The sequence below is a fragment of the Notamacropus eugenii genome, chromosome X (genome assembly GCF_028372415.1).
Source record: "Notamacropus eugenii isolate mMacEug1 chromosome X, mMacEug1.pri_v2, whole genome shotgun sequence".
Classification (NCBI taxonomy): Eukaryota; Metazoa; Chordata; class Mammalia; order Diprotodontia; family Macropodidae; genus Notamacropus; species Notamacropus eugenii.
In genome coordinates this window covers 1018775-1307132 of record NC_092879.1, presented here as the reverse complement: position 1 = coordinate 1307132, position 288358 = coordinate 1018775, and the positions used below count along the sequence as shown (strand labels likewise).

The 288358-nt window shown below is 40.4% G+C and overlaps 1 protein-coding gene, 2 long non-coding RNA genes and 5 pseudogenes across 6 annotated transcripts; 6 read left to right on the top strand and 2 right to left on the bottom strand.

Annotated features, from left to right (window-relative positions):
- The first annotated feature begins 4803 nt into the window (after nt 1-4803).
- LOC140515522 (uncharacterized) lies at nt 4804-57881 on the top strand. Its single transcript, XR_011971064.1, has 3 exons — nt 4804-4991; nt 27461-27597; nt 57227-57881. It is a non-coding gene; the product is annotated as an uncharacterized lncRNA (long non-coding RNA).
- A 5916-nt stretch (nt 57882-63797) lies between these two features.
- LOC140515782 (tudor domain-containing protein 1-like) lies at nt 63798-80890 on the bottom strand (annotated as a pseudogene).
- A 10741-nt stretch (nt 80891-91631) lies between these two features.
- Nucleotides 91632-125416, bottom strand: LOC140516239 (uncharacterized). 2 transcript variants are annotated; one of them, XR_011971338.1, is made up of 5 exons: nt 125020-125416; nt 93825-93917; nt 92806-92864; nt 92606-92688; nt 91632-91770 (listed from the first exon to the last, which is right to left on the bottom strand). It is a non-coding gene; the product is annotated as an uncharacterized lncRNA (long non-coding RNA). The 2 variants fall into 2 exon arrangements; XR_011971337.1 differs by lacking the exons at nt 91632-91770; nt 92606-92688; nt 92806-92864; nt 93825-93917 and adding exons at nt 101578-102048; nt 102383-102564 and having other exon boundaries at nt 125020-125376.
- Nucleotides 125417-153568: 28152 nt separating this feature from the next.
- Nucleotides 153569-182502, top strand: LOC140516005 (uncharacterized). Of its 3 annotated transcripts, none has more exons than XM_072626914.1 (14): nt 153569-153850; nt 157707-158430; nt 161732-161783; nt 163390-163441; nt 163880-163988; nt 165035-165086; nt 167210-167336; nt 171334-171464; nt 171598-171799; nt 171914-172276; nt 173553-173683; nt 176703-176757; nt 176974-177048; nt 182277-182502. In XM_072626914.1, the coding sequence occupies exons 2-14, from the start codon at nt 157800-157802 to the stop codon at nt 182289-182291; spliced, it is 1995 nt and encodes a 664-aa protein (XP_072483015.1). In that variant the 5' UTR covers nt 153569-153850; nt 157707-157799; the 3' UTR covers nt 182292-182502. The 3 variants fall into 3 exon arrangements, with proteins under 3 accessions (XP_072483015.1, XP_072483014.1, XP_072483013.1); XM_072626913.1 differs by having other exon boundaries at nt 171298-171464; XM_072626912.1 differs by lacking the exon at nt 176703-176757.
- On the top strand, nt 182392-183411 carry LOC140516007 (uncharacterized; annotated as a pseudogene).
- A 4382-nt stretch (nt 183412-187793) lies between these two features.
- Nucleotides 187794-189964, top strand: LOC140515781 (stress-70 protein, mitochondrial pseudogene; annotated as a pseudogene).
- Nucleotides 189965-190203: 239 nt separating this feature from the next.
- LOC140515780 (F-box only protein 3-like) lies at nt 190204-273087 on the top strand (annotated as a pseudogene).
- Nucleotides 273088-273445: 358 nt separating this feature from the next.
- On the top strand, nt 273446-274860 carry LOC140516236 (metalloreductase STEAP4 pseudogene; annotated as a pseudogene).
- The last annotated feature ends 13498 nt before the right edge of the window (nt 274861-288358 follow it).

Genomic DNA, 288358 nt, shown 5'->3' with positions numbered 1-288358 from the left:
TAATTGTGTTGGAATATTACTGTGGTATAGGAAGTGCTGAGCTGGCTGATTTAGAAAAATATGGAAAGACCTGTACTTTTGAAGGAAGATGCTATCCACCTTCAGAGAAACACATAGGAGGAAATAAGCATAGAAGTGTCTTACATATATTTTTTATGAGTGTATATTTATAGATATATGTATATATGCACATATACACATAAACTTATACGTTATATACATATACATGTGTGTAAATATGTATATGTGTGTGTGTATATACCTATATGTGTGTGTGTGTGTGTGTGTGTGTGTGTGTGTGTGTGTATCCATGCTTAATAGTGGTCTTCATGCGAGGGAGGGGAAAATGAACTAAAGAGTGCACAGCACAGAACAATACAAGACTTAGAAGGAAGTAAAGAGAGACATGCGAAGTGGGGCAGTAGTGGCAAAGCACTGGCCAAAGGAGGCAAGCCATGGAGAGGCAGGGATCCAGAACTGCTTGGCAAAGGGGCACTGAGTGGCAGGTGGGCTTTTGTTGATGGGAAGGAAGTTGCAGTTATCAACAGAATAGAGGTGGGAATTTTCAGCTTCACATGGGTGCTCTAGGAATCAGCGATGGAAAAAGAAGTTGGAATGACCCCTTGAAAACTCTTGTGCCCTTTCCTTTCCCACCCTGAGGATGTCAGTAGGGTTCTGCCCATCAGGGAATGATTGCTTCTCCCATAACCTGCACAGATATACCTCATGGACACCTATCACTAAGACTGTCCTCTCCTCAAAATAACATGAAGATTCTAGAAGCAGTTACCAAATCCAAGGTTTTGTAAAAATCAGACCAGAAATATAAGAGATCAGTTACACCAGTAAAGCTATAAACATTCATCAATAGGCCAAACTGATTGGAACAAATACTCTAATTAGTAGAAACCCAAAGGAAAGTACCATAGAGAAAGAGGTGGTCTCCATTAAAGTATACTCCAAACTGTTCTATTCTAATGTGCTAGCTATGATTGTCCTGGGCGTGGGGTGGAAGTTAGGACACAAACACAGGCACACACACACAGAGGTATACAGAAACACACTCTCACATTTTCCCACACACTGGTGCACCAATGATGGAGCACTGAGAGGGATGAATTTGGGACAAGCCCATACACTCATGCACAGAAAGACTTGACCCTAATCTTCAACACCCATGTTTGTGAACCCATAATAAATCATTCAATAAGGAGTTTTAATCTGTTTCAATTGGAAATCCAGGTGAGGACACAAAGGAAAGTCTCAAAAATTCCTTCAGCAATATCTGAGTGACTTAGGACATGGAGAGATAGGGCAGCCAAAGGCAAGACAGGCAGAGAACCTTACCTCCTAGGGAAAGTCTTATGGAAAAGGATGATGGAAGATTTTAAATATTGCCTCATAAATGAGGATTCCTGTATTCCACTGGCCACTGACTTGACCAAGTACTCACCAAGTACTTACCTCTTCTCTCTATGTGTTCATTCATCTGAGCATTAATATGTTCTCTTATATAATGAATGTATGAATTCTCTCCTATACTGCCTAGTTATTCATATCAGTACTCATATGTCCAATTGTTATATATATTCTCTAGGAGACTCTGCAGTCTTATTGATAAGTATGCATTGATGAATAGAGAGGATATATAAATAAATGAATTATATGAGTTCTTTCTATGTATACCATGATATTATCATATGTATATATACACACACACATATCTACGTAAATACACACACTACACATGCACATGTACACACATATATGAGTAGGAGAATCATTCAGTTTTCATAAAGGGGAATAGAAAGAGAAAACAAAAGATACAAAGGCAATAAATATGTAGAGGAAATATTCCAGCACTTATGCACACAAAGCCCAGCAGTTCTGAAGAGATGGACAGAGGGCTGCTTGGACACACAGCAGGGGGTCGCTGGTCCTGGACCATGGGGTACTTTCCATCAGCACCCAGATCCGGAAATGACAACAGTCACATAATCCTTCTGGGAGCTCCTGTCTCTTTCAGTGGTGGTGAGATGGGGGAAATGCAACTGAGAGGGCTGTGGGGGAGGAGAAATGAGTTCCAGTGGGTGGAGGGGATAGGGATACTGACTGCAGGGAGTCCCTGAGTGGGATACCTGAAGCTAGCCAGAGGAGGGAGGAGTGAGGTCAGTGGGAGGAAGGCTCCTGCCTCACAAAAGTCACCCCTGACATCATCGGCCACTGGTGCACAGCCAGGGTCCCCCTTGCCCAGACCCAGATCCACTTTGCTGGTGTCTCTCTGAGGACCTCAGGGACTGCAAGTGAATACCTGAGAGGTGGGGGATGCCAGTGAGCCAACTCAAAGCCCTTAACATTTTAATTTGTATCCTGCCTGGTTAGTTTCTTTATACACAATTCTTTTACGGTACTTTAGGATAATTACCTACTTACTATTCCTCACACACTAAACATAATTTCAAAAAGTCTCCCATGATTGCACAAAGTGCCTGGCACATAGCAGGGGATCAATGAATGTTTATTGAATTGAATTGAAAGTAGGTGCATAATAAATGTTTGTTGATCAATTAATTGCCATCTTTCTGTGATGTCTCCTGTTCAATCAGGATACTGCAGTTTACTTAAAGTTCAGGAAGAAGAAAAATACTTCAAATGTCATTTTTTACTGACATCAAATATCATTTCATGGTTATATTCTATCTTGTGTTCAAATATTCCACACAGACGAATTCCAGAGTCTACTTTTATTGGATTTGAAGCTGTGGGCAGTTTACTGCTGGTTAAGGGGAAAAGGAATGGAGCTAAAGGAAGTTCTGAGATTAGTACAGGAGGGAAGTAATGAATTCCTTCAGTGCAAGTAGGAATTCAGGCCAAATCGTCAGTATCAAAATTACCTAGGAACCTCTTCATTGTAACAAAAGCCATCTGATATAGGACAAGAATTCGTGGCTGTGGAGACACCACTGAGTTGGTTCCAAACTTCAAAGTACCAGTTACTCAGCTAAGACACTGATATTACCCACTTACAAGCCCAGTATTCAGAGCAAATTAAAAAACTTGATCTTAGTTTTGATGGGAATTTATTAAAAACTATCAACAATTTGAGTGTGACTTGTCCGTTGTGAAATAAGGCGTGTAAGTCAATAATGGCACTGGGGAGCAGGGCTAGTAAATACAAAAACACAATCACTCTGGGAGTATAAGAATAAGATAGTGAGGCTAAAGGTCATTGAGGTCATTGCCCCTCAGTAAGCAGTAGGGCTGGGATTCCAATCCAGCTCTGCTATTTCCAAATGAAAGGATCTACCTATCACCTCCTGAAAGAGATCCAAAAAAAAAAAAAAACAACTTCTCGGGAATATTGTAGCCAAATTCCAGAGTTTCCAGGTCAAGAAGAAAAATTTTTTTCCAGTTACAGATTTAACATTTAACACTATTAAGCATGGATATACACACACACACACACACACACACACACACACACACACACACATATATAGGTTTATACACACACATATATACATATTTACACACATGGGGGGCAGGGGGAGGGGAGGAACGTGGGGGAGGGAGGCACGGGGGTGGGGGTGGGGTGGGGTGAGGAAGGCACCTGGGGGAGGGAGGCACGTGGTGGTGCCTCACCCCAGGGGGTCCTTCTCTAGGCGTTCAGAGAACATTTTAAAGAGCAGACACATGCAGAAAGATAGAATAAAGGGTGGCTGTAGGATTCAGCCCCTTAAAATTTTTAAAAAGCATAGTTAGCAACCATGATCTCAGAAAAGGTTTAAAGTAAATAGGCCAAATCAGAATTGCAAAATAGAGAAACTAGCCTGTGTCACCAGCACTGTTCAGTACTGCTGAAGACCATGTCAACTACCTGGACTGCATGAAAGAGCTGAGTGTACATGGGCCAAAACAGACACAGGAGCTGTGTGAACACAAACATAGAACACTGTTTGTACAGAAAAACTCTGATCTAAGTAACTGAAATAGTATTTACCCTTCTCAGCCAGGGGAAGACAAAGTAGTTTTTTAATATGACAATTTGGCTTAATTCAATGTCATTCCAATGTAATTAATAAATTTATTTTCTTGAGTTAGAAAAAATATATAATTCATTTGGTACAACAAAAGGTCAGGAACTTCAAGGAGACCAAGGGGATAAAAAAGACGGAGAGGAAGTAAATTCAGCAGTATCAAGCCATAATGTCTACATTACAAGGTGACAGCATTGTTGAAGTATAAAAAGGATAATTTTGACTCTTTTAAATTAAAATTTTCTCATTTAAATAAAGTTTGTGGAGCCAAGAACAGAAGGAATGAAGATAATTGAGAACAAGGTTTTTACAGAAAATCTCTCAGACAGGTTGTGATTGTGTTGGAATATTGCTTTGCTGGAGGAAATGCTGAAACGGTTAATTTAGAAAAACATGGAAAGGCCTGAACTTATAAAGATACTATTCACCTCCAGATAAGCAGATGACAGGAGGAAATAGGCATAGTATGGTCTTACATATTTCCGTATGAGTGTATGTGTGCATATAGATATGAATATGTATATATATATACCCACATGTATGCACGTGTATATACACACATACACACACATACATATATAAACAATGTAAATATAATATATAAATACATATGTGTATATATATAAAGTATCCATGCTTAATTGTAGCATTGGGGGAGGGGGGGGCTTTAGATCAATTAGAGATCAATTTTCTGCCCGGGTCACGAGTTAATTTGATTTGTCTTATTTTGCAGATTGATTTAGACGAGTTAGAGGCATGAATTAATGCTGATCCTTGCCTTGAGGGGTTTCAAAGCCCTGGAGCAACTCTTCTTTGTGCTTTGTTGTGTCTACCTTAGCCAAGCTATTGCATTTCTCTCTGGTGTAGCGAGCTGAGCAGATCGCTGGGAGAGAAATCGGAAGGGGGAGAGGAAAGGAAGGGGACTTGGAGAGACTTTGTGCTTCAGTGTTTCAGGTAAGATCTGAGGGTTTGGGGTTGTTATTATTTGCTAAGGAGGGTATGGCTGGGACTATGGGCGCAACTGGCTTTTACGCACGTACTAGGCGTGGGAGAGAGCGTTCCAGACTCTCGCACACACAGAGCCAGCCACGGTGGGGTTGGCAAACTCCTCTGCTATGACCGGCGGCGGCTGCCACTTCCTCCAGACCTTTTTTCCTTCCCTTCCCTTTCTTTTCCTTCCCTTTCCTTCTTGGTTCCTTCCCCTGCTCCCTCCACCAAACGTAGGAGAAGCCAGCTGGAGGAGAAGGGATGGGGGGGAAAGGCGTGCTCGGCGGCAGGCCGGGCTGCCCCGGCGAGTGTGGGTTGCGATGCCACTCCGGATCTCGGTGGTGCCCGGGAGCTGGCGGTGGCTGCTCTGGGAACCCTATCTGTGCCAAGCGGCCGCAGCTCGCTCCTGGACGCGCACTTACCCCGCTCCCCACCCCGCACCTAAACCCCAGCTGTGCTTTCGCTCCACCAACCCCCTCATCACCCCTTCCTCTCCTCTCCCCTCCCCTCCCCGTCTATCGCTACTAAACACCCCCTGCCAAGCGCACGGAGGTGGCCCATGGGGCGGACACAGCTGCCCCCGGGAACCCGCACCACCCCCCGCCAGCAGACGCGCACTGGGGGGCCCCCGGACCCGAGGCCGCCTGGCTTGTGCTGGGCGCTGCTCCCCGGCTTCTGTCGTTCTCCGCGGTGACCCTGAAAGCTCCATGAAAGCCTCCATTGTGGCTCTGGTGCGGATGCTGCCCCGGGGCGGTTTTCTTTTTTTCCTCTTTTTTTTTCTTTCTTTTTTTCCATTAGAGGGACCAGGTCTCCCTTTTGCGTGCAGCTGGCCGCGTGTGGTTTCCTCTCCCCCGGGCAGTGCCGAGTGCTGGTCCAGTCCCTTGTGTATCCACCCCTGGGCCGACCTGCAGAGCCCTCTTCCTTCCAACCTCTGTCTGGGTTACACCCCACCGCCACCTTTTTTGGGTGCAAACGTTTCATTTAGTTTTTGAAAGCTCTCATTTCTCTTCCTGCCCCCTTCCCTCCCTTCCTGGATAAAGGGGAGGACACAAGCTCTGGATTAGAAGTCTTCTTGGGGGGCTGGGACTGGCTGCGGGGTGGGGGAGGAGGAGGAGGGGAAAGAGGAGGAGGAGGGGAAAGAGGAGGAGGAGGAGGAAGAGGAGGAGGAGGAGGAAGAGGAGGAGGAGGAGGAAGAGGAGGAGGAGGAGGAAGAGGAGGAGGAGGAGGAAGAGGTGGTGGTAGTGGTGATGGTGAGCGCTGCAGGTAATGGCTGTGGCTTTGCTGCGCTGCCCTCTTCCCCGCGGTATCTGCAGCGCCCGAGGCCGGAGCCCGCATCCTTCCCTCCCCTCCTGTCTGCCAAGGTTCCCTTAAACCGACCGCGCTTCCTCTCCGCCTCGCCTGCTCGGCTTGCCCCCATGGCCTGGGCGGCGGGGAGGGTAGGTGCTCTTTGGCTCCGATCCCACCCCTTTCCCTACTCGGGGAGAAGAGATTATTTCCCCCCACTTTCACTGAAGTGGGCTGTGTGAGCTTCTTTTCCCTCCACTCCCACTCCCCGCGGGAACTAAAATAAGCACTCCGCTTCTAGCCCGAAAAGACAACACCAGAAAATGGGCTTTTTATTGGGAGGTCAGGCTAAAAGTGAAATCGACCCTTCAAAAACATTTTTCGGATATTCGGATAGTTTCTAGCTCAGGGATCCCCATACCTTGACCCGAGGTGGTAGAAGGAAAGTAACGTGTCTACTGATGCACACACACTCCCCAATCCACCCACCCCACTACTTCTCACTGTTCCCATTACACCCGCTAGCCCGGTCCTGACTCTTACGCATCTGCCTTTGTGCTTTCTGACACTTGCACCGTAGCTGAAGCGCTCTTCTCTTATCAAAATATCTCTCTACGTGACTGCTCCCGAGGCAGGATGGCCGAGAGCCAAGTCCCCAAAGTTGCTGCTTTGTGAGTCTGGGAGCAGCTCGCAGAAACTCTCCAACATCCCTGTGGCTTTGACTTCCTCTCTAAAAGCTGCAAAAACAGTGGGAAAAAGGAATTTGATACAAATACTGCATGATCTCTCAGATAACAGAACTGGCTGCTTTCGAGTAAATCCTTGATTTTGGGTCTGAGCGTCTCTGTGTGCTTCTGTCCCTGGTTGGGGAGGGTGGGGGTGGAGGAGAGACATTAACAGTTTAACATACTCATTCTTTAAGGAATGTTCGCCTTCTGTTTTCAATCAGCTTAGGTGGCAGCCAGAGATTGACGTTTATTTGAGAATACCCTCTGGGTACCAAGCAGGCTTGGATTGCTTTAGCCAATGAAAAATGAGCAAAATGCTTTTACCTTCTCAGCAGTAGACTCCTTAAGAGACCTCCTGGGGTGTGTGTGTGTGTGTGTGTGTGTGTGTGTGTGTGTGTGTGTGTGTGTGTGTGTGTGTGTGTGTGTGTGTGTGTGTGTGTGTGTGTGTGTTAAAGAAGAACATTCTCTGTGTGTGTACCTCAAATGTGTTTTTAATGTGGAAGATGAGAAAACAGAGGATTATCAGGACTAATTCTCAAAAAAATGTAATGACATCTGATCTGCAAACCAAGGATGTACCTAGTGTTTTTAGAATTTGTGGAACCTAACAGCTAGGCCATTATTGTCTTTTACAGCAAGATCACTTTATTTATCTATTAAATTAAGGAGCAATCAGCATGATTCATTTTTTGCTACCATTTTTATACCTCTTGGTGAAATAAAGGTGCTTGGGGTGCAAGACTATACACTGACTTTAACAATTTGGTTGATGCTTCTTACTGCTCCTTGAAAAAAGATTGTTAGTTACTATAAGGAGATAGGTTTGAAATCTGCATAATTACTTGATGGAGGTGATCACATGGAATTTTTAAACTCTGAATCACAAAATAATGTTCGATGCTTGCTCATAAAAAGCAACTGATGCTACCTGAAAAAAAATGGCCTCAACATAATAAAGACATTTCTAGGTTAATTTAGTGTGTGATATCTTGTAAAATTTACCATCAGAGTATTCAAAATGACTGCAGTGATTCTGATGTATTAATTCTACTTGGAGCACAGCACACAACCCCCCTTCCCCCACCCCTCTCCACGCACACATGGAGCTTTAGCACAAACATACTAGAGGTCTCTCCTAACTGAAACATATTAGTGTGTTTAGAGTTCTTCCTTTAGTGTTTGAACACTAGCTTTATACAATTCTGTTTGGGTCCATCCTGATAGAAAGGCAATTTAATGTGTCTCTTCATATTCCCTGATTTTTGGAAGGCTTTCTTTTTATTCACTGCACCGTATTTATTTTCCAGACTGGATTACATCCTTATTAGGAAAATGACTGCAAGAAGACTGACCCTTGATAATGATTTTTTAAAAGGGCGTCTAAGATTAAAAGCATACCATTCAATTCGTAAAATATTATTGGGCCCCAAAATTGTTTAACCTGTGCACTTTGTTTCCAAAAAGAAGAACCATCAAAGTGAGTGGAAGATGTGTCATGATGGGGAAACTGAAGATTCATGTCCCCAAAGCCCTGACTAAATGTCATCTCTTTCAGAAGTGATCACTTGCCCTGGCATTTCTCTAAAAATGTTATGCTTTTGATTGGAATTATACCTCAAACTATTGCCCTTCAAACACTTTTTTGTTATGATAAATCAGCTTCCCAAGTCTTTATGTTAATTTAGGTTGTGTTTTTTAAACTACAGTTTTGAACTTTTATGAACAATAACATCTTTATAGGAGCTTTTGTAGGCTCGATGAGACTATTGAGTGTAGTCTTGTAGAACCGAGTGAAAGTGGGAAACAATTAGATTTTAGTATCATGGATTCAGGGCTACAAAGAGCTTTAAAAAGAATGAAGGTCCAATGCTTATTTATTTAACTGAACCTCCAGAGACTGAGAAAGGTGAAGTGACTTGTCCAAAGTCACACAGCTACTAAGTAGAAGAGGAAATCTAAACCCAGGTCCTCTACCTCTAGTTAAAATGCTCTTGAACTTACATAATGAATTCATACTTGGTTGCTGATGAGAGTAGACTGCAGAAATGGTATTCAGAAAATGTAATTTAGAATGAAATAGTCTTTCATCACCAACCACATTTCATAATATGATGTGTTAACTTAGGGGACTTAGAAAGTTGCATAGAGTTTACTAGGCAACAATTCAGATGGGTGAGACTGAACGAGAATTATGGGTTAGATTTACATCTTGAGCGACTCTTTTCAAAACTGAGGCACCTAGCACAGTAGTAACATATAGGATATGAGTTGTACATAATCTTTTTATTTCTTAATTAGAGAGTCCATAAAATTTGTTCTCCTACTTTCTTTTACTATACTCCATTGTAGGACTTCGCTAATTCTCTGCTGGATTGGCATTTGTAATGATTTGGATAAGGGCTGGGCTACAGTTTACCCTTTTTGTCAGCAAATATTTTCTTGACAGTGGAAATCAATTGTGTAACAAGATTTCAGGAGGAATTCCTAGAACTCTTAAGAGAATAACAGTTTGAAGCTCTTTAAAGAAGCAGCCATTTACACACAGAGTGATTTGCTAATTATAAACTCTTCTTTTCAATTCATTGCATTAAATCATATAAAGATCTCAATTTCAGTGCTAGTTAATTGAGGCTGGTTTGTATTGCCCACATAACAGCAACTCTCATTGCATTTCTTTAAAAGTATTAGTCTTGTTTAAAAAAAAAGTCCTGATTAGTTACATATAACTGAATTTACTCTTCCTTTACACTTCTTTCTCTTATCCTTCTGTAAATATACGTTGTTAGTATAATTTTTCTTTCTACCACTCTTCCCTCTTTCATCATACAGTTTTAATCTGAACTTCATTCTTCTAATATTACTTCAGTCTGGTATGATTTAAAGAACTTGTTTTTGACAATAACAAAACTGTGTTATGGGAAATTATGTATGCCATAGTCCAAAATGAAATACAAAAGCTTTTACTAATTTGGATTGAGGAAAAAATTCCTTCAGATACGTGTAGCACCTCTTCTTATATTCCCCAACTTGCATTCCAACTCCTGGGTTGGTTCCTCAGAGGACACTTGTGGGTCTACATTCCAAACACTATGGCTCACAAGCCCAAATTAATAGGTTTCCTATGAACAATCAGTCAGTAGACATATTTTAGTTGATAGCAAACACTAATGTGCCACAGAAAGAAAAAGAAAGAAAATAAATCTAGGTTGTGTTCTCCCACATAACATCCATAGGAAGAGTGGGTACAAACTTTGACTATAATTGTTCTGGGGCACACCTCTAGGAAACAGCTGTAGCCAGGGCAACTTATTTCAAGAACTAAAGGAAGTTGAATTCCTTTCATTCCTCATGGAGTCCTTATGCTTCTCCCTTCTACTTGTCAGACTGCTCAGCTGGGTTAGGCATCTGGATAGTAAAGCGGCTAAAGTGTTAGAGTTACAATCAAGAAGATCTGGGTTTAAATACCACCTCACACTCACAGTTGTGTGACCCTGGGAAAGTTACTTAACTTCTTGCAGACTTGGTTTTCTTATAGGCAAATGTGATAATCAAGTGAGTTAATGTAAGTAAAGCACTGTGGAAACCTTAGAACACTGTATAAATATTAGCTATTATTGTTGCCAGGGCTAGTTTTTCTTGAGTCCATAGTCACCTCTCTTTTTCCTGCTAAAGGTGCTACTTCTTTCCTCTTCACATAAGACTATCTCTTTTTTTTTTCCCTATCTATCTGGAGAGTATATATCTCTGCTTCCTGATGAGTAGGGGATCTCCTACTAGTCCAATAACTTGACTTCAAAGTACCATAGCCAAATAGGGAGGGGGAGAGAGAGAATTCCTTCCTCTTCCACCCCTCTGAGAGAGAATCAAAGATTTTTATATCCTCTCAGAACCTCAGTTCTTGCTTAACTGCTGCCTTGTTCCTGAACTGACTCTAAAACAGCTTTTTTAAGGGCTATCATGGTTAATCTTCAAGCTACTGGCCAACCCCCTTTTTCAATTCAAGGAATCTTTCTTTTGACTATGTAAAATAATAGAGTATCATAGACGCATCTTTATATTTACTTTAACATCTCATTATCTGCCTTTATTTCCTTTTATTATATCCTGAGTTTCTTTGGGAGGGGCACGTGGGTTGGTCAAACATGAGTTCTCTTTTTTTCGCATTCTCCCATATTTCATTTATTTATTTGTCCATTTACTTATTTATTTGGTTATTTGTTTATTTATTCTTAGTTTTCAACATTCATTTCCACAAGATTTTGAGTTCCCAATTTCTCCCCATCTCTCCCATCCCCCCGCCCCAAGACACCATGCATTCTGATTACACCTTCTCCCAATCTGCCCTCCATTCTGTAACACCCCTCCATTCTCTTATCCCCATCTTCTCTCTTTTCTTGTAGGGCAAGATAGATTTCTCTACCCCATTACCTGTATTTCTTATTTTCCAGTTGCATGCAAACACAGTTCTCAGCATTTGTTCCTAACACTTTGAGTTCCAACTTCTCTTCCTTCTTCCATCCCCATCCAGCCCCACTGAGAAGATAAGCCATTCAATATGGGCTATACATGTATAGTTATGCAAGGGAATTCCATAATAGTCATATTGTGAAAGACTAATTATATTTCCCTCCATTCTCTCCTGCCCCCCCACTTATTCTATTCTCTCTTTTGACCTTGCCCCTCCCCAAAAGTGTTTGCCTGTAATTACTCCCTCCTCCTATTTGCCCTCCCTTCTATCATGCCCCCCACCCCACTTATCCCCTTCTCTCTACTTTCCTGTAGTGTAAGATAGATTTTCAAACCATGTTGAGCGTGCAGCTTATTCCCTCCTTAAGCTAAATGTGATGAGAGTAAGCTTCACTTTTCCCCTCTAAACTCCATACTTTTCCCCTCCATTGAAAAAAGCTTTTTCTTGTCTCTTTTATGGGAGACAATTTGCGCCATTCCATTTCTCCCTTTCTCCTCCCACTATATTCCTCTCCTACCCCTTAATTTTATTGTTTTAGATATTATCCCTTCCTATCTAACTTACCCTGTGCCCTCTGTCTATATGTATATGTATGTGTGTATAGGTGTATGTGTGTGTGTCTGTGTGCATGTGTATGTGTAATCCCTCAAACTACCCAAGTATTGAGAAAAGTTTCAAGAGTTACCAATATTATACTTCCATGTAGGAATGTAAACTGTTCAGCTTTAGTACGTCCATTATGATTTTTCTTTCCTGTTTGTCTTTTCATGCTTCTCTTGATTCTTGTGGTTGAAGGTCAAATTTGTATTCAACTCTGGTCTTTTCTTTGAATAACCATTTTTCCCCTGAAGTGTTACACTCAGTTTTGCTGAGTAGGTGATTCTTGGTTTCAATCCTAGTTTCTTTGACTTCTGGAATATCATATTCCACGCCCTTCGATCCCTTAATGTAGAAGCTAAATCTTGTGTTATCCTGATTGGATGTCCACAGTACTTCAATTGTTTCTTTTTCTCTCCTTCATCTGGGAACCCTGGAATTTGGCTACAATATTCCTAGGAGTTTCTCTTTTTGGATCTCTTTCAGCAGGTGGTCGGTGGATCTTTTCAATATATATTTTACCCTCTGGTTCTACAATACCAGGGCAATTTTCCTTGATAATTTCATGAAAGATGATGTCTGGGCTCTTTTTTTGATCATGGCTTTCAGGTAGTCCTATAATCTTTAAATTGTGTCTCCCAGATCAATTTTCCGGGTCGGTTTTTTAAATGAGATATTCACATTGTCTTCAATTTTTTCATTCTTTTGGTTTTGTTTTGTAATTTTTTGGTGTCTCATAAAGTCATTAGCTTCCATCTACTCCGTTCTAATTTTTAAAGAGCTATTTTTTTTTCAGTGAGCTTTTGAACTATCTTTTCCATTTACCTAATTCTGCTTTTTAAAGCATTCTACTCCTCATTGGCTTTTTGGGCCTTTTTTGCCACTTGAGTTAGTCTATTTTTAAAGGTGTTATTTACTTCAGCATTTTTTGGGTCTCCTTTAGCAAGCTGTTGATTTACTTTTCATAGGCAGGTACGAGGTGGATGTGAGGGGGCAGAACTTCACAGGCTTTGGGAACAGCTTGCAGAGTATCTTGTTTGAAGAAATAACAGGAAGGCCCGAGTCATAGGATGGTAGAGTAGTTGGGAAGAGACTGGAGGGGAAGGTAGGGGATGGGTTGTAAAAGGCTTGAATAGCCAAGTAGAGGGTTTTATGTTTGATCATGGAGGTAATAATTACTGGAACTCACTGGGTAGGAGGATGACCTAGGCAGACCAGTTCATGAGAAAAATCATGGCCACAACTGAGTGTAGGATGGTCTAGTGGAGGGAGAGACTTGAGACAGGGAGACCACCCAGAAGGCTAGTGAGGTCATGAAGACATACAAAGCATGACAAACAGCCAGTACAAAATCACAGAGAAGGAGGGTGGAGTATCATGGTAGACGAATTGTACCAGCATGACTGGATTGGGGAGTATATGGATGGGGAGGAAAGTGTAAGAAGCCTAGAAAGTTAGGAAGGGGCCAAGTTATGAAGAGATTTAAATGCCAAACAGAGGAGTTCATATTTGACCCTGAGTCAGGGAGACCAGTTAAAACACTATTGTAGTAGTCCAGACAAGCGATGATGGAGGCCTGGACTGGGGCTGGATGGGTGGGAGAAAGGGACATGTTCAAGAGGTGTTATGAAAGAAGAAATGACCAGATTTAGCAATAGAGTGCATATATGGAGTAGATGAGAGTGAAGAGCTGAGGACGATACTGAAGTTGTGGACTTGGGTGCCTGAGAGGATGGTGATGTCCTTTAGAGTAACAGAAGAGTCAAGAGAGTGAAGAGTTTGGTGGGAAAGATAATTAAGTTCTGCTTTAGACATGTTGAGTTGGAGATGCCTATGGCACATCCAGTTTGAGATGTACAGGAGGCTACTGAAGATGTGTGATTTTAGCTCAGCAGAAGGAGTCTAGCTGTATATATTGATCTGGGAATCTCTGCATAGACATAATTGACCCCATGGGAGCTGATGAAATCACAAGATGAGATTAGACAGAGGGAGAAGAGAAAGGAGCCAAGGGCAGATCATTGGGGTATACTCAAAGTTAAAGGGCATGACATGGGTGAAGAACCATCAAAGGAGACTGAGGAACATTCCAGCAGACAGGAGAAGAATCAGGAGAGAGCAGTGACATGGAGACCTACAGAAAAGGGGATCAATAGTGTCAAAGACTGCAGAAATATCAAGGGAGATCAGGACTAAGAAAAGGCCATTCGATTAACATTTCAAAAGATTGCTGTTAAATTTGGCAAAGGCAGTTTTCAGATGAATGATAAAGTAAAGCCAGATGACAGAAGATTTAGAAGAAAATGAGAGAAGAAGAAATGGAGACACCATTTGAAGATGACTTTCTCATGGAGGTTTTTTTAATGTTTTCTTTTTTCCCCAGTTACATGTAAAGACAATTTTTAACATTCACTTTGAAAAAATTTTGAGTTCCAAATTTTCTCTCTCCCTCACTGAGATGGTAAACAATTTGATGTAGGTTCAATCATGAACATTTAATATGTTTAATCATATACAAAACATATTACCATGTTAGTCATGTTGTAAAAGAAAACATAGACCCAAAGGAAAACACACACACACACACACACACACACACACACACACACACACTATGGAAGGTGAAAAATAATATGTTTCAGTCTGCATTCAGACTCTTATCAGCTTGTTCTCTGGAAGAGATAGCATTTTTCATCATGAAGTCCTTTTTTTAAAAAAAAAAATTATTTAGTTTTAGTTTTCAGCATTCACTTCCACAATATTTTGAATTTCAAATTTTCTCCCCCTCCCTTTCCTCCCCCCTCCCCAAGATGATGTGCAATTTGTATAGGATCTACTTATACATTCATATTAGACATGTTTTCATATTAGTCATAATATAAAGAAGAATTAGAAATAATAGTAGGAACCACAAGAGAGAAGAAACAAAATAAAACAACAAAAGGAAAGGAGAAGAAATAGTATGCTTCCATCTGAATTCAGACTCCAAAGTTCTTTCTCTGGATGTAGACAGCATTTTCCATTGTGAGTCTTTGGGATTGTGAGTCTTTGGGAACTGTCTAAGATCCTTTTGTTGCTGAGAAGAGATAAGTTTATCAAAGTCAGTCATCATACAGTGTGATTGTTACTGTGTACAATATTTTCCTGGTTCTGCTCATTTCATTCAGCATCAGTTCATATAAGTCTTCCCAGGTTTTTCTGAAGTCCACTGCTCATCATTTCTTATAGCACGATAGTATTCCATTACATTCATATACCACAATTTGTCCAGCCATTCCCCAGTTGATGGACATCCCCTCAATTTTCAATTCTTTGCCACCACAAAAAGAACTGCTATAAATACTTTTGTACATGTGGGTCCTTTTCCTGTTTTTATGTTCTGTCTGGGATACAGACCTAGAAGCAGTATTGCTGGATCAATGCACAGTTTTATAGCCCTTTGGACGTAATTCCAAATTGTCTTATGAGTCCTTTCTTGTGGAGTTTAACCATGAAAGGGAAGAAAGGTGTAGTATGATAATTAATAGGAAAGCATCCAATGAGGAGTTTTTTAAGAAAAGAGGAGACATCTATATTTGTAGGCATCAGGGAGGGAGCTAGTAGGTGAGGAGAGATTGAAGAGAAAGGGTAGAAATTAAATAGTAGGGGTAGTCTTTTGAAGAAGACAAGAGGAAATGGGGTCAAGACTATATGTGGAGGGCTTGGCTTTGGTGAGAAGAGCTACCTCTTCATCAGAGACTGGAATAAAAGGAGACTAAATAGAAGATTATGTCAAAGGAAGTTGAGATGAAGAGAGTTGAGAACAAGAAAAGGGAGCTCCTGGCAAATGGTCTTGATTTTGACTTTATTGGTAAAGTATGAGATTAGAAACATGGTAAAAGGATGAGGGAGAATGTGCTGTGGGAGACCATGTATGTGTGTATGCATGTATGTACATACATAGCTGGAGGAAACAAGAGGTTTGCCTTGCTACAGTGAGAGCCCAGTGGAGATTAGACAACACAAATGTTTTATGACCCAGACACCACTATCAAATGACTTCCTGAGCTCCATTCAGTAGTGTATGAGTTCAAGTTAAGGTATATCAGATTGTAGTATCCTGTCATTCATTTTAGGTGGAGTGAGGTGACTGATTAACCCTTCCTTATAGAACAATTGGTTCAAAAGTAGAAAGGCATATGAAGAGATAGAATGATAAAAGATTATGGTCAGATAAAGGAATCTGGAAATGCTTGAAAGTCAGTGGTAGCAGTGAAAAAATGTAGGGTAGGACCATTCCAGTGTGTGCCCAAGGGGAAGTAGAGGAGGAGGTTATGGAAGTTGAATAGATTGAGGAAATGAGAGATTAGGATATTTGAGGAAAAGTTCCTGACAATTACAGCTAACTAAACATAGATTCCTAACCTAAGCACAGAATTACAGCTATCTAAATGCAGAAACTGTAGCAGGCGATAACGAGTTTCCTATTATCGGAAGAAACTAGATCCTCTTACCAACCAACCGTCAAGGATTTTTTAAGTGTCTTCTCTATGCCAGGTACTAGTGACACAAAGATAAAAATGGAATAGTCCCTGCCCTCAAGGAGTCCACATTCTTTATTAGATGACAACAGAACCTATGTGTGTATGTATATGTATATCTGTGTGAACTTGTGCATATATGTGTAGGAAGGATGGTAATGTGAAAAAATGGAAAGTGAGGTTGAAACTAGGTTATGAAGGGCTTTAACATCAAATGGGAGTTCATATTTGATCCAAATGTAGAAGGGAATTTCTAAAGGTTCTTTTTTTCTTTCTCCTCCAAATTTATTTATTTATTTGCTTTCAATTTTCAACAATCACTTCCACAAGTTTTAAATTTTCTCCCTCTGCCTCCCCTCTACCTCCCAACTCTACACGTACATTCGTATTAACCACGTTTCCACATTAGTCATGTTGCATAGAAGAATTAAAACGAATGGGAGAAGGCATGAGTAAAACTAAACAAAACCAAACATAAGAAAAGAGAAAATAGTCTACTTCATTCTGCATTCCAACTCTATAGTTCTTTCTCTGGATGTGGATGCCACTTTGCATTTGGAGTCCTTTGGAAATGTTTGAGGTTCTTGAATTGCTGTGAAGGACTAAGTCTATCAAAAACAGTCCTCTCACATTGTGGCTATTACTGTGTGTATGATATTCTCCTGGTTCTGCTCACTTCATTTAGCATTAGTTGATACAAGTTTATCCAGGCATTTCTAAGGTCCGCCTGTTCATCATTTCTTTTAGAACAATAGTATTCCATTACATTCTCACACCACAGCTTGCTCCGTCATTCCCTATTTGATGGGCATTCCATCAATTTCCAGTTCTTGGCCATTACAAAAAGAGCTGCTGCAAATGTTTTTGTACATGTGGGTCCTTTTCTCATTTTTATGATCTCTGTGGGATACAATCCTAGAAGTGGTATTGCTGGGTCAAAGGGTCTGCACATTTTCTTATAGCCCTTTGGACATAGTTCCAAATTGCTCTCCAGAACGACTGGATCAGCTCACAGTTCCACCAACAATGAATTAGTGTTCCAACTCTCCCACATTTTCTCCAACATTTATCATTTTCCTGTTTTGTCATGTTAGGCAATCTGATAGGTGTGATGTGCTACCTCAGAGTTGTTTTGATTGGCATCTCTCTAATCTAGCGATTTAGAGCATTTTCATTTGACTATTAAGAGCTTTAATTTCTTCATCTGAAAACTGCCTATTCATATCCTTTGACTGTTTATCAATTGGTCAGTGACTTGTATTCTTGTGAATATGACTCAGTTCTCTATATATTTTAGAAACGAGTCCTTTATCACAGACAATAATTGCAAAAATTCTTTCCCACTTTTCTGCTTCCCTCCTAGTCTTGGTTGCCCTGGCTTTGTTTGTGTAAAAACTTTTAAATTTAATGTAATCAAAATTACATTTCATAATGTTCTCTATCTCTTGTTTGGTCATAAATTCTTTCATTCTCCATAAATCTGACAAATAAACCATTCCTTGCTCCCCTAATTTGTTTATAGTATCACCTTTTATACATAGATTGTGTACCCATTTGGACTTTATTCTGGTATACAGTGTCAGACGTTGGTCTATGCCCAGTTTCTGCCATGCTGTTTTCCAGTTTTCCCAGCAATTTTTATCACACGGTGAGTTCTTACCTCAGAAGCTGAGGTCCCTGAGTTTTCCAAAGTTTCTTGACCAGGAGAATGACATAGCCAGAACGGTCCTTTAGGAATATCTCTTTAAAACCCTGTGAAAGCTGACCACCTGACTAAGATACATTTATTCCCTCCACATCGCAGCTTTCTCCATCACAGTTTATATATACATATATACATAGATATATGTATGTAAGTATGTATGTATATATATATATATATATATATATATATTTGTGTTGCCATTTTACAGATGAGGAAACTGAGTCTCAGTTCAAATGACTAGTTCACCCTATTAGTAAATGTGGGAGTCGGGACTTGAACCCAAGACTTCCTAGTTCTAAGTCCAGAGCTCATTTTACTATACATTCTTGTTACGGTGCCAGGATCATTTCCAGTGTTGAAAATTCCACTGTATTTTGCACCATCGTTATGTGGGTTGTGACGCATCCATTTATAGTAACCCAAGTGTGTACAAATTGTATTTATTTATCTCTCCTATCTGGCTCCACCTTAGATTGTCAACACCTGATGGGCTTGGATCATGTCTGCTTATTATTGTACATTCTTACTTATCTCTACTTTTCATCTCCCATCTCCCTTCCAAAGATTCCTTACACATAATGGAAATTCAATAGATGTTGTTTGTTAATGATGTCAATCAATTTCAGGTTTCAACTTTGGGGGAAAGAAGGAAGAGGCTATTTTTTTTTAAATTGAGTAACACCTATCACAAATCAGAGAATATTTTTAAAGAGAGGACATAGTTTATTTCTTTAGCTCTTTCTTTAGTCAAACTGAACCTGTTTTTCTGTGCATGAAGTTCTATGTTTATACTTGTCTCCTCTTTATCTAGCAGCATCACGATAAATGAGATAATCTATACATGACACCTGGAATGTTATTTTCCAAGGTAACAAATATAGACATGAGACAGAGCACAGTGAACAGATTTGGACCAAACAAAGAGCTGTGGGCCAGACCCGCATCCAGACTTTATAAGACTGTGGGTAAATCCTCATGGAATTTTTTTCCCTCTAATCCCCTTGATCAGGCATGTGGAACCAGAAGTAGGCAGATTGAGAACAATCTGAATCGCCAGAAAGTAGTTATTACTTATTTTAAAACATGAAATCCTAGAGTGACTTATCATGAATCTAAGTCACAATGTCTCTTAGCCTCTCAGTTTCCTCTTCTATAAAATCAGGATAGTCATAGCAAAGACATCCCAGAATTATCATGGTGGTCAGAGAAAATATTGTTAAGAGCTTTGCAAATATCATATTGTTATATGTTATATCATATTGTTAATATCATCACTTGTCCATTTCCATGGAGGGGTTCTGGTTAAAGGTTCAGTTGAAATAGGTGACCTTTGAGTTCCCTTCCAAGGTTCCCTTCTGAGGTTCTCTAATTCAGTGATACTGAAGAAGCACATAGTTATTTTTAGTTAATTAATTTATTTTTCAACATTTATTTTATTTACATTTATATTTCAACATTCACTTTTATAAGATGTTGAGTTCTAAATTTTCTCCTCCTTCTTCCCCACCCTCTCCCCAAGACAGCATGCAATCTGATATAGGCTATATAAGTACAATCATATTAAACCCGTTTCCACGTTAGTCACATTGTACAGAAGAATCAGAACCAAAGGAAAACACCACGAGAAGGAAGAAAAAGACAAAATAGCATGACAAGCATATATATTCATTAAGTATCTGTGGGCACAGTAACCTCCCCAGGCCCTGGGGAAATACACGGGTCAGTCATGGTTCCTATCCTCAATGTAACCCCCCCCAAAATATAATTCATTCTTTGAATAGAAAAAAATAATAATTGATGATACTCACTTCGCACTTTAAAGTTTGCAGAGTACTTCTCATATAGCTCATTCTGTGATACATACATCAGAGAATTGCAAAGCCAGGTTTCTGGGAGGTCCAAGGGGTCACATTCCTTCCTTATAGGTAACCAACTAAACTGCTAAGAGGTTAAATCACTTATCTAAGGATGTTCTTTGAGACACTAGACACAGTAGCATATTTGCTGTGTTGAAAAAAAATATCTAAATTATTTATCTAAATAAAATATCTAAAAAAAAAAATCTAAAAAATATCCAAAATCTTTGAAAATACATCACACCACCATTTTAGAAGCAGTCACTTCACATGCACATTGGTCCTCTGTTTAATGTTTTATTGCCATTGTTTTGGAGTCTTTGAAATTTAAATGAAATATCCAAACAGGAATGCAGTTGATTTTATCCTCATAAAGTCATGTTAATTCTGATGGTAAATGCTATGAAAAATATTACTGTGTATTAGAAATCCAGCAGAATTGGAGTCCAGTCCCTGTTCTCCATTTTGGAGTTCAAAGGCAAGCTTTCAATCCCATCTAATTTAAGTAATTAAAACCATCTTAAAGGGAAAGGGGGAACTGCAAAGCCCAACCAGTTAATGTTTCAAATGGCAAATTCTGACCAGAATTTTAAAGGGCAAGGAAATTTACACGTTGACCTTTTGTCCCACATTACCTCTAGACCTGTTGGTACATCACCTGGTGATATAGCCCCATTAACCTCCTGAGGGCTGAACTCTGCGCGTAATCGGAAAATCATTCATTTAATTCTCACAGCATGGAGATACACCATCCTCCAGATGCAGGAACTGATTTTATTTTTAAATTGGAGAATTAGGCCATGATGCAGTGGTGACAAATTTAAACTTTTGTTTAATTTTAAACACAATTTAAAAACTTTTGTTTTGATACCGTTTTACATATATAATGCTTGGAGACTTTTATTAGAGTGCATCATCCCCAATGCAGTGGCTGTTACGGTGGAGTATTTAACTCTATTGTAGAGGCCCTGGTCGCACAATTAGCTGTCACTTTAAAAATTCATCTTTAGCAATCCAGAGAGGACTCGTGAATTGAGCACAGGGCTGACAGCCAAGAGCTCCCCAGTGAGAACCCCAGGTCTGACATTCCCTCCTGGGGCTCTGGACAAGCCCCTGATCCCTTTTCTTGTCCTTGAGTTTATGTACAACAACCCCCCTAACTCACTCAGCCCTATCTGGCTACTGTTAGGAACAGCTATTTGAAGTTTACAACCTAACTTGTCAAAGAAAGGAATTAAAATGACTGTTACTATGTTCTCCTGTTGTTGACTTTGGTGTTAAAACTGCATTTCCTGAGCACACAAATTTCTGATGAAATCAGATCTTGTTCACACATAGTAGATGTCTTGGGAATGTCCTTCTTTTAAAAGCAAATGCAGTGTCTTGGATTTAATACAAAATAATGAGTCAGCTCGGGGACCAGTAAGGTAAGGGACACTCATTCACTGTATGTTCATCTTATAAATAATGTGGGAAAGGAATGCATGAGGAGGGGATGCAGACTTCTCACCAAAAAGCCTCCTATGGCTGGAGGTATCTCAGGAGCTACAGTTAGGAATTTTTGTGGCCTGGGTAAGAATCACAAATAACACCCAAGACAAGTCCATGAAATGTGCCCTCACGCGAGAGGGTTCTGGGGCACCATCCTAGAGGTAGGGAAGCAGAGACCCTAGCAGGGATCAGGGTGGACTTATGCAGGATAGAACAGGGAAGCAGCTTACTCCAGCTCTTATGTGGTAGCTTCCTGTTTTACCAATTATTCTTGCTAAGTAGGTGCTGAACTGCTGAAAGTTCATAAATGCTGCATCTGTTCCTAAATTTACTGTAAAGTAAGGGCTTACAGCTGTGGGTATGAATGGATGGATGAATGAAGGAAGGAAGGAGTAAAGGAATGAAAGAATGAATAAGCCCTTCTGTGCAAAGTGCTGTACTGAGCACATTGATACCAATTGAAAACCAAAGATGGTCCCTTCCCTTAGGGAGCCCAACTTCTAATGGGAGAGCACATGTGCACACGTGCCCGCCCCCCCCCCCCCCCCCCCACATACACATACACATGCACCATAGGAAGTTTCAGCTGCAAGTCAGATGGAAAGATCCCATAGTCCTCAGGATTCCACAGCAAACAGTGGCTGATACATCTTCTCTACCATCAGTGATAAGGCCACATTTCTGATGGAGAACCATTTGTCAATGCCAAGGACTTTGATGTCCAGAATTTTCTATTCTGGGTCTTCAGTGGCTGTGACTACAGTTGGTCAGTAGTTGGACAGTGGTCAAGATGGTGGTGCCACCTTGACTCATATCACACACACTGCCTCCTGTCCCAGTCTCACGGTGCCTTGCTGCCTAACGTAGGCTGACTTGCCTGCCCAGTAGATACATTGCTACTTTGATAACAGTGTGTAGGGATACCCTGGAATGAGAAGAGATGAGGTTGCTACTGAAGTAGTCCAGGTGAGAGGCAATGAGTTCCTGAACTAAAAGCTGTTCAAGTAAAGAAAAGGGGTATCTCAGAGAGATGTTGGGGAGGTAAAATGGGGCAGAGGACTGACAACCAAGAGCTCCCCAGTGAGAATCCCAGGTCTTTCCAAAATCCTAGTTCTTTGAAAAATGCTTTGATATGTGGGAAAAGAAGAATTTAGACTCAGAGATAATGTTGAAGTTGTGAATCTGGCATTTGAAGAATGGGGATAGCTGGTACAAAAGGAGATGGAGGGTTGGGTATGAGAAACAGAGAAAAGGCGAGTTTGGCTGGCTCACTGAGGAGGGAGAGTGACGGACAAGGAGGCTGGAAAGAGAGTTTGAGGTCAGGTTGTGGAGTGCTTGAAGACTAAATAGAAGCATTCATATTTTATCCTACAAGCAATAAGGAGCCACTGGGTTTTACTTGGTAGGCAAGTGACAGGGTCAGATGAGTACTTCAGGAAAATCCCTTTGGCAGCAATGTGTAGGAGGGACTGGAACAGGGAGAGGCTTGGGTCAGGGAGGCCAACTAAGAAGTCACTGCAGCAGCCCAGGTAAGAAGTGAGGATGGCCTAAACCAGGGGTGGGGAACCTGTGGACTCCAGGGCATGGATGGCCTTCTAGGTCCTTGGGTGTGGCCTTTAGACTGAGTCCAACTTGTATAGAACAGATCCTTCTATTTAGAGGATTTGTTCTGTGAAGTTTGGATTCAGTAGAGGGCCATATCTGAGGACCTAGAGGGCCCCATGTTGTGGCCTTGGGGACATAGGTTCCCCACCCTTGCCCTAAACTAAGGTGACCTAAGAAGAGGCACTGACATGTCAGTCAGTTAGCATGATGGTCAATGATTAGAGCTTTGAGGCAAGAACTGTGAATTATAGAATATATGGAATATAAGTAATGGATGTTTTGATTGTTTTATAACTAATATGTATGTGTAATACTTAAAGATTTACGTAGGTAGTACATAGTACAAGTTTTGTTATTCATATTTTTCGGATAAGGAAACTGAGGCTCAGGGATGTTACATGACTTACCCATGATCATACAGCTAATAATTACAAAAGCTGGGATTTGAACCTGTTTCCTAGCTCTAAGCCCAGCACTCCTTCTGTTGTACCTTTGTAAATGGAAAAAGGAAGATCAATCAATCAAACACTTTTAAGCACCTGCTATGTGCCAGGCACTGTGCTAAGCACTGGGGATACAAACAGGGCCAAAAAAACGACCCTGCCCTCAAGGAGCTTAATGGTCTAACCAAAGAGACAACATGCAAAGAAAACTATACATGGGATAAATTGGAGATAATTGACAAAAGGAAGGCACTGGAGTTTGGGAAGGCTTCCTTTTGAAGGTGGGATTTTAAAGGAAGCCAGGTAAAGTCAGCTGGTGGAGCTGAGGAAGGAAAACATTGCAGGCATGGGGAAAGCCAGAGAAGATGCCTGGAGCCTAGAGATGATTTGATAATTTGATGATTTGATTTGTGGAGGAGCCAGGAGACCAGCATCACCAGATTAAAGAGTAAGGTGTAACAAAATCAGAAAGGTAGAGCAGAGCTAGGTTACAAAGAGCTCTGAATGCCAAACAGAAGTTCCATGTGATTAACGTATTAAGAATTGTTCCACAGATCCATTCCCAGAACATTAACTGGAATCATCAAGACAGCGAATGTTTTAGTCTACTTTGGCTAGACTGTAGCATGTGTAAAAGAGAGGGGTGGGAGAAACAAACATTTATTAAGCACCTACTATGTACCAGGCATTTTATAATTATCTCATTTGATCTTCACAGCAACTCTGTGAGGCAAGTGCTATTAGTATCTCCATTTTACAGCAAATATTACTAGGCGAGACGAAGGTTAAGTGACTCGGCCACTGCAGACAGTGAATAAGTGTCTGCACCTGGATGTGAACTCAGGTCGTTCTGATAAGGGGACCAAATTACGACTATTAAATTAAGGAAAGTGAGGAGATAGCCCTTAACCAAAACAAGTGAGAGAAAAGATTGGGAAAGAGAATGTAGAATTAAGGAAAAACTAGACTAAGAAACAGAGAATGAAACAGTTGTTAATACTTAGTCCAGTTCCCTTGTTTAGCATTATGCTGTTTTTCTATGTAAGCCGTTATTGATTATAAGCTCATACCCTTTGCCTTCTGGAATATCATGTTCCCAGTTCTCTTCTCCTTTATAGTAGTGGCTGCTAAATCATGTATGATTCTGACTATGGCTCCTTGGTATTTGAATTCTTTCTTTCCGACTGTTCGCAGTACTTTTTTTTGTTTTTTTGACCTGGAAGCTCTGGATTTTGACTATGGTGTTCCTAAAAGTTTTTAGTTAGGGGTTTCTTTCAGGAGGTAACTGGTAGAGCCTTTCTATTTCCACTTTGCCTTCTGGTTCTTAGAGCTCTGGGCAGTTCTCAGAGAGAGTTCTTGAAATAGAATGCTTAGGCTCTTTTTTTGTTCATGGCATTCAGATAGACTAATGCTTCTTAAATTTTTTCTCCCCAGGTCAGTTTTTGTTATGAGATACCTTACATTTTCTTCTATTTTTTCAGGTTTTTGACTTTGCTTTAATATTTTTTGCTGCCTCATAAAGTCATTGACTTCTATTCAAACCATTGTAACTTTCAGGGAATTTGTTGCTAGGGCAAAGTTATATACCTTTAGTGCCAAGCTGTTAATTCCCTTTCCATTTCTTCCATAGTTTTCATTTCTTTTCCAATTTACCCTCAAGCTCTTGCATTACATTTATAAAAATACTTTTAAACTTTTTAAAATTAACTCTTGCTTTTTCTCTTCCAGGAATTCCAGTTGAGTTTGTGCCCAAGCTGCATTTTTCTCTGACACATGGCTTGTAGATGTTTTAGAGTCATTTCTTCTTGTGGTTTTGTGTATGAGTGTTCCTACTACCATTGCTCATTATTGTGGGGTTCGTTTATTTGCCCCTTTTTTCCAGCTGACTTCCTGACTTCAGACTTGAGATTGGGGCTAGACTCTGTCATACTTCTGGAGGGAAGGTCTGGGCTGTCTCGTTACTTTCTTAGAGTATTGAGCATTGTGTTATTCTGAGATCTTTGGTACAGATTAGTTACCTGTAAGCTTTCAGTGCTCTCAAAAGAGTGATCCGGGGCAAAGTCTGTGCCCCCTCTTCCCCTAGATGAGCTCTGCAAGTTCCTGACTGGAGTTAGGGTCTGGAAAAGAGCAGAATACTGTTGGATTCAGCCCATCAGTTAGCTAGAAAGCTCAGTTGGTTCAGAATGATAGAACTATACATTCCTCTTTGAGCTGAGATTCCTGTCATTGGTCTGAAAGCTGGACTCAATGCTGGAAGTGAGACCCTATTTTCTCATAGAGTCTGAGCCACAACAGTGCTGTTGCTGGCTTCTGAACTTACTCCTTCCGCAACCCAGGACCTCCCTACTGGGGATGGTCACTTCCCTGGGCAGGTCCCCCTCTCAGCCCACCTTGGATCTGTGACCAGAGCTGGATAGACAATGCAAAGCTACCAGTTAACACCTGTTCCCATCGCCATGACCAGGTATGGGTCTGGTGATGCTTGCTATGGGACCTAGTGCACAGCCTTTTGATGGAGATTAGAATAGTCTACACATAGAGTGCTTCTGTCCCAACCCTGTTCCTAATGTCCACAGACTCCCTATTTGTCTCCCTGTGCTGAACTGGGCTAGCAAAGGACTCACTGTGACCTCTTCTGGATTTCTCCATCAGGATTTTGTCTTGTGTATTTTCTAGACTGTTTGGAGAAGTTGGTGGAAAGGAGCTCACTGCACTGCTTCCCCTCCACCATCTTGGCTCTGCCTTCCCCCACTGACCTTTCATTGTCAGAGTTCATCTGAGCGCCACAGTTTAAGAAGGAAATTGATAAGCTAGAGAATGTTTAGAGGAGAGCTGCTGGGATAGGTTCATAGCATACAGAGAATAAAACTTGATGTTAGTTGGTATTTTACTTCTCTGTGTATTTCTCCAGCAGATTGTAAGCATCTTGAGGGCAAGGAAGTTTTGTTTTTATCTTTATACTCTATGTGCCTAGACACTGTGCAGGCAACTTAACCATTTCTCAGCAGGCATTTATTAAGTGCTTATTCTGTGCCCAGAAAAATAAACATTCAGTGAACTAAATAAAATATTCCTTGATAGATGTAACAAGAGATATAACTTTGTTCAGTGATCATTTGATTTTTAATATCTAATGAGGTATACAGTTAGTTGTATGTTCCACAAGGACCTCTATCATAGAGAACATCCTTCAAAGAGTCTAGATGGGACCAGGATTCCCTAGAGAGGATGAGATCCTCCACATAAGAAGTGCCAAGGGCATGGTATTTCCCCATGATGTGATCCTCTGCTTTAATTTTGGGAGGACAAGCACCACACCTGTCATCCCTGCTGCAGTAGAGGCTGATGCTAGTAGATCCCTTGAGGTTGGGGTTTCTGAGATGCAGTGGACTAAGTCCATCAGGTGTCCTCACCAATACGGTGAAGCCCCTGGAAATGGGGGCTACTAGGCTCCCTAAGGAGGGACACACTAAAACTAGCCCTGTCAGGCTCCAGTACCAGTGAGTATTGGAATGAAACACCTGAGTGGTTGCTGCACTTCCAGCCTGGGAGAAACAGGAGAAAGAATTGGGGTCGCACTTGCCAAGTAGAGACTATGTCCAGCTTCACCGTAGTGAGTAAAGTAATCTCTCATTGCAAATTTCGCTCTAGCATCTTCATTGTAGAGAGACACTGGACTTCCCTTAGCATGGAAATAGCATAACATTTACATGCCTTTGTTTTTGCTTTAATTCAACAGTCTCTGCAAAGATGGACATGCCACAGCCAACCAGGCCCAGGGAGGATGAGATGTGGCTGCCTTTGTCCCCTCTCCCGAATGCATTGTTGTTTGAATTCCCCAAAAGGGGAACCATGCACTCTAGCCACAGGTCGATGGTAAGAATCCTTGGGCAGTGTGGTGCCAAGACTGGCTTGGTCTCTGCTCTTTTCTCTTCTTTTTCTGGTGGGGGATGAGCTGGTATCTTTTCTTCTCCACCCCTGATTTGCTTCTTTAAAAACAAGGTTTTCTTGATGCCTTTTTCATTTTTTTTAATAGCACGATCACTTTCCACTAACTTTCTCTACTTACACTCCACCCCACCAATGTACAGAATACTCTCTTGTAATAAGCAAGTGTAGTCAATCAACAAATTAAGATATTGGCTACATATGCCCCATTCTGCTCCTGTAGCCCACCATCGCTCTGCTGAGAAACAAGACACATGCTTTCCCGTAGGTTTTTAGAAGTCATGATTAGTCATTGCATTGGTCAGAGCTGTTAAGTGTTTCAGTTTGAGTTCCTTTATATTGTTGGGTTCATCATGCAAATTGTTCTGCTGGTTCTGTTTACTTGATTCTGCATCAGTTCATATAAGTCTTCCCAGGATGTGGGTTGTGGTTTGGGGTTTGGTTTGGTTTGGTTTTTGTATCCTTAACCATCATTTTAAAATCTTTTCCCTTATTTTTAATTTATGAAATAAAACAAGCATTTCCATAACATAGTATAATAAGAAAAAGGTGATTGCATGTGAAACTGCAAAGCTATTCCTTTTAAATATATATTAAAGTTATCATGTAAATTTCTCTTTTTCTTCCCTTTCTCCCCCCCATTTCTCCTTAGAAATGGCTAACATTAGACACAAATACATAGGCATATGTAAAATCATTCTGTGCATACTTCTGTTTATCAGTTCTTTCTCTGGATGCAGATTCTTCCTTTGTATGTCCTTAGTAGTTAACTTACATATTTATAATAGTCAAAATGACTCATTTGCTCAAAATTGTCCTTAAAACAGTATTGCTGTTACCGTATACAACATTCTCTTGATTCTGTTTATTTGACTCTTCATTATTTTGTGCAAGTCTATCCATGTTTTCCTAAGATCATCAAGCTCATCATGTCTTATAGCACAGTAATATTCCATCACAATCTTATTATAATTTGTTTAGCCATTCCCCAGTTGACAGATATGCCCACAATTTTCAGTTCTTTGCCACCACAAATCATTTTTTAATATTTCAATAAGATTGTGCAATATTCATTTATCATAATTTATTGAGCTGTTACCTAATCAGTGGGTGCCCATTGTGTCTATGGTTTTTTAATACCATAAAAAGTGCACCTATACATATTCCCTCTGTCTTTGGTCTCCTTGCAGTGTATGCCCAGTAGTGATATTCTTCAGCCAAAGTTTAGCAGTTTGGAAATTAATGATAAGAATCACATTCATGTAGAGTTTTAAGGTTTGCTAAGCACCTTACATATGTTCTTTCATTGGATCCTCACAACAGCCCTAGGAAGTAGATGCTAGTACTATCCTTATTTTATGGATGAAGAAATTGAGACTGAGAGAGAGTGGTTTGTCCAATATCAAACAGCTAAGTGAATGTTTGAGGCCAGGATTCAAACTCAGATCTTACAGTTTTACAGTTCTGAGTCCAACACTCTTTCCACTACACTGTCTATCACAAATTGTTCTCCAGATGGATGGGACCAATCCACAGGTCCCTAAACAATGTACCTGTCCTTATCTATCAATTATCAACATTAGGTGCATGACCTTATCTATATCTTAGAGTTTCCGGAGTGATTGAAATGGTGAAAGTGGGGCCAGCAAAGCCGTTGACTAGCTTTATGAACTATCCCATGCTTATCTGGTGTTGCACTCCTGTACAACTCATACACCTATACAGCCTCCATCAGGTCCTTTATCTCACACTTACACATAGCACAAGCTCCTTTATAAAGTTCAGGACCGTGAAAGGAATGAAAAAGGATTATCAAATATTTCACTCACTGCTATCTATGTCTTTCTTTGCTTGTGGTCTCTTATGCCAGGGTGGCTTCTTATGGTTAAACTACATATTGACCCGAACAGTGATAGAGAGGTGTTACAATATGTCCCCTAATACAAATCTAATCTTGTTCAATAGCCATTTACTGACTTCCAGACAGTTACTTTTCCATATAGGTAGAAAGAATATGCCAAAGTGAAAATAGGTTTCCATTTTCTGTATTACTACCTCAAACATTTTCTAGCTGTTTGCTACTGGACAAATTACTTAATCTCTCTCAGTCTCAGTTTCCTCACCTGTAAAGTGAAAACAGATTTCCATTTCTAATATACAGTACATGATGTCCCATCTGTCTACCTTTGCTTAGGCTTCCCCCTAGGCCAGGGACACTCTGTCCTCATCTCCTCTTGGAATTCCAAGTTTTCTTCCAACCTTAGGCCAAGTTTCACCTCCTCCATGAGTCCTTTCCTGGCTCTGTCAGCTGTTGGAGTTTTCTTCTACCTAATAATCAACCTTGCTTTGGTATTGTTTACTGGGGACAGACCTGTGACCTCAGTGGTATAAACAACCCCCATGGAGAAAAGCAGTGTGCCAACACAGGTCAGCAGCTGTTCTTCAACTAATCCTCTGGAAGAATTTGCCTGGCTGAGTCAGAAGTTAAACTAGAACCCAGGTCTTCCTGATTCCAAGGCCAGCTAAGCCATTATAACATGTTATCTCTCTTATTTTAATTCTCTTGTGAGGCAGATCTGCACAAAGGCATCAGCCTTACTCATGTCAGCATCTGCCTTGCTTTTTTCCAGTTCATGCACAAGTCAGGACTTCACCTTTGAGTTGTCCTTGGTCCTCTTTGAGAATGAAGGGCAAACAACAGCAAGGCCATGTTACCTCTCTTATTTTGATTATATTGTACAGTTTTATATATATATATATATAACTGTACAGGGGAAACAGCTGTTTCCCCTGACAGGATGTAAACTCTGTAAGGGCAAGGACAAAAGGACAAAAGCTGCTTTATATCCACACACCTGGTACAGTGACTGATACAAAGGAGGCTCTTCAGTAAACAATTGTTTGGAAGGGCTTTTTCTAATTTTACTTTATACTTGCAAACCTGCTTATTGTAGTAATTCTTGGTGCTAATTGTCTATGACTATAGATAGAAAAGAAGAGGTATTATTTAAAATATGTCATTTAAAATGCTTACTTGAAAAGCTTTGTTGTATGAGTAGGGCACTGAACTTGGAGTCAGGAAAACCTGGGTTCAAATTCTGCCTTTGATACTTATTAGTGGCATATCACAACTTCTCTGGGCCTTCATTTCCTTGTCTGTAATGATAAGGGGGTAGAACTCCCTGGTTACTCAGCTTCTTTTTGACTCTAGATCTGTAATCTTATAATCCTGTGAAATTGAAAGATACTCAACATTTTATAACCCTCACTCCCTTAGGCAATTTATTCATTTCTGATGCTTCAACTATGACCTGTACAAAGATAATTCCTAAATATCTGTGTATTTCTCTAATTCTGTTTCTCCTTCGCTTACTGGGGGCATCTCGTACTGTCTTCAGGGTACCCGCACTTGAATATTCTCTTAATACTTCAAACTGAATGTGAAATTTCAGTTTATCATTTATCCTTTTCTCTTACCAAATAAGTGACACTTGTAATCTTCAAGGATCAAAATTCTGGTATCATTCTTGGGCCCCCTCTCTCCTTTGTCCCCCCCATTCAATGCATCCCCTTACCCTGCCCATCCTTTGTCTGCTTCCTCTCCATTTCCATGGCTATAACTTTCATCCAGTCCTGATTGAAAACAGCTTCATGCTAAGCCTTCCTTCAGCCAGTCTTCATTCTTTCCTACTTATGGATTAGAGCATGTTTTAATGAGAAGAACACATGAGGAGGCCTGCCTCTGCTGTCTGATAGTTCTGTGACTTTGGCCAAGTCATTAAACCTTTCTAGGAATCATCTGAATGATTTCTAAGACGCCTTCTGGCTCAAAAATCTCTCAAAGGCTAATTCTCTAAATTAAAGAACATCTTCCTTAAGTGTTTTTAGGATCGTTTCTCTACCCTAATCCACCCCCTATAAAAGTTTTCTGCTGCTTCTTCTACTGCCCTTAAATCACTGAAAGATCCTACAGTTTAAGGAAAAGGTGGAGTGGAGAAAGAAGCCACAATTGTGTAGCCTCTTGGAAACAATACAGAGGAGATGCCTGACTTGTTAGACATTACTCCTGTATAGATGGTCCAGCCAAGTGGCCTTTGTGCTGCTGCTCACACACAAGATGACATCTCCCACCTCCATGACTTCCTGATTGCACCAGCTGCGAGAGCCTCCTCCCTCCCAAATACTTTGTATTTATTTTGGGTATGTTTTGCATATGGCTGTAAGTGTACTTGTCCCTCTGAATAGAATGCTCCCTTGAGGGCAAGGACTCTTATTTTTATCTTTGTATTCCTGGCATAGTACCTGCCTCATAGGTGACCTTTATTGATTGATACTCCAAATAATTACAACTGATATTTCTGTCCTGCCTTAAGGACTGCAAAGAAAAAAGCCTTTCATTGGATCCTTCCAACAACACTGTGAGGTTTATTTCACTAATTTCACTGTCAGGCATCATTTCCCTGATTTTACATCTGAGGATTAGAGAGATTGAGGGTTTAGGATCACATCACTAGCAAGTGTCAGAGGTTGGATGCAAGCCCTAGTTGTTGTAGTTTCCTCTTGCTCCTGTCCCTCCTCCTCCTCCTTCTTCTTTTCCTTCGGTTTTTGGAAGCAATGGGGTGAAGTCATTTGCCCAGGGTCATATAGCTTGTGTCTGGGATGGGATTTGAATTCAGATCCTCCTGACTCCAGGGTGGGTACTGTATCCACTGTGCCACAGGCTGCCCCCTAGTCTCTTCTGATTCCCAAGTCCAACCCTCTCCATTAAATCACACTGTTCTCAGATCCCTCTACCAACTGGCTCCTTCAATTCTGTGATCATACTTCCAGTACTTTGCATGTCACACACTCTAGTCTAGCCTAGAAAAACTGCCTTATTTATTCTGTATTTATTCTGTCCCTTGAATCCTCTTTGCTTCATATGACCATCCATGCCTACCCCTTTACCCTTGCAGCTAGGTGGTACTGGGCAAGTCACTTCACCTTGTTTACCTGAGTTTCCTCATCTGTAAAATGAGCTGGAGAAGAAAATGGCAAATCACTGCTGGACCTGGAGTAGCAGAGACTTGAGGTCAAAATCAGCCTTAGACACTCAGGGGCCCAATTGACTATTCTCTGCCTCAGTTTCTTCAGCTGTAAAATGGGAACAATAAAAGCACCTGTCTGCCAGGGTTGTTGTGAGCATCCAATGAAATAATAATGGTAAAGCACTTATCGTCTGACTCTTCTTGTCCCCGTTGGAGTTTTCTTGGCAAAGAGAGTGGAGTGATTTGCCCTTTCCTTCTCCAGCTCATTTCATAAATGAGGAAACTCAGGTAAATAAGGTTAAGTGCCTTGCCCAGGGCCACACAGCTAGTGCCTGAGGCCAGATTTGAACTCAGGAAGATGAGTCTTCCTAAGTTCAAGGTCCAGGACTCTATCCACTGTGCCACCTAACTACCCACCTGGGACACAGTAGGTGCTTAATAAATGCTTATTTCCTCCCTTGTCTTCTAAACATTTGATTCACCTCTGACATGATTATGCTCCTATGGCTCCAACGCTCCTTAGCATTCTACAGAATTCTCATTAGTTGTATTATTTGTTTGTAAGTGCCATCCTCTTCACAAAAATAGCTCACATGTATGGAGAACTTTACCGATACAAACTACCTCCACATACATTGGCTCATTGCAAGGGCATTTGAATCATCCACTCTCGTTAGATTTTAGATGGAAGATCTATAACACTGTTAGATTAGAGATCAGAATCTGTACCATGTGGTAGAAAGGTCATTGCAATCTCAGTCAGAAGACCTGGGTTTGAATCCTGCTTTAGCTCTTACTGTAAGGCAATCAGGATGCTGCCGACTTGGGAGGGGGAGAAACACACAAGTGCAGCCATTTGTATGGGAAGAGAGCGGTTGATTAGGTTGATTACAATTTGCTGTATGAATCTAAGGCCAATAGGAAATAGGCATCATGCTATTTCGTGATGAAACAGCTGGCGGTGAGGGCCTGCCCTAGTGCTTATTTTTGAGAAGGTTACAGTGTGCTAAGAGCTAGGGTAGGGCAGTCAGGCTTTGGTGGGAATCTGGCCAAGATTTGCCTAAAGGTAGAAAAGTTGCCCCAGGGCAGTAAGCATAAAGGGCCTATACTCTTCTAAGTAACCTGGTTATGGGACTGAGGCAAACCTGTTATCTGGTGGATCCCATAGAGATTAAAGGCAAATTAGTTCTGTGGTAGATTGCCACACTTGGGTTGGGGAAGATCAGAGTTCAAATCCTGCCTCAGACACTTAACTAGCTGGATAACCCTGGGCAATAAATGCCAGCTCCAGTTTCCTCTTCTACAAATTGAAAATAATAGTACTGACCTCCCAGGATGAGTTTCAAATGAGATAATCTTTATAAAGCCCTTTGCAAACCTTAAAGCTCTCAGTAAACACTATCTATTGAATTAAGCCTATAGCTTTCCCCACTGGTAGGAGTAGCCCCTCTGGGCTCAGAAAGAGAAAGTGAGGCTGGGGACCTGCACAGCCCTCCCTCACTCAAAACAAAGTCAAGCGCAAGTCATGTCATCATTTCTCTGATGGCATGGTCTTCCTCGGGAACGAAGGAACGAACACAACAAGAATGAGGACAGAGGGAGCCCAGGCTGCGAGGCATCCCAGGCCCAGCATGCACACTGTTTCCCGCACCTCAAACTTTCTTTCAGGGTATCAGGTCGAAGGAGCAGATTTAAAGTATGGCAGACCATAGCATGAGCCAAGAATGGGGGATTTCAGCAGCTCCCAGGTCTCCCCAGTCTGGGGCATAGGGACAGGACACCCTTGGCTTCACATCCAATGTCAGCTCCCTTTCCAAAAGCATAGATTTGTTGTCAGGCGTTCCCCCTCACTCACTCACCCAGGCCCACCTTCACCCTCATTCTTGGGTGCTAAGTATGAAGAAACAACTAAGTACATAGCATGTGGTTACTCCAATACTACCAGGGTTCTTTGAGTTCCTTGATGTCTTTATTATCTTTAATCCTTCCCTGACTACTTATCAGGCCTCATTCTCTTTCATCCTCTCCCATAGGTCTGACAGTGGGGGCCCATCTAACACGCTGAAGGCCGTGAATTGCCAATGAATCATATGGGCTGTGGGTCAGTTATTCCTCATGTAAGACCTCCATCTCTGCTTTCAGTCCTGCCTTTCTCTGGTGAAAGATAAAAGATTTGTTTTAAACATCAGTTATTTAAGGAATTTAAGTGAAAGCAAAAGCTAGCCAAAGTCCTCCTAGAAGGCTTGCTTCCTAGGCAATTTATTCACTCCTGATCTTTCAATTAGGATCTATATTCAGATGGCTCCTAAATAATTATTTCTTTATCTGATTGGATCTCTTCCTCCCATTTGAACATGTCCTACTGTCCTTAGGGCACCTTCACTTAGATGTCCTGACATCTTCCTCCTCTCCATAAACCATCTCTTCACACAATTTTTTTTTAAAGAAAAGTAAAAGGAGAATAAATTCAGCAAAACCAATCAATATATCCAAAAAAGTATCCAATATTGCATGCAGTGTTCTATATCTCTGCTCTCCCCATCCCCCAAAGAATGAAAGGTGGGAAGACTTGTCTTCCCACCATTTTTCTCTGGGACTAAGCATCTTCTTTATATTATCACAATATTCAGTTCTGATTGTTTTGTAGCTGTTTTTTTATTTGCATTGTTCTAATCATTATATGTGTTTTCCTGGCTCTGCTTTCTTCGTCAGTTCATGTATGTCTTCCCATGCTCCTCTGTAGTCATCACACTCATCATTTCTTACAACAGAGTAACATTCTAATATTAATAGTGTAATATATTACATTAATATATCATAGTCTGTTCCTCTGTATTCATCTTATTCATTGTCTCTTCCCTCAGCCCCCACTTGAGAACTTCTTATTAAGTTACAATAACTAACATTTACATGGGCTTGCAAAGCACTTTACCTGTATCTCATTTTATTCTCTCAACAGCCCTGGTAGGTAGGTGATACTATAGATGAGACAAGCAAGTCAAGTGACTTTCCCAGGATTACAGAGCTAATAATTGAGGCAGGATTTCTGTCTTCCTAATTCCATATCCAGCACTCTATCCACTAAGTCACCGAGGGGCTTCACATACTTGAAGGTCTGGCACGTGGGAGACAGTCTTATTTGATTTAGACTAGATAGCAATACTGGAATCAGGCAATCAATAGCAATTTATTAAGCTTCTAGGCTTTTTTACATTTAAATTAATTCTTTTGTTTTTAGTTTTCAACATTCACTGCCGTAAGATTTTGAGTTCCAAATTTTCTTTCCCTCCCCAAGATGGCGTGCGGTCTGGTATAGGCTCTACATATGCGTTCACATTAAACATATTTTTCACATTAGTCATGTTGTAAAGAAGAATTAGGGCCAATGTGAAGAACCATGAGAAGGAAGAAACAAGACAAAACCAAAAAAACAAAAAGACAGAGCAAATAAGATGTTTCCATCTGCATTCAGACTTCTTAGGTCTTTCTCTGCGGATAGTGGCATTTTCCAGTATGAGTCTTTTGGAGCTTTCTGAGATCCTTTCATAGCTGAGAAGAGCTAAGTCTATCATAGTTAGTCATCTCACAGTGCTGCTGTTATTGTGTACAATGGTCTCCTGGTTCTGCTTGCTTCACTCAGCATCAGTTCATATAAGTCTTTCCAGGGCTTTCTGAAGTCTGTCAAGTCCCTAATTTATGCCAAAAAAAAGTTCATTGTTTCATACCGCACAGCAATATTCCATTATATTCACATATGACAATTTATTTTGCCGTTTTCTAACTGATGGACATCAAATTTCCATTTCTTTGATAATATAAAAGGTACCACTATATGTTTGTGGTGTATATGTGGCCTTTCTTCATTAAAGATCTCTTTGCGGTACATGATGAGTAGTAGAATAAATCTCTGGGTTAAAAGAAATAGACATTTTATTTGTAGAATCTAAATTGATTTCTAAGATAGTCTGGCCGTCTTTCCACACATTCTCCAAAATTGACCTCCTACCTTTTAGCATCTTTGTCCATTAGCTCAATGTGAGGTAAAAACTGAAGGTTATTTTGAGTTACCTTTCTCTTATTGTTGGTAATGTGGTTCATTCTTTCACAGGGTTGTTAGTAGTTTGCAGTTCTTTTGAGAACTATTTGTTCATAAGCTTTGACCATCTGTCTATTGAGAAGTGACTTTTGATCTTCTATATTTCTGTTAGCTGCCAACATAATGCCTATCATGTAGCAGGTGCTTAATTGATTGAGTTGACTGAGGTGATTGAGTTGTCTATGTATCTTGGAGACCAAACCCTTTTCAGAGACATTTAATACAAAGAATTTTTTTCTAGTCATCCACTTCACTTCTTATCCTGGATACATTAATTTTGTTTGTGCAAAATCTTTCCAGTTTATCATAATAAAAATTATCTGTTTTGTCTTTGTAATTAGGATAAGGTTTTAACAAAGAGGTCAGATGACTCTTGCCCAGAAGATGGAGTAGAAGGGCTCTAAGAGAAAGCAATACTATGTCAAAAAGCAGAGAGACCCTCTTGTGGGAGAAAATACTAAGAGAGAGGATAGAGGCCATAGAAGAATCTCAGTAGTATCCAAATCAGTTTTAGAGCTGAAAGAGACCTTAGAGGTCAATTTGTCCAACTCTCTCATCTTACCCAGGGAGGTACAAATGACTGGGCCAAGTTCACACAGGTGATAAGGGACGGAGCCACAATGCAAACTCAAGTGCTTTGACTCTGAATCTGGCCCTTTTCCTTGCACCACACTGCCTCTTAGGGGAGAGGACTAAGATAGCCAGGGAGTTTCCCAAGCCTCAGAAGAGAACTGCAGGAAACGCACCTCTTACGTGATGTAAGACCTCCGGTCTTGTAGAGACACTCCACAGGAAGTCTCCAGAAGCCTTGAACTAAAGAGAAAAGTGAAATTGGAGAAACATCTGTCAGACCAGCAGTGTGGACATTATGGTCTCCCAGAGACACTCAATTACAGATCATGTGGTCACAGCAAACCACTTGTGTGTTTCCCTTTGTTCCCCTTTCTGGGCTGTTTGAGTAATAAAACTGCTTGGGATATGATGTGGTCAGCATGCTTGCATCAGCAGAATTGGACTGTCCCCTAGAGAGATTTCTCCAGCATTCTGGGTGAGAAATATCCCCAAATAGTGACCCTTGGCCCTCTGTGCCTTTGACATGAGTGTATGACACTATGATTTATCAACCCAAAGACAGAAAGGCCATTCAATCGAATATTTTTTTGAGTTGAAACTATGCACAAGTCCCAGAATTTTAAAGCTATTGGGGGTCAGTCCTTAGAGACCAACTTGTTCAGCACCCTGGTTGGCCTTTTGCCTCTCTGGTCCCAGTCTTGATAATCACAGAATCAAGGAGGCAGGACCAGGATGCTGGAACCCAGAGAGGTGAAATAGCTTACCTAAAGTCACACAACTAATTAGTGACTGCATCAGGACTACAGCCAGGGTCTCCTGACTTTTAAGTGAGTGTTCTTTAGACAACACAGTGGAATGCTACTTTTTCCTAACCAAATGTATAATCCTGTAAGTTAAGAATTCCATGTGGTTAGAATACATTCTCTTGTGGTATGAAGTTCTCTTTAGCTATTATGAATGTAACAGAAAAAGAGTCCCCGTTTATTATCTTTTCCCTTACACATTACTAATATAATCCTAGCTAATCTTCCTGGTCCATCTTCCAAACCACCGAGTCATAGAATGCTGGATTTGCAAAGAATCTTGGGGATAATTTAGTCTAACCCTTTTATTTTCCAGATGAAGAAACTGAGGCTAGGAATGGGAGGGAAATGACTTACCCAAGGTACACGTGTCAGAGTGCTTGCCAGCATGTGTCAGAGGTCAGACCTAGGACTCAAATCCACGTCTTACAGTTTTTTACAACTTTTGATCCAGCATTTATAGAAGGGGTTCTTAACGTATTTGTATGCCATGGCCCCCTTTAACAATCTGATGAAGCCTCTGGATCCCTTCTCCAAATAATTTTTTAAATGCATAGGATTACAAAGGAATCCATTTCTATTGATATTACAATACTATTATCAAAACATTAGCTTCTATGCAATATGACTAATGTGAAAATGTATTTAATAAGAATGTATGCATGGAGCCCATATAAGATTGCATGCTGTCTTGAGGTAGGAAGGGGAAGTAAGGGGGAGAAAATTTGAAATATATGGAAGTGAATGTTAAAAACTGAATACAAATAAATAATTTTTTTAAAAAAATGTAAAAACCATTAGGAAAAAAGCACAGGTTAAGAACCCCTGCTATAGCATGCAGTACACGTAGGAAATACAAAAATAATAAGCATCCATTACCAGTAATGTGCTAAATGCTGTAGTAGAACCAGAATTAATGACCAGTCCATGCCAGAAGTCACACAATGAAGCAAATGTCTCAATAACCATTTCATACTACAACTACACACACACACACACACACACACACACACACACACACACACACACACACACACACACTCACACACTCACACACTCACTCACTCACTCCTTTTCCAAAGGATGTCACACAAGCCAATGCCAAAAGTACAAGACTGGACAGGAACAAGTTTCAAAAGTCCTGTGTAGCCCTGAATCATGCCAAGACTAGATCTCCATCCAGTAGGAAAGGAGCCCTCATTTCAAGTCAGTATGACAGTAGACCCCCTTAGGGTCTAGAATCCTCCCTGAGCTGTAAGAACCTCTCCCCATCCTCTAGACCAGAAACAGCCCAGAACTCAACTCTCTGGATTCTATCTCCTTGGGTAGAGGTGCAGGTAGAGACTGGCTTCTGGGAAAGAAGGCATTTATACTGTGGTCTCCAGCATTGTTTCAGATGTTAGTCTGTGGCCTCAACAGAGAGCAAACCCAAATTCAGAGAAAGGATAGTATCCATTTAGAGGTAAAATGGGTAACAACCTATTCAGACAGTGATCAGTTTATTACAATTTTCAGGTATCTCTGTAGTAATAATAGCTAACATTTATATAACACCTACTATGCGCTAGGCACTGTGCTAAGTGCTTTTCAATTACTATCTTATTTGATACTCATAACAACCCTGAGAGGTGGGTGCTATTATTATAATCCTCATTTTACAGATGAGGTAACTGAGAGGTAAAGAAAGTGATTTGCCCAGGGTCACACAGCTAGTTACATCTGAGGTCAGATTTGAACTCAGGTCTTCCTGACTCCAGCCCTAGCACTCTATCCATTGTGCTATCTAGCACCTCCATTGGAGGTGAGCTAATAACTTTAGTGGAGAAAATTATATAATTTATATATTAATATTTTATATATTATTTATATATAAATTATATAATTTCCAGTTGCAAGGGATCTTAGATATAATTTATCCCTCATAGATGAGGAAATTGAGGCCTCAAAAGACCATACAAAGTCAGTGTGAATCTGGGTCTAACTCCAAATCCACTGTTCTTCCTGCTAGAGTATGCTATTCAGTGTTACTCTTCTGCTTAAAATACTTCAAGGGCTCCCTACTACTACCTCAGACCTCCATAGCTCCCCCTGCCCCTGCACTCTTGGCTGAGATCCTTGCCCTTTATTTCACTGAAAAAAAAAATTTAAGACCTTTTGCAGAGAGCTCCCTCTTCCCCTGTTCCTCATTTCCTACCACTCAGATGCTTTCTGCCACTGTCTCCTCCTTCAGCCCTATGTCATATGAAGAAGTGGCCATTCTCTTTGCCCAGGTAAACCTCTCTACATGCACAAGTCATCTGTCATCTGTCATCCCTACTCTCTCTCTCACTAACCTTCAATCACTCCATGTCTACTGACTGATTCCCTTGGACCTACAAACATGTCCATGTCTCCACACTCCTCAAAAATCCTTTCCTTGATCCATTTTTCCCTGATGGCTGTTGTGCTATGGCTCTTTTTCCTTTTCTGGCTAAACTTCTTGAGAAGACCATCCGTAGTAGATGTCTTCACTTCCTTTTCTTTCACCCTCTTCTTCACTTGTTGCAGTCTGGCTTCCCATCTCATTATTCAGCTGAAACTGCTCTCTTCAAAGTAACCAATGTTCTCTTAAAGGCCAAATTTCGTGGCCTTTTCTCAATCCTTCTTCTTCTTGATCCCTGCAGCCTTTAATCGCCCTCTTCTCTTCTCTCAAAGCTTTGATGATGCAGCTCTCTCCTAGTTGTCTCATTAAGTCTGATCTTTCCTTCCAAGTCTCCTTTGATGGATCTGCATCTTCATCACACCTGCAAACCCAAGGAGTCCCCCAGGACTCTGTCCTAGGCCCTCTTCTCTTCTCCCTCCATATGCTACTTTGCTTGCTAGTCTCAGTAGGTCCCATGAATTCAGTTATCATCTCTTAGTAAGTGATTCTCAATTCCATTTGTCCAGCCCTAATTTCTCTCCCAACATCCAGTCTCTCCTGTCTCCAGCTGCCTTTCAGACATCTTCAACTGGTTGTCCCGTAGGCTCTCAATCTCAACACATCTCAAACTGAGCTCACTTTCTTTCCTTCCAAAGTCTTCACTTTCTTCCTAATTTCCAGTATCACTTGAATACTTCCCTTTCTCTCCTCTGATGCCACCACCGCTCTGGAAAAGGGTAAGACTTCATGCTAGGACTATTACAATTGCCTAGTTAGCCTTTCAGCCTCAAGTCTCTCCCCACTACAATCCATCCTCCACTCAGCAGAAGTCTGACCGGTCACCCCTCCCACCCACCCCCAGACAGTAAATGATGGTTTCTGGATGCCACTTTCTCTGTTTGATGGATCAATAGAAGAGGTTCTCTCACTCAGCCACTTGAGTTACCTCATCTATCTTCACTAGACATCTTTTTTGTGGAGTCGCATCAAAATATGCACATCAAAATCTTGTTCTTTGGATGAGGCAGCTAGGTTGCACAGTGCAGAGAGTGCTGGGCCTGGAGTCAGGAAGACCTGAGTTCAAATGCAGCCTTAGAGACTTTCTAGCTATGTAACCCTAGGCAAGTCACTTAGCCTTTGTTTGCCCCAGTTTCTTCAACTGTGACAGCAAGTACCTTGCTGGGTTGTTGTGAGGATAAAATGAGATAATATTTGTAAAGCACTCAGTTGTCTGGCATGTGGTAGGTGTTAATAATATAAATGTTTATTCCCTTCCTTCCCCATTTTAAAGCTAGGATTATAAAAATATAATCCTTTCAACCACTGAGTTTAATGAAGCTTTTTTAATAAGGTTGAAAATCAACTAGAGAAATGTATAGCACAAGAGAGTGGTTATGTTGAATTTTAATAAAAATATATTTCTTACTAAATATATACTGATTTATAATATATAATTTATAATATTAATGTGTCTTATATTTTACAGAGAAGAAATACTTTTCTTACATATTTCTCATATAATTTGTAATGTTTATATATTTCTGATAATGTGAGAACTGATGCCATGGTCTTCTTCATCAATGAAGGACAAGCACAACAACAAGAAATCTATTCCATATGGCATATAAGAAATATACACGCATTTAAAATTTAAGTTATTTTTAAGTTAAGTGCTTTGGTAAGTTTATAGCATTTATACTTATAAAGCTAGTAAAGCTTAAAGCTGCACTAAGACTTTTGGGACATGCTGTACTTGTAACACCCTTCCACTCTCCCCCTGTGGCAGTTCTTCCCATGCTGTAAGGCCTAGTTCAAATATTACCTCTAGGAATCCTTCTCTGGTCCCCTCCACTGGTAATGGTGTCTCCCCCTAGGGACCTCATGTAGTTCTTTGCCTATTTCTTCTTACTCATTTATGTCCATTGTTTTGTAATTAAGGTTATTTGTGCTGGTGTCAAGTCCCTTTAAAAAACTGTAAGTTTTATGAGGGCAGGAACCTATAATGTCATATTTAAACCTTTTGTCCCATCTAGTATCTAGCACACAGGAAGTTCTTAATAAATACTAGTTGAATTTAATTGAATTGAATTAAGAACTCTTACAGCTATCATTAAGTGGAAGGATTTTTACCAAAAATCTCAAAGTAATTTGCAAGGAAAACTTTGCACAATTAAAATGGTGGTGTGAAATTACAAAATGAAAGGACCTCATAGTACATTTTTGTAATTAAAGACCCAGATTAATAAACAGGGAGAACGAAGAGGGCTTATCCTATGGTTCTGTTTTAGCCCAGCATATTCACATATATATATATATGTGTGTGTGTGTGTGCGTGTGTGTGTTTTTTGTGTGTATGTATATATGTATGTACGTATGTATGTATGTATGTATGTACGTTTGACCTGCTTTGACATACCCCCAACCCCCAACCCCAGGTCATCTCCACAGCACAACGAAGGCAGTGGGGTAAGACTTCAGTGTTCTATAAATGCAAAAGTGCCGATATTTAGCTGACCCTTCAATAAGCGATGTCAAAAGACATAAGATGAATGCTGCCGTTCTTGAAATGAAAAATACCTTGTTAGTGGACTTGCAGGATAGCTTGCTATGAAGTCTCCATATCATTCTGAAACCTAAAGCTAGGATTTTTTTTAATCATAAAGATACAGTGAGTTATGCATTTCAAATAACAGATAATGTCGAACTCAAGTTGTCAGTCTGTTTGGATGGCTGTCTTTGCAGCTGATAGGCAGATTTGAACTGTAGCTTCCTAGAATAAGTAACATAGAGAAACTTCATGGTCTTGTTCGTTGTTCCTTTGCAAATAGCAATTGTGGAAAGAGAAAGTGTGTGCTGGTGAATCACAACATTTTTTTCCTGTGGTTTTTAAAAACGCACCTCTCTAAGCTGCTTCATTCTTTCTCCAGACACCTAAAAGTGTAATTTTGGTCATAGTATAGTCGACTGCTGTTGGTGTAGTCTTATTGTATGAGGAAGTCAGTAATCAAAGAAATCAGTCTGTTAAAAATGATTGTACTCCAATATTTCTGAGGTCCCCCCAAAATTCCACGTCTCTTTAAAAGTCATGTGGTTAGTAAAGCTAACTCTGCTTTACCTTACAATAAGGGATAAGGCAAAAGTTCCAAAGGTGCTTGTGTCATATGCAGTTTGAGGGTCCTGATAACTGTGTTTGGACAGGCTTACTGAAACTTTTTTCCTCCTGAATTCATTTAGTAGGGCATTCATGTGTGTGCATTCATGTGTGTGCGCGTTCGCGTGTGTGTGCCTGCGTAGACCTGCCCCAAGGGTGGTTTTGTACTGGGAGCATAAAAATATTTTCCTTTCTGGAAATAGGTTGAGGGCAACTGGAAACTGGTTTGTTTGTTTTTTTACTTTGTTTCCAGGAGCATCCAAACAGGCACACTGTCTCAGGCATACTGCCTAGAATTCAAAGCAGCACCAGACTGAGGAGGAAAGAAAAGTGGGCAACCTACTCCCTGGGCAAAACCCAAGTGTTTCTTCTGTTCAGTACTTGCTCATTCCCTCGCACAAGTGTAGGGACGCACCTCAAGACTCTTGGGCAGAGTTTTGTAAACGGCTTTTGTGGATACCTTCGGCTTGTGTAGAACACAGCCGTAATCAAAACTCATTATAACAGATAGATGAGATTCAGTTTTTCACATTGTTGTCCAGGTTTGCAGCCCAGGCAGGGCAAGATCTTTTGAACCACAAGGAAAGAGGCTGCGGCAACTGAGAACTTGGGAACATCCCCAGTCAATGAGGCAAGCTGTCCTAGGCTCCAGAATGGTCCCTTCTACAGTGACTTCTGTAAATGACTCGTTTCCTCAGTGTCTCTGTGTGTGTCTGTGTGTGCGCAGAGGCACACGCACAATTTAACCATACGCCGCCCTGGGCTCTGGAAAGCTATCACGCCTTTCTACATATTTCAAAAGGCCAGGGGGGAGTGGCGGCGATTGTGTTAGACTGGGCTAGCCGCCTTTCTTCAGAACTTCACCTAGAGTGGGAGGAAACTACCAGCACTGCCTTCTGACCCTAGGGGCTCCCTCACACACAGCCTTCCAGGATGGCTGTCTCCAAACGCTTAGTGGGAGGATTGTTCCTCTTCCCACTAACCCTGCAGACGACTGGGGTGGGGGAAGGGGCGGAGAGGCAAGAAAAGGGACTTACTTTAACTTGCTTACCACCTGGAACGATTTTCTTTCCGCTCTGACCCAGTCCACCAAGAAAAACTGCAGCAAAACTCTGAACGAAGGTGGTTTAGGTAGAGCAGACAAAAAGTAAACTTTCCAGTATAGCAAAGGTCAAAACGCCGCTTTACGTGTGTGTATATGTAAATAATATACACACATATGTGCAACCTTTCAGTGATGGATAAAATTATATAAAGTATTTTATCGGGGGTGGGGAGGAGTGATAGGTGGGAAGTAGCGACTGAATTGGCTGTAGTTCCTTGCTGAAATGAGTTTACTGTGGACTTAAATCTTAGGAAGTGTACAATAAACTTGAATGGCCGGGAAAATAAGAGACCTGGGTCAAACGGACCTCGCAGCTAAAACCCGTTCTTGGATTCGGTTTCCACCTCCTTTCGACTCTGGAGATCGTAACAAACCCTGGTGGAATAAAAGGACATTTTGTGTAATGGTACACGTGTTTATGGTCCCATAGAACGTACCTGTTCTACGTCAACCAAGACCAAAGTAAAGGCTGGAGGTCACGTACTTTTAAGGAGTACCTGTCAAGAGCTGGGGCGAAAGCTAGGGAGAAAGAGTCTCTCTGGTTCTTTGCCACTTGACCCCACCATCTTCCCCCAGGAACCTGGGTGTGTCAGGGGTATGGATTCGGATAGAAATGGTGCCGTTTCCCAACAGTGCTTTTTTACTGATCGTCCCCTATGCCTGAATGTTCTCCCTACTCTTCCTTGCTTCCCGGCTTCCTTCAAGTTTCAGCTAAAACTCTCACCCTTCTGCAAGAAGCCGTTCACAACACCCTCCCTCCCCTCCCCTCCCCTGCCCCCTCCCCCCCCCCCCCCCCCCACTTAACGCTAGTGACTTCCAACTTCGATTACCTCCAGTTTCTTCTGCACTTATTTGTACGTGGTGCTTTGCACCTTGTCTCTCCTAATTAGACTGGGAGCTACTTGAGGGCAGGAGCTGTAGTGTTCCCTCTGGCATTTAGTTAAGCGCTTATATAAACTTGGTGGGTAAACTCTGGCTTGCACTGGGTGTGTCTAGGAGAGCTTTTGCCCTCCTGGCTTAGGCAGCGTCCTTGCCAGTGGCAGTCCGAACCTGGACGCTGTTCACTTTCTCCACTGGGCCCCTCTGGAGATGGGGATGGCGACTGTTCCGACTCCGAGGAGCCACTGGCCCACCTCCCGGGTGGGTGGTCAGCCGCTCTGTCACCGGAGGAAGGATTGGGAGGGACTGAGGGGACCAGGTTGCGGGGAGGGGTCTCGGGGGGTCTCTACCACCTCCCCCCACCCCCTGCCACGCTTCCATCTCTCCTCATTCCCCCCCACACCCCCCCTCTTTCTCTCTTACTCTTTCCTTGGGCTGGACCGGCTGGGACTCGCCCCGGACCTTTCAGGACAACTTAAAAGTGTCCGTCGGAGCGGTCCAAAGGGCCGAGGCCCACGCTGGGCGTGCTTCGCTCCTCCGCGAGGGTCGGAAAGGGAGCTGGGAGCCGCGCGCTGGCCCCGGGCCCCCGAGCCTCCCCTCGCCGCCAGCCCTGTCCCTCTCCCAAGCCTCTCAGGCTGCGCCCTGGCCGCTGGCGGGGAGGGGTGCGGGGCTCTCCTCGTCTCCGTCCTCCACCCTTCTTCTTCCCTACCTGCTCTACTCCGCTCCAGGCGGCCGGGAAAGCTCCGGGCAGCCCCCGAGAGCCGGGCCGCCGCCGTCCCCCACCCCGAGCTCAGGGCAGCGATGAGGGGGCGGGGGAAGGGGCGCCGCTCCTCGGGCTTTACTTAGAGAATTCAGGCCACTCCGCTTGCCGGTTCGCCCTCCCGGGGCTGGGACTGCCACTCTCCAGCCAGACGGTAAGTTGGGCGTGTTTCTTTCCCTTACCAGCTTCCCCTCCCACCCCAATTTTTTCCCTTTAGGAGTGTGTATGTGTATGTGTTGGGGGGGGGGGGGCGGGAGTGTAAGGTGTATTTGCCCCTCTTTACTCTTTTCTCGGTCCGACGTACCCTCCCAACTTGGCACCCTCCGTCCATCTCGCCTGTCTCTGCCCTGCCGCAGCGCGGCAGGTGCTTACCATTGGAGCGCGGCTCCTTTAAGAGCCCGACTTTGCCTCGGGTAGCAGAAGATCATCCAACACCAAAGCTCTTAACGCCGCTGTCCAAGGTAGCGCACGCGCCCTGCCCGACGACTGGCAAAGAGACGCAATGCGAGGGAGAAAGAGATGCTTGATGGTCACAGAAGGAAGACCTCCTGTCTCTTTACTCCTGGTGGGGTGCAGAGAAAACAGATAAACACTGAGTACTTTAAAATTTTATTTGCTTTCTAGATCTTCCTGTTGCCCTTGCGATTGGCATAAGTTGCCTTTTAGAAAAGTGTAATGGAATTTAGAATTACTATCCTCCTGCCTTCCCTTCCCCTCCCCACTCTGTTAGAGGAACATTTCAGAATATTTGCCCACTTATCATCAAGAAGAAAATAGAAATCTCACTTCTACCTCAGGCCACTTAATGAACAGATGTAAGGTATCTCTGCGATCTTTCCAAAGTGGAAATTCTAGTTCTGGACAATTTGACTCTTTCAGACAGTTTACCAGCTAATCAACAAGCCTTGAGACGAAATGAGAAAGGGGGCTGTGAATGGTAATATAAACATGGAGGTTCTCTAAGATACACATGACCTGTAGGTTGTGTGTATCTTTGTGTGTCTAGTGTGGAGGGTTCATTTGTGATACTATGAAGAAGAATGGGGAAATCTTTTCAAGTACTTTAGTTTGTTCTTTGGTCCCTTGGTAAAACAGTAACTTACTTTAAATATAGTGGTTTAGAATGTTAACTGAACAGCTAAAAGTGTGAAGTTTAAGCATATTTATCACAAGTTCTACGTACTTGTGACAGTGGTACTCCAACAAGACAGCTTTTTGCTGTGCTTTCTTAAAATCCCTTGGGGTCATGTCAGACTGGGAAGTAGAATTTTCTTTCACTAGACATGTGTGTATAATTTTATCCCTCTGCATTTTCTCTCCATTTATGGAAGCTGAGTATTAAATCCTGGATCTGTGAAGTTGTGTGCTAACTCTTACACTTGAAGTACTATAAGGTTGCAGTACTGAATGTGGATTTTTGTGCTTGATGATATAAACTCTTCAAACTTGGTCAGTACAGATGAAACCCACTGGAGTGTTGTTTGTTTTTTAAGTACAACGTCATTTGAACATGAAACCCAAGTTTTCATTCATGTTAGAATCACATTCTTCTTTCCGTTTTAAGCAAATTTAAAAACTTGAAAGGAAGCCTTTAAAACAGTAACTCCTATGGGACTCTGTGGATTAAGCCTGAGCATCATAAATACGGAATGAATTTTTTAGTTTAAATGGAAAACTGATATTAAACTTTTTGCCTCCTATATTTATTAAAACAGCTATAAGGATTGAGGTCTTGGACATTTCCCGGGGATTAATGGCTGGCTGGGGTTAATGGCCCAAGGCATTGCCTTAGGCCATCAACTCTTCCAGCTAGTCATTAATCCCCAGGAAATGCCTGTACCTCGAACCTCAATGGTTATTACTTCATTACAAACATAGGCTTTTTAGCTTTAACAAAGTAACACTGACTAGAGCTCATCAAGTGGTGTGACACCAAATTCCACTGTTGACCAGCATTACAGATTTCTTGATAACTTTGAGATCACAGAGTAATCCTTTTATTGCCCTCCAACGTTGCAAGTTACTTAAAAAAAAAAAAAAGTTATTTTAATTGAATGCCTAAATTCTGCTGTTAAATGTAGATGCCCGTTTTGTCCCTCTTGGGGGATGTTGGAGCTGCAGAAAGTTTGATGAGTTGAAAAAATGAAAAGGTTCTATTGAACATTAATGGGAGCAAGTAATTTCAATTCCTACTCATTTAGAGTATGAATTTCAAGGACCTAGATCTTACAAATTTTTAAGTACCTGCTTCATTCAGGGATGCCCTAACATTTTTCAACTCTACTGGATTGTTAATGGTGTTGGTCCAAGAAAGAAGAGGCGGTTTCACTGTTTCTTCTGTCACTGTATTTGTGATCTAGGATCATCCAGGCATTACTCCAGCTTTATAGCCCTAGGAAGGAAATCCTGTGCAGTGCATTTGAAAACATTTAGCACCATATCCTCATCTCAGCTTCACTGTAGCTCCTAGTTGCACTGAAATATAGCACTTTCCATGCCACTGACAAGAATAGTTCTGTACAAGCTGAAGACAGAAGTATGGAATTTTACAGGATCATCTTTCACATCACTAGGAGATGGGATAATAGTAAAAGTCTGTTTTAGCTGTTCCAGTTAAATAAAAGCTCCAGCTTTATATACTATTTATCCAGCACTAAACAAAAGTCTATAGATAAACCTATGAAAATGGACTTGGAAACAACCATATGCTCACTGCAGTAAATTCTTCAGTTTAACTTGCTGTAACTCTGCTTTCTTTCCAGACAGATACCTTTTAGGTATTCCATTGGGTGAAACCTAACCAAGACTTAAGAAATTTATCCACTGAAACATAGTCAGTTGTTTGCATTTCACTGAGGGCTGAGGTATGAGTTCAATATGAAGGAATGATATAGAAAAAATGAAATTAAGGGGTGAGAAAGAGTACTGCACTGGAAGAAAGAGAAAGGAAGAGGTAGAATGGGGTAAATTATCTGACACAAAGGATTTAAGAAAGAGCTTTCACAATGGAGCAGAAGATGATGGGGGAGATGGCAGGGAACATTTGCACCTTCCTTTCTTCAGAGCTGCCTCAAAAAGAGAATAACATACACAGATTACACAAATTAGAAATCTATCTTACCCTATGGAAAAGCAGAAGGGGAAGGGCATAAGAGAAGGGGGATGATAGAAGGGAGGACAGATTGGGGGAGGGTAGTCAGAAGCAAGACTAGGAGGGACAGGGTGAAAAGAGAGAGAATAGAATAAGCAAGGGAGAAATAGGATGGGGAGAAATACAGTTAGCAACCATAACTAGGAAAAAAATTCTTGAAGCCAATTTCCTCTTATACAGGCCTCCTTTCTCAAATATGTAGAGAAGTGAGTCAAATTTGTACAGGTAAGAGCCATTGCCCACCAGATACATGCTCAAAGAATATGACCAGTTAGTTTTCAAAGGAAATAATCAAAGCTATCAGTAACCAGGCTCTGGGAGCTTGTCCGCAGTGGGCCATGGGCCGCAGTTCTCGTTGTCCTAAGAGTCTGAGTGATCCAATCAGAGCCTGCAAGGGCCAGCTGGCCTTCCAGCCAGTCGGGTTGGCAGTGGTGAGACCTGAGGAGGTGCGAGCTGGCCCACCTGCTGTCCTGCCCTCCTGCTGAAGCTGCGCCACCAGACCAGGTGCTCCAGGCCCACACCTGCGAGTTCAGATGGCGCTTTCCACATCCAAGAGGGAGACAGCCCAGGAGTTCCCAGAAGAGGAGCTGGCGCTGACCTTCCATAGCCTGACCACCCGCCAGGGCCACTGTCTCAGCGTGACCATGGAAGACAAGGAAGTGGAATACCTGGTACGTTACACAAGTGGCACCAGGGTCAGCCCAGTGGCTGTGACTGCCCCCGCTGTGCCGAGCCCCGGAGACTGAGTCAGTAGCAAGTAGTGCCAATATGTAGAGAACTGAGCCAAATGTACAAGAATACATGTCATTCCCCAACTGATAAATGGTCAAAAGATATGAACAGGCACTTTTCAGAGGAAGAAATTAAAGATATCTATAGTCATAGGAAAAAATGCTCTAAATCACTATTGATTAGAGAGATGCAAATCAAAACAACTCTGAGGTACCACATCACACCTATCAGATGGCTAACATGACCAAACAGGAAGATGATAAATGATGGAGAATTTGTGGGAGAGCTGGAACACTAATTCTCTGTTGGTGGAGCTGTGAGGTGATCCAACCATTCTGGAGAGCAATTTGGAACTATGCCCAAAGGGCTACAAAAATATACATACCCTTTGACCCAGCAATATCCCTTCTAGGACTGTATCTCCAAGAGATCATAAAAATGGGAAAGGGTCCCACATGTACAAAAATATTTATAGTAGCACTCTTTGTGGTGGCCAAAAACTGGAAATCAAGGGGATGCCCATCAACTGGGGATTGGCTGAATAAATTATGGTACATGAATGTAATGGAATACTACTGTGCTATAAGAAATGACAAACAGGAAGACTTCAGAGAGGCTTGGAAAGACTTATATCATCTGATGCTGAGTGAAAGGAGCAGAACCAGGAGAACTTTATGCACAGCAACAACCACAGTGTGTGAGAGTTTTTTCTGGTAGACTTGGAACTTCATTGCAATGCAAGGACTTAAAAGATTCAATGGCAATGGCAGGTGGGGGTCTGGGGAAGAGAGGGCTTGCCTCATACACACCCACACAGGAAAGTGCAGGAATTTCTGGGATGTATCTGGCCTGGGTGGTTGGGGCAGTGCGGGGAGGGAAAAGTTAGGGGGGTAGGGGCAGGGAGATCTCCAGCTGTTCACAGCCCACTCTCCAGACTCAGGGGAAAAGGGAACTCTTCTCCTCCTCCTTCATATTTTACTGAAAATTTTGAAGTTATTCCCTGAGAACTCCTTCTTCTCCCCTCCTCCTCCTCTCACATCACTCACGTGCCTTCTGTCACTGTCTCCTCCTTCAGCCCTGTCTCTCACATAGAGATGTGCTGACTCCTCCTTGAGCCAAACCTCTCTCTACCTGCCCATGAGGTCCCCTTCCAGCCCATTTCCCCCAGCAGACTGCTCCCTCTTATCCACATTCTCTCACATATGTTCAATATCTCCCTGTGTACTGGCTGCTTCCTGACATGACTATGTCTCCCCCACCCTTAAAAAATCTCTTCCTGGATGCATCCATAATTATCACCTCCTTTTTGTGGCTCACCTCCATGAAAAGGCCCTTCAAAATAGTCACTTTTGTCTGCTTTCCTCTGTCTTCTTAACCCTCTACACTCTACCTTCTGCCCTCAACATTCCAGTGAAACTCCTCTCACTAAGGTTGCTCACCATCTCTTAGATGCCAAATCTAATATCCTTTTTTCTTTTCTCACCTCTCCCGATCACTTTGCAGCCTTTTACACTGTTGTTTACCCTTCTCTTGATACTTGAATCTCCCTAAGTTTTTGTGACATTATTTTCTCCAGAATCGCCTTTTAATCTGTCAGCAAACACTTGGTCAGTGGCTGTTATGTTCCAGGGAGTGTACTGAGCACTGGAAATACAAAGAAAGGTAAATGACAGCACCTGCCCATGAGCATCTCACCATGGCCACTTCTCTTCAGTACTGTGGCTGCTTCTTCATCCAGGCCAGGCCTGGTAACCATGAGTGTCCCACTGGGCTCATTCTGGGCCTGCCTTCTCTGCTATCTTGATACTGTTTTGTTGGTGCTCTCTTCAGTTCCATGGATTCCATTATCTTCTCTATGCAGATGATTCTTACATGTACCTTTCCAATCAAAACCTCTCTGCTGACCTTCAGTTTTGAATCTCCAACTTGTCTATTGGACATATCCAACTGAGGTCCTGCAGACATCTTAAATTTAACGTGTCCAAAACTGAACACTTTCTATTCCCCTCCCCTCCAAACATTTCCCTTTTAAAATTCCTTATTCCTCTTAAAGGTATCACCATCCTTCTACTCTCCCAGGCACACAATCTAAGTGTCACCCTTCACTCTTTTCTACTGATTACTTATTATTTTTAGTTCTCAGCTTTCCCTTCCATAACATTTAGAGTTCTACATTTTCTGTCTGTCCCTTCCCTTCCCCCTCCCCAAGATGGCATGAAATCTGATACAGGTTCTACATATACATTCATTTTAAATGTATTTTCACATTAGTCATGTGGTAAAGAAGAAGTAAAACCAACGGAAGGAACCATGAGAAAGAAGAAAGAAAACAAAATATAACAAAAAGAGATCAAATAGTATGCTTCTATCTGCATTCAGACTCCATAGTTTTTTCTCGATGTGGATAGCACTTTCCATCATGAGCCCTTGGAATTTTCTTAGGTCCCTGCATTGCTGAGAAGAGGTACGTCTATCAAAGTCAGTCATCCCATATTGTTGCTGTTACCGTGTGCAGGGTTCTCCTGGTTCTGTTTAGTTCACTCAGCATTACTTTCTGTAAGTCTTTCCAGGTTTTTCCGAAGTCTAGCTGCTCATTATTTCTTATACCACAATAGTATTCCTTGATATTCATGTTCCACAACTTGTTCATCCATTCCACAGCTGATGGCTATCCCCTCAATTTCCAATTCTTGGACACCACAAAAAAGAGCTGCTCCAAATATTTTTGTACATATGAGTCCTTTTCCCATTCTTATGATGTCCTTGGGGTACAGACCTAGAAGTGATATCGTGGGATCAAAGGGTCTGCACAGTTTTATAGCCCTTTGGGCACTGTTCCAAATTACCCTCCAGAATGTTTGGATCAGTTCACAATTCTACTAAAAATACATCAGTGTTCCAGTTTTTCCAAATCTTTTCAAACATTTGTCAATATCCTGTTTTGTCACCTTAGCCAGTCTGCTAGGTGTGATGTGGTACCTCTGAGTTATTTTGATTTTCATTTCTCTAATAAAAAGTAGCTGAGAGGCTTTTTCATACAATTATAAAAAGCTTTAATTTCTTCACCTGAAAACTGCCCGTTCTTATCCTTTGAACATTTATCAATTGAGGAATGACTTCTATTCTTGTAAATTTGACTCAGTTCTCCACATATTTTATAAATGAGGCTTCATCAGGGACACTGGCTGTAAAAATCTTCCCCCTGAAAGCTTTCTCTGTTCCTTCTAATCTTTGTTGCATTTGGCTTTATTTGTTTAAATACCTTTTAATTTAATGTCATCAGAATTACCCATGTTGTATTTCATAATGTCGGGGGCTTACTGACTAGAAGTGTTTGTTTGGCCAGAAAAAGACTCTGGGAAACTGCTAAGGAGCCCCCCAGCTTTGAGAAATCCAGATGTTCCATCTCTGATCCCTTCTCTTCCCTCCCCTCCCCTCCGCTCCCCTGTCTTTCCCTTCCCCAGGACCTTCAACCTACTGTGCTCTGAAGCTCAGACACCAACGGGCCCCTGCCTAAAGGCTCTCTTCTGGACACTCCTGGCTTAAGAGTGATTATTGATATTACTGTTACTGTTGCTGTTACTCAACCAGCCTTATGTCTTTCTTTTCTTTGTCTCATTAAAGGGATCACGTCCTGGCTACTTCTTAAATAGGCCTATTCAATGAATGGGAGTTACCTCACCCTTAGTGTGTGCCTGCAGAGACCTTGGCCTAAAGAGGCCAAGGTCTCCCAGTGCACCCTGGGTCATCTCCAGTCATCCTGATGAATATCTGGTCACTGGATTCAGATAACTGTGGAGAAGTGAGGCTGGTGACATGCACAGCCCTCTCACTCAAAACAAAGTCAAGTGCAGGTCATGTCACCATTTCTCTGATGGCATGGTCTTCTTTGGCAATGATGAACCCAATTTTCTTTGAAGTTCAGGGTGCTGACTCCCCTGAAAGAGGGAATGATACATGTGCTTGATTAAAGTGATTGTTAATCCCTCAAAAAATAATGTTCTCTATCTTTTCTTTGGTCATAAATTCTTCCCTTCTCCATAGACATGAGAGGTAAGCTATTACTTCCTCTCCCAGTTTGTTTATAGCATCACCGTTTATGTCCCAATGATGTCCTTATTTTGATCTTATCTTGGCACATGGTATCCGATGTTATTTTGTGTCTACTTTCTGGCATAATATTTTCCAGTTTTCCCAGCAGTTTGTTGTTAAATAGTGAATTCTTATTCCAGAAGCTGGAGTCTCTGGATTTATCACCAGTAGATGACTATAGGCATTGAACATTCTGTCTTGTTGACCAAACCTATTCCACTAATTCAGCAGTCTGTTTCTTGGCTACTACCGAGTAGTTTTTTTCTTTCATTTTGAACTTAAATGCAGAAAGACAGAAAAGAGAGCACTTTCATGTACAAAACACAGTATAAAAAGAGGATTCAGTATAAAACCACGAATTTGTATTTCACACCATTTACTTTTTTGAAAAACCATATAATAAATAATATACTTCATTTTTCAAGCTACCCCTCTTTTCTCTATTTACTTTGATTTTTTTTTGTGTTCTCTGCCATACACTTTTTAGTTTTTTTCTCCCTCCCTCCCCAGCCTATCCTAGAAAAGGCTACTATGAGATACAAATCTGTGTAAAAGTATACATGTTTCTGTTTGTCAGTTATTCTGTGGATCTGGATAGCATCTCCCTTTTGTCCTTTTGTCACTGATTTTAATATTTTCAATACTCCAAATTACATTAGTCATTCAAAATTATTCTTAGAGAACAATATTGCCATTACTGTATGCAGCAATTTCTTGGTTATGTCCATTTTACTCTTCATAATTTTATGCAGGTCTTTCCATCTTCTTTGTAAAATCAAGCAGCTCATCATTTCGTATAGCACAGTAGTATTCCATCACAACCACGACTTATTTAGCCATTCCCCAACTGATGGGCATCACCTCAATTTCTTTGCCACAACACAGAGAGTAGCTATAAATATTTGGTAACATAAAAGTTCTTTCCTTTTTCTCTAACCACCTTGAGAAAGAGACCTAATAGTGGTATTGATGAGTCAAAGGATATAAACAGTTTTATAACTCTTTGGGCATAATTCCAGATTGCTTTCCCAAATGGTTGGAACTCTTTACATTTCCACCAACGGTGAATTAGTTTCCTAATTTTCCACTTTCCCTCCAACATTTATGGTTTTCATATACAGACCTGTTGGTAGGTGAAAGGTTTTGCATGGTTTTATAGTCCTTTGGGGATAGTTCCAAATTGTTCTCCAGAATGGGTGCGCTAATTCACCACTCTACCAAGAGTTCATTACTTTCCCAATTTATCCTCATCCTCTCCAGCATTTGTCACTTTCCTTTTTTTTGTCATATTAACCAATCTGATAGGTGTGAGGTCATACTTCAGAGTTGATTTTTTTTGCATTTAACTAATCAGTAGTGTCATAGCACTTTTTTCCATGGGATTACTGATAGCTTTGATTCCTTCTTTTGGAAACTGCCTATTCATGTTCTTTGTCCATTTTTCAACTGAAGAACGAATCATTTTTTAAAAATAAAATAAGCTCAGTTCCTCCTTTATTTCAGAAGTAGCATCTTTCATTAGAGAAACTTGCTGTCAAATTTTGCCATCTGGCTGTTTTCCTTCACATTTTGGCTACATTATTATTTTTATTAATTTCTGCACAAAACTTTTTTTAAAATTTTGTGTAATTGAAATTATCTATTTCTCTTCCCATGATCCTCTCTCTCTGTTTGTTCATAGTCTTTCCTTTCCCCTTGATCTGACAGGTACATTTTTCCTTGCTACCCTCATTTGCTAATAACATCCCCATTTACATCAAAATCATGTATCCATTTTGACTTGTTTAGATACACGATGCGACATGTTGATTTATGCGTAATTCTGCCAAATTACTTTCCAGTTTTCCCAGAAATTTTTGTGAAATAGTGAGTTCATGCTGTCAAAGCTTGGATCTTTTGGTTTACCAAACACTACGTTACTGTAATCAATTCCTGCTACCTATTGTTTACCTACTTTATTCCACTGATCCACCCCTTTGTCAGCCAGTGCAAGATTGTTTTCATCATCAGTACTTTGTATTACACTTTAAATTCCAATGTTGCTTTGTTGAATTCCTTCACATTTTAAGATATTTATCCCCTTCAAATGATTTACTTTATGTTGTCTCCAGGTAAATTTGACTACTTTTTTTCTAGTTCTATAAAATAAGTCTTTGGTAATGTGATTGGTGTGGCACCAAATAAGTAAATTAATTTTTGTAGAGTTGTAATTTTTATTGGCTGAGCATACCAATGAGCACTTCATATTTCTTTTGCTGCTTAGATCTGTCTTTCTTTGCATGAAGTACTTTGTCATTGTTTTCACATATTCCATGAGTTCATCTGGTCAGGGTGGCTCCTAAGCATTTTAGTTTGCAGTTTTGAAAAAGGATTATCTCTTCCTGCTGAGTCTTTTGTAGTATATGGAAATTCTGATGATTTATGTGGGTTTATTTGCATCACAAACATACTCAGTGGGAATGAGGTTGTTGAGGTCCACACCATTCACCCATACCATTTAGAAGTTATCAGATTTCTAGTTCTTAATCTATGGCCATAAAGATGGCGCTGTGTTTTATTTGACTAGTTTGTCAGAATACCCATATCCTCAGCAGTCCAGCATTTGGTGAAATATTGCTGCTTTTGGTAGAATTCAAACATGTCTTTTCAATTGATGGAAATAGAAGCCTTGTGGGTATGAACAAGGTCGATTGTGGATCATATATTTTAATTCAAGAATTGGACTGTATGACTTGTCACCAAGCTAGGTCTCAAAGATTATATTATGGTATATTTTTTTCACTGCAGGTTTTTAAGGATTTCTTCCATAAACAACTGCTTGCTGTAAAGTAGAGAGATCCACCAGCTCTTGGACGAAGGCACGAGATGAACTGAATTGGATTTAAGTTTTGCTCCCCAGTTGCAATATTCCATTACTTTGGATTTCAAATAGAGCTATCCAATTGATAGAGAATGATGCAAAACCAGTGGGAATAAAGTATTTTACTTCAGAAAGGTAATAGATTTCTAGTTCTCCCTAAAGATGGCCCCTCCTCCCCCTGGCCCACGACTTTTCAGGAATCATCCTTTAGGCAGAAGGCTAATAGCAAGAAGAGAGATTTCACGATCTTTGAAACAGTTCTTTCCTACCAATTGACAGCAATACTAACCCAACTTGAGTTAACCAATTATAGAAACAATGAGAATTACAGAAAACCCTAACTTGCTAGTCTATCAAAATCCATGCTCAGATTTGATTTGTTAGAGGAAAAGGCAATCGCATACATAAAGAATTTACCCGATTGTTGTTCAGGCAGAAAGGTTCCTACACATGGTACTCTTTTCCTCTGCTGGGTCTGAATGAAACTGTATAGGCAGGAAACTGATAGAAACTTGAGTATAGTTGGGATGTTGCATTGTTTCAGATCCCAGTGATGAAGAACAATAAACAGGATCATTTCTTTTACTCCCAGTAGGCATTTGATTTCAATATTAGTGCCTTCCTTCTAAGATTACCCCTCCCCCCCAATTTACAATCTTACATTTGGTTTGTATGTTATGGGGCCCTTGTGGTCTCTCCCAATTCATGGCAACCTCCTTGCCAGCAGGGATTTTTGGGGGAGGGGGGGGGAGGCTTTTCTTTATATCCCCACAGCTTAGCACAGTGCTGCACTTCTTGTGGACATCTATGGCTTTTCTATCAGGCCCTCGATAGACTCATCATGAAGAAATCTTCTCATCCTGAAAGATACAATCAGCCTTGTGAATCACAAGGACTCCTTAAAATATGCTATCTACCTACAGAGAGAGAACAGAAGGGCTCCAAGTACAGATTGAAGCATGTTTTCCTTGTTTTTGCATTTTTGTAATCAGAGCCAATGTGGAAATTTGTTTTGCATAACTACACATATTTGTAATGGGTCCTATTTTTTCCTGCCTTCTTGATAGGTGGAGAACGCAGAGTGGGAGGAAAAGAATTGGGAATTCAAAATAAAATTGCATTTTAAAGAAATTTGCAGCTAGAAAACCAGTACAGGTGGTTTCCTGCCTTATCTGATCAGTGGTCACAGAATTATAAGAGCTAGAAATGACCTTGTAATGTAGAACACAGAATGTCAGAACTAGACAGCAGCTTGAAATGGAGTTCCCCTGACACAGCAGCTCCCTCTACCCCCCTCAAACTCAGAGGACAAGAGAAACCCCCATCTTTCAAAGCACTTTCCTCTGCTTCCTTGTGCTTGGTCTCTGAGCTCACTCTCAGCCTCTTTGCAGTGAGGTGGCTCCCAATGTCCCCAGCCAACAATGTTTCTCTCCCTCTGAGGAGGCAGCTCAAGTAGCCTAGAGGGAGAGTAGTGGGGGCCTAAGGAGAGGACCTCAGTAGAAAAAGGGCTGCTTGATTCCTTTGACCTCCTGCCCCTTTCCAAGAAAACAATCCAGGCCAAGTCTCTCCTCCTCATTTCATTAGTCTAGCAAAACCGATGCTGAAACTTGACTTGGTAGCCTCAAACACTGTCCTCAAACTAGCTGTTTCCGTGAATCTCTTAAGACTCAGTAAGACTCCATGACAAATATCACCCCAGAAATAAACTGGCTTTGATTCTGTGAGTAGGAAAACCCAAAGTGGCCCCAGAGACCAGAAGCATTTGCCAATGTCTTAGAATACGTCCTGCACGAAGGAAAGGGATTCCTTCTTGATAGAGACAATCTATAGGGAAAAGACATGGTAATTGAATAGGTTCTCAGAGTACCATTGGGCTTACACTATGAGGCCCACGATCACTCAAGAGAGACCACTCTGGCCACAAAGTACATGAAAATGAGGATGGTGCAGTGATTCTGTGTCCTAAGACTTTGATCCTAATTCTGTGTTCTCAGATTTCAATTTTCATTTTGTTCTCCAAGACTTTAATTGTGTGTCCTACTATTGTAACTCTAATTCTTTGTTCTAAGACTAATTCTAATTCCGTGTTCTACAACTTTAATTCTAATTCTGTATTCTAAAACTTAAATTATAATTCTGAGTTCAAAGACAAATTCTGTTTTAAGACTAATTCAAAATCTGCGTTCCAAGACTTTAATTCTAATTCTGTGATCTAAGAATTTAACACTATTTATGGTCTTGAAGAATAATGCTAATTCTGTGTTCTAAGATCAGTTCCAACTTCTTTATAAGATTTTAATTGTAATTCTGCATTTTCAGACAATTTGTGTTTCTGTGTTCTAAAACTTTCATTCTAATTCTATGTTCCAAGACATTCATTCTAATTCTGTGTAATAAGCCTAGTTCTAATTGTGTGTTATAAGATTTCAATTTTAAATCTGTGTTCTAAGACTTTAAATCTAATTCTTTGTTCCAAGATTTAAATTCTAATTCTGTGTTCTAAGACGTGAATTGAAATTCTGCCTTGTAAGACTAATTCTAATTCTGTGTTCTAAGATTTTAAGGCAAACTGTAACTTCTAAGGCATTAAATGTAATTCTGTTTTCTAAGAATAATCTAAACCTTTAATAATACTTCTGTGTTATGATACTTTAATTCTCATTCTATGTTCTAAGACTTTAATACTAAATCCATGTTCTAAGACATTAATTCTGTGTTCTATGACTAATTTTACTTGTGTTGACTTTAATTCTAATTCTGTATTTTAAGTCTTTAATTCTGATTCTGTGTTCTAAGATTAATTCTCATTGTGTTCAAAGACTTACATTCTAATTATGTATTCTAAGACTTCAATTGTAATTCTGTGTTCTAAGATTAATTGTAATTCTGTTTTCTGGGACTAACTCTGATTCTGTGTTCTAAGAGTGTAATTCTAATTCTGTGCTGTAAGACTCACTGTAATTTTGCATCCAAGACTTTAATTCTAATTCGGTGTTCTAATATTTTCATACTAATTCTGTATTCAAAGACTTTAATTCTAATTCTGGGTTCTAAGACTTTAATTCTGTTTTCTAAGACTAATACTAGTTTTGTGCTCTAAGAATATAATTCAAATTATGGGTTCTAACATTTTAATTCTAATTTTATTTTCTAGGACTCATTCTAATTGTTTTCCAAGATTTTAATTCTGTGGTCCACGATTTTAATTCTAATTCTGAGATCTAAGACTAAGTCTACCTCTGTGTTCAAGACTTTAATTTGAATTCTGTATTCTAAGACTTTAATCCTAATTCTGTATTCTAAGATTTTAATTCTAATTCCGTGTTCCAAGATTTTAATTCTAATTCTGTGTTCTAAGACTAGTTCTATTTTTGTGTTCTAAGATTTCAATTCTAAATCTGTGTTTTAAGGCTTTAACTCTAATTGTGTTCTAAGATTTTAATTATAATTCTGTATTCTAAAACTTTAATCCTAATTCTGTGTTCCAAGATTTTAATTGTAATTCTGCGTTCTAAGACTCATTCTAAATTTGTTTACCAAGACTTTAATTCTAATTGTGTTTAGATTTTAATTCTAATTCTGCATTCTCAGACTTTATCATTGTAATTCTGTGCTGTAAGACTAATACTGATTCTGTTTATAGTAATATTTCTGATTCTGTGTTCTCAGACACTAATTCTAATACTTTAAGTTTAAAATAATTCTAATTCTGTGTTTCAAGATTGATTCTGTGTTTGAATACTTTAATTCTAAATCAAGATGAGTTGTAATACTGTATTCTAAGACTTCAATGGTAAATCTGTGTTCTGGGATTTTAATTCTAATTCTGTGGTCTGAGATTTTGTTTCTAACTCTGTTCCCTAAGTCTTTAATTCTAATTCTGCGTTCTCAGCCTAGTACTAATTCTGCTTCTGTGTTCTCAGACATCGGTTCTAATTCTTTTTTCTAACCTTTTAATTCTGTGTTTGAATACTTTAATTCTAAATCAGTCTTGGAAGACTAGTTCTAGTACTGTGTCCTAAGACTTCAATTCTAAATCTGTGTTCTAGGATTTTAAATGCCATTCCGTGTTCTAAGATTTTATTTCTAATTCTGTTCCCTAAGGCTTCAATTCTAATTCTGTGCTCTGAGACTTTAATTTTAATTCTGTCTTCTAAGCATAACTCTAATTCTGTGTTCTAAGACCAATCTGAATTCTAATTTCCTGCATATCTTGAGCATAAATAAGCATCCCTGAACAGAAATCAGTTTTGTCTAAGTGAAGCAGCTTGTATCATTTCACAGGTCTGCCATGCAGTTAGAAAATGATTCCACTATACCATCACTAAGACTTTATATTTGATATACAATAGAAGTTTCCACTTTCCACACGATTAAACAAAAGAAAATACATTTTGTATTGGTATGTATGTTCACAGTCATAGTTCCATCAGTTCTGAGAGATGACAACCAGGTAGAATTACCATTTGTGTCCTAATGACTACAGCACTCTCTTGTTTTCATCAATTATTTGACTAAAAAGGCTGAAACAAAAATGAAGTATTTATGTTATTCTCAATTGAAGTACACATTATTAGTGAAATCCTTTATCACCCTCCACCCCAAAATGTAGAAGAACACTGTGACACAAATTCACAAATTTCTCCAATGGTTAGAAAACATTCATAATATCTTTTAAACTTCTCAGTCATACTCCCTGAAAGTATGCTTTGGATGGTTGAAAAAAATAATGAATTGTACAGAAAGGCAAAGTGTGTTTGAGCAGTCAAGTAAACATTTTTCATAACACAACCTTGGTTCCATGTCCTGATATTCATTTCTTCTAAAAAAAAGTCTTTCTAAAATTGCAACCGGTGTGCAGATGAACTATCAGATGTATTCACTGAATAAGAAGGGGCATTCTCCATCTAAGTCCCACTTCCATGCTGTGTCCTGGCACAGAAGTGACCTGAATTCTTGAAAGTTATGTCAGCAGAGTGCAAGCTCTGGCAGGTCCTACAACCAAGCTGGAAAAGGCTTCCAGTTCAAGCCCTGCAGTACAATGTCATTCCCATGAGGCCCAGCCTAGTTGAGTTCTGGAAGGCTCATCATCAGAAAACCAGCCACCAGGTGATGAGCTTTTTGGCCACAGCAAGTCATGAAACCATCCACTAAGCATGAAGGAGCTGAGTGATGGGCATACCCACGCAGATGAAGTCACAGCTCTTCTGATCTACTGAAGAACAGTATTCCATTACACACACCTCCTGTCAAAAGGCTGCCTTTATAGAGATTAGCAAGACTGAAAATACAGACCATTTTCCACCTAAATAGGTTGATCCTCACAACATCCCTGTGAGATAGGCACATTTTACAGATGAGAAGACTGAGGCACAGCAAGTCATGAAACCATCTACTAAGCATGAAGGAGTTGAGTGATGGGCATACCCACACCGATGAAGTCACAGCTATTTTGATGTACTGAAGAGCAGTATTCCATTACACAAATCTCTTGTTCATCTACTAGTCCTGTCAAAAGGCTCCCTTTAAAGGGATTAGCTAAACTGAAAATACACACTATTTTCCACCTAGATAGATTGTCTTAAAATTCATCCTCACAACACCACTGTGAGATAGGCACATTTTACAAATGAGAAGACTGAGGCACAGCAAAGTTAAATGACCTGCTTAAAGTTTTACTGTGATTTAGTGGCAAAACAGTTTATGTTCTTACCATCCATGTTCATATGGATCAACAGTACTGTTCATGAAGCTGGCTTTGATTTTTAATATGTATCTGAGTTACAAGTACCTAAACAAAGGATAAATTTTAAAACTCTACAGAAGTCAACACGTGTTTTTGAAAGACACAAAATCCTTCATTAAATTAAATCTGTGATCCTATAATATTAAGTAAAAAAAAAACCCCAAAACTCCTAAATTCGATTTATCTTTTATTAGTCATCTACTAGATTGGTTTACAATATGAATACTTTTCTTGAAAAAGAAAATAAAACAAAGAAAGCCAGAAAACAAAAATGATGGTAAACTCCCACTACACTATTCAGCTAACATGTATTGAGTGCCTAGATATGTAAATTTATTAAACCTTAGTCAATGAATCCGCAAGTATATTTGCTTTGATAGCAAATACATGCTACCTGGGTGTTTTTGACTGCCACTTTAATACATATATACAGAAACATCTATGAAAAACTTTCTCTAAACAAGTGAACTAAACTATGAGATTTCACTTTAAAATCTGCACGCATGGGCTTTGACTCAACTAAATTCACAAAGAAGGTGTACATTTCAAAAATTTATTATTTTAAAAAACCAAAGTTATAATTAAATAAGTAAATTCTATCTACTGCAATACTAATTGCTCTTGCATAGGATGTTCAGCAGCAGTAGTAAACTGTATCAGATATCACTGTATAAAAATTAAGATAACCTGAAAGCAGATTCTAGGTAATAAGGTTTTAGAATAAAGTTATTGCAAAATGTTATTCAGGAAGATACATTCAAACAACACAATTCAATACGATTTTATTCAGCAGGTACAAAAAATAAATTTCATGTCATTTAACATGCGTATCTTTTTAGCAACTTTTTCATTTCAGTAAATTTATCTTGATTTGTGGGGTTATTTCAAAGGAAGAGTAGTATCTGTTCATGTTTTTCCACCTATGGGTATAAAAGACAAAATTATATTCACTATTACTCAAAACTTATGAAGTTCTTTTTCACTTTAATGAGATTTAACTTACTTGTTTCCTTAACTCTGTGCAGCAACAATTAGTCTGTCCTATCAGGAAATACCAGAAACAGAAGAAACTATTAGCAAACCAATAAAATGTGCTATAACAACAAATATCAAATACTCTGAACACAAATACATCTTCCACTGCAAATATTTCTACATTAAAAAAAGTTCTCAGAGGTATACAACTGAATTTTACTAACAAATGAATTTAAAAGTACAATATTAAGTTTGGGGGAAAATTACCTTTATTCAAAACACTTTGATTTTTAGGTGAGTTGTGCTTTGCCAGCCAGACCTTCCATCGCTAGCTCGTTAGCTACGTTAATAGTACCATTTTCAGAGTGTTTTTCAACAGGCACTGCATGGACGTTCTTAATGACTCGTTTTACTGAAACCATGACGTGATTCAGCATGAGTTTTTTTAATTGCTCTATTACTGATGGAGACCATCCCCCATCCAATTTCATTATTCCTGGAAAAAAATTAGTTATCCTACTTGGGTGACAAAAATGACAGCATTTCTACATTCTCTTATTCTGAGAAGCATAATCTTGATTCTAAAAGTGATGAAATTTGGGTAATTTTCTGAAACTACTGATGACAGTTAAAATGAATTGACATATTTTCATCTGGGTTTATAAAACTACTACCTCCATGTACTATTTTCCTAGGAAAGAGAATTTTAATAACCAATGTGGCTCCTCTCAAAAAAAAATTATGTAGTATGAACCAGTTTAATTTTACATAGCTGGATCTATGTGCAAAAGGTAATGGCCTTTACTTGTGTGCATTAAGTGAAAAACCTTATTAATCTCATTCAAATGTTCACTGACAAGTCAAGTACACTATTAAACAGAGGTGGGTACATACTGTATGTAACATTAACAGGTCTGGAAGATTAGAACATCAGTTCTAACCTGTCAACAACATGGGATAAACTCATAAAAATTTGCATTTGGAAAATAACTATGATAACCTTACCTTCAAATGAGCGCCTAACTATTTGAAAAGGAAGTTCAAGGAAGCTGGTGGTGATTGGCTGAATCCGAGACAAAGGCAAAATTTCAGCGTTTCTGTAGTTAGCACAGAGCACTTTTACCTCAGATTCTGAGACCTTCAGGATGGTGGAATGGTACCAATGGTCACCTAAAAGACGAAACCTTAAATAAGAAATTACATTTAACATTGTCATCCCTTGAAAGCTGGCCAGTAAATAATTTTAAATCACTCAGAAAATTTCCATCCACACATATGAAGACAGGAAAAATGCTACATACTTCCTTACTCTTAACTTGCCATACTAAAACGGTTTCATCCTCCATAATGTTACCAAATTTGCAGCCTGCGATGGCAGACAATGGCAAGTTGAGCCAAAAGGCATACAAGACTATTTGCCTGTACTGAAGTTTGAGAGATTAGGCAATCTCTATGTTTCTCCACAAACATATCTATAGCTCAGAAGTTTAAAGATTACACTTTCATTTTATTCCAAATTGTTTATTTTTATTTAAAAAGAAACAAATTTAAGCATAACAATTATGGGCTTCTATCGTTATCAAACCACTAGGAATTTTTAGATCAGTATTTTATACAATAACACAAAATACAGCCAACAAGCAACAGCGTAACTTAGAATGCACTACTCACTTCTTAAAAAAACAAGTATCATTTTGATTGTCATACTACAAGACTTGGGATACTCAACACATTTGCTCATGTAAATATGACTATTTGGATTTGTTTATGTATCTCTACCCTTTTAAAAATATTTTTAAATAAGATCAACTACTTTCCATTGTACACTGTATGACATGGAACATTGTTCATTGCTTACATGCACATAACTTCATACGCAAATATGACATCTCTCATCTTCCACAAGTAGGGCATGGACAGATTGTGTTTCTGGACGTGTTGATGGGTTTGTACCAATCACCTTATGTTCTTGCCCAACTTCCAACTGTGACCAAAGGCACAGGTTTCTGCAACAGCTAGCCACAAAACAGACAAGATTTCCAAAACTAGAACCACACCCATGACCTTGGCCTTGTGAACACTCTTCTAAACAACCTAGCTACAAGTGAGATGGACACGGAGCCCCTTACCTTCAGAAGCTGAGCACTTAAAATATTTCAAATCTCTACTTATACATAAAAAGAAACATACAGGTACTGCTTTAATGGAAAGATCCTTACTTGTCAATCTGGCACAGCACACAAGTCCAATTCTTGGTTGAAAGAGTACTCTATTTTTCTGAGAGTTGCAATATTCTGTTAACTGTCACCAAATTTAATTTTTCTTGGTCTATTTAGAATATATAAAAAGTTATTCTGTGAGCAGTTTCAGCTTGTACACACTACATCTTAATTAAGACTAACAAGAATAGAAGTTAATCTGTCATTTCAAGTGTATTTAAACAAATATATATATACCTGGGTGCAGATATATTGTCCTCTCTAGTTGTTTTGTTTGTTTGTTTGTTTGTTTTTAAGATATTCATTCTTATTTCGACTTCTGTTACTTGCAGGGCTGTCAGAATTCTTGGTTCCTGGATGTTTTGGTACAGTTCTCTAAGGCAAATCTCTTTGGATTAATCAGAAAATCCTTTCCATTTCAACCCTCATTTCTGAAAATATTTTTGAGACATGCACCTGCCTTTCTGAGGACATTGAACACAATTTAAAGTTTCTTTGATGAATTGAGCTTTCTGAAGATTATTACTATATGATATCATAAATATACTACACAGAAACAAAATTAATATGTTGACCTAGACAAAACCACAAGTTTGTTTTGCTCTATTTTGTAAACTAAACTACTGACATGCAAATCATAGGCAAATTTCTCTCCTAAAAATCCAGGGCACAGCAAAATTTTAAGTAAGGAAAACAAAATAACTTAGGTTTCACTGTGTGCGTGTGTGTGCGTGTGTGTGTGTGTGTGTGTGTGTGAGCAATGTTTCAGAAATACTAGGCATCAAAATTTGGTTTCTCACCTTTTCCCTCAATTGGTTATGCATAAAAATGCTTGGGCTTATTAGATCTAGTATTCAAGCTGATACAATTTCATCAACTGGAAATTCTATTGTCTTCCACTGCTCAGGAGAAGAGGTAGCTAATAGGATAGAAAATCTCGTTCTCGCAAGGAATTTAGATAAAATGGGAATAAGAATGCAGTTTATCAAACTTCAATTATTAAATACTTTTTTTTTTATTTTGTAATGTTTAACAATTATTAAATACTTAATGGCAAATACTTTGGTAAGTATTGAGAGTACAAAGAAAAAAAGCCTAAAATTGACCCTACCCTTAAGGAGTTATGTTCTAGTATGGGAGACAACATTTACATTAGAAGCTACCTGGAATGCTATCGGCCTCTAGACAGTGAGCCGACAGACTCAGTGAAGACTGAAGCATATTTTCTTTGCTTCCTTGGCACAGTGGGAGATATGATGAATGCTGGAATTTATTTTGCCTGATTATACATATTTTAATGGGTTTTATTTTTGTCTTCTGGATAGGTGGGGAAGGGAAGGAAAAGAGGGAGAGAATTTGAAACTGAAAATTAAAAAAAATGGAATAAAAACAGTATAAGAAAGACGTATCTATACATCTATATAGAATAGGTACAAAGTAACAAAAAAAGGCAACAGCAAATACAGGGGCCAGGAGACCTTTTGCAAAAAATAAAAAAGATTTTCTTCAGAAAGCTGTATTTAGTTGAGCCTTGAAGAAAGTCAGGGGGTTAACTAGAGCAAAAGCATGGATATGGAAGACAGAGTATCCTGTGTGAGAAACAACAAGTACAGCAGAATGGCTGGAATGTGGAATTCGTGGACATGAACTAGTTTGAGAGGGGGAGGGGTTGGAAGAAGGGGAAGAAGGGATAATGAGTTCATTACATCCCTACTTGAAGTCCAGTCAGAATATCCAAGGGGGCCTTCTTGCCAAGGCAAACCCCTCTGCATTGAATAAGGGATTCCATTCCTCCAAAAGATCTATCACCCTGTCACTCGCATTGTCTCACATATCTTTAATCTCTCCCAGTCTCCTGGATGTTTCCTTATGGCTTACAGACACATCCATCCTTAAACAAAACCTCAATGGGTTCATCCATCTCCAGTAGTTGTCATCCCCTACCTCTCCTGTTTTATGGCTAAACTCCTTGACAAATCCATATACAATCAATGTCTCCTGTTCCTTTCCTCTCATTCTCTTAACTCTTTGCAGTCTGGCTTCTTCTGACCTTTCCATCCAACTGCAACTTTTTTCTCCCAGGTTAGCAATGAATTATTAATTATAAAATTTAATGACCTTTCCTCCATCCTTATTCTTCTTGACCTCTATGCAACCTGTGACACTGTCACTCTCCTTCATTCATATGACACTATTCTCTCTAGGTTTACTCTCTCCTGGTTTTCCTTTTGTCTAACCTCTCCTTCTTGGTTTCCTTTTGCTTCATCTTTATCCAAGGAATGATCACAAATCTCCCTCTCCCCACCCAATGATCTGTCTTGGGCCCTCTTCTCCTTCTGTCCTATTTCACTTGGTAATCTTATCGGTTCCCATAATTTCAATCATCTCTCTCTAAAGACGATTCTCAGGTCTATTTCTCCAGCCCTAATCTGTCTCTTGACCTTTAGTATCACATCTCCAATTGCTCACTAGATATCTCAAACTCTATGTCCCATAGACATGTTAAACTTACCATGTCCAAAACTGAATATGTTACCTTTCCCCCAAGAGTTCCTTCATCCTAAGTTCCCTATTACTGTCAAAGGTACCACACCAGCCTCATGATCACCTAAGCTTGAACCCATTCTCAACTCCTTTTTCTCTGACCCACTATATCCATTCAGTTGCCACGTCCTGTTTTTTCTAGCTCTGTAACAACTCTTGTATACACCATCGTTCTGCCTCTGACACTTCCACCAGCCTGGTGAAGACCCTCATTATCTTATGCCTGGAATAGTACAACAGTCTTGGGGTTGATCTCCCTGTCTTAATTCTCCTGACTCCAGGTGATCCTCCACCTGATTCTCAAACTGAAGTTCCTAAAGCATAAAAGTCTGACTGTTCCCTCTTTACTTCCTCTCAATAAACTCTAGCGGCTCCCTACTGCGCCTCTATGACTAAATATACAATCCTCTATCTGCTTTTTAAAGCCCCCCATAAGCCAATCTGGTTCCACCTTTCCAGTCTTCTTCCATGTTACTCCCATCCCTCTGGCATTATATGCTAGATAATAATACTAGTCTCTTGGCTTTTCTTCAAGTATGACATCAATCTATCTCCCAACTTTAGGCATTTTCACTGGCTATCCATGAAACCAGAATTCTCTCTCTGTTCATTTCTGCCTCCCAGCTTCCCTGGCTAAACTCTTAACTAAGAAGAAGAACACAATTAGTCCTCAATTTTAGTGCCTTTGCTCTGAGATCATCGCCCAATATATCCTTTACATACCCTATTTATACATAGTTGTGTGCATGTGGCCTCCCCTGTTAGCCTGTGAGCTCCTTGAGAAGAAGGGCTGGGTTGGGTTTTTTTTTTTTTTTTTTAACTTTTCTTTGCATCCATGTGCTTAGCGCAATGCCTGGTACATAGTAAGTGCTTAATAAATCTTGCTGACTGATTGGAGGGATGGCTATATAGATCTGGGATGATGACTGAAGCCATGGAAGCTGATGAGATAATCAAATGAGAATATATGGACAAAGAAAAGAAGACCCACAGCTAGTGAGGGAGACATGGGTGAAAATGAAGCAAGTAAGAAGAATGATAAATGGTCAGATAGGCATAGGAGGAGAACTGAAAAAGCTTTGTGTCACAAAAACCCAGAAAGGAGAAATGATGAACATTATAAAATCTGTCAAGAAGGATGAGATTTTGAAAAGACCATAAGGTTTGGTAATTAAGAAGAGTTCGCTGGTAACTAAAGGGTAGTTTCAGATCAGTGGGAGATCAGACACCATATCGCATACAGTTGAGAAGTGAATGAGAGAAGTAGTGACAGAACTCACTACTCCTAACAGATAGCTTTTTTAAGGTCAGCTAGAAAAGGAAAGGGATAATAGATGATTATCTTGTGGGGAGAGTAAAGTCCAGTAAGCATTAAAAAAAAAAAATTCATTATTCAAATACCATGAGAATCATACAGTTTTTTGTTCATGATTCTGAAGCCCTGTGTCACCATTATAAATACCAATTACTACTATTTGGTACTGGAAAAGAACAAAGTTGTGGTTATCTAAGCATTTTGGTCTTCCACAGAAATAGAAATTTACCATATTAGTATTTTTTAGTCCTATCCACAGCATGAAAAATAGATTGCATCTGGTACCTTCAAGTTTCTGGACCTTTATACAATGAAAATGTTAATTCAGTTGAAACTACTTTGCTTTTTTGAAAAATAGAATTTAGGAAATTTAATTCATTAGGAATAAAAATAAAAGGTTATATGCCATGTTTTGGCAAACAGGTGACTCTAGTTTCCCAAAAACTCTTTCAGTAGGACACAACCTGGCAGATTCTTTTATGCTGAAAAGGCATTGAGTTTTGTCCCAATGATGGACTATATCTACTATAACGAAAATCTACTCTAACCCTCTCTGATTGCTCGTGCATGCCTCCCATTCATCACCCCTCCATTTTGCCTTGTATCTCTCTTTTGCATATCTGCATGTTTGCCCCATTAGGCTATAAGCTCCATGAGTACAGGAGCTGTTCCGCTTTTATCTTTGTATTTCTCAGCACCCAGCACAGTGTTTTGCAGACAGTCTTAGCGAGAGAGAGCAAATAGTAGAGAGATAATAGTATAAGAGACTGAGTAAGAGAAAGTTAAGAGACCTGCATGTGTTAGGAGCCTCTTCTGTAAAATTATCGATGTGGGTAGCTTTATAATCTTAGAAGGTCCATGAAGAAGATAAATATAATAATGTATTTCTTTTTTTTTTTTTTTTAAAGGAATCAAGCACAGGCAAAGTCCCCCAGTCCTAAGCAACTGGCATACCCAGAAGTTCCAAAGTATAGTCGGAGAAAAAGGAAGTAGAGATAATACTTCAAAAGAAAAGTATCAAAGGGAAGAAATAACACAGTTGGACTGTATCAATTTTTTCTCCAAATACTTGTGCTTTTCCATCAGGTCCAAGAGATGTGTCCTCTGCAGCAGTAGTGTCAAACACAAATAGAAATGGATTCCTGTGGGCTGTATGTTGACTCAGAAAAACCACAAATTATCATCATCTATGTTGTACTGTAGTTTTACTTATTTTGATAAATATTTTTCAATTACATCTTGATTTGGATCAGAATTTGACATCACTGCTCTGGAGAATTTGAACAGTAGGCCTTGGGTCATCACAGGCAACAATGGCCTATCATTAGGACAAGCCAAATATAGGGCTTGTATTCTCGCAGAGACATACTAGTCTGTGTCATTATTTCTGTGCTTTCCATTCTATTTATATGGAAAACCAAACTGCTCAGAAAAAATAGTGTCTAGCTGTGGTATAGATCTCAAAATAACAGTGATTACTCTCTTCACCCTAGTGGAGGCAGTGCTTATCGCTAGCCAGATACTATTAATAAGACTATTTTAAAGCATGATGGCAACCTTGCTGGAATTAATACATTGGGGATGAGGTCCAACATTTATTAGCTGCCTATATGCCAGACAATAATGACTTGTGCAATGACTAGAAACAACTGGGAGGTGGGGGGGGGGTGGGGGGGGGGCGGAAGTGTGTCTGTGAAACCAACAATCATTAACCATCTCAAACAAAAAACAGGAAATAGAACCATAAAAGAAATTATGATCTGTTCATACATACAGTGGTTCACTAGACACACATGCGCATACACACACACACAGGAAGTAGAGATAATACCTCAGAAGAAAAGTATAAAAGGACAGTAATAGCACAGTTGCATTATACTCCTTCTTTCTCCAAATGCTTGTATTTTTACATGAGGCCCAGGAGATACCTGTGCATGTGTGTGTGTGTGTGTGTCTGTGTGTGCGCATGTGTGTCTATAGGGATCTATAGATATATAGACACTGATATGTAAAACTTAAGGGAGTATTAACAAATTCCTTTATTGCTGTATTCCTTGTGCACCTTCTCCTTCCCCATACAATCTTTTTGAAATCGTGCCTGACAGTATCATTTTTGAGGTAACACAGAGAGGAAAGCAAATAGGATCCAAACAGTTGTTTAGGCTGGAGAATGCCAACTCAGGGCACAAGCCAAGCAGGACAGGTTAGGAGAGCTCACTCTACTCAACAACCTCTAACCATCAACAGTCAATAGTAATGATGGGGATAAGGTATTGAAAGGGGTGAACTCCAAGAAAACTGAAAGGAAGGGTCAACATTCTCAACCTTTGCCCTCATCGTTCATATCCTGAAGGGTTTAGATTTTGAACGATTCTCTTAAAAGACTTGAACAAGAAGCTCACTTAACCAACCTACATTTTTAAAAGTCACGTCAGAAGCCAGAGGTAAGAAGATGACTACAAAAGATTCCCACTAGAATGTTAGTGTTGTTGCAGCTTAGAATGAGCTGAGGCCAGTGAGGGAAGTTAAGGACAAGAAAAAGTGATGTTTTTTAAAGCTACACTGAGGGCAAAAGGAGGGATAGGACTGCTGATGGGGTAGAAGGGATGATGACTAATAAAGAAAACTTACTTAGCTTCTTTTCTCTAACCAGAAAGATCTTTGACCTGGAAAGCACAGAACGGAAATGACTCATAGGGAATCAGTGTCCAAGGTAAATAGGGAGATGATAATAAAACACTTAATTGCCTCTGATAGGTTGAAGTCCCTACCGTAGATATCTACATCTTAGAGTACTGCAAGAACTAGAGAATTACAACGTTAACCTAAAATGGCCATTACAGCCACTAGAGAGTAAACAGAGGCAGCATCTTTGCTGAACCATGTTGGTGATATCTAAAAGGTCATGGAGAAAGGAAGAGATCTGTGAGACTGGAGAAGGACAAATGTCTTGATCAACAAAAATGGATAACGGAATGGACTCTACAATCTAAAGTCAATAAGGCTGATTTCAATTTCAAGAAAAATTCTAGAATACATCACTAAATAGGTCTCCCCTATTACTGCAGAGGGCAACACCAACTTCCCAGTTCTGTCAGCTTGAAACTTAGGTGTCATCCTTGACTCCTCATGATCTCTCACCCTCCTATTCAATCTGTTCCCCAGGAACATCATCGCACCTTTGCAACATCTCTGGAATATGAGATTCAAATCCATTCTCTCTCTTCTGATATTTCCACCACTCTGGGGCAAGCCCTCATCATCTCATGCCTTGAGCACTGAGACAGCTTGCTGGTACATCTGCCTGCCTCAAGTGTGTCCTTACTCCAATCCATGCTCCATTCAGCCACCAAAGTGATTTTCCCAAAATGCAAGTCTGATCAAGTCACTCCTTCTCCCCATTCAACGAACTCCAATGGATTCCCTAGAATCTCTAAGATCAAATACAAATTCCTCTGTTTAGCATTTGAAGTCCTTTGTAACCCAGTCTTCTTATACCTTTCTGCTTGCTTTTCTTATACCTTACTCCCCAGCACTACTCTTTGATCCAGTGACACTGGCCTCCTGGATGTTCCATAAACAAGACACTTCATCTCTTGGTTCTGGGCATTTTCTCCTGCTGTCCCCCATCCCTGGAATGCTCTCTCCCTCCTCCTCACTTCTGCCTGCTGCTTTGTCAACCTTCCTTTAATTCTCAGCTGAAATCCTATTTTCTACAGAGTTGTTCCCAACACCTCTCAATCTTTAATCATGTCCAATTTATCCTGTATACAGTTTATTCGTCTCTGTTTATTTGCATGATGTCTTCCCCATTAGATTGTGAGCTCTTTAAGGTCAAGAATTATCTTTCACTTCTTTTTGTATTCTCAACACTTAACACAGTGCCTGACACACAGTAGGTACTTATCAAATACTCATCAAACTGACCAGGCAATTAGTGATCATGCAAACAGGGAAGCCTTGATCAAGAGTCAGTTTGGCTTCATCAAGCATAGTTAAAGCCTAACGAAATGTGTTTTTGTTTTTTTTTTTTTAACAAGGTTAGGAGATAAAGTAGCATGCTGCAAACACTTTTTATCTAGCTTTTAGCCAAGCTTTGGATAAAAGTTTTCTCACACTGTTCTTACCCAATAGGTAAAGAGATATAGGCTAGATAACACAATTAGATGCATTCAAAAAATTCCAAAAGCTCCAAGAAGAGTCATTAATGGTTCAGTTTGGGAAAAGGTCTATGGTAGAGTCTTAGGAAGTCAGTAATTGGATGTATTTTTAAAATATATCTTGGATAAGGGTATACCTATCACATTTATCACATCTACAGGTGATCCAAAGCTACTCAAGAGAGCTAACTCATAATGGGCTGAGCAGTGAGATCGAAAACACTTTTTGACAAGCTAGAAGATTGGGATCAATTAAGGTGAAAATCAGGAAAGCCCAATAACAATACTAATATTAGGATTTTTAAAAATCAACATCACAAATACAAATTAGGAGAAGCATGGCTTGACAGAAGTTCATCTGGAAAACGTTCTGGGAATTGCAGCTGACATCAAGTTCAATATGTGCCAAACATTCTGACATGGCTGCCAAGAAAACTAATGTTATCTTCGATTGTAGTAAGAGAGACATGACATGCTGGAATAAGTGGTAGCCTCATTGTGCCCTATTCAGATATGCCCATATCTAGAGGGTTATGTTCAGTTCTGGGGGGGCACATCTTTAAAAGGACATTAATATGCAAGGGAGGATCCAGAAAAAGACAACTGAAATAGTGAAAAGTTACAAGTTCATCAAAAGATTAAATGAGGGAACTGGGGATCGTTTAAGCCTTGGGATGACAAGACTGGGGTGAGGGGAATAAAGATGCCAACTTCAGGCATTTGAAAAGGTTATCAGGATACTTGAGCTTGGCCCCAGAAGAAAGACTGAACCAGAACAATGGGTATAAATTGAAAAGAGGCAAACTTAGATTAGTTGTAAGGAAAAACTTCCTAACATACTTAGTCCTGACAGGGAAATCCAAGTAAAAGCCAGGGTGAGCTATTTTTCCAGCCCACAGTGTGAAAGAGTGAGGTTTGTACGGACTAGAGATAGGCACACAGCACTCCAGAGCCCAGGGGAAAGACTGTGTATCAGGGCAATGATGGGATAAAGTGACATGTCACTCACTACTCAGTTCTAGGATACAGGTCAAGGGTGAACCTGTACCTATGGGTGGTATTCTGGAGGAGCAAGCAGTAGCAGGCCCTAGGAAATGGCTGAAAGAGGAACAAGCTCAGAAGCAAGCAGGAGTGGTGAGGATCAAGACCCCAGGAGCAGAGTGGCATCTGTTTCAGCTTTTACCCCAGTCTGAAGCCTGAAGGTGAAAAATCAGGGCCAGAATCCCAGACCCAAGGGGAGATGGCAACTCTGTCACTCTGAACCAGCAGAGTTTCCTAGCTAGCTAACAGTTCAACATCAGTTTCCTTACTGTTGCTGAGACCCAAACCCAGGGTAGGAAATTGCAGAACTTAGACCCAGGGGTTATGAATTAAACTTTTCTTTGGATCACCCCACTTTGGAAGTACCGCAAGCTTGCAGGTCCTCAGAGTGAGCTGCCCTGGCATCAAAATCACATTCAATACCCCCAGAAAGCAGCTAGAGGGCTAATCCTCACCTTCCCTCCAGGAGTATTCGGAGCCTGACACTAACATAGAGTGGGCTAGAGGAATGTGCAAACCAGAAAGAATCCCATCATAAAAAGCTACTGTGGTATGAGGGATACTCAAGACACAAACCTGGAAGAAGAGAATGACTCCAAACATCTACAAGCAACACCTAAACCCCCCAAACAGCACAGGCACAAATTCAACTAGAATTTCTAGACGTGATGAAATAAGAGTTGAAATGAAAGGAGACCACTATGGAAGAAGGTATGGTATGCAAAGGTAAATGAACGTCATTGGTGCTGTAAACAATAATCAAAGGAAGGATTTCAGAGAAAATTGGGAAGACTTACATAATCTGATGCAGAGTAAACTCATCAGTACCAAAATAACTGATACAATGATAATAATATGAAAAACATACAACTATGAAAGCCTCAGGAATTCTGATCAGAATAATGACCAATCGCAATTCCAGAGGACAAATGATGAAACACGCTTCCAACTTTCTGAGAGAGGATTAAAGAGTCAGAAGAGAAGAAGACTTTGTTTTTATATGAGCAGCATGAGTTTTGTTTTGCTTCACTATACATAGTTGTAATAGGGATTTTTTTTTCTTTCTCAATGCAGTCTGAGAAGGTGGTTAGAGAAGCAATGCAGATTTTTGCTTTTTGAAAAAAATGAAATACAATTTTTAAAAGTAACTGAGTTTAAATACAGAACGGCAATGTAGGGGCAAATTCTATTTTGAGGATTTTCCAAAGGGAAAGAGCAGGAATGGCAAAGGGAATATACTGATGAATAAAGGAGGAAAAAAGAAGTAGAAATTGATATTCCTCACAATTGGGATGCATGAGGAAAAGGAATTTATGAATTGGAAAAATGAGGATTGGACAGACTCACAGACTTTGGAGCAGAAAATTCATTAACAGGGAAACATGTCAGGAAAGGCATGGAAGGTGTTGAGAGGGAGACTGATACCAGGGATAGAAGAGCTGGGGGCAAAACAAAAATATCCTGATCCCAAAGGGAGAATAGAATGACAAGGAGGAGGAAAAGCAAAGAACTGGAAATTAAGAGGATGCCTATCAATTAAGCAATGGCTGAATAAGTTCTGGTATATGAATGTAACAGAACATTACTGCCCTGTAAGAAACCCGAGAAACCTGGGCAGACTTGTTTGATCTGATGCTGAGTGAAGTCCGCAGAACCAGAAGAACAACTTAGAAAAGTACAAAAAAAATTATTTTGAAAAGTTTAAAGAATTTGATCGCAGCAATGCCCAACACCACGTCTCCAGAGGGCCCATGTCGAATCATGTTATGCAACTTGTAACAGAAGCGATGGACACTCAGTGCAGAGAAATCATATATCTTCAAATATAATCAAGATATGGATTTGTTTTGCTTGACTATGCTTATTTGTTACAAGGTGCTTTCCCCCCTGTTTTTAATGGTGGAGGGGAGGGGATTAGCAAAAGTGATGAGGGAAAAAAATAGGACCAGGACCATTGAAACATTTTAAAAATGCTAGAGAAAAATGAAATGAAGTTCAGAAGAAAACACATGGAAATAGGACAATTTTGAAAATAATGAATTGAATTCATTTTATAAATTTTTTAAAAAGCAGCATGAAGTAGAGATCCACAGTTTCTAAATGCAATCTTTTTTGTGCTTTGTTGTGAATATGAAAATGTTGATTTTTCATGTGTTTAAGTTCAGTATAAAAAATGAAAGAAATGAGGAAAAGTAGTGAAATTCAAGGTAAGACGATAACTTTTCTAGGTTGACTGCAAAGGGGAGATATTAAGTATTCAAGGTGGAGAGGAGTAAGTCCAATAAGAATTTCTTACAGATGGGGAAGACCCAGTCCTATTTGGCGGGAGCCAGCAGACAAGGAGATTTTGCAATTTAGAGGGGAAGAAAAGGCTGACAATCTTCCATAAGAGACAGGAATGGTAGGGACCAAGGACTGATTAAGTACCAGCTAGGTGTCAGGCATTGTGCATGCCAAGACACAAAGGAAATATCTCTTTGTCCAGCCCTAACCTCTCTTTTGACCTTTCAGGATCACGTCTCTAGCTGCTCACTGGACATCTTAAAATGGACGTCCCTCAGACATCTTCGTACCTTTCGCTGCAAACTGTCCCTTTTTCCCAACTTTCCTACCACAGTCAAGGATACCACAATCCTCTTAGTCACCCAGGCTTGCAATCTAGGGTCAACCTTGACTCTGAACTCTTTCTCATCTTCTCTATGCAATCAGTTGCCAAATATTGTTGTTTACCTTAGTGACATCAATCTGACATTGCCACCACCACAGGGCCAGTCCGAATGCCCTCGTACCAGGACTATTTTTAGAGCCTTCTGGGTAGTCTCCTGGACTCAAGTGCCTCCCGACTCTAGTCCATCTTCCACTCAGCTGTCAGATTGATCTTCCTGAAGCACAAATCTGACCATGTCATCCACCTATTCAATAAACTCCTGGCTCTCTATTATACCTACCAAGATCAAATGTAAAATCCTCATCTTTTAAAGTCCTCCAAAATTTGGTTCCTTCCTAACTTTACAGTCTTTTTACACCTTACTTCCTGCCACATATTTTGGGATCTAGTGATACCAGCCTTAATATTCCTTAAAGTTCTTCACACTAGGCACTTCATCTCCCAAGTTTACATTTTCAGTAGTGTTGCCCAGGCCTGGAACTCTGTCTCTCCTTGTGTCCACCTCCTGGCTTCCTTCAAGTCTCAGTTACACTTCCATGTTTTGCAAGAGGCCTTTCCTGACAACCCCTTAATATCAGTGCCCTCCCCTCTGAAATTATGTCCAATTTATCCTATATATATGTATATTTGTTTTGCCTTTCTTGATAGCCCCAGAACTTAGCACAGCATCCAGCACAGCGTAGGTACATAAAATGCTTGCATGTTTGACTTGATGTAATCTGTCCTCAAGAAGTTTATATTCTATCAGAGGAGACAACGTGCGACCATAAGTATGTATGTAATATACAGAAGGTGGCAGGGGGAGGAGGAACAGAAAAGGCTTTGAGTTAAGTTTTGAAGGAAACCAGAATTTTTGTCTTCAGAAGATATAGGAATACAATAGGAAATAGCCACCATCTAGAATAGTAAAAAGCTTCAGCCAACATCATACCCAGAGGCAAATGGCCGAACAGGAAGTCATTACACACTTCTAAATTCAAACTAGAGAAAAGACTGGTCAAAGTTAAAACACAGGCATACCTACTATAACCACCTCAATCCATAAAAATCAGGACTTCACCAAAGTTATCTGGGTATATTACAAAATAACCTATATATTACAATACAGTTTCTTTAAATATCAAACTCCCCTAGGATAGTTAAAATAGGATTTGATTTTCTAAAAATTTAATCAGAACAAACTTTTCAGCCACAGATCTCCCGCACAAAATAAGATGAAACAAGAAATAGCATGGCTTATTAAAGCGCTGGACCTGGAGTTGGGAGTAATTTTGGGAGGAACCATATTAAAATTCTGAGTGATACGTGAGCTATGTTGACCATAAGCAAATCATTTAGCCTTTTGGAAACTTTGTCTCCTTATCCATAAAGTGGAGATAACATCTGAAGTACTCATCTCCAGGTCCTTGTAATGGAGTGGCTACAGACACAGACTTGGTGTTAGGAAGACCTGGGTTCTGATTCTAATTCTGACACGTGTACTCATTGTGTGACCAAATGTAAGTCACTTAAGGTCTCTGTGCTGAACTCTATAGCACTCTTAAGTTGTAGAATTTCCTCATAAATAGAGGAAATTTCCTTACCAGGGAGTTTCCTATAACAATGAAATCTCAAGTTTAGTCCCTATCCCTAACCTACCTACTTCAAAGGGTTGTTGCTGTTATGTGTATTTTCAAGTGCTGTATAAATAAATGTGAGCTGTTATCATACCTGTAAGGGAAGTTACATTAGAAACATACATAATATTCTTGTTGTTGTCCAGTGGTGTCCAACTCTACGTGACCCCATTTAGGGTTTTCTTGGGCAAAAATATTGGAGTGGTTTGCCATTCCTTCTCCAGTTCATTTTACAGATGAGGAAACTGAGGTAAACAAGGTTAAGTGACTTGCCCAGGGTCACACAGCTAGCTGAGAGCAGATCTGAACTCAGGTCTTCATGCCTTCAAATCCAATACTCTACCCACTGTGTCACCTAGCTCCCCTAACCAACAAAGTGGTTTCTTACAGCATTTCAACACCTAATAGGTACTGACAAAATCACTGAGGTTTGGATCTAATACGGAATTCATTTTCTGAAAAATTATACACAAGATTCTAAACTGAACAAAGAACAGTGCTTTATATACAGCATACACTCAACAGATGCTCAGTGAATTAAATTGCTACTGGAAAATTACGTCGACTTGGAAAAGGAAATCCTAAAGTCCACATTTATAACAAAATGTTTTATTACAACAAATGCACAATTAAATGAAGTCTTACCTTAAAGAACATCAGGATGAAATGGCAAGTCAATGTGACTGACAGATTTATCATGTTGTGTATTTTTACGTGGTGGTTCATCTTTTAAAACCAAATGCTCATCAGTAAGTATATCACTTGTAACTGTTGGATAATCAGTAGAAAGGTCAGTGAGTTTAACTCCAGCACCACGGTCTGTGAGATCCCCTACTTTAGCCTGAAGTTTGATCCCTGCAACACACATCTGAAACCTTGCTGGGGGGCTTCTTCTCCCCAATGCTTGCTTCTAGGTTTTATATCTGGAGATAACTGAAGTTCAGCAAGCTGACCTGTAGATAGAAGTTAGGTTTTAACTTCTTTTTTTCAAGGCAATCAGGGTTAAGTGACTTGGCAAGGGCCACACAGCTAGTAAGGGTAAGGTGTCTGAGACCGGATTTGAAGTCAGATCCTCTATCCACCGTACCACCTAGCTACCCCTCAGAAAGCATGTTTTTAAAAACACAAATATCCATTTGTAAATTTGTAAGAGAATATATGAAAAAATATACAAGGGGAAGGGTGCTGATATTCCTTAGCTAGTGGGTGAAATGAAATTTACTTATGGCCACTTGGTAGCTGTTGACAAAAGAAGTGTTCTGGAGTTTCAATATGAGCAACGACACCACAAAATTCACCTCCAACATTTACGGATAACACCTTTGGAATGAGATTACTTTTATACTCAGCCAGTGTTATATCTTTGCTTGCTTTTTCTCCAGAATCTTCAAAAATCACCTTCCCAGAAAATTCAAATAACCAACATTTAGGATCAATTCACTTAATATGTGTTTTAACAACAGTTACAAAAATTAAATTCAAGTTCTAAGCCTGACCCTCCACAACATTTATCAATTGTATGGAATCAACAAGTCATAAGGGAAACATTTCGTTAAATGAGGGAAGTGCAGATCAAAAATTACAACACAAAACCAGGAACAAATTTTTTCTGAAGGACAGTGCTGGAAAAGAATCAGGAGACTCAATTAAAATCCTCCACATTTAATCTTCCATTCTGTTTGGTTTGAACTCCAAAGGACATGACTCCCCTGTGCCAGGTACCTCCTAGAATCAATCCCCTCCCCTTTCTAACTTCCTTCTCTGTGTTGTCCTTCCCCAGTAGACAGTAAAGTTCCTTGAGGACAGGGGCTGCCTTTCTTATTTGTACCCCCAGTGCCTAGTACCGTGTCTGACATATAGAAGGTACTTAATACTAGTTTACTGAATTGAAAAATCCATGTTTTGATACTTATGACCAAGGAAAGGTAAAACCTCTTTGAACCTGGCTTTTTAAGTAGAACTAACTCTACTTGCAATGCTTCTTTCATAGGGCTGTTACGAGCAGAGCATTTTGTAAACCTTAAAAGCACTATGGAAAGGTCCATTCCTATTTTAAATAATGTGCTCTACTGAAGAAGTCTGGCCTTGGGATCCAGGGGGACCAGTTGTTGAAGTCCTGTCTCTGGCCATTGAGCCTCCGCTCCGTAGCTGGCCAACTATCCAGGACTGAATTACACAAGTTCCTGATTTGCATTGGTAGAAATACGTTTCTGAACCTCATACCAACAAAAGAATTCTATCATCTGCCCCAAATTATTAAGTATGACCTCATTTAAAACAAATTGACCAAAAGATTTCTTCACAATTAAATTTAAGAGGATGACCTACTAAACATGGAACAAGAAACTATATAAATTGTGTGTGTGTGTGTGTGGGGGGGGGGGGGGAAGCAATAATAAAGAGACTTCATTCTGCAATCTCAAACTGGAATAATTTTCTCCATCTGAAGTCAATATTATTGACAAAAATATCTCAACAACATGAATACTCGCTTTTATCTCACCTTTGTATCCTGGAATTTTGTCCCTTGGATCTCAAACCACACCTCATTTCCAAAAGTATATGGTCTAAGTGTTTTCCTATATGATATAAGAAAGTGATTATTTCTTTTAAATATGTATAATACCTTTTTATCAAATAGTATGGTATAGATTACATACCTTCAAATATTATTTCTCAGTAAACTGGGTACAAAGAACAAGACTTGAAATATTTAGTAATGAAGGTCTTTTGGGCGTAAGGGCATTAGGTTTTGGGAGATGGCTAGCTATTTAAAAAATAAAATTTAAAAATGGGAAGTGTTGCATAATGTAAAAAAAATGAACCTTAAAACAGTAATGACTTAACACGACTAAAGGCTATGCTCAATAAGAATTACTGAAAATAAAGTAAAATTAAGATCATCATAAGTTTTCTAAAAAGATACTCAAATATTGACATTATTATAAATTATACATATACATCAGTCAAACAGTGGTAAATCACTTAACTAGCTAAGAGTTAAAAAACTTCTATGAAAGTGTGTTTTCTAAAAGGGCTGACATAAGTTAAGAGTGATTTCTTGTATTTGTTTGAGGTTTTTTTGGGGGCAATTAGGGTAAAGTGATCTGCACACACCTAGTAAGCGACTGAGGCCAGATTGGAACTCAGGTCCTCCTAAGTCCAAAGCCCATGCTCTATTCAGTTACAGTAATTTCAACATAGACCATGTAAATTCAAAATCAGCAATGGTACAGTATCAGCAACTGAAAGGGAGATCAGTGTTAAGTATATCGTATTAACTGAACTCACTAAAATTCACCATTTCAAATTCATTAGGCTTCAATCAAGGAAGACTACTTCTAAATTCTCAGAAGTCTAGAATACAAAGTCCTTAAAAAATTACAGAGCCCAATCATTTTGAGGTGCTTACAATGCCTGCTTGACACAGGGACGAAATACAAATTTGTGCAGACCGCTCAAAGAGACTTTACTGACCAGACTTAAACATCAGGTGCTTACGGGAAGGAAAGAAGCTCTTTCTCAAATTTATTAGAAAAAAAGACAAATTATTCAAAATGACTGGGATGAGTCTCGTGTTTCCTTACCTTCTTCTCAGGAATACTTGGAAAATAAATGAGAAAACGGAAATGCTTCAAATTCTACAGAAAGATAGAGAACTAAATGGTCATCCGATCTTACCACTGCCTAGAAGTCAAACATGAACAGCAGAAGAAATCATTTCTCCTTGTAGTACAGCAAGGATTTTAAAAGAACAATACTGTTCTACTATTAGGGGCTTCATAGCCTTGGTAGTCATTGCTCCAGCTTCCTTCTGCGGGGACTACACTGGCAACAAAGCATTTTATGGCCTGAAGGAGGTGAAAGGTATTCTAGGTTCCAAGGATGGGCAATGACAACTGATTTTCCTCCTTAAGAACCTATAAAGACATTGAAGTTTGTGTTTTACATTGAAGCATTATCCAGAAACCTCAAATTTTTAAGTAAAACTTGAAAATTCCATAAAAAAAACAACTTTTTATGTGCAACCATTGTACAAATGTGCATTACATGTCTGTTTATTTGGAGTTGTTTTGGTTTAGAGAAATTACAGGAGTAAATCTTTTTAATACTCCTCTATTTTGTGTTATATGAAACAATTTTTAACAGCAGATTCTAGCTGTGGCCTCTGGGATAAAACATAAAACTTCTATTTATTTTTAAATAGTATTTTATTATTTCCCATTACATTGTAAATGCAATTTTTAACATTCATTTTAAAAATTTTTTGAGTTCCTGAATTTCCCCTTCCTCCCCTCCTCCTTCCCTTAAACGATAAGTAATTCGATATAGGTTATTTACGTGCAATCATGTAAAACTTATTTCCAATACCAGCCATGTAAAACTTCTCTTTTAGGCTTTTAAAGCCATTCACAACCTCTCCAGCTTCATTATATAACATCCCATCTTCATCGCACTAGGTCTGACCATTTGTAGAAAATCTGAATAATTTCAGAATTTCTATGACAAAATTATATTTAATTAATTTTAAAAAAATGCTGTACTAAGAAGTGGAAATAATCCCTCATTTGTGACCAAAACTTTAATGAATACACATATTTTTTAAAAGGAAAAACGTAATTCAATATTTATTAAGCACCTGCTATGTTTCAAGGGATAGAAACATAATGAATCAATCCCTACTCCTAAGGTAAGAGAAAGGTGCGAGGTGGTGGGGGTGGAGAGAAGAAGGGGGCAGGAAAGGAGAGAGTGGAAAAAGGTTAGAATAGGAAAGAAAATGAGGTTTTCAAGAGTTTGCATTAATGTTTTACTACCCCCCCCCCGCCCCCAGGGCTATCCCTCAGATGTAGTCAAAGGGCAGAACAAGCAAAGATAAGGTTGCGAAAGTGAATTCGCAACACAACCTGCAAATTAAAGCACAAAACTAGTCATTCCAAAGTAATACATCTCACACCAACAATTACTAAGTTAATTTGAGTATAATCAATCAACATTTATAACTTGTCTTTCAAACAGGAACAGGAGATCTACACATTATGGTCTAGGAAGTACGCCTCTAAGAAAAAGGAAGAAGAAATTGGGCAAATTTTGGCATGTTACATGCATCTTCAAAATCTAAAATCCCCACAGATTTGATACCATTTCATAATTAAGAGTCTGAAGGAAAAGTATCACTACTAAAGCCTGTTCAGAGTGCCCTAAGGAAAACCGCAGGGAAATCTTGGAGTCCCTAGAATTAAATCTTGTACTACTAAGAGCTTAATGGAAAACAAAAATGAAGAAACTCACACAGGGTGGAAAGAGTTCAATATTTTTGTTCAGCTGCTGAATTTTGCCTATTGGAATAACCTCTCCATTTCCATAATCAGTATATGACACGTGTACCTTCTTCTGCTCTACATCAGTATCCTGTGCTATTACTCTGTTCCAGGTCTACAGGAAAATAAAACACTCTGCTTTGTTACAGAATTAAGAATCGGAGACAAAATTCAATTAATCTATGCTTTACACAAATGGAAGGAAGTCCCATGACTCTAAGTAGGCATTAAAGAAAAGCTTGTTGTTTTTTCTTTCCAAGGAATCCCAAGAAGCCTCTCTAAAAATTTATTACAATTATTGTATATTTTAGTATGTACAATGAAATACTTTATCTGCAATACTATCCGTTTTATGTTGCAACTGAATATGTACAGGGTATTTAACAAAGTCTCTAACCTACAACTAGCAAATAGCGCAAGTACAAGAGGAAATGAGATTAGACTTGAGTCTTAATAGATTTTTTTAAGCACTGGAATCCCTATGGATTATTTACATGATAAAGTGGTAAAAAATGTGTGCAGTAGCTATACTTCTTACTTATTGTTTCATTTTAGAGATTACCTGATTCACAGAGTACTTGGCAACACAGGTTTCCCCTTTAATAGGGGGTATGTTGCTCTTGAGGCATCATGTTCATAGAAAGTTTTCTGATGCATCCTAAAACTTCTGAAGAACGCATCTGGACATAAAATTCGCCTGGGGGCTTGAATTCAGTAACTGTACCCTTTTTGGCAGCAAGAATGAAAATGTACAATTACTAAGATTCAACTGCAACGTAAACTTCTTAGAAACATTTTATAAACAAAAGATTCAAAGACTATTCAAAACAGCTTTCAAATGGAATCTATATTAAATATTTTATCAACGACATTTGCAAAGAAAAGTGTCATAAATTCACCAAAAGCTGGCAATGAAGAAAATAAACGTGGCTGGGATGTATAAAAATGCAACCACTTACAATCCTTTGACAATGATTGAACACATTACATAAGTAATTAACAGCTTCCATAGTTTTTCTTAGCTGCAGATTGTGTAAATCAGAAAACATTGTTTTCTTAGTGAATCCAATTATCTCTGGGGTGATTCCAAGTTGATAATCATCCTGTTTAGAAATAGAAATTACTAACTTAGAAGGTTTGAGTCTCATGCTACAATGCATGGAGCAAAAATTCCCAGAATCCTTAAAAGCAGCTTTACTACTCAGACTTGAGAAATAGTAAATCCTAAACACCAAAACATACAGTCTTTGCTTTCTTTCTACTCCAAATTTTCAGCCAATACTTTAAAGGAAATATGTGATGCTGCCCAGCCACAAAACAGGCTAAATTCCTAGTAAATAAAATACTTTATTGTGTGCTTCCTTTTTAATACATGGAAATGTATATTAATAGTATCTTAACATGAATTTTTCAGAGGTAGATGAAAGCTTCAGGATAATATAGCAAGTAAGTAAAGCACACTGCAGAAAAATCTACAATTAAGAGGGGAGGAGTCACAGTGGAACACAGACAGGTGGAATAATTTGTTCAGGCTACATTTGTAGCGATTTGTAATGATCTAGCCCACGTATTCACAAAGAATTGGCATCAATGGAGCCACTCTCTTCCTATGTACCTGTTAAAAGGTCAGAACTCTCAGTTGGAGGGCATACCTAAAGAATTCCTTTGAAGAGAAGGGAAGATTCTCAACAAGAGAGATTTAAACACATTTTGCAAACGATTTCTGGCAACATTTGGCTCTACTCTTAAAACTGTATATAATGGCATACCACTGCTCCAACAAAACTATTGAAAAAGGCCAAAGAAGCAAAGTACATTGATGATAATAAAGGTGCTTCCTTTTACTTCAGCAGAAACTTGGTCCCAATTCTACACCTAAAGGGAAAGAGATATGTGTTATACCTCTTTTTATTTACTTCCACTTTTTTTGTTTCACAAGATAATTTCGTATCTTCAGGTAAGTGAAGCTGGAACATAGCAAATGGTTCAGTTATTAACACTACAGAATTAAAGAAGCAATTCAAACACAATTATCCTTAAAAACCAAAATACCCTAATCTCTCTACAGAAAAATGTAACAATAAACTAAAACATTAGCTTGATGTTAGGAACACAAGGAAGCATGACTGGATATCCAAAATTTTCCCTGATAGCTGAGTGATAATAAAGCTATTATTATGGTTCTCCTCCATAGTGCTTAAAGAGGTATTGAAAATTATACTATGCTAAAACTGATAAGGGACATTTTAATTGATTTATTTACCTACCATTTCTTATATCACATCTGTAAACCACCATACTAGGTGCTAGGAAAAATAAAATCTAAATAAGACATATTCTCTTTCTTCATGGAGTTTCTAATCCAGAAGGGGCCTTGCAGATTTGTTGAAATGAATGACAAGCAGACAAATAATACGTAATACAACAAGCATAGTGAAGACTATAATAAGAGTGCAAGACAAGTTCAAGGAGAGAAGGAAAGATAATTTCTGAAGGGGAGGAGAGTGAAATAATTCAAAGGCTCCCTGGAAAAAGTAGCATTAAATGTGGGTTTTGAAAAAATCACAAAGATAGAGATGGGGGACAAAGGAATTTCCAAGCAGAGAACGCCTTGCACATGGTTACAAAGAGGGATGGAAAGTCCTGATCATGCGCAAGGAAGAGCAAATAAATCAATGAGTAAAAGAACTGCACAAGTAAAAGGGAGACGCTATAAGGTAAAAAAGAGAGGTGTGAAGGCAATCTGAAATGTTTATTTGATAGGCTGTAGAGAGTCACTGAAGTGATCTGAGCAGAGTGGCATGTGAACGGTGTACAGAGAGACTAATCTGATAGCAACGTGAAGAACAAATCCAAGAAACCTAACAACCTGACAGACCTGAAACATGCTGGACCTTGAAACTAACTACAAGACTTGATAATTGATTAGACATGAGAACTGAGGGAAAGGGGAGTCAAACCAAACGTCATTTTGTGCTGAAGGGAGTGAGTAGGGCAGCTAGGTGGGCACGCAGCATAGAGCACCAGCCTGGACTGAGGAAGACTCATCTTCCTGCATTCGAATCAGACATGTCCACAGCTGAGATTCCTTTCAGCTTTGGCCCAGCTGTTTTCACTAATACTGGAACTACTTGCAGGTGTCCTCCTCCACTCTTCCCCAGCAGTGTATTGGACACTTTCTGACCAGAGGGGCTCATCATCCAATGTCCTTTCTTTTATCATTTTAGTACTGTCTCTGGGGTTTTCTTGGCAAAGACAATGCAGTGATTTCTGTTTCTTCCTATTTATTTCTTTGCTTTCACCTTTTGTCAGAATACTATGACTTGTCCATCTTGGATAATCCTGAAAGGCATACCTCATTGAGCTACACAAGTGTCTTTGCCAAAACAAGGCAATGATTCAGTGGGAACCTGCCATGAACAGAGTGGGTAAAGGGCTGGGACCCAGTAACGCTTAATGCCTTCTATAACTATGGGGAATTAGCACCTGAGTCAGATCAGAAGCAGAGCTTGATTGTAGGGGACCTGGACTAACAGCTGCTAGAGGTATCAACTGGTGAGATGGAAGGGGCACTCGTTTCTCTCGCCCCCTCCAATGTTTCTATGTCCTAGATGAATGACTCTTCAGCCCTCTAAAATGAGGGCCTAGAACTCACAACTCCTGCCCCTAATCCTTTCATCACCTGAGTAAAAGGAGAAGTGTTCAGAAGAAAATTTTCTACTTGAAGAAATGCTTGAAAGAACTGAGGGAGAGGGTGAAGCCATCATAGACCTATACTGAGCAGTTCTTGAAAATTCTTTTCTGAATCTTTTTTTTGGGGAATGATGAACATGTGTGTGAGTACAGTGTAGAAATGAAATACAGAAAGTTGGTCAGACTGAAAAGAATTTCTCAGAGACAGGCTAGGGGCAAAGACCTCCAGAGGTTCCCATAATTCTGATATTTTATTTTCATTTCCCTAGCTCAATTTTGAACCATGGTCAGCATCACAGTCCTGTGAGAAAGACCAGTGGGAAAGGAGAGCAGGCAAGCACCTTCTAATGAGTAGAAGAGATACTGTAACGTTGGGAAAAGTCAGGGCAAACACACCTAAATAAGACAGGCTCTGATGTAGCCAAGGGGTTGCTGGCCTGAGGGCAATGCCACCTCCTGACTGAAATGTATTCCATTCTAGTTAACTGATAAAAATCTCTGAAGAAGGCACAAAGCATGGAAATCAGCTAGAAACGAGCAGGTGAAGTTTTAGCAGTACCACCAAATGGACACCTCATCTACATCACCTTGGCACAAGGTATAAGAGAGAAGGGAAAAAAAGGCAATTAAACCTAAGAAAAAGATAAATAGTACCTGGAACTTCAAAATATTAATCTCTTCAACAGCAAAGCTCTAATTGACGAGGCTGAGGGGTGAAGGCGGACCCCAAAATACCGACAGTCCGGGTTGTGCTCCAATGAATTCCACTCAAGCCTTCTTAAAGCCAAAAAAAACAAAGTTTATTAAGGATTCGCCAAATTGGGTTGCCTCTTTAAAGAGCCTAAGTGTTTGTAAGGCTTGCATTCCCAAGCGGCCCAATGGAATCCCAGCTAGACAGAGTCTGAGCTGGATTGAATCTGAGGGCCTTCGTGGAGGCAAGGTGGGACTTAAATACAGAAAAGAGTCTAGGAGGGATCTGGGGGTGGGGGCGGTCTGGTAGTCCAGGGTGATGGGAGGAGGGGTTTAGGAAGGGTCTTGAGGAGAATCAACAAACATCAGATTAGGGGGCGCCCAGGTGGGAAGCAGGTGGGGCAATGCAGAGGTAACAGACAATGGTCACAGATTTGAGTATGAAAAGCCAGGTTAAGTGAGGAGATTCCAGGGGAGCTCAAGGAAGTTGCCAGAGTCTGAACGCCATCAAAATGAGATAATATATGTAAAGTGCTTTGCAGACTTTAAAGTGCAATCGAAATGTTAATTGCTACTGCTTCAGATGCTGGTAATGGAAAGAATCTTGGGACCTGGAGGCAGAAGAGACCAAGGTTTAATCCTGTCTCAGATATCTAATAGCTATGTAACCATGGTCAAATCACTTCATTCTTTAAGTTTGTTTTCTCGTTAGTAAAGCTGAGATAATATGTTGTTGTAGGAGCAGCAAATTCTCTTTCACAAAGGCTGGTTTTGATGAGGTTCAGACTCTGGGAGCCTCCTTGAGCTCCCCTTGAATCTTCCCACTTAATCTGGCCTTTCTTACTCAAATCTAATCTTCCCATTTGTTCAGGCAGTCTCAGGAAGCCCATGGGCTTTTCATTATCATTTCAGGTCTCTGTTGCACTCCCCACCCTTGATCCCATCAACCCCATACCCATACTGCCCCTATCAAGATCTCTGGATTGCCCCACCTGCTTCCCACCCAAACCCTCCCTAGTCTGATATCTCCTGATAGCCTCCAGCTGTTTCCAGCCTTTAACCCTCCTTGGACTTCTCCTCAAGACCCTTCCTAAACCCCTCCTCCCATCACCCTGGACCACCAGACCACCCCCAAGATCCCTCCTATACTCTTTTCTGTATTTAAGTCCCACCTTGCCTCCATGAAGGTGCTCAGATCCAATCCAGCTCAGACTCTGTCTAGCTGGGATTGTGTCTGGCCCGCTTGTGAATACAAGCGTTACAAAAGCTTAGGCTCCTTAAGAGGCAACCCAATTAGGCGAATCCTTAATAAACTTTGTTTTCTTTGGCTTTAAGAAGGCTTGAGTCGAATTCATTCGAGCACGACCCGGACCGTCGGTATTTTGGGGTTCCCCTCACCTTTAACCTCATCATTTTCCCTTTAAGGGGACAAGGAAGCTACAAAACCATTTCTGTGAAGAACTTTCTGGCCTGCAAATTCTCTCCACCAACGTGGACTGCCAACTTATTTCTAACTCAAGCGTCTTAGTTGCCCAAGTTCCTGAGAGGTTCTGTGTCCAAATCCAAGTCTTTGTTCCCAATTCCAAAGTCAATCCTCTATTTACTCTGCTATACTGACTCTCTTAAACTTCAATATTCAGCATTTAAGATCACACAAATCACAGAATTTGGATAGGAATTGTTAATATTTAATATAAATTTTAGACTTTAATAAGGGCCAAAGTTTGAATTAAGACGAGTCTGGACCTAATAGTCTCCTTTGTTTAGAGGATGCCTACACCTTGGGTTGTGAATAAACAATTTCAAAGGCCTGTTGAGGACAGGATGTCTGCAGTCTGGGTGATGGGACTTTTCCTTACCTTGAATCACAAAGGCATGCTATGGAAGGAAGATGCCCATAGCCTGGGATCACAAAACCTAATTACAATGTGAGAACTCCTTTCTCATGACAAAATGTACTTAAGACAGTCAATTTCTGTACTAAGCCAGCCAGTTCTGATCCTGGCTCCACAGGGCTATGTAACCGTTTTCTTTATGGGGAACTGATTAATTAATTAAATCATAAAATGTATGCATTTAGCCTGTTGTCTTTTCTCTAACCAAGTTTTCAGGTCAACAGAATGCAAGGTATGATTGAATTTTCTTTCCACACAAGTCATAAAATTATGGTTCATACTGATGGCTAATATCAGAGACAAAACTGCTTTCAGAGAGAGCAGTGGGGGAGGTTGGCTGCTTGAAAACATACTTTTTTCTTTGTTCTGAAAAGGCTTCTTCCTACATAACAAAAAGAACTGGGAAGCCAACTTGAGTCCACAAAGGATAACGATGAGAGCCATAAACCCACCTTTATTACTGAATACATCAGGAGTAGTTGGGGCAGTTGCAGCAACCAGAAATGACACAGAAATTGGAAGAGTCAGCCCTGAATCCCCAAGCACGAAGAAAGAGGGCTGCTGGTCCAGTAAACTGTCCTCCAGGAAAACCTATAGGCACAATCAATGTAATTAGAATAACCTGGATTCAAAGCCAGGTCCCCTAATTCCAATTCTAGCTGTCTGGATATTATGTTGTCTACTACAGCAGTTAAACTTCATTCTTTCTGTCAATCCTACGCATTTTATTACAAAGACAAAACTTTTGCTATGCCATTACATTAGAAGCCACACTGAGTTACATTTTTTCCAATGTTCTTTTCTGAGAGATTAGAGTTGGCCTGTTTATGTAGTTTCAGGAATATGTAAATATACACACTCAATATATCAAGAATTCCCAAAGGAAATGACACATTTACCAGACGGTGCACATCAACAGCAAGTAGTTGACCGATGTGATGGTATCAATGAATTAAATAGTTTGGAATCGTAGTTTAGAGTGAAAGCATTCTCCCACAAATTCTGTAGCAATTTTGGTTTGGCAGGAGACAAATGAGGACCAGCAGTATTAAAATCTGGATAATTTTTAAAGTGAGGGGAATAGGGATTAGACCTGTGGTAGAGGGACTCCCCAAGTAAGGAAACTCTCTTTGTCTTCTCTGCAATTTATGCATACTAATCTTTTTTTTTTTAAATCAAAATTCTCTTTAACAACTTGGTGAAGCCTATGGACCTCTTCTCAGAATGTTTTTAAGTACATAAAATAAAATACAAAGGAATTAAAAAAAAAAACCAACCAGTTTTATTGAAATAAAAACATAATCCCCCCACCCCCAATCTAAGTGTATGCTTCCTAAAAATCTATCTGTCATGGCCACGAGGTTAGGAACCCATCTTGAGAGCAGCCCAGTGAACTTCGAGGTGAAGAGCCTAGGGTCCCACTTACTGCCTATGGCAGAGGTAGAACTTGAATCCAGATCTTCTTGTCTCCAAAGTTAGCTCTCAGTTCGCTGTTATGATACCTTTGACCTGATAAAAGATTAATAAACTGAATCTAAACATGATTTAAGGAATTCCGACCTCCAATGCAATATTAGATTTTGAACCAAAAAGAAATAAAAAAACAAAACAAACTTGATAACTCACAGTGTTCAGTTCTTTAGTTGGCAAATTGTTTCCAATGTTTAAAGTTGCTGCTGAGTTTCCTGGGGAAGAAAAAATAATACTTCCATATAATTTTCTCGAATACAACAAGAATAATGCTGAAATTCATTTAAATTAAAACCCAGCGCACACTATTTAAGAATGACTTTTTAAATCTAAGAAACAATTACTTATTATAGATGTCTAGATAAAAAGTTCCACTAGAGCAGTAACTGCATTTATCTAATCTTTGCATCTCCACCTGCAGTGTTCTGTACAGAAACACAACAGGTATGTAAATGTGGGTATAAAGTGACAAGTACAAAATAAGCAATGGTCCCAATTTTCTATAGAATGAATAGGGTCTAACAGTATTGTTACTCACAAAACTCGTCTCTGAAAAAAAGTTATTTGACCAACAAAAAAAAAAAAGGCTTTACTGGAGAAATACAGAGGAAAAGTTATTTTATAGAGTGAAACCTCAGTTATTTCAATGTATGTGTGAATTCATAAGAGTAGCTACTCCCTTTACTGGTACAAGTCACAATCTGTGTGATTCCTTCCTATACATGCCTTCCTGTAAATCCTCCATACGGAATCTACTCAAAGTATGGAAATCAACTTCTGGATCTTTAGTATCTTATGGACACTGGTGCAGCCTTCAGACTGACAGACTGCTTTCCCGCTTTTATGAATATCCTGCTTCTCCTTTTCTTGTGTATTTGTCCTTGATGACCCCTTTATGCTACTTCTGGCGTAGGAATTATGGTTAATTTGCAGCAGCACTTTTCTACTGTTATATATCTTTCTATTGCTCTTTAGATCATGTGTAAGTTTAATTCCTCTGAGATCACAGTGTTTGACATTCTGCAGCCAAAATGTATCCACAGGGCTCCAAAACAACAGACTTTTACAGTAGTTAGTAACTTCTCAAATGCAATCCAACCCTAGTTCCTTCACAGTCCATCCACAGCTCCTGTCCAAAATACAAATGAACTAACGGACTTCCCAGGCGTACGTACCATAGTGGAAGACATAATCTTCAACTGTTTCCATGAGGAAAGTCACTCGATCTCTTTCGAAAGGTGCGGCTCCCACGGAGGTGGCCCTGTGGTCTTCAAGGGTTCAAAATAATGCAGAAAATGTCAAGGGCAAGTAAGACTACCTGAGGAAACTGCTTGTCAATTGGCAAAACCTCTTCTGTTTGAACTTTGTATGGAATATATTCCAAGGATGTGGACATTGGAAGAACACCCAACCCCCTGTTTTGTTTCTCATTTAATACTGAAATCAGGAACTATGATAATAACATTAGCTAACACTTACATAGCTCTTTACCAATATTCATTCCATCCTCACAGCAATCAAGTGAATTAAAACCATCATTATTTGGATTTTATAGATAAGGAAGGTGAGGCTGAAAGTGATTTGCCTTGGGTCACACAGTTAATAAGCGTTTAAGGCAGGACAAGTAGACTCCACCTAAACTATTCTACACTCTAAATTGTAGGGAACTTGCGGTTTTCTCCTTTGTTCTCAGAGAGGAACATGACTTCAAGATGATATGACTTACACTTGACTTGGATATGACAGAAGGAGGGCTGTGCAAAGTCATCAGTCTCACTTTCTCCTCCATGGCCATCTGGGTCCAGGGGCCAGATATTCACCAGGAGGCCTGGAGATGGCCCAGGATACAGTGTGAGACCCTGGCCATCTTAGGCTAAGATCTTTCCAGATTCTCACTTTGAGTGCCCTACACCCATTCAAAGAAGAGGCTTCTTTAAGTACTTGCTCAAGGGAGGACCCCTTTTAATAAGAGGGAAAAAAAAAATCAAACTAGGAGGGGAAGACTCTCAGGGTTCCTGGGTAAAAGAGAAACAGATACTATTTAGTAATTACTTTCACTCTGTGCTGAGTAGGTGGGGACCTGGTGTCCAAGCTTTGAGCTCCAGAATGAATTGCGCTTAAGGCTTGTTCTTTGAGCAAGAAATGCAGCCAGTAAATCCAAAGCAGAAAAGGCAGTCTTTGGCCATGGAAGTGTACTTTCCCCTGCAGAGGGAAGGGGAGAAGAGGAGAGGAGAGGAGAGGAGAGGCTACACTCACTCCAAGGTTGTGTTTGTCCTTCCTTTTCCCAAGAGGATCATGACATCAAGATGATGACATGGCACAGTGAAGAAGGCACTGCATTTGTGATCAGGAAGGACAAGATCAAAAATCTACTTCAAATAATTATAATCTGCATAACTCTACCTCAAAATTGTGAGGATCTGTGTAAAGTGCTTTGCAAACCTTATATAAATGTCAGCTGTAAATATCCATCATTCCATCCATTTGATCATCTATAGACAATTAAACCAATACAGACAGAATCTGTAGTTCATTCTTAAAAGAACTTAATATTTACAAAAAATCTTTTGAGGCTAAATTTTGCTGCGCTGGATCAAATGTTCTTTTTTTTAATAAACAAATAACAGACACACCAGGACCTTTTGTTTTCTATGCTTTTCTGTTAACTGTATGATTAAAGTGGCCTAATGTAGAACACTATTGGATGGACTATTTCCATTCTTTGTTTCATCAAAGCTCTTTCTGAGGTGTTTATACGCTACACTCAAAAGATTTTGTAGAAATGATCAGATGATCTATTCTATTCTATTCTACTCTACAGGAATCTGTGATCCTTTCCATTTTTCAGGAATCTTTACTTTCTTAAGATATTTTGAAAACTAGATCCCCATGTGCCTTTAAATTTGTGCTATCTTCAAGGTCGATTTCTTCTGCATATGCTGGGATCAGAACCAGCAAGTCTTCACAGTTCCATTTCTTAGCTGCCACTACATACCTATTATAAAATCACTGAGATGGGGAATCAAATATTGTGGTCCTATTATCAGTCCTGATGACCATCAACTGCCAAAACATTGGAACAGATTCATTCTAACTCATGTCTACTGATCATCTTTCCAGGTTCATTCAAATATCAACTGGAGATGTTCTGCTTTAATTAGGTCTTGCACTAAGTACTCTACAATTGAAAAGTTCAAGTAGGTTGCTGCCTATAATCACATACAATATGTTCTCATCGAAATTTACTTCCTACGGTACTGGCTTTAACTGGAGCTTTAACCAAACAATCACCTCACCAAAGAAAAGAAGGCGAAATGACCAACCAGAGTTTTCTTATCTGTTAGGATATAATCAGTTCCATCTTTTGAGCTATTTAGCAAAAATATCCGGGGCTGATGTTCCTAATTCATTTAAATGGGCTATACAGCAACACTTGAAAAGATTTACGATTTCATCAGTAAGTATTCTCTAGCCAATGCAGATCACAAGTCCTCTGCCCCTTAGTGGACAGACCATTTCATTGGCTACTATGCACCATAGCTCTCACAAAAAAAGGTCAGCTCATAGTCAGCTTTCTCATGATGTTCCTCAACTTAACTCTTCTGGTTCGATATCACCATTCAGAGCTTGTGTTCTGGTAACACAGTGTAATGGTAACTGAAATGGGAAGATCTTTCCCATCCATTAATAGGCTCATGTGACCTCAGACAAGGAAGTCTGAGTCACATGGAGCCTGTAGTGGGAGGAATCTGCTGAACAGGTGAAGCAGGAAATAAGTCAGGGCAGGCAGAGCCTGGAAGGACAGAGAAAGCAGGCAGCTGGTTGGGAGTGAAAGAAGGGCATTTTGCTAAGGGGAGCCTGTTTGTGGGAAGGTCTGGTAATGTGTATAGACTTCTTGGTTACTATGATAGATTTGGCTTTCTGGTGTTTAAATAAATGTTTTGGTTCTTGCTTCCATGTGGAGAGTCTGTTATATTTTGTGATTCAGAACTGTGCTGGCATATTCGTAGCTGTCGTAGGAACTATGATTATCACACTGGCGCTACACACGGTCTTCAAAAAACTCAAGGTCGTCATGCCCAGATGAAACGCCAGTGTAGGATTTCAGTGGAAAGTCTGCATATCTGATTCATTTCACCATTCCCTAAACCTTTATTAAGCCCCTATAAGCCTTTATTAAGCCCCTAGAATGTACAATGCACAATTTTAAGTGCTAGAGGAGAGCCAAAGACAAATAAAACAGTCTTGGCCCTCGAGGGACATATGATGTCATAGAAGAAATGCTAACATATGTAATGCAAATGACTCATGCATGCGAGAGAAGTAAAGTGCCAGTAGATACAATGAAGGTGAAAACTTTTAGCTGCAGGGCTAGGCAGAGATCCTGGAAGGTTACAAGGAAGAGACATACATCAGGAACACAATAGATCAAAACATAAACCAGCAGTACCGTAAAGGTTTAAGCTACTATAATCTCACAAGTAAAACTACTTCCTAATCACCCTCTTTATAGAAAAACAATTTCTCCCTACCATGACTATTTTAGCCATGAAGGCAATTCAGAGAGGTAAGAGAAAGCAGATTTCTGCATCTCAATTTACCTTTAATTTATATTTTGTGTTTTAAAGGTAGTCAGTTAAGATTTTAGAGTAAGAAGAGGTTACTAAGGGTCTATCATCTATTAGCATATGGACAAGAGCTGCAAAAACATCTAAAGGAAAAGATAGTCAAAGACTGCTATATTAAATCACCTGTTGATGTTTTCTTGCCAACTGCTGATCCAACTGCTTCGTTGTTAATACGCTTAGGGTTCGAATGTGCTGAACTGTTTTCACCACCAGCAAAATATCACTGAGTTTGTTCAAAAAACAAATTTTGGGGGGCTATTGACACTGTTTTACTTCCATGCTCTGGGCTTTTCAACTTAAAACTGGGATATGATCGAGGGCTTCTTAAAGGTTCATGTGGAGGCTTGATTTCATTCCTCTCTACATCTAATTGCTCTGTCACTTTGCAAGCACACATATCTGAATTATTTGACATCTTATCAAATTGAAGTTTAAAATCATACATACTTAAGGGAAGAAAATGTTTAAGAGACAGTTGCTTCAGTTAAACTGTATTACAGATTTACAACTAAGTTAAATGTTCCTCTATGTTGCAAATACAGTTTCAAAGAACATAAAAAGGCAATATGTTTAATTCCCTTACATTTATAGCATAAATGATTTTTGTTCATAAATAACATGAATACTACATGAAACATTTAATGCAAAAGGTATATAAGCTAAATCAAAATTAAGAGGGGATTTGATCAATTATATCATGCAACAACATTTTTTACAAAGAAATCAGTAACAATATGCAAGGATGTAGAATTCAGAACAATGGTTTTACATGATGGCAAAAAGAAACATTAACATGGTAAGAGTTCTCAATTTATACACATCAAACAATTCAACAGTTAAATTTATTTTGTAAAAAGTTGTGACAGAAGAAGAAATAGACAACACTATGACAATAGTATGGGACGTTGCTATAAAACTGTGACCATAAAATGATTAACAATAAGTCAAATGTGAACTGCTTACACAATAAGCTGGAATGAATATACATATGTACACACAAATATGTGAGCAAAATGGGACGTATACTTTTCAAGTACACATGAAAACTTGCAAAAATAAATCACATGCTAATTCAGAGAAGTCATATGTAAATTAAAAATCCCAGAAATTGGAATTTACAATATAACATAAGCAAAAGGTATACAACTATATGGCAACTAAAAACAGTAAGAATGACTTGCAGAAAAGATTCAGAAAAACAATTAAGATTTAAAAGACAATGACAACACCATATAGCAAAACCTACGTGGGGCAGCTAAAGCTTCCAGGGAGGAAATTTATATGGCCAAAGGTCTACGGTGGTATGAAAACAATGGGAAAAATCCATCAAGCTTAAAACGTAAAGCTCTAAGTAAGGAACAAAGTAATAACACAAGTAAAAATCAAGAAATGATAAAAAATAAGAGCAGAAATACATAGAAATTGATTTTTGCACAAAATAAAAAAATTCATAAACCATTATCCAATTTTATTCGAAAAAAGGAGAAAATGCAAATCAACAAAACTATCAACGAACTGGAGACAAGAAACATAAAAGGAAGCCATATTATGACAGAATATTACATATAAATATATTCTAGCAAATGTGACAGCTAAAAAATGTGATTAACTACAATGATCATCCTACCAAATAACAGAAAAAAATTATTTATTAAATGCTTACTACGTAACCACACACTGTGCTGATGTCACAGCACAACTAGCACAACAGCAAAAGTGTAAGGAGAAAAATTTGGTAATTGCAGAAGGACTAAGACAAATGATCAAAGAATTATCCCTCTCCCCGCAAAATTAACAAAATAAAACAAGGACAGGCAGGATGTTTCCAGCTCTCCAAGAATAAATGATCGCTTTTACACAGATGATTCTGTTTATGAATATAGAGAAAGAGGGAATATACATTTTATGAGGAAAATATGGTGTGAATTTTGAAAATCCCATAAAGGCTACATAATGAAGAAGAAAATCATATTCCTATCTTATGAATTTACATGTAAAAATATTAGACTGATAATTAAGCAGGCCTTCCCCTAAGCATAAAAAGTTAGCTGAAAAAGGGAAAAACTGTCTTCCAAATAAAAAAATACTGAAGAGACTTTATAGGACCAGACAAAGTCAAAGTGAAATTTACGTAGGAAAATAAGCAAGAATATCAAGAAATATACGAGGAAGAAAGAGCTGAAAAGTATTCTTGCATACCTAAATTTTAAATCATAATGCGAAGCTGGTAGTGAAAAATAAAAAAAAAAATCCACCAATGCTCTAGATATACTAGCTGTCCTACTAAGTGAATGATAAGTGTTAACGTTATAACAACTATTCAAAGAAAACGGTCAACCTCACTTATAATCAGAGACGCAAACAGAAACAACTAGAAGGTACAACCACCTCGTAACCTATTAAATGCATCAAAATGATAACTCAATGCTACTTAGACTGTGCAGCAATAGGTGTCCTCTTTCCACACTGCTAGAATTACAACCCTGTATCATCTTTTTGGAAAGCAATCACACTAAAAATTTAAAAACTAATAACTCTCTGAATAAGTCTGCAGTTGGGATTTTATACTGAAATCATAATCAAAAACAACAAAAACAGCTCTCTGAACAAAATTTATCCTATCAATATTATAGGCAATTGCAAAAAAACCCCCCAAAACCCCAAACCCCAAACGTAGAAACAACCTAAATGTCCAATAGGTGAAATGTTTAAGGAAATTGTAATATGCTGATGTTAATAAAATATTATATTGCAATTAAGACTTACAAGTATGAACTATATTAAAAATCTGGAAAGAACTATAGGAAATAGAGGGAAAGAAGCAGAAGTAGAAGAATGCATACACACTAACTACAACTTTGTAAGAACAAAGTTAATTGAAAATGAAAGAACATGAACCAATTCTCTAAAATACCAATAATTAGAGTAATGCAAATGTATGCAACTTTAAGGTTTTTACTTCACACTTCACAGACTAAAAAACATAACCAAAGAGGAAAATGACAAATGCTGAGGGGACTGGGAAAATAGATACACTAGCGGTAGTACACTACTGAGAGAGCCAGGAAACGATCAAGACATTCTGGAAAGCAATTTGGAACTATGTCCCAAAGTTACATAACCTCTGATCTGGCCTCACCAATATGAGGCCAATGCCTCAAAGAAGGGGGGGAGTGGAAGAAAGGACCTACAGGTACAAAAATATTTTTAGTAGCAGTTTCTCTGACAGCCAAAAAAATGGGGAAAGTAAAGAGGTGCTCTCCTATAGGGGAACGGCTAAATATACTGTGGTATGTGAACAAAATCAAATATTACCGTGCCATAAGAAATGATGAAATGAACAGGCTCAGAGGAAAGGGGGAAAACATCATGAACTTATGCAGAATAAAAGGAGTTGTCTTAGGAGAAGGATTTATACAATAACAATATAAAAATTATTTGAAACACATTAGGATTCTAATCAAAAAACTGATAAAGCACAATTCCAAAAGAATGACGATAGAACATGTCACTAATCTTGTGACAGAGAGGTGATGAATTTAAAATAAAGACATACATGAACAGGTTTGGACAAGGCCAAGGTGGGAATTTATTTTGGCTGGACTATGAAACTAAGGTACGAGTGGCTTTATTTTTTTTCTACCTGCTCAAGGAGAGCAAAAGTTGGTGGGTGGTACAAAACAAGGTTTGAAAAACAAATAAAAATCACAAAGGTATTGATGTGTGATGTGTCATATTAATTTCAATATAATTTATTGCTGCTCAGTGGTATTGCTCTGAATTAAAACTCAGAAACACACCGCCAAAGAAGAGTGATGACAATGTACTTCATCATCTTGCTACTAATAAAAAAATTAGTTCAGTGTCTTGTTTTGGTAAGGCAGGACTGCTAGAGATATTAGCATTATTTTTAAAGAATGGAGAGTATGATTGAAAAAATGTGTGAAGTTCACTGGATTTTTATTGTTTTATTTTTAAATAATTGTATTGCTAAAAACATATAGGCTGCATAATAAAATTTCTTTTAAAATTTTTAAAGAAAGATTCCCATTCAAAATGGTTCTTAAAAAAAAGAAAGGACAAAGAATGTAGATGAGAAAAGAAAAACTAAAATATTGTTGAGAGCTTATGCAGTGAATTTAATTTTAAATTGCTATTAGGTAAATTATATTGACATTTTATTAAAAACAATCTTCAACAGTAAGAGAGAAAAGCTTTACTTACTCTTGACTACAGGGGGAGTAAATTTTCATTATTTTGAACCTGACACAAACCTTTTCACATAAAAATTTTTAAAAATCTATTACAGGTTTTTTAATGACTATAGTAAATTTAACATGACAATACCTTGCTTGTCTGTTTATGTGTTATTTTTTTTTTCTAAGAACACAAAGCGGTAAAAGGGAAAAGAGGGCACAGAATCTCAAATCAATTAGGTGTATAACAAATTTTAAATAATGACCTTTGTTTTGTGATTTTACCGGTTCAGGGAGTTCCCAATACCAACACAAGTGTTCTGTCACTTAAGAGTTCTTTAGGAGTTTCCTGGGGCACTAAGAGGTTAAAGTGTTTTGCTCAGGATCACACCATCTATGCTTCAAGACTGGACTTGAACCCAACCAGGTATCTCCTGACACTCAGGCCCATCTATTAGGCTATCTGCTTTCCAAGTGGAGAATTCAGGGCCAAAAAATAAAGTCCTCTGCATTCTAGCTCTGCATGGCTACTTTCTGTTTCCTCACAGGACATTCCATCTCCTGCCCCTGTGACTCTGCACCGGAAAAACAGTAATTAATGTTTGCAAAGTACTTTCTAAACATTATCCCCTTTCATCCTCACAACCACCCTAGAAGGGTAACCCTAGCTAAGTGCCTGAGGCCAGATTTGATCTGGCTTTTCCTGACTGCATGGCCAGCATATTATCCCCGGGGCCAACTAGCTTCACTGTACCTTTTACCCCTTAAACTTTAGAAGGTTCTTGAATTTCCTAGTTGTATTAAAGGCTCAAGCTCAAAGGCTACCTCTTGTAACACTCACTAGGCTTCTCCTTCACCCACCCTCCCCCCAAAACAACCTCACTTGGGCTATATTTTGCTTTTACGTACCTGTACTCGTGTTTTCCCTGGGTAGAATTTAAGTTCCTTGAGAAAAGGGCGCAACTCCTTTTTGTCCTCTCCCCAATTTTCTAGCACAGCGTCTGGCACACAGTGGATCTTTAGAAAGTGCTTGTTGAATAGAAGGGAAGTGAAAATGAACTGCACAGGTCTGCCATTTCAAAGAGTTACTGCTGAAAAGTAATGAAAATAGCTGTGACAGAACAAGGGATAGTGATACTGCCAGGGGTAGGATTTTTCTCCTTTATACTACACCAGGAGGCCAAAAAAAAAGTCTGTAATCTTCAAAACTCATGTAAAATAAAGACTCACTTGATTGCACAAAGACATGTTTTCCCAAGGTCACAAAAATAATGCTACAAGTTCGTTCGGAAGATGTCCAAAACCAATTCTCTCTTTAAACACCTGTTTTTCAGGTAAGCTGATCGTCTCAGTGATACCACTTTATTGAAAGGGGAAGCTTATGCTACTGAGTTCTTTATACATAATGTACCACCACCAATGCAATAAAATCAAAAAGGTGTGCAATGGTGGAAGTCTCCTAATCGCTAAAGAGAGATAAAAGCAGGCTAAATAAAGCCAGTTTGATAGTGTCTCTGAAACAGGCAGGGTCCTAGACACTTCAATCAGGTGAAACAGTTTAGGGTTTACCATCCAGTCAAAGGGCTAATGCCATGTGCCTACTGCCTCAGGGTGTTACCCAGAGGGGTTTAACCACAGCAGGGCAACCTGAGTTTGATCTCAGGGCACCAAAATGGAGAGAATACAAATACCTTAAATAATGGTTTGGGATTATTTTTAAAATTTGTCACGTTAATATTTTAGCAGATTTTTCACTTCTTTGGCAGCACAGAAACAAGAGAGCATAGTACAATGAGTCCAAGAGCTATTAGTCAAAAGTGGAAAATTACCAGGAAAGAAACCCCTATTTTATAAGAGTTGCTGGGAAATCTAGAAAAGTAGGTTAACAAAAATTGGATTCAGACCATCACCTTATAGTGTATACAACGAAAAAGCTCACAATGGATACGTGTCCTTTATTTTAGAAGCAATACCATTTTTAAAAAAAATCCAAGATTATCTTATCAAGTACTTTTCAGAAGTATGGGGGGGGGGGCATTCTTAACCAAACAGAGAGAAGCAAAATTATTAAATAGATCATTTTGATTACATGACAGTGTATGCTTTCCAGTACTGCTTTTGCATAAACAAAATGAACGAACCTAGGCTAAGATAACTGGGGAGAAATTTTTCCATCAAATTTCTCTGATAAGCAATAATAATAAATGAAAATGGCAATCTCAATATCCAAGATACATGAAAAACACAAAAAACCAAAGTCATTCCCCAGTTGTTATGTGGTCAACACGATACAAACAATTCTTAAAAGAATGACAGAGTATTAAACAAAAATTATACAAAAGACTCCTTCAAATGACCAAAAAAGCAAACAAATCAAAACTCAAAAGATTTCACCTCACATCAAGAAAAGTGACAAGCAGTTACAGAAACATGGTTACAGGCATGAATGAAGGGGATTTGCTAAAAAAAAAAAAAAAAACTCCTCTTTTTACAATCAACTTAAATTCCAAGAAGAAAATCAACTGGGATCTCTAAGGAAATTTACAAACTGTTCCTACTCCAAACTTTTCTGTAGGACCTGGTGAACCTGGTAGCCCTTGATCACTCACTTTTCACTCTATCTTCCATACTACCCCAACTCTACTCAGTGATTAAGGGCAGCTAGGTGGCGCAGTGGATAGAGCATCAGTGCAGGAGTCAGGAGGACCTGAGTTCAGATCTCACCTCAGACACTTGATACTCGATAGCTGTGTGACTTTGGGCAAGTCACTTAACCCCAATTGCCTCATCCTGGGTCATCGACAGTCATCAGAATGAATATCTGGTGGCAGGATTCTCTCTGGAAGAGAAGTGAGGCTGGTGACTTAAACAGCCCCCTCCCTCACTCCAAACAAAGTCAAGTGCAAGTCATGTCATCATCTCTGATGGCATAGTCCTCTCCTGCAAGGAAGGATGAGCACACAATCAATCAATCCTTTAGTGAGTCCCTGCCTGAAACCTTCATATCCCAACAATGCCCAGCCTGATTGGTTTTTGAGACAGGCTCACCCTCCAGACTATTTCCACCCCTTCTGCCATGAAGATAAGCCACCAGAACCCATTCCTCACCACCCCCACCACACTCTGTCATCGTAATGACTGACACCTGAGTGTCACTGTACAAACCCCATTCTTTGTTATCAACTGCCCCACTTTCTTTTCTCATCCCCCTCATCATCAAGGTACCACTCCAGGTCTATCCAACCCTGTTCACCGTGTTCTCTGGAATGCCTCTTCCATGAGGAACAAATCTGCTTTTATCTTAAACCCTTTCCTTTCTCATTCCTTCCATCTTCTTGCACTCTCTGAGACCTGGCCCCATTCTGATGACACAATGCACCTAAACCACCCGTTCCAGAACTGGCTGCATTTTCACCCATGACCCTGCTTGACGCCAGGGAGTCTGAACACTTTCTCCTCACCATGGGCACTTCCAAGCTTTCGCTGTCTCCATCAGCCAGTAACCTCTTTTCAATCTCCTTTAATTCTAGTCCTTCCCCCTATTATTTCCAACATGTCTTGCGTGTAGCATATGTATGTATGTGTGTATGTATGTGTGTGTGCGTGTGTGTGTTTACATGTTGTCTCTCCAATAGACTGTAAGTTCCTTGAGAGCAGGAACGTTTTCTTGTCTCTCTTTGTATCTGTAGCACTTAGTACAGGGTCTGGTACACAGCAGGCACCTGATAAATGTTTACCGAGGTTCCATTTAATTCATACTAATTACCCAATCAAGATGCTGGTAATGGCTTCCATACCCCTCCAGGACAGGAGTTAAGTGCTTATCTAACAGTCATTCTCTCCTCCCCGACTTTGGGCCTCATTCTAGGGTTCTTCAAGACACGTATTGGTAAGTCCCCAAACATCCTACCTTCTCAGTCCCCAAATCCTATTCTTTGCCCATGACCCTACCTCGGCTAGACAGAGATGGCCATACCCTTATCTTGCCATCACTCGCTAGGATTCCACTGCCATGTTCACGAACTCTGAAATTCCTTTATCTGACCATAGTCTGTGGTTATTTTGCCTTTCCCTCTGCCTTGCAACCCTCACCCTATCCTTACGCTGCATCCCCAGGTAAGGGGACAGGAGCACATGCGGGAATAGAAGAGAGCACACAGACACCAAACTATTCAAGGCACAGCCTGGGCAGGCTCGGGAACAAGCAACTGCCCCCAGCTCCTTCAGGAGTCAGCTTTTGCTTAGAAATTGACAACATGGTTACATCCCAAGGTAAGGACACGCAAACATACATTTCCTGGGAGAGCACGCAGAATACAATACAACGTATAACCTTTACAGCCCTTACAGTATTTAACTTTTACGACCCATTGTCCTGTCTTCATGACATAGAGTTCTATACAATGTACTTAGGGGATATTCTGCCCAGCCAGGTTCCCAAGAAAGCATGCTTGATCTCACAGTTATGTCCCTGCAGTTGCATACACATGTACAACTTTTGCTGCTTATGAGGCTTGTGAAATCAAGCTGCAGTAGGATGGAGTCCTGCATCCTGATACTGTGACTCCCCCAATCCCTTCCCCCTCAGTTCCTTCTCAGGCCATCGTTCCGGCACTCACTAGACTCTCCAATTTCTTTACTTTGATCCCATGATGAACCAGTTCAATTCTACTCTGTCTTCTACACTCAAGTCCCTTGCCCCCTTTCCTCGTATTGATCTTTCCCCAGCCTTGGGTCACTTCACCATCTATTATCTTCACTCCTATTCATGTGTTGCTGAAAGAGGCTGGAGGAAATCACAAAACCGTGCTGACTGGATCCACCACACATCTGTTACATAGTTTCAACTGAGCCCCTTACTGAGGCAAGGTCATCTTGCACCTCTCTAATCTGTTGTTCCTGTTGTGTTTGTCTTTCATTCTCAAAGAGGACCATGACATCAGGAAGATGATGCCATGACTTGTAAGTGAACTGTATTTAAGTGAGGGAGGGCTGTGCAAGATCCCCAGCCTCACTTTCTCCTTGGAGCCCTCTGGGACCAGTGGCGAGGTACAGATCGAGACAACTGGAGATGCTCCCCAGTCGATTCACTGGAGCTGGTTAGAAGGCTCAGGGGATAGAAAGCTGGCTCTGGAGCCAGGAAGACCCAAGATCAAATGCAGCCTCAGACACTCACTAGCTTGTGACCCTGGGTAAGTCATTTAACCTCTATTTGCCTTAACCACCAGAGAAAGAAATGGCAAATCACTCCAGTATCTTTGCTAAGAAATCACCCTAGGGGGGCCACAAAGAACTGCAAACAAGTAACTGAACAACAATTGCTTCACTATCCCGCGTACTCTCCTGGATTTTCTAATAATCCTTTTCATCCCTGCTCAAACTTTCCACGCCTCCCCCTAACCCTCCCCCCCAAACTGAAGCCTGTTGCTGAGAACTCCCTGTTGTCCCTTCCTTCTCATCTCACACCACTCAGATTCCTTCCCCACAATCTCCTCCTTCACCTGCCTCACATGAAGGTGGCCCTTCTCCTTGCCAAGGCTAATCCCCTCTACATACATAAGTGATTACATTTCATCCCATCTTTTTCAGCCCAACAGCCCCCTTTTCATCCCCACTTTCTCAATAATCTTCAATCTCTCCCTTTCTACTACACTGGCTTCCTTGCTCCTACCCCACTAAGTCTCTCCTCCATCCTCAAAAAACCTCTCACTCCATCAGTCCAGCCCTGATAACGATCTTCCTACATTTGATGGGGTTCAGACTCTGGGAACTTCCTTGAGCTCCCCTGGAATTTCCTCACTTAACCTGGCTTTTCATACTCAAATGGAGCTCTCCTTGCTTCTCCTCACAGAATCTGGCCTTTCATACACAAATCTGTGATCATTGTCTGTTATCCCTAGATTGCCCTCCCTGCTTCCCACCTAGGCACCCCCAGTCTGATGTCTGTTGATTCTCCTCAAGACCCTTCCTAAACCCCTCCTCCCATCACCCTGGACTACCAGACCGCCCCCACCCCCAGATCCCTCCCATACTCTTTTCCATATTTAAGTCCCACCTTGCCTCCATGAAGGCGCTCAGATGCAATCCAGCTCAGACTCTGTCTAGCTGGGATTGTGTCTGGCCCGCTTGTGAATACAAGTGTTACAAATACTTAGGGTCCTTATGAGGCAACCCAATTAGGCGAATCCTTCATAAACTTTGTTTTCTTTGGCTTTAAGAAGGCTTGAGTCAAATTCATTGGAGCATGACCAGGACCGTCGGTATTTTGGGGTCCCTATCACCCCTAAACCTCTTCATTTATGGTTCCCTGACTGGGAAGCTGCTAATCTCAAGTTCTTCTGCTCAGACTGGAAGGAATATAAGCCTCCCCCTCTCTCTATCCCCTACTTGCTCTCCAAGCACCTTGGAAGCGGGTTTTTTGGACCTGCCTTCAGGTCCTAGTATCAGGCAAAGTCTCTGAACTTTCTGGGCGCTAGAGAGTTAAGAGACTCAGGTTGTCGGTCCAGTGGCTGTGTTTGAGGCTGGGGACCTGGGCATACCCTCCAAAGCACAATTCTCTGAACTTTCTGGGCACTAGCAGGTTAGAGAAACGTCAGTTAAGTGGGTGCCCAATTCTCTGGATTTCCTGGGTGCAAGGAAATCAGGGAAAATTCGGTTACTTTTTTGTCCTCTTGTTTTTTTTTTCTCAAGGCTTACTTCCACACCCCCCCCCCCCTTAAGGGGACTTCCAGTCCCAGAAAAAAAAAAGGGGGGGGTCAAAATTCATCAATTCCAGGGAATTTGCCTTTGGGCTGTCTTTTACAAAATTGGGAAAAATTTAACTGCTCAAAAGACCTTAAAGAGCAAAAGTTGGTATTTTTCTGCAACACACTTTGGCCTCAGGATCAGCTGGAGGACAACAAAGTGTGGCCCATGATTGGGACCTTACAAAGTGATATCCTTTTACAATTACAATTATATTGCCTCCCATAGGGAAAATGGATAGAAATACCTTACATAAGGGCCTTTGTAGAACTCTCTCAGGACCCCATTTTCAGGACAGATTGTAAGATGCTTGTAGCTAGAGCCATCCCACAAAAGGGAAATGCGGGTGAATTGGATGTTTTGGATGACCCCCCTGTTTATGGCTCCTAGGATCTTGACCTTACCTCCTTCTCTACCTCCGTTACCGCCATTCCAACCCCCTCCACACCCAGTCCTCCTCCAGCTCCCCAACCTCCTACTGCTCCCCCACGCCCCTAAGCCACCTCTACCCCAACCTTTCCTTTACCCCAACCCCCCCAATGCCTGCCTCATTTGCCTATCCTGTATGTCCTCCCATGCCTCCCTCCATCTCGATAACCCCCCATCAGTTCCCAGCCACTGGGTTTGCTGCGGTGCCTCCTTCTGCAGCTCCTCTTGCTGGGGCAACATTCGCTCAGGCCTTAGGTCCCGCTCCCGTGGCACTCTCTGGGGCACCCCCCCCCCCTTTGATCCCTACTGTTGCTCAGGCACCAGCAGATCTTTCCTCCTGCCAGCCAAATCCCCTGGCCCCGCAGCCTAATCCAGTTCAGCAGGCATTCCCTAGCCCCTCCCTCACAAGAAGTGGGACTTCCTATCTTCCTCCACAAGCCCCTGTCCCCATTGGGCCCTCTGGGCTGTTTCCCTTGAGAGAGGTACCCACCCAACCCAGTGGGACAATCAGGGTACAGGTTCCGTTCTCTCTCTTGGATCTCACCCAGATTAAAGAGAAACCGGGGAGATACTCGGAAGACCCCACTAGGTTCACTGAGGGTTTTAGGGACATATCCCTACAATTTGAACTTTCTTGGAATGATTTACATATTCTTTTTTCTACCTGCTGTACAGCTGAAGAAAAGAGGAGAATCTGGGAACAAGCTCAGAAGTATGGAGATAGTTTGGCGAGTAACGACTCCACGAAATACCCCCCTGGAACAGTGGCTCTTCCCTCCACTGATCCAGGATGGGATTATCAGAAGAGTGAGGATAGGGGAAAAAGGAATCATATGGTATTTTGTTTACTAGGGGGCCTAAAAACCGCATTTAAAAAGCAGGTAAATTTTCAAAAGATTAAAGAGATTACTGAGGGAGAACAGGAAAACCCTGCTCTTTTCCAAGACAGGCTGATAGAGGCCATTAAAAAATACACGAATTTAGATCCTGACTCTGTGGAAGGGGCAACGATCCTTAGTATGTATTTGATTAATCAGTCTGCCCCAGATGTTAGGAGGAAACTACAGAAATTGGCAATGGGACCCCAAACGCCTCAGGCCCAATTACTGGAGACAGCTTTTGGAGTCTTCAACAACAGAGACTTGGTCAAAGCAGAGGAAAAAGAACGGAAAGCCAGAGCTAGGGACAGAGAACATGCTCAGTTATTGGCTGCTGCCATAGCCAGGAAAGGACCTGAGGGTATTCCTGGTAACTCGGGTAATGGTGGATCCTGCTTTCGATGCCACAAGGAGGTGCACTGGTCCAAGGAATGCCCCTCTAGGGCGCTCCCCCAGAGGAAGCTTCCAGGACTGACGCCTCCAGGACGGTGCCCAATATGTGACCAAGAGGGACGTTGGAGGAAGGACTATCCTCAAGGCTGGAAAAGTGGTGGAGCCTCCCCCCAGTACCCTGTCCTCCAGTCCTCTCAGGACTCGGAATGACGGGACAACCCGGGGCTTGGCAGCGCTCCCACTTTCTCCATCTCCCTTGCTGAGCCCTGGGTGGACATGGATGTTGGAGGTAAGATGACCCGATTTATGACTGATACAGGGGCAACGTTCTCTGTTCTAACTAATTACTCTGGCCCTACTTGCCCCTCCACCTGTCGGGTTGCGGGGATAGAAGGGAAAACTAAGGGATGTCGAGAGACATACCCCCTTCCCCTGCTTGTTTGAGGATCTCTTGTTTGAACATTCTTTTCTTATAATCTCCTCTTGTCCCACCCCTTTGTTGGGAAGGGACCTGATGGTGAAATTGGGAAGCCAGTTTTCTCTAGTCAAGCCTCCAATTTCCCTGTTTCCTCCTCTGGTTACCAGACCTTCCCATGTTCCCTTGAATGTGTGGGAGACAGTTAAGCCAATTGTTTGGGACCAGGGAATTCCCGGGAAAGCTACTCATGCCACCCCAGGTGTTGTTCGCCTTAAGAATCCCAATGTATTTCCCCATCGCCGTCAATATCACGTTAAGCCTGAGGCCAGGGAAGGACTACAACCTTTAATTGAAAAATTCCTGAAGTACAAAATTCTTGTCCCCTGTCAATCTCCACGCAACACTCCTATCCTTCCGGTAAAAAAGCCTAATGGAAAATACCGGATGGTCCAAGACCTCAGAGCTGTCAATGAAGCTGTTATCCCATTGCACCCCATAGTCCCCAAACCATATACTATACTCACTCAAATCCCTGGAGATACCCAATGGTTCTCTACTCTGGACCTCAAAGATGCTTTTTTTTGGTATACCTCTCCACGTAGATTCGCAGTTCATTTTTGCCTTCGAATGGACCCTTCCTGGGGAATTAATTCCATGCCAGCTAACGTGGATGGTCTTGCCCTAAGGATTTCGAGACAGCCCTCACCTATTTGGCCAGGCTTTGGGAAGGGATTTAAGAGACCTGGAACTAACAGATAGTAGCCTCCTCCAGTACGTGGATGATATCTTAATCTGTAGCCCCACCCGGGAGGCTTCTCTGACTGCTGCCATAGAGACTCTTGATTTCTTAGGCACTTGAGGTTACATTATAGGGTCTCTTTGAACAAAGTCCAGATAGCCTGCCAGTCTGTAAAGTATCTAGGCCATGAACTCACACCCACTTCTCGCTCCTTAACCTCTGAGAGGAAAAAGACAATTCTGTCTATCCCTGTGCCAGTCACCAAGAAACAACTTGGAGCGTTTCTAGGTATGGCTGGTTTTTGTGGACTCTGGATTCCTAATTTTGGCCTTATTGCTAAGCCCCTCTATGACTCTACTCAAGGCCCAGACCTACTCCCTCTAGAATGGGGTCCCGATCAGGCTACAGCTTTTGAGACTCTGAAGACTAGATTCACCCCTACTCGAGCATTAGCCCTACCAAATCTAGAAAAACCTTTCACTCTGTATGTTGATGAGAGGCTGGGACAGGCTTTGGAAGTTTTAACTCAGTCTTTAGGACCCGACCCCAGACCAGTGGCCTATTTTTCCAAACAATTAGACTCAGTGGCACCTGGATGGCCTGCATGCCTCCGGGCAGTAGCTGCTACAGTTATTCTAATTGAAGAAGCTTCTAAACTCACTCTTGGCCAGCCCTTGGAAGTTTTCATTCCCCACCGACTTCAGAGCATCCTGGAAGCAAAAGGTCACCAGTGGCTGACTAGTGGCAGGCTCACTAAATATCAAGCTCTGCTCTTAGGCACCCCTGACCTAATCCTTCCAGTATGCCGCACACTCAACCCAGCAACCCTCCTACCAGATAGTGTCCCCTCAGAAACCTTGGTTCATGATTGTGAGGAAACCTTGGACTGCGTCTATGCTAGTCGGTCTGATTTGAAGGATTCTCCTCTCTTGAACCCTGAAGCAGAGTGGTACGCAGATGGTTCCAGCTTGATTGAACAAGGGGTTAGGAGAGCAGGGTATGCAGTAGTCAGCCTCTACCCAACCATAGAGGCCAAGCCTCTGCCACTCACTAGAGCCCTAGAGCTAGGTGAAAATAAAAGAATAAATATCTTTACTGACTCAAAATATGCTTCCCATATTCCACATGCCCATGGAGCAATTTGGAAAGAAAGGGGATATCTAACAGCGAAGAATTTCCCTATCAAACATGCTCAGGAGATTTCAAATCTCCTGCAAGCTGCTGAAAAGCCATCTCAGATAGCTGTCTTTTGCAAAGGTCACCAAAAGGGGGAAACAGATCAGGCTACGGGAAATCGCCTGGCAGACGCTGCAGCTAAGAATGCTGCCCGTCAGTTGGCTCTACTGGCTCCTCTACTCCCACAACTCCCTGATTCCTTTACACCTTTCCTACGGCCCCCAGGAACAAGCTTTGGCTAAGGAGAGGGGATATTCTCTCTCCTCCTCTGGGTGGTTTCAGACACCCTCAGGCCAACTGTTTATTCCAGGAGGAAGCCAGTGGAAACTTCTTTTTGTTCTTCATCAGGCCACATACTTGGGAAAAAATGCCCTTCAGTCTCTAGGAAAGCCTATTTTTACTGGCTGCAAGTTGGGAGAAAACAATCCGACAAGTCTGTCGGGCTTGCCCAACTTGTGCCCAGGTAAATCCTGAAGGGGCAGTCAGACCTCCCCCCTCTTTTAAAACCTGTCCAGAGGCGGGGTACTTATCCAGGTGAAGACTGGCAGATAGACTTTACCCACATGCCTCCATGTAGGGGTTTCAAATTGCTTTTGGTTTTTGTTGATACCTTTGCTAATTGGGTACAAGCTTCTCCCTGCACAACCGAAAAGGCTCAAGAGGTGCCAAAATTCCCATTAAAGGACATTATACCTCGATCTGGCTTGCCTAGCTCCTTGCAGAGTGACAACAGTCCAGCCTTTATGTCACAGATAACCCAGTGTGAGGCAAAGACTCTTAAAATCACTTACCACCTTCATTCAGCCTGGAACCCAAAATCTTCAGGTAAAGTTGAAAAAATGAATCACACTCTCAAACGGGTCCTTACTAAACTGTGCATGGAAACCTGGGAAGATTGGATCAAGAATCTCCCAAGTGGACTGCTTAGGGTCCGAATCACACCCAGAGACAGAATTAAGCTTAGCCCCTTTGAACTTCTATATGGGAGGCCTTTTCTAACCTCAAACATCCTTGCAGATTCTGAACAGCACCCTGATCACTGTTTAAAAGGGATAGAATGGAATGTAACTGATCACTGTTTAACAATGAATGTACGAAGATAAGAAATGATGTCAGGATAAAATATTGGATAAGCAGCTAGGTATATAATTCTCGAACTTTGAAGTGTTACATATTGTACTATAGCATTTTTAAGTGGTTCTGAGGTAGGATAAAGCAACTTTGTGTGAATGTTCAGAAATACCTGTTTTCCCTGGCAGTACATTCTACTAAGATACAAGTGAGTTCTAATTGATCTCAGGTCAGTTTACTACAGTGCACATCCTTAGCCTGAGGCAGTTTTCCTCTCTTCCCCTGCCTTTTTTTATTGCTTTTTTTGGGGTGGGGTGGGGGTTGGGGGAGAGGGGGGGAAACTACAGCCTGATTCTGGAATTCCATATGAACGTGTGAGTAGGCTTACTACTTTTATTATATTATTTTACTCTGTTATCCACATTTTGTTAGACAATGATACATGCATATAGATACATAAATATATGTGTGTGTGTGTATTATATATATATATATATATACATAATATACACAATAAATATATATATATATATATATACATATATATATAAAAATATATAGGAAGTCCCTACTATTTATCATGCATTGTGTTACTTAAATTTCAGTAGGTTAGTCCCTGCCCCTGGGGAGTATAGGGTCTATTATTAGAGGAATGAGAAAAATGCATGAATTACTAGAATGGGAGGGGGTAGGAGAGAAATGCTGATAACAGCAATGAGCATGTGGTTTATGGGAATACAGAATAAGCTACTCTCCCTAGGTGAGTCTGGAGTCTAGACTGACTTCATTAAAGGGTTTCTTCTGTGAAGTTTGGATTCGGTCCAAGGGCTGCACTTGAGGGCCACGTGTGGCCCTGGAGGCCTCAAGTTCCCCACCCCTTGTCTAGAGAAACCATCTCTCCTTTCAGCCCCTGGAACACAACAGTAGCAGACCTGAGCAGCCGAAAACAAGGTGTACCATCTGTTTCAGGATGCCCTAGAAAGACAGATTTTTCATGGGTAGTTTCCCTTGCTTGTTTACAACCTGTTCACTTGGTAGAAACAATGCTACCCCAGGAATTCTATCTCCAGTAGTCTATCACCTCAGATATTATTCTGAGAAAAGACTCACAAGCTTCACCAACCTGCCACAGGGATACATGACAGTAAAAACCCCCTACACCCCTGTCTAGAGTTGCTTGGGGGCCTGAGAGTTTGAACGACTTGCTTAGGGTCTTCATAGAAGGACTTGATTCCATGTCTTCTTGATCTTTCCCCACAAAAGGATGGATCGCTTGCTAACAAATGGCAGCACCTGGGAGAGGTGGAGGTGGAGGTGGGGGTGGGGGTGGATGGGAGGGATGTATCCAAATAAGAATTCCCAAACCAAAATATTCTTAAAATTTACTTGGTTATATAGATTATATATCAGACCACCAATTATATTCTCCCCTCTCCTATAGAAAGGAATCTTTCACAAAATGCTTAGCATAATGCCCAGTCCTTAACTGATATTTAACATCTACCTGTTTAGAATTTTTCCCTACTCACCCATGTACCCACATTGAGTTTCCGTCTATACAGTTTGAAGATTTCAGCCAAATTTAAACATCCACTAAAAAGCTTCAACGTAAGGAAATCGTGCAGACACCTGAGAAACTTTTGGTTAATTCTGAGGCAGAGGCACACGTCAGATTTTTTGCTGTTTTTGTTTAGTTTTAAGACACCTTCTGAATTGAATCTGGTGATTGTAAATGCAGAAGTTGGGATTTTAGAACAGGGAACAGTAAGAGAGTAAGTCTTGTTTGTTTTCCAGTTTTATATAATTGAAGGAAATACTAAATTTTGGTTAGAAGTGAGTGAAAATAAAGATTCTTTTTTCCCCATCCGAATTCACGTAGCCCTTCAAATCTGCTATCCACAGACCCTCTGTGGGCCTGTGGTGGAATGGATGCCAGGTTAAGGACCCCTAGACCAGATCTAAAAATCTTAGAAACACTGAATTATCATAAGTTTTAGTGACTATTTTGAGGAAGGTATAGTCATCATGTAATCAAGAGTTAAGCTTCAGGTGGGAGCTAGGTAACATAGTGGATAAAGTGTCAGGCCTGCAGTCAGGAAGCCTCCCTCCTGCCTCCCTCCTCCCTCCCTCCCCCCTCCGAGTTCATGAGTTCACACACCTGGCCTCAGACACTAGAGCTCTATGAGGCTAGGCAAGTCACTTAACCCTTTTTGCCTCTTGCTCACCTATAAAATGAGTTAGAGAAAGAAATGGCATACCACGCCAGTACCTATGCCAAGAAAACCCCAAAAGGAGTCATAACAAGTCGGGCATAACTGAAAAACGACTCAACAAAATACTTCAGGATGATCAATCTGGCAGCCAGGTGTGTGGAGCGGGTTGAAAAGAAGAGAGAGTAGATAGAGCAATTCCAACATTCCAGGAAAGAGGTTAATTAGGACCAGAATTGGGGTGGTAGCCGTAAGGATAAAAAAATCAGTTGTAAAGGTGTTGGCCAGATAACTAAATGGTGAAGTGGAGAGTGGGACTCTTCCTGAATTCACATCTGGCCTCAAACATTTTACTAACTAGCTGTGTGAATCTGGGGAAGTGACTTAACCCTGTTTGCTTCAGTTTCCTTATCTGTAAAATGAAGTGGAGACAGAAATGACAAACCACTGCCGGATCTTTGCCAAGAAAACCCCAAATGAGGATATGAAGAGTGGGACACTCCTGAAACAACTAAAAAAACAATTAAGAAAATCACCTGAGTTAAGCTGATTTGATTAAGAAGCTTGAGAAGGTTAGGGAAGCAGTGAGGGAGATTTAGAGCTCAACTGGAAGATTAATAAAAATAGGGAATTTTGAAAGAGGTTGGGAGCAAAATGAATTGATTTTGAGAAAAATTAACTTTGACAGTCAGTATAACATAGAGAATAGAAAGCTGACCTGGGAAGGGGGACATCTGGTTTCAAATTCTACCTCTGACAGAACTTGACCTTGGGCAAGTCACTTAACTTCCAATTGCCCAGATGACTTTCTAAGACTAGGTTTTAGAACAATCACTATCTGCGTTGTTTATGACAATTCTTTACTAGGATCTCCCTCCACCTATGAAATTCCGAGTCTGACCCAAGAAAAAGTAAGTACAGGGAAGAACCTTGGATCATCAACAGAGCTAGGAGGACCAAAGAAACCCAATAAAGATGGAGGGAGAAGCTTCCACAGAGAGTTAAGAAGAGGATGAGGAGAATGATAAATTGCAGAGAAGTCAAGGGAAGTGAGAAGAACAAGAAGCAATAAAAATAAAAAGAAGCTAGTTAGTAAAATGTTTGAGGCCAGATGTGAATTCAGGAACAAGAAGCATGAGAGTAAAAGGGAGGAAAAAAAGCAAAGCTGTTGTATTTGCTGTATGCGTTATTTGAATCTGATGACTTTAATAAAATATCAGCAAAGTAGGGGGGGCAGAAACAGATTTCCAAAGTATTAGGGGTACACGAGCCATGTTAAGTAGGGGCAATGAAGGCAGACTATTTTCAAGGAGTTTGTCTATTAAGGGAAAGGGATATTTGTAACAGGGTAGGAGGTTATTTTGTTTTGTTTTTAAGTACTGGAGACATGAGTACATTTTGTAGCCAAAAGAAGGAGCCAGTAGAGAGGAAAGTTTGGAAAATACGCAGTGGGAAAGAAGAATAATCTATGATTTGATTGAGGGGGATAGAAATAAGAGAAAGAATGAGGACATTTTTGTACGCCTTATCTCCCTGCCACGAGATTGCAAGTTGTTACAATCTCTCACAGTTTTTCCTTTGCATTACTAGAGTTCAAGCTTTCCTTCAAAAACAATTTATTTTGAAGGGGAGAGGAAGGAATTTCAGCAAACTCAACGTTTAGTGGCCTAATTAATTAGGTGGTCACTTGTAAAGTGAAGGGGCTTGCTTGAGGAAGAGTAGCCACCCTTGGGAGTAATACGGAGCTCTAACTAAAGAGGAACAAAGATGAATATCCTCATTGGGCTCTAAGTGCTTTTTAGCAGCGAGCATCGAATGGCGACAGAGACAATTTGAGACTTGTTTGTTTGTTTTTTCTCCAGCCTGGAATAGGAAAGTGAGATTTATCTAGGAACAAGATTTGTGGATATATAGGTATAAAGGGTGAGGAATTCTAGGATATTGGCACGAGTGTAGGCAGAAGAATGAAACCAGAAACAAGCTAACGGACTGAGAGACTAAGCAGAGGCCAAAGAGGACTGGAGGCCACTCTTACTGATGTGGTGTGTCTGTCTGTGTTTGGGTCAAGTGGAGTAGAGATGAAGTCACTATAAAATAACAGAAGTTACCAACATGAGTGTTGGTCACTGAGGTTGATGACAAACAGTGGAGTATGGCAGAAGGTGGTGACCAGGTTGAAGGAGGAGATGTAGTATAAGGGAATAGGTCTTAAAAGGAGAAACATTTGGATGTGGATGGAATAATAGGTGAGGAGCAAGAATTCTATCAACCTTTCTGCCTTATCCTTTGAGGAGAGCTGGAGGAAGTTGTCTCCATTTGGAAAATTAATTGTTTAAGGTTTTCCTTGCAAAAGACAGATTTTATGTTGACTTTACACAATGTATAATGTAGTTTCTGAAACAGGTGAATCAGACTGCGCTTATGAATAAAACTCTCTATAGCTTTCCAAATATAACCCTATGTAGTATTTAGATCACATTTTAGTGTTTATTAGCTAAAAATGTAGGATTAGTTTAATTACAGAATAATGACACCAAGATACCAGATCTTTTGGGGTTTTACATTTCTGATTCTTATAATGGGGTATCACTTTCTCGTGTTAATGTTCAACATGATCTGTTCCAAGATTAGAACGTGCTTTATTTTTTTGTTTGTAACTTAAGATCAGAACTCTTATTTAGAATAGTTCAGTTGACAGAGAAAAAAAACTTATTAAAGAAATACTTTTTCACTTCTTTGACTCTTTTATAGAAAATAATTGTTAGAAGTGAGATCTTATTTAGGTTTTAAGTGAATTTACTGGGGGAAAAACCAAATCACTATGAAACAGTTACTGTGGGGTTATTTTTAGAGGTATGAGCAGTGTTTTAAGATCATTTGAATAAACAGGTAAACTTCACTGACCAGTTACCTACAGCTGATGGGCTCCAGTAAGAGGGGAACCACTTCTCACTCCATTGAAATAATTCTGAAGTGTGAATTGGTCCTGTAGTACTGTGTCATAAAATGTACAGAAATGGAAAAGAAGTGAATTACAAAATAACGTGTTCCTTGTCTTAAATATCCTACAGCTTTTTTCTACTTGTAAAAATTGCCCAGTGTCAGGCAAGTTAATTTGTTTTAATCTCATTGTTCAGAGCTGTGTGCGTGTATCGCTACTTTTGGGTTTATAGACATTCCCCATATTCTGAAGAAGTGACCTAAGAATGTGCTGAACCCAAGTTGCACGCTGCAGTCTAACTCCTCTGCTCACTTTGGACACTTGCCAGACCATTCTGCAGCTAAGACAGGGAGCTGTTTGAGCCCCACACCTCTTCCCTACCTTCTTTCTTTCTTTCCTAAGGATTATAGGTACGCTGTGCTCCTCTCATCCTATCCATCTAATTCTTGCCCCTCCCCCACTAATTACAGTTAATGTCCATTTCAAAAAATTTTAATTCAAACATCTGTTCAGTCCCTACTGCGTTCAAAACACTGTGCTCTACATTGAGGGAGCTATGAGATTGGACTCCTCATTTTAAGGAGTTTAGAACCTAGTAGGGAAGATAAGGGATACGTAACAGTTATGTAGTACAAATAGAATATAGCAATTGCTGGAAAGGTGTGTAGTACTCTAAGAGTTTGAGGAGGGACATACCATTACCTCAGACTGATGGGGGAGAGAGATTAGGAAAAACTTCATGGAGCAGGCAGGTAGCATTTGAGTGAGACAGAATTTCAATATGCATTGAGGAGAGAGCACATTCTAGAAAAAGGGAAAGTCAATAGTAAAAGCATGGAAATGAAAGAGTATATTGTGTGTGTGGAACTGATGGGGTTCAGACTCTGGGAGCCTCCTTGAGCTCCCCTTGAATCTTCCCACTTAATCGGGGCTTTCTTACTCAAATCTAATCTTCCCATTTGTTCCAGCAGTCTCAGGAAGCCCATGGGCTTCTCGTTATTACTGTGCTCAGGTCTCTGTTGCACTCCCCACCTTTGATCCCATCCAAACCCCATTCCCCAGGCTACTGACCACTCCCATCAAGATCCTCCCTAGAGTCTATCTGTATTCACCCTAGGGTACTGTTCATTTCCAACTACTGCCCCTCTCAAGACCTCCGGATTACCCCACCTGCTTTCCACCAAGCCCTCCACTGTCTGTTATCTCCTGATTGCCTCCAGCTGTTTCCAACCCTTGACCAGTCATCCCCTCCTTGGACTTCTCCTCCAGACCCTCCCTAAACCCGTCCTCCCATCAGCCTAGACTACCAGACCACCCCCAGATCCCTCCCATAGTCTTTTCTGTATTTAAGTTCCATCTGGCCTCCATGAAGGCACTCAGATTCAATCCAGCTCAGGCTCTGTCTGGCTGAGATTCTATCTGGTCCACTTGTGAATACAAGCGTTACAAGTGCTTAGGCTCCTTGAGAGTCAACGCAGTACGAGGAATCTTTAATAAACGACTTTTCTTTGGCTTAAGAAGACTTGAGTTGAATTCATTCCAGCAGGACCCAGCATGTTGGTATTTTTTTGGGGTGCCCAGCACCCTGAAACTCATCACAGGGACCCCCAAAGAAAAGCAGGCACAGAGGCCCACCTGCTCACCTCCCCCAGCATCCCACAGGGGAGGGGAAGGAACACCAGGGTAAACCAAGGTGCAGGGGGTACAACACAGGGTAAAAAGTCTGCTCATGCTGACCAAGGTGCCTTTTCTTTTAGTTTTGGAGACCAAATTTCCTACTAAGCTTGTTCTGTTTAGAAATCCCCTTCACAAACTACTTTTCTAGATTATATTGAGGTCAGGCTGTGTTACAATGGAACACTAGCTGCTTTTCCTTAAGATCTCCTCCCCGAATTCCCCTCCCAGCAGTCTCTTGCCACTTTTCCCAGTGTCCCAGGGAAGAGGGGAGAAAAAATTGCGACCAACCCAGTGCAAGGGCATCCCCTTATCCGAGGGCCCACAGTTCGACTGACCACCCAGAAATCAATGTGTCTGGGCACTCCAGGGGTCTCACTGCTAGAGAGAAGTAGGAGTAGAAAAAGGTCTGGGGAAGAGGATAATAAAAAGGGTGCTTACCTCTTTTCCCAGTGGCTAGGAGAAGATTATCGGAGTCCAGTTAATATTATGTTGAAGAGAGAGATGGGAGAGCTAGTTCCCAATGTGAGTGAATTCACTTAGACCTTCTCTGTAGCCACTGGGAGTTTTATGGAGGCAAAAGCAGCAGGCCTGAGACTCAGCAAGGAGTTAAACAAGAGCAATGGGACAGGGAAAGGACCAGGCTTATACAGGATGATTTTAGGGTTTTCTTACGTGTATTGGAGATCTAGGGTGGGTCAGGCAAGACAAAGACACAGGGTGAGGACTATGAATGTGGCAAGATAAGGAAGTCCCACCCCTCAGGATGAGGAGTGGACAGGGAATTTTAGGTTGCAGAATAAGGGGAAGTTGTGGTAAGGGGAGACTTTAGGGCACCAAGGGCTTCACAAGGTCAATATCATTTTAACTCTTAGGGCACTGTTTCTATCCACATCAAAACCAAGACCTCTGCATAATTAGCAAGTCTCCTTTCATAAATATGCTTTTGTAAATGCTTGATTTATACCAAAGCAATTTTAACTAAAACTTCCATCTCGATAGGAGACATAGACTTTTTAACATAGTTACTAGATCCTTAGATGAAGTGGAATTTTTCAAGGATTCTCATTTTCTCAATAGGTATTCTACAGCACAGAAACTCTTACACGGAATTCGTAATAGCTTCTTAAGCCATTTGTCTTTTTTTAAGCAATGCAATTCTTAATGTGTGGGAAGACCCCTTTAATAAATGAGAGTCTTGACCAAAGGAGTAAAAAGGAAAGCTATTCCTTCAGCTTTCTCGAGAAAGGGCACAGCTGCCTGTGCTCAAGATGGTGATGGCTGAGGAGGACGAGGGTGTGCCCTGCACAGCAGTTTTTATAGACTGTTGACCTGAAAGTTTGGTTAGGAAATAAGCAACAGGCTAAATGCGTACATTTTTATTCCCCTTTCAGTTAAGGGTACATGAATTACTGAGCCAGAGTTAATTTCTGACTGGCTAATACCAAAATGACCAGGCTTAAATACACTTTACCATGAGAAAGGAACTTTCTGAGTTGAATAAGTTGTTAGTTCGGTGAGACAAGACAGTTCACAAAGTAGTGTTAGCTGGAATTTATGATTCCAGGATGTGTGTATTTATTCTGTATAGCATATGTCTCTGTGACGCAAGATAAGGAAAAAAATCCCACCACTCTGGTTGCGGGCATCCTACCATAGACAGGTCTTTGAAATTGCTGATACAGGAAAGGGCATTTTTAACAGAGTTGAAAAATTTCCATTGAAATTACGACCCAAGATATCTGTTTTCTTGACCATTAACATGCCCTAAGATATGGAAAACATCCCATTGTTCAGGATAGCGTCTTGGGTTAAGGGCCTCATAAGGAATGCCAAATCAGCCCCATCTGGCTTTGTTGACATAGGAAGAGGTATTCTCCGAGTTTACTTCAGAGAACAAAGAGACTGTTAGGTCCAGGCTCTTCTTCCCTCAAACTCTGGCCCTTATTAAAGTCCAAAATTTACGTTAAATGATAATCAAAACCCTGGGCACAATACCCCCACCGTAACCCCCTTCCTCTTAGCCCTTGGGTTGAGCCTTGAGGATACAATCTATCCATGGAAAACCTACCCCAGCAAGTAGGAGTAAGTGTACCAGAGTAAGTTTTAGGAAAGGGAGGGTAAGGGAGTGAGCCCCTTCTGTTCAAGGACTGTCACGTAATGTCTAGGAAAGGAAATAAAGGCGTACGTAAAGGCAGTCCCTATCAAGGACTATCTCTTGCACAAAAAAGAATTTTAAGAAAGAAAAAGAACCCAGAATCTCTATCGTTTGTTTTGTCAGGGCTGGGTGAGACAAACCAGACGGACACAAGGTGCCCCTGAGAGGTTTTCACTAAATATACCTATTCTACTCCCTGAGAGGTCTTTACTAAATATACCTCTTCCATCCACTAATATAACAACATTTAGATAAGATTGCTTTTCCAACACTATACCTTATTCTATATTTAAAACTTGAAGTAACCCATTATCAAATCAGGTGAACGCATTTCATTCATCTCATGCCCAACACATGGAAACTATTACCCTGAACCACTATATGCATTTTCATAATAGCCAGTATTTTAAATGGAAAGTCTACCATTATAGCAAGCATCAGTAGCGTTATCGCTAGGCTCATTTATAACCAAATATAACTTTCAAATTATCAAATTTCTATCACATCTTTTTAAAAGCCCAATCCATATATAATAAAATCCAAATGTAAAGATGGCTTCATCACCATTTCTACCTCAAAGAGAACTTTAGAAATAAAATACAATTTAGAAACACAAACAATAACTACAGATATCAATTGCATTTCCAGAAATTATTGATCTTTATTACTTTTGGCATTTAAAACCCATTTGAAACTTATTAGGTACGGAATAATTACCTTAGAATGCAGTCCTTATGTACATAAATGTCAAATAATACTATGTAAATGCTTTAATTACATTCATATAATATATATTATGTCTAATTTGAATAACCTATTTCTTTAAAAAGTCTAAAAGTTTGAAATTATGTCAGTTTAAAATGTGCTAAGTTAATATTTTAACCCTTGCCTTTGGCACAGGCAAGAGATGTAAAGAATTGAAACAAAAGAACATCTGCAGCTTCATAATTAATTGAACAGTAATAATTGCAAATCCCAATAAGCAATATCTTTACCATAGTCCATACCCACCTTTAAGTTTCATAAAACTTTCTATAACTTTGTCTATTGTTTTTCTCATCAGGCTACAAACTTTCACTTTTTACCTTCTGACCTGGCACTCTTTCCCCAGATCTGTTGAAGTAAGATGGGGGAAGGGAGTCGCTAAGAGCCTTTGGTCCTAAGGGCACAAGGGCTAACTGCTTTCCCACACAAATTTTTCCATTTTTTTTCTTTCAGATTTTCTCTCTTTCCCAATCTTTACTCAGACCACCCCTGCCCTCCTTTACATTTGTTAAATGCCTGTCAATTTACATACCAGGAAGAGTCACATTTCTCCTCCAATCTTGACAATGAGCTTTTTATAATGCATTTTAAGCAGACCCCTAAATCCGAAAGCAATCTATTATACAAACTTTAGTTTTGAGATTAAATTAAACCTGAATTCAGAACTCAGTTTTCCACTCCAGGCTACCTGCTTGAGACATCTTTTTTCCTCCCGAGTCTTCCACTAACTTCTGGCAGAGTTTCTTCCTGCTTTTAATAAATTCCAATCGATCTTAAGCTTTCAATTAAGTGACACATTTCACTTTTTACATTTCCAGATACAACCAGAATGAGTTCATTCACCTTTTCATCGTATCCCATCAAAGAAAACCCCCTCTTTTAGGTGAGGCAGGAAATGTCCAAATACTGGTCAGCCTGCCCCTCCCCAGTCTGAGGGGGAAAAGATTTACCCATCTCCTTACCTTCCTTTCACATTCAAAACTTGGTCAGAGTTTAGAATGCAGATAAAGAAAGAAAGAAAGATTTTTTTGAACAACTTTTAAAAGGTTTTCAAACTCTGTTAATACTGTTCGTGCAAACAGACCAAGCAAAATACCTTTCTTTCTCTCTCCTTTCTACACGCTTCAACTTTCTTGTCTTTCCCTCTGGTGGCCTTTGATTAAAGCCACTTTAAAACTACAGACACCTTATTTCTTTCTAGTTCTGACCTGACACTTCTCCTACAGTCTTCACCTTTCCTTTACCCATCAGATAAGCTAAACAGTAAAATATTTTTCTCTCTCTAGTCCACTTTCTCCTCTGGAACTGCTCCGGGGTGGGGAGAAGTGGAAGAAGGGGAAAGGTAAAAAGAAAGCGGCATTCCTTGCTGTCTGGCTGCATTTTAAACCTTACACCACCAACATGAAACACGTCACAAAGACACAGGCATACCCAGAACAGATGGAGAAATACAGATCCTCTCTCTCCCTCGCTTTCTCTCTGAATAAACCGATTTAGATTAAGATTAGACTGGTCAAAATTCAAACTTCATATACCAATTTCAAAAGGATCCTTCCCGAATCTAGATTCACTTAATTTTTCTGTCTCCTCCCTTTCCTTCCCTCCTCCCTTCCCTCCCTTCCTTCTCTCAGGAGCAAACAAGGGAGGAATAAGGGGAGGGTTTTAACCAGTATTCGTCCCCGGGGCTCTTTCGGACAAACACCCTGAGGATTTCATTCTCCTGCTCCCAAATCTTTCTCAGAGCTCCCATTTCCCATACTAGGCAAACCTTAACTTCTGATCCCAGAATTCGAGGCAAGACAAAGCAGTACTCAGGTCATGTATATTTCCCTACCAACCCGACTTACACTCCCTCTGTCCATTCGGTCTATTATTTTACCTGCGTTCCTTGGTTCACAAGGATTCTAAAGAGTCCCTGGCAAGTTAGCAATCCGAAGAGGGGAAACTTACCTAAGGATGTTGGGGCCATTGAAAACTCATGCTGCTCCCCTCCATAGTGTATCCCTGCTTTCTGATGCTTGTGATGGGGTTCAGACTCTGGGAACTTCCTTGAGCTCCCCTGGAACCTCCTCACTTAACCTGGCTTTTCATACTGAAATTGAGCTCTCCCTGTATCTCCCCACTTAATCTGGCCTTTCTTACTCAAATCTAATCTTCCCATTTGTTCCAGCAGTCTCAGGAAGCCCATGGGTCTCCATTATTACCCGGGCTCAGGGCTCTGTTGCACTCCCCACCCTTGATCCCATCAAAACCCCATGCCCCAGGCTGCTGACCCCTCCCATCAAGATCTGTTTCTATTTCCATACTGCCCCTATCAAGATCTCTGGATTGCCCCACCTGCTTCCCACCTAGGCGCCCCCTACTCTGCCCCCTAGTCTGTCTCGTGATAGCCTCCAGGTGTTTCCAGCCTTTGACCCTCCTTGGGCTTCTCCTCAAGAACCTTCCTAAACCCCTTCTCGCATCACTGTGGACTACCACCCCGACTCCCCCCGCCCCCCCTATACTCTTTTCCGTATTTAAGAGAGAGAGAGAGAGAGAGAGAGAGGGGAGAGAGAGAGAGAGAGAGAGAGAGGGAGAGAGAGGGAGAGAGGGAGGGAGAGGGAGAGAGGGAGGGAGAGGGAGAGAGGGAGGGAGAGGGAGAGGGAGAGGGAGAGGGAGAGGGAGAGGGAGAGGGAGAGGGAGAGGGAGAGGGAGAGGGAGAGGGAGAGGGAGAGGGAGAGGGAGAGGGAGAGGGAGAGGGAGAGAGAGAGAGAGAGAGAGAGTTGACCTGAAAACTTGGTTAAAGAAAAGGCAATAGGCTAAATGCATACATTTTTGATTTACTTCATTAATTCGCTATTAAAGAAAATGGTAACATAATGCATCATGGAGCCAGAAAAATATTCTGGCTACCCAGTACTTCTGGCTTATATACATTTTACCCTGGTAAAGGAACTCTCCTAGATAAACACATTGTAAATTTGGTAGCATAATTAACAAAGTAGTGTCAGTTGGGTTTTATGATCCCAAGCTGTGGGAATCTACTTTCTGTAGAATGTCTCTGTGATGTGTAGGATAAAGAGAAAGTCTCACCACTCTGATGACATATTCTGTCCTAAACAGGCCTCTGAAGTTGTGGTATCTTAAACAGAGTTGACAAAGCTGAAGTTACAACCCAGGCCTTATCACTTAGATGCCAGAAGAAAGGTCTGGTAAGGAAGTCCCATTTGCTTGCTTGACATCAAAAGGCATTCTCTGAGTTTAACAAAGAAGACTACTAGGTCCAGGCTCTTCTTAATTCAAACTTTGGCCCTTATTCAAGTCTAAAATTTATATTAAATATCATATACGTATATATATATGTATATATACACGTGTGTACATATGTATATATACATGTGTGTGTATGTGTATATATACATAAAATGCCATCCTATGAATGGTTGTTGTTTTTCAAAATCTTCAGATTAAGGTATTGCATTTCTTGGATTAGATCTCATACTATAAAGAAGTAAATATTGACTGACCCCAAAATCCATTTGACCAGTTATCAGAGAGAAATTTTAAATGTGAAATAGTACTTTAGCATTGAAGATCTGGTAAGTAGGTAATATAGTTCTGAGTCATACAAATTTTTTTTTTTTTTTTTACCATTTATTGTATAAGGTGACTGGTATTTGTATAGCATTGTGAGGTGTACAGCGTGCTTTACACACATCCTCATTTGAGTCTCACAACACCATCTGAGGTAAAATAGAGATACTTTATCCCCATTTTACAGATGAGAAACTGAGTCCCAGAAAGCACAAACTAATAACATTGCATTGCTTTAATTTTATTTTTTACATCTAGACAATCTAGTGTAGTTTTTCTTTTATAACATTGTTTCACATCATTTGTTTAAATATTTATGGTAGTTTTAAATTACTATATAAGAATAATTTGGAAATATTTACCTTACAGTTAGAAACAAGAATAGAAGAACTCAATAAAGACATTAACATTTCCAAAGAAAAACTGTAACACAAGATATTGCAGCCAAATATATAGTTCAGCAATTACATAAAGAAATGGCTTTTCGAATGGAACAGGTAATTTCATGTCATAAATTGTTATAAATCTGATATCCTGGTGAGGATAGGCTTCTTAAGTAAATTAATCTCTTTAGGACAAGAGTATCAGTAGTACATAAGAAAAAAATTTAAGAAAGAATTCATTGATGTATTTAAATTGACCACTTGTTCTACACAATCAAACATATTACATTTTTGATGCCTACCTAAAGGATATTGTCTGCTTTATATAGATGAGCATTATTCTAAAGTGAAGCTTAGTCTGTCTTATTAGTTCTAGAGTTCTTGATATTATTTTGATTTTGCTTCATTTTGGAACTCTTATCTTTAAAAGTTCTAGTAAGTTATATACTCATAGGAGACAGGTAATTCCCTCCACACTTAACTCCAACTTAACTAGTAGGCTCCAGTTTCATCTTGAGCACTTCGTGTTGAGGAGTTCGAGGTCATCTGTTTTTAGCTTTAATTATTTGCATTTTCCTTATATTGTTGACCTGAAAATTTGGTTAAAGAAAAGACAACAGGTTAAATGCATACATTTTATTATTTAATTCATTCCCCATAAGTAACGATTATATAGTACTGTGGAGTCAGATACTTTCTGCCTGCTGATACAAAAATTGGCCAGGCTTAAATCTGTTTTAGCATGAAGAAGATGTTCTATGTCCTTCAGATTTATGGTCTCCATGAGTGATTAACTAGACCATTAGAAAGGAATTTCTTAATTGCATAGGTTGTAAGTACAATAAGATAACAGAGTTTGACAAAGTTTCCAATAGAAATTACCACCCAAGATGTCTGCGTTTTCTTTACCATTAACATGACATAACATAGCACATGTCCACAAAATATTAAGATATGGAAAACATCCCATTATTCAAGATAGTGTTGTAGGTTAAAGGTCTCCTAAGGAATGTTAAGTCAGCTCCATTTTCTCTGTTGACATAGCAAGAGGCATTCTCTGAGTTTGCTTCAGAGAACAAAGAATTTATATGAAATATTTTCAATATCAAACCAAAATCTGCCTGCCTGTAAGTACTATCCTTTGGATCTCCATGCATGAGATTCCATTTTTTTACAACAGTGCTTCAGAAATTTGAAGAGAGCTGCTTGGTCCTCCCTTTTCCTCTTTTTCCATGTTTCTTGTTCTATTATTTCAGTCATGTCTAACTCTTCATGACCTCATTTGGGGGTTTTCTTGGCAAAGATACTAGAGTAGTTTGCCTTTTTCTTCTCCAGTTCACTTTAAAATGAGGGAACTGAGGCAAACAGCATTGCCCAGCTATAGTAAGTTTCTGAGATCAGAGTTGAACTCAGGAAGATGTCTTCCTTACTCCAGCCCCGGAACGCTATCCCACTATACCGCCTAGCTGCTTCTTGTGTAACGTTGGTTTTAAACCCCTTACTATCTTGCTGTCCTTTGTGTTAGTAAGTTACACCTTCCTTTTCCAAGTGATAACAAGCCTGTTTGATAACCCACCCTTGTGTTTCCTTAGGAATGGACAATAAGATGGCTAGTGTAAACATTCTAGAAGCTGACTCAGAAAGAAAAAATATGTATATTTTTCTGTCCCTGTTCTTCTGGCACGTCTTCCATTCTCCATTATTTTTAGAGATTATTATCCATGGTTCCAGATGACATATACAAGCTTTCAGTACCTTAAGATGTAGTTTGTCTGAAAGTGGAGACTTGAACTCATTCTAAAACCACTGGATGCACTCTTATTATCTCATTTATTTTTGACATCAGTTTCATTTCCTTTTTCTTGTAGTTATTTAACTGTAGTTATATCAAAGATGAAAGCAGAATAGGAGTTAATAAATTTTCCTTTCCCTTTATCATTTAACCTTACATGATCTGTCTTAAGTAGTGGATGTCTGTATTTCTTTTTCTTTTTTCTCCTCTAGTTTATTTTTAAATAGTCTTAACCAAGTCCTTGGCACAGAATGTTAACCTTCCTGCAGCTTTTTTTGGGTGCTTGTTATCTATTTATGGTTTTGTTACATGTCTCTCAACACAGCTCCTTGTGCTTCTTGAGATGCTGTCTATCTGTTGACAGGATCATAGCGTTCTTAGATCATAAGCCTGATCTAAAAGTCCAAAAGCTATTCTTTTGAGATCATTTCTTAAGTTAGTTCTTCATTTGCCGTGTATTCCTTTCTTTTTTTTTTTAACCAAAGTAACAATCCTTGACTGAAAGAAAAGAGGCAGAACTACTTTGTATTCTGGAGTCCTTCAGTTTGCCAACATGGACTCACATTCCTGGAGGTCCAGTTTGTTTCTTGTTACTATATCATTCATTACTACTCGGGATAAAAGAAGTTGGCTTTCTTGGTTTGATTTGATCAGCATTATTAGAAGGCTTCCCATGACTATCAGTTGGAAATGCTAGGAAAATACCACATTTATATTGAACTATAATAGTTTTAATGTAATTCAGTCAGTAAACATTTATGAAGCACTTAGGATGTTCCAAGCACTGTGCTGAGCACTGAGAATACAAATAAAAAGGGAAGCTGGTCCCTTATTCCACGGATCCTACAGTCTAATGAGGGAAGACAGTACACAAAAAGTAAGCTGAAAACTGGTAGAGGGAAAAGGTACCAGGGGCTTGATGTTTCACAGAATCACCGCAAAGGAGAGCTGCTGATCTGGAAAGTTCTGATCTCAGCCCTCTATAATGGAAGGCTTTGGGAGGAATTTATTGCTCCATTCTCTAGCTTCCAGTCAAAGGGGAGAGGCAAGTGAGGGAGTTACAAAGGTGTTGAGTTTAAAAAAATGAGTCCATCAGCACAGTACTAAGATTTCAGATGATTAGAGTAACTCTATTATATTTATCTCAAATTCCACACGTGCAGGAGAAGTATGATGTTCCATGGAATCACCCAAGCAGAGGTGCTGATGGAAAATGGGGAATTACCATGTAGACAAGTCCTTCTTAGTGACACTTCACCAGGGAATACAAAGAGATCAGTAGCATATCTTCCTATCAAGTTTAGTTGTAGGGATTCCTGCCTGATTGTTCTGTGGAACGTGGGATGTTGTTTCTTTCTGCTGAAAAGCTCCAATAGCATAATTTCTACTTTTCTCTGCCCTGATTTTGATTCCTTTTTGGGTCTTACTTTTTTTTTTTCTGGCTGGATTCCTTCTTGACTGATTTCTTTCATCCTTTCTATCAATCCATAATCTTCTGTAACAAGCAGAAATGTAGATAGATATTCCTTTTCTTCCTCTGGCAAGTATTTATAAGCAGGTCATTGCCAAGGTAGGAAGACAGAGGAGCATATAATTTGGCACAACCCTGAAATAGTTCTTCAGTTCCAAAGTGTCTCCTAGAACTATGATTGAATTACTCTCCTTTGTGACTTCCCTGGTAAGCTATTTCATAATCTGTCAGGTGATGAATACCCCAAAATTGAGTAATATAGGATGTATATTTACTTTGGGAACGTTTGGTTACAGTGCATTTTCAGATGATTTATTTTTCCATTTACTTTGTTTTTATGGGTAGAGGTAGCTTTGAAATATGCTAGATACTTTGTGAAGGGGAAATCAGCATGAGATCATGACTGAAAGAATTTTCTATGGGTACTTGAAAATTATCATTATGCCAAATTATGCCATTATCCATCATTCAGCAAGCATTTATTAAGTGCCTACTATTTGTCAGATATGGTGCTAGACGCCGAGGCTAAAAAGAAGTGGAGCAGTACCTGTCTGTAAAGGGCTTAACATCGATGTCTTATGCCTTTTTAAAATTGTCTCTGAAAAGTAACCTAGAAATTAAGTGTTTTAGTATATTGTAACATGATGACTCCACTTGTAAAGATGATAGTGATCTAATACTTAATTTTTGAAAATTGGTCATTTTATTTACTCAGTTTGATTTGGCACATACCCTTTTTGATGACAGTGTAAGCAAATAAAAACCTAAAGAGTTACTATTACGTTTATCTCAAATTCCACATGTCCAAAATAGAACTTGTATCTCCCTAGCAGACCTACCCATCTATTAAACTTACTATTTCTGTCAGAGATACCATCATTCTTTCAGTCTCAGGTTTCTAAACGTAGTGCCACCTTCAGCTCCTCACTCTTCCTTCCTAACCACATCTCCAGTGAGTTGCCAGATTTTGCCACGTCTTCTTCACATAGCCACCACTTTTTTCAGATATCCACTTCTCACTTGGCTCATTGCAACAGCCTCTTTGTGTTTATTTTCTCCTGATTCCATTCTGTCCTTTACACATCTGCCAAATGTGGGTCTGACCATGTCAACTACCAATGGTTCTTCATTGTCTGTCCGATCAAATATGGAACTACTCTTTTAAACTCCTCCAGAACCTGGCCCCAAATCATCATTGGACATTACTGCCCATCTCCTGCTCAGCAAGCTATCCTTATCTCATTTTCCTTGTCTTTTTCCTGACCATACTCCAGGCTTACAATTGCTTTGCCTCCACTGATGAAACTTCAAAGAATCCTCCTCTTTCAGGATAAAACTCAAGCAGCCCCTTTTGCATGAATCATTTCTTGATCCCCATCCTCAACAGAGATAGTACCCTTCCTCCTGACTTTGTAAAGAACCACCTCCTAGTGATTCTTATTTTGCATTTACATAGTGTGGATACTTGTATACTTATTACCTCTCCCATTAGATTGTAAGCTCCTGGAGAGTAGGAGTTGTTTGTTTCTTTGAATCCCCCACTGCTCACAGTGCCTTGTACATACTAGGTGCTTCCTAAATGCTGGTGAATTGAGTGAGATAGATCTCTGATTCTTTTTCTTCATGTTATAAACATATATTTAGAACATTCACATGTTTCATTTACTAGTCATACTGAACTTTAAGTCATTGCTTCATTGTTTAAAGTATCCATTTTGAAGTGAAGGATAACACAATTTTTTAAGATTTTAAGCAAAATTGACTATAAAATACATGTACAAAATGTAAGTCCTAATTTCCTCAACTGAATTCCTCTATAAGATAAAAGATAATCCTGTAGAAAGAATTCTCAGATTGATTTTCATTTTTAGTTAAAAATGGAAAGAGTAGCCTGATATCCAGTGTTCTGAGGTTAAAATAAATTCAACATTTTCAGAACTTTGTCAGATTTTCTTAATTACATAGTTTCCCATCCACAATTCAATAAACCCAGTCTTCATATCAGGATTTAAAACAAGGAGATGGGATCTTAGAGATCCAGCATCCTGCCTCATAAAATACTCGATTTGGAATCAGGAAACCTGAGTTCAGTTCTTACTAGTTGTGTGACCCTAGATAAGTCATTTAACTGTTCTAATTCTCAGTTCTTCGTGTGTGAAATGGAGATAATTATAGCACTTAACTTCATAAGGTTGTTGTGAGGATCAAATTACATGCATATCCATGTATCCCATACGTCTGGCCTAATTGCTGTGGGCTGCCCGTGTTCTCTTAACTATCTCAGGTCTTTGGTGGCCAGCCAGATAAACAAATGAGAGAAGAGACCTCCAGAGTCAAACAGAGGTGTAGGCTTTATTCAGGATACAAACTACATGTCAGCAAGCTAGTGCTTCCTGCGGGAGCCCCCTTCTCCCTCCCAAGGAGCAAGGAAGAACAACAACAACCTCTCAGGCTTTCCTGTCCCCATTTAAGCTCTCCCAGCTGCTAGTTCACTTGTGGATCGTGCATGCTCTCTGCCCCTTGGCTAATTAACAACAGGTGTGCTCAGACCACGGACCAAGCTCAAGGGTGGGATGCTCTCCCCAGCAAGTTTCCACTGAGAAGAGGTGGAAAATGAGTTAACACTCCTCAATTCTCGGCTGTTCTCTGGGGGGCCTCGTGAGAGCTCAAGAAGCCCTCACCTTCCTGACCTGAGACCGTTCACATGGGGACTGAGCTTACCTTAACACCCATACGTTATTTATGTTATATAGAATGGCTTTTCAAACTTTAAAGTGATATGTAAACTGTTAGCTATAATAACAGGAGCTATTATCATGAGTTGCTGTGGCATTACTGTTGTTATTTATATTACAGATGTAATAGGTAGCTCCAGGGTCACACAGGTTATACTACCTCTATAACAAAATCAGGATGTCAGCCCAGGGTCTTCTGATATCCAATGTAATGTTCTTTTCTGTTACCCCATTCCCCGGATTCTCTGATTCCATGCTTGTTATCTCCTGAATTAAATGTCCTTTGCCTACCTTTGTGAGAATATAGTAGTGATGGGGTTCAGACTCTGGGAACTTCCTTGAGCTCCCCTGGAATCTCCTCACTTAACCTGGTTTTTCCTACTCAAATTAAGCTCTCCCTGTATCTCCTCACAGAACCTGACCATTGTCAGTTATCTCTTGATTGCCCTACCTGCTTACCACCTAGGCGCCCCCTAGTCTGATGTTTGTTGACTACCTCCAGCTGTTTCCAGCCTTTGACCCTCCTTGGACTTTTCCTCAAGACCCTTCCTAGACCTTTCCTCCCATCACCCTGGATTACCAGACCACCCCCCACCCCCCCGCCGCCCCCCGCCCCCCGCCGACCCCTCCTATACTCTTTTCCGTATTTAAGTTCCATCTTGCCTCCATGAGGGGGCTCAGATTCAATCCAGCTCGGACTCTGTCTAGCTGAGATTCTATCTGGCCCGCTTGTGAATACAAGCGTCACAAATGCTTAGGCTCCTTAAGAGGCAACCCAATTTGGCGAATCTTTAATAAACTTTGTTTTCTTTGGCTTTAAGAAGGTTTGAGTCAAATTCATTCGAGCACGACCCGGACTGTCAGTATTTTGGGGTCCCCGATCACCCTATACCTCTTCAGTAGTGCTGTTGAACTCACACTACCCTAAAAATCCCTTAAATTTGCTTTCGCCTTTATAGCAGACAAAATGATTGCCCTGTCTCAACTCCCAAGTTAGAAATTCTGTAAGGATGGGTTTGTTTTAAAAGAGGGCTGGTAGCCTAAGCATAAAAGTTCCAGCCCCACCCAGTGTCTAAAACTTGTAAATGTGGAGCTCCCCTAAATGAACATAGAATCAGAGTTGGAAGAGATCTTAGAAATGACCTAATTCAATCCCCTCCCTTTACAAATGAGGGAACAGAAAAAAGGTTAGTTAATATTAATGAGCATTTTCACACATTCAACCAAGTTGCTGTGAAAGTATTTATGAATTCAGGAAGAATGTGTGATTTTGATGGAGTGGGAAACCCCTAATGCAGAAACTCCATCTATTTAAGCAGCTCCCAACCCATCTTATTATCTTTTGTTTTTAAATTTCCTTCATTTCCAAATTAATCCTGTTTTCCTCCCAGGACCCTGATCCAGGTCCTTGGGAATGACAGGCAGTAAGTGTTACAGGCTGCATTTCAAGCACACAAATACCTTTAACAATAGACTGCAGAGTTAAAGAAAAATGGGGGAAAAGTACCTGCCCTCTCTTTTGCGGAAGGTGGGGGACAAGGAGCATGGAACATTACATATACCGTTAATCAGCTGATGATGTCACTTTGGCCAAACTGCTGTTTTTTTCTCTTCTTTATTCTTTGTTACAGGAGATGATTCTGTAGGTTTGGGAGAACGGAAAGATTAATTTGGAAATGAAGGGAATTTGAAAACCAAAGATATTAATAAAACTTTAAAGAATGATTGAGTGGAGAGCTCTTCAGGTAAAGGTATTGGGAAGGGCAGAGGGAGAAAATATGTATTATAATATGACTTTTTCTGTTGAAATTGTCTTTTAAATAATTTGTCATATAAATATCTTCATGTCAAGAATGTTGGTAATCATGGCATGACAAGGAACTGAAAAGTATTTTGGTGATGTAATGGTAAAACAGGTTGCTAGATATGGTATTGAGAGTTTTTTAGGACTTTTTCATATAAAATTAAAAGCTTTAGCGTGATTCAAAATATTTAGGCTTGTTAACTTATGTTAATAAATAAAAGATAAATGAAAATGTCTGATATAAAACTACTTTTTAATTCAAAATAGTATTAAAATAAAGGCAAACAAGAAATATGAAGAGGCTCGCCAAGATGAGGAAGTATGTCCGAAGTGAAAAAGAAACTTTAGATCTTAGAAAGGAAAAGGAGGGATTTGAGAGAAAATTCAGAGATGCAAAGAAAGAAATTGAGAAGCATGTTAACAAAGTTGAACAGCTTTCTGAAGAAAAAGGAAGACTACACCAGCTCTATAAAACAAAGGTAGGGTGTTTTTGTACATTAGATAAGAACTTTACTATCTTCTGCATTTATGGTAATTAATAGTCATATAATCAAAACTTAACAGCAATTAAAAAGAAAACTTGACTATGTTTTCTATTAGCCTGTCTCCCCACATTTGCATCTTTCCTAAGTTAGCCTTCTAATCTTGTCCATAGCAATTTTGATGTGCTAGCATGAAATACTGGTTAATTTTATCCAGAAAATCACCATTTCTTCCTTACAGGCATTTATCACCTATAAATATTCATGTAAATTTTCATTTGTATTTCAAGGTAAAACTTCCAATTTGATCAGTTATGGGGGCTATAAGCATATTATTCATGTGTGACTTACTTTAAGAATTTATTTAATTAGACCACAATCTTATTATAGAGCATTTTAGCCTTGTTCAGCATTTTGTTCATCTTTGAATGCCTTAGAAAAGGATTTCATTACCAATGTGCCCAAACATGGCCTCATTTTATAACAATGCAATTTTATAGTAAAGACTATGGGAAAATCATTATTATACCCATGTAGTAATTGTTATGATGTTTACTTTAACTAGATAAGTTTTAGGTAAGAAATGCATCCAGCTGTTCCCTGAAATTCTAAAAAAAATTCATTCCATATGTCATTTTAGCTTTTTATAATTGGAAAGAAATAGTCAGATGTGATGTATGCACATGGTTTCAACCAAATGTCAGTAGTCATTCTAGTTTTCTAATTTGGAAATTTTGCTGTCCTCTTGTGGGTTGATTTAAAATTGTTTTTTATAATTCTCCATACTCAAATAAACCTAAGATTGCACACTCAACAATACCGCAGGTGGTTTTATGAATCGCTATGGCCAAAGACGTTTGTGTCCCTGTGGTCAGCTTCTTCCTGTGAGGAGTCTTTTTAAATTGAGCTAGCCTGCTCATCAGATAACAAAACGTGTTCATAGAATGTGTAAGTAGTCCATACTTTTCAGCTTCTTAAGACTAGGTAGAAAGAGCAGTCCACTGACAGCTTTCCAGAACCCAGGGTTAACTTCTTAAAGAGGTGTCAAAGTAGAAGTAGAATTTTATTTTAATACATAAAGAAAATTTAAACTGAAATTTTTAGGAGATGTTTGAGCCTGGATTAGGCAGCAAAAATTACTAAGTCTTTTGAAAAGGCTAAAGGAATTTTAAAGGAATTAATACAGGAATTTATGGTATAATCTGAGAGTGTCTCAGCTAAGAGTTATCATTACCCCACTTGTTTCATTCAGCTTCATTTTACTAACTTTAACTTATAAATAATGGGCATGTATAGAATCAGTCTTTTTTTCCTGATTCATCTTGACCACTAAATTCATTAAAGCTCATTGAAAGATTTTAATTTTACTTTGCTATGTACTGACAAGTTAGAGCAAGAATTCTTGATGTGAAGTCCATGAACTTTAAAAAAAATGATTAAAACTACATCATAATATAGTTGGTCATATGTACTGTATGCATTTAAAGCATATTTCAAGAAGGGTTCCATTGGCTTTCCTAGACTTCCTAAGGGATCTATGACACCTAAAAGGTTAAGAAAATCTGAGTTAGGGTAACTAACTTGGAGTAGTTACTCTAGGAACATCCCTATAGTTGATCTTAATATGTATGGAAAATATATAGTAATTAATTGACTGCCTTAAATAAAAAAGCAAAAGCATGAACTAATAACATTATACTTTAGGAAAGTGATGCCTCTAGAATGAGCAGAGAAATCGAGAAGTCGAAGGAAGATATCAACTCTCACACCATCCAAGTAAAGTGGGCACAAAACAAATTAGAAACAGAAACAAGATTCTCACAAGAATAGTATGGTAATATGGGAGATTAATAATAGTCTAATATGTTTTGCCATCAAATACAGTAATGGGTAATGACGCCCAAACTTAATGTTATGGTGTATTGGATACACTATACAACTATCTGTGTATAAGGAAAGCTGTTTATTTGGAGATTTTTTTATATTAAATCATCTAGATATTCCACTCAACATGATTTCCCATTAAAAAATTAAACTTTAAATGTTTTCTCCATCCTTACTATTAAAAGACAGATTTTAAAAAATAACGTAACTTCAACAAATCTTCAGATTTATTATAAAGTTATCGATGACACTAAGCTTCTACTTTATAATCAGATGGCAGAACCTGATAAACATCAGTAATGTTATTCAGTAAAAAAAAAAAAACCCAAAATTGTTTGAAGCGATTGAATTAATAGGTTCAGTTTCTTAGAATTATTTTATGCAAACTTTCAGATGGATATTTTGACTCCAAATTCATTTGCTACTTAAAATATATATTTTCTGATTAGATCTTTCTGAATCATAAGAGTGATTATTAAATTTTGGCCACTTATAGCTTGGCAACAGTTTTCTGATGATGGCAGTTATTAAAACGTGGTTTTTCGTGTGCATTTTGAAGTAGAAATCCAATGTTTCATTTGTGAACTTTGCTATTTTATTTTAGATTACACTTAGCCATCACATTTCAAAAGGTCAGAGTTAAGGATAGAGCTCTTAAATGAATGGTATAATTTGTAAATTAACTTTTGCATGTGTAGATACTCATTGCAATTTTCACTGAGATCTCTGTGAAATTAAACATTAGAATAATGTAACATTGGAACTGGATGGGTTTTAAAGATTATCTGATTCAGCCCCTAGACCAGGCAATAGTTGCCCAGACAGGTTAATTGACTTTCCCAGGGCTGCATAGCTAATAGACTGTGGCAGAACCTGGCTGGGCTAAAATGCAGACCTCTCACCTTCTGATTCAGTGCTATTTCAATTACTTTATTAGCATTGTTTTTGCTCATTTTCTCTTTTTCATTTCAGGAAACCAAAGATTGACTTAAAGAAACAACAGTAAAATTAACTCAGTCCAAAGAAGCAGCAGATCACATACGAAAAATTGTCAAGGAATGATAAAATCATCAGGTAAGCGTTGCTCCTTCACTAGCCAAATCAAGACAAGTAACAGTATTCTTTTTGTTAAACTTTCTGTGCTTATGTATGGAATGTATTTCTGCAGGCATTTTTCCAATAACATAGGCTGTTCTTTACAGGACGTAAAGTTGCACTTCAGAAGATTCTTGGGAAAAGAAAGCATCTTGTGAGAGGAAAAACTGGAGTGAAGAATGTATGAAATTCTTTAAAACAATTTTTGAAATAAATTTAAAAACTTCATGCAAACGCTTCAGTGCTGATCTGAAATATTTTCATGTAGTGGCAGCATGGTAGAGCGAAAAGAGCATTCGACCTGGAAGCACAGATCTGGGATTTTCAATCCTATTTCTAACATTTTAGTAGCTGTGTTACCCTTGGCAAGTCACTTAACCTCTTTCAGACGTTGTTTACTTATCAATAAAATGAGGATAATAACACCCACTTAACAGGGTGTTACAAAGATACAATGAGATGTCTCTAAAGTATCTGCAAATCCTCAATTCTCTAAACATTTCACTTACTGATATCTTGCAGAACAGGCACTGTGTTAGTGCAATTTTTACAGTGTACTTGTAGTTGTATTAAAGTAAAACGTGGGTTAAATGATTTCAACAGATAACAAAATATGATAGCAAAGCTTTTTGTACCTCTGAAAGTGTAAAACTTACTTTTTCTTTTCATTCTCTTTCACCAAGAGTCAGAATTAGATGGATTAGATGCAAAACTCAAAGTCCCAAAAGGAGAAGTAGATTTGTCTAAATGCAGGAAAAATCTGATCAGCTAGAGGTGAATACTTCTGTTCTGTGCATACCTTCTACCATATAAGAAATGCAGAAAGTCAGGACAGCTTCCTTTGCAAAAATGCTTTCTGCCCGTTGCAAAGAGCAGGCAAAGTGTTTGGCGCAAGTTAATTGATTCGTGATGGATAACATTCTATTGTGATCTCCTGTTTAAAATTTTGCAAGATGCATCATGCCAAAATAAAAGAACTAGAAGATCTGAAGAGGACGTTTAAGAAGGGTATGGAAGAGCTATGAATACCAAAAACAAAGGTCGTTGAATTATCATTGGGCCAAAGAGAGAACAAAGTAACATTTCAAAGTCTGATCATGAATCTTGCTTGTTTCTTTGATTCTTTTGCAGGGAAGGGAGTGGGTTGGAGGAGAGGTGGGGATTGTGGAGACATCATTATATGACAGAACAGGCATTCTTGAATAATGAAATACAGTCCTGTTCTGTCTTGTTTAAAGTTTTTGCTACTTGTGTGTTTTAGAATATTATACCCGTTTCAAAACCCACTTAAGGCAATATATAATATTAATGATTTGGTTTTAGGCATTTGACTTAGAAACAGTGTTGATAGCCAGTCAACTGGCAAGGTACCTGAGCCCTTAATAGTTGTAGGGGAAAAACTTTTCATTAGCACTCCAAAGGCCCTTCCCTACAATTTCCCTGAATGCATTGATGCAACTTGAATTTCCAATAGTCTGGCGAATTGAAAATATCTTATTTATATACCTCATTTTAAAAAATAATTTGACTTTTTCCTCTAACATGCATCCTATTTATTGTGAAATACGTTTTTAAAGCTGTTAACCTTTTCAAAATTAGTCTAGCCTTTCAAAACACTGTCTTGAATCTGTACAGCACTTTGTAGCTTCAAAATATTTTCACCTACATTGTTTCATTTGAGTCTCACTGTATAATAATTCTTTGACTAGGGAAAGTACTAATGTTCTTTTTAGAGATAAGGAAACAATTAGGAATTAAAAGAAAAGACCTTAGGTAAATTTTGCTGGGCTTCACTTTCAAAAGAAGAGGGTTGATTGAAGGTTCCTGCTGGCCCTAAAAGTCTCTGATTCTGAAATCTACGGATCGTGAGTTTGTAATCACAAGATGAGAACTATAAAGTTTTCCTGACAATGGTGTTGATTTTGGACAATGGATACCTTGCTGGAAGTTCCCGACAAAACAGGTCATTGACACCGTGTTATGGAAAGAGCACAGCAGGCCTGGCTCCTGGCCTCACCTTTGCCTCTGAAAAGCTGTGCGATTGTGGGTAAGACATTTTACCTCTCTGGACCTCAGTTCTCCCTTCTATACAAAGAAAATAATTATACCTGTCTACTTTCCCTACCCTGGCTTGTCATAAAGACCAACTGCAGTTATGGATGTGCAAGGGAGGCCTCAGAACACTGTAAAATGATGGACAAATGTAGAGAACTCTTACTATTATTACGATGCCCAGGTGGTATGTTAATGATCCATATAACCCTTAAATGCTGGCTGTATTATTGGCAGCTTTGGCCAGCGTAGAAAATGTGGTGTGGGCCATGGGGGTGTAATTATTGCCTTTGACCCTGAGAACCCAGCAGTGAGACAGTTAGGCAAGACAGACCTTGACGATTCTTTACAGATATACCTGCTGTGGTGTGCCCGCAAAGGGTACAACTTTGAACCTCAGCTAACCTTGGCCAGATGGACTTGACTTCAAAATGATCAGTGGATATTTCTCTGTTTGAGCTAGCAGCAGTTTCTAGGGATGAGTAAACTCCTCTTTGCCTTTTGGACTATGTGTTCCATGAGGGCAGGGACCATGTCTCATCTAAGAACACTAGGCTCTTACGTTGGATTGATGCCATCTTGGGGCTGGGGGCAAGGGAAGTGGAGAAAATTTAAAACTTATGGAAGTGAATGTTGAACACTAAAAATAAATTAATTAATTTATAATAAAAAAAGAGCACTAGGCTCTCCTTTCTACCCCCAGTGCAAAGCAGTGTGCTTGCTGTATGGAATAGCATCCTGTCTGATCTCCCTGGGGGTGGGTGGGGGGAAGGAGAGCAGCAGGTATTATCTGCTCCATTTTTTACTGTATTTTGCCTGGGTCTCTTTTTCCTTTATGTCCTTCTCCTTTGTATTGTTACTTCTTCACTTAGATTGGCAGCTTCTGCAGGACAGGGTCTGTGTCATAATTATCTTTGTACTCCCAGGACCTGGCACATTAATGAATTGTTGGCAGAGCTGGGAATTGATGCAACCACTCTGGAAAGCAATTTGGACCTATTTCTGAAGAGTCAGTAAATTGTGTGCATGCCCTTTGATCCAAAGGCATCCAAGAAAGAGGGAAAGGATCCATATGCACAAAAATATTTCCAACAGCACTTCTTGTAGTAAAGAGTTGGAAACCAAGTGGATGCCCATCAGCTGGGGAATGACTGAAAAAAATCATGGGATATGAATATAGCAGAATATTATTGAGTCCTAAGAAATGAGAAAAGGGCTGGATTCATGGAAATCTAGGAAGATTTATAGGGACTGATATGAAGTGAAGTGAGCAGAACCAGAAGAATCGCAGGTACAGGACTATATAATATTGCTATCAAAAGCAACGCTGAAAGATTGAAGAACTCTAATAATGCAGTGATCAACTTTGATTACAGAAATCTAAGGGGTGATGGCCTAATGATACAGAAGGAGAAATACATTTTTGTACATGACTAAGATGGGGATTTATTATGTTGAACTGTACTAACTTGTTGCAAGGAAGATTCTGTGGGGGGAAAGGAGGGGCAATTGGGTAGCCCAAGAGAGTAGTGATAGCAGTGCCAAAAAAAAGAATGATGTCCCTAAAAAACATTGAAAGAAAATATGCAGAAGAGACAGGAAAATGGTTCAGAGGACAACACAGCAAATGAGACAAATTTGAAACCAATGTGTTTAACTGAGCATATACTTGAAAGCCTTGGAGTTTCATATACAATACTTTTTTCTATCCTTCTTTTCATATGGAAATGTTCACATGTGTTGGTATTTTATGAAGTTATGAACAGCAAGACATTTAAGACTAAAAGGAAGGAGCAAAGAGAAAGGCGGCAGGACAAAGTTATGGAGTATGCTTGGAGGTACACTGGTAAATATTTAACAACTGGCTCTGGGGAGGGGGACGTACTGCAATGCACTTTTAACTTTAATTTAAATCATGAACACTTTCATCATCACTTTACTAAGTCTAAACAATTAGTGAGGCAATAACTCCATCCCTGATTTCTAGCGTTTGTCAGTTGCCAAGCCATAAACGCTCACGTTGAAAATGGAAATAATTTAGTTCTCATGAGACAGTTCAGGCAGTTTGAGCTGGCTTCACAGCAACCCTTCTGTCCACCCCTGCATGGGGACAAGGCGTAAATGAAAATCCTGGATTAGAGACTGAGAAGAAATGGTCAGATAGAGAGGAAGAAAACCCTGCCAAAGCAGTGACATAAAAACCTATGGAGGAGAGAGCATTCGGAAACAGAAGTGACTCCCAATGTCAAATATTACAAAGAGGTACATAACAATAATACTAGCACTTCCATAATGCTACAAATATTAATGCATTTTATCCTCATAGCAACTCTGGAGGACAGGTGCTATTATTGTTGCCCTTGTACAGATGAAGAAAGTGAGGCACACAGAGCTGAGTGAGTTTCCCAGAGTAACACAACCAGCCAGTGTCTGAGGCAGGATCTGAATTCAGCTCTTCCCGACTCTAGGTCCAGAGCTCTAGCCGCTGAGCTGCCTATCACAGAAGAAAAAGGATTGAGAACAGGTCATTGGATGTAGCAATTAAAAAATCATTGATGAGAGAACTTTCAACTGAGTGATAGAAATGGAAGCTAGATTGCAAGAAGGCAGGAAGTAAGTAGGGGGTTTAAAAAGTGGAATCACTGAGTGTAGATAGCTTTGTTTTTGAGGAATTAATGTGTGACAGGGAGGAGAGATAAAGGACATTAACTTGTAGGGGTGGTAGAGTCCAGTGAAAGTTTTCAAAGTCTTTTTTTCCCCTAGTGTGGTAATTCTGCTCCTTAATAACAGAATCTTAGAACCAAGTTGGCTGACTTCAGAAGTTAGGTGGCCCAGGCTGCTCAGTAGCAAAGCCAGGCCTCCTGGAGTAGAGGTCCCTTGACTGCTAGACCAGTCGTTCCACTCAGAATAAAGTCTGTATGGAGCAGGGAATCTGTGGCCACGAGGCGACATGTAGCCCTCTAGGTCCTCAAGTGTGGCCCTTAGACTAAATAGAAACTTCACGGAACAAATCTCCTTAATAAAAGTATTTGTTCTGTAAAACTTGGACGCGGTCAAAAGGCCGCACCCAAGGACCTAGAAGGCCACATGTGGCCTCTAAGCTGCAGATTCTCCACCTCTGGATACATTTAGTTAGTTAAGTAGAGGTGAGCTGTATTAAGAAATGTCACTCATGGGGTGGAGCCAAGATGGCCAAGTAGAAGAATGGACCTGCTCTAGCTCCACCCCCATAGCCCTTAAAGCATATGTAAAAATTACTCTAAAAAAATTCTAGAGCAGCAGGAGCCACAAAATGAGAGAGAGGAATAGATTTCCAGGCCAAGACCACCTGGAAGGCTGACCGGAAAGGTCTATCGCACTGAGCTCAGAGCAGATTGCAGCCCAGCGTGGGCCACGCTGCAGGGACAGGACTGGAGCAGGTTTCAGGGCACTGAATCACAGGTGGCTATTGGAGTGTCTAAATTTCTCAAGCCACAAATGCCCAAAACAGCTTCAAAGGTCAATGAGAAAGCTTTCACCTGGGTGAGATGGGAGCGCAGTCCAGACACAGGATGGTGGCAACCACTGCAGCAGCAACCACTACTTTTGGAACCCTCAGACCTAAAGACTCTGGGGGAATTGAGAAGCTGATCTGAGTCTCAGTCCTGAGTGGTGGTCCTGGGATGAGGAGGAGCACTGACCTTGTGGAGCTGGTGGCAGCTGTGGAAAGGGAATTATACTCACAATTCCAGGGTAAAAAAGAGTGCTTTTGGTTGCTCACAGACAAAGCTGCAGGCCAGGAGAGGAGTAAGTCCTCTCCTTTGATTGTGCCCCCTTGGAGGCACTGAGAACTTACAGGTCTCAGAGAACAACTGCACAAAACCTCCGAAGTCTAGGGTAGTATACCCTCCACTTGATAAAGGACTCAAAAGTCAAGTAACTGGCTGGGGAAATGCTCAAACAGGGGAGAAAAAATAAAACTATAGAAGGTTACTTTCGTGGTCAAAGGGTATTTTCTTCCATCTTTTCTGATGATGAAGAGCAAAGCATGCAATCAGAGGAAGACAGGAAGATTAAGGCTTCTACATGCAAAGCCTACAAAAAAATATGTAGTGGTCCCAGGCCATGGAAGAGCTCAAAGAGGATTTTGAAAATCAAATAAGAGAGGTAGAGGAAAAATTGGGAAGAGAAATGAGAGCGATGGAAGAAAATCATGAGAAGCAAGTCAACAGCTTGCTAAAGGAGACCCCAAAAATGATGAAGAAAATAATATCATTAAAAAGACTAACCAAAATGGGAAAAGAGGTCCAAAAGCCTACGAGGAGAAAAATGCTTTAAAAAGCAGAATTGGCCAAATAGAAAAGGAGGTTCAAAAGCTCACTGAAGAAAATAGTTCTTTAAAAGGTATAATGGAGCAGATGGAAGTTAATGATTTTATGAGAAACCAAGAAATTATAAAACAAAAACAAAAGAATGAAAAAATAGAAGAGAATGTGGAATATCTGTCTCATTAGAAAAACAACTGACCTGGAAAATAGATCCAGGAGAGATAATTTAAAAATTATTGGTCTGCCTGAAAACCATGATGACAAAAAGAGCCTGGACATCATCTTCCAAGAAATTGTCAAGGAAAACTGCCCTGGGTATTCTGGAACCAGAGGGTAAAATAAAAATGGAAAGAATTCACTAATCACCTCGTAAAAGAGATTCGAAAAGGAAAACTCCTAGGAATATTGTAGACAAATTCCACAGTTCTCAGGTCAAGGAGAAAATATTACAAGCTGCCAGAAAGGAACAATTCAAGTATTATGGAAATACAATCAGGATAACACAGGATTTATCAGCTTCTACCCAAAGGGATCGAAGGGCTTGGAATATGATATTGCAAAGGTGAAAAGAGATGGGATTAAAACCAAGAATCACTTACCCCGCAAAACTGAGTATAATACTTCAGGGAGAAAAATGGAATTTTTCAATGAAATAGAAGAAATCCAAGCATTCTTATTGAAAAGACCAGAGCTGAATAGAAAATTTGACTTTCAAATACAAGAATGAAGAGAAACATGAAAAGGTAAACAAGAAGGAGAAGCCTTAAGGAAGTTGAACTGTTTACATTCCTACATAGACAGATAGTTGCAGCTCATGAGACTTTTAAAATATATATTCATATTTGTATATATGTGGTTCTATATGAGTACATATGTATGTTTATATCATATATGTGTAGGGATGTATATGTACATGGGTGTAGTGTGTGTGTGTGTGTGTGTGTGTGTGTGTGCGTGTGCATATTCTTTGGGACCATATTCCTAATAATGTGATTACTATTCAAAGTGGATGGTCATTTTTGTGGCTCTTGTTAAGTGTCAGAATATTCACTCAAAAGAGTTGAATAATTTTAAATTCCATCAACAATGTATTTCTTTCTCTCCACAAATTTGCCAACAATGCTTAGTCACTTTTCATTTCATTTTATTTTATTTTAATTTATAGCTGTGAAGTACCATCTAATTTAGCCCCTGATTATGACCTGTTTCTTTTATTGGCTGTTCTTAACGTCTTGTCTCCTCAACTGGGCTGGGAGCTCCTTGAAGGCAGGGTTGCTGCATGTACAGAACTGCATCTATTCTGTGTAGCTTTGTGAAAGGGACACTGAAGGCCTGAGTTGGTGTCCTGCCTCTGTCACCTGTCTCCTCTGCGACCTCAAGCAAGTCTATTCATCTATTTGGATCACCATTTTCTCATGGATAAAACTGAGAAAATAATAATTGTTTTGCCTTTTTTCCACAAGATTGTTGTGAGGCCCAAATAAAATAATGTGTATAAAAAGCTTTAATTAAAATACAAATTTAAGTTATTATTATATGTACCATCATGTCACCTACCTAATACTATTCAATACCCTGCACATAGTAGGAGTTCGGTCAGATTTGGCAGTGCCATGAGTTTGCAGAGCATACAGGCAGGGCAGATGGTAAGGCCTGAAAGACCTTAAAAAGCAGGAGCAAGGAAAGTAGTAAGTCCTGGGGAGGTCTTTCATCTCATCAGAAGTGATAGAATTAGTTACTCCCATCTCTCCAAACCATATGAGCAGTCAAGCAGACTTAATCGGTTCTGGGACAGACTCAGAACTTGGGAGGAAACAAGGAGGCAACTCTAGGAGGGCAAATATACCCTCCATGGAGGCCTTTGCTCATTTCTACCACAGGTCTACAATGAACTTCTTTGCATCTCCATGTCTATCTCTTTTTAAAAAATTTATTTTTATTTCATTAAGTATTCGCCAATGAGATTAAAAAAAATTTTAACATTCATTTTTTAAAACCTTGGGTTCCAAATTGTTTCCTTCCCTCCTGCCCCTTCTCCACCCAATTGACAAGCAATATAATGCCAATTATATATATGAAGTCATACAAAACATATTTCCACATGAGCCATGTTGCCAAAGAGAACACACACAATCGTGCGCGCACACACACACACACACACACACACGATAAAGAAAGGTATACTTCAGTCTGCAATCAGAATTCATCAGTTCACTTTCTGGAGGTGGATTGCATTTTTAGCATGTGTTCTTTGGAATTGGCTTGTATCATTGTATTGATCAGAGTAGTCAAATCTTTCACAATTAATAACTGTTATAATATTGCTGTCACTGTGATGGTGTTCTCCTGGTTCTTCTCACTTCACTTGGTATCAGTTCATAGAAGTCTTCCCAGGTTTTTCTGAAACCATCTTACTTGTCATTTCTTATAGCAATTACTATAGCAAACAGTATCCCATCACAGTCATAAGCCATAACCTGTTCAACCATTCCTCAAATGATAGGTAACCCCCAATATCAAATTCTTTGCCACCACAAAAAGAACTGCTATAAATACTTTTGTACAAAAAGGTCCATTCCCCTTTTCTTTGATCTCTTTGGTATACAACCCACATCTGTCTGTTGAAGGTTCTCTCTTCCATCAAATCCCAGTTGAGGCACTCTTTATTCCCTCATTCCTTCCTACTTCTGAGATGTAAAGTTATTTCTCCTTCTTCACATTGCTCCTAGTATTTTGCCTGAGCCTCTCCTTTGTACTCACGTCATAAAGGCCTATATCTTTGTTATCTCTGTACCCTCAATTAAATAGTAAGTTCCTTGAGAGCAGCACCTATATCTCATCCGCATTTATGTTGGGGAAGTTACGTAACACAATGGAGAGAGTGCTGGGCCTAAATTCAGGAAGACCTGAATTTTAATCTGGCCTCAAACATATTCTAACTGTGTGACCCTGAGCATGTCACTCAACCTATTTGCCTTAGTTTCCTTACCTATAAAATTATGATAATAAGAACACCTACCTCTCAAAGCTGTTGTGAGGATCAAATAAGATAACTATACATTACTGAGCATAGTACCTGGCCCGCAGTAAGTTCTATACAAATGTTCTGCGATGAATGAAAATGAGGCTACATACTTTGGACTTTGTTTAGTGTGCACTGTTGTTTGTTGTTTCAATCTTGTCTGACTCTTAGTGACCCCATTTGGAGTTTTCTTGGCAAAGATACTGGAGTGACTTGCCTTTGGCTCCTCCGACTCATTTTACAAATGAGGCAACTGAGGTAAAGAGGGTTAAGAAACTTTTCCACGGTCACATTTCTAGTAAGGGTCTGAAGTCATATTTGAACTCAGGGAGATGAGTCTTCTGGGCTCCAGGCCTGGCACTTTATGCACTGCACCACCTAGCTGCCTTAGCTGCTGTAAGAATCTGTACTTGGCACACTTAGGAACACAGAATCATAGGACTGGAGCCAGAAGCACCCTTAGAAATCATCTAGTTTAACTTCCTTGTTGTACAGATGGGTAATCTGAGCCTCAGAAAAGGTAAGCAACTTGCCCAAGCTCAGACGGCCTTTTTGTAACCTATTCCCCAAGTCCTCTGATTCTAAGTCCAGCTTTCATTCCATGAAAGAGTCATTGTTGTGCATTTTAAACTTCCTCATGAAAAGAGTGAGGCCCACATTCTTCTCCTAAGTGCCAAGGCTGAAAAGGATCATAAATGTCATCTGGTTCAGTCCCCTAAATTTCCAGAGAGGGAAACCAAGGCCTGCATTGAAGAAGGGATTTGTCCCAGGTTACCCTTCCTCAGTCAAATGCCTCCCAGGGAAATAAGTTTGTTAGCACAGGTGAGAAGGCTGTGTTTGTCCACTAGAAATCAGTAACAGAGCCAGGAAATGAACTCCATGTCTTCTGACTCCAAATCCATGTTTTTAAAATTAGAATTACTTTTGTCTCTCTTATCTCCTTTACTAGATTGTAAACTTTTGAGAACAGGAATTTTTTTATTCCCATTGGCACCTCCTCCAGAGAACAGGGCACCTTCCACAGATTATGTCCTTGGGCAGTGCTGTCTGAATTTCTCTTTCTTTCCTTTCCCACCCCTTGTCAAAGTCACCCTTCCCAGTGAGTCTCTGAGCACAGCAGATGTTCAGGAAAAAAATTGCTCCCTTGAAGGACAGCATTTCAGATGAAATCTCTGTAACTTACTTCTCTGTCTCCTTTCTCATAGTCTGAAGTGAGAGGTCAAGTCATTGGGGAACCTAAAACTTGGTTTCAAAGTACCCATGGAGAGAAAGTGTGGTCTGGTGGCTTGGTTTCTGTGATACCTGGAATCCTAGCTTGGTTCTTCTAGGCATTAGTTACGTGAATTTGGACGAGACATTTCTCCTCTCTGGGCCTGCTAACTCATCTTTAAAGGCAGGAAGTATAAGTATTACTATACCCATTTACTGGATAAGGAAACTGAGGCTCAGAGTGGTGACTATATGTGTGTTTGTGTGTGTGCATAATACACACATATGTACACATATATTCGTGTATATTCATATCTTAAGTGCAGAACCATTATAAACCCAACAGTGCTAAATCTTTGTTCTGACACAATAATTAATGAACTTTGTGACACTCAGTTTCTTTATCCATAAGATGGGGATAATAATACTTTCATTACCTGTTTTCCAAGGATGTGGTGAAGAAAGCACTTTTAAAATCTCAAAGCACTTCATAAAGGGGGGTTCTTTTTCTTATTAGTGTTATCGTTGCAACTATTACAGACACCAGAAGTATGCCCAAAGGGAGGTGATTCAAGAAACCTAAGTTCTACTAAAGAATAGCTGTACGACCTTATAGAGGTCGTGCTTTTGTGCTTCATTTTCCATATCAATAAAATGGGTATAGTATCATCTGCCACATTCCTCTGAGGTATGTTGCATGATTAAAGAATGCATTCAACCCTAAGAAACCTTTTGAACTCCTTGGCAAGGAGTCAATGGTGACTAGGTGGTAACTTGCTGATATTTGATCTGAAACAAAGGATAAAGAAGATGGGGCAAAACTGGGAGAGAGGTCCCCTTTGTGAGAGGTGGCCAGTGAATGGAGGGAGGCTCCAGAGGAATGGGAAATGGAAAAAACTTTTTTCAGGAAAATTCCATTTTGACTTCTAATTTGGTAATGAGGTCATTTCTGCTCACAAAGGAAACTGGGCCAGACGAAGAGGTGAATGAACGCCTTTTCACAGATCCAGGTGCTGCCGGTGTTCAGAAGTTTTTGTTCCTTACATTTTCACTGCCCTGAAACCAAAGTACATCCAAGAAAATAAGTATTTTGGCTCAGATGAGAAAAGGAATATTTGTCCACCAGGGTAGAGAGACAGCTAACCTTGGAGTCAGGAGAAATCAGTTAGAATCTTGCCTCAGACATAGCTTTGTGTCTTTGGCAAGCTGATTAACCCCTCATTTTCTTGATATATAAGAAAGAGTTAATGATGATTGTGGTGTCTACCCTCAGCAAGATTTCTATGAAGACTGAATTAGATAATGTATTTAAAGTTCTTGGTGTAAACCAAAGTAAATATCAGTTATTAACACAGTGTGAATGGGAACTGGAGTCCCCTGTCTCTGGCCCCCACACTCTGACAAGGCATCCAAGTATAAGGAAACTGTTCAAAACCCCTATTTCTCATCAACAGAAGACTATGAAAGGTACCAGGAGCCACAATCACCAAGCCCTAACCCAAAAACATGTTGTCCAGAAGTTCCAAGTTTTAATGATAGCACTCTTTCCTCCTCCCTTCTTTCAGGACCAGGAAACTAGGAGTCTAGAAATGTCCTACCACACCTCATCTGATGACCTTGAGCAAGTTAAGTGACCTCTGTTGCCTCACCTGTAAAATGACCTCTACATTTTTTTCCAGCTCTGACTTTCTAAGCTCAATGTCATCAAGTCCCTTCTGCTGCTAACATTCCATGCTCTATATTCTCAGATCCTTTGTAATGCTGGTGTTCTTTGTTTCAAGGTCTCTTCCAGCTTTGTCATTCTATGTTCTCATGTCCCTTTTAGTTCTTATATTTTACATTTTAAAGTCCCATCTAGGTCTTCTATTCCATGTCCTTTTTTTCCCCAAGGTACCTACCAACACTAACATTCTATGCCCTACAATCTCTTCCAGCACTGAAATTCCTTGTTCTAAAATTCCTTCCAGTTCTAACATTCCGCATGCTATATTCAAGTCCCTTCCAGTTTGCAAGTTCATTTTTGCATGTGTTAAGAGGACTTCCAAGTTCTGAGATTGTGTGCCACCACTATGAACTTGGCATTAGCTCTTGACAATAGGGTGGCCGTGGTGGATACCCAGCTTTTAAACAGTTGATATCATTAGCTTGCTGGAGAAGTTTGTTAGGTGGCAGTACCTACGGGGCTGTGAGTATCTGAAAAGATTAGTGTTTCTGTTTCATTACACAGAGATGGTTGAAGCTTTTATTTGTAACTTGGGCTTTTAAAAGTCATCAAATCCTGAACAGGTTGGTAAAATACAGGTTTCTTGGTCTGGCAAGCCCTTCATTATCTGCCTCAGGCTATCCTCATGTACACCTCTGCAATATTTGAAAATGCTTGGCCTCTAATTGGGAGTTCCACAAAAAGTAAATAAATTAAAGCACAGTAGCACTGAGCCTCACAACTCAGTCTGATTTCTCCATAGGCCGTTCCGGGTTGTGAGTCCTGCAAGGGCCAAAAGAGTCCCAAGGGGAGCAATTTCAGCCAGTAGAGATAAAGCTGTAGCCTTGTGACTTGCATCTCCTTTCCCCTGGAGTTTTGTGTTTAGTGGTTAAGATAACAGCTTTGGTGTCAGGTTTAACCTGATCTCCTTTTCCTCTCTGCCTCCTTCCTATCTGCCTTCTCTCAGAATCAGCTCTGGCTAAGAGCACGTTCAGCCTCCTGGGGGAAACCTTTGAGGCCTTCTTAGAGTACACAGCCAATCAATAGCCTTCAGTGGCAATTTAGAGTGGATAAGTAAAACATTTCCCAGGAGAGGGTGAGATGGATAAAGAGTGGGAAAGCCAGAAAGGGGAGTACTTGGAATAAAAATGGCAGGATTTATTATCAGCAAGGAAATATTTCTTGCTCAAGGCCAAGATAGAAGGTGGAGAGACCAAATACTTTTCACACAAATAAAGTCAGATCTATATAATTAGAAAAATACTAATTGCTCATGGATAGGTCAAGCCAATGTAATAAAAGGATAATTCTATGTAAATTAATTTGGTTATTTAGTGCCATACCCATCAACTACCATAGAATTGCTTTATAAAGCTAGAAAAAAAAATAACCAAATTCATCTGAAATAACAATGGTCAAGAATATCAAGGGAATCAATGAATAAGACATTCCTGCAGGAAAGAGGCCTAGCCTTACCAGATCTCAAACCATCTTATAAAGCGGTAATTATCGAAACAGTTGGGTGCTGGCTAAGAAATAGTGTGGCGGATCAGTAGAATGGATTAGGTACACAACACAGAGTAGTAGTCAATGACCATAATAATCTGGTGTTCCATCAACCCAAAGGCCCAGACTTTGGGGAGGACAACTCGCTCTCTGACAAAAATTTCTGGGAAAATTGAAAAGTAGTTTGGCAGAAACTAGGTAGAGACTAATATCCTGAAAAGTGTTGTTGTTTGTCCTTTGTTCTTGAAGGGGACTGTGAGGAGCAAAAGAAGGAATTCTGTTTTCATGGGAGTCAAACTCCTGCCAGCTTTGAGTGGTAACAGAATGTGAGTCAGTGGTGACTGGTTCTAGTCAGAGGTGTGACCCGGCAGAACCAGGCTTCGGGTCAGGGAAAAGGCCAGAAGCTTGTGGGCTTAACAAGCTGCTTGGAAGAGCACATGTTAAGTAAGGGAACGGGAAGTGGGCGGTTCCAGAAATTGCATGTAGCCAATGGAGATCAAGGGGGGAAATTCGAATTGGGAACAGCCTGCAAAACCTTGCCCTTGTCTGAAGAAGCTGACTGCATTAGGGAGCTGCCCGTTCATTCAGAATGAAGGTGAAATCAATGCAATGAGAACTTTCCCGGCTTCACATCGATATTGTTCTTTGCAGAGTGAGGAGCAGACATCAGGGAGGCGATGTCATTGTTGATGTTTAGGGGTGCTGGGCCCCAAAACAGCAACATGTGGGTCTTGCCCCAATGGATAGTATTCAATGCTTCTTTCAGCCAAAGAGAACAAGGTTTATTGAAGATGTGCCACCTTGGCCAGCCTGGTAAGGAACCTGAACATTTGCAATGCTGATGGGAACGGGCCAGACTGAATCTGAGCACCCCCAAGGAGGCTGAGATGGACCTTACATAAAGACTGTGGGAGGGATCTCGGCTTGTCCAAGTAGGGTAGGGTGACTGGAGGAGAGGTCTGGGGAGGCCCGTGATGGGAGTGACCAGCAGTCCAGGGTGACAGGAGGTCAGAGCCAAAGGAATGGAGTCTTAGAGAGGATCAAGGGTGGGCAGCAGCCACAGGTGGCCCGGAGAAAGCCCACAGTGGGGGGCTAGGCCGGGTGACGGGTCACGCAGAATTGGGCTTAGCGATAAGGAAAGGCTTATGGGCTCAGAGGGGGGTCTGGGAGAGCGCCTGGGGGCCCAGAGTGTGTCCCCAACCACTGCCTGGCCGATGGCCTGGGGTGCCGTGGGGGCCTCTGGTCTTTGTTGTTTGCACCCACCCGGAACCATCAGGGCCCCAGGATGAGCACTAGGGGAGGCTCTGCCTGGACCCCTGCTGGGCAGTGTCGGGGAGCCAGAGCGCTTCGGAAAGGCGTAAGGCCTGCGCCTGAAGACAGCGGCCTGCAGACCCAGAGGTATCTCGCGAGGTTTCAGCATCCAAAGAGACACGTGGGGCTTGCTGGGCATGCGCCAGTGGGGCTTGCTGGGCATGCGCCAGTGGGACTAATGGTTCTACTAAGGAAAGGAGGAGGAGTGCAGGGGCGGAGGCACCACTGCAAGGCATGCAGGGACTCATGGTTACCTCGCTCTAGTCAACAGCTCCAATCAGAGTCGTCTGTGCCCTGCAGGCATCCAATAGGGGCTGGGAGGCCACCGCCTGCATTCTCCCACGTGCTTCCCCCGCCCCGCCCCTGGTTGTGGGCTTGTCCTCAGTGTGCACGACTTGTGTAGCTTCCAGGGTGGGGAGGAGGAGGAGGAGCGGCAGCATCGGCAGCAGGGAGGTGAGCCAGTCCCCTTTCCTACATGGAGGCCTAGCCTGAGGAGCCATGTCTGCCTGAGCTGGGCCGGGCCTCTGGGCGTCCGCCTCCTCACGAGGTGAGGACGGCTCCACAGTGGCTGGGAAACTGAGGCAGGCCCTGGTGCCCTCAATTTCCCCTCCTGTATCCCATGGAGGCCCAATTGAAGGCCGAGGGTGGACTCGAGCCCGACCCTCCCCCCCCCCCCCAGTCAGGCTGCACCGATTTTGCAGACTGGGAAACCGAAGGGCGGTGCCTGAGGTGGGAGGGGCACCTGGTTCTGGTGCTGGAGCCCCCCCAGAGTCACCCAGGGCTCCCCTCCCTGTGGCAGGGGCAGGGGTGGGGGGGCAGGTCAAGGAGGGGGCAGTCGAGGATGGAGTGAACCGGGTGAGAGAGCGGCAGAGGTCATGGAGATCGGGAGCACAGAGAAGTCAGTGCCTGGACCAGGGTCACTCAGCTAGGAAGGGAGGGCAAATGTTAATCCAGGACTTCTAGACCCCAAGCCCAATGCCCTCCCCCTCTACAGTGCCACAGGATGGGGGGAAGCACCAGTTTCAAGCAGGGCATCCCTCACCTGACTCCCGCAGGTTACTGGGTGTGCCTTTCTTTGATCCCTCTTTGTATTGACTTCAGATCTGAAGCACCCTAGGATTAGCATTCTCAAGGATCCCAGAGGTCTTCTAGGTGCACTTCCTCTTCTTCTAATCTCAGGTTCAGGGACTGCACCGTGTTCACACAGTATGAGTTGGGCTGGGAGTTTGAACCCGGATCCTTTGATTCTCCCCTGTACCATATCTGCACAGCAGGGCTCTTCTTCAGTCCCTTACACTGGATGAGTTGAAGTGCTTCTGGTTTCTTGTGAAGAGCCTGACTGCTGCTTCCTCTCTCTCCTTTGCTGAACCCCGCTGGCAGGCCTTGGTCACAACCCTCATTCACTCTTTCTTGGAAAGCCATAACATGCCAAGTTAGAGAGTAACCTTATTGGGAGATGAAGGGCTCCGAATGATAGGGGTTGTGGCCTGGGGCCAGGTGTGTTGCAGAACTCACTCTGAGGAATCTCTTCTACTTCAGGCTGTGCCCCTCTAGTTTAATACAGGCAGCCCCTACATAGAGTCTAATTTGGGCAGAGCCCCTCTGAGCTAATCCATGCAGGGCCCCTATGGTGTTATCTGGGCAGGGTCTTGTTAATCTAATTTGGGCAGATTCCCTGTAGACTTATATGGGCAGGGTCCCAGTTGCTTATCTAATCCAAGCAGGGCCCCTCTAATCTAATCTAGTGAGCTCCTTCCTTTTCAGACTAATCTGGGCAGAGGGTCTCCAGTCTGATCAGGCAGTGATCTTCTAGTCTAGTCTAATCCAGGCAGGACCCTTCCTCTACTCTAATCCAGACAAGGCCCCTCTTGTTTTTTGTTTAATGTAGCCAAGCCCCCTTCTAGTGTATTCTGAGCAGGGCACCCCTGTTTATAGTCTTAAGCAGGCAGGACACTTCTAGTCCAATCCAGGAAGCCCCTGTAGTGTAGTCTAACCTGTATAAGGCCCCTGTAGTCTAATCTGGGCAGGGACAGCCCCCCCCACCCCAACTCTAATCTGGGCATGACCACTCTAGTCTAATCCAGGCTGCAAGTTCCAAATTTGAGTCTAATTCAAGCAGGGTCCCTCAAGTCTAATCTGAACGGCCCCCCCCCCTCAAAAATCTAATCTGTTCACTGCTGCTCTAGTTTAATCCAGACAGCCCCCCGTCTAGTCTAATCTGGGCAGACCCATCTCTAGTCTATTTCAAGCAGGGCACTCCACACTCTTGTCTAATGGGGGCAAGGCCCCTCTAGTCTAATCCAGCATGGCACCTCTAGTGTAGTCTAACCTGTAGAGGGCCCCTGTATTCTAATCTTGTGAGGGCACATACCCCTACTTTAATCTGGGCACAACCCCTCTATTCTAATCTGAGTGGCCCCCACCCAGTTTAATCAGGGCAGAGCCCCTGTAGTCTAATCCAGGCAGTGACCCTCTAGTTTAATGCAGGCAGTTCCCAATTTGAGTCTAATCCGGGCAGGGCCCCTCAAATCTAATCTGGACAGGACCCCCCTCTAGTCTTATCTGGGCAGAGCACCCCCATGCTATAGTCTACTGTGGGCAGGGCCCCTCTTGTCTAACTAGGCAAGGCCTCTAGTCCAATTCAGTGAGCCCCTCCCTTTCTAGTCTAATCTGGGCAGAGCCCCTCCTACCTGATCAGGCAGTACCACTCTAGTCTAGTCTAACCTTGAGTCATCATCAATGGGGAGATAACATCACCTCAGAGGTGAACCTGGAACCCAGGTCCTCCATCTTCCCTGGACTAGGCAACCCTCATCTGTGGCAGAGGAGATCTCTGACTTTCTGCCAGGGTTGAGATGGCACAGGAAGAGGCTGCAAGAGCGTGTCACCCAGTTCTCCCACAGAGTGAGGCTTCCTCCAGTTTGGGGCACCTTTGAATGATCTAGCACAGTCCAGGCTAAAGGGACTTTTCTGTCCTGGTCTGGGCACAACACACAACCAGGTGTGACTGAAGCTTGGTTACCTGGAGCTTAAGGGTTGGCAGAGTACTTGACCAGTGTTCACACTTTTGATCCTTATGGAAGCCCAGGGGAAGGGGGAGCTCTTATTGTCCCAATTTTCCAGGGTCACACAACTGCTCAGTGTCCCAAGTGTGGTTCTAGCTGGGGTCTTCCTGATGCCTGGTTCAGCATCACGTGCCACGTAGCTGCCCTCTGTGTGACCGCATGTGTGGGGACTTGTGCCCCCAGTCCCAGGCAGACTTTGATTCTGCAGCCTGTTGGGGATCTGAAAAGATCTCTGGACTTGGAGATTAGCACTTGAGCTAATCAGGTGCCCTGCCTGGGCCTCAGTTTCTTTGTCTTTAAGATGAAAGATTTAGCTTTGATGGGTCCCCTGATTGGTGTGCTCTACTTTCTGCCAAGCAGGAAAGCCAGGGGCTACTGATGGGAGTGGGCCAAGTTTGAATGTTCCGGGGTGCCAGAGCAACCAGATTCCCCTTGGCTCCTCAGTGGCACGCCCAAGTAGGTCTCCAGAGTGCCGTCTCAGAAGAGCCATCAGAGGAAGGAGCAACTGCCCTCCACTAAGGAGGAAAGCAGGATCTCAATCAGGAAGAGGTAGGGGGATCTTGGGATCGAGGCCTAGGAAGGCAGGGTGAATTGGGGCAGGGCAGGGCAGTGCAGATAGACCACCTTGGGTGTCAGTATCTGATGCCACTTCCCTGAGCTGTGACACCTCCCCAGGCAAACTGAGGGGCCTGATCCAGAAGGCCTCCAGGGCCCCACCCATTAAGATGGCAATCCTGCGAGGATGGTAGAGTGCCTGGCACCATGCTTGGTGCTGTGGAAATGATGGAGATATGTATGAGAGGTCAAGGGGGAGGGAACCCACATAAGGGCCAGGCAAGGCAGAGGATGATGTTGGTGCTGGCATGTGGGTGCCCAATAAGGCAAAGGATCATGGATTTGGAGCTGGAAGGGGCATTGGAGGGCCTCAGGTCCAAGACTCTCATTTCTACAGATCAAGAAACTGAGGTAAATGGGTAAAGTGACTTGCCCAGGGTCACCCAGCTGGTAAGTGTTTGAGCTAGGATTTGAACCTGGGCTTTCCTGACTCTGGGCCTAGCATTCTCTACACTGCAAGTTCCTTGAGGACAGGGATGTGTGTTTTCCCCTCTCTGTATCCCTAGCCGTTAGCACGACACCTGGCATGTGAGGGAGCTTCCCAAATGCTTGTAGTCTGATGGACATACCCTCCTTGACTGGCAGTGCCCATGGCCATGATCTCAAGGCCCGCTTTTCCTCTCATGCAGGTTGCCGTGCCGCACAAACCACAGGAGTGGTAATCACAACCACCAGCTACTTAGGAGCCAAGACAGGCTGGGGAAGTGGTCCTGGGGGCAAAAATGGAAGGCTCAGTCCCTTATGAGACTGAAACCCAAGTGGCAGGGGCTCCTGAACCTTCCATGGTGCTTCCCCAAAAGTCTGTGAACCTAGGCGACCTCATGCCCACCAGGAGGAGCGATGCCAACAAGCAGCAGAGTGCAGAGAAGTGCCCAGCGGTGAGGGAGGCTGGAAAGGCTGACCAGAAGCTCTCCGTCATCCTCACCTTGGGCCCTGGAGATGAGTTGATGCCAGAGAAGCAGGTGGAAAGCATCCCTGAGCCAGTGCCTAGGACCCCTTTGGTGGTGCCCGCTGAGGTGCCCAAGGTGAAAGCTGCGGGGCTGGCTCGATCTGTGGCTCAGGTAGCCCAGCTGGTGCCTGCCATGACCAAGCCAAATGGAGCCCCCTTTTCTCCAGGAGCACAGCCCCAGCCAGAGGCAGAACTCCCTTCAGACTTTCTGGGAAGCCCCCAGATGCCAATGGACTCCCGCCATGGCATGTGCTTGGTTCATAGGAACCTAGTGCCCCAATCCTCACAGACCAAGGCAACCTCCTTGATTCACAAGTACTCCTTGGTCCCGACTAATATCAGCTCTGCTTGGCGGACCTCCAGGAAGCTGGCCCAGGAACCTGTGGCTTGCAACCGCATTTTCTGTAAGTTGTTGGGCATTTCCTGGGCACCAGCACTGTCCCTTTGTCCCTCTCTGTCCATCTGCCCTCTGTCTTGTTTTAACAAAGATAAGGGTGCCCCAGACATTCAATCTCCTAGGATGTCTGCATGGGGAGGGGAAGCCAGGATTGAGGAAGGATTTCTAGAAGAGGAAAGTGGGGAGGAGAGTCCCCTCACTGATCCCTGGATACAGGGGATCTGAGCCCCTGCATAATGTGACAGGTGATGGACATCCCATTGGATGGGCCAGCTTAGGGATTGGTGGCTCCCCTGGTTACTGATCTCTACCCTCATCTATGGGGCCCAGGAAGGCCAGCCCAGTGTATGACATGGTTGTTAGGGGCTGTCTTCCAGGGGGCAAAGCATGGAGGTTGGGCCTGAATGCAGATGGCTCCTTGTGTTCAAGAATCAGCCCAGTTAAATTTAGAAGTGTTCACTATTGGCCAGGGACAGGGGAGAGGATAGAGCCCCAGCCTGGGAGACCTCAGCAGCTGGGTGACCTCTGGGCAAAGTGACCTTTGTTGCCTTACTTTGCTCATCTGTGAAATGAGAATAATAACTGTGCCTGGCTGGTAGGGTCGTGAAGGTCAGGGTATTGCCAAGCTTCTTGGGCTCCCTCATAGCAAGGGGAAGGGCAGAGGACTCGTGTCCATGTCCTCCTCTGGGTCCTTCAAAGAGTGGCCTCCCCAGAGGCTGGAGAGCCTCCCCTCCGTTCCCGTCAATCCTGGGGGGCCTGTTGTGCTCAGGTTGCCTGCCTCAGTGACTCCATCCTTAAAAAGGGGACAGGTAGATACCTCTAAGGCAAAGAAGGGAAGCGGTGTAGGAGGCACAAATTGGGGACAAGGCCTGCAAGGAAGTTCAGACAGCCAGCAGGGTTCTCCTGACTCTTTCCTCCTCATAACCTTTCACTGAACTACCCTGCCCGCTATTAGACGTTGGATGCTGGTGACCTGCCTGACACAGATGGGTCATCAGTTTGGTAAAGAGATTTTTAGGTTCTGTGTTAAGAGCCGAGTTCATGTAGAAAGGCCCACAGATATTGAAAGAATCCACCGATCACTTTCTGAAAGAGACCCCAAAAGGAAAACTCCTAGGAATATTGTTGCCAAATTCCAGATCTCCCAGGTCAAGGACAAAAAAATTGCAAACAGCCAGAAAGAAACAATATGAGTATTATGGAAATACAGTCAGGATAACACAAGATCTAGCAGCTTCAATTAAGGGATTGAAGGGCTTGGATTATGATATTCCAGAGGTCAAAGGAGCTAGGATTAAAATCAAGAATCACCCCCTCAGCAAAACTGAGTATTATATTTTAGGGGGAAAATAGCTATTCAATGAAAGAGGACTTTCAAGCATTCTTGATGAGAAGACCAGAGCTGAATAGAAAATTTGACTTTCAAACACAAGAATTAAGAGAAGCATGATAAGGTCAACGGGGAGAGAAATCATAAGGGACTTACTAAAGTTGAACTATTTACATTCCTCCATGGAGAGATAATATTTGTAACTCTTGAGACTTTTTTCAGTGTTGGGGTAGTTCGAGGGATTATGCACGTAAAGACAGAGGGTACAGGGTGAGTTGAAGGTGAAGGGATGAACTCTAAAAAATTTAAGGGGTGAGAGGAATATATTGGGAGGAGAAAGGAAGAAATAGAATGGGTAAATAATCTCTTACATAAAAGAGGCAAGGAAAAGCTTTTTCAATGGAGGGGAAGAAGGGGGACGTGAGAGGGAAAGAGTGAACCTTACTCATGACATTGGGCTTAAGGTGATAATAAGCACACTCAATTTGCTCTGAAAATCTATCTTACTGCAGAAAATTAGGGGATAAGGGGAGGAGGGAGGAGGGGGTGGGGGATGATAGAAGAAAGGGCAAATTGGAGGAGGGGTAATTAGAACAAACACTTTTGAAGAGGAATAGAGTCCAAAGAGAGTATAGAATAGATGGGGGACAGGATAGCATGAAGGGAAATATAGTTAGTCTTTTGCAACTTGACTATTAGGGAAGTGTTTTGCATAACTACACATGTATAACCTGTATTGTATTTCTTGTCTTCTCAGGGGAGGTGGTTGGGGAGGGAGGAAGGGAGAGGAGTTGGAACACTAAGTTTTAAAAATGAATGTTAAAAGTTGTTTTGCATGTAACTAGGAAATGAGACCTACAGGCAATGGGGTATAGAAATCTATCTAGTCTTGCGGGAAAATAGAGGGGAAGGAGATGACAGAAGGGAGAGGTGTGATAGAAGGAAAGGAGACTGGGGTAAAGGGCAATTGGAATGCACGATCTTCTTGGTGTGATCAAAGGGGGAGAGATGGGGAGAAAAGTGGGAACTCAAAATCTTGTGAAAGTGAATGCTGAAAACTAAAAATAAATTAACAACAAAAGAAAACAAGCCAGATTTAAATAGTTCCCTGCCCTCTCCTCTTAGGTCTTCCTTGCCATGGACTGGCAGGAAGCTCTGGTTGGCTGGGTGAGCTGGGCACCTGCTCCGCCATTGGAGCTGTTAGCCACACCTGGGCCCTTTTGACCCTTGTGACATGGTGGTAGAGGATGGGGAGGCCCAGAAGGACTGTTGCCATCACCTCGGTCAGCAGCTCTCCTCTCTTTCTTGGCTCTTAGAGCCAAGGAGTCATCAGACACTGACTGGGGAGGGTGATCGGTCCTCAAGAGTGGACCACGTCCAGTTTGTGATGCCTTCCCCACTGTACTTGAGAGCCACTGACTTAGGCCAACACCTGTGTTTTGCAGGGAGTGGGGGGGAGAGATAAGGCCTGGAGACAGGCGGGGCTTGGCTAGGCCTCCCCTACCAGTACATAACAGTCCTGGAGCTTGAACGTAATTTCTTTGACTTCCAAACTAGGGCTATTTCCACAAGACCAAAAGAAAAGAAAGATTAGCGGGGAGAGTGGAAGGTGAAGCTGGAGGGGAACCGCTCCCCCTGCCATGCCAGGCCCTAGTAGGGGACTTCTTGGGAAAAGAAGCGAGTGGTTCCCATCTGAGTTAGGATTGTAATTAATAAATGATTTCTGTCACACTCTCAATATTTTCTATACATTCTCTCATTTGTCCCTTCCAGTACCACCTTCTGTAGGCACTAAAGGAGTTATTATCTCCATTTTACAGATGGGGAGATTGAGGATCAGAGGGGATAGAGTAACTATCAAACGTTGTTGTCAAATGGAGGATTTGAACCCCAGTCTTTTGTGACTCCAGTCTAGTACCCTTCCAGGACACGTTGCTGTTCTCTGACTTCCTGTTCTGTCCTTGATTTCTCTTTTCAGACTACAGGTGCGTGGAGAGAGTCCTCGATGTAAAAGCTCCCAGGAGAGCCAGGTGAGGTGCCCATGCCCTTGTCTGGGAGCCGGGTCCCTGTGCTCAGGGTTCGGTGGAGACAGGCATCCCTCCTCCCTGTAATGGCCTGGGGCTGGGGATAAAAAGGCATCATCACAAAGATTTCCAGTCCCTTCAAGGAGGAGCAGAACTCCCTGACACTGGCTTGCACTGCTGCATGTTCATGGCCTCTCCAGGCCATGGCTGGACCATGCCGCAGCCCACAGCTCCCAAGGGCCAGAGGCCAAGAGCAGATGCTTGGGGCCATATGGGGCTCAGGTCAGCCTTGGACAGTAGCTGCTGCACGCAGCCTGGTCGCTGTCATCCACACCTAGGCCTCCCTGGGTTATGACCCTTTCATGGCCCTGACTGCCCTGTGGATGCTTAGTTGGCAATGCTGAAGTTCCCCATTGAGGAGAGTAGAACAAGGGGTTGGGGACATGGGAGACCCTGTGAAGACCTGCGTCTCCTCTGGAGCCAAGGGGGAAGGGGAGTGAGCGGCTTCTCATGCTTACTAACCCTGGTGCTTGAACGCCAGTGGAGCCCCCCGGAGAGCACAGCTTCTCTCCATCACTGAAGTTCCCCCATTCCCCATGGGTGAGGCAACCATTGCTAGGAACTTGGCCTGATCATTGCCAGGAGGATGCCATCATGGCCCATGTTATCATGTCCTTCAGGGGCACCAGGGGAGGTAGCCTGGAGATCCCTCCCGTAGCAAAGTCCTTCTCCAGCCCCAAGCCTGAACCCCAGATTTGTTGGAGGTCAGAGAGGGGAAGAGTCTTGCAGGCTCATGCAAAGGGCCCTGGCACCAGGATCAGAGCTGGCCTTGGGGGTGGTGTTGGTGGCTCTGCTTTTGACCTGACCTGAGTCACATGGCTTCTCTGGGCCTCAGTTTCCTCATCTGTAAAAGGCAAGAGTTGGACTTGTGGCCTTTGGCTCAAAGGCCGTGATCCTCTGAACCCCTTCATTTTACAAGAAGGAAACTGAGGCTCAAGGAGAGTAAGGCCTGTGGCTGGTTTGTGGGAGTGTCCACCCAGCACGGGAGTCCACCAGCCTGCCCCTGAGAGGGTAATGACTGTTGGTGGCTCTGTGTACTGGTGGGCAGATCTGCCCTTCTAGGGAGGCATTGATCCTTCCCCAGTGGGTAGTACTGCCCCTCTGTGCACAGCTCCCTCCCCTCCCCATTATTGTGGCCTCTTCATTGGTCTCTGCCTTCCTTGGAGCCATCAGATCTGACCATCAGATCTCTGCTTCCAAGGCCCCCTACTGCCAGCATCAAATAAAAACTCCAGTTTGTCCTTTAAAGCATGGTACTATCTGGCTTTGTGCCCTCTTTGCAGGCTTTCTGCTCCTTCCTCCCTGATCCAGCTCAGCCAGCTGCCTCACCATTCCCCTCTAAACAGTGTTGTATCATCCATCCCCATGCCTTTGCACAAGAATCCCTCCCCTGCCCCGTGCCCCTGCCAGTATAGGTGAACAGGTGGGTTGCTCGGCCTGGGCCAGGAGAAGGGAGCTTCCTGGTGAGGAGGAGGCATGGCGTCCCTGGAGCTCGCTCTTCCTGGTGTTTGAGGCCTGGGCAGTTCTTCAATCTTTCCCTGCTTCCTTTCAGCTCTGAAGAGGAGGAAGAGATGGAACATGCCAGAGAAAACCAGCAGGAGGTGGTAGGGCACCGGGGATGGGAGCCTGAGCCCCAGGTGGAAGGGCGGGCAGTGGAAGGGCCTCCAGGGCCACACACTCTTGGACTCCAGGCTAGCCACCAGAGATGCCCTCTGCCTCCAAGGACATTCACTCTTTCCCTACCTTTGGGTGCTGTGGATCAGGACCGCTGTTCATTTAAGCCATAGGCTCTCAAAGTGGGTGATTCTGCCCCTTGGGGGCACTGGAATGATCCAGGGGCATGGCAGTAGTTTGAAATGATGCGAATTTCAAATTAAAAAATGTTAAATTAGATTTCCAGGGGTGGTGCTGAAAAGGGGATGGTAGGCCTGGTAAGTTTGGGAACGAAAGTGTCTCTTGGGGGAGGGTAGCTTCAGACTCAGGAAGTGGGAGTATCAGGGACTGGGCCAGAATGAAACCTAGTGCTCTGCCCTTGCTTGCAGGCACCGGAGGGCACCAAGGGAGTTCTACATCCTCCAAATGCTAACAAGATTGCCATCAGCACCCTGAGGGCCCAGCCAGAATCTGGAAGCCAAGCAGGTGGCAGCAGTGGTAAGAGCACCTTCCTGGGGTGGTGGGCCATAGGAAGGAAGCAGGGGTTCCAGAGGTTGGTAGTTGTTTGTGCTGGTGAAATCCAGACTTGAGAACCCTCCTCACACTCTACCCCCTTGTTGCTTTCTGGAGGGCAGTTAAGAAGAAGCTGCAGAAGCACCCCACTCTGGTCCTCAGTTTCCTCATTTCTAAAGTAAGGGTTGCCAGGACAACCACTCCCGGGAAGGCTGTCCTGAGCTCGATGACCCGAGATGGTCCTTTGGGGCCATCCTGGGCAGGTTGGGCAGTGTGGGCATCCCAGGGCACACGCTGACCTGTTGGGTCAGTTGAGAATCACCAGTGGTGTCTCAGGAACAGCTTGCTGTTTTCTTTAAAAGAAATGAAGATGATTGTGACCTCAGGAGGGGGAGGAGCTGTGGAGGAGAAGGAAGGAGGAAGAGTAGGATGGTGGTTCCAGCTTGAAGCCAGGCCGGGCAGTCACACTACACAGGCACCATTGTAGGCTGGTCCAAACTGGCTGCCAGGCTCAGGGGATCATGGGATTGTGGCAGCCAGCCCTGGCATGGCCTGCAAAGTGTGGGCCACAGGTTCTAGCTGTAGCTTCAGGGGCAGATGAGGAAAAGGTTCATGGTCCAAGGAAGGAGTGGGGTGGGACTGAGAGGGAGGAGGCCAGTTGGGCAGGCTGCTGCTGGGGGACAGGGGGGCTAGGATGGAGCCCTCTGGATCCAACAGCCACAGACAGAGTGGTCTCATGGTTAGCCCAGGTTGACCACTTAGGATTGTCTATAATCTTAGCTCCAGATGATGACTTGGCTCCTCAGTGGGCTCCTGCTCACTTGCCAGCTGCGAAATGCATCAGGACACCTGAGTGGGGGGGGGGGGCACCTGGCAACCTGTTTCCCTGGGGCTCAGTGTGACCTTGGGCAGGTCATCTCTTTGGGCAAGCTCTATGACTGAATTAGCTCCTCTATGGTGAGGATGTAAGGAGAGAGTGGGGTGACAGGCTTTGTATAAGGGATTCTTCCCTGGTCATTTTCCCCCCACAGAGAGGAAGACGGACCAAAGAGACAAACCCAAGGTGCTGTCTAAGAATGATGGGTATGATGACCTGCAGGGCCGCGATCTCAAGGATGCTGGGGAGATGGGGGGAAGGATGCTGGGAAGGTGATGGGACAGATGCTGGGGAGGTGGTGGTCAGGATACTGGGGCAAGAGTGGGGCGAGGCTGGCAGCTAACCTGAGACAGCCTCAGGAGGGGGCCAAGGGGCCAAGAACATGATGCCCCTAGAGCACTGCTCTGTGCTTTGATCAGTCAGCAGATATTGGCACCTCATCTGCCCTGGATGCTAGGCTGGGGACCTGTTCTTGTGGTGCTTGGACTTGGGTACCTCTGAAACACCAGACCCCATACACTGAGCCAAACGAGGCTTCTAGTGGGCACCCTGCTAGGAAAGGCAGCTTTTGAGCCAAGCTTGGGGGCCACGAGGCATGTCAGAGAGCTGTGATCTCTTGGCCCTGCCCAGCCCATCCTGGCACGCCTAGGTTCCTCTTGTCATACAATTTGCCTTTCGTGTCCAAATTACCTTCATTCTCAGAATCCGTTGAAGAGTCTGCTTAGTGGGGCAGGTGAAAGGACAGGATTGGGCCATCCCCTAAGATCTCTGGATGATACGATCACAAACCTAACTGTGTGACTTTAGGCAAATCACTTCTCTGGGCTTCAGTTTCTTTTTCTGTATTGGTTGGATTGAGTGGCCCCTCAGGGACCTTCTGGCTCCACCTTCACAATGCTTGGGTGTATCGGGTGGCTGCATTGGGGGCATGATGGAGGACATTGGTTAAGCCAGCCCACACTCGAGGCTTTGACAGGCAGGTTTGTGGGAGAGGGTGTGGTCTCCAGTGGAGAGACCCTCCTCACATTAGCTTGTAAGTCCTGACCTGCGTCCACGACCTGCACACATGCTCTATTCCCCAGTAGAAAGTGAGCTTCTCGAGAACAGGGCCTGTTTCATCTTTGCCTCTGAAGCCTCAGAACCTAATACAAGGCTTCTTTATGGTGGAAGTGCTTATAAAAATTATACTCAATTTATTTGAAGATATGTCGTAGTGATGAGGGCTGGAAAGGGGTGGGGTGAGACCAACCCACAAAGACAGGAGTACCAGAGGAATGTCACCTGGAATGAATTTGCTGTCTCAAGCATTGTTGAGGTCAAGGTAAAGATTTATTACGCTTTTCAGTGGGCAAGAGTTCATAGAGAACCTGAAAACTTAGAGGGGTACAGGTAATGTTTATATAGAATATTCTATAGGAAACGTGCCAAATATGCTAACTGCATATTTTGGGGTGGGATTAGGGAGTAGTTAGTACTTAAAGGACCATGCACTTTTGGTATCTACTGCACAAGTATTTTACCCAGAGTTCATCAGTAAATATCCCAAGGTGGGGGGCCTACATGGAGGTGTGGTTTTAGGTCTGAAATGTCACTAAGTCACCTAATGGTCAGGGCTGACTGAAGAATGCCAGGCTACTCTCATCAATATCTTGTTAGACAAGATAAATGTAAGGGAATCTACGTATGTCTAAATCTGATACATACGATTGGTCAGTGAGTACTAAATGTGGTGATGACCCAGAACACAGCCAGCTCAGCCAGTGCACAAGTGGTTCAGACCAATAAGTTCTGTAGGTGCACCTGGCTGCTGTATCAGGAAGGGAGATAACGGTTGTTGCTGGGGCAGGCTGTGTCCTTGGACTCAGGAGAAACTGCCTTGGATAGCGTTTTGAGGTCAGGGAGAAATGAGATTTTTAGAGAGAAATGTGATTTTTAGAGAAAAATGTGATTTTATAATTGGGGCCCAAGCACATGGACCCAAGCACCCCATCAGTAGTGGGCGAGACTTATCATCCTCCCTGTTGGCCTCTTCTCCCTTTGCCAGACGGTAAGTTCCACGAGAGCAGGCAGAGCCTGCTTCGCATTGTACCCTCCCCCCAGACCTGGCACAGAGCCTTCTAGAACTGGGGTCCCCATGGCCTGCTGGCCATGGTGACTGAAGATGTGGCCCAGGCCTAGTAAACAGAGGGAGGGGAAGCCTGAGAAGACTCTACCTGTCATGGCCTGCCTGCTTGGGCCCCATCTGAGCTGAGGAGGGGCCCCAGGGTCATGGGAGGGGCTGTTGTCCTCCTGCCCAGTCCCCCATTGGCACTACTTCTGCCCCTCACAGGCGGAAGCGGGTCTACAAGCAGGCCGTCAGAGAGCTGAATGAGAACGGGGACTGCATGGACGGTGAGGTCCTCACTCCTAGAACCAGGATGCCTTCCACCATCTGCCCTCGCAGCAAGGTCAGGAAGGTGAGGCACTTACACATGCCCAGTCTCCTGGGTTCAATAGTGGCCGCTGCACCATTATCACACCCATACACCTTCATCCTCATCCCCATCCCCTTTGGCAGCTGATGTGCCCCCATGGACCTTCCTACACATGGTACAGAAGCACCAGATGCTCCTGACACTGACCTCAGCCAGCTGCACCAGCATCATGCATCACACTGCATCAGATGCAGTGCTCTGTACCAGGTGGACGCCAAGGTCAGCCTCAGGGCTGGGGGCAGTCTTCTCTGCTTGGGCTGTGCCTGCAAGTTCCACCAGAGCTGCAAGTGCAGTTTGGGGGTGGAAGCCTTCCTGGGGAGCTGGGCTGTGCAGTGGTCCAGGCAGTGCCTTAGGCGAGCCAGAGGTCTGGTGTAGACAAGAGTCAGCTTTGATGCTGGCACTCTAGTAAGTCCCTTCTGACTTCTCTTTGCTGTTCACCTTTTCATGCTTCTCTTCATTCTTGTGTTTGCAAGTCCAATTTTCTTTTCAGCTCTGGTCTTTTCATCAAGAATGCTTGAAAGTCCTCTATTTCATTGAAAGACCATTTCTTCCCCTGAAGTATTCTACTCAGTTTTGCTGGGTAGGTGATTCTTGGTTTTAGTCCTAGTTCCTTTGACTTCTGGAATATCCTGTTCCACGCCCTTCAATCCCTTAATGTAGAAGCTGCTAGATCTTGTGTTATCCTGATTGTGTTTCCACAATACTTGAATTGTTTCTTTCTGGCTGCTTGCAATATTTTCTACTTGATCTGGGAACTCTGGAATTTGGCTCCAATATTCCTAAATCATGGCTTTCAGTTAGTCCCATAATTTTTAAGTTGTCTCTCCTGGATCTATTTTCCAGGTCAGTTGTTTTTCCAATGAGATATTTCACATCATCTTCTATTTTTTCATTGTTTTGGTTTTGTCTTGTAATTTCTTTGTTTCTCATAAAGTCACTAGCTTCCAGCTGCTGCATTCTAATATTTAAGGAACTATTTACTTCAATGAGATTTTTAACCTCCTTTTCCATTTAGCTAATTCTGTTCTTTAAAGCATTCTTCTTCTCTTTGGATTTTTGGACCTCTCTTCCCATTTAGGTTAGTCTATTTTTAAAGGTGTTATTTTCCTTAGCCTTTTTTTGGGTCTCCTTTAGCAAACTGTTGACTCGTTTTTCATGATTTTCTTGTATTGCTCTCATTTCTCTTCCCAATTTTTCCTTCACCTCTCTTACTTGATTTTCAAAATCCTTTTTGAGCTGTTCCATGACCTGGGACCATTGCATATTTTCTGAAGGTTTTGGATGTATAAGCCTTGATTTTTGATGTCTTCCTCTGATTGTGTTCTTTGTTCTTCCTTATTTGAAAGGATGCAAGAAAATACTTGTTCACTCAAAAAGTAACATTATATAGTCTTATTTTTTTTTTCCTTTTTTTGCGGCATTTTCCTAGCCAGTTACTTGACTTTTGAGTCCTTTGTCAAGAGGAGGGTATACTCTAGAGACCTGTAAGTTTTCAATTCCTCCACAGTGGCACAATCAAGGGAGAGGAGTTTCCTCCTTTCCTGGTCTGTGAGCAACCACAAGCACTCTTTTCTGCCCAGGATTTGTGAGTAGGATTTCCTCTCCAGACCCTCCACCAGCTCCACCATGCCAGTGCTCTTCCTCACCCCAGGACTGCCATTCAGGGCTGAGACCCAGATCAGGTGCTCGATTCCCCCAGGATCTTTACTCTGATGGCTCCAAAGTGGATGCTGCTGCTACGGTGGCCGCCTCCACCCTAGGGTGAGGGTTAGGGTTAGGGTTAGGGTAGCTCCAATGTGCCATGTTGGTGCAGCTGAGCTGGAGGGCAGGGCTCTTCTCCCTTGAGCCCAGGATGGGTGCCTCTGGGAGGCATAGGGACAGGAGCCCACCTGCTCGTGTCACATCACTTCTAGAGTGGGCTTTCTTGCTGGAGAAATGGAGTGGCAATGCCCCCTGGCCTCGCAGAAACCACCCATTTGTAGGCTATTTCCTTGTCTAGTTCTGGAAACCCTGGGGAACCTGGGGAGCTGCAGCGATATCCTTGTGGAAAACCTTAGATTCCTCCTCTGTGCCCCTGTGGAGGGAGAGATACTTTGGCCGTGAGTGTCTGTGGGTGAGTTGACTGCAGGGGGTCCTTGGAGCCAGAGAAGTTTCTGGCCCTAAGTTCTGTCAGAGGGAGGCATTCCCTCCGCAGCGTACAAACTTGTGCTCATCTGTCTAGCCTTGACTTGAACACCTCAGCGCATCGGGAGATCACTACTTCACTAGGCAGTTTGTTACATTTTTGAACAGCTTTTGCTGTTTGTAAAAGGTGGGGTGTCTTTTATTGTTGGCATGATGCTCGACCCTGGTAGACCCCAAGTGAATGTGCAAGTGAGTTAAATTAGAAAGCTGCGTTTTCTGTTCTTGTTGGCCTCCTGATAATTTTGAGGTTTCTGATCTTGCTGCCTGAGGGTGGTAGAGCAGAGATAATCCTTTCTCCACAGGACACCCCCTCTTTTTGCTTCTCCTCTTTCTGTAGCTCCCTCCATGGGCCCTCATAGGATAGATTTCTCAGGCCAAGCTCCACCAGCTCTCCTCGGCCCTTCCTCAGAAGGGGTGCCCCGGAAGTGCCTGGCCAGAGAGGTCCCAACCCACTGAGAGGCCCTCGGGGCAGCAGTGAGGGGGTGGCTCTCCCAGAACAGTGGGACAGTGACTTCTTTATGGACATGGGGACGAGGGGCATGAGAAAGCTGCTCCCTGTCCCTCCCAGCCACTTGTGGGGACTGCCTCCCACTCGGGCTGGTGGGCTGTTGTTCTCGGGTCCGCTGGGATGTATCATTTGTTCACACCACCAGATGAGACTCTGCCCATAGCTTTTCGGGGGTCTGAATGTTATGAATAAAATTTCTAGAGGAAAAGCAAAGACGAGGTAGATGAGGCAAGTTTGTCTGTATAGGTTCTCGAAAGAAGCAGGTATGCTGCTAAGGCAGACACACACCTCCAGAAGCCAGAGGAAGCAACTGTGTCCCTGTCCTGAAACACAAGGTCCCTCCCCCATTTCCTCATTGACTGAGTACTCTGAGGTGTACGACTTTCCTGCACACTTCCCTCATGGTTCACCTTGATATGTTTTCCTCCCTCCATATCCATCACATGTTCATTTAAATCAGCTATAACTCCTCTCTGGAAGGAGAAGGTGACCTTCATGAAGTAGTTAAGCATGCAAACTTTAAGCCTGTTTTACCCTGCGCCTCATTCTTGACTTCCAGCCCCAGATGAGACTGGTGTCATTGCGACCTTTTTTTGCTTTTCTCCTGACTCGAGGTATATATCTGTTGCAAGGAAATCCACTTCCCTATATCTGTGTGGAGACACCATCTCTTTCCATTTCTCATGAACACTGGCTTGCTGTGTTCTGCCCATGTGGTCTTGGCTAAGCCCTTTGTCCTTCTGGGTCAGTGGTCCCCTGAGGCTGACTAGGGATGCCTCAACCGTGTCTATCAGGAGAAGCCAGGGCAGACCCCAAGCCTGGAGCTCTAGGTGTTGCAGGAGGGTTTCTGGGCGGCTGCCACAGGAGGGGTGTGGCTGAAGGACAACAAGTCCACTTTGCAGATGGTAAATATTAGATCTCAGAGGAGGAGCAGTGGCCCAAGCCCACCTGGACAGTTAAGTAGCTGAGCTGATCCAGGGCAGCCACACTGGCAGGAGACAGGGCACCCATTGTGCCTGCAGCTCTGGGCATGGGCAGTAACCTCCTCCATTTCTTTGATCTCATTTGTGTCAATAATATTCATTACAGCAAGTGGAGAGATGGCTGATCTCAGATCTGGGTTCAATTCCTGCCTATGACACATCCCTTGTTGTGTTCCAGGCAGCTGGGCTGGGTGAAGGTGGGCATTGCACAGGAAGGTGGGGAAGGGTGGCTGCAGTCCCTGCCTGTCCACTGCTCCCTCATTGCCAGGCCAGCCCTTCCCTCCATCCCTCTGTCCATCTTAAGGAGAAGGAGCAGCAGTGGCTGGAGAACCTGAGAAAGGAGGAGGAGGAGCTGCTGAGAAAGCAGAAGATGGAGAAGGACAAGCTCCCACACCTGGAAGAGGTCAAGCATGTACATCTGGAGGAAATGAAGCGGTGAGCATCTGCCCCTGTCTTGCCACTGCCCACTCCCTGGCTCTTGGCGAGGCCTTGGGGAATGGGGGTGCCAGAGTAGGATGGAGGGGGTCTCCAAGCCCAGGGACAAGTCCATTCCTCCTTGTACCCCTAGGAACCTAGAAGAGTTCTTTCAGAAGGTTGGGCAGGCCCAGGAGTGGGCAGAACAGCTGGAGATAGAGGAGAAGAACCACCCTGAGCAGTACCTGGCTCAGCTGGAGAAGGACCCAGTTCAGTTGGAGAAGGACCCAGCTCAGCTGGTGCAGAACCTGGATCAGTTGGTGCAAGATCCTACTCAGCTGGAGAAGAATGAGGAGGTCACTGGCGACTCTGGGTCCTGGATCCTGAGGGGGGTGCTGACTGCATGGGGCTGGGCTGGGCAGGGGTCTGACCTAATGGGAGCTGACCAGCTGTCTTGGGGGTTCTGGCAGGTAAAGGATGGGTGGCAGACTGAGAAAGCTGGGAAGAAAGTGTCCAAGAAGCTGGAGGAGGCTGAGACCTGGAGGCAGATGCAGGAGGCCAAGATCTGGAGGCAGATGCAGGAGTCTGAGGTCTGGAGGCGGAAGCAGGAGGCTGAGGCCTGGAGGCGGATGCAGGAGTCCGAGGCCTGGAGGCAGATGCAGGAGGCTGAGGCCAGGATGCGAATGCAGGAGTCTGAGGTCTGGAAGTGGAAGCAGGAGGCTGAGGCCTGGAGACAGATGCAGGAGGCTGAGGTCTGGAGGAGGATGCAGGAGGCTGAGAATCAGAAGCGGATGCAGGAGGTTGAGGTCTGGAGGTTGAAGAGGCTCCAGCAGGTAAGGGGGATGAAGCATTGGACTGGGACATCCTAGGAAGGAAGCCCCAGTGGGTGGGGAAGGATGGAGGCCTAGGGAGGCAGGAGCAGAGTTGTCCATCCTCAGTTCCTTAGTCCCCATAGGACAAGGGACCTTCCTTGTGGGGCAGCTAGTTGTAGAGCCCAGCGTGTTGGGCTTTGAGTCAGGAACACCCAAATTCAGATCTGCCTCAACATTTAGTAATTGAGCGACCCTGGCCAGGTCACTTAACTGTTGCCTGCCTCAGTTGCCTCTTCCATAAAATTCCATTTGCCTCCCAGAATCGTTGGTAAGGAACAGAGAGGCTGACCCAAGCCAAGCACCCTAGAAATGCCATAGTCATTGTCATTCTTCCTTGGCATAGGACTGCAGCAACAACCACCCTAGCACACAGGGTGATCTCTGGCACAGGTTTTTTGATCTGCTTTTCTAAGGGAAAGACAAATTTAAAGGGGTCAACAGTCCTACTTTAATTACAGATAAGTTGAAAAAAGTGAGTATAGAAAACACAAGCAGAAAAATTGGCACAAAGATCAACAGACAGTGCTCCAACTGCCTGAACAAAGTAACACAACCACCTTCATACACCTCCTGATGGGACAGCACCAACCTCTGAGTAGCTGGGGGGCTCTTAACAAATGGCTACCCAGAGTCCCATCCAGGGAATCAAAAGGTCCTTCTCATGAGCAAGCCCCCAAAGCCAAATACCAGCCTCTCAGAACATGTAACAAAGACCTGATTGGCTCAGAGCCTGAAGGCATGAAACCTATATGACTCAGCACAGCTGTCAATCATCAGGGGTCAAAGGAGATTAATCCCTCAGATCCTCACAATTTAGCCTGAGCCTGGGAAACTGAACTCCAAAAAGAAAACTACAAAAATCCCACTTTGCTTATGCTCACAAGGGTCCAGCCCCACAAGCGAGGAGGGGACTGAGGGAAAAGACTCCTGACAGTTCTCCGCCCTTCACCCCATGGGTAACAAAAAGGAGAAGGGGGCTTCTTTCTGGGATGAGTGCTTTCCCTCCCTCACCTGTTCCTTTCTGGGGGGCTAAGCCAAATTGTTCTTTAGCCCAGAATATTCATTCCCCAGTCAAATGTGGGCACTTTGGCAATTTGGACTCATTGATGGTTCATGTACAATCTTTGACTTAGAGCTTGAAGGGGCCCGGAGTTATTTTGCTCTTCCCACTTCGCCCTGACCCTGGCCTTCCCCGCCCAGCCTGCCTGACAGGGCTCCCTCTCTTTCCCACCTCCAGGAGAAGGAAGAGGGAAGGTACCAGGAGCAGCTGCAAAATGAGGAGAAGGAACAGGAGCTTCTGCAGCAGAAGGATGAGGCCCCAGGGATCTGGGAGCAGCAGCTAGTCCTTGACTGGTTTCAGGCTGAGTGGTGAGGGCCTCCCCACTTGCCATGCCTTCCCCACCTCTGTGTGTGTGTTTTGTTTGTGTGTGTTTGTGTGTGTGTGTGTGTGTGTGTGTGTGTGTGTGTGTGAGAGAGAGAGAGAGAGAGAGAGAAGACTATGTGTGTGAGAGAGACTGTGAGTGTGTGAGTGTGAGGGTATGTGTGAGAGAGGGGCTGTGAGATAGTGAATGTGTGTGAGCAGGATTGGGTGTGTACGTGACTGAGAGAGACTGAGTGTGAATGAGATCCCAGCAGACTCCCGGGGGCTTTGCCAAACTCTGCTTGGACGGGGGGCTTGATAGGGATGTTCTGGACTACGGTGAGATCTAGGCCTGTGTCTTGGCTGTATCTTTTACTCTCAGTATGGCCTTATGCCCATCCCTTCCCTCCTCTAAGACTCAGTTTCTTTTCCTGAAAACAGGGTGATAATTGAACTCTGTCTTGAAGTTCACGGGGTCATGGTGGGCCCTGGTCCATAGTTGCCCACCATTTTGGGGGGATCCTGAGCTTGTGGTTGTGTTGGTGGCAGGGCAGGGTCTTGGAAATGATGGATTTTCAGATCAGGGAGCAGTTGGTGTCACAGAGGATCTGCACGATTCCCCAAACCGATGCTATTCTGCTGCATTCTTCCTTCACCATTCTGGGCCCAGTTCACCGTCTTCCCTTGGACAGGCCATCTCTCCTTTGTTCTTTGACCACAAGTAAGAGCCTTGATCCCTCACACTCAGTCTAGAGCAGATGCTAAGTTAAGGCCTTTCTCCTTCATTTGTATATGTACCCATTGGGGTGACAGTCTACCTGTATGGGATAATCAGGGCAGGATGTATTCTTTGCCTACTTTGTTTTCCAGTGTGGGCAGCTAGGCTGAGTCTCCTTCACTTTTTTAAGGTCTCACAACTGTTTTGAGAGGTATACATTTGCAGGTATTAACCCCATCTTGTGGAAAAGGAAACTGAGGCTTAGGCTTTTTATGAGACTTGATTATTAGATGATTAGTAATTGTTGGCAGAAGGATTCAAGTCCAAGGAAGTGTTTATTTTTATTTATGTATTTTAAAAATAAGTTTCATTATTGTCTTTGACAGATATGCTTCCTTTCCTCCACCCATTGAATTGAAAGGAAAGATAAGCTACACCAACCCCATTTGGGCAGCATTGTGGGAACAAGAGGGATTGCTATGACTGTTTAGTCTGTTGTCCTTTCCTTAGGCTTTTGAGCTGACACCATTCTGTCATCGTGCCTGAACTCCTGGGACTTCTCTCAGTGCCAGGTCATCGGAGTCTTCCCAGGTCTTCCTGAATGTCTCATTGGTCATTTCTTGCTGCATGGGAACATTCTGTCACACTCGCAGATCACATTTTGATCAGCCCTCCCCCAGTCGTCTTGTTCCCTCTGTGGTAGAGATACTTCCACTGTGTCTGTGTGGTTCCAGCCTCTCCCCCTTGTAACTGTGGCCTCTCGTTGTGTCTGAGAGCCCTTTCTACTTCCTCAGGTAGCACAGAAAGACCTGAGAAGTTAAAGAATTAAAAAAGCCTAGAGAACTCACTAAATCTTTTCTATTTTTTTTCCATCTGTTTGATGTTCTAGTTCCAGCCTTAGATGCTTGCAGGATGATGCACTTACTTGGGCTCTCCAGCCACATCCCATATATGCTTGTTTTCATGCTGTTTTCTGAGGTATCCCTGCTCCTAATTAACCTTCCACCCTGGTTCTGCATGAGACTTTACAGATCACTTTGTATTTTTACCTGGCGTCTCTTCACTTGATGAGGAGATCAAGTGTGGACTCTTGGGTTCCTTTTACAGCAAGACTTCTGTAGGAAAATGCTGATCTTGTCCACTTTGCACTTTTTCCAAGTGGCTGGCTTATTTAAGTGAGAATTGCTTCAATTTTGTCCCATCTCTTCTAGTTAAAATTTTTCTTAGTTGGCATTATTCTTGACCTTTACTGGAACAAGTGAGTCTGACTGTACCCAGATGGCAGAGGCATCTCCAGGCGTGTTACACACGTCAATCAATAACCACTTGTTTTCTTGACCTTCTGTGTTTCTCTTGAGTCCTGTGTTTTCTATTAAGCGTTAATTTTTTTCCCCCTCTGTAGGATTGTTATACTCATTTTTAAGCCAATCTCTTGACTGATTCTTTGGCTCATTAAGGAGACCCTGTAGCATTCTGTAGCTACAATCCTTTTAACATTTTGGACTGTTAGAAGTCAGAGGTCAAGGTGGACAGCTATAAGGAAAGAGGAGGGATGGGGTCAAGACAGGTTGTGTGCCCTTGCTTCATACCTACTCATTTAACTTGCATCATCTTTAACATGTGGACCCATCTACATTGGGTGGGGCAGTTTCAACACTAAGTTCCCTTCCTCTGATGAAATTCCTGGTCCAGATATGAAATTGCTTCCCTATACTTGCATGTATATTTATGCATCTCTTACACTAATCATTTCTTTTGGTTTCATAACTCTTTACACTCAGTCTAATTTGATCTCTGAACGATCTCTATAAGGTCTTCCAAGTGCATCAGTTGGGAGCCTGAGCCATGGCACCTATTCTGAGAACTATACAGGGAGGGATGTTCTGTTGGGAAGCAGTGCTGGTTCCCAGCTCCTTCATCAGTGTCTCAGGTTGGAATAAGTGGTGAAATGTATGTGGTGCTGGAGAGAGAAAGGAGGGCTTAGGCACTTATATGCCACCTTTCCTCTGGCAGAAGAATGTTTGGGAATGTCCTTGGAAAAGATAGAACAGAAAATACATTTCAATTCATTGAGCACTTATTAAGTCCCTGCTATGTAGAAGACACTTGGTATAGGGGTACCCAGACAGAAACAAACCAGGCCCTGCCCTCTAGGCCTGTGTCTTGGCTGCAACAGCAGTAAGTGGTGTGTTAAGCCCTGGGGATAGTGGCAGATGGTGCTGTGGGGTGGGCTTTGGGTCAAGGTCAGCTCTCTGCCCCATCCCCTCTTCCTGCTGGTGACTTGACGAGGTTGGGCTCTTGGTTTTCAGGGATCAGCAAGAGAAGGCGAGATTATTGAAGGAACAACAGGAGAAGAAGGAGAAGGTGAGGCACTGAGTGGGACCTAGAGTGGCCTCGGTCTCCTCATCTGTGCACTGACGGGTCCTAGGTTGTGACTACAGCTGTGCCCCTTCTCCCCATGGCCCGTTCTAAGGCTACTGCCGCTGGCCACTCAGGCTTTTTCTGGGAACGGGACAGGAGGTGGAGGGCAGCACCTTGGGTGAGTTTCCAGGGCTCACACCTATACTTTGTTGGTTCCAGGAGGAGTGTCAGCACCAGGAGCAGGAGAAACAGAAGCTGCAGGAGGAGGCCATGGACACTGCAGCTGCTGCCTGGGTCAGTAACATGTTCTCGCGTATGTGAGTGTGTGGGTATATTTACAAATTTGTTTATTTATTTTTAGTTTTCAGCATTCACTTCTATAAGATTTTGAGTTCCAAATTTTCTCCCTATCTCTCCCCTCCTCTCACCCCAAGACAGCATGCACTTTGCTGTAGGCTCTACACATACATTCATATTAAACCTATTTTCAGTATTAGTCATGTTGTAAAGAAGAAATAGAACCAAAGGGAGAAACTATGAGAAGGAAGAAACAAAACAAAACAACAAGAGAAAAGGAGAGCAAATAATATGCTTCCAACTCCATTCAGCCTCCCAAGTTCTTTCTCTAGATGTGGATAACATTTCATAATGTTCTATTTCTCTTCTTTAGTCATAAAATTTCTCCATTCTCCCAAAGTCTGACAGGTAGACTATTCCTTTCTGTCCCAATTTGCTCATTGTATCAACCTCTATATCAACATCATGTATGCGTTTTGATTTTGCTTTCCTATATGTTGTACGATGTTGGTCTATGGCTGTTCTCATCATGCTATTTTGCAGTTTTTCCAGCAGATTTTGTCAAACAGTGAGTTCTTATCTCAGAAGCTGGGGTCTTTAGGTTTATAAAACAGTAAATTACTATAATCATTGACTACTGTGTCTTGTGTATCTAACCTATTCCACTGGTCCACCTATTCCACCTATGTGTATCTAACCTATTTCGCTGGCTATTTATTAGCCAGTAAGAAGTAATTTTGATGATTGCTGTTTTACAATACAATTTAAGATCTGGTATGGCTAGGTGACCTTCTCTTGCATTTTGTGTCATTAATGACTTTGACATTCTGGACCTTTTGTTCTTTCCGATGACTTTTAATATTATTTGTTTTAGCTCTATAACCTTTTTTTGTAGTTAGATTGGAATGGCACTGAATAAGCAAATTAATTTAGGCAGAATTGTAATTTTTATTGTATTACCTCCTCCTCCTCAGGAGCAACTGATATTTTTCCAATTATTTAGATCTGACTATTTGTGTGAAAAATATTTTGTAATTGTGTTCTTACAGTTCTTGGGTATGTTTTGGGAGGTAGACTCACAAATATGTTATAATATCCACGTTAACTTTAACTGGAATTTCTCTGTCTCTTGCTGTTGGGCTTTGTTAGTAATGTATAGAAATGCTGATAGTTTATATGGGTTTATTTTATATCCTGCCACTTTGCTAATTTTGTTTATTATTTCGAGTAGCTTTCAAGTATTTTGTTATTTCAAGTAGTTTTTTACTTGATTCTCTAGGATTCTGTAAGTATATCATCATATCATCTGCAAAAAGTGATAACTTAGTTTCTTCTTTGCCTATTCTAATTCCTTCAATTTCTTTTTCTTCTCTTATTGCTAAAGCAGTATTGAATAACGTATTGAATAGCAGTGATGATAATGGACATCCTTGTTTAACTTCTGATTTTATTGGAAATGCTTCTACCTTATCCCCATTACATATAATGCTTGCTTATGGTTTTAGGTAGATGCTACTTATCATTTTAAGGAAGTCTCCATGTATTCCTATTTTCTCAGTTGTTTTTAATAGGAATGGGTGTTGTATTTTCTCAAGAGCTTTTTCAGCATCTACTGAGATATTTATATGGTTTCTGTTAGTTTTGCTCTTGATATGGTCAATTATGCTGATAGTTTTCCTAATATGGAGCCAGCCCTGCATTCCTGACATAAATCGTACCTGGTCACAGTGTATTGTCCTCATGATGGGTTGCAGTAATCTTTTGGCTAATCTTTTATTTAAAATTTTTCATGTATATTCACTAGGGAAATGAGTCTATAATTTTCTTTTTTTAATGTTTATTTATTTATTTTTAGTTTTCAACATTCATTTCCACAAAATTTTGAGTTCCAAATGTTCTCCCCATCTCTCCCCTCCCACACCCCAAAACGCTGAGCATTCTGATTGCCCCTTCCCCAATCTACCTTCCCTCCTAACATCCCTCCCTTCCCTTATCCCCATCTTCTCTCTTGTCTTGTAGGGCAGGATAAATGTCTATACCCCATTACATTTATTTCTTATTTCCCAGTTGTACACAAAAGCAATTCTCAACATTTGTTTCTAAAACTTTGAGTTCCAACTTCTCTTCCTCCCTCCCTCCTCACCCATCCCCACTGAGAAGGCCAGCAATTCAATATAGGCTAGATATGTGTAGTTTTACAAATGACTTCCGTAATAGTCATGTTGTGTAATACTAACTATATTTCCCTCTATCCTATCCTGCCCCCATTTCTTCTACTCTCTCTTTTGACCTAGTCCTTCCCCAAGAGTGTTTGCTTGTGATTGGACCTTCCTCCCATTTGCCCTCCCTTCCATCATCCCCTTCCACTCTCTTTATCCCCTTCTCCCCTACTTTCCTGTTGTGTATGATGAGCTTTCATCCCAAATTGAGTGTGCATGTCATTCCTTCCTTGAGGCAAATGTTATGAGAGTAACCTTCACTTTATCCCTCACACTTACCCCCTTTCCCCCTCCATTGCAAAAGCTTTTTCTTGCCTCTTTTATGAGAGATAATTTGCCCCATTCCATTTCTCCCTTTCTCCTCCCAATATATTCCTCTCTCACCCCTTAATTTTATTTTTTTAGATATGATCCCTTCCCATTCAATTCACCCTGTGTTCTCCATATATATACATATGTATCTATATATGTCTATAAATAGATATATACGTGTATGTGTGTGTGTATGTGTATAATCCCTCCAACTACCCCAATTTTGAGAAAAATCTCAAGGGTTACAAATATCATCTTTCTATGTAGGAATGTCAACAGTTCAACTTTAGTAAGTCCCTTATGACTTCTCTTTGCTGTTTACCTTTTCATGCTTCTCTTGATTCTTGTGTTTGAAAGTCAAATTTTCTATTCAGTTGTGGTCTTTTCATCAAGAATGCTTGAAAGTCCTCTATATCGCTGAATGCCCACTTTTTCCCCTGAAGTATTATACTCAGTTTTCCTGGGTAGGTGACTTCTAGTTTTAATCCCTGTTCCTTTGACTTCTGGAATATCATAATCCAAGCACTTCGGTCCCTTAATGTAGAAACTGCAGGATCCTGTGTTATCCTGATTGTATTTCCACAGTACTCTAATTATTTCTTTCTGGCTGCTTGTAATATTTTCTCCTTGACCTGGGAACTCTGGAATTTGGCTGCAATATTCCTAGGCATTTCTCTTTTTGGATCTCTTTCAGGAGGTGATCAGTGGATTCATTCAATATTTATTTTGCCCTCTGGTTCTAGAATATCAGGGCAGTTTTCCTTGATAATATCTTGGAAGATAAAGTCTAAGGTCTTTTTCTGATCATGGTTTTCAGGGAGTCCCATAATTTTTAAATTGTCTCTCCTGGATCTATTTTCTAGGTCAGTTGTTTTTCCAATGAGGTATTTCACATTATCTTCTATTTTTTCATTCTTTTGGTTTCTCATAAAGTCATTAGCTTTGATCTGCTCCATTCTCATTTGTAAAGAACTATTTTCTTCAGTGAGCTTTTGAACCTATTTTCCCATTGGCTAATTCTGCTTTTTAAAGCATTGTTCTCCTCACTGGCTCTTTGGACCTCTTTTGCCAATTGAATTAGCCTATTTTTAAAGGTGTTATTTTCTTCAGCATTTTTTGGGGTCTCCTTTAGCAAACTGTTGACTCGCTTTTCATGATTTTCTTGTGTACTCTCACTTATCTTCCCAATTTTTCCTTCCACCTCTCTCACTTGATTTTCAAAATCTTTTTTGAGCTCTTCCATGGCCTGAGACCGTTGCATATTTATTTTGGAGGCCTCTGATGGTAAACATTGTTCTTCCCTATCTGAAAGGATGGAAGGAAGTACCTGTTCACCAAGAAAGCCACCTTCTGTAGTCTTATTTTTTCCCCTTTTTTGGAAATTTTCCCAGCCAGTTACTTGAATTTTGAGTCCTTTGTCAAGAGGAGGGTATATTCTGGGGACCTGTAAGTTCTCAGTTCCTTGAAGGTGGCACAATCAAGGGAGAGGAGTTTACTCTCTGGCCTGCTAGCAGCTGAGGTTCAAATCAGCTGCTCAATTTCCCCAGGGCCTTTAGGCTGAGACCTCCAGAAAGGGACGCTGCTGCTGCTGCCACCACCATGACCACCATTGCCACCTGGGGCTGGGGCCAGGCGGGACCTTGCTCTCCTCCCGCCCTTAGGAAAAGCCCTCTCACTGACCCCTGAAGCTCTATTTGACCTTTTTGAGTTGAGGGATCTGGAAATCTCCACTGCTACTATAGGGACCCCGCCCCTGTGACTTGCTTTTGTCCCACTGCTCCAGGTGCTGTGCTACCAAGCCCGCACTACACACTATCCCACGTCAGGTGTGACTGACCTGTCCCTTCAACCTTCCAGGTCACCCTGGGCTGGAAATGTCTTTCACTCTGTCATTCTAGGGCACTAGAAAGTGCTCTAGAGTTTGGTGAGACTAACTTTTTACAGGTATTTTATGGGCTGTGGGGGAAGAGTTAGAATATGAGTGTCTTTCTACTGTGCCATCTTGGCTCTGCCCCTCTATAATTTTCCTTCCCTGTTTTGTCTCTTCTCGGTTTATGTATCAGCCCCATCTTTGCATTATAAAAAGAATCTTGTAGGACGCCTTCTTCACTTATTTTCCCAAGTAGTCTATATTGTATTGGAATTAGTAGGTCTTTAAATGTTTGATAGAATTCACTTGTAAATCCATCTGGCTCTGTATTTTTTCCTAAGGAGTTAATTGGTGGTTTTTTCAGTTTCTTTTTCTGAAATGGAGTTATTGAAGTATTTTATTTCCTCTTCTTTTAATTTGGTCAATTTATATTTTTGTAAATATTCATCCATTTCACTAAGATTGTCAAATTTATGGGCATACAGCTGAGCAAAGTAATTTCTAATTATTGTTTTAATTTCCTCTTTATTGGAGGTGAGTTCATCCGTTTCATTTTTGATATTGATAATTTGGTTTTCTTCTTTCTTTTTTAAAATCATCTTGACCAAAGGTTTATCAATTTTATTGTTTTTTTCATAAAACCATCTCAATTTTATTTATTAGTTCAATAGTTTTCTTAATTTCAGTTTTATTACTCTCTCCTTTGGTTTTCAGTATTTCTAATATGGTATTTATTTGGAGATTTTCAGTTTGTTCTTTTTGTGACTTTTTCAGTTGCATGACCAATTAATTGATCTCCTCTTTCTCTATTTTATTCATGTAAGCATGAAGAGATGTAAAACTTCCCTGAAGAACTGTTTTCCATTTAACCTGAAGATAACAAGGTTCAAAAGGAAAACTTCAAATGAAAATCTCACCAAAGTTGAAGGAGAATGTTGAGGCAACGCAGTTACATGAGAGCCTTGCTAGAAAACACAGTGTGCAGTTGAATGTTGCACACCAAAAAAGAAAAAAACTACAAAAAAGTCATCTTAATGAGGACTCCAAGAATATGAACACTCTGGCATCATCAATGACTGATGATGACCTCCAAGGTGAAAATAATCCAAATAACACTCAAATAAATTCAGGTAAATCTGTTTATAATGTTTTGCCTGAAACAGAAAAAACGCCAGATGTCAAGACCGAAGAATATAACGTTGCCTTTGAGGACTGCTTTAGCTGCATCCCAGAAATCTTGGGTCAATGCATTACATCTGAAATATGCTATATTGTTAAATCATCAATGAGAAATACATCCACAAAAATGCTATATTGCTGTCCTAAAAGAGCACCTAAAGGTGTGAGAAATGAACTAGTGGATAAAGAGAGACTAAAAACTAGGGGAAGAATGAACACTGCTGAAAGCATAATCATGCAGTGGAGAGAGGATGTGAAGGGACCAAGGGCTCAGAAAACAAATTGCTCTGTCACCATTGGTGGGAAAAATAAGGGATTTCTGGGAAGCTCTCCATCAACAGAGAAAGGCAGGTTAGAGGCTCCATGTCTTGTATCAGAAATATGCTGTGTTATAAAAACATCACCACAAATAAGATGCACAGAGGTGCCAGGTAGTGCACCCAAAGGAATGTGTGAAGATATGGTTAAGAAGCAAGTGGATAAGGAGAAATTAAAAACTCAGGTGATGGTGGACACAATGGAAGGGACAAGCAACCAGTGGAGGGAGGAGGTGATGCAGTCGAGGGTTGAAGTAGAGATGGTTTCACTGGCAAGGTTTCATGTATTACATCTGAAATATGCTGTATTGTTAAAGAATCACATCTATGAAAATGTTTTGTCACCCTTCTAAAAGAGTGTCTAAACATATACTGAGAAAAAAAACATCATACTGAAACATATCATACAGAACATGTCAGTTCTGGCTGAGGTTTTCATTGCTATTCAAGATTAGCATAAGAAGAGAAGTCTGAATGTATCTGACTGGAATGAGTGGCAGTGATCCTGGTTCAGATTCTCAATGAGAAGTATTTTTGTTGCTGTGCTAGATATATTTCTTTCTGGATTCAGATGTTTTGTTTTTAAAGTTTTGATCTTTTCCTTTTGGTCTCTTAAATAACCTTCTCTTTGGCATGCTGTCACAGGATGTCATTTGCTTTGAAAAGGAAAACTCAATTTATGTGTAGCTGAAATTGGAAGGTGAGATGACTGTGCGCCAAACCAAAAGTTGTTTACTTATGGAGTCAGCACTTGTTAGTTACGTAAAGTTCTTTGTTTTTGGTATCTGCTTAATAAATATATTAAGTGATTTTTCAAAAAAAAAAACCCAACAAGCTGTATTCACTGCATCCCATAAGTTTTGGTAGGTTGTCTCATTGGTGTCCTTCCCTTGAATAAAGTTATTAATTGTTTCTATGATTTGTTGTTTGACTCACTCATTCTTTAAGATTAAATTATTTAATTTCCAATAAATTTTTGTTCTTTTTTTCCGTGATCCTTCCTTTTTTACATATAATTGTCACTGCATCACGACCTGAAAAAGGATTTATTGACTGTTTCTGCCTTTCAGCACTGGATTGTGAGGTGTTTATGTCCTAGTACGTGGTTAATTGTTGTGCATGTGCCATGTACCACTGAGAAAAATGTATATTCCTTTGTATCTCCATTCCGTGTTCTCCAGAGCTCTATCATATCTACCTTTTTCCAGAATTCTACTCACCTCCTTAACTTCTTTCTTGTTTATTTTGAGGTTATATTTATCAAGTTCAGAGAGGACAGGTTGAGGTACCCCACTAGTATAGTTTTGCTGCCTATTTCTTTCTGTAATTCCCTTAAGTTCTCCTTTAAGAATTCTCATGCTATACCACTTGGTCTGTATATGTTTATTAATGATATTATTTCATTGTCTATGTTGTCTTTTAGCAGGATATAATTTCCTTCCTTATCTCTTTTGATTAGATCTATTTTTGCTTTTGCTTTGTTTGAGATTAGGATTGCTACCCCTACTTTTTTTTTTTACTTCAGCTGAATCATAATATATTCTGTTGCAGCCTTTTAATTTTACCCTGTCTATATCCTCCTGTTTCAGATGTGTTTCTTGTAAACAACATATTGTAGGATTATGTTTTTTAATACATTCTGCTACCTGCCTCCATTTTATGGTAGATTATATCCCATTCACATTCAGAGATATGATTACTAGCTGTGTCTTTCTCTCCCTCATATTCCTCTCCCCCATTTATGCTTTAATTTCTCCCTTCTCTCTTCCCTTACTTAAAATTTTTACTTTTAACCACTGCCTCCCTCAGTCTTCCCTTCCTTCTATCAGCCCCTCTCCCTTTTCTTTGCCTTTCCCCCTCCTACTGCCTGTAGTGAAAGTTAGATTTCTTTACTTGACTGAGTATGTTATTCCCTCCTTGAACCAAATCTGATGAAAGTAAAGCTCAAACAATGGTCATCTCCCTCCCTTCTTTCTCTCTGCCATAATATATTTTTGTGCCTCTTTATGTGATGTTATTTACTCTTTTGTGCCTCCTCCTTTACTCTTCCTCCATTATAATCCCTTCATACCCTTTAATTACGTTTTTTATCATCACATCAGTTAATTTATACCCCCTCCTTTCATCTATATATATATATATATATATATATATATATATATATATATATATATATATATATATATATATATAATATTCCTTTTAAATGCCCTAATAAATATACAATTCTCACAAGTAACAAGTACTATTCTCTCATATAGCAATGTAAACAGTTTCCCCATATTGAATGACAAGTTTTGTTTTGTTTTTCCCCTGCTAACCTTTTTATGCCTCTCTTGAGTCTTGTATTTGAAAATCAGATTTTCTAATGAGCTCTAACCTTTTCCTCAGGAAGGTCTGGAAATCCCTTATTTCATCAAATATATACATGGAGTCTTCCCTAAGATGATAGTTATCATCTATGCCAAACCATTAGCAAGCATCACATGTAAAGGGGATAAGCTAGAAGCATTTCAAATAAGATTGGGCATGAAATAAGGACGTCCATGATCACCACTGTTTTTCAATGTGGTACTACTGTATTGACATTAACTAACAATGTTAGATTTAGCAATAAGAGAAGAAAAGAAATGAAGGAATTAGAACAGCGAAAAAGAAACAAAGCTGCCACTCTTTGCAGATGATATGATGGCATACTTAGAGAATCAAGTAAAACATTACTTGAAATAAGAAACACATTTAGCAAAATTGTGGGATATAAAGTAAACCCTCATATATCATCAGCATATATATGTATGAATGTATGTATACATGTATGTATATGTACATGTATATACATATATACATACAACTAACAAAGCCCAACAGCAAAGGATAGAAAGAGAAATTCCTTTCAAAGTTACATTACAAAGTATTTGGGAATGTACCTGCCAAAATAAACCCAGGCACTATGTGAACACAATTACAAAACACTTTTCGTGCAAAGTCAGATCTAAATAGTTGAAAAAATGTCAGTTGCTCTTGGCTAATATGAACTAATATAATAAAAATGATAATTCTACCTAAATGAAATTACTTTTTCAGTGCCATACCAATCAAACTATCTAAAATTATTTTGCAGAGCTAGAAAATATCAGAATTCATCTGGATGAACAAAAGGTCCAGAATATCATGGGAATTAATGAAAAAGAATGCTAGGGAAGGTGGCTTAGCCATACCAGACCTTAAATTTATTATAAAGCAACAATCATTAAAACTGCTTGGTACTGGCTAAGAAACAGAGTGGTTGATCAATGGAATAGATTAAATACACAAAACACTGTAGTAAATGACCATATTAATTCTAATGTTTGAAAAATCCAGAGAATCCAGCTTCTGGGAGAAGAACTCACTACTAGATGAAAACTTTGGGGAAAGCTGGAAAACAGTGTGGTAGAAACTATATATAGACCAATATCTTATACTGTATAGCAAGAGAAGGTAAAAATGGGTACATGATAAGGGGGATACCATAAGCAAATAATGATAGCATGGAATAGTTCACCTGTCATTTCTATGCAGAAGGGAAGAATTTAGGATGAAAGAAGACATAAAGAGCATTATAAAATGTAAAATAGATAATTTTTATTATTATGAAATGAAAAGAAGTTTTTTTTTGTTTTTGTTTTTTGTTTTTTCCAAACAAATTCAATGCAACCATGATTATAAGGGAAACAGAAAGTTGGGAAATGATTTTATAGCAAATTTCTCTGATAAAGGTCTCATTTCTCTAGTACATAGAGAACAGAGCCAAATTAATGAGAATGAAAGTCCTTCCCCATTGCATAAATAATTAAAGGATATGAAAAGCAAGTTTTCAGGGGAAGAAATCAAAGCTCTCTATAGTCATGTGATAAAATGTTCTAAATTGTTGTAGATTAGAGAAATGCACATTAAAACATATCTGAGGCACCAACTCACTTCTATTAGACTGACCAATATGACAGAAAAGGAAAATCATTAATGTTGGGGGGGATGTAGGAACATTGAGACACTAACGCATTGTTGTTGGAGTTGTGAACTGTTCCAACCATTCTGGACACCAATTTGAAACTATGCCCAAATATCAATTAAACCTAGTAGGTTTGTAATTAAGAGAGATCAAAAAAAGGGGGAAGGATCTACATGTACAAAAATATTCATAGAAGCTCTTTTTTTGTGGTTACAAGGAATTGGAAATTGAGGGGATGCCCATCAATTGGGGAACGGCTGAACAAGTTGGGATATATGGATATAATGGAATGTTGTTGTGGTATAAGAAATGACGAGCAGGCAGATTTCAGAAAAACCTCGAAAAATTTACATTAACTGATGCTAAGTCACATAAGTAGAGCCAGGAGAATATGAAACACAGTAAAAGTAGCATTGTAGGACTATCAACTATGAATGACTTAACTCTTCTCAGCAACACAGTGATCTAAGACAATTCCAAAAAACAGAGGAGGAAAAATGCTATTCACATCCAGAGGGAAAAAATTGATGGACTCTGAATACAGATCAAAACATACCATTTTCACTTTCTTCATGTTTTTTTCTTTGGGGCTCTTTCTTTTTCCACAATGTGACTAATATGGGAATGTGTTTTACAAGACTGTGCACATATAATCTATATTAAATTGCTTACTGTCTTAGGAAGGGGGAAAGGGAGGGAGAGGGAGAAAATTTGGAACTCAGTGTTTTAAAAATGTCTGCTAAAATTTGTCTTTACATGTAGTCTAAAAGTAAAATATTATTTAAGAAAACTCTTATGGGCACCTCCTGGCCCCCTCAGTCTGTTTTACTCCAACCCCAGCCTTCCCACATGCCATGCTCAGTGCCAGCCACACCACCATTATCCTCCTTACCAGAGCTGCCTGTCGGGGCCCGGTTGCCAGCCTGTGCCAGGATGGCTGGAATGGTCTTAGTCATGAGGCCTGTTGAATTATTTCAAGATGAGACTATCCATCTGAGGCAATCAAAGGGGCTGTTATTGGTATTGACTTGGGTACAACTAATTCCTGCATGGCAGTAGTGGAAGGGAAACAAGCAAAGGTGTTGGAAAATACTGAAGGTACCAGAAGCACTCCCTCAGTTGTAGCCTTCACAGCAGACAACGAACGCCTTGTTGGCATGCCTGCCAAACGACAGGCAGTCACCAACCCAAACAACACATTCTACGCTACCAAGAATCTCAATGGCCATCGATTTGAGGATCCTGAAGTGAAGAAAGATACTAAAAATGTTCCTTTCAAAATTATCTGTTCCTCCAATGGTGATGCCTGGGTAGAAGCCCATGGAAAGCCATATTCCCCAAGTCAGATAGGTACATTTGTGTTGATGAAGATGAAAGAGACTGCAGAAAACTACCTAGGACATTCAGCAAAAATGCCATTATTACCGTGCCTGCTTCTTTCAATGATTCTCAGAGACAGTCCACCAAAAATGCTGGGCAAATATCTGGCCTAAATGTCCCTCGAGTGATTAATGAGCCTACAGCTGCTGCCTTCGCTTATGGCTTAGACAAATCTGAAGACAAAATCATTGCTGTGTATGACTTAGGTGGTGGAACTTTTGATATTTCTGTCCTGGAGATGTCTTTGAGGTGAAATCTACCAATGAGGACACTTTCTTTGGTGGTGAAGACTTTGACCATGCTTTGCTCCAGCACATTGTGAAGGAGTTCAAGAGAGAGACAGGACTTGACCTGATCAAAGATAATATGGCTCTTCAGAGAATATGGGAGGCCTCTGAGAAGGCCAAATTTGAACTTTCTTCTTCTGTGCAGACTGACATCACTTACCATATTTGACTATGGATGCTTCTGAGCTCAATCACTTGTACATGAAGCTAACTCGAGCTTAGTTTGAGGGCATTGTCACTGCTCTCATCAGGAGGACTATTGTCCCATGCCAAAAAGCAATGCAAGATCCTGAAGTCAGCAAGAGGGACATTGGGGAATTCATCCTAGTTGGTGGCATGAGCAGAATGCCCAAGGTTCAGCAGACAGTACAAGAGCTCTTTGGTCGAGCTCCTAGGAAAGCTGTCAATCCTGATGAGGCTACAGCTATGGGAGCTGCCATTCAAGGAGGCATGTTAGCTGGTGATGTCACAGATGTGCTGCTTCTGGATGTCACTCCCCTTTCTCTGGGAACTGAGACATTAGAAGGTGTCTTCACTAAACTAATCAATAGGAACACAACTATTCCAACTAAGAAGAGTCAGGTATTTACTACAGCTGCTGATGGTCAGACACAAGTGGAAATTAAAGTGTGCCAAGGAGAGAGAAATGGCTGCAGACAACAAGCTTCTTGGACAATTTGCTTTGATTGGAATTCCACCAGCCCCACGTGGAGTTCCACAGATTGAAGTCACATTTGACATTGATGCTAATGGGAATGTACATGTTTCTGTAAAGGATAAAGGCACAGGATGTGAACAATAAATTGTGATCTACTCTTCCGGTGGATAAAGCAAAGATGACATTGAGAATATAGTTAAGAATGCAGAGAAGTATGCTGAAGAGGACAGAAGGAAGAAAGAATGTGTAGAAGCTGTCATTATGGCAGAAGGAACTATTCACGATACTGAAACAAAGATGTAAGAATTCAAAGACCAACTTCCAGGAGATGAGTGCAATAAACTAAAAGAAGAAATCTCTAGAATGAGAGAGCTCTCAGCTCGCAAAGATAGTGAAACAGAGGAAAACATCAGGCAAGCAGTATCTACTCTGCAGCAAGCATCATTAAAGCTCTTTGAAATGGCATATAAAAAGATGGCAGCTGAGAGAGAAGGATCTGGGAGTTCTACTTCTGGGGAGTAGAAGGAAGATCAGAAGGAGGGGAAGCAGTAATGTCACCAGTTGACCTTGACTGGAGTAGAAATTGGGAAAACATTTGTGAAGCTTGGGAACAAAGGGGCACAAGGACCTTTCTGAGCAGAAATGTGCAAACTTCAGTGTTACTGTGTTTTTGCAGTATTCTATATATAATTTCCTTAATGTATAAGTCTAGTGAATGTATTAGCTAATTAACATTTGACAGCTAATTCAGATAATATAGAGTTCTAAATGTTAGAAAAAAATACTATATTGCCATAAAGAATAACAAAGGGGGCCATTTCAGAGAAACATGAGAAAACTGATGCTAAGTGAAGTGAGAAGTGGAGAAGGATTTATGTAATAAAAGCAACATTATAAAGACAAACAATGTCAAGACACTAAAGAACTCTTATGAATGCAATGACCAAGTATGATTGCCGAGGACCCACGAGACTGCATATTGTGTACCTCCAGACAAAGAGGTGATGGACTAACTCAGGGTGCAGAATGAGACACATTTTCGGATGTGGCCAATAGGGAAATTTGTATGGCTTGAATATTTACTCATAGTTTTTTTTTTTTTTAATAATTGCTTAATTTTTATTTTTTTTTCATTGTAGGGAGGGAAGTGAGCTAGAAGGGAGAGAAAATAAACATTTGTTCATTGAGTAAAAGTAAAATGAAAAGCTGCATTTTTAAAGAATATAGATTCCCTGAAAACAAATAAGTAAGTGAGAAGGGGTGGATTTTGAGAAAAATCATTATGCCATCCAGTAGGTGACCTTGCTGACATACTGTTTACCAGTTGGTGGTCTCACAATGGGGTTAGGCTTTGACTCGTGGTTTCATTTAAGGGGGTCCAGGCCTTTGTAGATGACCTGACTGGATGTCTCTTGCCAGCAACTGGTGAATTGGAGGCGTGGCAGTGATGGAAAAGAAAGAAATAACAGTAGTGGGGGCTAGGTGAGACTGTACCATCTGTATATGACTGGTTTATTGATCTGAGCTTATCTGAGCAATAAACTGAGTTTATTGATCTTATATATTCTCTTATTCCCATGAGAATATTTTTAGTTTACATCTTTTATTTCCATATCTCAGTTCCTTCTGCATAACAACCTTGGGATACACAATCAGAGTCAGGATGATCTCATCCTTGCTTATCAAGACTGGGATGGTGCACCAATCCTGAGAACACCAGCCTTTACACTAGTACAAGTCTCAAGTAAAACCTGGGCAGTACTTCACATTCCGGACTCCATCAGTACTGGCCTTCTACAGTCTCTTATTCACCTGGTGATCTTTATGGGAACCTAGCATTCAAGTGGTGATCTCAGTGGGCTCTGAATCAGTGGTTTAGCTAGGGCTCTGTTATATGAGTGGGGTCTTGTGGAGTCCCTGGAACAAAAGTGGTGGTCACAGTTGGGGCCTGAGATTTCAAGTGTCACTCTCATGGGGTCAGGTGGACAAGTAGAAATCTAAATAGAGGTCTGACAATTAATTGTAAATCTCTCCATGCATGTGATGACCATGGCAGACACTACCCCTGCTTTGGGGGTCTGGCAGCTCCTGGGAGGAAGAAAGAGTGGAAGAGGCTTTGATTGGGTTTATCCTTCTAATCTCACATTCCTGGCATTGCAGTGGAAGCTGCTGGGAACTCCTCCAAGGGCATCACTGAGGAGCTAGACTCCCATGAAGATTACCAATCAGATGCCAGGGTCCCACTGAGATCTGCAGGTAGGGGCCAAGGCCCCATTAGGATCACGAAGTGGTTAGAGAAAGTATGAGGAAAACATGAAGAAAGTGGGAGAACCAAAAATAACTGCAAGAGAGAATTAGTGGGAGCAGGCACACCAAGGCTGTGTGGCCTTAGGGAACTCACTTCACCACTCTGTGCCTCAGATTTCTAATCTGCCGCATGAGAGGGGAACTGGATTCACTGTTCTCTAAGGTCCCTTTCAGTTCTGTATTCTATAGTCCTTTCCTCCTCAAACCATGTAAGTTGACCCTCCCACCTACCCTCATGGCTCCCCACCCCTAGATGAATGGAGACTACATTATTTTTATTGGTAAGGAAAGAAGGGTTCTAGGCCCCTCAATTCATCAATGGGGCCAAAAAACATCCCAGTCCTAATCTAGGTTGGTTCCAGAGTCCCCCAGTCTGTCTGGGGCATGAACAAGCAGTACATATACACTGGTTTAGATATGCTAAAGTTTATACATAAAGAAAACTGTTTGAAGGAGTCTACCCTGCAGACCTGCCCACAGAGCTGCTCCTGGGGGAACCAGGGCTGGGCAGTGAGCATAGAGTCCAAGTGAGAGTCTCTGGGAAGAGAAAATTGCCTGGGCTGATTGAAACAGTGGGAGCAGCCTTGGGGAAAGAATTGAGTTCTGCAGAGGAAGAAGGGTAGGGCAAGTCAATCCCTGTAAGTGGCAGCCCAGTCTGGTGGTACAGTAAGGGAGGAGGAAGGACTGGGAGGGCAATAAGGAGCTTCAGCTTCCAGGGCTTCAGTCCTAGAGCCATGGAATCTTCCAGTCACAGACCCCCAGAGATAGAGGGGACTGCAGATGCCTCATTCCTGCCCAGGCCTGAGCACCAATCCCCTGGACAACATTAAGGACTCACGGGCACCCAGCCAGTGCTGGAGAACTAAATGCTTTCCTCCTGGGCCAGCTTCTTCCCTGTTGGGGCAGCTGCCTCAGGGAGGGAGAGCAGTGATTTCAGCCTGATCCCCCTCCCTCCTCCCAACTACAGAGAATCCTCAGAGCCTCTCCATCATCCCTCCCCTGTGCCCACAGAGGGGGCTACAAGTGGCATCCCTGCATATCAGGGCAGCTTGTCCACAGGGATCCATCTGAGGACCTAGGGATGTCAGAGGTGGGCCTGGAACCCCAGAGAGGTCCAGTGAGTTGTCATGGTGACCCAGGTTACTAGAACCCTAGAAAGTGAGAGCGAGGATTCCAAACCAGGCCTTCTGACTCCAAACCCAATGTTCTGTCCGTTACATGGCAGCTGTCTGTCCCTTCAGGGAGTGCAGGAAGAGGCTTAAATGATGTCCAGATGTAGAGGATCTATCTACATGGGAAACCTTGGCCAGGAAGGTAACTGGAGAATGGGAAGTGGGGATGCTGGAGAGAACCTCTCCTCTCCATGAGATCAGATGTAGCCATGGTTCCCTGCAGGACCAAGGTTCAGAGGTCAATCAGGTCAGGCAGGGAGGCTGCAGGCTGAATGTCACAGGTGGGAGTAGCAGGGCTGGTTCCAGTTAGCCTGCCAGCTCAACCCTGGCTTAACGAGTGGGGCAGTGACATCGAGAGAGCTCTTAGGGGACAGTAGGGAAAGAGAATTGAATATTTAAAGATTTAAAGTGGAGGAGGTCCTTGTAGTTCATCTCAACCACAGAGAGAAGGAGGAGATTGTCAAGGGGATTCACAGAATATTTAGCAAAAAATGAGAACAATTCCATCCATGAAGTTACAAATGTGTAGGTGTACCCTTGGAGAGGGTGAGTGATATCTTTAGGCAGTAGAATTTATTGCATTTCTCATTGAGTAAGAGACACAGGAAGGTTTACTGAAAAGACAAGGGATGTGGGGCCTGAAAAGGTAGGGAATCCCTGGTCTGAAGTAGTCATCTGATCCACTGCACAGAGGAGGAGGGACACAGAGCCCAGGCTTGACTTCAAAAACTTCCTGCTACACTCAGCCCAGGCCACATACCTGGCTCTGTCACTTTCTACAGTCAAACACAATCTGATCATCTCCTCCACTTTGGCTATTCGTTCTCCTGGCACACAGTCAGTCTGTGTCTCCAGCAGGACACAAACAATGGAAGCCGCACATTTCTCCTGAGGGTAAAACCGAATGACAATTCCCAGAAAGGTCAAAATCCATAGAGAGAATCTGGTCTGGGCTTCTCCTCCCTTCTCTCTATCATCAGCAACATCTGCAGCAGCAACATCATCACCATCATCATAATCTTCCTGAAGTGATTTATTATTAATGTTTTTGTTTTCAATTTTGAGTTCCAAATTTTCTCCCTTCTTCTAGCTGCTCCTCAAGCCACTGAGTGGCAAGCAATGTGACATAATTACTAAATGTGAAACCATGTAAAACCTATTTCTATATTAGCCATATCAAAAAAAAGCAAGAAAAATTATGAAAGTGAAAAATGTACTTCAGTTTGCATTCAGAGTTCATCAGTTCTGTCTCTGGAAGAGGATAACTTATTTTCATCATGAGTCCTTTGGAATTGTCTTGATCATTTTCTAGATCAGAGAAGCTAATTTCTTCACAATTGATCATCATTACATAAATGTTTTTACTGTAGAAAATACTGTCCTATTTCTGGTCACCTCACTTTGCATGAGTTCATATAGGTCTTCCTATGTTTCTCTGAAACCATCACCCGGGTCATTTCTTATAAGACAATAGTACTCCATCACAATCATATTCCACATCTCATTCAGCCATTCTCCAGTTGAAGAGCAGTTACTCAATTTCCAATTCTATGCCACTACAAAAACAGCTGCTATAAATACTTTACACTTATAGGTACTTTTTCTTTTATCTCTTTGTGATACAGAACTGATCGTGACTGGGTCAAATGTTATACATAGTTTTATAGCCTTTTGGGCATAGGTCCAAATTGTTCTCCAGAATGGTGGGACCAGCAAACAGCTCTATGAACAATTAATTAGTGTATTTATTTTCTTTGATCCCTATGACTATTTACCATTTCTAAAAGATATGATGTGGTACCTCAGAGTTGTTTTCATTCTCATTTCTCTAAAAATTAGTGACTTAGAAATGCTTTATTTTTTTAAATTTTCTTAATTTTTTTTAAAATTTTCTTTATTTTGGGGTTTTTTTCCTTTTGCAAGCCACTTCTATACACACACACACACACACACAATTTATTTATTTTTTAGTTCTCAACATTGAATTACACAATAATTTAAATTCAAAATTTTTTCCCCACCTCTCCCCATCCCCACCACAGGAAAGCATGCATCCCATCCACCCCGTCCTCCAGTCTGTCTTCCCTTTTATTACCCACCCATAGTCCATTCTCATTTCCCTCTATTTTCCTGTAGAGCAAAAGAGATTTCTATACTCCATTGACTATATAGCTTAATTACTAGTTGCATGCTGAAACAATTTTTAAAATTCTTTCTTAAAGCTTTGAGTTCCATAGTCTCTCCTTCCCTCCCCACCCACCTTCATTGAGAAAATAAACAATTCAATACAGGTAATACATGTGTAACAATGCAAAGCACTTCCATAATATTCATGTTGTAAAAGACTAATCACATTTCCCTCTGTCCTATTCTGCCCTTCATTTATACCTTTCTCTCCCATGATCTGTTGTCCCACAATAGTGTTAGCTTCTGATTATCCCTTTCCCCAATTTGCTGTCCCTTCTATTATTTTTTCTCTCCTATCCCCTTCCCCCTTGCCTTCCTGCAGGGTAAAATAGATTTCCATATCGAATTGAACATGTGTTATTCCCTCCTTAAGCCAAATCCTGTGAGAGTAAGGCTCAGTTATTTTCTTTCACCTTCCCCTTTTCCCCTCCATTCTAGAAGCTCTTTCTTCCCTCTCGTATGTGAGATGATTTGCTACATTCCACCTTTCCCTTTCTCTTACTCCTAGTACATTTCATTCAGTGGTAAATTTTATTTTTTAGGTGTTTGCCCTTAATGTTCAGTTCACCCTGTGCCCTCTGTATATGTGTGTATGTATGTATGTATACATACATACACACACAACCACATACATATACACACATAAACATACACACATGTACATATGCTTACTTACACATATAAAATACACACACACATACACACATATATATATATATATGTATGTATATACACATAGACAGAGGGCACAGGGTGAACTGAACATTAAGGGCAAACACCTAAAAAATAAAATTTACCACTGAATGAAATGTACTAGGAGTAAGAGAAAGGGAAAGGTAGCATGTGTGTGTGTGTGTGTGTGTGTGTGTGTGTGTGTGTGTGTGTATTCCCTTTAACTACTCTAATACTGAAAAGGATTTCATGAGTTACAAATAACATCTTACTATGTAGGAATGTAAACACTTTAACTGTGATGAGTTTTCTCTTTCCTGTTTACTTTTTCATGTTTCTCTTGATTCTTGTATTTGAAAGCCAAATTTTCTATTCAGCTCTAGTCTTTTCAACAAGAATGCTTGGAAGTCCTCTATTTCATTGAAATTCCATTTTTTTCCCTGAAGTATTATACTCAGTTTTTCTGACTAGATTATTCTTGGTTTTAATCCCATCTCCTCTGACCTCTGGAATATCATATTCCAAGCCTTTGATCCCTTAGTGTAGAAGCTACTAAACCCTGTGTTATCCTCATTGTATTTCCACATTACTTGAATTTGTTACTTTCTGCTTATGATATTTTCTCCTTGACCTGATAACTCTGAAATTTGGCTACAATATTCCTAGGAGTTTTCCTTTCTGTATCTCTTTCAGGAGGTGATCAGTGACTTCTTTCCATTTCTATATTACCCTCTGGTTCTAGAATATCAGGGCAGTTTTCCTTGATAATATCTTGGAAGATAAAGTCTAAGGTCTTTTTCTGATCATGGTTTTCAGGTAGACCAATAATTTTTAAATTATATCTTCTGGATCTGTTTTCCAGGTCAGTTGTTTTTCCGATGAGATAATTCATATTGTCTTTTCTTTCATTCTTTTAGTTTTCTTTTATAATTTCTTGGTTTCTCATAAAGTCATTAACTTCCATCAGTTCCATTCTAATTTTTAAAGAACTATTTTCTTCAGTGAGCTTTTGAACTTCCTTTTCCATTTGGCTAATTCTGCTTTTTAAATCATTCTTCTCCTCATTGGCTTTTTGGAGCTCTTTTGCCATTTGGGTTAGTCTATTTTTAAAGGTGTTATTTTCTTCAACATTTTTTGTGTCTCTTTTAGCAAGTTGTTGAATTGCTTTTCATGAATTTCTTGCATAGCTCTCATTTTTCTTCCCACTTTGTCCTCCACTTCTTTTACTTAATTTTCAAAATGCTTTTTGAGCTCTTCCATGGCCTGAGAGCATATTTTTTGGAGGTTTTGGATGTAGAAGCCTTGACTTTTATGTCATCCTCTGTTGGTATGCTTTGTTCTTCTCATCCAAAATGATGGGAGAAAATACCGGTTCACTAAGAGTGTAACCTTATATAGTCTTATTTTTTTCCCTTTTGGGGGCTTTTCCCCTGCCTTTTACTTGACCTTGGGAGTCCTTTGTCAAGTGGAGGGTATACTCTAGGGACTTGTAAGTTCTCAGTTCCTCCGAGGGTGGCACAACCAAGAGAATGGAGTTTTTCTTTTCACTTGGCCCTATGCTGTGGTCCTGGGAGCAACCACAAGCATTTTTTTCTGCCCAGGATCTGTGAGTGGGGATTCTTTCACCAGAGCCTCCACCAGCTCTACTGTGCCAGTGGTCCTCCTTACTCCAGGACTGTCACTCAGAACTGAGAGCCTGATTGGCCCTTGATTCTACCATGGTCTTTAGGCAGAGGGCTCCAAAAGTGGAAGCTGCTGCCACATTGGCTGCTCCCACCCTTGGGCTGGGGCTCGGGTCGGGACTGAATACCCCCTCTCATCCAGGTGAAAGAACTTTCTTATTGATCTTTTAAGCAGCCCTTGGTGTTTGTGGGTTGAGAAATCTGGGAATCGCATTTGCTACTCGTGATTCTGTACCCTGAAGACTGCTCCAGTCCTGTCCTTGCTGCGTGGTCCCAAACTAGGCTGTGCTCCACTCCCAGCCCAGTGTGATAGACCTTTCCTGTCAGCCTTTCAGGCTGCCTTGGGCTGGAAATGTCTTTCAATCTGTTCTTTTTGTGGCTTCTCCTGCTCTAGAATTGGTGTAGAGTCATTTTTAAGGGTATTTTATGTATGGTCTATGTGGGGAGAGCTCCAGGAGATCGGTCTTTCTACTCCACCATCGTGTTTCCACCCCCTAGAACATTCTTTAACATGACTAAAGATTGCTTTGATGATTCATATCCTTTGACTATTGATCAATTAGGGAATGGCTCTTATCTTTATAAATTTGACTAAATTCCCAATATATTTGGGATAGGAGGTATTTATCAGAGAAACTTGCTGTAGAAATTTTGATATTACTTTCTTGTTTGTGGCACATTTTAATAAAATCACAGTTTCCCTGATTATCTCTTTTAATTAGGTTGATAATTGCTTTGCCTGAGGTCATGATTTATCCATTTGCCTTTTTTTACTTCAGCTCAAGCATAATAGGATTCTGCTGCAGTCCCCTTATTTTAGCTCTGTGAATGTAGTTTGGGTCAGCTGTGTTTCTTGTATACAAACATATTATTGTATTCAGGTTTCAAATCCATTATGCTATCTACTTCTCTTTCATAAGTGTGACTCATCCCTTTCAAATTTGGCAGTTATTATTAATAACTGCATATTTCTTTTCATCCCATTCTCTTCTATTATTTTCTCTTTTGGGTAAGATAGATTTCTATATAGAGCTGAGTGTATAGATATATATATATATATATACTATATATTAGTAATTGATATATATATATATAGTATATATATATATATGATATATAGTATATATATATATATATTCTTCCCTCATTTGAACTAATTCTATGGCAGTGAGGTTCAAGCATTGCCCACCAACTACCCCACATTTCCCACTTCATTTTAAAAGCTCTACCTTGTACGACTCTTTTATGTAAGGATATTTTTTTCCCATTCTATCTCTCCCTTCCCCCCTTTTTCCCAGTGTTTGTCAATTTCTCATTCCAATTTTTTTTGAGATCACCCCAACATAATCAACTCACTCCCATGGTCTCTGTCTATGTAGACCACTTCTAATTGCCCTTATGATGACAAAGATCTTAAGAGTTACATGTTTACATATGGTAATGTAATTAATTCAACCTTATTGAGTGCCTTATGATTTCTCTTTTCCGGATTATGATTTTCTGCTTCTATAGAGTAATGTGTTTAGGAATGCTGAAAAAAATTTTTCTATTTTATCAAGTGTCCCATTTCTCCCTGAATGATTATACTCAGTTTTGCTGCGTGCTTTAGTCTTCATTGTAATCCCTACTTCTTTGCCTTCCCGAATATCATATTCCATGCTCTCTGCTCCCTTTAACATGAAAGCCACTACCTCTTATGTGATCCTGACTCTAGCTCAATGATATTAGAATTGTTTCTTTGTAACTGCTTGTAATATTTTCTCTTTCACCTCAGAGCTCATTTTGTTGTCTCTTTCAAGAGTTTAATCAGTATATTTTTTTTCTGTTTCTATTTTACCTTCAGGATTTCATATAACAGGGTACTTTTCTTAGATAATTTCTTAAAATTATACCTAGGCTCCTGCTTTGATCAATGGGGTTTCAGATAGTTCAATAAGCCTTATATTATGTCTCCATCTATTTTCAAATTTATTTGATTTTCCAATGAGCTCTTTCATATTTTCTTCTATTTTTCCATTCTTTCTGAATTGTTTTATTACAGGAAGTCAATCACCCTCCACTGAAAACATGCTATGGATGGAAGGGAGAGTGTTGGCAAGCAACATCATCTTCTAGAGCCCCTATCTATGACAGTACTGAAAGCCATGGAGATTATTGAGTATACGAGCAGGAGTTGAGAGTGGAAGCTGTTGGGAAGGAAGGGATAAGGCAGAAGAAGAGAAATAGCTCACTGATGGTAATTGTTCATTTATACCAACTGTATCTCAACCTTTCTGCCAATGCTCCCATGTCTTATCATCCCTCTTGGACAGAACCCTGAAGCCCTTTTCCTTTCTGACCCTTATGCCTGCTTTCCTCCCCTTTCTTCATGGCATTGTGGGGTGGGGTAGGCCCAGAAACCCAATTCTCCAGAACAGGCTCCCTGATGTGTTCTAGGGAGTTCTGGAACTTGTCTTTTGCCCTGCCACTGGCACCCTTAGTGGCTCTGGCTTTTCCATCCAACCTGCAGACAATCTTTCCTGTATGCATTGTCATCTCCAGTTAGAGTGAGAGATCCTTGAAAGCACCGATTCTCTTTATCTACTTGTAATGGCAGCTTTTAGCATGGTTCATGGTACATAGTAAGTAAACCCTTAACCAGTGCTCATTCTTTCATTCATTCATGTACTTTTCAATAAAATTACTTGTGTTTTGAGCCTTCTGAGCCTGTGTGCTTGTCACAAAAGCTGATATTGCTGGTGGAAGTGGGAGTGGATTGTCAAGTGCTGAAGTTCCCATATTATCCGAAGGGGTGAGATTGGAGGACAGAAAACGTCAGGGACATGAGAGGTCTTTGTAAGTAAGGTAAGAGTACAGCTAATGAATCGTGTGAAAGTCCAACATTTCAGAAGCACAGGTGGTACTGGAACTGAGGAAGCCTGGCCACAAAGTCAAAATGCAAGTCCCAGGAGAATTTTGCTAATGGGAGAATGGCCAAGAATTACAAATATGTATTCCTCTTGCAGAGCCCTTGAGGGAAACTGGATAATGTATGGGAGAGAAAACAACAAGAAGAGAAGGAATTTCCAGAACAAAACTGTAGGCATGATAGAGTGTAGAGATATGGTATATCCGAAGCACTGTAAGAAGGGGCCTGAGCATTGTCCAATCTGGGCCCCTCAACCAAAAGGAGGCCCCTGAGGGAACCATTCAGTGAGAGAAGGGAACTCTAACATTGCGTGGGTGTTGCAGGATGAGAAGTGCACAGGAGACCATGGATACTCCATGTGAAGGGGGACCTATTCTCTAATGCATTTTCCATGGTAGGGCTGCATCTGAAGTATGTCATTGATTTCAGGAAAGTCAGAAGCAGTTCCTGGAATGACAAACAGCATGGATAGCCTGGGCTCCTCACCAAAATGGAGTACAAGAAGGAAAGTCACATTTGCAAAAAGTAATTTTGATTGTGAGGTGAGAGTGACTGGTTGGGGGAGATTCAGGTCTAGGCACCTGCAAGAATGCAAGGATATTTCAAGAGGAAGAGAGCCCAGGCAGAATGAAACTGCAGCTGAGGCGTGGTAGTGACATGCAATAAATCAGTCAGGCAACGAACATGTTTGAAGCAACTACTATGTGCCAGTTAATAGGCTAAACACTGGGGATACAGAAAAAGGCAAAAGACAGTCCTTGACCTCAATGAGCTCATAAATCTAACTGGGGAAGATTATGCATAAAAAGCAGAAGAAAGACAGGGAGGAGTGGAGGGGAGGGAGAAAAAATAAAAGGGAAGGGAGGGAGGGTACCTAGTATAATGTAGTCCTGCAGACAGTGAGAAATCTGTGAGGTAGATGCCTCAGGCCCTGCTCCCCCTTCAAAGACTGGATCTGGATGAAGATCATCAATGCCCACTCTAGACTCTCTCCAATTGGAGGAAGGAGGGATCCAATGGGCAGGAAGTACTGAAGAGGTGGGAGTTGCAGAAGTGATTTGATCTTGCAAGAAGATGAGCCTCTGGAGACAATGGTGAATTACAGATGACTGGAGTTTTCTGTCAGAGCAGACCAAGGGAGGACTTTTAAAACCTTTCATATATTTGTTTAGATATATTTTAGGAAATGTGTGGTGAATTTTTCCTGCTTTGGTTGGTTGTTGTCCTTCTTTTTTGAAGAGGACCAAAATGACATCAGCATTGAAAAGCAAAATTTCAGTGCGTCCACTCATGGCTAATCAGACCAATATGAGCTCAGAATGCTCTACCATATGTTGGGCACAGACAGTCCATGTGAATATTTGGTGTGAATATCCCAAATTTGTGCATGCTGCGTTTACTTAGTGCTCTCTCATTTCTGCTTTGCTCAAGGAGCACAGCACCTTTTCTTATGTGGGTATGCCAGGCTGAGCCGTCCTGTGCCAGCATCTCCCATGTTGTACAGTCAAATCCAAAGTTCTTGAGAGAGACCTTGAGAGTGTCCTTGTATCGTTTCTTCTGGCCACCATGTGATTACCTGCCCCATGCAAGCTCTCCATAAAATTGTCTTTTTGGCAAGCGTACATTTTGCACCTGAACCACATGGCCAGCCCATCAGAGATGCGCTCTCTGAAGCATAGTTTGAATACTTGTCAGTTCACCTTGAGCAAGGACTTCAGTGTCTGGTATCTTATCATGCCAGGTGATCCTCAGAATCTTCCTAAGACAGTTCAAATGGAAGCAATTAAGTTTCTTGGCATGGCGCTGGTAGACTGCCCATGTTTCACAAGCATATAACAATGAGGTCAGCACAACGACTCTGTAGACCGTCATTTTGGTAGTCAGTCTAATACCTCTTCTCTCCCAAAACTTTCTTCAGAGCATCCCAAACACTGAGCTAGCTCTGTCAACACGTGCATCAACCTCATTGCCAATGTGTACATCCCCGGAAAGTACACTACCAAGGTGAATGAACTTATCTACAGCATTCAAAACTTCTCCATTTGTTGTAACTGATGATTCCACATATGGATGGTGTGGTGGTGACTGATGGAGCACCTGTGTTTTTTTGGTGTTAATTATTAGACCAGTGTCAACACCAACTTTACAGAATATATGAAAATCGTATCTGTAAATGAATACCGTATGAATTTGAACCAGCACTATTACACATGAACACAATAATTATATCTTGCCCTAACATGATTAATGAAGTTTTGCTATTGGAGGCAGAATTTCTGGGACTATAATTTTCTGTACTTCTCAGTCTTGATTTCAAGTTTCAGTGTCTGACTTCTCATAAGGCCACTAGTAAAAATGGCAACAGCTCAAGGGTGAGTGGCATCTGTGAACTCACACCAATGGATGTCTGTCTCTTGGGAATAATTGGGGGGGTGACCCTAGGAAGACTCAGGTAAGGATGCTCTTGACTCAGTTTCCCATAAAAGACCCTTTTCCATCTGGCTAATTCTGAGCCTGGCTGTGACATGCTTTCAAACAATTTGGCTGTTTGTGAATCATACCTGAAATCAAACAGAACTAATGAATAGTATAAATACTGCCATATTCATCTTTTTCTCTTCACATAGCAAATTCCATTGATAAGGGCAAGTGTACAATGGTGCCTCATTATTTTCATTGTGATAAACATAAGAAATAAACCCTATGAGGAATCATTTAAGTTGTCATTTAAATTACAAATAATGGAGACCACGGGGCCTTTCAATTTATGGGTATTTAGTTCATGGAAGATGGATATGATGACATCCTTTCCTTGTGTCAATATAAGAACATCCTCATTGGGAGGAACCTAGTAGGATATGTGACACAGATTTCAAAAAGTGGATTAAGAATTTTAAGTGGATTAAGAATTTCGCTGATAATTGTGAAGAGGGTGAAATTATTTTCCTTTTGAAACATCTCTCTGATAATTTTTTGAGGACTCATTTTCCAATTCAGGCCCTCAGCATGTACAACTGAAATTCCTCGATGATTCTGATGACCTATATGGTCTTCATTTGATGTTCCTCATATAGCTCTATGTTATACTAAGTTTGTATTGTCTTCCTATATGCTCTTAGAACTTAAAACTTGCAATTCCCTGAGTTCAGGAAAAGATGTGTCCACTTCTCTCAAGTATCTGGTAGTTTACGGGAATGACTGAATAGCACACTATTGAGCTATGGGACATCTAGCAGAAAACCGAATGTGATTCACCTGATCATTTACTTTGGCTAATTTGGCTCTTATCATTATTGCGAATTAAAGAAAGTCATTCAAGAGTCTTACTCTGATCAGATGACATTTTGGTTTTGAGGGTAGCCATAAGTGATGGTTTCTGTCCACATTCCCCTAAAAGAGGAGAAGCCAATAGTCGAATTAGACTAAAGCAAGTTGTACTCTTGCTAAATTACATGTGTTGTTGAAAAGATTCTAAAAGCATTAAGATAATTAGGAAACAGATGTATTATCTTAGTCTGGCAGCAGGACTCCATCTGAAAAAGGTTCATAAGTTCTATACTTAATAGAGGAGACAGGTAAGATCTTGACTTCAAAATCTCCTTGATGCAACCATTCTGGAGAACAATTTGGAACTATGCCCAAAGGGCTACAAAAATGTGCATACGCTTTGAGCCAGTTATATCGCTTCTGGGACTGTATCTAAAAGTCATCATAGAAATGGGAAAGGGTCCTACATGTACAAAAATATTTATAGCAGCTCTCTTTGGGATGGCCAAAAACTGAAAAACAAGGGAATGCCCATCAATTGGGGAATAGTTGAACAAATTGTGGCATATGAATGTAATGGAATACTATTGTGCTCTAAGAAATGATGAAAAGAAAGACTTCAGAGAGGCCTGGAAAGCCTTATATGAACTGATGCTGAGTGAAAGGAGCAGAACCAGGAGAACCTTGTACACAGCAACAACCACAGTGTGAGAGGAATTTTTCTGGTAGACTTAGTCCTTCATTGCAATGCAAGGACTTAAAAAATTCCCAATGGTCTCTTGAGACAAAAATCCCTTCCACATCCAGAGAAGGAACAATGGAATTAAATTGCAGAATGAAGCAGACCATTTTCTTTTGTATTACATTTTCTTTTCCTCTGTTTTGTTTTATGGATTCTCTCATTCAATTTAATTCTTCTATGCAACATGAATAAGGTGAAAATATATTTAATAGGAATGTATGTGTAGAACCTATATAAGATTGTACACCATCTCAGGGAGAGAGTGAAGAGGGAGGGGGGAAGGAGGGGAAGGGAGAAGAAAAAGTCTAAGATATATGGAAGTATTTGTAGAACACTGAAAACAAAATAATTTTATAATAAAAAAAAGCATTGAGGTAATTAGGAAGCAGAAGTATAATCTTAGGCTGACAGCAGGACTCTATCTAAAAAAGGTTGCTAAGTTCTATACTTAATAGAAGAGACAGATAAGATCTTGACTTTAGGAGAAGTTCAGATTTGATTTAATGTTGTGTCTTGTTTAATGTGTGTGTGTGTGTGTGTGTGTGTGTGTGTGTGTGTGTGTGTGTGTTTGAAACTAAGTTTAGGAATATATTTGGGCTGTGGGTAAAGCAGGTATGGGTCATCACCCTTATTTCACAAATGGAAGAAACCCATTCTGTGAAGGCATAAGTTTGGCTAAGAGTCACTTTGTTACTTGTGAATCTCAGGCTGACACAAAGCTGGGGATAAGGTAGGTAGGTGGGCGGCTTGGTTTGTCTTTTGTTTAACCCCACAATCATAATTGAAGACTCCCAGAACCCCTAGCTCTATGGGGAACCTGTCCCCCAGCTTCTGGGTTCTTTTCCTATGAACCTTCATCACATAAAGCTTGGCGATCAGAAGTGGGAGAAACCAGGATGGAAGCCAGCTAGCCTGGCATGCAAGAGAGACACAGGCTCAAGTTCTGTGTCTGCCCCTTACAGGTTCTGTGACCTTGAACATATCCCTGTCCTCCTTTGGATCTCAATTACCCTTTCTCTCAAATGAGGAGGTGAAACCAGATGTCCTCTGAGGTCTCTTTTAGGTCTCCATTCTGTCCAAACATACAAGTTCATTCAGATTCTCCCCTCATGATCATACTTTCCTCTTCCTCCCCAGTACTAAAATTTGCACTCCCCCCCATCCCCGCTGAGAAAACCCTGTTAATCTAACACTTTTTTTTTGAGTAGTCACATATCACCAAGTTCTGCCCTTATTCTAGCCCTAAAGATTGGAATAAATATTCCTGGACGAGTCAACTGAACCAGAGGTGCCCTCTCCCCACTCCCGGACCCCATGTAACAGGGATTGTCAAACCTCAGAACCCAAGGTGGTGGAAGCGCAGAGTTCCATAAGGACTACTTCTGGACTGTTTCCCTACCGTGGACAGCAGTGCTGTGCTCTGAGGCTTGATTTACTGGCCTCTTGACTCCCTTGTTCAGGAGACTGAGCCTCACATGGGCTTTGAACTGGTCACCAGGCATCTCTTGCCTCTCAGATATCCACTCCAAGCTCTCTAGGGTGTCAGGGAGCCACCAGCCAAGCAGACCTGAGTCTGGGCAAGGCGGACCCTTCCCCTGAGTGCCAATGGCCTAGGACAATGATGTCATCACCTACCTTTGTGAGATAGGAGTTCCCTTCCAGCCAACACTGCCCCTCCCTTCCCTCATTCTCTTCAGGCATCCCACCCACACTTCCCGAAGTCACCATACCTTCCGCACAGCCGCATTCCTACCCTCTCGGACTCATTCCCCCGCCCCCTCACCGTTGCCTACTTGGCTAGTGCAGCCAGCGGGATTATTTGACTGTTGCCATTTGGGGAGCAGGACATAAAAGGAGAGGACCACAGGGACCAGGGCTGACGCTCTGTGTCTGTCCAGAAGGATTTAAGTCCTTTTCTTCAAAGCACTGTGCTTTGTATACTCTTGTTCATGAGTGCTCAAACCTTTCTTCTGTATATTCGTGTAAGGGAATTCCATTCTGTCCATTCCATCCTTCCATTCTGTCTCTCTATTCTTCTTTGTGAGTATTGGATAATTCTCTTCATAATAGTATTTTGGGAGATTGTGTGTGTGTGTGTGTGTGTGTGTGTGTGTGTGTGTGCGTGTGATTACATCATCTTATATATAGGAAAAAACTCATATTTCATTTATATATATTTTCTTCATTTATATGTTCTTATATACACCTATTGAGTGTATCGCCTATTATATATAACTTCATAATTATGTAAATGAATATATAGACAATACACTACAACTCATATATATGATGATAAAGAATATATTCGTGTCAGTAAGTACTGAAATACTTCCTCTTCATTACTATGTACATGAAATCTTTTTTCATAAATTTCATTTGTATAACATAAATTTTATCTCCTCAAGAACATTAGTAACTGCTCTGTCTTCTCCTACATATATGAGTACTCTCTATTCATATCTATGAGGATCCACATTTTCTCTATCCATTTATTTACATATGCATACATGTGTGAGTATACATTTCCTCTCTATTCATATACACTAATTCTATATCCTTTGTATATGCCTAAAAGTATTCCACTGCTTCTCTTCCTTTAAGAGAATATAGAAAAACTCTTGTCTGTTTACATGCAAAGTATATCACTAATCATATGCAGGAATATAGATAGAGAATAAACTACTGGTCCATGCAAAAATATGAACTGAATGGGTATTCATAAATAAAGCACTCATGTAGGAGTTTAGAAAGAGTATGTAAGTGCTCATATATGCAAACATGTAAAAATATATGAATAATCATATATGAGTCAAAAAAGAACAGATACAATACTTATAGCATTGATTATGTGCACTTCTGTGTGTGTGTGTGCGTGTGTGTGCACGTGTGTGTGTGCATGTGTGTGTGCGTGTGTGTGTGTGTGTGTGTGTGTGTGTGTTAGCAGAAGTTTTACCGAGCCAGTCTCTAACCTGAGAATGCTTGGAGCTGCACAGAGTACACTTAGAGACTAGAGTACCAGTAATCAAGTAGTTTAATTAAGCAATTTCAGAGTGAGGAAATGTTTTCTTAACTGAAGTAAAAGTGTCGCTTATATACTTAAATCACAACAGGGGAAGCACAGGGCAAAGGTGGATTACAAACAATTGTTTAGTGGTTTCCCATGAGAAAGTCACACCACACACTAATTCTGGAGTCAAGTCTTTGGGGGTTGTGACCACCTCCCCTAGAGCACCGAACCAGAGTTCTGTGATGGGAACGCGTTGTTCAATCTTTGATTAGCTTCACTGAAGGTGCAGTGATTGTGAGCATTGTCAGAGTTTTGATGAATCAGTTTAAGGTGCATTGCAAGCTCTGACTTCCAAACAAGGAAGTCAACTCTTTGAAAAACTAAATTATTAATATATTCATTACACATCTATTGATTAATATGAAACTTATCAGTTCTCTTCTCAGTACCAATCTTGAGTATATGGAAGAACCCATGTATACTGATTCATTTGTAAGAGGATATGTGAGTACTAATACATGAACATCAAGGGACTATGGAGGAATATTCATACGTAAAGACAACATATCAGATGTATGGTTGTAGGGAGAGAAGAGGTGATTACTCATACATGTCAAAATAAACATGGAAAATAGAAATGCTCATCTAAGAGGAGATATGTCTAAATATTCCATTTTTTCCCATGCAAGTTCCTTTTGGAGTTAAGGTTTTCACATTTATTTGTCTTTCTCTGCCCAATGTCTCCACATCCCAAGTCAATCAGATGCTTCTGAAAGCACTACTGGGAAGTCCTTTTGTCTGCTCATCATGATTAACAATTAATAAAGATCAAGTTTTTGTGTGTGAAATTATTTTTTAAATTTATTATTATTATTATTATTTTCATTTTTAATGTTCTACAATCACTACCATAAAACTTAGATTTTTTCCCCCTACCTACCCATCACCACTCCCCTCCCTCCCCAAGACAGCATACAATTCTATATAAGATCTACACATACTTTCCTATTGAATATGTTTTCACTATAGTCATGCTGCATAAATGAATTAAAATAAATGGAAGAAATCATATAACAAATCAAAACATAATGCTGTGTGTGAAATTATTGTATCGGAGGTGTGTGCAAGTGTGTGCCAAAGTGTGCATAAGTGTGGGAGAGTATGTTTTTCAATATTTCTCTGTGTGTGGTACCATATCCAGCATGTCCAATGAACACCTTTTTGTCCATTAACTAGGAATTCTCCCTAGACAGGAAAGACACCTTTTGTACACTGACAACTCCACGTCCCAGGAAATGATTAAAATAAGGTTGTGAGTGAAGGAGCTAGGGGTCATCCACCTTATTTCATACGTGGAAGAAACCCATTCAGGCAAGGTACAGAATCTGCTCAGTCTCATCCTGCTTAATATGCTTCTCATGCTGGCTCAACCTTGGTGATGGGGTGGGGGCTCATTATGCCCTTCACTTAACCCCACAGTCCTAATTGAAGACTCCCAGAACCCCCAGTTCTAGGAGGATCCTGCCCAGCGTCTTCCCAGGAATAATCAAACTTAGCTGTCAGATGAGGAAAGGTCCAAGATGGAAGCCGGGCAGCCTGGCAGGCAAAAGACACCTGGGAGCAAGGTACTGGTCTGCCCCTTACTGGCTCTGTGATCTTGGCCACATCCTTTCCCTCCTCTTGAACTCAGTTAACTTTTTCTCAGATGAGGAGGCTGGACAAGAGGAACTCTGAGGTCCCTTTTAACCGTCCATCCTATTCAAAACTACAAGCCCATTCAGACTCTCTCTCACCATGACTCTATCCCCCCAAAACCACTCCCCCCTATCCTTATGCTCTGACACCACTGAGAGATCTGTGCTAGTCTCATCTATTCCCTTGGGGTCGCCACCAGTTGGGAAGCTCTTCACTTCTTCTAACCCTAAAGATTCAAATAAAATCAATGGTTCTTCCTGGGCCTACCTCCTGAAGCAGAGGTGACCTCACTCCCACCCACAAGGATTTTTAGACCTCAGAACTCAGGGGGCGTGGAAGAGCAATGTCCAAAGGGACTAGTTGGGGACTGGTTCCAAAGCATGGGCAGGAGTCCTGGGGTCTGGGGCTTATGTTTCCGGACCACTTGTTTCCCATGCTCAGGAACCTGAGCCTTCATGGTCTTTGACCTAGTCCTCTGACATCTTTTGCCTCACAGATATCCACTCCCAGTCCTAGGTGTCCTCAGGGATTCAACAGACTAGGGGTTTTATGGGACTTATAAGGTAAGGCAGATGAGGAATTTTATGGTTCCAGAAAGCTCTGTGATATTTTGGGACAATCAGCCTCATGACTCGTTCACCTTCAAAGTCCGGTCATTATTAGAGAAGGATTTCTTAAGATCTAATCTGACCTCAGAGTTAAACTCAGTAAATTAATAACTAAGTAAATTCAGTAACTCAGAATTAATGGGAAAAGCAAAAAAAAAAAAAAAAAAAGGAAGATGACTCTTTCCTATTGTCAAAGGAAAGGGGAAGCGCCACTCCCACCTTGGGTCCCTAAGGTTGGATAAGCCAAGTGGCTAGTCCGAGGCTAGAAAGTAGCACGCCTCAGATTTGGGTAAACTTGCTTTGTTAAAGTGGTAGTCTCTATGTAAAGTGTATCAAACTGGTATGTGGAGTTCCTAAGCAAGGAACTTGTTTTGGTGGTAAATCATCTCTAGTGATTGGCTTTTAGAACAAGTTTAAGATGTAAGTCCTGGTTAAATTTTTGGTTAGTGAAACCTGCCTTCTGATGGAAAAGCCTCTAGGACAATCCTCAGAGAAGAATGTGACTGTTACAGGCAGAAGTTTTCTTAGGGGACAATCCTGTCCTTAGCATGGGATGGGATCTTTCTGGCACAGTTTCTCCATTGTGTTCTTCTGAAAAGGAATGTTTTTCCACCTGACTATTTCTGAGTCGGGCTATATAAGGTAGAGATGATATCTTATTAGGTCCTTGCTTTTCATCTTTATGACTTGTTTCTGTAAGTCAAAACAGATGGTTTAAATTGGTACTCTTGTATAGTCTCATGAAAGATAAAATCCCTGAAATAGGACATTCTTTTCCAGGGGTGGCCCCAGGTGGTCTGGGGGTTCCAGGGATGGTCTTGATGGGAGTGGCCAGTAGCCTGGAGATTTGGATTGATAGGATTAAGCGTGGGAGGTAGAACAGAGATTTGGGCATAGTGATAGCTTATGGGCCTCAAGAGAGCCAGATCAAGTGGGGAAATCCAAGGGGGCTTTCAGTGTGAGGTTTTCCAGGGCCATTTAGACAAATGGAACAAAAACATGAGGTCCTTGTAGGTTTCAAAGTGATGTAAAAGCAATTATGTATTAATACAATTGACTGAATTAATTACTGAGACTAAATCAGAGACATATTCAGTTTGGGGAAAAGAATTTCAGTGTAGTTTCTTAGTCAGGTAACCTCTGGTAATATTTTGCATTGATGGAAAAGTTAAATGCTTCTGTTTTAATTTGAATTCATTTCATGAACATGAGTTGAAGTTACTGTTTGAACTTATCATTTGTATAACTCATTCTTTCAGATTGTGCATGGTTAGAAAGGGATGGAGAAGCTTGGGAAAGAGATGTGAATCTATTAGAGCAATATGTTATTATTTTAATGGTAAATTCGATTTTATCATTGCTATTTAATCAGGAACTAGAACAAGTATAGAAAGGCATGCAAGTTACTTAAGATGTGCTTGAAAGATGTTCCTTAGTCAATATGAAATTATAGTCATATCTGAAACTGATTATTAGAGCTTGCTATTTTAAGATTTTATGGAATTATTAACTGACTGTTCTTATGAGTCCAACTCCAGGTGTGGATATGAAAAAAGGCTGTCTGAGCCACTGATCAATGATGCTAGCGAGCCTCTGAGATGCTGGTGTTAACTGAAAAAAAATGATATCTCATGGGAAGGTTGTGAGAACACTGTTCAGCCTGAGCTGAGGTAAGATTCTCCTGACTCAATTTCCCCACTGACTCCGGGAAGAGTTGAAGTCTGGCTAAAATTCCAATTGACTATCTACTTCTGCCTGTAATTGACATGAAGGTAGGGAGAGGTTGTTTCCCTGGTGTGTCCCTATTCTTAATGGCAAATTCATATAATGAAAAGTTTTGTAAGCATAATTCCATATCTATTAAGTAATAAGTTGGTGGGGGAATATCTAAGGTTAAGATGTAAGTCTACGATTAAGCTAGTAGTCTTAGAATTTTAGACCAACAACAATAAGTTGGGATCCTTTAATCTTTAGTAAGAGTATGGAGACAGTTAGATTGAGGCCTTGAGAAGTTAGCATACTTAGATAATGTTATTCTTGTCTCAGTTGGTTAATGTTAAGAGAAGAATGTAAATGGCAGAAGTTGTCATTGTTTTATTATGTGATATGTACTGTGTTTAAAAAAATGATTGCTTATTGTATTTATGTATGTACTGGAGCCTTATTAATTATTATTGAGTAATTCCTTAGTGGAAATCTCATCCTCCTTATGGGGGGGGGGGATCAATGTAAAAACTGTGTTGTAATGTGAATTTCTTAAACATGACATTTGGCTAGAGGTCTAGTTTTTGATTTCATAAGAATGTTAAGGGTAAAAAGCTTGGGAATGGTAATCTAAAATTGTGTCAAGGTCAGTTTTTGTAGGAGAATGGACATCTAGATTTCTACAGGAAGATAAAGGGAAGAAGATGCAGACATGCTGTGTTGAAGTTGAACAAGCATCCAGATCAGAAAACTGCATCAGATGATGTTCCACCCCAGACTGCTGCATGAGATGGAACTTCTAAAAGAACAATTCATTGATTTACCTGTGTCTTTTGAATCTCTGTATCCGTACTTATAACAAGGGGACTGCCCCCTTGTAATTTGTCAATGCTTCGTCTGACTTTGCTCCCTTCTCTTATTTATTAACAGGGGAGATAAATGAAGGAAAGAATTCATATGGAAAAGAAAGTGAGGAGGTATAGGTCGAATTTAGGTGTGGAAACAAAAATTTTAATAAAGGTAAAAAGGGAAGAGTTTGTGGGAAACAAGGAAGGAGTTCTGTTTTCACAAGGCTAAAACTCATCCCAGCTTTAAGTGATCAGAGTTGTGACCTATCAAGGTCGGTTAAATGGTCAGAAACTTGTGAGCAGGCTTGACAAGTTGTTTGAGGGAAAGCCCATCAGAAAGAACATGAAGTCACATGGCCAATGATGGTGTGGCAGGAAGCCCAAAATTTGGAATGGTATGAAGGGTTTGCATTGGTCTGAGCAAATTGTAGTCTTCCTGTAACCTTACTTTGGAGCTACCCATTCATTCAGGAGGAATGAAGGTAGACGGCACTCCCTCCTCCAGAAAAGAAGAGTGGGGTCCACTTTGGCCAAAGCATTCAATTCCTCTGAAGTTGCTGTAATAAATACTCCTTGATACCTTTTTATGTGTCAAATGTGTTTCTAACAAGGTCATACAAAATCTCACATTTTACAAGCTGTAAAATAAAACAGAAACAAAACAAATAAATAAAAATAAAGATACATTAGAGAAAATGTATCTTGCAATTTCCATTCAGAGTTCAAGAGTTCTCTCTCTGGATATGGAGATCATTTTTCATCATGAGCCCTTTGTCTTGGATTATTATCTTGATCAGAGTAAGTCTTTCACATATCATATTTGTAACTCGAGGCTTTTCTCAGATTTAGGTAGTTGGAAGGATTATATACATATAGACAGATAGCACAGGGTAAGTTGAATAGGCAGGGATAATATCTAAAAAAATAAAATTAAGGGGTGAGGGAGGAATATATTGGGAGGAGAAAGGGAGAAATGGAATGGGGCAAATTATCTCTCATAAAAGAGGCAATAAAAAGTTTTCTCAGTGGAGGGGAAAAGGGGGAGGTGAGAGGGAAAAAAGTGAAATTTACTCCCATCACATTTGGCTTAAGGAGGGAATAACATGCACACTCAATTTGTTATGAAAATCTATCTTACACTACAGAAAAGTAGGGGAGAAGGGGAGAAGTGGGGTGGGGGGATGATAGAAGGGAGGGCAAATGGGAGCAGGGGGTAATTAGAAGTAAACACTTTTGAGAAGGGATAAGGTGAAAAGACAGAATAGAATAAATGGGGTCAGGATAGGATGGAGGGAAATATAGTTATTCTTTCACATCATGACTTTTATGGAAGTGTTTTGCATAACTACATACATATATACATATATATGCATAACATATGTCATATTGCTTGCCTTCTCAGGGTATGTGTGGGGAGTCATGAATGGGCAGAAGCTGGTTTAAAAACGAATGTTAAAAATTGCTGTTATATGTAACTGGGAAATAAGATATACAGGCAATTGTGTATAGAAATCTATCTTGCCCTACTGGAAAACAGAGGGGATGGGGACAAGTGAAGGGATGGGTGTGATAGAAAGGAGGGCAGATGGGGGACATGGAAATCAGAACTGATGAAATGAAAAAGGATGTCCAAAAGCTCACTGAAGGAAATAATTCCCTAAAAATTAGAATGGAGCAAATGGAAGCTAATGCATTTATGCGACATCAAGAAACTATAGAACAAAACTTACTTTGTCTGTTATTTCAGAAGTTTCATAACCTCATTTTGATTTTTCATTGCATAGATATTGGATAAGTTTGCCATTTCCTTCTCCAGCCCATTTTACAGAGAAGGAAACTGAGATAGCAAGGTTAAGTAACTTGTCCAGGTCACCCAGTTAGTGAATATCAGAGGCTGGATTTGAACTCAGGTCTTGCTGACTGGGCCCAGATCTCTATACCCTGAGCCCCCTCACTGCACTGATCTCTATACAGGTAAGCACTATAGACATACAAACCATCTATTGGTCAAGGATCTCAGAGTAAATTAGAAGAGGCAGAAGGCTCCCCTCTGATGGATGTCCAGGAGTTCTGACTGGTAACTTCTTCGCTATTTCCTCAACCAGACCCCTGTCCCTCTTGCCTACTAAACACTTTTCACTTCAGTTTCCTCATCTATAAAATGAGAATGATCCTGACATTTTGTACTTATCAGGGCTTTTGGATGGAAAGCACATTGTCCATCTCTGAGTTGTACAGAAATATGAATTGTTCCGTCGCTATTTTTGTATCAAGGGATCTTTGACCTGGGAACAGGTGAGAAAGAAAAGGGAGGCAAGTAAGAGGAAGCCTGTGCAAGGACAAGGAATGACTGAAAAGTGAGTACCTCAAGTTTGGCAAACAAAAGGGAATTCTAGGCATCAGAGGACAATGAGCCCTGGGAAGGATGTCTATCCCAGTGAGGTGGGAAAGGAAACCTGGAGCCCAGATCAGCAAGAGAGGGAAAGGGACAGGAGGGAATGGGAGCAGGAGAGGTAAGAAGGGATTTCCCATAGTTCTCACAGGAAGGGAGTCAGAGAGCAAGGACACGGAGAAAAAGAACCTGTCCCAAGGAGAGGGGAGACACTGGTGCTGGCTCAAGGCCCTTGGGGAGACAGACCCTGCAGGCATTAAACAAATGATGTTCTTCTAAGAAGAGAAAGGCAGAAAAAAGTTCTTGCAGCCAGGAGATCATGAAAACATTACATAAAGGGTCCCATGGATAGCACAAAGACCCCCCTGGGAAAAATCTCTGGAGCCCAGCAACAGGTCCCTTTTGGAGAAGAGATTGAACAAGTGCACCAGTGTATTTGCTCTTGAAAGAAAGATTGGGGGTGGAGGCAAGATGGCAGAGTAAAAGGATAGACTTGTAGAAGCTCTCCCCAATAGCCCGTAAAATACCTGTAAAAAATGACTCTAAACAAATTCTAGAGCAGCAGAAGCAACAAAACAAAAAAGTGAAAGAAATTTCCAGACCAAGACAGCCTGGAAGGCTGACAGGAAAGGTGTATCACACCAGGCTCAGAGTGGAGTGAAGCCCATGGAGCACAGCCCAGCTTTGGCCATGCAGCTTGGCAGGAACAGGACCAGAGTAGGTCTCAGGGGGTGGAATCCCCGACAGCAACTCTGGTTCCCAGATTGTTCAAACCACAAAAGCGAAAGACAGCTTTAAAGGTCACTGAGAAAGCTCTTTCACCTGGTTAAGAATGGAACGTAGTTTGGCCTCACAAGCAGCAGCAACTGCAGCAGGAGCGTCCATTTTTGGAGCCCTCAGCCTAAAGACCATGGGGGAATTGAGGGGCTGATCTGAATCTCAGCCTTGAGTGGCAGTCCTGGGGTGAGGAGGAGCACTGACTGGTGGAGCTGATGGAGGCTCCAGAAAGGGAATCCTACTTGCAAATCCTGGGCAAAACAGAGTGCTTGTGGTTGCTCCCAGACCAGAGCTCAGGACAGGAGAGGAGTAAACTCCTCTCCCTTGATTGTGCTATCTTGGAAGAACTGAGAACTTACACGTACCCAGAGTATACCCTCCTCTTGACAAAGGACTCAAAAGTCAAGAAACTGGGTGGGGAAATGCCCAAAAAAGGGAAAAAAAAATAAGGTTATACAAAACTACTTTCTTAGTGAGCAGGTATTATCTTCCATCCTTTCGGATGAGGGAGAACAATGCATATCATCAAAGGAAGACCTAAAACTCAAGGGTTCTGCATCTAAAATCTCCACAAAATATAAGCAATGGTCTCAGGTCATGGAAGAGCTCAAAAAGGATTTTGAAAGTCAAGTAAGAGAGGTGGAAGGAAAAATTGGGAAGAGGTATGAGAACAGTGCAAGAAAATCACAAAAAGCGAGTCAACAGCTTGCTAAAGGAGACCCAAAAATGTTGAAGAAAATAACATCTTTAAAAATAGAGTAACTCAAATGGCAAAAGAAGTCCAAAAAGGCAATGAGGAGAAAAATGCTTTTAAAAGCAGAATTAGTCAAATGGAAAAGGAGGTTCAAAAGCTCACTGAAGAAAATAATTCTTTAAAATTTAGAATGGAGTAGATGGAAGCTAATGACTTTATGAGAAACAAAGAAATTAGAAAACAAAACCAAAATAATGAAAAAGTAGAAGACAATGTGAAATATCTGATTGACAAAGCAATGTACCTGGAAAACAGATTCAGGATAGACAATTTAAAAATTAAGGGATTATCTGAAATCCATGATTAAAAAAGAGAGCCTAGACATCATCTTTCATGAAATTATTTAGGAAAACTGCCCTGATATTCTAGAACCAGAGGGCAAAATAAATATTGAAAGAATCCAACGATCACCTCCAGAAAGAGATCCAAAAAGAAAACCTCTTAGGAATATAGGAGCCAAATTCCAGAGTTCCCAGGTCAAGGAGTCAATATTTCAAGCAGCTATAAAGAAACAATTTGAGTATTTCGGAAATACAATCAGGATAACACAGGATCTGGCAGCTTCTACATTAAGGGATCGAAGGGCTTGGAATAGGATATTCCAGAAGTTAAAGGAATTAGGATTAAAACCAAGAATCACCTACCCAGGAAAACTGAGTATAAAACTTCAGGGGAAAAAATGGTCATTCAATGAAATAGAGGACTTTCAAGCATTTTTGATGAAAAGATGAGAGCTGAATAGAAAATCTGACTTTCAAACACAAGAATCAAGAGAAGCATGAAAAGGTAAAGAGGAAAGAGAAATCATAAGGCACTAACTAAAGTTGAACTATTTACATTCCTACATGTAAAGATAATATCTGTAACTCTTGTAAGTTTTCTCAGTAATTGAGTAGCTGGAGGAATTATACATACATTCATACATACATACATACATACATACATATATATATATATATATACATATATATATACACATACATATAGACACAGGGCACAGGGTGAGTTGAATAGGAAGGGATGATATCTAAAAATAAATTTAAGGGATAAGAGAGGAATATATTGGGAGGAGAAAGGGAGAAATGGAATGAGGGAAATTATCTCTCATCAAAGAGGCAAGAAAACGTTTTCAATGGAGGGAAAAAGTGGGGAGGTAAGTGAAGCTTACTCTCATCACATTTGGCTTAAGGAGGGAATAACATGCACACTCAATTTGGTATGAAAATCTTACTCTACAGGAAAACAGGGGAGAAGGAGATAAGTGGGGTAGGAGGATGATAGAAAGGAGGGCAAATGGAAGGAAGGAATAATTAGTAGTAAGCATTTCTGGGGAGGGACATGGTCAAAAGAGAGAATAGAATGAATTGGGGGCAGGGTAGGATGGAGGGAAATATAGTTAGTCTTATGCAACGTGACTATTATGTAAATCTTTTGCAAAACTACACATATGTAGCCTATATCGAATTGCCTGACTTCTCAACAGGGATTAGTGGGAAGAACGGGAGGGAAGGATGTTAGAACTCAAAATTTTAGGAATGAATGTTGAGAATTGTTTTTGCATGCAACCAGGTAATAGGAAATATGGGCAATGGGATATAGAAGTCTATCCTGCCCTAAAAGAAAAGAGAGAAGATGGGGATAAGGGAAGGGAAGGATGTGATAGAAGGTAGGGTAGATTGGGGGAAGGGGCAATCAGAATGCACGGTGTTTTGGAGTGGAAGGAGGGGAGAGTTCAGGAGAAAATTTGGAACTCAAAATTTTGTGGAAATGAATGTTGAAAACTAAAAATAAATAATTAAACATAAAAAAGTAACAAAAAACCAAAGGTTGCCAAATTTCTAGGAGAGAAGAGTAAAGAAATGGGGATACCCCTCCAAATCCCAGAGTGCCAAAGCAGAAAATTGACAGGACTTTTGAATCTTAGACCTGGAAAGGACTGAGACTTAACATCTCATTTACAACCTGAGACACATTGAATCCTTTATACTATCCATGACAAGTGGCCATACAATCTCTGCTTGGATTCCTTCAGTGATGGGGAGCTCACTATCTCATGCCTAGGCCATTTAGGGTTTGACTGCCTTAAACTGTGGTGATTTCAGGTTGCATTAATACGAGCGTGTAATGGAGCCTGGGGAAGGCAATAGAGGGCAAGTCTGGGAGTCAGGAAGACCTGGGTCCAAGTTCTACCCACTGTCTTGACCATGTGACCATAAGCAAGCCATCTAACTTCTCTGTGTGCCAGGCTGATTGACATGAGCACCAGGACTCTCCAAGCTGGAATGACCCCACACCAGTGAAATCACAGGGCTTGATAAATTATCATGCAAAGAATCAAAGCCACTAAACATAGTCCTGGTCAGACCACACCTGGAATATCATGTTCACTTCTGGGCTCCACATTTAGTGAAGACATTGACAGGGACAGTGATGGGACCTGGAAATCTCACCCTGTGAGGAACAGATGAAAGGAGGAGGATCTTGTGGTAGAAGGAGCCCTGAATGCAAAATCAGGACCTTGGTTTGAACTCCAGCTCTACTCCCTTCTGTCTGTGAGTTCCTCTGCCAGTCACTGAACCTCCCTGCTTCCTCTAGTTTAAGCAGAGGGGATTGGACTCTGCAGCTCTAAATTTCATGAATCTATAAGTGGGTGGTGTTTCACTCTGAAAAGAGAAGACAGTGGTGGTAGTGGTAGTTGTGGTCACATATCTGAAAGGCTGTCACAGCACAAAGGGATGAGATTTGGTGTGGCTTCAGAAAGTAGATCTAAAATCAAAGGGAAAGATAAAGAACCTGCTACATAGTAGGTGCTTAATAAATCTGACACTGATTGATTAATGGCTTGATTACAGGATTGTAGGTATGTCTTAACAGGGATGAAAAACTAAACTCTCCAATGCATAATGACTTAAGTTGGGAAGTAGTGAGTTTCCTGTTACTGAAGGACTCCAAACAGAGGTTGGATGGCCTCTTGTCAGAGATATAGAGGATTCACTGTATCTCAGGCAGGAAATGAGAGGCTGACTTTTGGTCCTTTCTAGGTGTAAAATCCAAGGCTCCTTGGAAATGTCTGCATTGCTACACTTTTGATGGGATTACAGGGAGGGGTATCTACATTTCTTTAATTTTCTCTCCTGGGTAGTTGACAAGGTCTCTTTCAAGAGCAAATACACTAGTGTCCTTGCTCCATCCCTTCTCCATAGGGGACCTGATGCTGGGTCTCAAAGTTTGTTGACAGGAGGGATTTTGGCACCAATGGGGTCTTTTCTGAAATGTCTTCATGATCTTCTAACTGCCACATCCCTTTTCTGCCTTTCCTTTCTTAGAAGGACATCATTAGTTTAACGTCTGCAGGGTCTGTGTCCTCAGGGGCCTTGAGGCAGCACCAGTGTCTCTCCTCTGCTTTTGGGAGGCTTTTTTCCTCCTTGTTCTTGTTCTGTGGCTCCTTTCCTGTGAGAGGTATGAGAAATCCCTTCTCACCTCTCCTGCTCCCATTCCCCTTGTCCCTTCCCCTCTCTTGCTGATCCAGACTCCAGGTTTCCTTTCCCACCTCACTGGGATAGCCATCCTTCCCAGGGCTCAGTACCCCCTGATGCCTAGAATTCCCTGTTTGCCATACTTGGGGTACTCATTTTCAGCCATTCCTTGTCCTTGCACAGGCTTCCTCTTACTTGCCATTCATGGTCCTGGCACAAGCTTCCTCTTACTTGTCTCCCTGTCCTTTCTCTCCTATTCCCAGGGCAGAGATCCCTGGAGATAGTAATAATGACAGAATAACTGATATATCCGTACATGTCAGAGATGGATATAGCACTTTCCTTACCTAAGCCCTGCAAGGTAGGGAATTCCAGGACCATTCCCATTTTACAAATGAGGAAGGGGAGGTTGATTAGCAGAAAAGAGGGGTAGGGGCCTGAAAAAGAAGTTGTGACTCAGTGCTGCTGGAAGGAAGAGCTCCCATCAGAGCTGAGCCCTTTGGTACTCGACCATTCACTGTAACGGTCTTGATTAATACATGATTCATGTGTCTCTAGTGATTTACTAGACAGAGATCAGGACAACTTGGTGGCACAGTGGATAGAGTTCTAGGCCCAGAGTCAGCAAGATCTGAGTTCAAATACGGACTCAGGCATTTTCTAGCTATGTGACATTGGGCAAGTCACTTAGTCCTTTTACCTTCAGTTTTCTTATGTGTAAAATGAGCTGGAGAAGGAAATGGCAAACAACTCCAGGATCTCTGCCAAGAAAACCCCAAACAGAGTGATGAAAGTCTGACATGACTGAGGAGTGACTAAACAAAAAATGTATATAGAGTCATCCTACAGAAGAAAAAATAAAGAAATATTTAGTAAAATGAATCAAGACATTGAAAATGCCTGAAAATAAATTCCTGCTGCCATCCCTGTGAACCTTTCCCTCTGGAATGGAGTGGTGAGAACTGTCTTCTTCCCCTTTTGAAGGGCCATGCGTACTGAGTGTTGCATTACTCATGCAGAGCTGGTCTCCATCAATAAGATGCCCTTTTCTCTGAGGGCAGGCACTCTTTCCTTTTTCTCTTTGAACTCCTGGCACCTGAAGCAGTGTGTTCCCCATAATAGACAGTAAATATTTTTTGACCAATTCAATGCTATTGAAGAATATGTCACAGTCTTTGGTCACATCTGATGGCCAAATAAATAATGTAACACATTATAGCATGTTCTTCTGATTAGCTGGACATTTCAGAATTTAGCATCTTCTGGCACAATCTCGTGGAAACACAGAACATTGCAATGCAATGAAAGTTTTAGGACAGAGATGAATATATTATACAATGGACATCCATGTCTTGTGGACTAAGCAGATATTACAATTCTAGTCTGTTATCTCAGGTCCAAGTCAGCAATTCGTTTTAAAACACGTTTTTATTGAATTTTAGTCCATGTTACAGATACTTTCTGGTTAAGCAGGCAGAATGGAAGTAAATAAAATCCTTAATTTATGAAAGGAAGACAGTACGTAATTCCTCTGTGGTCAATGTGAATTCAGACTCAATCATCACTATCAAAATTATGTATTAAACTCTCCATCATGTGAAAAGTCATCTGGAACAGGAAAAGACATCATAGCAGTGGGGACAGCACGGAGCAGGTTTTACCCTCCAATGTGGTTAGGGAGATAAAGTCTTAATGTTACCTAAAGTTGAACTCGAAAATTTTGAGGACATAAGTGCAAAAAAGCCTGATGTTTGTTTTGAAGGAAATTTTTGAAGAAAATATCAAGTTGGACTCAGACTTTACAAATATGAAATCAGCCACTCGGAAATATTTGTCCAGTTGCCCAAGCGTGTTGCTGAGTAGTCACTTTTAAGATTTATTTATTTATTTATTTATTCATTCATTCATTCATTTATTTATTTAACTTTTAACATTCATTTTCACAAAATTTTGGGTTCCAAATTTTCTCCCCTTTTATCTCCTCCCCCCACCCCAAAACACAGAGCATTCTAATTGCCCCCATCACCAATCTGCTCTCTCTTCTATCATTCCTCTCTGTCCTTGTGTCCATCTTCTCTTTTGTCCTGTTAGGGCCAAATAACTTTCTATACCCCTTTACCTGTATTTCTTATTTCTTAGTGGCAAGAACAGTACTCGACAACTGTTCCTAAAACTTTGAGTTCCAACTTCTCTTCCTCCCTCCCTCCCCACCCCTTCCCTTTGGAAGGCAAGCAATTCAATATAGGCCAAATCTGTGTAGTTTTGCAAATGACTTCCATAATTCTAACCATATTTCCCTTCATCCTATCCTGTCCCCCATTACTTCTATTCTCTCTTTTGATCCTGTCCCTCCCCATGAGTGTCGACCTCAAATTGCTCCCTCCTCCCCATGCCCTCCCTTCCATCATCACCCCCCACCCTGCTTGTCCCCTTCTCCCTCACTTTCCTGTATTGTAAGATAGGCTTTCATACCAAAATGAGTGTGCATTTTATTCCTTCCTTTAGTGGAATGTGATGAGAGTAAACTTCATGTTTTTCTCTCACCTCCCCTCTTTTCCCCTCCACTAATAAGTCTTTTGCTTGCCTCTTTTATGAGAGATAATTTGCCCCATTCCATTTCTCCCTTTTTCCTCCCAATATATTTCTCCCTTACTGCTTGATTTCATTTTTTAAAGATATGATCCCATCCTCTTCAATTCACTCTGTGCACTCTCTCTCTATGTGTGTGTGAGTGTGCATGTGCATGTGTGTGTGTGTAATCCCACCCAGTAGCCAGATACTGAATAGTTTCAAGAGTTACATATATTGTCTTTCCATGTAGGAATATAAACAGTTCAAATTTAGTAAGTCCCTTATGACTTCTCTTTGCTGTTTACCTATTCATGCTTCTCTTCATTCCTGTTTTTGCAAGTCAAAATTTCTTTTCAGCTCTGGTCTTTTCATCAAGAATGCTTGAAAGTCCTCTATTTCATTGAAAGACCAATTTTTCCCCTGAAGTATTATACTCAGTTTTGCTGGGTAGGTGATTCTTGGTTTTAGTCCTAGTTCCTTTGACTTCTGGAATATCCTATTCCACACCCTTTGATCTCTTAATGTAGAAGCTGCTAGATCTTGTGTTATCCTGATTGTATTTCCACAACACTTGAATTGTTTCTTTCTGGCTGCTTGCAATATTTTCTCCTTGACCAAGGAACTCTGGAATTTGGCCACAATGTTCCTAGGAGTTTCTCTTTTTGGATCTCTTTCAGGAGGTGATCTGTGGATTCCTTGAATACTTATTTTGCCCTCTGGTTCTAGAATCTCAGGGCAGTTTTCCTTGATAATTTCATGAAAGATGATGTCTAGGCTCTTTTTTTGATCATGGCTTTCAGGTAGTCCCATAATTTTTAAATTGTCTCTCCTGGATCTATTTTCCAGGTCAGTTGTTTTTCCCATGAGATATTTCACATTGTCTTCCATTTTTTCATTCTTTTTTTTTTGTTTTGTGATTTCTTGGTTTCTCATAAAGTCATCTGTTCCATTCTAACTTTGAAAGAACTATTTTCTTCAGTGAGCTTTTGAACCTCCTTTTCCATTTGGCTAATTCTGCTTTTTAAAGCATTCTTCTCCTCATTGGCTTTTTGAACCTCTTTTGCCAATTGAGTTAGCCTATTTTTCAAGGTGTTATTTTCTTCAATATTTTTTTGGGTCTCCTTTAGCAGGGTGCTGACCTGCTGTTCATGCTTTACCTGCGTGTCTCTCATTTCTCTTCCCAGCTTTTCCTCCACCTCTCTAACTTGAATTTCAAAATCCTTTTTGAGCTCTTCCATGGCCTGAGCCCATTGAGTGGGCTGGGATACAGAAGCCTTGACTTCTGTGTCTTTCCCTGATGTTAAACATTCTTCTTCCTCATCAGAAAGGAAGGGAGGAAATACCTGTTCACCAAGAAAGTAACCTTCTATAGTCTTATTTTCTTTCCCCTTTTCTGGGCATTTTCCCAGCCAGTGACTTGCCTTCTGAGTGTCCTCTCCACCCCCACCTCGCCTCCAGATCCTCCCAGCCAGCACTTGGGGTCTGAGATTCAAATGGTGCTTCCCAGCCTCAGGGCTTTGGGCGGGGGCAGGGCTGCTATTCAGTGTGAGATTAAGTTCAGGTGCTCAGGTGGGGGCAGGGCAGCCTCACGGGGCTCAGTTCCCTCAGGGTGTTTATGCAGGGACCTTCAGCAATGGATCTGGGCTCCTGCCTGTTTGGGGAGCCCCTGTCTCCTCCAGCCTCCACTGCTGCCTCCCGGGGGGGCCTGAGTTATGGGAGCACCCCACTCCCCTCTCGACCTCCCAAAGAGACCCTCTCACTGACCCTTGTCACCTGTGGGTGGAGGGACCCGCGCAGCTGCTGGAGATTCTGTCCCTGAAGCCTGCTCAGGTCTGCTCCTCTCGGTGCCGCACGGCCAAGACAGGGCTGGGCTCAGCTCCAGGTCCACAGCACGAAGGACCTTTTGCGAGAGGTTTTCTGGGCTCTCAGGAACAGAAATCTCCTCCACTCCATTGTTCTGTGGCTTCTGCTGCTCCAGAATTTGTCTGGAGTTCTTTTTTGCAGATATTTTTTGGGCTGTGGGTTCGGAGCTAGCGTATGTGTGTCTTTCTACTCCTCCATCTTGGCTCTGCCCCTCCAGAAATCTTGTTCAAAAGATCAGAGCTGAATGGAAAATTTTACTTTCAAATACAAGAATCAAGAGAAACATAAAAAGGTAAAGAGAAGTCATAAGGTCCTTATTAAAGTTGAACTGCTTGCATTCCTACATGGAAAGATGATATTTGTAACTCATGAGACCTCTTTTAGTATTAGGGTAGTTAAAGAGAATATATACATACATACATACATGCACACACACATATCTACATATGTAAATGTGTATGGGTGTGTATTATGTGTATATTATATATGCATATGTATGTATATGTACAGGGGTGTATGTGTGAATGCATGTATATATATGAATATATGCATACATACATGCACATATACATACACACATGTGTGTATATATACATATATATGCACATACATACATACAAAGATGGAGGGCACCAGGTGAGCTGAATATGAAGGGAGAATACCTCAAAAATAAAACTTATAGTTGAGTGGAATGTCCCAGGAGTAAGAGAAAAGAGAGAGGTAGAATGTAGCAAATCATCTCATATAAAAGATTCAGAAAAGAGCTACTATAACGGAGGGGAAAAGTGGGGAGATGAAATGGAACAAGTGAGCCTTACTCTCATGGAATTTGGCTTAAGGAGGGAATAACATACACTCAATTGGATATGGAAATCTGTTTTACGCTGCAGGAAGGCAAGGGGGAAGAGGTTAGGAGAGGGAAGATAATAGAAGGGATGTTAAATTGTGGAAAGTGTAAATCAGAAGCAAACACTATTGTGGGCAGACATTTCAAGAGAGAGAATGGAGGGCAGGATAGGACAGAGGGAAATGTAATTTGTCTTTTGTAACATACCTATTATGTAAGTGTTTTGCATGGCTACACAAGTATGATCTACATTGAATTGCTTGCAATGGGATATAGGAATATATTTTTCCCTACAGGAAAATAGATGAGAGGGGAACAGAAGAAGGGGCTGGTTATAGAAGGGAGGTCAGACTGGAGGAAGGAATGGATCAGCTGCATTTTGTCCTGAGGTGGGAGGTGGGGAGAGATTGGAACAAAATTTTGAATTCAAATTCTTGTGGAAGTGAATGTTGAGAATTGAAAAATAAATAAATTTTTAAAGAACTATTTTCTTCAGTGAGCTTTTGGGCCTCCTTTTCCATTTGGCTAATTCTGCTTTTGAAAGCATTCTTCTTCTCATTGGCTTTTTGAACCTCTTTTGCCAATTGAGTTTGCCTATTTTTCAAGGTGCTATTTTCTTGAGCATTTTTTGGGGCCTCCTTTATCAAGGTGTTGACCTGCTTTTCTTGCTTTTCTTGCATCTCTCTCATTTCTCTTCCCAGTTTTTCCTCCACCTCTCTAACTTGATTTTCAAAATCCTTTTTGAGCTCTTCCATGGCCTGAGACCATTGGATATTTATTTTGCATGTTTGGGATATAGAAGCCTTGACTTCTGTGTCTTTCCCTGATGGTAAGCATTGTTCTTCCTCATCTGAAAGGATGGGAGGAGGTATCTGTTCATCAAGAAAATAACCTTCTATGGTCTTATTTTTTTCCTTTTCTTTGGGCATTTTCCCAACCAGTTACTTGACTTTTGGGTCCTTTGTCAAGAGTAGGGTATACTCTGGGAATCTGTGAGGTCTCAGTTCCTCCAAGGTGGCATGATCAAGCATGTACTGGTCTGGATGTAGAGAGGGATTTTTATGCCCAGAATCTTGGCGTTTACCTCTCCACAGCCACCTGATCTCCATTTCCCAAGTCAGCACTGGGGGCTGATTTTCAGAGAAGCTGGATGGGCAGGGCCACCATTCAGTGTGAGACAAAGGCCAGCTCACCCAGGGCCTCCACCCAGGGCTGAGGAAAGACGAAGCTCTTCAGTGACCCCAGGGGTTTTTATGCTCCAACAATGGCGGGGTCTGTACGGGCTGCTATGCAGCCTCTGCGGCGGCTGCCTGCTGCCAGAGCTATGGGAAGGCCCTTCTCCTTTCCTAGCCAGCTGAAAATACCCCATCACTGACCTTTGGCACCTGTGGGCCAAGGGATCTGAGGACCCACTACTGCGACTGGAGATTCCTCCCCCAAGATGTCCTCCTCTCAGACTCACCCCGCCACGCTGCCTGACCAAGTCTGGGCTGGGCTCCGCCCTCAGCTCTGCATCTGGCGCAACCAATGTTTCCATGGGCCTTTCAGGTCACTGTGGGTTGGAAATCTCCTACACTCTGTTGTTCTCCACTTCTGCTGCTCCAAAATTTGTTGAGAGTCCCTCACTACAGGTATTTTATGGGCTGTGGGGGGAGACCCTCTGTAAGTGTGTCTTTCTAGTCCACCATCTTGGCTCCACCCCCTAAATTTTTAAAAAAGGAAAAAAAGTTAATCAATCAATTAATCAAATACAATAAGAATGGGTGCTGCATTTTGTCAAAAGCTTTTTCTCCATCAAGTGAGATAATTATATCATTTCTGTTAATTTTATTGTTTCTACAGTCAATTATCCTGATAGTTTCCCTAATATTGAACCAGCCCTGCGTTCCTGGTACAAATCCTACTTGGTCATAATATATTCTCCTCATGTTGAGTTACTGTACTTTCTTTACTAATACTTTATTTAAAACTCTTAGATCTATATTCACTGGGAAATTGTTCTATAATTTTCTTTCTCTATTTTGGCTCTTTCAAGTTTAGTTATCAGCACCATATTTGTATCATTAAAGGAATTTGATAGGATTCCTTCTTTGCCTATATTCCCCAATATCCAATGTGATATTGGAATTAATTCTTCTTTAAATGTTTGATAGGATTCTCTGTTTTAAAAATTAATTAATTAATTTAACTTTTAACATTCATTTTCACAAAATTTGGGGTTCCAAATTTTCTCCCCATTTGTCCCCTCCCCCACCCCAGAACACCGAGCATTCTAATTGCCTCTATCACCAATCTGCCTTCTCTTCTATCCTCCCTCCCTTCCCTTGCCCCCATCTTCTCTTTTGTCCTGTAGGGCCAGATAACTTTCTATACCCCATTACCTGTATTTCTTATTTCCTAGTTGTATGCAAGAACAATACGCAACAGTTGTTCCTAAAACTTTGACTTCCAGCTTCTCTTCCTCCCTCCCTCCCCACCCATTCCCTTTGAAAGGCAAGCAATTCAATACAGGCCATATCTGTTTAATTTTGCAAATGACTTCCATAATAGTCGTGTTGTGTAAGACTAGCTATATTCCCCTCCATCCTATCCTGCCCCCCATTACTTCTATTCTCTCTTTGGATCCTGTCCCTCCCCAAGTGTTGACTTCAAATTGCTCCCTCCTCCCATTGCCCTCCTTTCCATCATCCCCTCCACCCTGCTTAACCCCTTCTCCCCCACTTTCCTATATTGTAAGATAGATTTTCATACCAAAATGAGTGTGCATTTTATTCCTTCCTTTAGTGGAATGTGATGAGAGTAAACTTCATGTTTTTCTCTCACCTCCCCTCTTTTCCCCTCCACTAAAAAGTCTTATGCTTGCCTCTTTTAGGAGAGATAATTTGCCCCATCCCATTTCTCCCTTTCTCCTCCCAATATATTTCTCTCTCACTGCTTGATTTCATTTTTTAAAGATATGATCCCATCCTATTCAATTCAGTCTGTGCTCTCTCTCTCTCTCTGTCTCTCTCTCTCTGTCTCTCTCTCTGTCTCTGTCTCTCTGTCTCTCTCTGTCTCTGTCTCTCTCTCTGTCTCTGTCTCTGTCTCTGTCTCTGTCTCTGTCTCTCTCTCTCTCTCTCTCTCTCTCTGTGTGTGTGAGTGTGCATGTGCATGTGTGTGTGTGTAATCCCACCCACTACCCAGATACTGAAAAGTTTCAAGAGTTACAAATATTTCCTTTCCATGTAGGAATGTAAACAGTTCAACTTTAGTAAGTCCCTTATGACTTCTCTTTGCTGTCTACCTTTTCATGCATCTCTTCATTCTTGTGTTTGAAAGTCAAATTTTCTTTTCAGCTCTGGTCTTTTCATCAAGAATGCTTGAAAGTCCTCGATTTCACTAAAAGACCAATTTTTCCCCTGAAGTACTATACTCAGTTTTGTTGGGTAGGTGATTCTTGGTTTTAGTCTTAGTTCCTTTGACTTCTGGAATATCCTATTCCACGCCCTTCGATCCCTTAATGTAGAAGCTGCTAGATCTTGTGTTATCCTGATTGTGTTTCCACAGCACTTGAATTGTTTCTTTCTAGCTGCTTGCAATATTTTCTCCTTGACCTGGGAACTCTGGAATTTGGCCACCATGTTCCTAGGAGTCTCTCTTTTTGGATCTTTTTCAGGTGGTGATAGGTGGATTTCCTGAATACTTATTTTGTCCTCTGGTTCTAGAATCTCAGGGCAGTTTTCCTTGATAATTTCATGAAAGATGATGTCTAGGCTCTTTTTTTGATCATGGCTTTCAGGTAGTCCCATAATTTTTAAATTGTCTCTCCTGGACCTATTTTCCAGGTCAGTTGTTTTTCCAATGAGATATTTCAAACTGTCTTCTATTTTTTTATTCTTTTGGTTTTGTTTTGTGATTTCTTGGTTTCTCATAAAGTCGTTAGCCTCCATCTGTTCCATTCTAATTTTGAAAGAACTATTTTCTTCAGTGAGCTTTTGAACCTCCTTTTCCATTTGGCTAATTCTGCTTTTTAAAGCATTCTTCTTCTCATTGGATTTTTGAATCTCTTTTGCCAATTGAGTTAGCCTGTTTTTCAAGGTGTTATTTTCTTCAGCATTTTTTGGGGTCTCCTTTAGCAAGGTGTTAACTTCCTTTTCATGCTTTTCCTTCATGTCTCTCATTTCTCTTCCCAGTTTTTCCTCCACCTCTCTAACTTGATTTTCAAAATCCTTTTTGAGCTCTTCCATGGCCTGAGGCCATGGTATATTCTTTTGGATGTTTGGGATACAGAAACCTTGATTTCTATGTCTTTCCCTGATGGTAAGCATTGTTCTTCCTCATCAGAAAGGAAGGGAGGAGATATTTGTTCACCAAGAAAGTAACGTTCTATGGTCTTATTTTTTTCCCCTTTTCTTGGCGTTTTCCCAGCCAGTGACTTGACTTCTGAGCTTCCTCTTCACACCCATCTTGTCTTCAGATCTGCCCAGCCAGCACTTGGGGTCTGAGATTCAAATGCAGCTCCCCAGCCTCAGGGCTTTGGGCGGGGGCAGGGCTGCTGTTCAGTGTGGGATTAAGTTTAGGTGCTCAGGTGGGGGCAGGGCCGCCTCACGGGCTCAGTTCCTTCAGGGTGTTTATGCAGAGACCTTCAACAATGGATCCGGGCTCCTGCCTGCTTGGGGAGCCCTGGTGTGCTCCTGCCTCTGCTGCTGCCTCCCGAGGGGGCCTGAGTTATGGGGGCACCCCACTCCCCTCTCGACCTGCCAAAGAGACCCTCTCACCCACCCTTGTCACCTGTGGGTGGAGGGACCCGCGCAGCTGCTGGAGATTCTGTCCCTGAAGCCTGCTCGGATCTGCTCCTCTCAGTCCCCTGTGGCCAAGGCAGGGCTGGGCTCCGTTCTATCCTAGTGTGCGACGGACCCTTCGGGTCAGTTTTTCAGGGCTCTCTGGAACAGGAATCTCCCCCACTCCATTGTTCTGTGGTTTCTGAGGCTCCAGAATTTGTTGGGAGTTCTTTACGGATATTTTATGGGCTGTGGGTTTCAGAGCTAGCATATGTGTATCTTTCTACTCCGCCATCTTGGCTCCTCCCCTAGGATTCTCTTGTAAATCCATCTGGCCCAGGAGATTTTTTCTTAGGGAGTTCATTGATGGCTTGTTCAATTCCTTTTTCTAAAACGGGGTTGTTTAAATATTTTATTTCTTTTTCCGTTAATGTGAACATTTTATATTTTTGTAAATATTCATCCATTTCACTAAGATTGCCACATTTATTGGTATGCAATTGGGCAAAATAGCTCATAATTATTTATTTAATTTCCTCTTCTTTGGTGGTGACATTACCCTTCTCATTTTTCAAGCTGGTAATTTGGTTTTCTTCTTTTTGAAAATATATTAGATTAACCAAAGCTTTATTGGTTTCATTATTTTTTTATATATATATATATAAAAAGCTCTTAATTTTATTTAGTAGTTCAATAGTTTTCTCAATTTCAATTTTATTAATCTCTTCTTTGGTTTTCAAAATTTCTCATCTGATATTTAATTGGGTGTCTTTAATTTCCTCTTTTTGTAGATTTTTTTAGTTGCATGTTCAAGTCATGGATCTCCTTTTATGCTGTTTTTTTAATGCAAGCATTGAAAGATATAAAATTTTCCCTAAGAACTGCTTTGCCCACATCCCATGAATTTTGGGATGTTATCTCATTATCGTCATTCTCTTGAATGAACTTAATGGTTATTTTTCTGATTTCTTGTTTTGTCCACTCCTTTTTTTCGAATGAGATTATTTAGTTTCCAATTATTTTTTAGTCTATGTTTCCATGGCACTTTATTACATATGATTTTTATCACATCCTAATCTGAAAAGGATGCAGTTAACATTACTACCTTTCTACATTGTATTGTGAGGTTTTTATACCCTAGTACACCGTCAATTAATCATCTCTTACAACATAACATGTCCCCTTAGCCTATCTAAACCAGCACATAAATACTTATTGCTCATGCACCAGACAGACTGGGGTATTCTGGAATCAATCTACATTTCAATTGGGATATTATTGGCCACATTAATGCACTGAGGTACACTAGAACTTGTCATCCCTTCCCAACAAAATTAATGAACCTCAATACCCTGTGCTATCCTCTCTTGTCCCCCAGCCCCCCTCCACCTATACCAGGCCCTTTTGCAACCTTTCTCCCTATTAGAAGGATTGTTCTCCTCATATGGCTCAATGATACATACCATTAGCATTCTCAAAGAATTTCAGTGAATGAGCTTCTCAGAGCTCTGGCAATAAAGCTGACTCTGGGGAGAAAGAGAGCTCCAGGCTGTGGCTTCTTCTTTTTTTCTAATCAAAGAACAGAGAATGTCAAGTTGAAAGGGGCTTTTAATAGAGAATGGTCAAGCTGAGAAGAGCTTCCAAACATACAGTATCAGAGATCAAAGAGCCCTTCTGTCAGAGTCACAGCTGGAGAGGCAGTGAGCACAGAGGATGAGGAATGTTAGACCTGGAAGGGACCTTGGAACACAGAGTGGCACAGCTGGAAGGGATGTTAGAAACAACTGAGGACAAATAGTCCATTTTAAAGATGAAGAGACTGAGTTACACTCCCAGGTCCTAATGAGTAGTCTGGGGATCTTTCTTTAGGAAGGTTCTTGGAGTCAGACATCACAGCCAGCTTCCTTTTTTTTTTTTAACATTTTATTTGTTTATTTATTTTTAGATTACTACATTCATTTCCACAAAATTTTGAGTTCCAATTTTTCTCCCCGTCTCTCCCCTCCCTTCACCCTATAACACCTTGCATTCTGATTACCCTTTCCCTCCATATGCCCTCCATCTATCACATCCCACCCTTCTCTTATCCCCATCTTCTGTCTTTTCTTGTAAGGTAAGATAGATTTCTATACCTCATTACCTATATTTCTTATTTCCCAGTTATATGCAATAACAATTCTCAACATTTGTTTCTAATACTTTGAATTCCAACTTCTCTCCCTTCCTCCCTCCCCATCCATCCCCAATGAGAAGACAAGCAATTAAATTCAGGCTATGTATGTGTCGTTTTGCAAAAGACTTCCATAATAGTCATGTTGTGTAAGACTAACTGTATTTCCCTCCATCCCACTCTGTTCCCCCTTTATTCTATTCTCTCAATTGACCTTCTCCCTTCCCAAAAGTGACTCCCTTCTACTTACTCCCATTTGTCCTCCCTTCCATCACCCCCTCACCCCACTTGTCCCCTTCTCCCCTACTTTCTTGTAGTGTAAGATAAATTTTCAAACCAAATTTAGTGTGCATGTTATTCCCTCCTTAAGCCATATGTGAAGAGAGTAAGCTTTTCTTTTCCCTTTTCCCTTCACACCTCCTCCCTTTTCTACTCCATTGGAAAAGATATTTCTTATATCTTTTGTGAGTGATAACTTGCCCCATTCCATTTCTCCCTTTCTACTACCAATATATTCCTCTCTCACCCCTTAATTTTATTTTTTTGTAGATATTATCCCTTCTGATTCAACTCAACCTGTGCTTTCTGTCTATTATGTGTGTGTGTCTATGTGTGTGTGTGTGTGTGTGTGTGTGTGTGTGTGTGTGTGTATAATCCCTCCACCTACCCAAATACTGAGAAAATTCTCAAGAGTTGCAAATATTATCTTTCCCTGTAGGAATATAAACAGTTCAGCTTTAGAAAGTCCTTTATGGTTTCTCTTTCCTATTTGCCTTTTCATGCTTCTCTTGTTTCTTGTGTTTAAAAGTTAATTTCTCTCTTTAATTCTGGTCTTTTCATCAAGAATGCTTCAAAGTCCTGCATACCACTGAATGATAATTTTTCCCCCTAACTCATTATACTCAGTTTTGCTGGGTAGGTGATTCTTGGTTTTAATCCCAGTTCCTTTGACTTCTGGAATATCCTCTCCCAGGCCCTTTGATCCTTTAATATAGAAGCTGCCAGATTCTGTGTTATCCTGATTGTATTTCCACAATACTTGAATTGCTTCTCTCTAGCTGATCTCAATATTTTCTCCTTGATCTGGGAACTCTGAAATTTGGCCACAGTACTCATATAAGTTTCTCTTTTTGGGTCTCTTTCAGGAGGTGATCTGTGGATTCTTTCAATATTTATTTTGCCCTCTGGTTCTGGAATATCAGAGCAGTTTTCCTTGATAATTTCATGAAAGATGATGTCTAGGCTATTTTTTTTATCATGGCTTTCAGGTAGTCCCATAATTTTTAAATTGTCTCTCCTGGATGTGTTTTCCAGGTCAGTTGTTTTTCCAATGAGATATTTCATATTATCTTCTATTTTTTCATTCTTTTGGTTTTGTTTTGTAATTTCTTGGTTTATCATATGGTCATTAGCTTCCCTCAGCTCTACTCTCATTTTTAAAGAACTATTTTCTTCAGTGAACTTTTGAACTTCCTGTTCCATTTGGCTGATTCTGCTTTTTAAAGCCTTCTTCTCCTCATTAGCTTTTTGGATTTCTTTTTCCAATTGAGTTAGACTATTTTTAAAGGTGTTATTTTCTTCAGCATTTTTTGGGTAGCCTTTAGCAAGCTGTTGACTCACTTTTCAAGCTCTTCCATGACCTGAGCCCATTGCATATTCATTTTGAAGGTACCGGATGCAGAAACCTTGACTTCCTCTAACGGTATACATTGTTCTTCCTCATTGGAAAGGATGGAAGGAAATACCTGTTCAGCAAGAAAGTAACCTTCTATAGTCTTATTTTTTCCCCCTTTTGGGGCATTTTTTCTAGCCAGTTACTTGACTTCTGAATCTTTTGTCAAAGGGAGGGTCCTAGTGCTCCTCTTCCCCCCAGGACTATGCTCAGGCCTGAGATTCAGATCAGCAGCTCAGTTCCCCCAGGGGCTTTAAGCTGAGCCACTACTTCAATGGAAGCTGAGGCCAACTTGGCCACTGCTACACAGCGCTGCAGCCCCAGTGCTTCTGCTGCTGCTGCTGCTGCCACTGCTGCCTGTGGCCTGTGCTGAGGATGACTCTGCTCCCCTCTCACCTAGTTGGGAAAACTCTCTCACTGACCTTTGAAGCTTTCTTTGGCGATTGTGGATTGAGGGATCTGAGATCCTCCCTGCTGGGGATTCTGCCCTGGAGGCCTGTTCTGGTCCTGTTCCTCCCCATGCCACTGCTAGAACTGGATTCTGCTCTGCTCGGTGTGCCATTTGATAGACCTTTCCTTTCAGCCTTCCAAGTTACCTTTGGTTGGAAATCTCTTTCACTCTGTCATTCTGTGGCTTCTGCTGCTCTATAATTTGTTGAGAATCTTTTTTTACATGTCCAGGTTCCTTTTCAAGAAGGGGTGAACCCCTAAGGTAGGTGACTAAGGGGATTTGAGTTATCTCTTTGTCAAGAGCCCTTTCAGGAGAAGCTGCTACCCCTGATTTTCTCTTGCAGTTATTTTTGTTTCTCTCTTCCACTTTTTTTCATGTTTTACTCAGTCCTTCTCCAATCAGTTGGTGATCCAAATGGGGACTTGACCTCCACTTGCAGATCTCAGTGGGACCCTGGCATCTGATTAGTGATCATTACTGGAATCTAGCTCCTGAGTGGTGTTCTTGTAGGAATTGGCAGCAGCCTCCATTGCAATGACAGGAATTTGAGATTGTAAGAATAAACCTGTCAGAGCCTCTTCTCCTCTATCATCATCCCAGGAGCTTCCAGACTCCCAAGTCAGGGGTAGTGTCTGCCAAGGATATCACACTCATAAAGAGATTTACAATTAAGTGTGAGGTCCCTATTTACACTTCTACTTGTCCATCTGGCTTTCCTGAAATCCCAGGCCCCAATTGAGACTGCAATTAGTGTTCCAGGGGTTCCATGGCATATCATATGATTCCAATCATACAGCAGAGCCCTAGTCAGACCATTCACTGATGCCTAGGGCCCCACTGAGATCACCATTTGAAAGCTAGGTCCCCATCAAGATCTCCAGTTCCGTACCAGTCGTACAGTCAGACAACCTAAAAGCCTTAGACACCCTTCAAAGAAACCACCAGCCAAAGCTTAGCCCATTATGAGACCACCAACTGGTAAATAGGATCCAAGTAAGGTCACCTGTGGCATGGCATTATGTTTTTTCCTCAGAATCCATTCCTTCTCCTCACTTGCTTCTGTTATTTGAGGGAATATGGATCCATATTCTTTTCAAATGGAAATTTCACTTCTTTTTTGGTGAACAAGTGTTAATTTATTCTCCCATATAGCTCCTTTCCCTCCCCTGTGCAATGCAAAAATTTTCTTTAGAAGTGGAATTTGAAACACAAATTTACAAGGGTAATTCGAAAGCAGAATTTTATTAATAAGATGTATTTGAATTTGGAATCAGAATTTTAGGATGGAATTGAAATATGAAATCTGGAAGAGAATTATAGAATTTGAATCTGGAAAACAACATCAGAAGGGGAAATAGGAACTGGATTGTGGAAGTGGATTTTAGAATTGCATTTGGTAATTGGAGGTTGGAAGTAGAATTTGGAATTGGAATTTAGAATTGGAATTTGGAACTGGAATTTTGAAGTGGAATTTGGAATTGGAATTTGGAACTGGATTTTGGAAGCGTAATTTGGAATTGGAATGTGCAATTGGAATGTGGAACTCAAATTTTCATTTGAATTAAGAATTGGAATTTCTAATTAGACTACAAAGAGCAATTTGGTAGAAAAATTACAATTTTACTTTGGCATTGCATCTTGAGCGTGTAGTTGGAATTAGGAAAATAATTTATACTATAAATTTGAAATTATATTTTGGGATAAGAATTTAAGATTAAAATTTAGAATTAGAAGTTTGTATTTAATTTTACTGGGAAAATATGAAAAGGAATCTAGATTCTGAAGTGACCATGTGATAGAGTAATTTGAAATTGGAATTTTGAATTAAGACTATGGTAAAGGAATTTGGAAGCAGAATTTCAATTTTCATTTGGCATTGCAATTTGACGTTAGAATTGAAATTTGAAATATAAATTTGCAAGGGTAATTAGAAAGCAGAATTTCATTAATAAGATGTAATTTGAATTTGGAATCAGAATTTTAGAATGGAGTTTTAATGTGAAATATGGAAGAGAATTATAGAATTTGAATTTGGACAACAAAATCAGAAGGGGAAATAGGAACTGGAATGTGGAAGTGGATTTTAGAATTGCATTTGGTAATTGGAGGTTGGAACTGGAATTTGGAAGTGGAATTTAGAATTGGCATCTGGAACTGGAATTTGGAAGTGCAATTTAGAATTGGAATTAGGAACTGGAATTTAGAAGTGGAATTTGGAATTGGAATTTGGAACTGGAGTTTGGGAGTGGAATTTGGCATTGGAATTGGGAACCGGATTTTGGAACTTGATTTTGGAATTGGAATTGGGAACTTGAATTTGGAAGTGGAATTTAGAATTGAAATTTGAAACTTGAATTTGGAAGTGGAATTTAGAATTGGAATTTGCAATTGGAATTTGGAACTGGAATTTGGAATTGGAATTTGGAACTGCATTTTGGAAGTGGAATTTGGAATTTGAATTTGGAATTGGAGCTTGGGACTAGAATATGGAAGTGGAATTTAGAAGTGGAATTTGGAATTGGAATGTGGAACTCAAATTTCCATTTGAATTAAGAATTGGAATTTCAAATTAGACTACAAAGAGCAATTTGGTACAAAAATTACAATTTTACTTTGGCGTTGCGTGTTGAGCATGGAGTTGGAATTTGAAAAATAATTTAGATTAGAAATTTGAAATTATATTTTGGGATAAAATTTTAAGAGTAAAATTCGGAATTAGAATTTTGTATTTAATTTTACTGGGAAAATTTGAAAAGGGATCTAAATGCTGTAGTGACCATGTGATATAGTTATTTAAAATTGGAATTTTGAATTGGACTATGGAAAAGGAATTTGGAAGCAGAATTCCAGTTTTCATTTGGCATTGCCATTTGACTTTAGAATTGGAATTTGAAACATATAATTACAAGGGTAATTAGAAAGCAGAATTTTATTAATAATATGTAATTTGAATTTGGAATCGGAATATTAGGATGGAATTGAAATGTGAAATGTGGAAGAGAATTACAGAATTAGAATTTGGAAAACAACAACAGAAGAGGAAATAGGAACTGGATTGTGGAAGTGGATTTTAGAATTGCAGTTGGTAATTGGAGGTTGGAACTGGAATTTGGAAGTGGAATTTAGAATTGGAATTTGGAACTGGATTTTGGAACTGGATTTTGGAGCTGGAATTTGGAAGTGGAATTTAGAATTGGAAAATGGTATTGGAATGTGGAACTCAAATTTGCATTTGAATTAAGAACTGGAATTTCTAATTAGACTACGAAGGGCAATTTGGTAGAAAAATTACAATTTTACTTTGGCATTGCATCTTGAGCATGTAGTTGGAATTAGGAAAATAATTCAGTCTAGAAATTTGAAATTATATTTTGGGATAAAATTTTAGGATTAAAATTTTGAATTAGAATTTTGTATTTAATATTAGAGGGAAAATTTGAAAGGAATCTAGATTCTGTAGTGACCATCTGATATAGTAATTTGAAATTGGAATTTTGAATTAGACTATGGAAAAGGAATTTGCAAGTAGAATTTCAACTTTCATTTGGCATTGCAATTTGACTTTAGAATTGGAATTTGAAACAAATTTACCAGGGTAATTAGACAGCAGAATTTCACTAATAAGATGTAATTTGAATTTGGAATCGAAATTTTAGGATGGAATTGAAATGTGAAATGTGGAAGAGAATTATAGAATTAGAATTTGGAAAACAACAACAGAAGAGGAAATAGGAACTGGATTGTGGAAGTGGATTTTAGAATTGCAGTTGGTAATTGGAGGTTTGAAGTGGAATTTGGAATTGGAATTTGCAATTGAAATTTGGAAAAGGAATTTGGAACTGGAATTTGGAATTGGAATTTGGAAGTGGAATTTGGAAGTGGAATTTGGAATTGGAATTTGGAACTGGAATTTGGAAGTGGAATTTGGAATTGGATTTCGGAATTGGAGTTTGGAATTGAAATTTGCAATTGAAATTTGGGAAAACAATTTGGAACTGGATTTTGGAAGCGGAATTTGGTATTGGTATTTGGAATTGGAATTTGGAACTAGAATTTGGAAGTGGAATTTCGAATTTGAATTTGGAGCTTTATTTTGGAAGTGGAATTTGGAATTGGAATTTGGATCTGGAATTTGGAAATGGAATTTGGAATTGAAATTTGGAATTGTATTTTGGAAGTGCAATTTGGAATTGGAATGTGGAACTCAAATTTCCATTTGAATTAAGAATTGGAGTTTCTGATTAGACTAGGAAGGGCAATATGGTAGAAAAATTACCATTTTAATTTTGCATTGCATCTTGAGCATGTAGTTGTAATTAGGAAAATAATTTAGACTAGAAATTTGAAATTATATTTTGGGATAAAAATTTAGGATTAAAATTTGGAATTAGAATTTTGTATTTAATTTTAGTGGGAAAACTTGAAAAGGGATCTAGATTCTGTAGTGACCATGTGATATAGTAATTTGAAATTGGAATTTTGAATTAGACTATGGAAAAGGAACTTGAAAGTAGAATTTCAATTTTCATTTGGCATTGCAATTTGACTTTAGAATTGGAATTTGAAACATAAATATACAAGGGTAATTAGAAAGCAGAATTTTATTAATAAGATGTAATTTCAATTGTAATTGGGATTTTAGGATGGAATTGAAATGTGAAATATGGAAGTGAATTACAGAATTGGAATTTGCAAAACGTAATCACAAGGGGAATTAGGAACTGGATTGTCAAGTGGACTTTAGAATTGCATTTGGTAATTGAAATTTTGAACCGGTATTTTGAATTGGAATTTGGAAGTGGAATTTAGAATTGTAATTTGCAATTGGAAGTTGGAACTGGAATTTGGAATTGGAATTTGGAACTAGAATTTAGAGGTGGAATTTAGAATAGGAATTTGCAATTGGAATTTGGAACTAGAATTTGGAAATGGAATTTGGAAGTGGAATTTGGAATTGGAATTCAGAACTAGAATTTGGAATTGGAATGTGGAACTCAAATTTCCATTTGAATTAAGAATTGGAATTTCTGATTGGACTACAAAGGGCAATTTGGTGGAAAAATTACAATTTTACTTTGGCATTGCTTCTTGAGCATGTAGTTGGAATTAGGAAAATAATTTATACTAGAAATTTGAAATTATATTTTGGGATAAAAATCTGGGATTAAAATTTGGAGTTAGAATTTTGTATTTAATTTTAGAGGGAAAATTTGAAAAGGGATCTAAGTTCTGTAGTGACCATGTGATATAGTAATTTGAAATTGGAATTTTGAATTAAACTATGGAAAAGGAACTTGGAAGTAGAATTTCAATTTTCATTTGGCATTGCAATTTGACTTTAGAATTGGAATTTGGAAAATAAATTTATATAGGTAATTAGAAAGCAGAATTTTATTAATAAGATATAATTTGAATTTGGAATCGGAATTTTAGGATGGAATTGAAATGTGAAATGTGGGAGAGAATTACAGAATTAGAATTTGGAAAATGGAATCACAAGGGTATTTAGTAACTGGATTGTGGAAGTGAATTTTAGCATTTCATTTGGTTACTGGAAGTTGGAACTGGAATTTAGAAGTGGAATTTAGAATTGGATTTTGGAACTGGAATTTGGAAGCAGAATTTGGAATTGGAATTGGAATTTGGAGCTGGATTTTGGAAGCAGAATTTGAAATTCGAATTTGGAATTGGAATTTGGAAATAGAATTTGGAAGTGGAATTGGGAATTGGAATTTGGAACTGGATTTTCGAATCAGAATTTGAAATTGGAATTTGGAACTGGAATTTGGAAGTGGAATTTGGAATTGGAATGTGGAACTCAAATTTCCATTTGAATTAAGAATTGGAATTTCTAATTAGACTATGAAGTTCAATTTGGTAGAAAAATTAAAAGTTTACTTTGGCATTGCATCTTGAGCATCTAGTTAGAATTAGGAAAATAATTTAGACTAGAAATTTGAAATTGTATTTTGGGATAAAATTTGAGAATTAAAATTTGGAATTAGAATTTTGTATTTAATTTTAGTGAGAAAATTTGAAAAGGGGTCTAGATTGTGTAGTGACCACGTGATACAGAATTTTAAATTGGAATTTTGAATTAGACTATGGTAAAGGAATTCGGAAGTAGAATTTCAATTTTCATTTGGCATTGCAATTTGACTTTAGAATTGGAATTTGAAATATAAATTTACAAGGGTAATTAGAAGGCAGAATTTTGTTAATAATATGTAATTTGAATTTGGAATTGGAATTTTAGGATGGAATTGAAATGTCAAATGTGGAAGAGAATTACAGAATTATAATTTGGAAAACGAAAGCAGAAGGAGAATTAGGAACTGGATTGTGGAAGTGGATTTTAGAATTGCATTTGGTAACTCGAGGTTGGAACTGGAATTTGGAATTGGAATTTGCAACTGGAATTTGGAAGTGGAATTTGAAATTTGAATTTGGAATTGGAATTTCAATTTTAATTTGGTATTGTATTTTGAGCATGGAATTGTAATTTGTAACATTAATTTAGACTAGTAATTTTTAATTACAATTTGGGATAAATTTTTAAGATTAGAATTTGGAATTAGAATTTTAGTATTTTGTTTTTGTGTGAAATTTGGAAAATGAGCCTACATTTTGGAATTACCATTTCATATATTTGTTTGAAATTAGAATTTAGATTAAGAAGATATAATGGGAGTTTGGAAGTGGAATTTTAGTATGGCATTGAAAAGAGAAATTTGGACTAGGAATTTCAAATTAGAATTTGGAATAAAAATTCAGAATTGGACTTTGGAACCAGAATTTGGAAGTGGAATTTAGATTTGAAATGTGGAAATGGAGTTTGGAACTGGAATTTGGAAGTGGAATTTAGAATTTGAATTTGGAATTAGACTACTGAAGAGGAATTTGGAAGTGCAATTTCAATTTTTATTTAATATTGAATTTTGAGCATGCATCTCGATTTTCAACATGAATTTAGAGAAGGAAATTAAAATTAGAATTTGGGGTAAAGTTTTAGGATTAAAACTCGGAATTAGAATTTTAGTACTTAATGTTAAAGTAAAATTTGGAATGGGAACCTAGATTATGGAATTACAATTTGATATAGTAATTTGAAATTGGAATTTGGAGTTAGACTATGAAAAAGGAATTTGGAAGTGGAATTTGGAAGTGGAATTTGGAATTGGAATGTGGAATTGGAATTTGGAATTTGAATTAACAATTGGAATTTCAAATTGGACTATGGAAGAGGAATTTGGAAGTGGAATTTCAATTTTAATTTGGTATTGAATTTTGAGGTTGGAATTGGAATTTGTAACGAAATTAGTCTAGGAATTTGAAGTTTTAATTTGGAACAAAGTTGTAGGATTAAATTTGGAATTAGAATTTTTGCACTTTATTTTAATGTGAAATTTGAATAAGCAACCTAGATTTTGGAATTACACTTTGATACAGTAGTTTGAAATTAGAATTTGGAATTAGACTATGGAAAAGGAATTGGAAAGTGGAATTTCAGTTTTCATTTGCTATTTACTTCGGAGTGTACAATTGGAATTTGCAACATGAATTTATAATTGGAATTTAAAAGTAGAATTTGGATTAATAAGATATCCTGGGAATATGGAATCAGAATTTTAGTATGGAAGTGACATGTGAAATTTGGAATAGCAAGTTGGAATTAGAATTTGGATTAAGAATTCAGAATTGAAATTAGGAAGTGGAATTTAGATTTGAGATGTGGATATGAAATTTGGAAGAGGAATTTAGAATTGGAATTTGGTATTTGAATTTGGAATTTGGGATAGAGTTTTAAGATTGAAATTTGGAGTTAGAATTTTAGTATTTAATATTACTGTCAAATTTGGAATAAGGATTTAGATTTTGGAATTGCAGTTTGATATAGTACTTTGGAACTGGAATTTGGAAGTAGACTATGGAAAATGAATTTGGAATTGGAATTTCAGTTTTCATTCGGTATTGAAATTTCAGCTTAGAATTGGAATTTGAAACATGAATTTACAATGGAAATTAGAAATCATAATTTGGATTTATAATATGTAAGTGGAATTTAGAATCAGAATTTTAGTATGGAATTGACATGTGAAATTTGGAACAGGAATTTGGAGTTTGAATTTGGAATAAGAATTCAAAATTGGAATTTGGAACTGGAATTTGAAAATGGGATTTAGAACTGTAATGTGGAATAGGATTTTGGAACTGAAATTTGGAAGTGTAATTTAGATTTGGAATTTGGAATTGGAATTTGGAACTGTAATAGGAAACTGGAATTTGGAATTAGAATTTAGAATTGGAATTTCCAATTGGAATAAAGAACAGAAATTTGGAATTTAAATTGAGAAATGGAATTTTGAATTAGAATATGGAAGAGTAATTTGGAAGAGGTATTTCAATTGTAATTTATATTGAATTTTGATCATGAAATTGGAATTGGTAAAATGAATTTAGACTTGGAATTTGAAAATAGAATTTGGGATAAAGCTTTAGGATTAAAATTTGGAATGAGAATTTTAGTATTTAATTTTAATATCAAAACTGGAATAGGAATTTCGAATTTGGAAATACAGTTTGATATAATAGTTTGAAATTGAAATTTGGAAGTAGACTACGGAAGAGGAGTTTGGAAGGGGAATTTCAGTTTTGGTTTCTTATTTAAATTTGAGTTTTGAATTGGAATTTGAAACATGAATTTACAAATGGAATTTGAAAGTAGAATTTAGATCAATATGATAAATGAGGAATATGTAGTTGGAATTTTAGTACGGATGTGAAATGTGAAATTTGGAATAGAAATTTAGAATTAGAATTTGGAATAAGAATTCAGAATTGGAATTTGGAACTGGAATTGGGAAGTGGACTTTAGATTTGAAATGTGGATATGGAATTTGGAGGTGGAATTTGGAATTGGAACTGGGTATTTGAATTTGGATCTGGAATTTGGAACTTTAATTTGAAAGTGGAGTTTAGAATTGGAATGTGGAACTGGAATGTGGAACTTTAATTTTGAATTAGAATTAAGAATTGGAATTTAGTATTACACTATGGAACAGCAATTTGGAAGTGGAATTACAATTTTAATTTAGTATTGAATTGTGATCATTGAATTGGAATTTGTAACATGAATTTAGACTAGGAAGTTGAAAATAGATTTTGGGATAAAGTTTTAGGATTAAAATTTGAATTAGAATATATATATTATATTTTAGTGTGAAATTTGAAAAAGCAACCTAGATTTTGGAATCACAGTTTGATATTGTAGTTTGAAATTGGAATTTGGAATTAACTATGGAAAAAGAATTGGGAAATGGAATGTCGGTTTTCATTTGGTAGTGAAATTTCAGTCTAGAATTGGAATTTGAAACATGAATTTACAATTGGAATTTAAAAGTAGAATTTGGATTAACAAGATGTAATGGGAATATGCATTCAGAATTTTAGTACAGATGTGAAATTCAATCATTGGAATAGCAATTTGGAATAAGGAACTGAAATGTGGAAGTGTAATTTAGATCTGAAATGTAGATATGGAATTTGCAAGAGGAATTTAGAATTAGAGTTGTAATTGGAATGTGGAATTGGAATTTATAATAGGAATTAAGAATTGGAATTTCGAATTAGACTATGGAAAAGCAATTTAGAAGTGGAATTTCAAGTACAATTTGGTATTGAAATTTGAGCATGGAACTGGATTTGCAACAGGAATTTGCACTAGGATTTGGAAATTAGAATTTGAGATAAAGTTTTAGAATTGAAATCTGGAATTAGAACGTTAGTATTTAATTTTGGTGTGAAAATTGGAAAAGGAACCTATATTTTGGAATTACAGTTTGGTGTAGTAGTTGGAAATTGGAATTTGAAATTAGACTATGGAAAAGGAATTTGGAAGTGGAATTTCAATTTGCATTTGGTATTTAAATTTGACTTTAGAATTGGAATTTGAATCATGAATTTACAATTTGAATTTGAAAGTAGAGTTTGGATTAATAGGGTATAATAGGAATTTGGAATAGGAATTTTAGTATGGAATTGAAATGTGAAATTTGGAACAGGAATTTGGAATTAGAATTTGGAATAAGTATTCAGAATTGGAATTTGGAACTGGAATGTGGAAGCAGAATTTTGATTTGAATTGTGAAAATGGAAATTGGAAGTGGAGTTTAGAATTGGAATTTGAAAGTGTAATGTGGAACTGGAATTTGGAATTGGAATTTCGAATTAGACTATTGAAGAGGAATTTGAAAGTGGAATTTCAGTTTCTATTTAGTATTGAAGTTTGAGTATGGATCTTTATTTTCAACATGAATTTATACAAGGAAATTAAAATTAGAATTTGGGGTAAAGTTTTAGGATGGAAATCCAGAATTAGAATTTTAGTATTTAATTTTCATGTGAAATGTTGAATGAGAACCTAGATATGGAATCACAGTTTGATATACAAGTTTGAAATTGGAATTTGGAATTAGACTATGGAAAAGAAAATTGGAACTGGAATTTCATTCTTCAACTGTTATTGAAATTTGAGTTTAGAATTGGAATTTGAAACATGAACTTGCAATTGGAATTTGAAAGAAGAATTTGGATTAATAACATATAATTGGAATGTTGAATCAGAAGTTTGTAATGGAATTGAAATGTGAAATTTGGAATAGGATTTTGGAATTTGACTTTGGATAACAAAATCAGAATTGGAATTTGGAACTGGATTTTGGAAGTGGAATTTAGAATTGGAATTTGGAAAACTGGAATTTAGAACTTGAAGTTGGAATTGGAATTTCGAATTAGAAATTTAGTATGTAATTGGATTGTGAAATTTCAAATAGGAATTTGGAATTAGAATTTGGAATTGAAATTTGGAAATGGAATTTAGAATTGGAATTTGAAACTGGTGTGTTTAATTGGAATTTAGAATTGGAATTTGGAAATGGAATTTAGAATTGGAATTTGAAACTGGTGTGTTTAATTGGAATTTAGAATTGGAATTTGGAAGTCAATGATGAAAGAGGAATTTGGAAGTGGAATTTCACTGTTAATTTGGAACTGAAATTTGAGTATTGAAGTTGAGTTTCGAACATGAATTTACACTTGAAATTTGAAAGCAGAATTTGGAATACTAACTTAGAATTGGAATTTGGAATTGAAATTTCAGTATGGTTTTGGAATTTGGAATTCAGATTTAGACTAGGAATTTGAAATTAGAATTTGAGATAGAATTTTGGATTGAATTTGGAATTATAATTTTAGTATTTACTTGAAAATGTGAAAATTGCAATAGGAACCTGGATTTTGGAATAAGAATTTGAAATAAGAGTTTGAACTTGGAATTTGGAATTAGACTATGGAAGAGGAATTTGGAAGTGGAATTTCAGTTTTAATTTGGTATTGAAATTTGAGTATAGAATTGGAAATCAATGTGTAATCATCTCTTTGTTATTATGCTATGTTATGGAAATATTTATTCTTTTTCGTAAAGTAAAAATAAGCAAAAAGATTTTAAAAGCATGGTTAAGGATACAAAAACCGCACCAAACTAAACCCCAAACCACAATCCACATCTTGGGAAGACTTATATGAACTGATGCAGAATCAAGTAAGCAGAACTAGCAGAGCAATTTCCACTATGAACCCAATAATATAAAGGAACTCTAACTGTGATACACTTAACAACACTGACCCATGCTATGACCAATCATGACTTCTAAACACCAATGGGAAAGCATGTGTCTTGTTTCTCAACAGAGAGATGGTGGGCTACAGGCACAGAATGGGGCATATGTAGCCAATATGTTAATTTGTTAATTGACTACACTTGCTTATTACAAGAGAGTATTCTGTAGATTGGTGGGGTGGAGCGTAGGTCGAGTTAGTGGGAAGTGATAAATCCATTAAAAATGAAAAACATCAAGAAAACCTTTTTTAAGGAAGGAAATCAGGGGTGGAGAAGAAAAGGTACCAGCTCATCCCCCACCAGAAAAAAAAGATAAGAGAACAGAGACCAAGCCAGTCTTGGCACCACACTGCCCAAGGATTCTTTCCATAGACCAGTGGCTAGAGTGGCATAGAAGACATACTTTCTGGGAAACTCAAACAGCAATGCACTGGGGAGAGGGGATAAAGGCAGCCACATCTCATCCTCACTAGGACTGGTTGGCTGTGTCATGTCTGTCTTTGCAGGGACTTGTGAAGAAAAGCAAAAACAAAAGAATGTAAGTGGTATGCTATTTCCATGAGATGGGGAGTCCAGTGTCTCTCTCTCTCTCTCCAATTCAGATTCTAGAGCCAAATTTGCGATGAGAAATTACTTTACTCCCTACTGTGAAGCTGAATAAAGTCTCTACTTGGCAAGTGGAGGCTCTTAAAATCTCATTCCAGTACCTCATTTTTTTTCTCCTGTTTCTCCCAGGCTGGAAGTGCAGCAACCAGTCAGGTGCTTTATTCCAATACTCATTGGTACTGGAGCCTGACAGGGTTAGTTTGGGTTTGCCCCTCTTTAGGGAGTCTAGTAGCCCCCCACTTCCAAGGGTTTCACACTTTTAGCAAGGATACCTGATAGGCAGCCCATTGCATCTCAGAAACCTCAACTTCAAGTGATCTACTAGCGTCAGCCTCTACTGCAGCAGGGATGACAGGTGTGGTGAGCTCCTTTCCACCAACTTCTCCAAACAGGTGTACACAATATACAAGACAAAATCCTGATGGTGAAATCCAGAAGAGGTTACAGTGAGTCCTTTGCTAGCCCAGTTCAGCACAGGGAAACAAATAGGGAGTCTGTGGACATTAGGCACAGAGTTGGGACAGAAGCACACTGTGTGTAGACTGTTCTAGTCTCCACCAGAAGTTGTGCACTAGGTCCCATAGCAAGCATCACCAGACCCATACCTGGTCATGGGGATGGGAACAGGTGTTAACTGGTAGCTTTGCATTGTCTATCCAGCTCTGGTCACAGATCCCAGGTGGGCTGAGAGGGGAATCTCCTCAGCGAAGTGACCTTCCCCAGTAGGGAGGTCCTGGGTTGCGGAAGGAGTAAGTTCAGAAGCCAGCAACAGCACTGTTGTGGCTCAGACTCTATGAGCAAACAAGGTCTCACTTCCAGCGTTGATTCCAGCTTTCAGACCAATGACAGGAATCTCAGCTCAAAGAGGAATGAATAGTTCTATCATTCTGAACCAACTGAGCTTTCTAGCTAACTGATGGGCTGAATCCAGCAGTAATCTGCTCTTTTCCAGACCCTAACTCCAGTCAGGAACTTGCAGAGCTCACCTAGGGGAAGAGGGGGCACAGACTTTGCCCTGGATCGGACTCTTTTGAGGGCACTGAAAGCTTGCAGGTAACCAGTCTGTACCCAAGATCTCAGAATAACACAACGCTCAATACTCTAAGAAAATAACAAGATAGCCCAGACCTTCTCTCCAGATGTTTGACAGAGTCTAGCCCCAATCTCAAGTCTGAAGTCAGGGAAAAAATGGGCAAATAAAAGAACCCCACAATAATGAGTTATAGTAGTAGGAACACCCAAGACATAAATCCAGAAGCAGAAATGACTCTAAAACATCTACAAGCCATGTCTCAGAGAAAAATGCAGCTTGGGCACAAACTCAACTAGAATTCCTAGAGTAGATAAAGCAAGAGTTAATTTTAAAAGTTTAAAAGTATTTTTTTTAATAAATGTAATGCAAGAGCTTGAGGGGAAATTCGAAAAGAAATGAAAACTATGGAAGAAATGGAATGAGAATTAACACAATTTCCCTGAAAATTAGAATGGTTTGAATGGAAGCCAATGGCTTTATGAGGCAGCAAAAATTATTAAAATAAAGTCAAAATGCTGAAAAAAATAGAAGAAAATGTAAGATATCTCATAACAAAAACAACTGACCTGCAAAATAGGTCAAGGAGAAAAAACTTAAGAATAATTAGTCTATCTGAATGCCATGAACAAAGAAGGAGTCTAAACATCCTATTTCAAGAACTCTCTCTGAGAACTGCCTGGTGCTCTTAGAACCAGAGAACAAAGTGGAAATAGAAAGACTCTACCAGTTACCTCCTGAAAGGAACCCCTAACTAAAACCTCTTAAGAATATCATAGTCAAAATCCAGAGCTTCCAGGTCAACGAGAAATACTACAAACAGTCAGAAAGATAGAATTCAAATACCAAGGAGTCATAGTCAAAATCATACATGATTTAGCAGCCACTTCTACAAAGGAGAAGATAACTTGGAATATGATATTCCACAAGGCGAAGGGTATGAGCTTATAGTCAATAATAGCTTACATAGAAAAACAACCTAATGCTAAAGGGGGAAAATGGATTTGGAATGTAATAGAAGACTTTCAACTTCTTGATAAAAAACCAGAGCTTCATAGCAGTGAAAAGAAAAATTGAAAGGTAAATATGAATGAAGAATGATAAAAGTCTAAACAAGGACAAATTAGTTACATTCAAGTAAGAGGATATGACACATATGTTCCTTTGAACCTTATCATCAGGATTCATAGAGGAAGTCCAATTAAACAAGGCCTGAAAGAAGTTCTGTTGTGTCTTGGGTATAGCACAAAAAAGAATGGAAAGAGAGAGGAAGAAAAATACACTAGGGAGAAAGGGAAAGGAAAATTAGGTTAAATTATCTCATAATCAGGGTGTACAAGTAGACAGCTATACAAACAAGGAGGAGAGAAGGAGGGGAGCAACTAACACTTCAATCTCTTTATCCATGTCTCTGTGATATTGGTCAGCTGAAGCTTATTTTTCTCTACCCAGGTGTAAGACTTTTACATTTGAATCAAATGAATTTTTACTTCTCTGATTCAGGCCAGTGCTTTCACCTGCCAAGCTTCTTTAGAATTACAAATCTGTCATGTAGTGTTTGAGCTATCTTATCCAACTTAGTGTCATCTGCAAATATGATAGATTTCCATCTATGTCTTTATCAAAGTCATTAATAAGTATGTTAAAACACATTGGGTTAAGCGGGGATCTCTGTGACCCTTCACTGGAGTCACATTGACACTTACACCATTAACATTTACTGTTTGAATCTGGCCATCCAAACAGTAATCAATCCACCTAATTTTATTGTCATCTCATCTATACTCGTCATATTCTCCAAAAGACTAGTATGAGATACTTTTATCTGAAGTTTTGCTAATCTATAGAAGCTATATCCACAACATTCTTTTCATCTGCTTGTTCAGTAATATTGTCAAAAGGGAATGATAGCCATCAACTGGGGAATGGCGGAACAAATTGTGGTATGTGAATATAATGGAATACTATGGTGCTGTAAGAAATGATGAAAATCAGAAAAACCTGGAAAGGCTTATGTGAACTGATGCTGAGTAAGTGGAGCAGAACCAGGAGAACTTTGTGCATAATTACAGTCACATTTTGAGATGACTAACTTTGATAGACGTGGTTCCTCTCAGCAATGTGAGATTGGAAGACAACCACAAAAGGCTCATGATGGAAAATGCTATCCACATTCGGAGAACTACGAAGTCTGAATGCAGATCCAAGGATACTATTTTCTCTCTCTATTTTTCTTTTTGTTTCTTCTTGCTCGTGGTTCATTTCATTGGATATAATTCTTCTTTTCAACATGGCTAATGTAAAAATGTTTAAAGTGAGTGTACATGCAGAGCCTATATCAGATTGCATGCCATCTTGAGGAGGGAAAGGGAGAAAATTTGGATCTCAAGAGCTTGTGGAACTGAATGTTGTAAACAAAAAATAAACAAATTTGAAAAAAAACAAAAGAAAATGAGCTTAGGGTGGCACAATGTATTCTTCCTGGAATTGTTCTCGTTCTTTCTGATCATCATTTCATTTTCTAGTTGCTCATCAACCATATCCTTATCCTTAATGATCCATTCTAGAATTCTCCTAGGAATGAAAGTAAAGCTCATAGACTTATAGTTTGCAGATTTTGTTCTCTTTTCCCTTCTTCCCTTTTCCAAACTTCTCAGAAACTCTCCTGTTTTTATCTGAATTTTAAAAATATTTCTGACATTGACTCAATAATCACACCTGCTGTTACTATAAGGACCTCAGAATGCACTTTTTCTGGGAAAGGTGACAGGGCCGCCATGAGAGCTCTTACTACTGGGTCCATTCCATTAATCATTTTTGTTTTGTCACTTCTGTCACAAAGACCATTGTAATAAAATAAGAAATGAATAGCTCTGACTTCCCTCTCGTCATGTATCGTTCACCTCTCCATCTCAAACAAAGGTTTGGTGCCTTTTTTGAGGCCCCCTTTTCTCCCAAGAGAGCTCAAAAAATCCCAGCATCTCTTTTGATGACCCTAGCTTCCCTTTAGCTCCAGTTCATTCTGATCAGATGATCCAGAGAATCCTTGATGCTGATTTTTACAAGACAACCTTGCCATAATCATATACATAAATGAACATACATGGAGATGTTTATGTATAGATAGATCTAGATACATAGCTAGATATACACATGCACATAGATACCTATATCTAGCTTTATAGCTACTTATCTGCATATGTCTATCTAACAGTATAGATATTTATATATTGCTACCTATACAGATTTCATCTATATGCTACTTTTACAAACCTTCTCATGATCTTTTCTATCCACAGATAGCTAGATGTAGATGCAGAGAGATATCCATATCTGTCAATATAGAACTCTGCCTATATGTACACATATTTACATGTACACATAGATATGTATATGTAGATATAGATCCATATAGATCTGCCTACAGACATATGTAGACACACATATAAACCTAGGCATTGCTATATGGAGATGCACATGTATATTTATATATATATATTTATATGTATATATGCACTTAGATATAAATATGTTTATGTAAATATACACATATTTATATGTATAGATAAATATATGAATACATAGGTATCTATAGATAGATATAGATGTCTACCTACATCTGCATCTATTTATCTAGAAGCAAGTCTGGGAAGAGAAGATGTGTGCATGTACAAATGTGTATAGATGTATATTTAAACACATACATATATCTATATCAATATCTATCTATTCTCCTTCTAAAAATGTTTCTATCTGAAAGATTCTAAAAAGGTCTTGTAAAGGTAGCATCACAAATGCTAAAGCTCAGGAAAGAGGGAAAGAGAGAAGGAGAGAGAGAGAGAAAGAAAGAAAGAAAGAAAGAAAGAAAGAAAGAAAGAAAGAAAGGAAGGAAGGAAGGAAGAAAGAAAGAATGAAAGAGAGAATTTTGTTTATATATAGATACTTTTAAAAGGGGATATATATGTATAAATATCTATACATATATGTGTACATACACATGTATATAAACAGACACAGACAAAGACACACACTCTTCTCTTTCCTGGTCTTGTTTTTACATTGTACATTTTCCTTTAAAACCTAATATCCAATCTTGGTTGATGAGCTCCCTGTACATCCGCACTGATTTTTTCAGACACATCCCAATATTCCCCTGGTACTGAAGGCTTTAGAGTTTTTTTCCCCATAATTCTTGTTGTGGGAAGGTTTTATATGTCATGAGAATTGGAGGAAGGCCCTTGCTTCTCCCCCTTCCCCCAGCTTGTTGGTCACATGACCCAGAAGATCTAGCATTTTCTGCTTGAACTGTTCCCTTTCTTTCTGGTCTTACTCACACCCTTCTCGCTCTTTCCTCTGACAATATGATATCTAATTTCTTAGCATCTAAGAGTCTTGTTAAATCTGTCCAGATCTCTTCTCCTCTGTCATAAACCCTAGGAACAAGTAGCCACTTCCTCTCAGAGGAGGAGAATCATTCCCACACCAGCAACAAATTCTTCTCTGTTAGTGAGAATCTGATCCAGAACGGAATTCCTCTTTGTGGTTCTCCGCTTGTATAAAGGATGAAATTATCCCTAAAGCAAATTAAGAAATTATTAGCTCTTCTACTTTGGCCAGGGAAAGAAGAAAGTGATAGAAAGCTTCACCAGATGTCTGGATAATTGGAGTCTTCTATGGCTACTATTTCCTGTCTCCCAATCACTGCTTGCGCCCTATTCTTGTAGTCTATTTTCTGGGTAAACTATTCTTGTGAAATTTTAAAATCTTCCCAAATTTTTCAGTATAGTGAGCCTTTGGATATGTAGAAAATACTACTAGGAAAGCAACATAAGCTAACATACCTACTATGTAGTAGAGGCCCATTTTTCATGTCATCACCACAGTACACTTCCAATCTCAGCTCATTATGCTGGAATAATGACATTCTTTGAGAAGCTACAGTCCTTTGAAACTGCCAAATACCCACTTTTAAAACATTTTTAAAATAGAAAGAACAAGAGAGGCAATTCTGCATATGCCATACACATGTACATGTAGTCAGTTAAAATAAGACTTGGAGCTGAGTGTGACTCAGATCTTGAGCTTCTTAATGCAAAATTTAGACTTGAATTGAAGGAGGGAAAAAATCAGCAGACCATGTAGTTATGGCCTAAATAACATTCCTTATGAATAGAAAGTGAAACTGAAGAATAGATTTTAGGGATTAGAGCTGACACATAGAGTGACTAAAGAACTAGAGAAAGAGGTTCACAATATTGTGCAGGAGGCAGCAAGAAAAAACATTCCAAAGACAAAGAAGAGCAAGAAAGGAAAAAGGCCATCTCAGGAGACTTTACAATAGCTGAGGAAAGAAGAAAAGGGAAAGGGAAAGATACACCCAATGGAAAGCAGAATTCCTGAAAATAATAAGGAAAGATTTTCTTAAAGGAGCAATGAAACAAATGGAAGAAAACAATGGAATGGAAAATATAAGAAATCTCTTCAAGAAAATTAGAGATACCAAGGGATTGTTTCATGCAAAAATGAGAATGATAAAAGACAAAGATGGTGAGGACTTAACAGAAATAGAACGAGTTAAAGTGGTAAGAGGACACAGAAGAACTTTACAAGGAAGATTTTAACACTATTGATAACCACCATGGTATGGTTACTGATCTAGAGCCAGACATCCTAGAGAAACAAGTTAAATGGGCCTTAGGAAGCACTGTTAACAATATAACTAGTAGATGTAATGGAATTCCAGATGAGTTATTTAAAATCCTAAAAGATAATTCTGTTGACGTGCTGCACTCAATATGCCAGAAAATTTTGAAAACTTTACAGTGGCCACTGGATTGGAAAAGATCAGTTTATTTCCCAATCCTAAAGAAGGGCAATTCCAAAGAGTGTTCCAATTTCTGAGCAACTGCATTCATTTCACACACCAGCAAGGTTACGCATAAGATTCTACAAGCTAGGCTTTAGCAATTTGTGAACCAACAATAACTCAGAAGAGCAGGCTGGTTTTTTAAGAGGCAGAGGAACCAGAGGCCAAATTGCCAAAATTTGTTGGGTTATGGAGAAAGCAAAAGAGTTCCAGCAAATATCTACTTCTGCTTCATTGACTAGACTAAATCCTGTGACTGTGTGTGTCACAACAAAATGTGAAGGCAAGCCCTCAAAGAGATGGGAGTACAGATCACCTTACTTGTCTCTTTAGGAACCTCCATGTGGGTCAAGAAGCAACATTTAGAACCAAACATGGAAAACCTGACTGGTTTAAGATTGGAAAAGCAGTATGACAAGACTATATTTTGTCACCTTAATTTATACCCAGAGTACATCATGTGAAATGCTAGGCTGGATGAACCAAAAGCTGTATTTAAGTTTGCTAGGAGAAGTATGAACAATCATAGATATATAGAGAATACCACTTTGATGGGAGAAATGAAGAAGCCTTTTGATCAGAATGAAAGAGGAGAGTGTAAAAGCTTGAAGCTTAACGTTAAAAAAAATGAAGATCATGGCAATTGGTCCCATCACTTCCTGGAAAACAAAGGGAAAAGAAAAGGAAGCAATATCAGATTTTATATTCTTGTGTTCATAGATCACTATAGACAGCAACTGAAGCCATGAAATTAAAAGATGGTTGCTCCTTGGAAGTAAAGCCATAGCAAATCTGGACAGAATACTAAAAAGCAAAGACATCATCTTGCCAACAAATGTTGACAAAGTGAAAGCTATGTTTTTTTTTTTCCCCATGGCAATGTATGACTGTGAGAGCTGGACTATAAGGAAAGCTAAGTGCTGCAGAATGGATGCTTTTGAATTGTGGTGCTACAGAAGACTTTTGAAAGTCCCTTACAGAAAAGAAATCAAAGTATTCAATACCTAAAGAAAAAAATTCAGACTATTCATTGGATGGACAAATATGAAAGCTGAAGCTTAAATAATTTTGCCACATAATGAGAAGACAGGACTCATTGGAAAAGATCCTGCTGTTGGGAAGGATTAAAGGCAAAAGGAGAAGGGAACTGCAGAAGATGAGATAGATAGATAATGTCATGGAAGCATTGAATATGAGCTTGGACAGACTTTGGGAGATAGCGGAGGACAGAAGGGTCTGGCGTGCTATGGTCCATGGGGTGGTGAAGAATTGGATATGACTGAGAAACATACATATAATATGTACATACAATACATAAATATTACAAGATATAAGTCATATGTAATACAACATATAATACACACATACATTTATGATGTATATATAGAAAATATATACACATACATGTATGATATGTACATAAGATGCACACATGTAGACATATTTCTATGATGTACCTATGATATATGTATACATAAAATATACATATGCATACATTTATCTATGCTATGTGTATCAACACGTATCTATGATATATAAAATATATGCAGATATGGACACATATTTATGCATGTGATATATAAAAATGATATAGACACATGTGTATATGTATAATATCTATACATAAATATATCTGCATCTAATATACAGACATAATTATATACACATATATGTATGCTACATATGTACATACAAAAATATACACATATTTATATATATTTAACTTTATAAACTTGGAAGGAAAATTAAGTTTTTCAGTCAGGTTTATGGTCAAGTAGGTGGAATATTACCTGCAAAACTCTGTTCTGTTGGTATTTCAGAAGTCATCATTTACAGTCTTTTTCATGCCTTCCCATGGCTATGTTTTCTAACATTCTACCTATATGTGTACTGGTATATCCCCCTACGTAAGTCAGTGCATCAAGTCTGGCAGCACTGAGAAGCCGGGAGTTGTGTTCAGTTTTGTTATGAATACCACTTCAAGCCGTGCTCCATCTTTCACAAATACCAGGTGATAATTGTCATAGAATATTTTATGCTTATCACAGCCTCTTGCCTCCAAAGAGTTGAAAATAACCCTTCATACATGATCTCCTTCATTCTCAGGTTTTTTATTAGTATTTTCGAATGTATGGTGGCGTACAAATATGCCAAAAGGCTGTAAAATGCTCTAAGCTGTTTTCTAGTACTTTTGTATAAACAAGCTTCGTTTTTATCAATCATCTCTTATTTGGTCTTGTAGGTATTACTTTTAAAAAATTCACCGTAAAAGAACAATTGAAGTTAAAATGTAGCAACACAATAAAGCACCTGAATGAGCACTGGGGAGATAGAAATACTCTTTTACTCTTCCTTCCTTTTTTTGGAAGCAATTGGGGTTAAGTGACTTGCTCAGGGTCACACAGTAAGTGTGCAATTTGAACTCAGGTCCTCCTAACTCCAGGGCTGGTGCTCTACCCACTGCACCACCTAGCTTCCCCAGTTCTAGTCTCTTTTTGACACGGATTAGCTATGTGACCTTGTGCAAGTCTCTGTTTTTCCAAGTCTTCATTTCCTCATCTGGAAAACAAGGGAGCTGGACTAAGTATAATTAAAGTATTAACAATTGTTAGATTCTATATTTCTTAATCTAGTTTTTCCTTACTTCTACGTTCTCTTTCCCAATCTTTTCTCTCACTTGTTCTAGTTAAGGGCTATCTCCTCACTTTCCTTAATTTGATAGTCATAATTTGGTCTCCTCCTCAGAATGATGAGAGTTCATATCCAGGAGCAGACACATTCACTGTGTGAATCTGGCCGAATCACTTAATCTTCATCTGCCCCAGTAATATTTGCTGTAAAATGGGGATAATATTAGCACTTGTTTCACAGAGTTGTTGGGAAGATCAAATAATTATAAAATGCGTGGTACATAGTAGATGCTTAATAAATGTTCGTTTCTCTCGCCCCTCTCTTTACACATGCTACAGTCTAGCCAAAGTAGACTAAAACATTCACTGTCTTGATTATTCCAGTTAATGTTCTGAGAATTGATCTGTGGAATATTGTAGCTAAATTCCAGAATTATCAGGTCAAGTAAAAAGTACTGCCCTCAGTCAGAAAGAAACAACTCAGATGTCTAAGAACTACAATCAGGATTACACAGGACCTAACATTTTCTATATTAAAAGCCTGAAGGAATTGGAATATGGTGTTATATAAGGCAAAGGAGCCTGGACTACAACGAACGATCAATTACCCAGCAAAACTGACCATAATTTTTCAGGCAAGGAGATGGACTTTCAATGAAATAAGGAATTTCTAAACCTTCCTGGTGAAAAGAGCAGAGCTCAGGGGAAAACTTGATCTTCAAAGACTAGATTCAAGAGAGGCATAGGAAGATAAATAGGAAAGCAAAGGAAAAAAGCTTTTTTATCCAAAAAGGAAAATCATTTACATTCCTATGGGGAAGGATGAAAAGTGTTAAATTGGAGAATTGTATCTTTACTACAACATCTGTGGAGAACATTCTGAAATGCAAAATCGATAATTTTGGTTACATTACATTGAAAAGTTTTTGCACAAACCAAGCCAATGCGTCCAAGACTAGGATGGAAGCAGAAAACTGGAAAATATTTTTTCATAACTAGTGTCTGTGATAATGGCCTCATTTCTAAAATATATAGGGACCTGAATCAAAATTACAAGCGTACAAGTCATCCCCTAATTGAAAAACGATCATAGATATGAACAGTAAATTTTCAGAGGAAGCAATTAAAGCTAACTATACTCGTATGAAAAAATGCTCTAAATATTGATTAGAGAGATCCAAATCAAAACAACTCTGAGGTACCACATCACACTTATGACGTTGGTTTCTATGATAACAGTGGGAAATGATAAATGCTGGAGACGATGGGGGAGATCTGGAACACTAATTCATTGTGGATGGACCTGTAAGCTGATCCAATCATTGTGGAGAGCAATTTATTTAACTTCATAATCAAAGGTGAAGAATTCACCCTTTCCTTTTTTGATACTAGTAATTTGGTTTTCTTCTTCCTTTATTTTGATCAGATAACCAAACATTTATCTATTTTATTGTTTGTTTTCATAAAAACAGCTTCTGTAGTTTATTAGTCACATAGCTTTTCTAATTACATTTTTTGATTATTTCCTTAGATTTTAAAAAATTTTAAACTGCTATTTCATTTGAGATATGTAGTTCCTCCTTTTTCTAGCTTTTTTAGTCGCATGCCTCATTAATTAAGGAGGTCTTTTTCCGTTTTATTGATGTAAACATTCATATATAAAAATTGGGGGGGAGGGGCAGGGCCAAGATGGTGAAGAAGCAAGCTCTCCCCTTAAAATCCTCAAAATACCTGAAAAATTTGACTCTAAACAAATTCTAGAGCAGCAGAAATCACCGAATGACAGAGTGAAACAGATGTCCAGACGAGACCAAGGTAACCTGGAAGGCCGACTGGAACGGTCAATGGCATTTGGCTCGAAACAGAGTGTAGCCCAGTGTGGGCTGTTTCAGCAGAGACTGGACTGGAGCAGACTTAAAGGCACTGAATCACTGGCAGATGCAGCTGTTTCCACACTTCTAAACTCACAAACAGCAAAGAGGCTTCAAAGGTCATAAATACATAGACAGAGGGCACAGGGTGAACTGAATATGAAGGAGGGACAATTAAAAATAAAATAAAGTGTTGAGAGAAATGTACTGGGATAAAGAGAAAGGGAGTCATCTCACACAAAAGAGGCAAGAAAGAGATGCACAGTGGAGGGTAGGAGAGGTGAGATGAGAGGGAATAAATGACTCTTCCTCTCATCATATTTCGCTTAAGGAGGGAATGACAGAAATTCAGTTGGTATGAAAATTGATTTTATCCTATTGGAAGGCAGGGGAGAAAGGGATAACGGAGGACTATAACAGAAGGAAAAGCAGATTGGAGAAAGGGCTAACCAGAATCAAACACTATTGTGGGGGCACTGATCAAGGGAGAGAATGGAATAAATGAAGGGCAGGACAGGATAGAGGAAAATGCGGTTAGTCTTTCACAACAAGACTATCATGGAGGTGTTTTGCATGGCTATCCATATAAGACCTATATTAAATTCCTTGCTTTCTCAATGAATGTGGGTGGAGAGGAAGAAAGGGCAAGAATGTGGGACTACAAGCTTGAAAAATAAATGGTAAAAATTGTTTTTGCAGGCAACTGAGAAATAAGTTGTATAGCCAATGGGGTACAGAAATCTATCTTGCACTACAGGGAAATAAAGGGGAGGTGGATGGGAGAGGAGTGTCATAAAAAGGAGGGAAGATTAGGGAAAGGGGTTGTTGGGGTACATACTGTCCAGGGGTGGGATAATGGGAGAGATGGGGCAAAATTTGTGTAATTCAAAATCTTGTGGAAATGGATAGCCAAGACTGATAGCAAATAAATTATATTTTTTAAAAAGGGGGGCAGCTGTAACGCCCTTCACCATCAATAAACAATATGCAACTTGCTGTACTTATGATAAAGCTTACATCCTAGCACCTTAAAAAAAGAACTAGAATTGGCCAAATGAAAGGAGGCACAAAAACTCGCTGAAGAAAATTCCTTAAAAAGTAAAATGGGATAAAAGGAAAAGGAGGTACAAAAGCTAACTGAAGAAAACTATTTATTAAAAAATAGAACTGGGCACAAGGAAAGTAATGACTCTATGAGACATCAAGAATAAGTCAAATAAAATGAAAAGAATGAAAAAATGAAAGAAAACTTAAAATAATTTATTAGAAATAACAGCTGACTTGAAAAATAAACCCAGTAGAGAAAATTTAAGAATTATTTCTCTAGAGCCTGGAGAGGCTGGAGCCTGGAGATAATCTTTCAAGAAATAATCAAAGAAAACTGCCCTACTGTTCTAGAGTCAGCAAGCAAATAGTCATAAAAAATATCCAACGACCCCCTCCTGAGAGAGATCCCAAATTGAAAACCTCAGGTTTGTTGTTGTATTCATCCTTCGTTTTCAAAGACCATGACATCAGAAAAATGATGACATGACATGAAGTTGACTTTGATTTGAGTGAGTGAGGGCTGTGCAAGGTTATCAACCTGACATTCTCCTCTTCAGGGGAAATGAGCCTCTGATCTGAAAGTCAACTCTGAGTAGCAGGCCTGACCCTGCCTAAAACTACTGGGAGATTTGAGCAGCTGATCTGATTCTTAGCCACGAGTCAGGCGGGGGAATAAACTCCTCTCCCTTGATTGTGCCCCCTTGGAGGGACTGAGAACTTACCGGTACTACTCTTGACAAAGGACCCAAATTCAAGTAACTGATTGAGAAAATGTTCCAAAAAGGGGGGACAAAATAAGACTACAGGAGGTTACTTTATTGATGAACAGTTGTTCTTTCCCATCCGTTCAGAAGAGGAAGAACAATGGTTATCATCAGGGGAAGACACAGAAGTCAAGGCTTCTGCATCCAAAGCCTCCAAAATAAATGTGCAATGGTCCCAGGCCATGGAAGAGTTCAAAAAGCATTTTGAAAATCACGTAAAAGAGGTGGAGGAAAAATGGGGAAGAGAAAGGAGAGTGATGCAAGAAAATCATGAAAAGGGAGTCAAGAGTTTGCTAAAAGAGATTGAAAAAATGCTGAAGGAAATAGCACTTTTATTTTTTTTAAAATTTATTTAACTTTTAACATTCATTTTCACGAAATTTTGGCTTCCACGTTTTCTCCCCTTTTGTCTCCTCCCCCCACCCCAAAACACCGAGCGTTCTAATTGCCCCTCTCTGCCAATCTGCCCTCTCTTCTATCATCCCTCTCTGCCCTTGTCTCCATCCTATACCCCTTTACCTGTATTTCTTATTTCCCAGTGGCAAGAACAGTACTCAACAGTTGTTCCTAAAACTTTGAGTTCCAACTTCTCTTCCTCCCTCCCTCCCCACCCCTTCCCTTTGGAAGGCAAGCAATTCAATATAGGGCAAATCTGTGTAGTTTTGCAAATGACTTCCATAATAGTCGTGTTGTGTAAGAACTAATTATATTTCCCTCCATCCTATCCTGTCCACCATTACTTCTGTTCTCTCCTTTGATCCTGTCCCTCCCCATGAGTATTGACCTCAAATTGCTCCCTCCTCCCCATGCCCTCCCTTCCATCATCCCCCCCCACCCTGCTTATCCCCTTCTCCCCCACTTTCCTGTATTGTAAGATAGGTTTTCATACCAAAATGAGTGTGCATTTTATACCTTCTTTTAGTGGAATGTGATGAGAGTAAACTTCATGTTTTTCTCTCCCCTCCCCTCTTTATCCCTCCACTAAAAAGTCTTTTGCTTGCCTCTTTTATGAGAGATAATTTGCCCCTTTCCATTTCTCCCTTTCTCCTCCCAATATATTTCTCTCTCACTGCTTGATTTCATTTTTTTAAGATGTGATCCCATCCTCTTCAATTCACTCTGTGCACTCTGTCTCTATGTGTGTGTGCGTGTGCGTGTGCATGTGTGTGTGTGTGTCATCCCACCCAGTACCCAGATACTGAATAGTTTCAAGAGTTACATATATTGTCTTTCCATGTAGGAATGTAAACAGTTCAACTTTAGTAAGTCCCTTATGACTTCTCTTTGCTGTTCACCTTTCTATGCTTCTCTTCATTCTTGTGTTTGCAAGTCAAATTTTCTTTTCAGCTCTGGTCTTTTCATCAAGAATGCTTGAAAGTCCTCTATTTCATTGAAAGACCATTTCTTCCCCTGAAGTATTATACTCAGTTTTGCTGGGTAGGTGATTCTTGGTTTTAGTCCTAGTTCCTTTGACTTCTGGAATACCCTATTCCACGCCCTTCGATCCCTTAATGTGGAAGCTGCTAGATCTTGTGTTATCCTGATTGTGTTTCCACAATACTTGAATTGTTTCTTTCCAGCTGCTTGCAATATTTACTCCTTGACTAGGGAACTCTGAAATTTGGCCACAATGTTCCTAGGAGTTTCTCTTTTTGGATCTCTTTCAGGAAGGGATCAGTGGATTCTTTCAGTATGTATTTTTCCCTCTGGTTCTAGAATATCAAGGCAGTTCTCCTTGATAATTTCATGAAAGATGATGTCTAGGCTCTTTTTCTGATCATGGCTTTCAGGTAGGCCCATAATTTTTAAATTGTCTCTCCCGGATCTATTCTCCAGGTCAGTTGTTTTTCCCATGAGATATTTCACATTATCTTCCATTTTTTCATTCTTTTGGTTTTGTTTTGTGATTTCTTGGTTTCTCATAAAGTCGTTAGCCTCCATCTGTTCCATTCTAATTTTGAAAGAACTGTTTTATTCAGTGAGCTTTTGAATCTCCTTTTCCATTTGGCCAATTCTGTTTTGAAAGCATTCTTCTCCTCATTGGCTTTTTGAACCTCTTTTGCCAATTGAGTTAGCCTATTTTTCAAGGTGTTATTTTCTTCAGCATTTTTTTGGGTCTCCTTTAGCAGGGTGTTTACTTGTTTTTCATGCTTTGCTTGCATGTCACTCAATTCTCTTCCCAGTTTTTCCTTCACCTCTCTAACTTGATTTTCAAAATCCTTTTTGAGCTCTTCCATGGCCTGAGCCCATTGAGTGGGCTGGAATACAGAAGCCTTGACTTCTGCGTTTTTCCCTGATGGCAAGCATTGTTCTTCCTCATCAGAAAGGAAGGGAGGAAATGCCTGTTCACCAAGAAAGTAACCTTCTATAGGCTTATTTTTTTTTCCCTTTTCTGGGCATTTTCCCAGCCAGTGACTTGCCTTCTGAGTGTCCTCTCCACCCCCACCTCGCCTCCAGATCCTCCCAGCCAGCACTTGGGGTCTGAGATTCCAATGCTGCTTCCCAGCCTCAGGGCTTTGGGCGGGGGCAGGGCTGCTGTTCAGTGTGGGATTAAGTTCAGGCGCTCAGGTCAGGGCAGGGCCGCCTCACAGGCTCCGTTCCCTCAGGGGGGTTTATGCAGAGACCTTCAACAATGCATCTGGGCTCCTGCCTGCTTGGGGAGCCCTGGTCTGCTCCTGCCTCCGCTGCTGCCTCCTGAGGGGGCCTGAGTTATGGGGGCACCCCACTCCCCTCTCGACCCACCAAAGAGACCCTCTCACCGACCCTTGTCACCTGTGGGTGGAGGGACCCACGCGGCTGCTGGAGATTCTGTCCCTGAAGCCTGCTCAGATCTGCACCACAGTGCCAAGGCAGGGTTGGGCTCTGCTCTGGGTCTGGGGCGTGAGGGACCTTTTGGGAGAGGTTTTCAGTCTCTCTGGAGCAGATATCTCGTCTGCTCCGTTCTGTGGCTTCTGCTGCTCCAGAATTCTCCAGTGGTTCTTTTTTTTACAGGTATTTTATGGGCAGTGGGTTCGGAGGTAGCGTATGTGTGTCTTTCTACTCCGCCATCTTGGCCGAAAATAGCACCTTTAAAAGTAGATTAACCCAAATGGCAAAAGAGGTTCAAAAAGCCAATGAGGAGAAAAATGCTTTAAAAAGCAGAATCAGGTAAATGGAAAAAGAGGTTCAAAATCTGACTGAAGAAAATACTTCTTGACATATTATAATGTAGCAGATGGAAGCTAATGACTTTATGAGAAACCAAGAAATTAAAAAACAAAAACAAAAGAATGAAAAAATAGAAGATCATGTGAAATATGTCATTGGAAAAGCATCTGACCTAGAAAATAGATCCAGGAGAGGCAATTTGAAAATTATGGGACCACTTGAACGTCATGATCAAAAAAAGAGCCTAGGCTTCATCTTTCATGAAATTAATAAAGAAAACTGTCCTGATTTTCTAGAACCAGAGCACAAAATAAAATTGAAAGAATCCAGGGATCACCTCCCGAAAGAAATCCAAAAAGAGAAACTCCTAGGAATATTGTGGCCAAATTCCAGAGTTCCCACATCAAGGAGAAAATATTGCAAGCAGCTAGAAAGAAACAATTCAAGTATTGTGGAAATACAATCAGGATAACACAAGATCTAGCAGCTTCTACATTAAGGGATCGAAGGGTTTAGAATATGGTATTCCAGAAGTCAAAGGAACTAGATTTAAAACCAAGAGTCACCTACCCAGCAAAACTGAGCATAATGATTCAGGAGAAAAATGGTCATTCAACGAAATAGAGGACTTTCAAGCATTCTTGACAAAAAGATCAGAGCTGAAAAGAAAATTTGACCTCAAAACACAGGAATCAAGAGAAGCATGAAAATGTAAACAGGAAAGAGAAATCTCAAGGGACTTAGTAAAGTTAAACTGTTTACATTCCTACATGGAGAGATAATATTTGTAACTCTTGAAATTTTTCCTGCTATATGCATAGTTGGAAGGATTATACAGACACACAAACACACACACACATAGACAGAGACAGACACAGACACAGAGTCAGAGACAGAGAGTAGAAGATCAGTTGAATAGGAAGGGATCATATCTAAAAAAACAAAATTAAGGGGTGAGAGAGGAATATATTGGGAGGAGAAAGGGAGATATGGAATGGGGTAAATTATCTCTCATAGAAGAGGCAAGAAAAGGCTTTTCTAATGGAGGAGGAAAGGGAGAAGGTGAGAGGGAAAAAATGAAGCTTACCCTCATCACATTTGGCTCAAGGAAGGAATAACATGCACACTCATTGGAAATGAATGTCTATCTTACATTACAGGAAAGTAGGGGAGAAGGGGATAAGCAGAGTAGGGGGAATGATGGAAAGGAGGGCTAATGGGAGGAGGCAATAATTAGAAGGAAACATTCTTGGGGAAGGACAAGGTCAAAAGAGAGAATAGAAGAAATGGGAGGCAGAATAGAATGGAGGGAAATATAATTAGTCTTGCACAACATGACTATTGTCGAAGTCACTTGAAAAACTATACATATGCAGTCTATATTGAATTGCTGGCCTTCTCAAGGGGGATAGGTGGAGAGGGAGGAAGGAAAAGAAGTTGGAACTCAAAGTTTTAGGAACAAATGTTGAGAATTGTTTTTGTATACATCTGGGAAATAAGAAATACAGGAAATAGGGTATAGAAATTTATCTTGCCCTGCAGGACAAGAGAGAAGATGGGGATAAAGGAAGGGAGGGATGTTAGAAGGGAGGGCACGTTGGTGGACTGGCAATCAGAATGGAGGACGCTTTTGGGTGAGGGTAGGGGAGAGATGGAGAGAATACTTGGAACTCAAAATTTTATGGAAATGAATATGTAAAACTTAAAATAAATAAATAAATAAACAAGTAAATAAGTAAACAAACAAACAAACAAAAGAATGAATAAATGAATAAATGAATGAATGAATGAATGAAATGAAAATGTCACAGGGGAAAACATGGACTTTTATTGAAATAACAGGCTTTCATACATTCCTGATGAAAGCCTAGAGCTTCATGGATGCTTTGAAATGAAAACACAGCATTCCACAGAAGGCAGCCAAGGCTCCCAGATGGAATTCTGTCTAAATTCACTTCTGGAGCTAGAGTGCCATCAGTGATCCTTTCCCAAGCATCATCATGCCAACCTAGACACCTCAGGAGAGTACTAAAGTGGAAGGTGGACACAAACGGAAGGAGAGGGAAGTATTCTGCTGAGCCCAAATGCTCTCTCTGCTTAGTGTTTCTGGGACCTCAACCTAAGGAGAGATACTGGGGAGATAGACAAGGCCACTGGAGAGGGAGGAAGAGTTGTCTGGACTTTTACAAGCACATCCTATCAAACTAACATTTGTTAATTGCCTGTTGTGTACACGCTAGGCAGTGTGATCAAGAACAAATCCTTTGACCTTTGCATTTTTCACCAGGTAAAATTAAAGGTTATCCAACATTTGTTATGTTATCCATCTCATTACTCTCATACAAATTTAAGGTCCTTTCCCCTTCCTTTGTAGAGACTTAAAAGCCAAATTCTGACGTCTCCAGGGGCACCTGTGGTTTGGTGGCAAATGCTGCTCTGGAAGGCAGATTTATATTCTGAAAACAAATCCAGCTGCTTTGAAGTCAGAGGACCTAAGTTCAGTTTCCACTTATAAGACTTGACACCTGTGTGACCATGGGCAAAAACCGAACCTTGTTTGACCTCAGTTTCTTCTCTGTAGGTTAGAGATCAGGGAGGTCACCAGTGTGCCTAGGATGATGCCTGTTTTGTTCCCTGACGAATGCCTTATAGCAACAGTAGTTTGCTTTACATGTCTTCTTGTGCATACTCTTCTGTAGCTTGCATCTACGTGTCTCTTCTAGTGGGTATCTCCTGATATTTTGTACCCCCTGGTGATTCAGATCTGCACCCAGATAGCAGTCAGGAACAAAGCTGGGAAGAAGCTTTCTCTTCCTTGTGGCCTGGGGGTCATAACGGAGGTGTGATACGGAGCTATCTTTCTGTGTATCTCTGCTCTTTAAAATGTTCTCTGAACGCCTTGAGAAGGACCCCCTGTCGTGAGGCAGCGCCGCGTGCCTCCCGTCCCCCAGGTGCCTCCCTCCCCCATGTGCCTCCCTCTTCCCGCCTATGCCTGCCTCGCCCAACCAGGGGGCTGGAATTCCCCACAGACGCCCAACTGCCCAACCACCCAACCGTCCTCGTGGTCGCCCTAGCTTGCACTGACCTCGTTCTGGTGGTGACGGGCAGAGACCCCCCTAGACCATTCTCAGCATGACTGACAGCACAGAGCACCTGATCCTTCCCCTCCACCACCTCCTCTTCCTCTTCTGCCTTCCCCTAGATGATGACCTTGGGGACAACCTCGGAGATGACCCCGAAGATGACCCGCAGCCTTGAGCTACCAAAAGAGACATATTTTGACCTTTCTCCTCCTGCCTGACAGTCCAGAGATCCTCTTCCTCCCACCCACATCCCCACCCCCTCACTTCCCCACTCCCTCACCCCCCCACTCCTCCATCTCCCCCCCTTGCTACTCCCCCTACCCCTCCCTCTCACCCCCTCCCACTCCTCCCCCCACCCCACTAAGTTTAATACATTTGTTCTGGTCTCATTTTCAGTGAAGTTTATTACTGTTGTCTATGATTACTTTCATGATCTATGCATCAGGAAGTTTGTTCCTAAACCAAGTCACCACAGTTATCTGATCTGCCACGTGTTGAGGAAAAGTGCCTCCCATTAATTTGAGAATTCATTGTGTTGGAAATACTGGGAGAAATGGGAACTCTTCTTTCACTTCCTTCGGGTCTGGATTTAACTGTGAAAAGACTGAAGTGCATAGGTTGGAAAAATCAGGAGAGGATTAGTAACTGAGTTAGGGTGGCAACATTTTAAGATTTCAGGATGTAGTCCGTGCTGAAGTGACAGTGCAGTGCTGTGACTTCATTTAAGTACTGGAACCAGCAAAGGAAAAGATTTTGATAAACCACTCAACTAGATGTAGTCTAAAGACTAAGTAAGGTCAGATAAAGATCTGGAGAATCCTGTCCACTCACTTTTCAGAATAATCTCTGGGAAGCCCACAGTACATATAATACAATGTAAATGCTGGATATGGTAAATATATGTGTGTGTTTATGTATATGTATATTGGTTATTGTAATCAGTGATTATTGTAAAATATGTTAAATTCTTTCTTCTGCTGTTCAAAAAAATAAATAAAATGTTTCCTGAAAGCAACACCATGCTGAATTCAGATTTTTAATCTGCTGTTTCCATTTTAAGGGTAAAGTTGCGCCACTCAGATTCTAACCTACGTTTTCTTGTTCCTTATTTTCCTCCTTCCTATTGTTCCATACTTTTCTTCTCAGTCTATTTATCATCCTCTTCCTCACACCTGTTTTACATCTTCCCAATACCTTACCCTCCTACACCTTAATTTACCAGTCCCTCCAAGAGTTGCTCCGTTGTCCTCTCCCCCCACCTTATCTGCTTGACCTCTGATTTCTTTTTGATTTTAGAAGACGTATACGTACGTACACACACACACACACACACACACACACACACACATATCTATTGATGTCTCTTTAACCCATTCTCCATGAGAGTTTCCAGAACTACATACCCTCACCCGTACTGCCTTATTCTGTATCAAATTTTCACTTTATCCCTCATTTGTTTGACATAATTACTCATGTTTATCTCTTCATAATTTTTAGTCATCCCATCATACTCAGCTCAGCAAGTCTTTTCTTTCAAACTACTCAAATAATGACAATCATAACAGCACTACTAATATTTTCTAATGTAAGAAGGAAACTATTTGACCTTATTGAATACCTTATAATTGGTTGTTAATTTCTATCACATACTTTTCCTAGATGTTATAGGATGAATTTTCCCTTATGTTATGCGGTTTTTCTCACAATAACATGAAAGTCTTTGAGGCCATTAAATATCCTTTTATTTTTCATTAAGGATTATATTTCACTTACCTGGGTAAGTTAAACTTAGTCAAAACTCCAACTCTTTTGCTGTATAAAATATGAACATCTATGGTCCTTCAGTGTAGTAACTACTAAGTCTTTCATATACCTTATTGTGGCTCCATGATAATTAAATTGACTTCCGTTGTTGTTGCTGCTTCCAATATTTTCTGTTTACTATGGGAGCTTTGGAACTTAGCTATGACATGAGACTGCAGAATCTCTTACAGAATATATATAAAGATGGGACATATGAGCACTGATATGAATACTTAGGCAGTATAGGAGAGAATTCCTACATTCACTACATAAGGAGGACATATTAATGCTCAGATGAATGAATACATAGAGAGAAGAGATAAGTACTTGGTAAGTACTTGATCAAGTCCGTGGCCAATGGAATATAGGAATACACATTTTTGAGGCAATGTTTTAAAGTGTTCCATCATCCTTTTCCGTAAGACTTTCCCTAGGAGGTAAGGTTCTCTGCCTGTCTTGCCTTTGGCTACCCTATCTCTCCACGTCCTAAGTCACTCAGATATTGCTGAAGGCACTTTTGAGACTTTCCTTTGTGTCCTCACCTGGATTTCCAACTGAAACAGATTAAAATTCATTATGGAATAATTTATTATGTGTTCACAAATGTGAGTGTTGAAGATTAGGGGTAAGTCTTTCTGTGCATGAGTATATGGGCTTGTCCCAAATTCATCCCTCTCAGGGCTCCATCATTGGTGCACCAGTGTGTGGAAAAATGTGGGAGTGTGTTTCTGCATGCCTCTGTGTGTGTACCTGTGTTTATGTCCTAACTTCCATCCCACGCCCTGGACAATCATAGCTACCACATTAGAACAGGTCAGATTGGAGTATACTTTAATGGAGACCACCTCTTTCTCTGCAGTGTCTGCCTTTGGATTTCTACTTCTTACAGTATTTTCTCCAGTCAGTTTGGCCTATTGATGAATGTTTATACCTTTGCTGGTGAAATTGATCTCTTATATCTCTGGCACGATTTTTACAAAAACTTAGATTTGGTAACTGCTTCTAGAAGCTTCAGGTTATTTTGAGGAGAGGACAGTCTTAATGATAGGTGTCCACGAGGTGTATATGTGCAGGTTGTGGGAGAAGGAATCTTTCCCTGGTGGGCAGAACCCTACTGACATGCCCAGGGTCGGAAAGGAAAGGGCGCGTGAGTTTTCAAGGGGTCATTCCAACTTCTTTTCCCATCCCTTATTCCAAGAGCAGCCATCTGAAACTGAAAATTCCCACCTCTATTCTGTGGATAACCTGCAACTTCCTTCCCATCAATGAAAGTCCAACTGCCACTCAGTTCACCTTTGCCAAGCAGTTCTGGATCCCTGCCTCTCCATGGCTTGCGTCCTTTGGCCAATGTTTTGCCACTGCTGCCCCATTTAGCATGTCTTTCTTTACTTCCTTCTAAGTTTTCTATTCCTCTGTGCTGTGCATTCTTTAGTTTGTTTTCCCCTCCCTCCCATGAAGACTACAATTAAGAATCGATATATATATATATATATATATATATATATATATATATATATATATATATATATATATATATATATGTACATATATATTCACACACACATATGTATGTGTGTATGTATATATAATGTATAAATTTATGTATGTATGTGCATACATACATATATCTACGAATATACGCTCATAAAAATACATTTAAGACACTTCTATGCTTATTTCTTCCTATCTGTTTCTCTGAAGGTGGATAGCATCTTTCTTCAAAAGTAGAGGCCTTTCCATATTTTTCTAAATCAGTCAGCTCAGCACTTGTTTTACCACAGCAATATTCCAACACATTTACAAGTATCTGAGACATTGTCTAAGATAAGTTTCTTCATTCCTTCTGTTCTTGCCTATTTAGGCTTTATGTATACAAGAAAATTTTAATTTAAAATAGTCAAAATTATTCTTTTTTACATTTCAGCAATGCTCTCGCCTTCTACTTTAAGGTCTGATACTGCTGAATGTATTTCTTTTACATCTTTTTTCTCTGCTGTCTTTGAAGATCCTTACTGTTTTTTCTTCCAAATGAACTAGGTTATGATTTTTTTTTCTAATTAAGTAAGACAAATTTTTAACAATTTAATTGGGAAGACATTGAACTAGTAAAAATAGTCACTTTAAAAATTACATTGGCTTTAACTACCCACGAAGAATAAAGAGTTATCAGAGTTTAACTGTATAACATATATTTTATGTTTATGTCCGCATAGTTCATAAATCTGTTTCAGCATATATTCACTTACGTACTTTACACTGTCTAGAGCTTTAACTGGTCTTAAATAATATCAAATAATATTGCTTACAATGTAGTTTCTCTAGTTTTCACTTTTGATTTAATCTATTTTAACCACAACCTTTTCTGAGCTTATGATTATGTTCCCTGCTTTTTTGCACGCTAAATTGAACTCCTGCTCTTTATTTTGTCTTTCTGTGTCTCTCATTTTTATACTGTTTCCTGAAAGCAACCTCATGTTAAATTCCAATTTTAATCAGTTATCAATTTATATTTTATGGATAAATTCATGCCATTCACATTCTGATCTACAATTACTTGTACTGTATTTTCCACCCTCCTAATTTTCCTTGCCGTCTTTGTCACCCTATTTATATATTTTTGTCACCCTATTTATATAACCCTCCTCACTCTTCTGTTTCACTTCTTTCCACTATGGTGCCATTCCATTCCTTAACCTACTGACCCCTCTAAAATTCTCTCCCTCATCCTCTCCCCTCCCGTCCTATCTCCTTGCCCTCTTATTTCTTTCTGAATTTAGAAGACATGTATGTATGAATGTATGTACCTGTGTGTGTTGTTCCCTCTTTAACTCATTCCACTTGAGAATAAGATTACAGCACTACCTGCCCTCCGTCCTCCTAGTTAGTTGTGTTTCAGTTTTTCCTTTTATGCTCCATTTGTATGAGATGATTACTCCTTACTGTATTTTCCTACAGTTTTATTTTTAAAATCTGCCTAGGCTGAGGAGCCCGAGCTGTGCCAGGAGCTGCTGCCCACTGACCACTGCTCATATTCTCCTTCCTGGACTATCAGGACCTCATCAGCTGCAGCTACATGAGCTGACGATTAAGCCAGCTATCAAACCATGATCCTCTCTGGAGAAGACAAGAAATACTGGCTTTTGTCAGAGGCAGAAAATAAGCAGAAGAACAAAAGTTGATAAGCTCTCCTCAAAGACACTTATATTGATCTGGGAAGACATAGTCAAAATTGTGGTACTCTTAAAAAAGCCTGGGATGACCTGGAAGACACTTTGGGCAGAGGTGTCCAAGGATGATCGGATGTCTGAAAGATAGCATGGAGGAACGTGAGCTGAAAGACGTGGAAATGCAGACTGGGTACAAGCTTCCCAATGACTACTCCTGTTCTTTTCGGATCCGCAATGGGCAGAAGGTGGTGGTTCCCAGGTTGATAGGAAGCATGGCCCTCTCCAATCACGACTGCTCCGAGGATTTGCTGGACATCGACACGGCTGTAGGTGGGTTCCAGCAGAGGCAGGGTCTGAAGCAGTGTCTTCTGCTCACTTTCTGCACACACTGGGCTGAGTCACTATATGGCATTGGAAAGTGTAGAAGGCCGCAAAAAGTATGAGATCTTCTATCAGTGGTCAGACCAGATAGCTCGGAATCCTTCAACAATTGTTATGTTTACTACAGGTGCTTGTATTCGGAATGGTTTACCTCTTATGTGCATAATATTGTAACAGGGGGCTACCCTATCATCAGAGACCAGATTTTCAAGTATGTTCATGGTAAAGGATTTGTGGCAAAAACTGAAGACATCACAGTATCTGTGTGCATGTCATTTCTCCCCGAACTTAGCTCTGTTCATCTGCCTCACTATTTCTGCACTTACAGAATCAGGACTGAGATGTCTAAAGATACTCTTCCTGAAATCTTGCAGGTGTTTAAAATTACATATTTAAAGTTAAAAAAAAAGAATCAGCCTATCATTCTCAGCTTAGCACGCACTTTTCTTTCGAAACATCCAAATAATGATGACAATTATAAGTGCACTGCTAATATTTCCACATAAAGGAAGTGAACAATTTTACCTGAGTCCTTTAAAATTGGTCTTGAGTATCCACCACATTTTCCTCCTAGATTCTATATTTTGACTTTTCAGTTCTGGAGATTTTCTTGTCACAAAAACCTGAAAGTCTTTGAGGTCATTAGATATCCATTTTTTTCATTGGGATTATGTTTACTTTGCTGGGTAAACTGCCCTTGGACAAAACTCCAACTGTTTTGCTCTATATAATTTAATTTTCCAAGATATAAGGTCTTTTATACTTGTGTGTACAACTCCATGATATTTAAATTGATTTTTTTGTGTTGCTTCCAAATTTTTCTCCATTCTCTGGGAGCTTTGAAATTGGGATTTGATATTCCTATAAGTTTTCTCCTGAGATCTCTTTCAGGTGGTGATCCAAGAACTGTTTATTTTTTCTACTTTGCCTTCTTGTTCTAGAAATTCAGGGTAATTTTCCTTGATGAATGCTGTGACATTGCACCAGGACTCTTTTTAGTATCATATTTTTCAGGTAGTCTGACTATGTTTACATTATTTCTCCTGGATTAGTACTCCAGAACAGATGTTTTCCTGAGGAAATATTTCACTTTTTCTCCAATTTCATTCATTCTTTTGATTGTGTTTTATTATTTCTTTGTGTCTTACAAAGTTATTAGTTTCCTTTGCCAATTCTAGTTTTCAAGGAATTGTTTTCTTCCTTGACTTTTTAGTTCTCTGTTTCCATATTGTTGTGCACCTTTTCATAATTTTCTAGATATAATAGATAAGTTTCTTGGATTGCTCTTATTTTTTTCTAATATTCCTCAATCTCTTATATTTTATACTTTAAGTCCCTTTTTAAGTCCTTCCAAGAACTGTTTTTGTGCTTGAGTTCATTTGATGCTTCTGATTGAAAAAGGAGTGGATTTTTAGGTCCATTATCTTCCTCTGAAGATGAACTCTGATCTTCTCTAGCCCCATAGAAACTAAATGTGGATAAGTCTTTTCTCCTTTGCTTACTCATTTTTAATTATTTATTTATGTAGTTTATTTTGTTTTGGTTTTAGCAGCTATCAGTGTAACCAAGTTATAGTCCCAAGGTATGGGGAATGATGCCCCAAGCCTCAAGTCCTTCTTACTATTATTTTCAGAGGTCTTTCTCTGGGCTCAGACTTGGACTCTCCACTCCTAAGTCATGATTGGGGCTCTTAGCCAGACTGTCCTTCAAATCATCTTGTTCCCTGAGGTCCCTCCAGTGGCTGCAAACTACAGCTGTCCTCTCTGTCCTAGAACTGAAACCAGGGCCTCTGCTCCCCTGCCAGTGCCCACAGCCGCCAGGGTCCCTGCCCATCATTACTGACATCACCAGGTATGTGCTAGCTCCTTCTGCATGCAGCCACAACCCAGGACATGTCAGCACAGCTGTGCTTGGTGGCTTTCAATAGTGGACGGTCCTTCAATCTTTTCCTACTCAGATTTCAGACTCCCACACTGTCTAGGAGATGAAAATTTCTAAGACTGAGGCAGCTTTTCCACCAAGTTGCCTCCAGGGCTTATTATTTGTTTATTCAGAAGAGTGGGCTTAGACGTGTTTGCACTTCACTCAGACCTGAAGGTCAGATCTTTCCTGGGGTCTTCTCAAATGTCCCAACAGGACAAATGCCTCACCTCATGCTTATTTCTGACCCTCTAAGGCCATGATATGTCCCATTTTTGTGTAGGAAATTTGGAGAGTGAAAAGTTTTTTATCTACTCTGCCATCCTCCCAGAATCCTTTCCCCTTTGTGAATTTAGTAAGAACAGAATGAAAGGCTCAGATTCAATCCAGCTCAGACTCTGCGTAACTGGGATTTTATCTGGCCCACTTGTGAATGCAAGCTTTACAAATACTTAGGCTCCTTAAGACCCAGCCCAATTTGGCCAATGTTTCATAAACTTTGTTTTCTTTGGCTTTAAGAAGGCTTGAGTAGAATTCATTCGAGCAAGACTCAGCGTGTCTGTATTTTGCGGTCCCTAGCACCCCTAAATCTCTTCATTTATGGTTCCCTGACTGGGAAAGCTGCTAATCTCAAGGTCGTCTGCAAGACTGGAAGTTATGGAGAAACCCTCTTTAAAGGAGATTGCTTTTGCTATGAACGTGGGCTGTTCCCATAATCAAGAGACAGTGTGTATATTTGGAACAGGAGACTTTGGAAGATCACCAGGCAATAAGATGTTCCAATGTGCCTACTGTGTGATCTTTGGAAGCGAAACCCAGGGCTATTTGGTCTGCACCCTAAAAGAGTTGAAGTCTTGAGCTGTGCAGAAGGTGCCCAGAGGTCTGATCTTATAATTGTAGCAATCCACAGAGAACATCATAATTTTCCTACAGAGTTAGCAGAGGAACCAAAAGGAAAAATATTGGTGGACATCAGCAACAATCTTAAAATTAATCAATATCTTGAATCCAATGCAGAATGTCTTGGAGAACTGGTTCCAGGAGCCAAAATCTTGAAAGCGTTTAACACAGTCTCAGCCTCGCCTTTCCAACCAGGCAACCTGGGTGCAAGCAGGCAGGTATTTGTCTGTGGAGATGACAAGGAAGCTAAGCAGTGAGTGATGGATATTGGTCATACCCTTGGTCTTACTCCAATGGATCAAGGATCTCTCAAGGCAGTCAAAGAGATTTAAAAGTACCCCCTTCAGCTCTTTGCAATGTGGAAGTTCCCTCTATACCTCTCTGCTGCCTTATGTATTTTCTATTTTGTTTACTCTGTGTTAAGAGAAATCATCTACCCGTACATTCATGAAGAGAATAACAACACATTCTTCTTGGCCATTTTGATTCCAAATCATATCTTCCCAGGGTTGGCTCTCAATCTTCTTGACTTGGTTTACCTCCCTGGGATTATTGTTGCAATTTGATACGGAGGTACCGAATATAGCCGTTTCGCAAACTGACTTGACCACTGAAAGCTTTGCAGAAAACAACTCGGACTTGTGACATTGGCCTTTACCTTCCTCCACATCATGTGCACCCTTATGATTCCTATTCGCCATTATGTCAGATGAAAGTGGAACAACAGTGTGATTAGTCAGATAAAAACCAATAAGACCAAGCCTTTTAACGTGACCAATGCCTGGCTCGGTGATTCTTTCCTAGCCCTGGGCATACTGGGACCTTTTTTTATTTGTCCTTTTGGGAATCAGTCCTTGCTATAGGTCAGCAACATGGTCAAGGGGAGAATTTCGATTCATCCAGTCCAAACTCGACTACCTGACACTGATCTTATGTACAGCTCACACAGTTATGTTTGGTGAAAAGAGATTCCTCAGCCCTTCCATTCTCAGATGGTGCCTCCCTTCAATTTATGTGCTAAGTCTCATCATCCCTGTATGGTGCTGCTCCTGAAGTTCATCCTGGTAATGCCGTGTTCCGTCCAGCCACTTACACGGATCCAACAAGTTTGAGAAAGAAACTTCAAAGCCTCTAAAAAAGCCCAGGTAGGAAATGGCAACACTGGGGTGTGAAGTTGCTGACAACCAGTTAGTTCATCATGTCATTTTCATGGGGACATCTCAGCAATGGATTTGAATGTCTCCTGTAGAGTGTGCTTTTGTTTCCTAAGGCTTCCCCTTCTTCCTCTCTCCAGAGTATAAAGAGCAGAAAGGGGGCAGGATTTTCTGCTATGTGGACCCCAAGAAACCACTGGTCTTCTGGGAGAAGGGATCCGCTCCTCCTTTACTTCAGCTTTGATGACTAGATATGCACGACGTTTGATCTCTCTCTCTCCCCTCCTCACTCTACTTACCTCGTCACCTCAAAGGTTCCATGATTTCACTGGGCAAATGGCAGATCCTTCTATTGAGCCGCATGGTCATCTCTACTCTCTCCATCCCACCCACCCCCAATGCACCTTGGTGGTCTTCATAAGTTGTTATAGAAAAAAATCTGATACCCAGCCTCTGGCATTGGTTATCTCTAGTCTCATCTAGGCTAATCTTCATACAATACTACTCGTCATCCATGACCAAGTCCCTACTAACTTGAGAGAGCCTACCAAAGCATTAGCCCTGCTGGCTTAGCTTTTTAGAACCTAATATGACTTGAGTGTTAAGGAACATTGAAGAAAAGCCTTCATGCAAGACAGAATCCCTAGCATATATATTATTTTATAGGGAGAATGAATTGACTGTGAAGGAAGGGGCTAGAAGTAGAGAATCCCCACCATCTTCCCTCCTGCACCCCCCAAAAAAACAAAATGAGGTGGAGCCTGGTAAATATTGGCATTTTTTTTTATCATGCATCACACTGGACTCCTTGTTTCAGTATGTTTCATTATTTGTGTGTGTCCAAGTATCACTCAAAGCTGACTACATGTAATATTATCCTTTTACACAATCCACAGTCACACCAATTTCTATAACTCCTTAAGATTCATCTTTTTTTGTAAGCAATGACGTGTAATAAGAAAACTCAATACTGGTAGATCTAAATGGGGATTGGTTGAAGTAACAGTAGGTGTTTAAGCTTACAAAAGAGAAGACAGGTGGGAGATGATAGCTGCCTTCGATTTTTTGAAGAGTTATGATGCAGAAAAGGGATTATAGAGATATATTCTTGTCTCCTAAAAGCAGAGGGAAAAACGAGGAGCAATGGAGGAGCATAAGGGTAAAAAAAAGTTTTAACAAACAGCTTTAGGGGGTATGGGGAAGTGCTTTAAAATTTAAAGTACATTATTGACCATTTTTCATTCTTTTCTTAAATCTGGTGTAATAGAACAATAAAGTATGAAAACAGAAAAACAACAACAACAACAACAAAACAACAGAATGAAGAAAGCAAGGAGGACCTCACTCCAGGATCAGGTAGACTACATTTGCACCACACATACTCCAGATTCTTCGAGAAGTCACATTGCAGGAAGAAGAGTTTCACTTTAATTGGCTTTGAAGGATCAAAGATCCTAGTCAACTGTATCAATAAAATCGACCTCAGTTTCACTCCCTTATTTGGAAGATTTCTAGCACAAACTCTGTGACCTTGGGCAAATTTCTTTCTAGCAATGGCATTCAGTGTTTTGAGGAAACTCCCCCCAGCGCCCCCCCCCTCCTCTAATTGCGTACTTTAACCCTTCCCACCACCCACAATTCCCAACACACCCAGAAGTGGATGGGGACTACATTATTTTTGTTAGGACGTGAACAATGGTTCCAGCGTCCCTCAAGTCTTGAATGTGACCAAAAACATGCTCACACAAATGTAGTTTGATTCCAGATTCCCCCAGTCTGGCTGGGGCATGAGCAATCAGTATTGTTGTGCTGGATTCTATATGCTGAAATTTGTACTAAAGGAAGATTGTTTGAAGGAGGCTTCCAGGCCAACCTGCCCACAGAGCTGCTCTTGTGTGAACCAGGGCTGGGCAGCGAGCATAAAGTCTAATTGACAATCTCTGAGAAGAGATAATTGCCTGAGTGGCTGCAAAACTGGAGAGGAGGAAGGGCTGGGTAAGTAGAGGAGGATATTATCAATAACCAATTATCCATTTGATGAACAGATCAATTAAAAGGATTAATAATACCTACCTCCAGCTTTTTCTCCTGATGGTTTCCTAGATTTACCTGATTCGTGACCTGTCCCACTGTTATTGATTTTTGTCCTTCTTTCTGGAAGAAGACCAATGGTACCAGGAAGGCCATATATAGACTTACAAGTGAGTTGGCTATCAACGAGACCGAATTTGGCAGTCACTAGTCTCACTATCTCCTTCAGAGTCATCTGGATCCAGTGACAAGATATGGATCAGGATAACTGGAGATGATCTCAAATGTTGTGGGAGCCATGTCCAATTATTTGACTCCAGGCACCTGCCCCTCACCTTACCATGAGGATAGTATTGAGGATATGAATATATCTGGGCCATACAGAACGTATACAGAATATATAGGAACTAATTAACCATGGGAATGCACTAAAATTAAGAGGTGATAGGAAAGACTTCTTGTAGAAGATGGGATTTAAGTTGGAACTTAATGAAAGCCAGGGAAGCTAGTAGGTAGAGATGAGAAAGAAGAGCAGTCCAAGGGTGGGGGACAGCCAGAGAAAATGCCAGGAGCTGAGGGATGAGGTGCCCCCTTTGTGGAAGAGCAAGGAGGCCAGTGTCACTGGATCAGAAACTAAGGTACAAGAAGACGGGAGTGCTAGAGGGGACTATTCTCCTTCAGCAGTTCTATTCAGCAAGAGTTGCCTGCTTACTCTTCCTCACACATGACACTTCATTTCCCACCTACACGCCATTGAAAAGGCGGTTCTCAGGACTTGTACAAAGTAGACACTTAATAAATGCTCATTGATCAATTAATTGCCATTAAGGAACATAACAGAGTCTTTGGCTGATATCTGCTGGTCCAAAATAACATTGCAATTTACTGAAGTCTTTAAACCTCTGGTCAGTAAATCTGTTCATTCAACTCCAGTTGTATGGAGTTGTATTCAACTCCTCGCTGTACATCTTGGATAAAACAGAGACTACTCCCTTTGTTATCGATTTAGATACATCCTGCCTTGTTAGTTTCATTATGTACAATGCTCCTTTGTGTACTTTACTGTAATTACCTACTTATTTTCCCTCACGCATGACAGTTTCAAAAAGTCCCCCAGCACTGTAAAAAGTGCTTGCCGCATAGTAGGTGCTCAATCAGTGTTAATGAATTGAAAGCAGGTACATGCTAAATGTTTGCTGACCGATTAAAATGTCGTTGATGCACATAGATCAGTCTTTCACTGACATCAGGGTGGTCAAAAGTGAAGTTGCAGTTCATATAGTAGATCAACAAATGTTTATTGAAATGAACTGATAAGTAGGTGCATAATTAATGCCTGTTGACCAATTAATTGCCCTTGAGGGACACAGCACAGTCTTTCATTGACATAGCCTGTTCAAAAAGGATACTGCCGTTTACTACATAATGTAAGGTAATGAAAAATACTTCAAAAGTCATCATTGAATGACATCAAAAATGATCATCATTTCGTGATTACTTTAAGGCTGCTATCTTTTCTACAACTCCTAATATTATAGTCAGAGAAATTCCAGAGTCTAATTTTATTGGATTTGAACTTGTGAATCAGTATATTCCTGGTTAAGGGAAAAAAGAATGAAGTTAAATGAAGTCCCGAATTTATGACAGTGAGTAACAAATTCCTTCAGTGCAAAAGGAATTCAGGTGAAACCATCAATACGAAAATAACCTATGCAACTCTTCATTATGAGAAAGGTAATATTATTTAGGATAAGAATTCATAGAAGTAGAGACACCATTGAGTTGGTTTCACCCTTCAATGTACCCGTTAATTAGGTAAAAAAGCAGCAATATTTACAGCAATTAAACACAAATAGGAGTGATTTCACTTTCGAAGGAAATTTATGAAAGAAACGTCAAATGTGTGAATGATACTTGACCATTGTGAAGTCAGGCATGCCGGTAACCACTGAAGCTGTGAGTAGGGTTAGTAAGTTCAAAAATCAACAACCCTGGGAGTATACAATACCTGATCTTAAATGAGACTTCAGCTGTAGTCATTGGGATCAGTAGTAGGGCTGGAATTCCAAACAGGCTCCTCTGCTTCGAAATGCTAAATTGGAGTCCATCCATCAACCACTGTCATACCCCATTTCTAAACAAAGCCATCCTTCTCTATCTCTCCCCCTCCTTCCTTCTCTCCCTCCCTCTCTGTCTCTCTGTCTCTTTCACTCTCTCTTTATATGTGTCTCTCTCTATCTCCTTTCAGGCACTGCCAAGATTATGCGGTGTATATATATTATCTCAGTTCCCTCTATGCTCAGTCATTCATTTAATGTCTTCAAGGAGTCCTTGGCATCTGGGGATGACAGATGTAGAGACATAGGAGCTGTCAGAAGCCGTCTCGTTCCATTTCCCTAAATTTGTAAATTGTGAACCTGGAAACCACAGGGATCACATGATTCATCTAGGAGCACACAGTTACTCAGTGTCTGAGGCAGGATTTGAGACTGACTTGAAATTCAGTGCTGCAGTCACTATGTCCTGCTGCCTTCTATTATGCTGCCTTTTATGTTACTAAGCTACTCTCATCCCTCAAGCCGTTCTAAGCCTAAAAGTGTGAGGAAGGGTTGGGGTTATTTGATGGGAAAGGAAAAATAATTTCCCCCAAATGGAAAGGTTCCTCTATTAAACACTCGGTAGATCCTTACAGGCCTGAACTGAATTCTTTGGCTTCCTTTCTAGATAATAGTCTATCCTGACGTTGTCTCTTCCTTTATACCATTCTGGCCCACACAGAAACTTACGTTATGAGATAGTAAAGACATAAAAATATGTAAAAGTCATCATTTCAGTACCAAGTACCAATGATGATATAAATCTCCTAAAGACATCCTAACGTGGAAACAAGTGAATCCCAATAATATTCGCTTAGACATCACAGGGGGCCTGGGGTGATATGGTAGCACTATCACACTGCGGTTCTCATGAAAACAGTCTTTCTAATGGAATCTGACTGGAATGGGTCCTCTTCTTCTCACCCAGCACCATACATCTGAGGATTACAGTAGGGATCAGCGTTTCGAGTATTGTCATCAAAGAACAAAATGAAAAACTGTCTATAAAAGCTGGGCCCAGAGTGATCTCTTCCCAGAAAAAACTTCTTTCTACAGCTCCGGTGCTCTTAAGGAAACAGAGTAATGCAACACTTGAACCCAGTTGGTTTGCTCTCAGGTGACCATTTTCAAAACACCACAAAACCATTGACAATGAATCTGCTATGCTTAGAAAGGAGGTGATTTGAATGTCAACAGAGTATTTTGTTCAGCCTCCCATTCTAAGATCTGACAGGGGACAAAAGAACAAGGAAAATCTTGCAGAACTCTGGCTATGTGGAAGAGGTGCAACAATTAGCAAAGATTTCTTAGGCGCAAAAATGGTGAGGAAGAACTGAGCAAAAGATGGTCAAAGAAATTCTGAGTTATCAGTGCCTTGTTCATTGGTTTTTAATTCAGTTCATTCTAGAAAAACCCTATTTGCTGGACCCTTAATGCCTGTCTAGCACAAGGCTAGGCTCTGTGGAGAGGAGAAGTTAGAGAATGAGACAGAGGAAGAGTGAGGAATACAGGATCAGCACTTTCTGGAAGATGAGGTCTCAACTTTTCTCCAAGAACTAAATGGGTTTGCTCTTTTGCTTTCCTTTCCCTTTTCCCTCACCTTGAAGTCACCAAATTAGACCTTGCTTTATGATAACAACACTCTTCACCTGGACACAGAAACAGGCAATGGGGACTGGCAACAGGGCCACTTTGTGGTAGAATAAAAGGAGCTTGGATGTGCAATCAAAGAGGTCCAGGCTCAAATCCTACATTAATCTTAATTTAATAGTTGGTTATTAACATTATATATTAGGAAATACTAAACCTCGATTGGAATCAGAGCTTAGTACTGAGGCCAACGACTACCACTGTAGCCTTACCATCTGATCTTTCATACACCCGGGGTAATTGGCGTTTGCTTTTGGTATTGGTTTTATTTTGTTTTGAAGTAGCCCTGGACAGGGCACTTAGTGCAGTGGAGAGAAACCAGAGGATGGAGTCAGGAAGATCTCAGTTGAAGTCTGGCTTCAGACACTTACTGTGTTTTCAGTTCAGGTAACCCTTATTTACCTCAATTACTCATAAATTAATTGGCAACACGTTGGAGGAAGAAATAACAAACTACTCCAGTATCTTTGCTAAGATAATCACACGGATAAAAATCTATGGCATCACATAAAGTCTGACATCAGCTAAAGGCTGACATCATTGAATGACAACAACAACACACACAGGGAACATATTTACCTGAATGCCTGGTAAAATGTCAAACAAACTTGATATTTCTTTCATAAAATTCCTTGGAAAAATAGATGTTTCTTTTGTTTGCTTTATGCACTCTAAATTTTTTACTCTTCTTGTTGGGCAACATTAGACCGTTTTCCATCTCGCCATATTGGAAGGTAAAATCAACCCAAAGCTGTCCACACTGCTATAAAGGCTTGTGCTGTATGAGATGACTTTTAATATGACGGAGCATTTAATAGATAATTTTGACCGTGATGATTTAGTCTGAATTTATATTAACACTGACTGACACTTCATTCCATAAATGCAGGATTTTGTTTAATTTCTTTCTGCCTGCGTGACAGGAAAGAAGCTGTAATATGGGCTGCAATTGAATAAAATGGCATTTAAAATGAGTAGGGTGCATGGACACGAGATGAAAAACTAAAAGTATAATATCTGCATTGACAAAAGGCCAGGATTCTCAGTTGTATGACATATTCCTCTCTGGCCTCAAACTTTCATTATGATCCAATATTCTGTCTGTCCATAAGAAGACAGAAAAAAACTGGCAAATTCCACAATGTCGATTTTGACCACGAGATGTCAGGAAAGGCTTTGCCATAATAATCCTCAGTATCATTCTTTTGACCAGCAGAGGTCAAGAAAAGACTGTGACAAATTTCAAAACACCAAATTGGTTAAAAACCATGTGCTAAAAGCCTAGAATGAGTCACACTCTGCTCTGGGTGCTAAGAGTCCAAAGACAAGAACGAAACAGTTCCTGCCCTGGTGACACAAAGCCTGTAGGCATTAAACAGATGATGTCTCTCTAAGAAGAGAAAGGCAGAAAAGACATCTGGCACTTGGGAGATCAAGGAGATAGTACAGAAAGGACGCCCTGGGTAGCATAAAGACCCCCTGTGCACAATCACAGGTCCCCTGTGGAGAAGGGATTGAACAAGGGCACTAGTGTATTTGCTTTTGTAAGAGACATTGCACCTTTCTAGCACAGAAAAGCACAGAAAAGGAGATGCCCCTCCCCACAAACCCGTCAAAACAATGCCAAAGCAGACAGTTCACGGGAGCCTCTAATTTTAGACCTGAAAAGGACTAAGAGTCAGCCTCTCATTTCCTACCTGAGACACAATGATTCCTCCCTATGAAATCCCTGACAAGAGGCCATCCAATCTCTGCTTCGAGTTCTTTCACTAATGGAGAACTCACTACCTCCCCACCTAGGTCATTTCTTTTGAAAGTGCAGTTTTTTTATTATTAAGACAAACCTGCATCCCTGCTATCAACTCATTAATAGATCAATCTCAGAAGTATTTCTTAAGCACCTACTATGTGTCAGGCACTTTATCTTTGCCTTTGATTCTGGTTCTTTATTCTGAAGGTAGAACAAAGTCTAATCCCTTTGCCTTGAGACAGGCATTCACATAAAGTCAGGACAGCTACCACTGCCTCTTCTGTCTTCTGTTTTCAGAGTGAAATGCCACACTCTTATAGATTCATGGAATTTAGAGCTGGCAGGGTCCGGTCCACTCCCCGTAAACTGGAGGACACAAGCCTGGAGGAGAAGGTTCAGTAAATTGCCGAAGGTCTCACAGGCAGTAGGGAGTAGAGCTGGAGTTCAAAGTGAGTTCCTGATTCTACATTCAGAGCTCCTTCCACTACATAACGCTCCTACTTTCATTTGTTCCTCATAGGGTGAATTGTCCAGGTCTCTCATCATCCCTCCCTGACAATGCCCTTCAGAAATGTAGATGCTAAAAATGAACGTGATATTCTAGGTGAGGTCTGACCAGGACCACAGAGAATTTCATATATTATTGGCATGATTATTTTATCCAGCCCTGTTATTTCAGTGGTTTAGGGGCATTCCCGTTTTGGAGACTCCTGCAGTTCATGTCAATCAGTCACAGATTAGGGAATTGCCTAGGACACAGAGGGGTTAAATGATTTGATTATGGTCATGTGGCTAAGACTGTAGGTAAGAATTGGACCCTGGTGTTCCTAATAGTAAGATTGACCCTCTATTTGAATCATGTGACTCTCAAGAGGGAGAAGTATAAACAGATTATTGAAAGTCAAAGATGAAGTTCCTATACTTGTAACTGAGCAGCCATCTGATATTCTTAATTTTTTTCATAATGACATGGCTTTCAAAACCATGTGAACTTTGTTCTCCCAGAAGAATTTAGGAGTCTCCCTGCCAAGTCAAACCCAGGAACTCTATGAACACTACTGCAAAACACTGTTCGCTCAAATAAAGTCCGATATAAATACTTGGGAAAATGTCATTTGCTCATATTTAGGCTGCACTAATAGAATACAAATGACAATTCAACAGAAATTAATGTACTTATTCAATACCATAACGAAGTACCAAAAATATGTTATTAGAACTAGAAAATACAATAACAAAATTCATAGGGAAGGACAAAGTATCCAGAGTATCAAGAAAATTAAGGAAAAGGAAGGAAATGTGTTTTAGTTGTAAAAGTTCTTAAATTGTTTTGTAAAGCAGCAATCATCAAAACTACTTGGTACTAACAAAGAAATAGAGTCCTGGATCACTGGAATACTTGAAGTACCCAAGACAGAATAGTCAATGACAATACTAATCTCCCGTTTCATAAACCCAAAGACTCTAGATTCTGGGATAAGAACTCACTGTTTAACAAAAACTGCAGGGAAACTAGAAAATATTATGGCAGAGAGTATGCATAGACGAACATCTTACCCTGCATACCAAGATCCAGTCAAAATGAGTACCCAATTTAAATATAAAGTCTGATACTACAAGTAAACTGGGAGAGAAAGGAACACATTTCCTGTCATATTTATGTAAAAGGGAAGACTTTATGGCCAAATGAGATAGAGAACATTATAAAATGCAAAGTGGATGATTTTGATTACATTAAACTGAAAAGCTTTTGTACAAATAACACAAATACGACAATGATTTGAAAGCAAACAGAAAGTTGGGAAACAATATTCACAATCAGTGTCTGTGAAAGTCTCATTTGTAAAATATAGAGAAAACTGAGTCAACTTTATAAGAGTGTAAGTCATTCCCCAAATGGTAAATGGTTAAAGGATATGAACAGGCAGTTTTCAGATGAAGAAATTAAAGCTACCTACACTCATGTAAAAAATTATCTAAATCACCATTGATTAGAGAAATGCAAGTTAAAACATCTCTGAGGTATTGCCTCACACCTATCACATTGGCTACCATGAAAAAAAGAGGAAAATCATAAATGTTGGGGAAGATGTGGAAGAGTTGGAACACTAATGCATTGTTGGTAGAGTTGTGAATTCATCCAACCATTCTGGAGAGCAGTTGGGAATTATGCTGGAAGCCCTATAAAACTGTGCATACTCTTTGAGCCAGCAATACCTCTTCTAGGTCTGTATACCAAAGGGATCATAAAAATGGGAAAAAGATCCACATATACAGAAATAGTAATAGCAGCTCATTTTGTGATGGCCAAGAACTGGACATTGAGGAGAGGTCCATCAGTTGGGAAAAGGCTGAACAAGTTGTAGCATATGAATGTAATGAAATACTATTGTTCCATCAGAAATAATGAGCAGTTAGCCTTCAGAAAAGCCTGGGAAGACTTAAAGGAACTAACGTCTAGTGAAGTAAGCAGAACAAGGAATAAATTGTACGCAGTAACATCAGCATTGTGAGGTGATTAGCTTTGGTAGACTTACCTCTTCTTAGCAATGAAAGGCGTGAGACAAATCCAAAAGACTAATGATGTAACATGCTATTCACATCCAGGGAAAGAATTATGGAGTCTGAATTCAGAGGGAAGCACATTATTTATTCTCTCTCTCTTTTTTTTCTTGTTTTTTCTTTCTCATGGTTACTCCCCTTGATTTAAATTCTTCTTTACAACATGATTAAAGTGAAAATATGATTAATATGAATGTATATGTAGTACATGTAGATCCTATATGAGTTTGAATGCCATCTTGGGGACAGGGGAGGAAATGGAGGAGGGGAAAATTTGGAACACAAATTCTTATGTAAATGAATGTTGGAAACTAAAAATTAATTATTAAGTTAGTATTTTAAAGAAGTGCATTTTTGCCAGATACAGTCAAAAAAGTCAATGATTTAAACATGTTGATTCAAGGAAAAGTGCAGCATATTTGTTAAAAGAAGAATGTTTTATTGAAAAAGTCAACATATGGAAAAATTGTGTGGAAAATGGTTCTTCAGCAATTTTTATATCTACAGATGATTTTATTTTTTTAAAAAATAACCTTCCCAAGGATTTAATTAAAAGAGTTGTAATTGATCATGTTAAGTACATGGAGACACAGTTTCAGAAATACCTCCTTTCAAATTTTGATTCTGCAAAAGTTAAGTTGGGTTTATAAACCATACTCAATTGAAATAAAAAAAATATTAATTATCTGTCTTTCAAAGTTCACCAAGAATTTGCAGAGTTATCAGACGACAGATTTAAAACTTGAATTTTGTAAGAAGATCATTCAATAAATTTTGGCTTGCCATTTGGACAGAATCTCCAACAATTCCTGAAATGTACTTCTGCCATTTTGTACTATGTATTTCGGTGGTGTAGCATTCCCAGCTTTGATGATTATAATGTCAACATAGGGATCAAGTCTAAAGAACATCGAAGATGCTCTGTATCCTGCACTATTAAATATTCTGCAAGGTTTAATTCTTTATGTAAAAATAAATAAGCATAAGCCAAGATGGTAGAGTTATTGGTAAATGCTTTCTCCCTCCACTTGTTGACCTTGAGGAATTGAGAGTATATCTCCCTGGGAAAAATCCTAGAACAGTGGCAGTAGCAGAGGGGGTAAACAGCCTCTTAGCCCGTGAGGTTATAAAGACCTCTAAGGAGGGTCTCTCTTGCTGTGGCTTAAGGGGACCACTACAGCACCATAGCTGCCCCAGACAGCCCCACCTCAGCAAACCAGGAGATCCTGAGCTCCAGGGGGATGAAGCCAGCAACCACCAACACCAGGACCCCAGGCATGCCTCACCATCCCAGGGAAATCGAGAAAACACTGGCACAGACAGGATTACAAACCTCTGAGCTTGCCTATTCTCTAGCTCAGCAGAGGAGACCTCATGTAGCAAGACCAACCCTCCTCCACACTCAACGAGCTAGCTCCAGGGTAAGTGTGGGCGAAACCCAAAAAGACCTCACATGACCTCTGATTTCCAACACTTCCCAACTCAGCACCAGATAAGCTGCAGCATTTTAGCTTCTAGCTAAAAGAAGAGGTCACAATGCACAAAGCCTCAAGTTTTAGGCACAAGAACTGTGAGACAGAATCCCCTGTGCCGCAGATGCAGAGATCTTCTTTAAAAGTCAGGAAAAGGGTGGTTATCATGAGTAAGAAGCAAAGCAGAAAAGAAAAGACCATAGAATCTTTCTATGGGGACAAGGACCAAAACACAAATACCAAAGAGGTGAGCATTGAGACTCTTCTCCCAAGTGAAACATCAGAAGGGAGTATGAAGTGGTCTGAAGCACAAAGAACCTTTTCGGAAGATCTCAGTAAGGATTTTAAAAGCCAAATTAGAGAAATAGAAGAAAAATTTACCAATAACTTTAAAAAATATGAAAAAAGAAATCACAGAAAAAGTTAAAAGGACGATTAGACAAATAGAAAAAGAAGTACAAAACCTAACTGGAGAAAATAACTCCTTAAAAAGAACAATTGAACATATGGAAAAGGAGATGCAAAAGTTAACTGAATAAAACAATTTGATAAAAATTAGAATCAGGTAAATAGAAAGTAATGAATCTATGAGACATCAAGAATTAGTCAAACAGAATCTAAAAAATGAAAAGATAGAAGAAAATGTAAAGTATCTAACTGGAAAAACAACTGACCTCGAAAATAGATCCAAGAGGGAAAAATCTAAGGATTATTGGTCTACCAGAAAGTCATGATGAAAAAAAGAGCCTGGAGAATATCATCCAAGAAATCATCAAGGAAAACTGCTCAGAAGTTCTAGATCCAGAGGGCAAAATAGTCATCTAAAGAACCCACTGTTCACTTCCTGAAAGGGATCCCAATCTTCCAAAAAAAAAAAAATAATAAGCAGTGTCTACCTAAAACCATCAAGCACTATATGCAATGGGGCAAGTTAGATGCATTTCCAATAAGATCAGGGGTGAAACAAGGATGTCCATTATCACCACTGTTCTTCAATATGGTATTAGAAATGCTAGCTGTAGCAATAAGAGAAGAAAAAGAAATGGTATAAAGTAGAATAGGCAAAGAAGAAATTAAGTTTTCACTCTTTGCCAATGATAAACTTAGAGAATCCCAGAGAATCAAGTAAAAACTTCTTGAAATAATAAACAACTGTGGCAAAATTGCAGATTATGAAATAAACTCACACAAATCATCTGCGTTTTTATATATTACTAACAAAGCCCAACAACAAGAGATTGAAAGAGAAATTGTGTTTAAAACTATGGGAGATACTATATAATATCTGGGAGTCTACCTGCCAAAACAAAATCAGAGACTATAAGAACACAATTACAAAACACTTTTCACACAAATACAGTCAAATCTAAGGAAGTGGAAAACCAATTACACTTGGGTAGGCCAAGCTACTATACAGAAAATGACAATTCTACCTAAATTGACTTACTTTTTCAGTGCCATATCAATCATAATACCAGATAACTGTTTTTCAGAACTAGAAAAAATAATATCAGAATTCATCGGGAAGAACAAAACGTCCAGAATATCAAGGGAACTAATGAAAAGGAATGCTAGCGAAGGTGACCTAGCCCTACCAGATCTCAAGTTGTATTATAAAGCAGCAATCATCAAAACCACTTGGTACTGGCTAAGAAACAGAAGGGTAGACCAGTGGAATAGGTCAAAACACAGGAGTCAATGAATATAGCAATCTACTGTTTGAGAAACCCAAGGACCGCAGCTTCTAGGATAAGAACTCAGTGTTCGACAAAAATTTCTGGGAAAACTGGAAAACATCGTGGCGGAAACTGGGCATAGACCAATGTCTGATACCATACACAAGAATGAAGTCCAAATGGATACATGATCTTGGTATAATGACTGATACCATGAACAAATTAGACGAGAAAGGAATAGCGTATTTGTCAGATTTATGGAGAATGGAGAAATTTGTG

Bases quoted from the DNA above. Each gene is read 5' to 3' on its own strand.
- LOC140516005 (XM_072626912.1), top strand. From the start codon at position 157,800: ATGGAAGGCTCAGTCCCTTATGAGACTGAAACCCAAGTGGCAGGGGCT. The intron at 158,431-161,731 runs GTAAGTTGTTGG...TTCTCTTTTCAG, and splicing joins GGCTTGCAACCGCATTTTCT to ACTACAGGTGCGTGGAGAGA. The intron at 163,442-163,879 runs GTAGGGCACCGG...CCTTGCTTGCAG, and splicing joins GAGAAAACCAGCAGGAGGTG to GCACCGGAGGGCACCAAGGG.